Consider the following 279265-nt stretch of genomic DNA (forward strand, 5'->3'; position numbering starts at 1 on the left):
GGAAGAAGACATACCCAAGGATTGAGACTCTGTCTGCTTTGTCCATTGCATAATCAGAATCACAGTATCCAATAAGGTGTCCTTTTCCAGACTTTGAGAACTGAAGTCCTAGATCAGGGTATGATCTTAGGTACCTAGTGATCTTCTTCAAAGCCTTCATGTGGTAGGTGGATGGGTCACTCACAAATGAGCTCATCCTTCCTAGGGCAAAAGCAATGTCTGGCCTTGTGATTGTTGCTGGCCACATCCAAGTACCATTAATACTCTGGTACTCTGCCTTGTCACACCTCTCATCCATGTGGCTTGAAGGTTTGAGGGCCTCATAGCTGTCCATGGGTGAGTGTGTAGGTGCTGCCTTCTTATGGTTCATTCCCATCTTGGCTAGGCTGTCCCTAACAAAGTGTCCTTGGTCAAGTTTCAGGATTCCTCTCTTCCTGTCCCTTGTGACTCTCATGCCAAGGATCTTCTCAGGTTCACCTAGATCTTTGATCTTGAAGATCTTGCCAAGTTCTCTTTTGAACCAGAGAACATCTGTCAACTTTGGTGCAGCAATTGGAATGTCATCCACATGTATAAGGATTATGATCTCCCTCTTCTTATGGATAAGTAGGCATGGATCCACTTCTGACTGTGTGAATCCAATCTCTCTGAGCTTTGACACACAGAGTTGATTCCAATCTCTAGCTGCTTGCTTAAGTCCATACAAGCTTTTGAGGATTTTGAACACCATGTTTGGTGGAAGCTCAACTCCTGGTGGTGGTAACATGAAGATGTCTTCATGGAGGGTGCTTTCTGTGAATGCATTGTTCACATCCACTTGGTGAAGATGAAGATCCTTCTTACACACAATAGCCATAAACACCCTAAGGGTGTCCTGTCTTACTGTAGGTGCAAATGTCTCCATAAAGTCAACACCAAACTTCTGTGAGAAGCCCCTTGCAACTAGTCTAGCCTTGAACTTTTCAATAGCTCCACTAATGCTTCTCTTAATATCAAAGACCCATCTTGATGTAACCAGATTTGCTCCTTTTGGTGGAACAGAATTTTCCCAGGTGTTGTTACTCTGTAGAGCATCTAGTTCCTTTTGGATTGCTTCCTTCCAAAGATGTCCCCATTTCTTGTCATTCACAGCATCCTTGTAGGATTTTGGAATTGGGACCTCTTGCTTGTATGCAATGGCTTCTACAGTTGCTGCAAAGGCCATTTCCTCAACTTCTTCCAGGAATTCGCTATCCCATGGTATTGAACTGTCCACTGATTGCATGGCTGCAAAGAAAGCTTGGTGAAAAGCAGCAAGGTTCTCTGAGAGGTCCATTGCTTCTCCCACTTCAGTGGTTAGTTCGGGCTTAGGGACCATGGATCTTGGGGCTTTCTGTTTCATGTCATAGCCCTCAACATCATAGTCAGCCTTTCTCTTTCCAAGGGATGATTTAGGGACCGTCACTTGTGACCTAGTAACGTCTATTTCCTGGGGATCTAGGGAGCTTCTCTCAATTGGCTGATCGATTTTCTGAAATTCCCCTACGTTCTCCGGAGGCTGGGGAAGTTGCACAAACAGCTTTCTCGGCTGAGCGACTTTAGGGCTCTCAATTGGCTGATCTATTTCGGGGGGGCTCTGATGGACGCCTGAATGGTAGGTAGATTGTCCTAAGGATACGTTCTTCCTCGGCCTTCCTAAGGGCTTCCTAGCTGGTGCACTGCTTGGTAGATTCAATGTTGGAACATTGAGACCCATATCACCTCCAGGCTGGTCCTCAAAGAAGTCTGCATGTGTGTGTTGTTTAACAGCTCTCATGTCTGGTTCCCAAAAGAGCCAGGCTTTAGCTGTGTTTTCAACATACCCAATAAACACTGCTTCTTTACCCCTATTCATTAGCTTGTCACTTCTTGCCCATTGAGGTTGGGATCTTGTGTCCATATAGACAACAGCTTTGCATCCCCAAACTTTCAAATGGTTGATGGTCGGTTTGATACCATCAAAAGCCTCATCTGGTGAAACCTTGAACCCATCGTAATCTGGGCCATTTGGCAGTTTGTTCCTCATATAAGTTTGGGCCTCTAGTGCTTCAGGCCAAAATTCAACCGGCATTTTAGCCTCTTCAAGCATTGCCCTTATAGAGTCCTCTGAGGTTTGTATTGACCTCTCAACTGGTCCATTCTGTAGAGAGTTGTATGCCTCAGTCGGCTCGAGCCCAATCCCCAAATCCTTCTCCCACTGCTTCACTAATGCAATAAGTTCTTTTGCATTGTCAAGTCTTACTGCTTTCAGCTGCGCTGATGATTTCCTCTCTGCTTTGATCTTCCAGTTCTGGAGAGCAACTGGAGCATCTTCTCTTTTCCTAAGAGGAAAGGTCCACTTCTTCCTAGAGAAGTTGTCAACAATCTCAAGCCAGTATTTGAATCCTAGTCTTGAGATTGGTAGTGGGCCACATATGTCAATAGATACAAGGGCAAGTCTTTCAGGTCTTCTCTCTGTAACTTTGCCTTTGTACTTCTTCATCTTTGCTATTGAGCATACTCTGCACTGGTGAAAGCCATCCTTAGGGATAGGAATGGGTTCTTTCAAGTCTGTTACCTTGTGAAGATTCTGGAGCAAATTCTTCCCAAAGTGTGCAAATCTTCTATGCCAAAGCTCCCACTGCTTCAGGTCGGTCTCTGATTGAGCAGTCACAAAGGCATTCTCCATTGGTGGTGCACATGATGAGTAATGTGCCCGTTCTTGTAGGAGAGGAGAAATCTCATCAATGAATGGAACCCCCCCAAGGAGCTTTGTCTGGACAACAGTCTCACCAGAGGGGGAAACAAGAGAAAATGATGGAGGTTGCACACCAAACTGCTTGCTAAACTGGTTCCATGAAACCAGGTTCACTCCTAGCTTGGGTACAAGCAGGACATCTTCCAAAACAACTTTTCTGCCAGCTCTCCCACTCATCTCTGCATTCCCAATATGAGTGGCCAATAAAAACCCACCTCCCACTTTGATCCATTTCTTCCTTGTCAAGGGAGTCATAGATCTAAAGAGGCAGCTTTGGTCAGTCATATGGGATGAAGCACAGGAGTCAAGTAACCACTCTGACGAGGGGAACTTGCCTTGGACTTCTGCAGTTGAGTGAGCCACTTCATCATACTCATCATCATCAGACATTGTCTCTGGGGATGAGCTGCATGGTGACTCTTGGGCGGAGAAACCTTTTCCAGTCTTCTTTGCTTTAGAGGTATAAGACTGGGCCTGGTTCTTCTGGAGTGACAGCATGTCAGAGCTGAGTTTCTTCACCATTTTCTTAAGTTCTTCCATAGAGGACTTCTCTCTTGGTGTCCTCCTTGAAGTGGGTGGTGGAGTTCTCTTCTTCTTGACATGTGTTGTATTCTGGGAAGATGGTGGTTGGGAATGAGATCTAAGGACCTTTCTTGCCTCAGGCAAACTAGGGCAGTCCTTGATCAGATGATCCTTCTCACAGAGAAGGCAGGAGAGTGGTCTTGCTAGACCTGAGGGCTTGACCCAGGTGGCTGCCATGCCATACTCAGCCTTAGAGGGATCCAACCTGGCTTCTTGAGCTTCAAGGATCTTTAAGGTCCTTTCATGATCCATCTTTGGCTGAGCCATGATAGTATCCCTGGCTACATGGTAGTCAGGTGGCAGTGAGCTTAAGAGCTGGGTCATCCTCACATCAGCTTTCCTGTAATGCTGACCCTCTGGGTCAACATCAGCAATCCTTTTTCCAAGAGAAACCAGGTGTGTCTATGCAGATCTGATGGTGAACTCTTCACTCATCTCAAAGGTCACAAATTGCTTTGTGAGCTCATGTGCATGGGTTGGTAGCACCTGGCTATACTTGTTCCAGGAATACACCCACTTCTCAGCAGCTCTTCCAGATTCACATGAGCCCTCAAGCTCAAATTCATCTTCTTCTGTGATCCTACTAAGGATACTGAAGTTGCATACTGCATTGTGTCTTGTCCATGTTGGCGTATTGAGGATCTCTTTGGTTGTAGCCTCTTCTTGGAGTTTCAGAGTCTTGCCCTTGATGTTGTCAAAAGACACTTCCATTAGGTCATCAATTGCAAAGAATGCTGATTGGCTCTCCATCTTGTATCTCTGAAGATTGAACCATCTCTTCCAATTGTCCCTCCCAAGAATTGGGATTTTGCCTCCCTTCTCCTCTGTCTTCTCTTGGTATGAATCCATAATAAATTGGATGTAATGAAACAAGGTGTGTATGTTCCAAGGTGGTGGCTCAGATCCTGCTGAGGCTTCTGGTGTAGAATGGGAAAGTTCGTAGGTGTGGATACCAAGGCCTGCTTGGTAAAGTAAAGAAGGAGCGGTGTGAGGTCTCGGGGCTAGGACACAGGTCTGTCTCTCCTAGCAGAGCTTCAAATGACTTACTTGAAGTCCTTCTTGATAGTATCTCGATGCAGTTCTGCCTACAGAGTATCTTCAAGGTATTGGCTTTGAGTAAGCCGCACAGAGTCCTTGTCTGGGTTACCTATCACTTAGTATCGAACTAAGCTCCTTGATAGGATAGACGGGGTAGACTTCTGATTCCCAGATGTTTTCTGCTACGATAGCAAGGGATACAAGTAACCTGTACTGATATAGGTTGCTCTTATTCCTGCACAAACCCGGGCTCATAACCTGTTGAACAGGTACGGGTGGATGGCAGCGGAGTGGAGTAAGAGATCAATCTTCAACTGACTAATAGCACGAGCATGCAGCAATATATCAGGAACCAATATGTTGATTGTGTTGGATGTCTATCTAAGCTAAAGGGGAGAGAAGGTATCTCCCTACAAGCTGAGTCATCGTGGATGCCTCAGGCTGCCAGATCACTTCCTGATTGTTGACTCCCTTTGAGATGCTACATCTTAACAAATCTGAAAATTTTAGATTCCCGTATCTTCGCCTTATAGAGAGATTCCTTATAAATCCTTAGCTTCTTACTAAGGTCGCCTCCTAACTATATATATCTTAGTAGTACCCCTATACACCCCTACTACGTAATTAACCGTTAAAGGTTAACGAGATTCGACGCGCAAATTTCAGGGTCTAAAGGGGCCCTTAGCTTGTTAATATATCCTCCCCTATTACGAAACTGTCCCTAGTTTCACCTCCGCTACGCCAATATAAACTAAGAAACTATACCTATAAGTTATACGTAAAGAAGGCGGATCCGGCGTCTAGTTAAGTAGTCAGTCTAGAGATATTAAGGAAATCGTAAGTTTATTCTATAAGGGGCTAAGGAGGCTAAGTTAAAGTCTAGTCTTCGTAGTAAGCCTACTCTTAAATCAAGGATATAGCCTAGAAATTAGTCAAGTACGCTAGAAACTAGGTACTAGAACTAGAAGCTAGTTAAACTAAGGTCAGAAACTAAAACTACTAAGTGAACTCCTTACACCTAAGAAAAAAGAAATAATAGAGTCCTATCCCTTCTTTAACCTAAATCCCAGTAAATTTGGCCATCTCCTCCGTAGTAAGGTTATAAGGCCGTACCTATAGTCTCGTCGGCTTAGATTCTAGTTCCGGAAGTGTAGTAGCTCTATTAATGCCTATTAGAAGTATATCGTCATCCTCTTCGTTATTAGATTCGGACGTAGTAGGTCTATTCTTATTCGGAAGATCGCCTTTTTCGATATTCGCGATATTAACCCTATTCTCTAGCGCTATAATATCTTTAGCTTTAGGAAGATTAAGCTCCGGGTCCGGTCTTAACTATAGGATTAGCTTTAGGTTCTCTCGAGCTTATATACCCTTTAACCTCGTACAATTAAGCTCCTCGAGGACGTATATACTAAACCCCGAGTATACCTTAGCTATACGATACGGCCTAAGCTAGCGGTAACTAATCTTTCTAGATAGGTCATTCTTATACGGCTTGTCGAACTTAACTATAAGATCTCCAATCTAGAACCCTTAGAAGTTAATACTACGTTTAGTATCGAAGTATTCCTTACTTAGGGTATAAAGCCTTACTCTTCGTAGCTATAACTCCTAAAGACTTATATCCCGTAATATTACGAGAACATAGTACGAGAGTATAAGGGTATAGTATTAACAAAGTCGATAGCTAAAGAGAGAAGAGAGTCTAAGAATAAGGCCTATACTTAAAGGCCGAGGTGTCGGGCGTCGGTATCGGGCCGAGCTTCGTTATCTTGGTCACGTGACTAGAGGTCACGTGACTAGAGGTCACGTGATCAGATTCGAATCCTTTACTTACGGAGCGACCGTGATACTACCCCCCTCTAAAACACCTTCGTCTATTATAGTCTCCCTATATATATACAGAAGGTAGGGATAGAAGAGCCTTAGAGTACTTAGAAGTTATTAAGAAGTAAAAGTCTAGCTTAGTACGTAAGCGCTAAGAATTATATACCCCGTAATATTTACTACGGGACCTAGCCCTCTAAATTTACTACTCTACTAAACCTTAATAGATTCACTTCGGCTCGTGACTATATAACTTACGGTACTCCCGCGAGTACCCGCGACTACGCTAGACCCTAGAAGAAGCTCGTAGAAGACTCGGAACGTAGGGCAGGTTAGAATAAGGTTTTGAGCAAAGCTACTAAGCGCGGCTTCGTACGGGTTAGCCCTATTTATACGGGGACACGTACTCGCGAGGGTCGCGTATAAATATCTAGCCTTCCCTAGGCCTCTCTTACTTTCTTCGTCTTTCGTTTTATATAGCAATTATACTATACCCTTTATATCTATACTTCGTACCTATATTCTCGCTTTTATTCTTATATCTTATAGGCTAGGCTCTCGCCCTAACATCACGAAAGACTAACAAACTGTTAACTACTCGAGTCATCCTTATAGGTGACTACGCTACCGATAGAGGTGTTAACCTCGATAACTAAGACACTCTATTCTACTTTAGTAAGTGGGCTAACATCCCCTTCTCGAACGCCGCTACCTTCGGTACCTAGGTAAACGCTAACCCGGACACCGCCTACGCTCTTATTAACCGTACCGTCTCCTCTTTCCGCGAGACCGCCTAGTAGGTCGAGGAAGCAAATAACTAAGTAATATACCTTTAAGGTATTATAAACACCTTCTAGAACCTCGTCCCGTACGCCGACGATAACCGCCGCTAGTACTTCTCTAAGAAGGTTAACGACCTAGACGAGTTCGACGGTAATAAGAGTAAGTTTAAGGCATTTAAGACACAGCTCACTATTAAGCTATTAGCTAATGCCGACCACTTTCCGTAAGAGAAGGATAAGGTTACGTACGTCTTCTCTCTCCTTTAGGGAGACGCCGCGGCTTAGGTATAACACTATATCGACAACGCTACGTAGACTATCGGCTGCCCGGACGTCCTCACCTTAATATAGGACCTCCGTGCTACCTTTAGTGATCTAGACCGTAGAGCTACCGCCTAGAACGCTATCTATAACCTCCTCTAGAAGAACAAGAGCTTCGTAGAGTACCTCGCGGCCTTTAACCGCGATATCGGGTTTACCGGCTATAACGAAGAGACTAAGAAGAGCACTCTCCGCCGTGGCTTATTAGTAGAGCTTCTTCGAGCCCTCGAGGACAAGGACGTCGGTACTATAAGCTTCCGTAAGCTCGTCGAGACCTACTAGCGCCTCGACTCTAATATAAAACACACCGCCTCTCTCCTCGCTTCCCGTTCTTAAGGTCGTTAGCCTCGTAGTCCCGGAAGCTACTTCGCTACTCTACTAGGCGCCGCCGCTCCTACGGCTCTCCCTCCCGTCTCTATAGGTAACGCTATAGATCTTAGCGCTAGTACCGCCGTCCCTCGAGTCTAGGGCCTCGTTAACGGTAAGCTTACTCCCGAAGAGAAGCTTCGCCGTCGCTAGGCCGGACTCTATACCTACTACGGCGGTCTAGGCTATATCGTAGTTAACTATCCGTAGCTCGCTACCCGTAACGCCCGTAACCCGGTTCGCGGCGCTGTCGGCGCTATCGAGCCTACTCCTACTACTCCCGCTAAGTAGGAAAAAGCCTAGGTCTTCCTTATCGACGCGATAAAGACTAAGAATAACGTTTACCGAAAGTAAAGAGAGGAAAGAAGTTGAGGATCAATATAGTATAGCTAGACCTATACGACGAGACGGGTAAGGACTACGCTTATAAACCGTTCGTTACGAATGTAAATATCGGCTTAAAGAAACTCTCTTCTTCTAATCTCACTCTTATAGACACTAGCGTACTAGGCGAGTCTTTTATAGACTATAAACTCGCGACCTCTCTTAACCTCGAACCCTAGGAACTAAAGTACCCTCGTACCCTTAAACTCTTTAACGGTACGGAGACTACTACTAGTAAGATTACTTATATAATATATACGTTAATCACCCTCGGAGGCAAGCGTATGTCGATCACTAGCTTCCTTACGTCCCTACCGCATTAGAAGTTTATCCTCGGCCTCCCCTAGTTTAGACGACACTAACCTATTATCGACTAGACTTCCCTTACTATTAGCTTCCCTCTAGAAGCTCCTCCGGTACCTCCGCCTTCTCCGCCGCCTTAGCGCGGTCCTAAGTATACTAAGATCTTCTAGGTAAACGCCGCTACCTTTACTACTACTACTAAGTAGCCTAAAGCTTAAGTCTTCGCCGCCTCCCTCCGCGATATCGACATTACCCTCGAGAAGCTCGATAAGAGGCGTACACCTACTAACCCTACTACGAAGGTCCCTCCTTAGGCACACCACATCCTCTACGTATTCGATACTAAGGCCGTAGACGAGCTGCCTCCTTATCGCCCTTACGACCACAAGATTAAGCTAGAAGAAGGTGTAGAGACACCGTTCGGACCGCTATATTCTATATCCCGGGAAGAGCTTATCGTCCTTAAGAGATACCTTAAAGAGAACCTAAAGAAGGGGTTTATTCGAGCGAGCCGTTCTAGCGCTAGTAGTCCCGTTATGTTCGTTAAGAAGCCCGGCGGTAGTCTACGCTTCTACGTAGACTACCGAGGCTTAAACGCTATTATAAAGAAGAACCGCTACCTAATACCGTTAATTTAGGAGACGCTCGAGCGCCTCTCTAAGGCCAAGTACTTCACTAAGCTCGATGTTATTACTACGTTCAACAAGTTACGAATAGTAGAAGGACACGAGTATCTTATAGCCTTCCGTACTCGCTACGGGCTATTCGAGTCGCTCGTTATGCCCTTCGGCGTTTATAACGGGCCTAGTACCTTCTAGAACTTTATTAACGACATCCTTTAGTAGTTCCTCGATCAGTTCTATACTACCTACATCGACGACATCCTAGTCTATAGCGAGACTAAGGAGGAGCACCGCGAGCACGTCTATAAGGTCCTTTAGAAGCTCGTAGACGCCGGCTTGTAGCTCGATATCGATAAGTACGAGTTTAAGAAGACCGAAGTCAAGTTCCTTAGTTTAATTATTACCGTAGACGGTATTAAGATAGACTAAGAGAAGATCGACGCTATCGTCGAATAGGATGATCCTACGAACGTTAAGGAGGTCTAGGGTTTCCTAGGCTTTACTAACTTCTACCGCCGCTTTATCTACGTATTCTCGGGCGTAGCACGCCCTTTAACGAAGCTTACGCGTAAGGGTAAGAAGTTTGCCTAGACCGACGAATACTAGGAGGCTTTTGACTTACTTAAAGCGAAGTTTATTAAGAACCCGCTTCTATAGCACTTCGATTTCGAACTAGAGACCCGTATAGAGACTGACGTATCCGACGGCGTAGTAGGCGGTGTCCTACTATAACGCCGCTCGCCTAAATCTCCCTAGTTACCTATCGCCTTCCTCTCTAAGAAGATGACCGCTACGGAGTATAACTACGAGATCTACGACAAGGAGCTTCTCGCTATCGTTAAAGCTTTTAAAGAGTAGCGCCCCGAGCTCGAAGGCTCTACTATACCCGTCTAAGTAAGCTCCGACTATAAGAACCTCGTCTACTTTATAAAGAGCAAGCTGCTTAATCGTCGCTAGGCCCGCTAGAGCGAGTTCTTCTCCCGGTTTAACTTTATGATCTCGTATACGCCCGGTAAGGCTAACTCGATAGCCGACGCCCTTACCCGCCGCCCTAGTAACTCTCTCGTTAATCGAAGACGGGGCTAGCAAATCGTAGAGCAATAAGTCATTAAAGAGTACAACCTCTCTTCCGAGCTTCGAGAGTACCTATCGAACGGCTAGCCTATACTCGCCGCTTCCTTTACTACTCTTATACTCGCTCCTACCTACCTTAACGAGAGTAATAATAAATCCGAGCCTAAAGAATACGCCTCGGACGCTAAGGACTTAAACGACGATAAAGAGGGCTTAGTAACGACCGACGGCTCACCCGAATTAGACTTTAAGGGGTTTGATAATAAGGAGCAACCTAAAGGCATTATAGTACGAGTACGAATAGCGTACGATACCGACCTAGGCGCCTAAGAGTTAGTTTAGGCCCTTAAATCTAGCGCGAGGACATTCCCGGGCTTCTCGCTATCCGAGTACGAGCTCTAGGAAGGTGTCGTCTACTTCCGTAAGAAGCTTTACGTACCGTAGCCCGAAGGCTCTAATATCCGAGCTGAGATTCTTTAAATCGTCCACGACTCCGCCTCTAGGGGTCACCTAGGCGTAGCTAAGACCTATAAGCTCCTCGCTAGGTATTACTAGTAGCCGTATTCCTAGAAGGACGTCCGCCGCTACGTACTAAATAACGCTACTTACCGAAGAGCTAAAGCTAACCGCTACCGCCCCTACGGTCTCTTATACCCTCTCCCGGCTCCTAATCGTCCGTAGAAGTATATCACTATAGACTTTATTACCGATCTTCCTTACGGTAAGACCTTTAGCGGCGTAAAGGCAAAGGCCCTTCTAGTGATCGTAGACCGTTACTCTAAGGACCGGTATATAATCCCGTACTAGAGTATAACCGTAAAGGAGACTACTCGCTTGTTCTACGAATTCGTCTAGCGCTTTTAAGGCCTCCCGGATAGTATTACCTCTAATAGAGGCTCCTAGTTTATCTCGTACTTCTAGAAGCGTCTATATACTATCCTAGGCATTAAGTATAACCTCTCGACTAGTTTTTAGCTACAGACCGACGGCTAGACCGAGATTACGAACGCTATCCTCGAGTAGGTCCTTCGTTACTTCGTCGACTACTACTAAAAGGATTGGCCTTAGTATATCCCTACGGTAGAGTTCGCTACTCGTAACTAGGACTCGGAGACTACTAGCTACTCTCCCTTCTTTACTACGAGAGGTTACTACCCTCGTATAGGTATAGAACTAGAAGAGCCTCTCCCGCCTACCGAAGACGTAAACGAGTAAGTAGTAGACGAGTTCGCTACTATACTCTTATAGATCTATAAAGAAGTCTACGACGAGATAGTATACGTATAAGCAATCTACGAGGATCAAGCTAATCGTCGTCGCTAGCTAGCTCCGGACTACTAAGTAGGCGATATAGTCTACCTTAACTCTAAGAACATCAAGACGGACCGCCCCTCTAAGAAGCTAAGCTAGAAGAACCTAGGTCCTTTTGAGATTACCGAGCGTATTAGTTTATACGCCTACCGTCTAGCTCTTCCTACGAACATAAAGATCTACGACGTCTTCTATCCCGTACGCCTTCGGCCGTCGGCTAAGGACCTATTCCTAAACTAAAACTAAGACATACTAGGTCCTCCCGATAAAGTAGAAGTCGACGAGCCTATTAACCTACATTCTAACGACTATACCGTCCGTAAGATCCGGGGAATCCGCGTAGAGCCTAACGACGTTAAAGGACTACCGCCGATTAAGTATAAAGTCGAATAGCAAGGTTACCCTAAGTAGGATACCTTATAGGAACCTATCTAACATATCATCTTTAATCGTTAAGCAATCGAAGAATACTACGCCCGCGTAGACGGCCTAGAAGTCAATATCGGTAGGCTCTTCGAATCTAAGCTCTTCGACGGGGCTTACTAATAGTATATCGACTATGACATTAGGCCTAGGCCTAGTACTAAAGCTGAACATCCTCGATATATAGAACTACTACGGCTTCGTAGGAACTTAGCTTTGTTCGGGGGGGTTACTGTTATAGTCTCCCTATAGAGTGTATAGAAGGTGGGGACAGAAGAGCCTTAGAGTGCTTAGAAGTCGTTAAGAAGTAACAGTCTAGCTTAGTATATAAGCGCTAAGAATTATATACCCCGTAACATTCACTACGGGACCTAGCCCTCCAAATTCACCCCTCTACCAAACCTTGACAGATTCACTTCGGCTTATAACTATATGACTTACGGCACTCCCGCGAGTACCCGCGACTACGCTGGACCCTAGAAGAAGCACGTAGAAGACTCGGAACGTAGGGTAGGTTAGAATAAGGTTTTGAGCAAAGCTACTAAGCGCGGCTTCGCACGGGTTAGCCCTGTTAATGCGGGGACACGTACTCGCGAGGGTCGCGTATAAATATCTGGCCTTCCCTAGGCCTCTCTTGCTTTCTTCGTCTTTCGTTTTGTGTAGCAATCATACTATACCCTTTTGTATCTACACTTCGCACCTACATTCTTACTTTCACCCTTACATCTTATAGGCCAGGCTCTCGCCCTGACAATAGGCATCTTTAATAAGTGTTAAAGCGGCTTAGTTATTACCTATAAGCTTGACTAGCCTTAGCTCGTTAATAGTGCCCTTGCTTACCCTTATACTCGGCTAGAAAGAGCTCTTTCCCACTAGTTCTAGGCACCCTATTTCCCTAAGGATAGTAGCAAGAAATTGTGACTACTTTACGGCTTGTTTATAGCTATAAACTTAGCTTCTATTATTAATGTTATAATAGACTTCTACTTCCTACTTATCTAGGATATAGGTGATCTATAAAGGAACCATACGTATCCTAGAATTAAGACTCTATCTACTTTGTCTATAGCGTAGTTAGAGTCCGAGTATCCCTAGAGATTGCCCCCTCCCTTTCTATATATAAGACCTAGGTCTAGGTACGACTGTAGGTATCGAAGAGCTTCTTTAAAGCCTTTATATACTACTACGAGGGATTAGTAATATATAAGCTAATTCTTCTAAGGGGAAAAACCAAGTCTGGCCTTGTCATTGTCATTAGCTATATCTAGGTACTATTATAGCTCTAGTAATCCTATTTGTTACACCTCTTATCTATAGGTGCCGTAGGCACTAAATGCTCGTAGCTCTCTATAGGTAAGTAGGTTAGCGTAGCCTTCTCTCTAGCTATGTTCATCTTGGCTAAGTTTGCGTAGATATAGTGTCCTTAATCAAGCTTTAAAGTGCCTTAGAACCTGTCTCTTATAATCCTTATTCTAAGGATCTTTATAGGTTCACTAAGATCTTTAATCTTAAACACTTTTCTAAGCTTAGCCTTAAACTACTAAACATCTAATAGCTTCGGAGCTATAATAGGTATGTTATCTATATAGGTAAGGACTATAAGGTCTCTATCCGTATAGATAAGTAGGTATAGATCTACCTAGGACTAGGTAAATCTAATCTTCTCTAGCTTCGTAATATAGAGCTTGTTCTAGTCTCTAGCTACTTGCTTAAGCCTATAAAGGCTTCGTAGGACCTTGAACACTATGTTTAGAGGTGCTTTAACTCCTAGGGGTAGGATTATATAGATGTCTTTAAGGAGGCTACTTTAGGTAAAAGCATTATTTATATCTACTAGGTGTATCTCGAGATCTCTCTTATACACTACTACCATAAATACTCGGAGAGTATTATGTCTAATAGTAGGTGTAAAGGTCTCTTCGAAGTCAACCCTATATTTCTATAAAAACCTTCTTATAACTAGTCTTACCTTGAACTTCTTAATAGCTCTACTAATTATTCTTTTCATATCAAAGACCCACCTAGAAGTAATTAGATTCGCACCCTTTAGCGGTATAACTACTTCCTAGGTGTTGTTACTTACTAAGGTAATAAGTTCGTTCTCGATTGCCTCTCTCTATATATGTCCCTATTCGGGGTCTCCTACGGCTACCTTATAGGACTTTGGGATTGGCACTTCCTACTAATAGGCTATGGCCTACCTAATAGTAGCAAATGCATATTCTTCTACGTCGTTCAGAATCTCCTCTACCTAGCTTATTATAGGGTCTAGATAGAACATCTAGGCGATAAGAGCCTTATAGTGTTTAGCCTTATACTCTTTAGAGTTATTATCTCCGTCCCCCCTTGACCTCTTATTGCCTACAACCTGAGGTGGCGCTAGGTGTTCGGATAGGTCGAACTGAACGACATCTTCTTTTTCTTTTATTAGAGTACCCTAATCTCCAAACTTCTAGTATTCCCTAATGTCCTTTAGGGGAGGGGGAAGTTATATAGATAGCGGTTACTATAGTATTAATGACTCGGGTAGGTTCTGTATAGATCCACCGTTATCGGCCTTCGATAGTGTTAAAACCGCCTTAATATTTTCTCCTAGCCTTCGTAACGGTGTTTCTAATAATCCCCTATCGGAAAATTTCGCCCTAAAGGGCTTCCTCCTAATAGGATTACGCTATAGCGCTCGACTCGGCTAGTTAGTAAAGGTGATACTAAGATCTATATCTCCCCCCTTCTTATTCTCAAACTAGTCGACGTGACTATACGCTTTTATAGCTTTTATATCGGGATCCTAGAACAGCTATTGTTTTGTAGTGTTTTCTAAGTAGCCTATAAACACGGCTTCTTTTCCTCGGTTTATTAACTTGTCTCTCCTCAAGCCTTAAGGTTGGGCTCTTAGGTCTATATAGACTATAGCTTTATATCCCTAGACGCGGAAATGGTCGACTAACGGTACTTAGCTAGTAAAGGCTTCTTCTAGTGAAAGAGCAATACTATCAATAATCGGACTATTAGGTAGTCTGTTTCTAATTATAGTCTGTACTTATAAAGCTTCTAGCCAGAACTTAACTAGTATACTAGAGTCTTTAAGTATAGCCCGGACTATGTTCTTAGAGGCTTGAATTGACCTTTCTATAGGTCTATTCTGAAGAGAGTTATAGGAATCAGTTGTGTCTATCTAAGTACTAAACTCCTTCTCCTACTCTTTTAGCAAGGCGAGAATTTCCTTTGTACTATTACTACGGATCGTAGATAGAAAGCACCTTGACTACCGTTCTGCCTAGACCTTCTAATCCCGTAGGGCTATAGGAGCGTCGCTCCTGGCCTTCAAAGGGATTACCTACTTCTTCCTAGAGAAGTTGTCTATAATCTCAAGCTAATATTTATATCCTAGCCTAGAGACTGCGCCCTAAAAAGGCCTATAGATGTCAATAGAGATGAGGGCCAGCCTCTCCCCTTTCCTCTCTATAGTAGGTCCTTTGAACTTCCTTATATTTATAAGGGAGCAGACCTTATAATTCTGGTGTTTAGAAGGAATAGGAATAGGATCTTTCTTATTAGTGACTCTATATAGGTTTCTTAGTAGTCCCTTGCTAAGGTGTATACATCTTCTATACTATAGCTACTACTGATCTTCGGACTTAGTATTAGCTATAGCAGTACCGTCACATTCTTAAGAGAGTATACTAGTATACTATAGCTTAAGAATTTCCGAGATCGAGTCGATAAACGGTACTCCTCCTCGAAGTTTAGTCTAGACAACGGGTTTACTAGACAAGGATTTTAGGGTGAAACTAGGTGGTTAGATAGCAAACTATTAGCTAAACTAATTCCACAAAACAAGACTAACTCTAAGGCTAGGAACAAATAGGACATTTTCTAACACAATTTGCTTTCTAGAAGGACTACCTATTACTACACTTCCTATATATGTAGCTTGTAGATAGCCACCCCTAACCTTGATCTACTTCCTCTTTTGAAGAGGCTTTAGTGTCCTAATTAGTAAATCTTAGTCAGTTATATATAATGATGTATAAGAGTTAAGTAACTACTCGGACGAGGGGTACTTGCCTTTAGCTTCTATAGTAGAATAGGCAACCTTATTAACATCATTATCTTCTAATAGTATCTTAGAGTCTAATACGTCTTCCTAGGTCGTATAGGCCCTTATAGGCTTACTAGAGGAGGCCTTTAGCTTACGGCTCTCCTTTATCTACTTTGTAAGGTCCGTTATTACCTTAAGGACATTACGAAGGTTTAGTAATAATGACATCCTACGAGGTAGTGACGGTTGTCTCTTAGTAGGGTAGGTAACCCTAGCTAGTTTGTCCTTATTCCTAATAGCCTACTAAGCTGTAGAAAGGTATAGGCACTTGCTTATAAAATGGTTACTACCGTAGAGATAGTACGTAAGCTTGCCCTAGAAACCCTTCTTAGCGAATATAGCTGTCCCTTAATAAATCATTGATTCTTGCTTCTCCCTAAGAATTGTAAGAATGTCTTATAGTAAGAGATTTACCTAGGCATCAATTGCATCGCGAATTGAGCCAAATGAGTCTAGTAGAGCTACTAAGAGTTGCTAGATCTTTCTGTCCTTAGTCTTAATATCTTAAAACTAAGGCGAGATTAAAACAGCCCTCCTTATAATTGAGCTGAGCTCCTACTAGGCGTCATCTATTGACTAGTCCTCTGTCATTACGAAATTAGTGTATTGCTAAAGCAAACTTCTTCTAGTAGCGAGAAGTCTTCTCTTGTATTTAGCTTCAGCCCATTCCTACAACTCCTTCGTATACTAGATCTCGTATATTATCTCTTAGTCATCTATCGACAGACAGATATACATCTTATATAGGGCCGTTATATTGTGCCGTCTATACGATGCCTTCCTTATCGCTTAATCTAAAGGAAGGGATGACTCCGATAATGTAGAGGGTGTCGCTATAGATAGGGTTGTAGCGGGAATGTCCGTAATAATGTCTTCGAGGACCTAGTTAACCTACTTTAATACTAGGTGTATTCTTATTAGCTTGAACTATATTTCGTGGTTCTCTCTTATTAGAAGAGGTGCTGCTCTCTTTCTTATAAACCTAGTCTCGTTCTCCATTTTTATAAGTTAAGGGACAGGTTAGCTACCCTTAGGTAAAAGGATATATTCGGTCGTACGCGATTAGATCGATAGGAGGTGAACCGAACGCGAGATTAATAGTAGAGAGAATAGCTGTCTACTAGAAAGCGAGGAAAGTCGGTCGTAAGGATAGTGTTTTTAAGACACTATCTCGTATTAGTACTAAGATACTATAGCGTAACTCTCTTAGTAGAGGGGGTTTCTAAGACACTACGGCTCTCTTAGAATAAACAGTTAGTCGATGCGAACGCGATGTCCGGAGAGCGACTCTTCTTAGTAAGCTCGCCTACTTGTCTAAGGTATTAGTATAGGCTCCCTAACTCGGAGTCTAATAGTGCCTTACTAGGCTCTTTTACGTCTTATATACACCTATAGCACGGCTATAGCTTCCTATATAAGGCGGGTACGGCCTCTAGTCTGCCTTCCTTTTGTTCTAAAGAGGAATAACTCTAATACGACTTTGTCGAGGGTAAAACACCGAGTTGCTAACCCGGGCTTATAACCTATTAAATAGGTACGAGTTACGTAGTAGTAGAAGACGGCGGATCACACTAAAGACGAAGAAGGACCTAATAGGATAGCGTATATCTATATATAGTATCGCTAGTATTAGTGTAGGTAGATACTAGGTGTCCGGATGTTTGCTAGCCTATAGGCTAGTAAACCCTAGTTACGTAATCTAGTCACATAATATACCTACACCTACATACTTGTCCTACGGCCTATATGTTCTCAATATAGACTATAACAAGAGATAGCCGCGAGGACTAATACCGGTAGGAGGTAAGTAGCTATATTAGGAATACTTAGTAAAATATATTAGATATAATAAGCTATCCTATAAAGCTACGGACTAGGTTATCGAGACTACCGCCGCCTCCGTAGCCGACTTTTACTATAACTACCCGAGAGCGACTAAGCCACCTAGTTTTTAACTACCTATAGACTAGATACTAAATAAGAATACTATAGGCATACGTATAGCGCGCTAACTAGTATAAGTAGCGATAGCTCTAATACCGATAGAACGAGGCCTCCGGGCTTATAAGAAAGAGAGCGATATATATAGTCTAATAGATAATAAGGTATTTACGAAGGTAATAAGAGATATAATAGATACGACAGATATAAGAGGAGGGGAGAGTGCTCTAGAGCGCACTCTAAGAGGGGGGGTAGTATTACCGTACCGGCGTATATTTACTTAAACCCGCGGGCACGTACCTAGACCTCGCGCCCGCTAACTAATCCGACTAGCGGCTTAGCGCCCGTATATAACTCTCGCGCCCTCCGCGCCTCCCTTAGATAGAACATCTATTCTTAGATAGAACATCTATTCGACTTGTACCTTACCCGACTACGTACTTATACCTACTTATAACACTACTAAAATCTTTCTATAGCCTTCTATCTAGAAACGGATAGGCAATTAGAACGTATAAACTAAGTAATCGAATAGTATATCCGCGTCTATACTAACTATTAATAAGATAACTAGGTCGAGTTACTACCCGACGCCGAGTTCGCCCTTAATAATTACGAGTCTATAAGTACTAGAATAACTCTATTCTTTACCGACTCTAGCCGCTACCCGCGGATAGAGTTTAGTAGCCTAGCTAAACTATAAGTTATAGCTCGGGAAGTACCTAACGTCGAGGCCGCTAACGCGTTAGTCAATAATATATAAGATACTTATATAAGATACTTAAGTATAAATACGGCGGGTACTCGAGTCTATACGCTACGACCGTCTAGACGAGCTACGCGATTTATATACTTTTACGTAAGTATAAACGGCCGACGCCGTAAATACTCGGCGAGTGCTAGCGCCTACCTACTAGCCTAATAATATAGTTCTACTAGATACCCGTGATATTAAGACTACGCGCCTAAGTAAGAAACTCGATTATAAGTTCCTTAGACCGTTTCGAGTCGTTAGGGCCGTAGGTAGACGCTCGTATAAACTCGAACTTAGCGATAGGATATAAATCTATAACGTGTTCTATACGAGTAAGTTACGCCGCGTAGTAACCGAAGGGATATCTAGATAACGTAGACTACTACTAGCGCCCGTGATTATCGAACGCGAAGGCTAGGTATCGGAGGAATACGAAGTAGAGAATCTAGTAGATTCTAAGATTAGGTATAACGATATATAGTATATAGTTATTTAGAAGGATCGTACGCGGAGCTAGGCTAAGTAGTTAGCCGTACTCTCTAGATATAAAGAACTCGTAATCGCGTTCTACTAGCGATACCTAGATAAACCTAAGCCTACCTTCGACGGACTCAATTAGCCGGTAACTTAATACGGGCTAGCGCTAATCCTCGGACCGTATATATAAATACGGCATAACTATAGCTTCCTCGATAAAGCTCTCGAAACTAGTACCGGTATTAGTACTAGCGATAGCCCTCTATACGCTCCGAGTATTAAACGTAGAAATGTTATAGGAGCTCCTTATTCGAGGAGGGGGGTTACTATTACGAGATAGCCCTTTTTACGAACTACCTCGTAATATAGTATCGTCGGCTATACGTCCGCGCGCTAGCGGCCGCTAGTACCCGCTAGCTCGATTCGCGCGACTTTATCTTCTCGCGCTTCTCGCGCTCTATTAGATAGCTCGCGTAACTATATATATCTTTACCCGACCCTATTATAGTACTCTCGCCCGTAGTACTCTTAGCGTTTAGGCGACTACGAAGTAACTATACTTGCGCTAATATTATAGACGCGCTTTAGGAGGTATTCGCTAAGTACTCGATCTTATACTAAATCGGGTATTTCGTAACCGACAATACTAGTAATAACGACATCGCGGTTAATACGCTAATAAGGAGGATATACCCGTAGATAAAGGTCTATTACCGTAAGGGCCGCCGCCTACGATATTTCGGCTATATTAATAGATAGATAGATAGATAGATTATTTATTCGCCTATTTTAGTGCCCTATAGCCTATGTAGGTCTCTCGCTATTTAGGTCTATTTGTGTAGGTAGGAAACCCGATTAACGGATAAAAACCTCCTCGTCTTTGCCCTCCTCGTTCTTTCCTATCTTGTCCTTTCGTTCTCCTTCCTTTAGGGTACGCTAGTGTTATAGTTATTACCCTATAACTACCTTGCCCGTAACCCTAGTAATGTCCTCCTCTCGATTCCCTTTCTCCCTTCTGTTTCCCCGGCTCTTCTCTCTCTCTCCCTCCTCTCTATCCACCTTTCCGTTTCTACTACTAGGGAGAATTGCTCTAGGTAGTCCTCGTTAAGGATCTATCTTATCACTCTCCTTATATCTTGTCTGTTCTAGATAATAGCCTAGTATTGCCTATCTCTTGCCTTCGCCCTCTACTAGCTTCTCCCTTTTACCCACTTAGTACAGTTTAGTACTATGTGCTCCGGGTTTTAGGATAGGTAGCTATAGGGGCAACGTTTAGAATCGTATCCTAGGACTCTTCTTTAGTACAAGTATACTCTTAGCCTAATGTACTTAGAGCGAATCTAGATAGCTATACTTGCTTCCGCCCTCTTTAGGTCTTTATAGATAAGGTAGTTATACCTCCCGAAGGTCCTAGCCGCTAGTAGGGCTCCTAGCCTTACCGGTTTTTAGTTCTAACACGTTTCCTATAGGTGACCTACGATCCTTTCTACTTAGCTTTGCTTCTTTTTCCCTTTGTCCCCTATATTAGCTTGCTCCCTTAGAGCTTCTCTCTGTTTAAGGGCTGCTAGGATTTCCTATAATGTTTTTAGGTCTGCTTCCTTCTATAGGATTATATATAGCCGGTTAGGTCTTCTCCTCCTCTCCTACTAGGTTCTTATCCTTTAAGTAGCTACTTAGATAGTTCCCTAGGCTAGGTATACTAATGTCTTCTCTACGTATTAACACCTTATGCCCTAGAGGTACTCCCTAATAGGGGCTATACCTAATTCCATTTCTATTGTCCTATAAGGGGTTGACTTATATACCCCTAGTACTCTCTTTAGGTAGGCTGCCTACGCTCTATTAAGGGGGTCCTCAATTCTCTTCGGGATGTGTTTTTCCGCTGCCCAAATTGCTGCTCTATATAGCATTACGGGCTTGACAATAGCCTTATATATAGTCTAGGCCTTTGTGAAGGTCGCCCCCTAGGTTGACGTAGTGAGTCTCTCGATTAATTGTCTATTAGTATCCGCTCTCGCTTGCGCCTTCTTCACTTGTGGTCCCTAGCTGAGTTTCGGGTCTAGCTATATCCCAAGGACTCTGAGTTCCCTTATAGGATAGGTCTCGAACCGCCGGACTTTTACTAGTGCTACCAAGTTGTGTTTTGTCTTTGCCTTACTAAAATGGATAAGTTAGTACTTGTCCGGTACGAATTTTGCCCTATGCTCTCTTACCCACTTTTCGCATTGTCTATGTCTCTCCTCTAGGAGTACGTAGTTTTCCTCTATAGACCCCGACCACGCTAGGATATTTGTGTCATCTACGAACCCCGATACTAAGGTGTTTACTGTTTCTAGGAGTGGGGTCAGGTCGGCTATAAAGAGGAGGAACAGAATTAGGGAGAGTGTAGAGCCCTATAGGATGCCCTTGTTCGTAATTAGGGTCTACGGGGCTTTAAAGGACCCTAGGAGGATCTAGGTTGTTCTGTCCTTAAGGAATGACTATATAAAGTGTACTATCTAGGCTAGGATACTTTTTATTCTAAGGATATATAGGAGCCTTACGTAGGACACGTTGTCGAAAGCCCCTAATATGTCTAGTGAAAGTAGTAAGGCTACCTTATTGTTGCTATAGTGCTAGATGTGTCTGATTTGCTCTATAATCAGTTCGACTACTATAAGGGTAGATCTCTTTTATCTCCCCCCTATTTACGTTACCGGGGAGAGGTTATGTTCTTCTACTATTCCGGTAAGCCTTATAGCTACGACCTTCTCTAGGAGCTTCCCTAGTATATTTAGCAATGCAATTAGTCTATATAACTTCAACTTGGTATAGTCTTCCCTTTAGGGTTTCCTTAGGACGTAAGTTAGTGATTGCCTAAAGACCTTTAGGCAATACCCCTACTTTATGTACTAGGTGAAGATTAGCGTAAGCACTAGAGTAATAAGGCTACTATTAGCTTTTAGGTAGCAGTTAGGGATCTTATCTAGGCCTAGGGCTTTGTTGCCCTTTAGTTTCTTAATAATGTTTCCGATCTCTATAGTAGATACTTACTAGTTAGCCTCCCTTAGCGGAGGAATGTGTGTTCCTAGGATGTTGCTTAGGTCTGCCTCTACCTAAGTCCCGAAGAAGTAGTCTACGAATACTTTCGCTTTCCCTATCGGAGTGGTTTGCGTTTCCCCGTCTTAGTCCTATATTAAGGGAAACTAGGGCGGGGAGTTTCGTTCCTCGTCTAGTTTCCTAGCCTATTCTACTAGTCTCTAGATTTGTTCCGGGTGTTCTGTGATTATCCCTATAGTTAACCTCTACTCCTACGTCTTGTCTCTTCTGATCTACGCCTTCTTTACTTTATACGCGTTGTTATAGGCTTCCTAGTTTACTTAGGTACGTCGTTACTCCTATCTCCTTCTTACTCTCCTTGCCTCCTTGACTTTAGCTATGTACTCTAGTGTCTAGTATAGCTTCTAGTATAGCGACTATCTCTTCTTAGGTATATAGGCCTAGGCTGCCCTTTGTATAGCTTCTATTAGCTACTCTACTGCTTAGTCGATCCCCTCCGTTATATATATATCGTTAATGTTCACCTATTCTAGTTCGCCTTCTAGCCGCTACTATACTAGTATCTACTCGGCCTACTTCTAGTAGAGCCTCCTCTTAGGTTCCCTCTCCTCCTTAACTATAAGTTAGATGTCGGTTTGGATTAGATAGTGGTCTAATAAGGACTCTAGTTAGTCATTGACTATATAGCTTTCTACCCGTCGTATTAAGGCGTAGGACATAAAGTATAGGTCTAGCGTACTAGAACTGTTGTTTCTAGCCTAAGTTTCTGTTCCCTTTAGCGTAATCAAGTCCATTTAGGCTGTTTCTATCTAACTAATGAGCCTCCCTACTAAGAAGTAGTATACTAGGGTAAAGTCCGATCCCTACTTTAGGTAGTAGAGGTTGAAATCTCCTATTACGATGTTGTAGTTTTGTTAGTCTATTACTTCCGGGAGCCTTCCTAGCGTGTATAGTTATGTGCTACTTCTGGACTCTAGAGGTAGGTTGTATACGCTATAGATTAGGACCTAGCCTTAAGTTGTTTTGAGCTACACTATAGTAATATCCCTATTAGTTCTCGGCTAGGCCTACTAGTCCTCTACTAGTACCTTCTTACTGACATAGATATATGTTCGTAGGACTCCCTCGGTTCTGTTTATTACTACGTAGTATCTCGGGTCTCGTATAGTTTGTTGAGAATATGCAGGTCATAGGGTCAACATTAGGTGCTTAGGGGGATTAGTAATCAGGGCTTGCTAGTCAAGTCCTGAGTATAGCTGTCCCTCCTGAAACACCTACACCAACACCGGCGATACTGTATGTAGATACACGCTATCCCATTAGGTCCTTCTTCGTCTTTCGTGTGATCCGCCGTCTTCCACTGCTGCGCAACTCGTACCTGTTTAACAGGTTATGAGCCCGGGTTAGCAACTCGGTGTTTCACCCTCGACAAAGTCGTATTGGAGTTATTCCTCTTCAGAACAAAAGGAAGGCAGACTGGAGGCCGCACCCGCCTTGCATAGGAAGCTACAGCCGTGCTGTAGGTGCATATAAGACGTGAAAGAGCCTAGTGAGGCACTGTCAGACTCCGAGTCAGGGAGCCTGTGCCAATACCTCAGACAAGTAGGCGAGCTTACTAAGAAGAGTCGCTCTCCGGACATCGCGTTCGCATCGACTAACTGTTCATTCTGAGAGAGCCGCAGTGTCTCAGAAACCCCCTCTGCTGAGAGAGTTACGCTACAGTGTCTCAGTACCAACACGATCCTTCGACTTTCCTCCCCTTCCCGGCGGATAGCCATCCTTTCCGCCATCAACCTCGCGTTCGTTTTATCCCATTTCGATCCGATCGCGTACGACCGAATACATCCTTTTACCTAAGGGCAGCCAACCTGTCCCTCAACTTACAAAAAATGGAGAACGAGACTGGGTTTACAAGAAAGAGAGCAGCACCTGTTCTGACAAGAGAGAACCACGAAACATGGTTCAAGCTGATGAGAATACACCTGGTATCAAAGCAGGTTGACTGGGTCCTCGAAGACATCATTACGGACATTCCCGCTGCAACCCCATCTATAGCGACACCCTCTACATCATCGGAGTCATCCCTTCCTTTAGATCAAGCGATAAGGAAGGCATCGTACAGACGGCACAATGCAACGGCCCTGTATAAGATGTATATCTGTCTGTCGACAGATGACTAAGAGATGACATACGAGATCCGGCATGCGAAGGAGTTGTGGGAATGGGCTGAAGCCAAATACAAGAGAAGACTTCTCGCTACTGGAAGAAGTTTGCTTCAGCAATACACCAATTTCGTGATGACAGAGGACCAGTCAATAGATGACGCCTGGCAGGAGCTTAGCTCAATTGCAAGGAGGGCTGTTTTAATCTCGCCTCAGTTCCAAGACATCAAGACTGAGCACAGAAAGATCCAGCAACTCTTAGCAGCTCTGCCAGACTCATTTGGCTCAATTCGCGATGCAATTGATGCCCAGGTGAATCTCTCACCACAAGACATTCTTGCAATCCTTAGGGAGAAGCAAGAATCAATGATTCATCAAGGGACAGCCATGTTCGCTAAGAAGGGTTTCCAGGGCAAGCTCACGTGCCATCTCTGCAATGGTGACCATTTTATGAGCAAGTGCCCACACCTTTCTGCAGCTCAGCAGGCTGTTAGGAACAAGGACAAACTAGCTAGGGTTACCTACCCTGCTAAGAGACAACCGTCACCACCTCGTAGGAGGTCATCATCACCAAACCTTCGTGATGTCCTCAAGGTGATGACGGACCTTGCAAAGCAGATGAAGGAGAGCCGCAAGCCAAAGGCCTCCTCTAGTAAGAAGCCTGCAAGGGCCCGTGCGACCCAGGAAGACGCATCAGACCCTGAGATACCATCAGAAGATGATGATGTTGATGAGGTTGCCCATTCCACTGTGGAAGCCAAGGGCAAGTACCCCTCGTCCGAGTGGTTGCTTGACTCTTGTGCTTCATCACATATGACTGACCAAGATTCACTATTCAGGACACTGAAGCCTCTTCAAAAGAGGAAGTGGATCAAGGTTGGGGGTGGCTATCTACAAGCTACACATATGGGAAGTGCAGTAATGGGTGGTCCTTCTGGAAAGCAAATTGTCTTAGAAAATGTCTTGTTTGTTCCTGGCCTTGGAGTTAGTCTTGTTTCTTGGAATCAGTTCAGCCAACAATTTGCTGTCCAACCACCCAGTTTCACCCTTAAATCCCTTTCTGGAAAACCTGTTGTCCAGACAAAACTGAGAGGGGGTGTTCCATTCATTCAAAGTGTTTCAGAGCAGCTTGAAGCTATGCCTCAAGCATATGCCTCTCTACAGGAGCATGACTTGGATCTGTCCAAGTTAGGTACACATTTTGAGTGTGAATTGGAACAGGCTATGACTGCCACTGAGTCCCAGGACCAGTGGGAGCTATAGCATAGAAGATGTGCACACCTTAGCAAGGGACTGCTAAGAAACCTGCATAGAGTCACTGACAAGAAAGATCCCATTCCTGTTCCTTCTGAACACCAGAACTGCAAGATCTGCTCCCTTGCAAACATGAGGAAGTTCAAAGGACCTGCCACAGAGAGGAAAGGAGAGAGGCTGGCCCTCATCTCTATTGACATCTGTGGGCCTTTTCAAGAGGCAGTCTCAAGACTTGGCTTCAAGTACTGGCTTGAGATTGTAGACAACTTCTTGAGGAAGAAGTAGGTAATCCCTTTGAAGGCTAGGAGTGATGCTCCTACAGCTCTAAAGGAATGGAAGGTTCAGGTAGAGAACAGCTCAAGGTGTTTTCTATCTGCAATCCGTAGTGATGGTGCAAGGGAAATTCTTTCCTTGCTAAAACAGTGGGAGAAGGAGTTTGGCATTCAGATGGACACAACTGATGCCTACAACTCACTTCAGAATGGACCTGTGGAAAGGTCAATCCAAGCCTCTGAGAATACAGTGAGAGCTATGCTTAAGGACTCGAGTATGCCAGTTGAATTCTGGCTAGAGGCCCTTATTGCTCAAACTGTGGTCAGAAACAGACTTCCAAATGGACCAATAATAGATGGTACTACTCTTTTACTAGAAGAAGCCTTCACTGGCCAGGTACCATCAGTTGACCATTTGAGAGTCTAGGGATGTAAAGCAGTGGTCTGTGTAGACCCGAGATCCCAACCTCAAGGCTTGAGAAGTGACGAGCTCATGAATAGGGGTAAAGAAGTTGTCTTTGTTGGCTATGTGGAGGACACCACAAAGCAATGGCTCTTCTGGGAGCCTGACATGAAAGCCATCAAAACACACGGGCAAGTTGACTGGTTTGAGAATGAGAAGGGGGGGGGGGGGTGATATGGATCTTGGCATCACCTTCACAAACCAGTCAAGCAGAGCCCTGAAGAGAAACCCCGTTGGAAGACCTCCTGCTCAGGTCTCCAGTTCATCAATGCAGCCACAGCAGCTCCAGGCAAAGCCTCTGTTTGTGCAACTTCCCCAACCTCCAAAAGACATTAGAGTGTACCAGAAGAGTGGAGTAGAGGGGACTCCAAGAAAAGAAAAGGAAGAGGAACTTGTTCAGGAGGATCAACCTCAACAGCCACCTCAGCTTGCAGGCAACAAGAGGTCAAGGGGGGATGAAGATGATGGCTTTGCTGAGCATGAAGCCAAGCATTATAGGGCATTGATTGCTCAGATGTTTCATCTTGATCCAACTATGAGCTGGGTTGAGGAAATCCTGAATGATGTGGAGGGATATGCATTTGCTGCTGTTAGGCAGGCCATAGCCTACCAGCAGGAAGTGCCAATCCTAAAGTCCTATAAGGAGGCAGTGGGAGACCCCAATTGGGGACATATGTGGAAAGAGGCAATCCAGAAAGAACTTATTGCCTTAGGAAGCAACAACACCTTGGATTCAGTTGTACCACCAAGGGGTGCAAGCCTGGTTACATCTAAGTGGGTTTTTGATGTGAAAAGAATGATCAGTGGAGCCATTGAAGAGTTCAAGGCAAGACTGGTTGCAAGAGGGTTTTCACAGAAATATGGTGTTGACTTTGAAGAGACCTTTGCACCTACTGTTAGGCATGATACCCTTAGGGTCTTCATGGCTGTAGTATGTGAGAGAGATCTTGAGATACACCAGGTGGATGTGAACAATGCTTTCACCGAAAGCAGCCTTCTTGAAGACATCTACATGATCCCACCCCTAGGTGTTGAAATTCCACCAAATATGGTCTTCAAGGTCCTTAGAAGCCTGTATGGACTGAAGCAAGTAGCTAGAGATTGGAACAAGCTCTGTGTTGCCAAGCTAGAACAGATTGGATCCACCTAGTCCCAGGTGGATCCATGCCTACTCATCCACAGAGGAAGAGACCTCATGGTCCTCACCTATGTGGATGACATCCCCATTGCAGCTCCAAAGCTGTCAGATGTTCAGTGGTTTAAGGCTGAGCTTGGAAAAGTGTTTAAGATTAAAGATCTTGGTGAACCTACGAAGATCCTTGGAATGAGGATTATAAGAGACAGGTCCCAAGGCACTGTAAAGCTTGATCAAGGACACTACATCCAAACTAATCTTGCCAAGATGGGCATCTCTCCAGAGAAGGCCACACCCACACTCTCACCTATAGACAGCTATAAGGATCTGAGACCTTCAGCTACTATGGATGAGAGGTGTAACAAACAGGAGTACCAGGGTTGCAATGGTACCTGGATGTGGCCAATGACAATGACAAGGCCAGACCTTGCTTTCCCCCTTGGAAGAATCAGCTCATATGTTGCTGACCCTCCAAAGCAACATCTTAGAGCTTTGAAGAAACTCTCCAGGTATCTGAGATCATACCCGGACCTGGGCTTGATGTACAGAAGAGGAGGAGGTATTCTCCAGGGATACTCAGATTCTGGTTATGCTATGGACAAGGCAGACAGAGTCTTAATCCTTGGACATATATGGTTCCTTTGTGGATCACCTATGTCCTGGATGAGTAGGAAGCAGAAGTCTGTTGCCACATCAACAATGGAGGCTGAGTTCATGGCCATGAATGCAGCAGCCAAGCAGTCACAGTTTCTTGCTGCAGTCCTTAGGGAGATGAGGTGTCCTGACCTGGTTGGAGAGTGTTCATTCCAACCTAGGATCAAGGCAAGCAGTACTGTTGATGAGCTGAGACCCGTGGAGCTTATGGGTGACAACCAAGCAGCTTTGACCTTTGTCAAAGATGCCCATGTCCATGACAGGTCAAAGCATATTGATGTTGCATACCACTATGTCAGGAATCTCTCGTGGCAAAGGAAGATTGCAGTGGATTACTGCCATATAAAGGACATAGTTGCTGATAGGCTGGCTAAGCCCCTCAATGGCCAGCAGTTTCAAAACTTTGTAAGGCAGCTCCAGCTTGTATAAGGGATTGTTTGAGACCTTCTGACCTGAGTGGGAGTGTTGAGAATATGCAGGTCATAGGGTCAACATTAGGTGCTTAGGGGGATTAGTAATCAGGGCTTGCTAGTCAAGTCCTGAGTACAGCTGTCCCTCCTGAAACACCTACACTAACACCGGCGATACTGTATGTAGATACACGCTATCCCATTAGGTCCTTCTTCGTCTTTCGTGTGATCCGCCGTCTTCCACTGCTGCGCAACTCGTACCTGTTTAACATAGTTAATAGAATCCTAGAGTATAGGTTAATCTATAGTTCCTATATTGCTATAATGTAGTGTTCCTCCGGGTCTAAGGCTTATAGAAAGCTCCTTTAGACCTTGTCTTTGCTTCTATTCACATTATACTAAATGATTAATAGTCTGTTAGTATAAGGCATTAGGACATGTTTGTGTCTAGGTCCGTTTAGTCTTACTATTAGTCTTGCTATTAGTTTTCCCGTCCCTCCTCCTATTCTTCCCTTTAGGGTTAGCTCCCTATCATTTAGTTAATTCTTATTTGTCTATTGCTCTACGCTACCTTGTATAAGAACGTTAGTCTCCCTATTACTAGCACTATTTATAGCTCCTCTTATAGCCGGGGTCTCTTATTCGGGTAGGTAGTTCTTTCTAGTTGTTTCTATTTACCTACTAGGAACCTAGTTAGTATTATTACCCTTGCTTCCCGCGCTCTCTACTAGGCTAATAGTCTAACTAGGTATTAGTTTGACTATGCCGGGTGTTTTCTCCTAGATACTACGCATCTTATGTCCTCCTTCCGTTTTTGGCACTCTTAGGTCGCGTGATCACTAGTATAGTAGGAGTAGACTAGTATAGCTTTACTATACTTTAGGGCAATATGTCCGTACTATTAATAGTTAAAACATTAAAGGATTCTGTAGTTGCTCTAATAGATTTCTATATCTAGCCTCTTAAAGTCCTAGTACAACCCTTAGTCTAAGACCTTGTTCGCTTACTCTAGTATTACACCCTATAAGATTAGCGAGGAGGCCCTCTTACCCTCCTCTATCTTCTTCTTAACCTACGCTATCTTTATGATCTATAGTCCTAGTACTATTACCTAGCTTTACCTCTAGAGGTTTAGTATATCCCTTTATATATTAAAGGTTCGTAGGACCCTATACGTAATTACTATATACTGTTAATAGGTGTCACGGTATAGCCCTACGGCCTACGGCCTACGGGTCACGTGACTTCGTGAACATGACGTAACGCCTCGGCTCGGCGAACGTCGCGCTTATCTTCGATACGCGCCTTAGCTAGAACTTCTCTTCTCCGTAGAACTTATTCGATTACTTAGCTACGACACCCTTTCACCTACCGAGAGTAGCCTAGACCCGTAACATTAAGTTCTACTACTCTAAATCCCTCTATAGTAAGTACGCGTATTATCGGCGATATTACCGACCGGTTTACGACACTTTAGTAGGAGTTAGCAAATAAGACCCCGAGTTCGAGGCGGATTATAGTAGTATAATCGGGTGTCCTATATACGTAGGAAGTGTATAGAAGAGGAGGATACGACATAGTCAGTCGTAGACACTTTCGTAGGAGTTCGTCGAGATACGTAGGATTAATATTAATATCCGCCGAACCGTCGAGGATTCGAGACAGCCGCGACTATAGCTGCCGATAATCACGAACCGTAACCGTAGTAGACCTAATAGAATAATAGAAGTCATACTATAGTCGATAGCTAAGATCAGACCTACTAGATACGATAAGCGACGGCGGGTTAATAGTAGAAGACGGAAATCACGTATACGACTCTTAAGACTAAGTACGACCGGCGTGAGCGTATTTACTAATAAGATAGAGGATAGGGTATATCGTCGAGAGTAGATAGGTAGGGAGGCTAGTACGCGCCGCTCGACCTATCGTATACTATACCCCTAGATCCTATAGAAGATAGCAAAGGCGCTTAGTTCCGATACGATCTATAAGCATTCAAGCTATATACCTATAAAGAGTTAGCGGCGTCAGTTAAAAAGAGACCTAAAGCTTGGCTTAATATCCTCGACTTTAGGATATAGATATATACTTATAGTAAGGCCTTACTTAAGAACTCTCGCGACCGAGTTATTAACCTAACGGGTAAGAAAGTCAACCTCGAGGCAGCCCTTTAGCAAGAAAAGGAGGACTCGGAAGAAGCGGCGGGCATTATTAAAGGTCTGACCGTTTAGAACGAGGAAAAGGATAGGCAAATTTAAGAACTAGAAGCTAAGGTATAGACTAAGGACGGCGATACGGAAGATGCTATAGTAGAAATCGAGAGCCTATAAGAGGATAACAACACTTAGCGTAGGTTGGTCGAGAGTCTAAAGTAGCGCATTAAGGAGCTCGAAGCACTTTAGAAGTAATAGTAATAGCCGGAGAGACTAACGACACTAGCTCGCTAGCCCTCTAAGCTACGCGCCCTCCTAGATTCACGAAAGAAGGACGTAGGAAACACTCTAGGTGTTCGCGTCAATACGTATATAGAGAAATTCCTACTACGAGAGCTCGGAACTACGCTACTATAACGTACGGCTAGCGCGCTAGGCGGGCGTAGGCAAGAAGTCGAATTTATAGGTAATAATAACTTCGAGACCGCTTACGACGATAGTATCCGCAATATACGTATATCGACTCTATACTAGTTTATGTCAGGGGGTCTCGGTAGGTTCGGCGACGCTAATAATACGCCTAATCTATACGCGCGTCCTTTTACCCCTACCCTAACTCTAGGTACGTAGTCTATAAAGTCTATTAATATATCTTAGAAGAACCCTATTAAGGTCCTACCTGTCTTCTACGCCGACCTAAAGGAAGACAAGGTCAGCTATATTAAGTAGCGTAAGAAGGTTAGCGAGTACCTACTTATAGAACCTAATCGATCGGATACCGAATTGTATATTATATTCTACGGCCTAGTAGGCACGAACGCTCTCGGCCGTATTCGACCTTATAAGCCTACTATTAAGCATTGGAATGAGGCTCTCGAGATCCTCGACTTATCGTATAGCGACTACTTCGAGAAGCGTCGTTACCGTAAGGCCTTTTACGAACTCGAACAGAAGTAGGGTAAGAAGTTTGACCTCTTCTATACGAAGTTTTCCGAGTATATACACTACCTTAGGAAGTATACTACTAAGGACGGGCGCGAAGAACTAATAGAGAACCTTAAGGAGAAGATTCTTCTACGTCTACGCGCGAAGATCGCGGGTATACGGTTTAGGAGCCTAACCGAGATAGAGGATACTCTCCGTAATATCGAGATCGACCTCGACGACATACCGCGCTAGTAGTAGTAACCACCCGGTAAGAAGCTAAGTAGAGGAGGCTAGACCGGTGTTCAAGGCAACGCGCGACTAGGTTCCTCCGGTAGTACTAGAGGCGGCGGCGGCGGCGGTCGAGGACCTATAGGCAAGCCGCGTAGCGAGCGTATAGACGAGAAGGTGTACTAATAGTACGACATAGTAGCCGCTAAGCGTACTAGCTTGATATATCGTAAGCTTACGAAGGATAAAGCGGCGTACTAGAAGGATAAGACGTTCTACTACGTATATAAGAGCCCGGACTATAACTAGTAGTACCGATCTTACGAATAGTTCTAGTTCCGTAAGGGTAATACTAGAGGTAACGTAGCTACTACGGTCGACTAGAACCTTATCGACTTCGAACCCTAATAATAGGGAAACGGGGCAACTCTAGACTAAGGCGTATAGTTTAGAGTATAGCTGTTGTTACTATAGCTAACATTACGCCTAGTAAAGATCCTCCTAAGAACATCTACGAGCACCTTACGCTAGAAGAACCGAGCACATATCCGTTAGGCAAAGGCCCGCTAAGGATATCAGAACCTACGCCGATGCCCTAGTAACGAAACAAAAAGGTTAACCTACTATAGCGGTAGACTTCGGAGGTAGACATACCTAAGGTTATAGATATCGAGACTATAAAGGTCGGAGTAATCAAAGTCGACATCCTACTACGTAGTGATCGTCTTATTATATACGGCACCGTTAAAGGCAAGCCTACTAGATGCCTAGTAGATCTAGGCGTATAGTCGATCTTTTGTAGTACGAAGTTTATAAAGGATTATGATCGGACAAAGCTGCCTACTCTATTTAGAATCGGTATAGTAGACCCGTCTAAGAAGAACGAAGCTACGGAGTACGTAAAAGCGACTCTAGACCTAAACGGTCACGTCGAAGAATTGAACTGCTTTGTTACCGGCATTAAGTATAACTTTATTCTTAGTATACCGTAGGTATAGAAACACCTACTAGACTTCGGGAACTAGACGAATACCGTCACGTTCACGTCTTACTACGGAGACTATTACGAAAGAATACTAACGACGGTACGCTATTAACTAGAAAAACAAGTATAAGCTCGGTAGTAATAGCGTGCCGATCGGATAGACGTAGCGGCAATCATAGGCATTAACATCTCGTCTATAAGTACTACGGAGGCCGTAGAATGTCTAGAAGATTAGCTTAAAGAGGGCTAATAACTATAAGAAGGCTACCTAATTTAGGAGCAGAATGACGACGCGCTACCTATAACTAAGGAGGAGGCTATAGAAGAAGTTAGTATATAGCTTAGCGCTAGAGTAGCGTCCGACTTCTAACAATATATAAAAGGCAAAGACGAAGTGGACCTAGATATATTGCTTCCGCGTGAATTTAAGTCGCGACGTAAGGCCTTCGTTCTACGTATAGGAGACGATGCCTTACCTCCTTACCGTAAAGGAGACGACCTCGCTATCGACTTTAACCTAGGTGCTAAGCTGCCTTTCGCTCGACTATATCTAATGAGCCTATAGGAGCTCGAAGTCGTGAAGAAGTATATCGACGACTTGAAGACAAAAGGCAAAATTAGAGAAAGCACCTTACGTATTATATCGCTAGTCATCATTATTAGAAAGCTAGGTAGTAGACTACGCGTCTACGTAGACTATAGAGTAGTTAACGCTATTACGATCAAGAACCGATACCCTATCCCGTAGGTTCGAGAGACACTATAGCGAATAAGCGGGTACTAATACTTTACCGTACTCGATGTCGTTACTGCCTTTAATAAACTACGTATCCGAGTAGGCGACGAATAGAAGACTGTATTTACCTTACGGTATAGGACCTTTAAGTACCTAGTAGTGCCCTTCGGATCGTATAACGCTCCTAGCGTCTTCTAGGCCTACATTAACAAAGCCCTAAGGCTTTACCTTAACGACTTCGTTACCGTATACCTTAATAATACGATCGTCTTTAGTAGTATAAGAGAGGAGTATATAGAACATGTGCTTAAGGTACTAGACTGCTTTATCGATACTAAACTACTATTAGACATCGCGAAGAGCAAGTTTTTCTAGAAGGAAGTCAAGTACCTTAGTCTAACTATTACTACCGAAGGTATTAAGATAGACCTAAAGAAGATCAAGACGATCCTCGAGTAGGAGATACCTAGAAGCGTAAAGGACGTCCTTTCCTTCCTCGGCCTCGCGAACTTCTATCGAAGGTTCGTAGAAGGCTTCTCGAACATCGTACTACCTATAACTACTCTTACGAAGGGGGTCGGTAGTAAGGACAAGTCAAAGCGACCTACGAAATATACTTAGAACTGGACACTAGAGTGCTAGTAAGCTTTTAATAGGCTTAAGGCGGAGTTCACGAAGTAACTAGTGCTATAGTACTTTGACCTAAGTAAGCCTTACGTTATCGAATACGACGCCTCTAATAGATATACCGGTAGCGTTCTTTTATAGATCGGAGAAGACGGACAGCTTCACCTAGTTATATACTATTCGTAGAAGATAGATCTAGCCGAGTGTAACTATAAGATCTACGATAAGGAGCTTATAGCTATCGTTCGAGCTTTTAAGGAATAGCGGCTAGAGCTAATAGGTAGTAAGACTAGGGTATTGTCTAATCACCGCGGTCTATAATACTTTATAACTACTAAGTAGCTAAATCGCCGACAAGCACGATAGAGTAAATTCTTGTCCGGGTTCGATTTCTAGATCGAATACCGACTAGGTAAGCTAGGCGGTAAGCCTAATGCCCTAACACGCCGTACTTAGGATATAGACGTAACAGACGATATTAAGAACAGATAATAAACGGTCTTAAAGAAACGTAACCTCGCCCCTAAAGTATAGGAGTCTCTTAGAGTATTAGTAATAACAACGTATACAAACGCTCACGACTAATATCAGCTCGCGCTTGCCGTACTTAACGCGAACGAGGCGTCTGTTAAGGAAGAGATCCAGAACGCCTACGATTAGGACGAGCTCGTAGTAGTAATCAAGAAAGGCCTATAAGCTAGCGATAGTCGGCTACCGTAGAAATTGAATATATATATCAATCTTAGCGAGTACGAACTAGAGTACGACCTGATTTATATTCAAGGCCGCCTCTACGTACCTAATAGTAGTAATATCCGCGAAGAACTTATAGCCGCTTGTTATAATACCCCTATAGCCGGCTACCCGGGGCGCGAGAAGACATACGAGCTAATAACTCGTACGTACTATTGGCCTGGCATATAGGCTAACATCGCACGATATGTAAAGAACTGTTATATATATACTAGAACTAAGGCTTTCTATAATACGTACTAGGGCAACCTTAAGTAAATCCTAATACCTAACGGTATATTCGAGGAAGTGGCCCTAGACTATATTATAGTACTTCTAGACAGCTATAGCCCGGAGGGCGTCAAGTATAACAACATCCTTACCTTGACATATCGTCTTATAAAGCGTAAGTACCTTATACTAGTCGTCGACATAGAGCCCGAGACAGCTATAGATATAATCATCCGCTACGTTATTAAGGATCAAGGCCTGTTCCGCTCTATCTACTCAGACCGCGGCTCGTAGTAGGTAAGTCGCTTCTAGAAGACGCTTTGCGAACGCCTAGGCATTAAGTATAAGATGTCGACGGTATAGTACCCTTAGACCGATAGTCAGTCCGAACGTACGAACTAAGTTATAGAGCAGTACCTACGTATATACATTAATTACGCCTAAGACAACTAGTACGACTAGCTACTAATAGCGGAGTTTGCTTTGAATAACATAAAAAGCACTGCCGGCGTGTTACCGTTCTTCGTAACCTTAGGAAGAAACCTAAGAATAGAAGTTCTTAGTAGACCTACCCGTACGGACGTACTACTAGCTACGTAGAAAATTAGCTAATAAGATATAGACGCTTTCGCAACTTATATAAGCCGTGTATACACACATTGTATTAACTAGCTTAAGTATATATAAGTATAGCTTAAAGCCGACTATTAGAAATATAGCCGGAGACCTACGCGGTCTTATAAGGTAGGAGACAAGGTTTAGCTCAATTTACGCAATATTCGTACTAAACGACTAGCGAAGAAGCTTGATTATAAGAACGTAGGCCCCTTCACAATCATAAAGAAAGTAGTAACCGATGTCTACGAACTCGACCTACCTACGAGCATAAGAATATACTACGTATTCTATACCGACCTACTACGACTATCCGCCGAAGACCCGTTCCCTTTATAGACGTACGAACCTACGCTTACCGAAGTCGATAGCGAAGTTGAGGAATAGCACGATGCCGTAGTAGTAGTAGACAGTCGCTAGACTAGAAAAGCAAAGAAGAGTATTAGCTATACTATTAAATAGGTAGATAGGTTATCTACTAAAGAACCTTATATCAACTTGAAAGGCACTATAGACGAACTTGTAGTAGACTACTATTACAAGAACCCTCGCGCTCTAGGACCTCTACGCGGATAGTAAGCACTAGAGCCTAATATAACTAAGCTAATAGACTCGGCGGACAGTACTAGCGATACTAATAACGACGCGACCGTTACCGCCGACGCTAAGCACTAGTCACGATATAACCTAAGGCGTGCTAAGGCATAATAAACAGTCACTTCGTTTCTACGATCTGCGCCTAGGACTCGCTACCGCTAGTAACGTCGCTTTGCTCGTAGCTTAGGCTTGTCTATAGTCGTATCTTTATATATACCGGAGTTTTAGATTATAGAGTTAGATAGATATACCCTATAGAGCGTTACTTATTTTGAATTGATAGATACCGCCTCGTAGGCGCTTAAGGCGATTTAAGAAGGGGAGTAGTATTACGGTATAGCCCTACGGCCTACGGCCTACGGGTCACGTGACTTCGTGAATATAACGTAACGCCTCGGCTCGGCGAACGTCGCGCTTATCTTCGATACGCGCCTTAGCTAGAACTTCTCTTCTCCGTAGAACTTATTCGATTACTTAGCTACGATACCCTTTTACCTACCGAGAGTAGCCTAGACCCGTAATAATAGGAGACTTTCGCTATACTCCCGATCTTTAGTATCTACTCCTTATTTATTTCGAGGGCCTTCTTATCCTATACGTATACTATAAACAGCTTGACCCCTTTATTATCTACCCTTACTCCTACTATTCCCTTTACTCCGATCTTCTCGACTATCTCCCTCCCGGTCATCTTTCCTATCTCTTCCTTCTCTTTCTAGTCCGTAATATAGACTCGTAGTACTATGCTCTAAGGGGGTGTAGGTTGGCTCGCGATTGTTGCCTAGGTCGTTAGGCCCTAGGTCTATCTCGGGTCTCTTTAAGGGTTGTTTCTTACGTTTCGTATTACTACCTCGATTGCTATATTTATCGTAGTGCTTGTTTGTCGTTTGAGCGCCTTTAGTCCCCCGAGCAGTTCGCTTATTACTCCTTTTAGTACTCTCTCCGGAAACCTCCCTTCTTCTACCGCTACTATCTCTTCCGCCTTCTTATAGAGCGTCCTCTACTCGTCTCCCCCTTACTCTCGGTCGTCTACTGCCGTCGTCGTCGCCGTTTTTATCCCCTTTTAGGCCCTCTTTTATAGGCTATTAGTAAATGATAGGTGACTTAGGTAGTATGACTCGATATTTCGGCTATATTACTAACCTCTACGCGAAGTCGCTACTACTAGGAGAGTTATCTAATCGGGACCTAAAGGAGCTAGAACTAAAGACGGAGGAGGGCGTATTCGCGGTAGTAGAGGCGTTCTAGTATACTCGTAGTGCTATTAGTAAGCTATATAATGTAATAAAGTAGATAAGGGCTTTAATATAGAGGTTAGACGAGTTTAGAGAGGTAGTAGGAGGTAAAGGGTTAGAGGAATTTAATAACCTTAAGGCGAGTAAGGAATGCCTAGGATAGCGTACGTAACGGCGCTAGTACTTATCTAAGCCTATCTATTAGCTCGGGAGCTTCCCGTTAATATACCGAACAAAAGCCGTTATCGTTATTCTCCTACCTATTCACCTCTTTTACTAACTTATTATCCTATAGCTTATTTAAGACAACTCTACGCGCTAGAACAGCTTCTATTATATAATCGGACGTGCTATCACTATTAAGGAACGTATTAACACCTTCTACTTCTAAAACAGGGACGATCCTACTATTAAAAACAATACGCCCTCGACTACTAACTAGTATCAACTCGATAGGCTATATAACACGCTATAGGTCTTCGAGATTACGACTATAGACACCTAGGGCGAGCAGAAACACCTCTTCGACTAGTATCCGACTCTCTACTTTATACTTAATACCCTTAACGCCTATAATACCGAGTATAAGTAGGAAACCGAGAAAGACGATTCCTTCGATTATCTCTCGAAATGCTACGAAGCCTCGTAGTAGAAGGTCGAGAAGTACTTCTAAGCCGTAGACGATATACCTATCTACTACGCCGTAGTAATACTAAACCCTATATTGAAACACGCGTAGTTTAAAGACCTCTAGAGCGCCGGTACAAAAGATTAGTAGTCTTAGATTAAGAGTACGAAAGTATAGGCGATAGATATCTAGGAGACGTTCTATAAACCCGCTAGCTAGATTAATACCTCTACGGATACCGTAATACCTCTAAAGAAGCGGAAGGGGAAGAAGAAGTAGTTATAATCGCAATCGTAAGCTATAGAGACTTAAACATAGCCTATTATTAAGGCCGATAGCGAGGACGATCTTTAAGCTAATCTGTCGAAGTTTAAGCGCCGTAAGATTGCGGACTTTATTAAATAGGTACGAGTTACGTAGTAGTAGAAGACGGCGGATTATACGAAAGACGAAGAAGGACCTAATAGGATAGCGTGTATCTATATATAGTATCGCTAGTATTAGTATAGGTGTTTTAGGAGGGACAGCTATACTTAGGACTTGACTAGTAAGCCCTGATTACTAATCCCCCTAAGTACCTAATGTTAACCCTATGACCTATATATTCTTAACAGACTTATTTATACTAATACTAAGGGTTAACTTATTCGAGCGCTACCTATTACAAGCTTATAAGCCTGATCTACACGCCGGCAAGTCACTAAATAAGATTAAGGACTAGAAGATAGCCCTATACGACGTGCTTAGATACTAGTACGTACGCCGAGATATAGAGCCTAAGCTAGTACGATTTGCCTTCGATACACTAGTACTACCGCTTATAAGCGATACTCTAGAGCGTAGCTTTAGTACTAGCCGTAATATGATATACTATCGAAGATCATAGCTCGAAGACCTCGTTATAGAGGCCTATAGTTACCTCCGTAACTAGTACGGACCTCTAGGTAAAGGCGAAGATGTGGACAGTAAGGAGACGATAGTTACGGACTACAACACTAACTTTAACAAGCGGACGATTCAGCAATAGTAGGAGGTATTAGAGAATGAGGTGAATGAAGAGGTATAGGCAGGACCGAGTAATAGTAACAACACCTTGTAAACTATATCCACCTTTCTATTTAGGAAGGAGGTAACCACTGGTATGCTAATGGTGAGCCTAATATTCAGTTGGTTATTGGTTAGTAAGGCTCAAAATTTACCGGTAACTATACTAGTACGCTCACTGGGCCTTTCTATGTCAGAGTCGTCTCTAGTCGGATCGGTAATTCTATCTCTTTTGTTTCTTTTCTTTGATCTTTTAGTTACCCCTGCTAGTGGGTCTTCTGCTAACATTATTTCGAACAAAGATTCTTTGCCTTTCCTACGCCTTACCGTCACGCCTTGTCGTTCTAGAGCTTCGATGCCGAACGGATCTGAGTCGTCCCTTAGTTCATCTAGCGTATCTGCGGGTGTGCCGCGGCTTAGATATCCGGGATCTGCAATTTCCTGAACTTCTCGCCCTGAGGGCGTGTCTGGTTCATCTATTCCTTCAATTCTTTCGCCTTTTGTTACTAGTGGGGACTCAACATATTCTCCGAATTCTTCGTCCTCGCCTTTTTCTCCTTTCCTTAGTGGTAAGTCAACGAATTCTCCGAATTCTTCCTCTTCTTGGTTGTGTTTTTCATCTATAAATTCTTCATCAGTGTCACAGTTTTCTTCTTGATCATTTTGGTTCGAGTCTAAGTCATGGCTTTTTTTACTTACTCCCCCTGAGTCGGACTCGTCATAGTCCTGCTAATTACTGTCTTCATTAATTGCGTTGTTGTTAAGTAGTAGATCGTCGATGTCGCTGTCTAGACCGGAGTCGGAGTCGAGGTGTTCATCGTTATCAACGTTGATGCGAGCCTGCATTTTCTTACGGATCTCCTGCTGCTGGGTTTCCCCTTTACGCCTTTCCTGTCCTTGGACTTTATGGACTTTCATGTGACCGTTTTGTCCATAGTAGGAGCAGCGTGCTGCTCTACGTCTCTTCGAGCAGTTGTTACATAGGAATTCGCCGTTGCAGGGCTGACCTTTGAAGTTTGCTTTTGTCTTTATGCACTGGTAGCACTATGGCGTCTCGTCTGTGTTGTCGTATTAGCTAGTTTCGTCCTGCCACTTGCTCGAGTCTGGTTAGTGCCAGTGGCTTTCCACTTCGCTGACCTCGTAGATGCACATGCCCCCACGTTTGATGCACCGTTGACATGGTCTTCCGCCGTTATAGGAGCGTTTCTTGTTCGTCTTCAGGTTCGAACAGTGGAGATTCTGCACGGTCTTGTTCGTGAACTGGTCTATTCAGTCCTCCGCTCATTTCATGTCGTGGGTTGTGTTGTGGCGAGTTACCGGGAGATCCGTCTTTAATCAGATCTTCCATTCTTCCGTCCTCGTCCCTATTATCGCGTATGGCGCTATTGTCGTTGTTATCTTTATGGTCGTCGTCTGCGTCTAGGTTATCATCTTCTGTATCCGAGTCCGATGATTCGCTAGAAGAGTCTTCTTCTAATTCAGGCCTTTCCGCTTCTTCCTCTTCGTTAGGAAGTCGGACTTCTCGTGATAGATCATTATGTGGATCATCCAACCCTTCGCCGTCGTCTATGCGAGCGACTGAAATTCTTTTAACTTCGTCCTTATCTGGGTTGTAGATGCGGTATATAGATTCGCTCTCACATCTGACAAAATAGCCTAGCTATCCTCGTGGAGTTACGAGTTTGCTTTTCCCCTTTCGCTCAGGGTCTTCGTGTTGTATAGTGACATAAGTTCTGCTACCCTAGATCCGCTCTCGTGAGAGATTAGGTCGTTGTCCCGTAAGTGTCTCGAAGGGGGTCTTCTTATTTTTGAGCGCGCGGGTTGGTGCCCGGTTTTTGAGCCATACAGAATGTATCCACGCTTCTAGCCACAGCTTTTCAGGTGCAGTACTGTTCCTTAGCATTTCTTCTATCCTACCTTCGATAATTCGTTCTATTCTTTTAGGTAGAATATGCTCGTATATTATAGCAGCTGTTCGTTCTCTTTCCGTCCGGAACTGTCTTTCGGATACTCCGTTCTAGTACTATAAGTATGCTGCGGTGTATTCGATGCTGATTCCTTATAGAGCGCACCAAGCTTGGATTTCGTTATGGATGAATTCATTGTCAGTTCGAACTCTTCGGACCTTAATATCGTGTGTTCGTTCGATTTGTCGTATAAGGTCGATAACTAGCGTTTTGACTTCGCCCCGTCGTGAGTATGGTTTTGCCTAGGTGTATCGTGTAGCATTATTAGTAGCAGCAATAGAGTTCCTAATATCTCGCTTCTTCCTATAGAGCCCCTTTACTGAATATGGGCCCCAGGAGTCTAGGTGAATTAGATCTCCTGGTTTCTTGTACCTGCGTGTAGCTGGGTCTCGAGGAATTTTAACGATTGCTCTCGTTGTTGCACAGACTGGACATATAGTTCCTAGTTTCTCGCGTACTTGTTGGTTAGTGAGGTTTATGCCTTCGCTTACCTTCAGAAGTCGTCGCATGTTCTCTACGCCTAGGTGTCCTAGCCGTCTGTGCCACATCTAAACTGGATCACGGAAATCTATCGTGCTGATTACCATTAGTGGTCTTACTCCCCCTAGTACTGTAATCTCGATGGCTCTCGAGCAATTGTGGCGATTCTGCGTTTTGCGTGGGGTTTCTTTTACTCCCCCTGGACGCGCAACTTCTGGGAGTTGCGTGGTCATCTGTATCTCTGGTCTGTCGTTGAGTGGATTGCACTCTACGACGTACAGTCCGTCTCGTTCGATGGCCTGGCCAACGACTGTTCCATTGGAGTCTGCGATATTGACTCGCCCGTCTGTCCATGTGCCCCGTAAGTTCCCGACTTTTCCCAGTTGGGACATGGATATAATGTTGCATCTCAACTTAGGTGAGTATGCTACTCTAGTCAGTAATATTTCGATTGGTTCTCTACTTGGAGTCCATGTCGTGAATGCGATTGTTCCTCCTCCTTTGATATGGAGTGCTTTGTTTTCGCCGGCATTGGCGATGTCTACTTCAAATTCGTGATAGTCAACGAACCACTTCAAGTCTTTAACACCGTGAGTGTTTGCGCTAGAGTCAAGAATCCATTTGTCGCGATTAGCAGTACGAGAGTTAGATATAAGCATGGTACACCGAGATGGAGGGCGATTTTCTTTATCGCTCTCGCCGCCATCTGGTTGTTCAAAATCAACGCGCCCCTTGTCCTCAACGCTCCCCCTTAAGCATTTGTTTTTCTTATTCTGGTTGCTGTTAGCTTGAGGTTGATTGGGGAGCGCGGGGGACTTACTTCGAGTCTGTGAAATTTTAGCGTTGAGCTTTCGGTCGAACTCATCGGCGTTGGCTGTAGTCATGGATATGATGCGTCTCGTGGTACCAGTGCTGGTCTTGGATACTTCGGCTCTTTTCGATGGGGTGAACCGTTGATATATTCGGGCAGCGTATTCCTCTGCAGACAACTTCAATTCTGGGTGGGCTTGCCAGCATCTCTCCGTCGTATGTCCCTTTTTTCCGCAGGTGTCGCAGCTTCGTTGAGGAGCCGAGAAGGCGTTGATGCTCTTTTTGGCCCTTTTGCGAGACTGTAGGTCGGATTCGAAGGTAAGGAGGCGGTGCGTGACCGTTTGTAGGTCAAGGTTTTGTCCCAGTTAGTGTGTTGTGTCCTTGAAGAAATGGTATTGGTCCACGAAGGCTTCGTATTCCCCGGATAATCCTCGGATTAGTTTGTCGATCACCATATCGTCGTCGCAGGTGCCCCTAGCTTCTTGGATATCAAGGCGTGCGTTTTCTACATCGTTAATGTAGGTTTGCATTGTGCGGGAGTTTGAGATGCTCAGTCGTTCGAAGGTAGCTCGTACGAGTTCTCTCGCGCGTACTGGCGTGAGCGAGTATTGTATTCTAATCCATTGGAAGGCAACATAGGGGTCTGTGAAGCCGAGGAGTCTTCCTCGAATAGACGAGTCAACCTAGTATACGAGAAGTGCTATTGCTAGTTCTATCCGTTTGGTGAACTTTTCATAGAGTTCTAGATCGAACTTCTACATAGCGAGACGGAAGCTGGCGTTGTCTGGTTTGGCGGCGTCCCTGCTGCCTTCGGCCTGGGTGCTTCCGTTGAGTATATTATCGGGAAGTACTGAGGAACGAGTCTTAGAGGTTCTTTCCTTTTTGATCTTCTTGACGACTTCGGATTCTTCTGCGGCTTTGGAGCCTCCGACATTGTTAGGTGCAGCTGTAGATGTCGGTGTTCCGAAGCCGTAGTTAATAGGGTCTAGCTTTTCTGCGATTTCGGCCCCTCCTGAGAAGTAGCTCCAGAGTCCTTTGGCTTGGGCTACGACTTGGAAATTGCGAAGCCACCGAAGCATGTTCGACGGTCCTCGCAGTACCTAGAGGTTGACTCCAGTACTGTTAGTGAGGGCGCTCGGGTTAGTGTTATCGGTGGTAGTCATAGTAAAGAGTGGTGAAGGTTCAACGAGGGTCGAAGGTTGTCTAAGCGCTTGCGGTTAGAGCTCCCGGGCTCATAACCTGTTGAATCTTGGAAGGGTGATTCTATTAAGTCCTGTAAGAGGACACTACTTATATAATCGTTGATTACAAATTGATTGAAAATAGTTAGGACCTCAAGCAAAGGCCCAACTAATTGAGCCCCTATCTGGGTCTGCCTCCGGCAGCCCCGAGCGCCACCTAATCTCGGTGCCTGAGGCTCCTCAAAGGATCCTTTCAACACCGTTCGAGGAGAGATAAGGATGGGTGATGCATCGAGACACAACAAAGCATACTGCCTTTTGGGGATGTTCAATACTTAGATGCCGCTTGTGCACGGTGAAGAACGGGATTCGTTTAAGCGCTTCTTGAGGGCAGGAGAGGGGAAGGAGGGGGATACAGAAGCGGGTGTACGACATATACCATCTCCAGTACGACCGTCGACTAAGCGAATTTCACGTGCTGCATTAGTCGGCGCTTCGACCACTTTTGGCCACTCGCCCGTCCCAAGAGTGCATGATCGACGACATCGCGTATTGTCGTCCTTGTCGTGTGGGTGAAACTGTAGAGCAATATAGCCGGGACATGTTCATGAAAGACACTGTCACATGTACAGTGTTGCTACAAATCTTCCGGATGTGTATAAGAGGTGGTAGGTACCTATATGCGATGGGAATGTACCTGACTTCCCTCAACGCTGCCTCTATCATAGTCCATTCTGAAAATTTGCAATTATGGTTTCCTTCACTACTGTCCTCCTAGCCGCCGCCACTGCCATGAGCGCAGCAGCGCACTCAGTTGAAGAGTCTGAGACCATCAAGAAGATCCCCACCATCCTCTCCAAACGTCAAGGCCTGGCGACGGGTCAAGGCACATCAAATGGCTGGTTCTACTCCTGGTGGGCCGACACCACTGGCTCGCACGTTTACAACAACGGTGCAGGTGGCTCTTACGATATTACCTGGTCTGGCTCTGGTAATCTTGTAGGCGGGAAGGGATATCGGACTGGTGCTGCTCGGTTTGTCCACGTCCTTCATCTTGAGAAATTCCAGGCCAAAACTGACTTCATACTAGCACCATAACCTACTCCGCCTCCTTCAACCCCACAAACAACGGCAACGCCTACCTGACCGTCTACGGCTGGACACGCTCTCCCCTCATCGAGTACTACATTCTCGAAAACATCGGCGAATACAACCCCTGCAGTGGCAAGACCATCCTTGGCACAGTGTCGAGTGATGGGGGTGTATATGATGTTTGCAAGAATACCCGCAGGAACGCGCCGAGTATCGACGGGACTGCGACGTTTGAGCAGTTCATTAGTGTGAGGAGGAGTAAGAGGTCGAGCGGAAGTGTGACGACGGGGAACCATTTTGAGAAGTGGGAGCAGCTTGGGTTGACGTTGGGGACGAGTTTTAATTATCAGATTATGGCGGTTGAGGGGTATCATAGTGCGGGTTCTGCGAGTGTGACTGTGTCTTGATGGGGGTGTTGGTGTGTTTAGTGTCGATGTAGTCTGAGTATGATGGAGTATATGTAGTACTATCGTCTTTGGTGCAATGGGGAGAGGGCTGTGGTGTTCAGGGCAGCCAGTCACCTCGTAGCATGCTCTGAGCGTTCGCTGGTAAGAGTGCAGGTGGCCAAATCTTCCAGTATCCCAGCTCGATGAAGGGATCGTGTAGGAAGGTTAGAGCCAGACACATGAATAGCACAACCCAGCAGAGCCGCATTACCCTCACAGCCAAGTACCGGAATAAATTCGCTGCAGACCCAGACAATCTCCGCAGCATAGGCTCAACCAGCGTAGCCTCAGCCAGAATCCCAACAGGTTGAATCCAAAAGAACGCCGCAAATCTCAGCCTCAATTCCCAAGGCTGATACAACTCTGCCCACCGCAGCTCAGCAGGGACTAGCCCAGCATGCGTGAGCCCACTGAGTAAGAATGCACTGCAGCAAATCATGGCATATCTCGGCAGTCCATTCTTGCACAGGTGAAGCTTGGCTGAAAGCCATCGCCCCGGTTCAGACACAGCATGTCGCATTTGCTGATGCCACCACTTGCCCCAAAGGCCACGAAGACCATGGTCCAGAACGGCAGAGAAGGGCCCCAAGTGGGGTTGAGGCCAGTTGTGAGGGGACCAGTGTGCTGTTGAACCGGAAGGGGCCAGGAAAGTGAGAATCACTGGAAGGAGGAAGGGCGGGAGAAACAGGAGGATCATGAGGGAGTAGAGGTAGAGGCCGAGGGTCAGTGGGCGCAGGAGTTGCCTTGGAAGAGAGTGTTGTAGGATTGCCACGATCGTTGGTGTGTTGTTGTCTGCGGCCACGAGTGGCATGTCTAGGAATTGTCCGGCGGCTGAGAAGAACAGATCGTTGGCTTTTAGCTGCAGTGCTAGAGGCATTGTGATCGCCAAAGCTGGAAGTAGAACGACCAGGATCGATCGGATGAAAGTCCAACGTGACTGCGTGATGTAGGGAGACAGGACCTTGGCATCGTGTGAGGCTTCGCCCGTCTTCCAACTCGTTAATGGTCGTTCTTGAGTTAGGGGTAGCACCCACTGAAGCCTGCTCAAGAAGTCCTTTGGATATCCTTGCTCCTTGATTTCCGGGAATCGATTCTTCGGCTTAGCGATTCTTCCGTCCTTGTGATCAACTTCACCGCCGCCAGCTTCAACGATTCTTCTGAAGTCTTTCCGTGGGTCTCGGAATACCAAGAAGAATAGTGTCCACCACAACGTATCCACGCTCACAACGTCCAGAGACCCCATCATCAGCCAGGCATGTATTGTGCTCGCAATGCTGACAGGCACAATGAGTGCTGCCAGGAGATTATGGGAGAGCACCTCTTGAGGTACTGACAGACCTGTGATCAATAATATCAGTGGCAAGAAGTACGTGATGCTCTGTGGGCCAGGCACGATGGTCGTGACCAGCTCAAGGTAGGCATATTGGAGGTGAGCGAGTGCCATTGATGTTATGGCTGTGGTCAAAGAGGTGTTTGACAGGCATACCACCAGCTGGTAGTCGTTCAATGATCGTCATAGATGCAGTAGGTCTCTTTAGACTTTGCCTCCATGACCAGGAAGCCTGACTGCCCACGTGTGACATGCGCTAGCCATCACGGGCGACATCTGAGTGAATGGTAGCACTTTGGTGCTGGCAACAAGCTCGACATGTGATATGTTCAGAGTTATTGTGGAAGAAGGGACATTCTTCCACGTGTAAATTGAGTTGAAAGACGCGCCAGGGGATCGCGTGCCGAGGCTCCGCTGCCGAGATCCTAGCGCGACCTACCTCCTACTGTACGAGTCCACGTAAGACGGGGTGCAGTTGTGTCGATGAACATTGGCAGGAGACATCACGGAGCGCAGTCATCCGACCATAGTGGGAGCACGACCACTTGGACACGACACACGACACACGACACAACGAGATGCATACATAGCACATACCAATCAAACGACACACCACAGCCATCGGGCCACGAGCCCTAGTCCGCCACGATGGAGGAGGACGACAAGTACAAACAATACGCCCACATAGCCATCCCCACATACGATGAGGCCACGTCTTCGAGACCGTCATCGTTACAGAATTTCCGCGGACCAGGAGAAGTAAGCGACGATGCCGAAAGGCAAGGGTTACTGCCTCAGGAGAGCACATATCGCCCGCCGACAGTAGAATCACCCCGGTCCAGTGACGATAGCGACCTTCGACTGCCGGAAGTCACAGGCGATGGCGACGGTGACAGGCGGAGAGTGGAAGAGCTGGACTACCTCGACCCATCAGCACCCGATCCGTCGCAACGGCAGTCCTTATATCATCGAGCGCGATTACGCTCCAAGTGGACACAGCACATCACGAACATTGGCGCGACACTATCCGCGATACGACTACCTTCGTTCCGATCATTATATACACCTGTCTCAGGTGGCGAGACAACCTCGACCGAACCACCCCCGTCACTTCCTTCTCGATTCTCCCAACTCCCCTCGATACCCGATCGATATCGAATGTCCGCTGGGACGATAGCGCGTTTATGCGGTCTACTTTTCATTGCGATGGTCATATATGGCCTTTTCATTCTTGACGTGTTCCCGGGTAATGGCCGTGGCTTCATGGGGACCCGATTCGATCCGGAGTCAGTGCGCAAGTATGTGCAAGAGCATGTGGATGCTGCGCGGATAGAGGAGTACTTGACACATATCAGTGGTTACGACCACGTTGCAGGAACAGCCGGCGATTTGTACATGGCAGAGTGGATGCGGGAACGCTGGATCAACGAAGGTAACCTGGATGACGTGGCTTTGGCCAGCTACTATGCGTATCTCAATTACCCGACTCAAGATGGACGTGAAGTCAGTATTGTCGCCCCGGAAGAGCAAAAGTGGACAGCGCGGTTGGAAGAGGATATCTTGGACATGAACAAGGTCCAGACACTAGCTTGGCACGGACTGAGCAAGTCTGGTGAGGTCGAAGGACATTTAATATATGCCAATGGGGGCAGTAAAGAGGACTTTGCCTGGCTGGTGGAGAATGGCGTAAACTTGAATGGCAGCATTGCGCTCATGCGGTATTACAGTACGCAGAACGATCTGTCGCAGAAGGTGCAGGCCGCGCAGCATGTAGGATGTGTTGGAGCGCTTGTGTACTCGGATCCGAAGCTTGACGGCGCCGTGTTGGGTGCAGTGTGGCCAGATGGACCGTGGAGACCGGAAAGTTCTCTGCAGAGGGGAAGTGTTGCTATGTCGGACCGGATACTCGGGGACCCCTTGACGCCGGGCTTTGCTAGCACACAGGATGCAAAACGTGAGAAAATCGACGGCAATCCTGCTTTGAGTCAAATACCATCACTACCACTTGCATGGCGAGACGCAAAGGTTCTCCTGGAGCACTTGGAAGGCAAAGGAAAGCAGGTTCCCAAAGATTGGGTAGGTGGCGACCAAGGGTTCGTCAAGAATTGGTCCGCTGGAGACTCGGAAGGACTGCGTGTGCACCTGAAGAATTTGAACGATGAGAGCGAGAAACAACAGATTTGGAACGTCCACGGCTTGATTGAAGGGCTGGAACAGGCAGAGAAGAAGATCCTGGTCGGCAGCCATCGCGATGCCTGGTGCTTTGGTGCAGTGGATCCAGGCAGTGGATCTGCTGTGCTCATGGAAGTGGTCCAGATCTTCGGACAACTGCGAAAGCTCGGATGGCGGCCTCTACGTACGATCGAGTTCGTCTCCTGGGACGCCAAGGAGTACAATATGGTCGGCAGCACCGAGTACGTGGAAGATAGTCTCGACTCACTACGCGACAACGGCATAGCATACCTGAATGTAGACGCCGGCCTTTACGGCCCAGATCCTGTCTTCAGAGCCGCCGGCAGCCCAGTCTGGAAACGAGCGGTCCTCCACGTCCTAGACCGCGTTTCAACACCGGGCGACAACGCCGCAACACTCAAGCAAATCTGGGACGAACGGAAAACAAAATTCGGCGGGCTCGGCACAGACGGCGACTATGCCCCCTTCCAGATGATAGCGGGAATCAGCTCCGTTGACTTCGGTTTCGAAGGCGCGCGCCTCAAGCATGGATATCCAGCCCATTCGTGCTATGAGACCCTGGACTGGGTGAAGCAATTCAGCGATCCGGACTTTAGCTGGCATAGAACGCTGGCACAAGTCTGGGCACTCTTGATCCTCGAGATGGCGGATCGTCCAATACTACCGTTCGATCTGAAGACGTACGCGGATGCTATCAAGGGCTCTTATATCAGTACCCTCATGACCTATGCGTCTGTCCAAGCGGAGAAAGTCCCCGGCCACTCATCCCTCGAATCCAACAGCTTCTCCCTCCAGCCCCTCCGCGACGCAGCGGACGAGTTGACTCGCGTCGCGGAAGAATTCCACCGCTTCGAAGACATCTGGACGGCCAACGTCCTCGGTGCCGGCGGCCTCGAATCTGCGAGCTTCGCGAAGAGACGTATGGCTTTCAACCAGAAATTGTCCAACTTTGATAGGAATTTGCTTGACCTGCCCGAAAGTCCTATTGATCCGTACGTTCATGGACTACCTGGGCGGGAGCAGTTTAAGCATGTTATCTTTGGACCGCACGATTTTGAGAGTGGGAGGATGTCATATTTTCCGACTGTCATGGATGCGTTGCAGCGTGGGAATTTTAGTCTGGCGCAGGAGAGGGTGGAGAGGGTTGCGGGGGTTATTAGGAGGGCGACGGATGAGTTGAAGAGTTGATGGGCTTCTTTAGTGAGGGTATCGATTTTGTTTGTCCTGTGTTTGATTCCGTAGCGTGGCATTGCGATGGCGTTTAGGGACTTATCCCAGAGTAATTAAGCCTGGGTGTGGAATGTGGATAGTGAATCATACTTTTCTGCTACTCTGTATTCTGACCATGTATGCGTCGCTATGCTCTAGGCTGCGCCGTGCTTAAAAATGATGGCGCCTTGGCCTCATGATCGCTTCCTCTAACGCAGCATGTCTGAAGTGACTGCTCGATTAGAAGCAACTCTGTCCGCATCTTCGGATGTCTGTTCCTGCATCGCCATCGCAGGGCAGGCAATTCTCTCTCTCCGCCATTCGTGCCGAAGAAGAGCTTCTCCTGAATTTTGCTGGACGTGGTGACGGTATTCTGGAATTGGTGGCAGAGCCGCTGGCTCGTAAAGATGGTTGAGGCTATGAGAAAAAGATAGTGTCAGCGATACTTGAGGTGGCATGATCGTTTTCTCGGCACCTAGCGCTGAGGCTGAGAAGTATCACACGTTTGTGTTCGCACTTACCTGGCGACTCAAGCACGATCTGCTCGAGACGTTCCGCGGTGTCTGCGAGTTGTGTCGCATGTGTAGCTCGTCGTGATTTCCTCTCGTTGTGCCAGGCGACTGCCACGACGACACTTTCGAAAAGTACCGCGCCCCAGATGATGTTCCAGGGAGGGGCGCATAACTGTGGGAATGTATGCCATGTTGATGTCGGCGCAGCGCTGTGGGTGATATCGAGTATGAGCTCCTCTCTATGCAATGATCTCGATGTCTCGAATGCGTCCTCTGCGCTTTCAAATTTCTCTCGAGGAGTCGACGGGATCCCTCTCTCGACCTGAGTCCCTGCTCAAAGTGACTGACGATTTTCAGACCAGGCTGGGCCGTAGCGCTCGTTGTGTTCGTCTATGATCTCATGGGTGGTGAGTAGCACACGTTGTAGCTTCAATTGAGTGAAAGTCAGAGTGGCCTCGCCTTGATACTTCTGCTCCATGTCCCTGACGATAGGCATGATCCGTGCTCCATATAGTGTCCGGTGGTTCGCGTAGCCCACGTCAGAAGGGTCGACTCTCTCGAGTATAACGAGTGCACCTGGCGTTCTCATCGCTTCTACCACGTCCCCCACTGTAATTCCTGTTGCGGATGTTGTCTGCGTTGCACCAACACCTCGCACCAAGTCTCCGACAGACCATTCGCACTGTAGCCTGGCGGAGAGTATAGGAATGTCTGCGAGATGCATGGAGCTACATGATAGCTTCTGTGTTTCATCGCGTAGTAGCCTGACCATTGCAGCGTGGAGTTTATCAGAGAATTTGACCGTATCGCCGATCAGCCACCTGAGAGACCAAGATTCACCGAGTGAACGAGACATATTGTTGACTCGAGCTGGCACTGTTGAGAAGTCCGTTCGCTCTCTATCCTCTTCCAGGCGTAGAATTGGAGTTGCAATGTTCCGTGGTTCGGCTAGGATGAAACGGTCAGGAGTGCTGTTGACGCGGAGGAAGAGTTTCTCCTGGATCTTGCTTGAAGTTCTGACGATGTCCTGGAACTGGTGGCAGACTCGCTGGCTTGTAAAGATGGAGAAGGCTGTGTGAACAGAAGATTGTCAGCTATACTCGAGTCCAGAAGGACTGACTATGCGCATTCGGCGATGGAGCTAGGAGGTATCGCATATATGTTCCTCACTTACCTGGCAGCTCAAGCATGATCTGCTCGAGGAGCTCTGCAGTCTCAAAGACTGCACGGCGCGCTGCATCGGTAGTCATACGCCGCGTGACTCGAAGAATGCCCGTAGCTGCCTGCGGTGCGGCGCGCTTCTTGTATATGGTGTCAGCTTTAGGGTCATCATTGTAGGTTTCATTGCAGGCCCACCTTGTTTGCTGTGATTGTGGTCTGTGCGACCACCTTTCGCTTTGGGATGTTGTCAGAGGATAGATGGTACGTGTCGTGGTGTTGTCTGTGGCGTGTTTGTTTGAGCTTCTGTCAGCAGAAAGATGGGTTGGAAAGAAGAGGGAGAAGACTCGGTGGATAGGAAGTTTGTTCGCGGAAAGTACGTCACGTGCGTTGTTCGCATCCATTCACTTTCAGTGTACTTCCCAATCCGCTTGCCGTCACATGTCTCCGCCAAAACCTGTGTTTCTGGACAGTAAAAGCAGCGCTGACCCTATACAGCGCTTTCGTCTCCATCCCTCTGCAGGCGCTGCTCCCTCTCCTCTTGTGTTGGCAGCACTACATCGCGCAAGCGTACGAGATTGAACTGAAGCTTTGCACTTTGGCCGTGCTTCAGCTCCATGTGCTCAATAGCTTGCATGAGACTATCGCATGGAAGCTTCACTCGTTCCCATCGACCGTCACGACCGCTCTCATAGACGTGTTGAGCACCTTCACCGGATCGGTGCTCTCTTATCGCCTCGATCACATCTCGCACTGTGATGCCAGTCGGAATGCTGATGTCTGTCATGACCGTACCAGCTGCGGCAACACCGACGGACCAATCAAAGCACACGGTAGCAGAGAAGGAAGGAGTGTCGGTGAAGCTCATCTTTGCGCAAGACAGGACCTTGGTGCTGTCTCGCAAGGACTGTATGACTGCATCGTGCATTTTCTCGAGGGGCTTGAACAGAGTACCGTTCCGCATTCTGTGGTCCAAAGGCCGTTGGAAAAGGCGAAAGAAGTCGTTGCAGCGTGCTGATACTGTCACAAAGTCGGCACGGTCGCTTCCGTCTTCGAGGAGGTAGGCTGCACCGCTGGGGCGGACCACCGGCCAGCGCTCGTAATCGCTAGAAGTGCGGAAGAATAGTACCTTCTGGATGCTGCTCGAAGTCGTCACAATATCTTGGAATTGGTGACAGACTCGCTGGCTCGTCAGGATAGTGGCAGGCGGCAACTGTAACATGATCTGCTCGAGCAGTTCGGCAGTATCGAAGACGGCACGAATAGCAGCATCAGTGGCCATGCGGCGAGTGACGCGATGGGTACTCGACGTTGCTGGAGCGTGCTTTTCCTGTCGCATGTTAGTCACAAGGTCCTCGGACTGTCAAAGCTCTCCGTGCACTCCCCTTGCTGACCGTGCCTGCATCTTGAGTCGCCTTCCGCTTCGGCATGTTGGTTGTGGTAGGCTGTGTGGCGGGGAAAGAGCGCGACAGATTCTTGAAGCTAGTCTACAAGCCAGCAATTGAGACATTCGCTTGTTACATTCTCATTCACTGCGCGTAGTACATCGCTGCATTTGAGTGAATGCTTGACACGGAAATGGTGTGACCCATTTCTCGCTTCGAGTAGACTCCTGCGGTCGAGAGTGCCTGCGGCGACTTGTGAAGATCGACATAGCTGTTCCTATGGCGGTGTTGCGGTCACGTCTTCCCCCGGCCCTCACGAGACCGGACTTCGCAGCAGAAGTCGTTCTCTTCCATGTCAGACATTCGCGCTCCTGGCCTTCCTGCCGGTATTCGTCAAGAAGCGCCATGGCAACGGATCTCCCATAGAGTGATCCCCGAGTTGCATATACAAGACTTCATGGCTCTGTATATCTGGCACAAGTGTCGGTCTGTTCCGAGTATGTTCACCTGAGATGGCAGTCAACGATGATGTTAAGTGATGTTGGTGAGAACAACGATTATAGTCCGAGGCCTCCTGAAAAAAGACGTGGCCGCCGTGCTCGAAAAGCAACAGCGGTTGTGGCCTGCAAAGAGTATTTCAAGCACCTTTTGCAGAGCGAATGTTGTCGGAGCGATGCACCTATCGACCACATCTGCGTCGCAAGCAGTCGTTGCGCTCGGGTATTGCTATTGTAACGATTCAGAAGTACTCGGATTCCCGTTCAGGCAACCAGCTCTTTGGTCAAGAGCCCTTGATCCTGTTTGACACAGTAGTACAGCTCGAGACCAACTATCTGTTTACCTGAACTTGGTCTGCGGCCAGCGCGTCTCATTGGCTCAACACTCCTTGGCTGTGAAGCCGTTGTCCGCCAAAGTTGGACATCCCGTGGCTTGCTTGTGCATGGCTTGTGTGCATGATGTGTCTCGTTCAACATGAGCCATGGTTTTGTGTTCGCTGTTATGCAACGAGAGGTCGGCCACGAGATGATGCTCGAGAGGCTATGAGCTGAGGCCGGATCCTCGTGGAACAGGAGTACCCGGACTGTTCCTGAAGCCGGTCCGTTAAGCTCAGAGGCTGCAGCAGCAGCTTGGCACCGAGTACGTCCGTATTATCTTGGACTGTGACGCAGCTGCGAAACGCATGCCAAGAATGTCGTTGATGATATGGTACATAGGAAGTTTGGCTGCTCCCAAAGTGAAAGCTGGAGTGAAGTGACAACGCAGATTCCTGCCACGCTAGACGTCATAAGGTTCCTGACGGCGCCGATCTGTCGCGAGCTCCTTCCTTGGCTTGTGACCGTTTCAAGGATGGTGAGCTCTGTCTGCTTTTTATACTTTATCATGATCTTATCTTCTTCACTCACTGACATCGGACATTTGAAGGTGACTGGCTTCAAGGGAGCTTCCTAATCTAGTATCTCATTGAAAGCATCGACAGCGACATCACCACGACGAGTTGCTTTTCCGAAGAAGAACCGTACTATCGATACCTTAGGGCCGAATGAAAGTGAAGTCACACGGTGGGGCAGCTACGAAACGCGTTCAAGAAAAGTTGCCAACGGATTTCACCTTACCACAGAATCCACAACAAACTTCGAGAGTCACTCTATCCCCTTGACTCACCTAATCACCTACGCCGACCTTGATCAATTCCCTCGCCGGCACCGACCCCATCCTCGCCGCGAACCACGAGCACAATCACCACAACACCGCCAACATGCCACCGAACACGCTCGCGGCTGGCGGGAAGCGCATTGCGGTCATGACCTCTGGAGGTGACTCCCCAGGCATGAGTGGAGCTGTGCGCGCTGTAGTGCGCCAGACTCTCATCGAAGGCTGCACCAGCTATGCTGTCTACCAAGGTTACGAAGGTCTCGTACGCGGAGGAGATCTGATACGCGAGATGAATTGGGAGGATGTAAGAGGCTGGCTCTCTGAGGGTGGCACACTCATCGGATCTGCCCGATGCAAATCGTTCATGGAGAGACCCGGACGACTCACAGCGGCCAACAACATGATCGAGAAGAGCATCGATGCCCTTATTGTCTGCGGCGGCGACGGCTCACTTACAGGAGCAGACAAGTTCAGAGGAGAGTGGCCAAGCCTCATGGACGAGCTTGTCTCGACCGGCAAACGTACGGAAGAAGAGGTCAAGCCTTTCAGACATCTCAACATTGTTGGTCTGGTTGGCTCTATCGACAACGACCTGAGTGGTACCGATGCCACCATTGGCTGCTACACGGCTCTGGGTAACATCTGCGATGTCATCAGTAAGGTGGACACGACAGCGTTCTCGCACCAGCGTGCCTTCGTCGTGGAGGTCATGGGCAGACATTGCGGCTGGCTGGCACTCATGTCTGGTCTCGCGACTGGCGCTGACTACGTCTTCTGCCCAGAGACTCCTCCATCTCAGGACTGGAAGGCGGAATTATGCGACGTTGTCAAGCAACACAGAGCGATGGGGAAACAACATACTATCGTCATTGTGGCCGAAGGTGCCCATGACCGCGACCTGAACCCCATCAAGCCAGACATGGTTAAGGATGTCCTGTCCGATGATGTCGGCCTCGACACAAGAGTCTCCACCCTTGGCCACCTGCAGCGTGGAGGAGCACCTTGCGCCTTCGATCGCGTGTTAGCAACGCTTCAAGGCGTTGAGGCCGTCAAGGCTGTACTCGATGCTACTCCAGACACGCCATCGCCAGTAATTTGCATGGTCAACAACAAGATTGTTCGAAAGAACCTCATGGACGCGATCGCACAAACGAACGACGTGACAGCCAAAATCGGCAGAAAGGAGTTTACTGCCGCAATGAAAGGCAGAGACACTGACTTCGTCGAAAGCTTCGAGGCATTCAAGATCATCAATTCCACCGACAACACGAAGATTTTGCTGCCGCAAGGAAAGCGCATGCGTGTCGGCATCATCCATGTCGGCGCGCCCGCCGGTGGCATGAACGCGGCCACTCGTGCGGCTGTAGCGTACCTCACAGCGCGCGGACATACGCCTGTCGCCTTCCACAATGGATTCTCCGGGCTGTGCCGCCACCACGATGACAAACCAATTGGCTCAGTTCGCGAGTTGACCTGGCTCCAAGCCGAAAGCTGGGGATCTAAGGGAAGTTCAGAGATTGGAACAAACCGCTCCCTGCCATCCGAGGACTTCAAGACAACCGCATACTGCCTGGAGAAGTACAAGATCGATGCACTCTTCGTTGTCGGAGGGTTCGAGGCCTTCACTGCAGTTTCCGAGCTGGAATCGGCCCGTGCCAAGTACGATGCATTTAAGATCCCGATGGTCATTTTGCCGGCGACCGTGTCGAACAATGTTCCAGGTACGTACTGAAGTTGAAGGGTAGGGGGGGTTAGCGCAATCGATTGTGGAGTGCTCGATATGTGCACTGAACGATGCGCTCCCGTCCTCGTTCCATAACATATCCCAAGCTAATAATCTTCTTCGCTAGGTACCGAATACTCCCTCGGCTCGGATACTTGCTTGAACCAGTTGACGAGCTTTTGCGACGCCATTAAACTATCTGCCGGCGGAACTCGTCGCCGTGTTTTTGTTGTAGAGACTCAAGGCGGCGCGTCGGGGTACATCCCTACGCTGGCTGGACTCGCGGTCGGCGCCGTGGTTGTCTACACGCCAGAGGAGGGCATCACCCATGAGATGCTGGCCAAAGACATCGAGTATCTGAAGGATCAGTTCGCCGACGACACTGGCACCGCGCGGAATGGTAAGATCATTCTTCGCAGCGAAAAAGCCTGCGACGTCTACACCACAAAGTTCCTCGCCGACGCCATTAAGAAGGCGGCGGGCGGAAAGTTCGATGCCAAAACCTCGGTCCCGGGTCACTACCAGCAAGGTATGTACCGAGTCCTACATCAGTATCAGTTGCTGAGGCACTGTCACGTCTCCCTCGAGCATAACTAACACTCTGTTTGATAGGCAACATCCCCAGTCCTATGGATCGTGTGCGGGCTATCCAACTTGCCATCAAGTCCCTCCAGCTTATCGAGACCTACACCGGCAAGAGCAAAGACCAGATTGCAGCAGATCCAATGTCCGCTGCACTCATTGGTATTCGTGGTGCGAACGTCACTTTCGATGGTGTGGAGCATATCGGGCGTGAAGAGACAGACTGGAAGCATCGCCGTCCGAAGGACGAGTTCTGGATGGAGATGGCCGATGTGGTCAATGCTCTGAGTGGTCGTCGCAAGGCCAAAGGAGCTGCTCTCTAGGGCAGACCGGCTCTGATGAATGCGAGATCCCGAGAGTACCGTCCGGGTGCTTCTAACCTTTATAGACTTTCTGAGCGAGCGAGTCCGGCGTTTGGGGAACAGCAGAAAGGCTTGATGACGGGGGCACATGTGCATAGATAGATCTACTTGCTCTTGTATAGAGACCACGGCTTGATGAATGCAATAATTATGATGCAGAATCGTTCCATAGCTCTTTATGCAGCTCTAAGTTGCAATCGCTTTCTGGCGTGCTGTGGCCATCGTCTCTTCTTCGAGCCTTCACTCCATAATCCATGCTGGACGCCTGACGCCTTCGCTAACTTCATCACATTCCCAGTCGGATCCCATCATAATAGCAGTTCCTTAAAGCACACCATCGTGCTCTCCGGGAAGCCTTTTAACGCGCTTCTGCTCCCAATTATCCAAATCCTTTGCTGCCAATTTCTACGCTTCACGTCAGCACTCCCGACTCCCATACGCCATTGTCGCCTCCCCAACTTACATAATACTCCTCCTTCAAGTCAATCCTCCGCTTCTCCTTCCCGATGCCCAACTCTTCGCCTTTCGTCATCTGCCGCACTTTTCGGTCGTGGCGCTCGTAGCGTAGGGCTGTGGCGGGCGTGAGGAAGAAGGAGCCGGCGAGCATTACGGCGATGAAGGGAAAGCCAAAGAGCGCGAAGGGGTGTCGGGCGAGGAGAGCGCGGTATTTGGAGGCGATGGTGTTGGATTGGCTGGAGGAGACGAACTTGCGGGAGGGGAAGATGGCCATCTTGGTGGGTTGGCTGTGGTAGAGGCGGAAGACGATGATGGAGTGGGCGGTGGAGGTGAATGTAGCTTCGAAGGCTTCATCAATATTTAGTTGAGCGGTCATGAACCATCGATGACCACACGCGTGGATTAGAGTTCACAAAGTGGGCATTTCACGCGGCTGCCTTTCACGCGTCTCCCTCAATCTCGACTTCATCTCCCGACCTGTGCTTGACATGGTACGCGTCCGCCGTGGTCAAGATGGCTCGCCGTACCGTCACGGTCAATGGCACTCACACCAACGGCGATGCGCCGCCACCATCCACGCTGGCAGCACAAATAGTGCAAAACCATGGCGAAACAGCCACCTTCGGGGACATGCTCCAGGAAATGCTGAGCGATCAGGCTGCCGCTCAAGAAAGTGATCCTCATGTGAATGCTCAGCTTGTCAGCGTACTACTCCAGGCTGGGCTTTTGCCACTTACTACCGATAATCCGTTCGCGAACACGGAGGATCTACTGCAGCAAGCCAAGGACAGCATTACAGTCATCGAGAGGACACTGAAGCGACAGCCAGAGGTTGCGATAACGCAGTTGTCGTCAGATGGGCCACAGCTATTTCTCAGTCTACTGGCCACACTTGCTTCGTTATGCGGCCGGCCAAAGTGTCAAGATCTCCGCGTGCATCCATTGCTGAGCTCAATATGTACAGGACTCGACAAATCCCTTCATACTTGGAAGCAAGCTCACGTGTTGCGCGAGATCGTCCAGGAGAGCGTTGATGGTACGTTGGACGACACACGGTAAGTGATCTCTGCTTATCTCTCCTTACAGATGCTCTCTTTGCTCTCGAAGCATTGACAGCCACAAACATCCAGGTCACCTTGACATTGCCTCCCGCCAGAAGTGTCGGTAAGCTCTGGTCACACGGCGAGAACAGCATTACTGCGCCTCCCGGCACTACTGCTACGATCCACGATGCTCATAGAGCCCTGATGGTAGCAATAGAGCTATCACTGGTCGATGGTCTTGTCAGGCCTTGGTACCAAGAGACAAATCTGAGGCTCCAACAAGTAGCATTCAAGCTCAGGTCACACCTGGAAAAGGTCGAGCTCTGGCAGCACGTCCTGCAGCATCTCCAACGCCTGGGTGACAGCGACAACAACGAGATCATAGCACCTCTGCTTCGGGAAACCACGAAGACACAAGATGTCGTCATGGGCGATGATGATAATCTTTCGACAGCTTTCCAGCAGCAGTGCATGCTGCACCCTGGAACCATTCGACGTAGGAAGCCTCCCAAGCGCCGGAAGATATCAATCGAAGGCCTGATTGTGCACGCCACAAATGCTGCACAACGTACAGCTTGGCTTGCTGGAGGCCCCGAAACAGCACAGGCACTGTACGTAACGATGTCAGACCAAGACAAATGCACCGCCTGGCAGTCTCTAGCAGACCACGCACAGCATGACTTGGCCGTGGCAGTCGCAACAGTCTCGAAACTTATCACTTTGCCTGAGCTTCACGACACAAAGCGACCGAGAGTGCTATCAATGTCCGCCGTGGCGGCTTGTGCGCAGCATCTTAACAACAAGCAAGGGATCACGCTTGGATCCTCCGAGCTTGGGAAGTATTGCCTTCAGAATCTGCACAGCTCAAGCCGTGAATTACGAATTGCGGCCAGTCGCGCACTACCTGCTTTCCTCCGACATGACCTGGACGCAGAAGTACGCGATACCAATCGACATTTCGCACTCGAATGCCTACGAACCTTATCCGATCGTGATGTAGCCAGCGAGCAAGAAACCCTTATAGTTGCTTGGGGTCAAGTGGCGATTGCCTGTGGTGATCGAGAGCTCAACCTTGTTTTACTGCGCTTGGTGGACTACCTGGGTCACTCGAACAACCTAATCTGTGGACTGGCGGCGGCAGAAATTGAAAACATTGCAGCAGCTAAATGTACTACTGTAATGGAGATGTTTCAGCCATTTTGGCGTTCCATTGCCGTGTCTGCAGTGCAGGACCTGCCGACCAGGCCGAACAAGACGCAGCAGTTGTGCGACCTGCTCAACACAGACGTGGATTCCTTCTTGAGCATGACGCAACGCGACACCTTGCCGGCTTTGGTCCTTGCGAAGAAGCAGGATATCGTCCAGAGAATCGCACATGCAGCTGGGAGGGACTCTATCCGTAATGTCTGCCTGCAGCCAATCACAAATCTGGCTTCGATCTTAGCGGTGCTGCTTATGCAGTCATCTGGCGACGTTGAGGACTCTGTCTTTGGATGTCTCACAGCTGTCGATTCTGCCTTCAAGGATGTGGATCTGGCCAGTTTGATCAGACTCGAGCCTGTCCAAATTGCTTGCGAGCTGCTGAAGCTTTGTGCAGATGAGACCGACACCAGGAAGTCCAGAGCATACCAGGCTTTCCAAAATTTTGCAAACATAGAGCAAGCAGCCCAAGGGCAGCGCAGGGCTCACGCAAAAGCCAGCCGAGCTGTTATAGCACTTTTTGACAAACATATCCTCGGCATACTGACGAACTTCTCGACCATACTGGAGACTGGTCCAGATTTTGTCGCGGACAAGATACGTTGTCTCAAAGGCATCGAAGAGATCTTTACTCTCACCAAAGGCAATATCTCGGTTGCTCTGCCACAGATTCGTGCCTGCTTGCATGTCGGATTGGACCAGCCAGCACTACATGAAGTGGCATTTGGCGTCTGGCTGTCACTTGTTGACTGTCTGTTACAAAGCGAAGACGTGGCGGAGATCGTTGACGAGACCTTTGTGCTCATAGTACGATACTGGCCAACAATATCCGATGACATGCGGCAGAAGGTCCACGACTCGGTCAGCTCGTTGGTCAAGGCCCACAACATCACGCTGACCGAAAACATCATGACGCTTCCGTCATTGCACAGTTGTACACCACTGCTGAACAAGTTCGCTGCCGAGTTCCAGCGCCTCAAAGATCAGGAGAGTGTCGAGAGCCATTGCAAAGCATTCACCCGGCGCCTGCGTGCGGAAAGCGACAAAGTCGTCCAGCAGGCTTTGGTCGAGCTCGTGCCTTACCTCGACATCAATCAGGCTTTTGTGCACGAGCAGGCTGCCAGCGAACATCCATCCGTGGTACTGCCGGAATTGCTGCGTGCGCTGCTTGATGTGACGGTCAAGTACTCCACTGTCAATGAGCAGGCAGCTGAGCTCTGTGGCAAAGCACTTGGCATCATAGGATGTGTTGATCCCAACCGCGTTGAGGCAACGCGCAAGAAGAGACAGGTTCTGGTATTGTCCAACTTCGACACTGCCAGCGAGGTCATCGACTGGATCCTGGCGCTTTTCGAAGACGTGCTGGTCAAGGCGTTCAAATCGGTAACGAATGCCAAAGCTCAAGGGATTCTGGCATACACCATGCAAGAGCTGCTATCGTTCTGTAACTTCGGCGAACTCTCTCAGTTACGACCGCGTGCCTCTCAAGCACCAGAAGCCTATCAGAGATGGTACAACTTGCCAGAGCACGTTCGCACGACACTGACACCATTCCTCAGCTCGCGATACTTTGTCGTGCCCAATAAAGATCTCGGACCACCTAACAGAGCTTACCCAGGCTTCTCGCTCGATAATAGTCACGACAAGTGGCTGCGGTCGCTCGTGTTCGATCTGATGCACAAGGCGAAAGGAGACAACGCGAAAGCTGCCTTTCCATACGTCGCACGTCTCATTCGATACCATGATCTAGCAATAGCGAGATTCGTGCTGCCATACGCAATACTCAACGTTGTAATCGGCGGCACCGTACCGGAGGTCCAAGGCCTCACCAACGAGTTCTTGGCAGTCCTGAGTTGCCGTTCAACTTTGCCGCAACATCAAGAATGCATTCGACTGTGCAGTGAAAGTGTCTTTGGCGCACTGGACTATCTCGCGGTATGGTTACGGGGCAAGAAACAGCAGCTCGCTGCTACACGCACTGAAGCTTACAAAACTGGCCTATCACCCACGGAATTCGATGAAGCACGAGACATGGGACAGATCGAGACCGTTGAATCCTTCCTGGCCTCGATTCCAGCCGATGTCATCGCAGAGCAGGCTGTGGACTGTCGCTCCTATTCCCGTGCACTCTTTCACTGGGAGCAGCACATCCGCAAGAAGAGATCGCTAATCCCATCGCCTCGCATGACGGAGCAGCACGAGATGCTGTACGACAAACTACAGGATATCTACTCGCAGATTGACGAGCCTGATGGTCTAGAGGGTCTCGCTGTCAGACTTCCGATCATCAGTGACGAGCAGCAGGCTTTCAACCACGCCAAGTCTGGGCGATGGACGGCAGCGCAAGCCTGGTACGAATTGCAGCTGGCCGAACAGCCCACGAGCACAGCCCTGCAGCAAAGTGTCCTACACTGCCTTCAAGAGACTGGCCAATACGCTTCATTGCTCAGTTATGCTAAAAGCTTCCCGAAGGAAGGCGACAGTGCTCAGGCACATCTAGCTTCGGTGGCGCAAGCAAGCTGGATGGTTGAAGACATCGAGAGTCTCAGCACGAGCGTTAAGCTCCAGAACGAGAACAACCATCATGACTTCAACATAGGCATCGCAGACATCTTGTTGCGTGTCGGAGGCCGCTCCCCGGAGCTGTTCGAGGCCAGAGTCAGCCAGCTTCGCAAGTCCGTCACAGAGAGCCTATCGATGGCAAGCACAGATTCGCTACAGTTGTGCCATTCTGAGCTGTTAAAGCTGCATGTACTGCACGAAGTCGAAGTCATGGCGGATTGCGATCCAAGCAAGGGCCTAGATCTGCTGAAGTGTCTGGATAAGCGTCTCACCGAGGTAGGCTCCTACGTCCAGGACAAACAATATATTCTTGGTGTTAGGCGAGCCATCATGCGACTGCGGCCTTCGCAATTTCCATTGCCTCACGTGGGAACTCTTTGGCTTACTACCGCACGTCTGGCTCGTCAAGCTAAGAATACCAGCAACTCTTACAAAGCTACATTGAAAGCTTTCGATTGTGGTCTGCGTGAAGCGAGGCTGGAAGAAGCGAGACTGCTTTGGCACGAGGGCCACCAGAGACAGGCTGTTCAGCTGCTGGAGAATGCAATCGAGTCGGGCATGGTCACGGATGACAATGTCGAGGCGGACATAATGATGACGGATGTTAGCAACAGCACGAAGGGATCCGCAAGCGAGATTAATGGTTACAAGCAGGATCGTCTGAACGCAAGAGCTGTCTTGCTTCTAGCAAAATGGCTGGACGCTTCTGGACAAAGCCAAACACAGGATATGTCTGATCGTTATCAACTCGCTGCAAGACGCTGCCAGCGCTGGGAGAAGGGCCACTATTATCTCGGCAAACACTACGGCAAGTTGCTCAATGCTCAAAAGGCACTGCCAAAAGACAAGCAGAGCCAAAGTTTCGCCACAGGTGAGCTTGTGAAGCTGGTCATCGACAACACACTACGATCGATACCTTTTGGCAACAAGTACTGGCACGAGACGATACCTCGAGTACTCACCTTGTGGATGGAGCTTGGATCTCACTGCATCAAGAAGGAGCCTAGGGAAAGCGCCGAGATGTTCGACAAGCGAATCAAGACTCTTCAAGTCACCAACAAGCAGCTTCAGAAGTACTTTGAGAGGGTTCCGCCATACGTGTTCTACCACGCTCTGCCGCAGCTCATATCTCGCATCACGCATCCGCATCCGGAAGTGTGGAAACAGCTGTGTAACATCTTGACGAGGATCGCTTCATCTCATCCAAGCCAAGCTCTCTGGAGTATACTTGGTGTTGTGAGGTCGGCTGACCGCACCAGGATTGAACGTGGCACGGAAGTGCTTAACAAACTCAGAGACCCCAAGACGAAGCCCAAGAACTTGGACGTCCATGGCGATCTAAAAACGCTCATCCACCAAGGACAGCGTTTGTGCGATGGCTTACTGCAAGCGAGTGAAGCACCTGTCGAGCCTCGGGCGGTGAAGGTCAAGTTGGGTAAGGACTTGGGCTTCAATCATAAGCTCGCTCCAAGTCAACTAGTGGTGCCCGTTGAAGCCACATTGACTGCATCGTCGCCAGCTACAGCGAACAGCGAGACGATTCGGCGCCACAGATCTTTCGCTCAAGACAAGGTGACCATACAGGCCTTCACCGATGACGTGCTGGTGCTGAACTCACTGCAGCGGCCACGAAAGATAACTGCACGTGGCTCTGATGGCAAGCTATATGGTCTACTGTGCAAGCCGAAGGATGATCTTCGAAAGGACCAAAGGCTGATGGAGTTCAACGGCATCATCAATCGTGCTCTCAAGCGAAATACTGAAAGCAGCAAGCGGCGACTTTACATCAAGACGTACGCAGTGACGCCACTCAGCGAAGAGTCCGGTACCATTGAATGGGTCGAAGGCATCAAGCCGATCAGAGACATCTTGCTCAGCCTTTATGGATCGAAAGGCATCCGACCGAACTACAATGAGATCAAGAAAGATCTTGACATGGCATCTTCTGCTCCTGAACATGCCCACATCTTCGGTGAGAAGGTGCTCAACCAGTTCCCGCCTTCACTACATGAGTGGTTCACGGAGACGTATCCTGAACCTGACGCATGGATGGCAGCTCGTTTGCGGTACGCGCGTTCGGCGGCAGTCATGTCTATGGCAGGGCACATCCTCGGACTCGGGGACCGTCACGGCGAGAACATTCTGCTGGAAGAAGGGACCGGTGGAGTCTTCCACGTCGACTTCAATTGCTTGTTCGACAAAGGCCTTACGTTCGAGAAGCCGGAGCTTGTGCCGTTCAGGTTGACGCCGAACATGGTCGACGCAATGGGTCCATATGGCTACGAAGGCCCCTTCAGGAAGTCATGCGAGTTGACGCTAAGTTTGCTGCGACAAGAACGCGACACATTGATGACTGTGCTGGAGACATTCCTGTACGATCCCACTACCGACTTCGTGGGCAAGAAGAAGCGATCGACTGCAGGGGTTCCAGAGACGCCGGCAGAAATCCTGGAAAGCGTCTCGACCAAGCTGAAGGGTCTGCTACGTGGAGAATCGATCGTACTGAGTACCGAAGGTTATGTCGATGCTCTGATCCAGGAAGCTGTGAGCCACTTCAATCTGGCGAGCATGTACATCGGTAAGTGCTGTCAATCGTTGACTGCTATTCTTGATGATTCGCTAACACTTTGGTACGCAGGCTGGTGCTCGTTTTTGTGATGGCAGTTGACGTTGAGTTCTATATCGAGAGGCACGAGTGCTTGTTGGGAAAAGCGCAGCTCAAAATACGAAGCAGGGACGCAGACGTCGTCATTGGTTCTCGGGTCCTCTTGCCGACAGCAAAGCCTCGTGGATCTGATTGCCTATTCGAGACACGGCCGTCCCTAGCGTGCTCTTTTCGCGATGCTCGAGCATTCCTGATTGACCTCTTTTGTCACGAAGAAGGACACTATGAGAGATGATTGTACGATATGAACTAGCTGTACGTCCAGGAGATCATGTTGTACCAGTAAGTAGATAGCTCAGCGCAATAGCGAAGCACTGTAAAGTGTGAACATGTGCTTGGCCAACGTTTAAGCTTCCAAAACCCTTGCGAAACGGCGATTGACGCCACTTAGGTATGCAGGTCCTAACGTCAACTGCTTGTACGCGATCCGTCCCCGCTGGAAGATCTCTGATCTAAAGCTGTAACATTCTTCACCAGCTCTCCTGCTGTTCTGTTGCTACATTTCTCCTTGGCGTGTACGATCAATTGCAATCATTTCGATCGCGAGAACATCTTCCTCGAGTCTTTTGCTGCATTGCGTGCGAACGGCGTAGTCCATTCTTCCAGTGAATCCACTTCCTCCAAGTTTCACCATCTCCCGATCGACCCAGCGATTGCATCACCCGAAGAATTGCCTGCGCGCCTCCAGGCGTCTGGAACGCTTGCCATTGACGACAGACGAAAGAGGCGTTCACCTTGAAACCGTTTGGTTTCATTCGCTCGTTCACTCGTTTTTCCTCACTTCGCAACAAGCATGAGCTCACAACTTCACGCGAGCCCATCGCAGCGAAATCGCATCTCCCGCGAGGGCTACAACCACATCCCGCACGAGCACCAAGACACCTCGTATTACGGCGGCAACATGGGCCATTCTCAGAACAACGACGCGACCATCGACATACCGCTCGAGCCCGTGCCGACTAGCACCAGCAGCGGTGGAGGGCTGCGGAATCCTCATACTGGGGCTCTTGATGCCAGCATGACCAACGAGGAACAACCACCACTTGTTAACGAGAAGAAGGGCTTCTTTCGTGGTCGCAGAGCGAAGCCTGTTGATGGCCAGCTGAACGGAACCGGCAATAAGGGCTACGATGGGGAGGAAGATGTGTTGACGACGATGGGCAAGATTTACAACAAGATTTACAGCTTCTCGATCATTACGAGGTATATGCTGTATGTGGTGCCGGTGGGGTTGTTGATTGCAATTCCAATCATCGTGGGGGCGATCATTGGAGGTGGAAACAATCCGCCGGCGATTGGAGGTGTGCCCATTGTGTGGTTCTTCTCGTGGATCGAGATCATCTGGTGCAGTCTTTGGGCGAGCAAGATTGTGGCGCATTTCTTGCCGTACGTCTTTCAGCTCTTTGTGGGAGTGGTGAGCTCGGGTGTGAGGAAGTATGCCACCGTCATTCGAGCACTTGAGATTCAGCTCTCGCTGGTTGGATGGGCGGTCACTTCTCTGGCGACGTTCAAGCCGGTTATGGAGAGAAACCCATACAACAGAACACATGCTGGGAAGATCAGTGGGAATGGCAAGTGGGTGGATATCGTGCAGAAGATTCTGGCTGCAGCGCTCGTCTCGACACTGGTGTTCCTGGCAGAGCGGTTTTTCATCCAGCTCATCTCGATCAACTACCATCGAAAGCAGTTCAACTCCAGGATTAAGGATTCTAAGCGACAAATCTACATTCTCGGTCTGCTGTACGATGCGTCTCGAATGATGTTCCCAGCTTTCGGCAACGAGTTCTACGAGGAGGACATCATCATATCCGATCAGCTGCAGCTATCGAAGCTGGGCGGTAAGAAGAAGGGCCATAAGCGGAATGGTAGTGCCACACCAATGAGGCTATTTCACAACATCGGACGATTTGGTGACCAGGTCACTTCAGCCTTTGGCAACGTGGCATCGGAGATTACGGGCAAAGAAATGTTCAACGCCAACAGTGCCCACTCGATCGTTATCACAGCTCTGGAGAGGAAGCGGACATCCGAGGCGCTGGCTCGCCGTATCTGGATGTCTTTCGTGGTCGAAGGCCGCGAAGCTCTCTTGGAGGAGGATATCGTGGACGTGCTGGGTTCTGAACGCAAGGCTGAGGCAGAGGAGGCATACGAGAACTTGGACCGCGACGCTAACGGCGACATCTCGCTCGATGAGATGATCATCACAGTCGTCGAGTGGGGACGTGAGCGCAAGGCCATCGCCAACAGCATGGTGGATGTGGCGCAGGCTATCAACGTGCTTGATCGCATGCTCTGCACTGTCGTCATGGTGGCCGTCATCTTCATCTTCATTGCCTTCCTGAACACAAACTTCGTCACTACCTTGGCCACCACCGGAACAGCACTTCTCTCGCTGTCTTTCGTCTTCTCGGTCACTGCGCAGGAGATCCTGGGTTCTTGCATCTTCCTCTTCGTCAAGCATCCCTTCGACATTGGTGACAGAGTCGACATTGCAGCCGATCGTTTTACCGTTGAGCATATCAGCTTGCTGTTCACTGTCTTCCGCAGAGCTACCGGACCAAAGACTGGTCAGCTCTGCCAGTATCCGAACATTGTCCTCAACTCGCTGTCGCTTGACAATGTCAGCCGCAGCAAAGCCCAGACCGAACAGGTCATCCTTGATGTCTCCTTCGACACTTCTTTCGATGATATTCAGATTCTGAAGAATGAGCTCAACAAGTTTGTCGCGGCACCTGAGAACAACCGCGACTTCCAGGCGGAGTTTGAGGTCGAGATCTTGGGAACCACAGATATGTCGAAGCTCCAGCTTCAGGTCGACATCATGCATAAGAGTAACTGGGGCAACGAGACTCTTCGCGCATCCAGACGCAGCAAATTCATGTGTGCTCTGGTCGCTGCTCTGCGTGCTGTGCCAATCTATCCTCCTGGTGGTGGCATCGATGCGCAGGGAAGCGCAGCAGCGCCGAACTACTCTGTGACTATTTCCGACTCGGAAGCGAAGGAGAATGCACAGCATACTGCCCAAGAGCGTGAAGAGGCTCGTTTGATCCCAATCAAGAAGATCCAGGAGGCAAAGGATGCAGATCCTCTCAGTCCCGGCGCCTCCTCCGGTCGGCCAGGCATGGCTGGCATGACCACCCACGACCGGAAGATCATCACCGACCTGACCTCTCGTGACCCAGCCTCGGACCCAGCTAGGGACCAGGCATGGACCTCGACCCGCAACGACGACGACAGCAGTACTTTAGGAGGGCGACCCAGCGTCGACCAACAAGATCTCAACGAAGTCCGCGGCCTTCTCCATCGTCAGAGCACACGTGGGAAGAGGAAGCCAAGCACCGAGCAGTCACGCACAGCATTCTTACAACCTGGCGTGCCCACTATTCACGAGCCCTCAGCGTCAGGCGCACACCCTTCAGTAATACAGCAACAACCCAGCTTTGGCAGCTACGCACCAGCACAAAGCTACCACCAGCAAACAGCGTACCGACCCACGCTGAGCACCCAGCCGACTCAGTATCAGTCTGCTCAAACCCAGCTCCCAACAGTTGCACCGACCTCTCCCATCGAAATGAGCCAGGTCAACCGCAGCGCCAGCAACCCATACAGAAACCGTTCCAACCTTGGCCCAACAACTGGCGGTAGGAACAATAATGATGACGATGATGAATTTGGTGATATGCGACCATACTCCGGCGTTTGAGATGGCTCGACAGTATTCTATAGATCGAGATGCGATGCGATGCATAGCGGGATCCATGCATGATGGGAGGATGTGTGGTAAAAGCACTATATTTTATCCTCACCTGCGAGGTCTGCCGCCTTGAGGCGGGCTTCAGATGCGGTGATGGGATGGCGTTCATTGAGTGTATGATAGATTGATCACGTACATATGTGGCTCCAGGCCGACGATCTTTGAAGGTACTTCCAGAGCTGCTTCACTTTGTGTTACCCTCGTGTGATGATTCTCGTCTCGATCTACACATGCTGGAGACATGGAGTTGTCCCCAAGCTGTCAGAATTGAAGCTTTGATGTTGCGTCATTGCTCTGGGTTATCCACGCCAACCTCAATGCCGCCGCAGGCATATAGCCTACACTGCTATTAATGGACGACATCGCTCCGTGACTTCATCTCGTACTTCCCAAATCCCAACGCCGTCACGTCAACCAGAACATCAAAGAAACGACATCACCACGAAACCCCCACTACCACCACCACCACCACAACCCCAACAATGCCCCCACCAAAATCAATCTGCTTCGACGTCCTAGGAACATGCTTCAGCTTCGAAAACGCCATCAAGTGCATCGAAACCCGCCTAGGCGCCAACCTCCGCCGCGTCAACGCCGACTCCAAATCCGTCTTCTTCCTCTGGTTCTTCGCCGCCCAACGCGATTTCACCTACACTTCCCTCGCCGGAACATACACCCCCATCGCGAAAATATTGTCAGCAACCTTCCAGCGGAGCTGCGCTGTTGTTGATCTGCCGTTGAGTGAGGTGAGTGATGAGGATGTGGAGGCTGTGATGGCGGAGGTGAAGAGGTTGGAGGCACGGCCGGGGTTGAAGGGGTGTTATGATGGCTTGAGGGAGGGGGGCTGGGATGTGTATGGTGTTACGAATGGGGGAAAGGAGACGAGTTTGGGGTACTATGAGTTGGCGGGGATTGAACTGGATGGGGAGCATTTGTTATCGTGCGATGAGATTCAGGTGGCGAAGCCGGATGGGAGAGTTTATGAGACTGCGCATCAGCATTTGACGAAGCGGGGACTGGGGGATGGGGAGGGGGAGAGGTGGTTTGTGGCTGCGCATGCGTGGGATCTGATTGCGGCGAGGAAGGCCGGGTTTCGGACGGCGTATTTGACGTTTGAGGAGCATGATGCGTGCACGAGTGTGTTTGGGGAGTTTGATTTGTATGCGGATAGTATGGAGGAGTTGTTGGAGAAGTTGAAGAGGGTTTAGGTGAGATGAGGGTGTGGTTGTGGTGTGATGTGCTTTTTGGCCATTTTTGGTGGCTACTGAGATTAAGTGTATATACTTTGCTGTCGACTTGTCCAATAGTATGGTCCGGTAGTGGTACAGATCTATGAGGTGTCTAAACGCCATAACGCCTGGGACGCTCGTCTCCGCTCCCATGGTACGTGTACGTGAAGCGTTCGTCTTGCGACAGCAGATTCTGGCCGCGCAGCTGTGGTTTCATCAAATTGCTGCGAGTGCCACACTCTAGCTGGATGGAGCCTTTGAGCCATAGTCCAAGTTCATGGAGCTTGATGGCCACAAGAAGTAAAGAGCGCCCATGACAACGAGGAGCACAGCTCCGAAGATCATGGCCTTGGCACGTGCAGGGTGGCTTTGCTGCACATTGCCGAGCATGAGTTGAGCATCGCGGCCCAGGTTCTTGACTCCATCGGCACCAAGCTTGTAATAGACCAGGCCAGCAAGAGCAATGGAGTATCCGAAAAATTGGAGAGGAGCCACTGGGTCGCCGAAAATGACCATTGATGCTACGACAAGCATAATATCCTTGAGTACACCAGAGAGTGTAAGAACGACGGCGGATGTTTTGCCGATCTGTGGTTGTTAGCAAGTCTTCGCGGATGCTAGTATCTCAAACTTACCAAGAAGACGACAGAGACGTTGAGAGCGAAAGCGACTGCTGCGTTGGCGATCAAGGTGATGATACCAACGCTGTAGATGTCGCTCATGCCCATCTTCGGGAGCTCAACGAAGAGAGTGAATGCGCCGTTGATGGCAGCGCAAGCTGGTGCGTAGAAATAGAGAGACACAAGTGGGCCCATCTTGAACTCTGGCGCGCTCAGGATGCGCTGCACCATAACCAGGCGAACTGCCTCGAAAACGATTCCAGCCAGCTGGATCAGGAACCCGATCATGACGAACTGGATCTCGCCATAGGAAGCAATGACCACACCGACGACGATTGCCGACACATTGGCGAGCTTCTTTGAGTCGAATGGAGCGATGGCGAATGCGAAGGTGGCCAGAAGTGTTACCACAGCGTTGAGCGCCTTGAGCATCTGGATGAAGGACACACTGAGGTACAGGTAGGCAACGTTTCCGCAGATCAGACTGAAGCTGAAGAAGAGACCGATTGGCAGGATGGCGCGGATGTATGTTTGTGTGTCCATTGGCACCTTATGCCGGGAGTCGAGTACTGTGGTGAATTTGGCCAGACCTTGGGTCACGGCCGTGGCGAAGACCATGTGCCATGTTGTGAGGAACAAAGCTGCGGCCTGTCAGTAGTGATATGCATTACCAGATACGGCTGTACCCACGAAAGTCTAGTTTATGGTTAGCAGGCTGTTCTTGATGAACCGGTGTTGTATGTTACTGTACATACCAAACTTTGCTGTGTGCAGGACCCATTTGTTGAACAGGATGACGCTGGCACTGAGCGAGATCCATAGCCTGTCACATGGTCATAAGCTTCGTGATGATGGCCGCGGAGCAGGATTCATGCCTTACGCAATGTAGAATGCCGGGTGGATATCGTTCTTGGGCTCAGGCTTTGGTTGCGGGAGGGCTGCTGCCTCTGCGGCGCCGCTCTCGAGCTCGCGCTCCTTGTCGCCGGATATGCGCTTGTCGTCTGTCGAAGCCATGGTTGATGGATGTGATGTCGGAGACGAAGTCGCTTGGACGCTTTTTCTTGCGTGTTCGGCAACAGAAAGGAGAGTTCGGGGGATCGTGGCGTGTCTGGGAGGACCCTGGCTACGATCGACGGTTGGTTGAGCGAGAGAGATGAGGTGACGAATCAGGACAGCACGGCCACCTCTCCGGCCAGCCCTTGTTCACTGTGAAACATGAACGCGTGGTCGTGCTTTCCGCATTGATCCATGACACGTTCTATTTTACACACATCCATGTCACGCTTTAACCATGCGCGTGCTCATAAGACAGGAACGACCCATACCATACCATCAACGCCGACACCAGACCGCCCCGCGTCTGCAGCCATTGGAAGGGAGACCAGCTCGCGACTTGGTCAAGACCATGCTGAGCGCTGCCCACAAGACGACAGTGTCCAAGGGCGTGCGAGCGCATGGTCTATTCTCATGCAGAAGAGACACATGCTCGCCTTCCACCTCATCCATTCCCAGTCCTCCTGGTCTCTCGCCTCCGCATAACCATACCCTTCAATGACCTCCGATGTGAGCGTCCTTGCTTCCTGTTGCGAGTCACCTTGCCCTTGAGCATAGTCGCGTACCCAACAATCTCATCCTCCCGCGCCTTGATCTCCATGCGCCTGCTCAACACCTTCTCCTTTGCCAGTAGTTCAATCTGCGGACCCAAGGACTTCCTGGGCTTGACGATGCGCCCATCCTTGATCCTGTCAGCTCGCCGGTGCGTTTCGATGCCTCTTCGAGCTTGTGCCACACGACCGGCTTCGAGGACGCCGTTGAGGTGTGCGGCTTTTTCGAGGTCCATCAGCGCTTTCCATCGCTCCATTTCCATGCCTTCTAGCCATTCTGCAAAGGCCGTCTCTTCTTGCTTGCCAGTGCCTTGCACTGCTGGCGCTGGTGCGGGAGTGCCTGCTCGGGAGGGACCAAGTACATCACAGCTTGCTCGCTTGTTGCGCGTCTTCGTCTGCTGCTTGCCCTCCACTAATGCGACGGCGCTATCCTCATGTTGATGACTGGTATGCTTTCGCTCGACTTGCATCTCCGCTAGCTGTTGGTCGATATGCTTGGCCAGCGACCATCGCTCAAAGTGTTCCGTGTCATCCGCCTCGTCGACAGGCTCTTCACGTTCGATGGGTCGATCTGTGAAGGCGTCGAACGCGTCTTTGGGTATCGCGCTGATCCATCTTGAGATTCTGTATCGCTTGGTGGAGGGAACGTGGATGGCAGCTTCATCGTATGCTGTCGATTGCATCCTCATCCAATGCCATTTCGTACAGTCACTGATGGGATCTCCTGGCCGCGCATTGCTTGGGAGGAGAGCTCCTCGTATTCTCAGGATTGAACTTCTTCGGAAATTGAAGGTGATTACAAGGATTGCGGCAGACAAGGAGGGAATCTTTGCAAGGATACGATCGAAGCTTGAAATTGCTATCACGATGGCCACACGGACGATCTGACGACCACAGTCTCCTTTCGCTACAAGTGTGTGGGAGCACTTCATCTGCCTTTGCGTTCGTTCCCACGGTGGCATTGCAAACTCAGCGGACCTGCTGCTCCGACCGACATTCAGTCCTCGAAGATGGACTTCCCGCCGTACTTATTCCCATACAGTGCTCGAGCGGTGCCCGAAGTATACATACCATCATAAGTATGCTCGCCACCATTCAATGGACCGACAAACCCACTAGCAATCTCGTCTCCAGCTTGAATTCTGGCATTGCCTCCTGTGAAGAAATTCCGATACTGAGGACTTGCCGCCGGGTTCTGCGCAGCTTGAACGATGGCAGCACCGAGCGCTGGGTCTACAGATTCTGTTGCTTCCTGCAACACTGCTGCAGCTTCTTCTGGTTCCTCCACCTCCGCAGGTTGAACGAGCTCGGCAGCATCCTGGACCACAAGTTGAGCTTGCATTGGCTTCGCGGCGGGAAAAAGCTTCTCTAGGCTGTCGACGAAACCTGAGATATCGTCCACCAAAATCTTGAACTTCCGCTCATCGTGCAAGGCCCAAACGGCCTTTTGGCTGGTGGAGGTCCCTCTCTGTCTCGCGATGGCCAGCCTTGATACTTTCCTGGCAAGTGCTTCGATCGACCGGTCTCCGATTTCTGGTGTGGTTGTCGCTGGAGCGCCGCGAAGTTTGTGACGTTGAGCCGCCTTCTCAGCCGTCTCAAGCCCTTCCTTGATCTCTCCAAGCAGATACTGGACGGTGTCGGCTTCTTGTGGTGTAGCGAGGTGGACCTTATCTTGAAGTTTCGACGCATCGTCGACCAGATCGACGCTGTGCCTCCAACGTGTCAAGCGCAGGTCGAGTAGGTTGAGTTTGAGGGCAGTCTTCTGATACGATTTTCCATACTTCAGGCCAGAATCGATGTAGTGAAGAGTGTTGACAGTCGAATCGAACAGGGCAGCAAGGCCAACTCCGCCAATGGCAACGCCGACGACCTCCATGATTAGTGTTTAAGAGGCAGATCTCGCGGCCTTAGTTTTGGCACAAGGATTGAGCAGGATTCAGGATTGCAGCGTCCCTTTGTGTCTGACAGCGTGGGAGTTTGTGACACCCCCTTTGAGGCGACACAAGCGCCCTCTGGACAAACTTGAGGTGTGGCCTCTTCAGCTGCTGCAGGGCGCCGACTGTGGCTTTGTCGCTTCACGATGGAACCCCACCATGCACCTGCGCTGTCGATGTATGAGCAGACATGGGGTTCCGAACCTGGGATGCCGTAGATCTGTGTAGATCTGTATGCGAGAGGACCTCCCGTTGCCGGGCAGTGAAAGCGAGACTGTTGAACATCGCCGGGCATTCAAGAGTCCCCCACCATACCTCTCGCACCTCCATACCTGACACAAAGCCAGCGCCCATCGATCAGCTGAAACTTGGAAACACCGACGCTTTGTCTGATCACGCCAGGTGGGATGCCAGTGGCTTCCACCGTCATGAACACGCTTGCCGAGCCAGCTCGTTCATCCACTTCCGTGTGGAGGTCGAGAAGGCGAAGGCGGTACTGCGGGTGCTCTTGTGCGATTTGTCGTTGCATTTCCAGGTGTTCTTCAAGTCCCTGCTCGGCGATGCCGCCCTGTGGGTGTTCCGAATCTGCTCTGAAGATGGCCGCCATCTGATTCCAGCCACTCGCACTGGGGGAGAAGTTCCGGCCGTTTAGGGACTTGACGCAGTTGTGTGCGATGCCTTCTACATGAGTTGCAATCATTTGTATAGGGGTTTGATCCATTGCGAGATATCAATGGTAGTGTCAAGGGTGATTGGGAACCCGGTTAGTGCGAACGGATAGTACAACGCTCGGCGAAGGATCAGCTAGGCAGTGGTCAACCGCGAACAGCTGCAGTAACACAGGTAAGACCTCTCTACGTGGACCACCTAACTAACAAACATTATTAAGTAACATCATGGTTGCATACAGCATGCAGTATGCCATCCCAATCATCTCCACCCGTTTCCTCGATCAAGCCTCAGGGCTTCTCACACATATTCCGCACATATCACTCCTCCACGCGGATCCAAGACGTCCCTGATCGTCACATTTGGCAAAATCCCTACCATCCACAGAACATGATCCAAAGTCGTTACACCGGACGGATCGCCATCATGCTCTGTAATCTCTGGCCCAGGCATAGGCCAGTTGTTCATGCCATTGAACTCTGGGCTCAAGTTGGGACCTCCTATTTCCGTATACCGGCCGGGGTCCGCTCTTTGCCATAGCGAGTACAGACGGTCGAGGTTCGTATGATGCAGGAAAAAGATGGGGTCGCCTGGGGCGAGCATTGCATCTGCCATGACACCGCCAGTCCCAGCATGGCCAGACCAGTGCGGACTCAGCCCATAGCAACTCATGGCAGGCCAGTAGTCTGGGATTGCGAAGCAGTCATCAATGTAGCTCTGACCGGCATTCTGGAAGTCGTTTACGCTGATAGCACGCCGTAGGCAGTACGGTTCTCCAGCTGCCGAGTCAGCGTTCACGACGAGTGTGACGTTCGCGAATGGACCAGTTGAGATGCAGCCATCCGCGCCAGTGCCATCGCCGCCAAAGCCAAGCTCGGCGTCCCATATAGGAGATTGTCTGATGTTGCTTGCGTGCTCCGCCTCCGCCCAGTAAGGCACGCCACCTTGATAGCCGCAATGTTTTTGCAGCAAAGTTTCATGAGCTTTCATGTAGTAGCGATGCCATGGCAGAAATTGCCCCACACCATGGATGTGGTTCGACTGTCGCACGTGGGAGTACTGCAGTTCGTCCCAAACGGTCCTCGCACCTGGTACTCCGTATTGTGCAGGAGTGTCTATGAGACACCTCTCCGCATCCAGATACGCACGTTTGCTCGCAGGAGTCAAGCTCGTCCTTCACCTTGTTAGCACCTTTGTAATGATTGGCGCGTGGCTGAGACATACCATGATCTCCTTTGCAGCGGCGCCGTACAGCCAAATTGACGCTCTTCAAGCTGTGATGCATCTGACTGACATGAAAGGATAGCGAGACTCGAGATCAGCTGTAGAAAGTGTTTCATCGTAGGCGAATTTGCGTTTGCGGATGCAGAGGAAGGAAGCGGTGTTCAGCAAACAAAACCAAGAAGAGATGCTGTGCCCTTCTGCTGCGACAACGCCGCCGATTAGGCACACGCTGTCCCACCTTGGCGGATGATAACAAAAATTTGCGTGCAGAATCATCGCGAAGCACGAGATTGGTGACATGGTTGTGGTGCCGAACAAGTGGTCAATGAGCAGTGCTGCCGTGCTCGCCCTACCACGATCGTGGTATCGGGATGACCATAAGCGGAGACGAAGCTGCAAGTACTGGACTGTTTCACATGATATCAGCGTGCGAAAGTTTCGACACAGACGAGGACATACCTCAATGTGGCGATCTAGGCCGACAAGTTGTACGCAAAGTAGTGTCCGCTTCTCCCGGTCGACTTCTGCCATATGCAATTTTGATGACTAGCTATGTAAGCTTTCACCGTACCAAGGAGTTACATTAGTTCGGTATATGAGCCATCGGTAAGCACAGCTGAGCTGCGAATGTTCGAACTCATGTCCCCAGCCAGAAACAAAGTGACGTTCCCAACATCATACATCATTGGCGCCGCTCTCGTGGAGCCAGGCGCATCTTTCACTTTTTCAGTGTTCATCAACGTCTTCATGTGCGTCTTTGCTTCTTCGTACGCCTTGGCAGATTGATGCTGTCCGGCGTTCGTGGGAGCTACATGCCACCCATTACCAGCTTTCACGTCACGACATAGACGCACGTCGGCTTACCTTGTAGAACAACTGCGTTGCATCGGATGTCTCCGCTACCCAGCTCGCGTGCAACATCTTGCGTCAAGTCAAGCTGTGTGGCGTCAGCTCCAGCGGTCGATTGCCATCAGAAGATCACTTACAACACGCCTGTGCTGTTCCTCGTCTTTGCCTTCAACATCACCTGGCACATTGACGATTGTTCCCTTTCTTTGTTCCGCCATAACTTGCCCAATAGCTCTACTCAGCTCACCTAGGCCTATAACTTCAGACTGCTTCCCTACAGTGTTGACTAAGGCATCGATGTTCTCCAACCCAAACTTCTCTTTCACAGCCTCAATCAACTGCTTTGGTGTTTGGACATCTTGCACGTCACGCTGCTCGAATTGGAAGTGGGTCCCCAGACCTGCATTCAGCGAGGGATCGATCGGCTGTGTATCGACGCCCAGCACGAAGGCATTCGCTTTCAACAGTGTCTTGCTTATCACAACTCCTAGCGGGCTCGAGGCCGAAGTAACAACACAGATGCGGTACTGGAGGTTGATCGGGGCGGAGCGTTCGATGATGGACATGATTGTTGCCGAGACTGCTTATATTGCTAATTAGGGGGCACTTGTTTGTATGGGTTGCTTGTGTGTGCTGTATTGCAGACTGCCATGCTAGAAATGAAGCATCGTGACCTCTGACGGACGTACGGGCGGACGATCATGGCATCGCGGGGTATTGTTCGATCCTCTTGATGCTCTGCGCTGGACCGGACTTCACCGTCAATGGTCGCATCAGTGTCGCTGCGACGTACTCCAAGGATGCATAGGTGCTTGAGTCAGGAACACGTCAGGTGGTCGTTGGTTGTTGATGTTGCTGTCAAGCCGATTTGAACAACACGATCGTAACCATACGAGCGGCTGCAGAATGGGACAGATGTCCCGAAGTGATGGTACTGCAAGAGCCATGTAGCAATCACATCAAATGAAATGCAGTTGTCGAGACGATAGAGAAGGAAGTCGCACAAAGCACGCGTCATGAACGCGCTGATTGAGCTCTGACCAGGTCGCCAAGGAAATGTGGGTGAATTCATGTTCATCGCGACTCGGTTTCTTCCGTTCTCACATGATGGACTCGTGCAACAACAGGTTCAACGTGTGCTATCACCTAGCCACAGCACATACATGGGCTCTGTATGATGAATGACCCACGAGGCCGTCTCCAGACACTGGAGCCACGGCCTCCTTCCACTTCCGACCATTCATCGATGGCGGGTTCCTCCGCACGCCTGCGTACAAAACGGCAAGAAAGGCGGACCGTCAGGCTCGGAACAATGCTCTGCAGTCATACCCACTCCGTCGACCTCACACGAGATCCGGACTATTCCGAAGCCTCCTCAACCACCCACAGCGAACTAGTGAACATTTGAGAGAGCTGTGCGGCAGGATAAAATGATAGAAGACTCGGAGAAAGCCGCTACCTGAGTTATGCGAGCACATGGTTTCTCCAACATACCCCAGATGTTCATGCATCACTGCAGGTGAAGATCTGCACGGCCGGGCGCTGTTCGCATGTCTCCAACGTGGAGCCCATTTCGCATTGCATAGCGAAGCAGAACATATGCGCTGACTTATTACGCACGCTTGCACCATCGAGAATCAAACACAAGGTTCTCTAGGTAGCGAAACCGATGCTACTTCGGATTACCTTCTCTGGGACTCAACAAGTACCTCTCCCAGCAAATCCAGCCATTCTAACCGCTGCAGTAGCCAATCCTTCGAAGCGTTCCTCAAGACATCAGTGGCGCTCTTCCAGGAGGAGCTTGATGGATAGACAGGGTCCGGAGCCATCTGCGAGCCTACAAGAAGAAGGACATTTCTCCTTCAAGAACAACCAAGACATCCAAGGAAATACCTCCGCACTTCAAGCCACGTGCCATGTCGTGCCCAGCACGCGACGCCGGAAATGTATTGCCACACCATGGAACGTACCGTAGGGCTACCTTGAACCTGCTGAGAGGCCACTCTGACAGGACGACACATCGTCAGCCAATGCGGCTTCCACGCTTGGTTGTTCCTTCAGTATCATCCAGGCATTAGGGCGTGTGGGAAAATGCCATGAGGTCTTCTGGCATCGACATTACCCGGTGCATCGTATCTGATAGATCCCGTGCTGCAAAATCTCACGGTGCATCGGTAATGCGTTCGAGCTATGAGGAGTGCTCGTGCTGCTCGTGGCGGAGAATGGACCTATGGAATATGCAGTAGGTCATTGGCGGTTCACATATCTTTCCCTCATCCTCCGTATCTAATCAACTCTTTTATATCCCTTCCCACCTGAACTCTAACACTCCTTCATCATGGCCCACAGCCCGGGACGCAGCGATGCAGACAGCCTCGATACCAAAGAAAAAGCCATCGAAGCCTTCACCCACATCGAAAACATCGACAGCAAGAATGACCAAGCCAAAACCAAGGGCCTCAGTGCCGACGATCGAGTCTGGCTTGCCAACATGGAACCCAAAGAACAAAGCCGCATCTACCACAAAGTCGACAAACGGGTCGTACCCATGTTAGCTCTCCTATACCTAATCGCGCATCTCGACCGCGCCAACATCGGGAACGCCAAGATCGAAGGCCTCGAAACAAGTCTTGGGATGACTGGGAATGATTACAACATTGCTCTGGTGGTGTTCTCCATACCTTACGTTTTGTGCGAGGTGCCTAGCAATATTCTGCTGAGCAAGTTTACGAAGCCGAGCTTTTATATTGGGATTCTGGTTACTTGTTGGGGGATCATCATGACGATGAGTGGAGTTACGGAGTCTTTTGCTGGATTGCTCGTGACGAGGTTCTTGATTGGGGTCTTTGAGGTGCGCTTTCACTCAGACGTTTACATCAGACAGTACTGACAGTTGCCAAGTCCGGCTTCTTCCCAGGTGCGATCTGGCTCGTATCGGAATGGTGCCCACCCCAAAAGACCCAAACCCGCATGGCCTGCTTCTATCTCGCATCCGCCGCCTCTGGTGCCTTCTCCGGCCTGCTTGCAGCTGGTCTAGCCCAAATGGACGGTCTCGGCGGGTACGAAGGCTGGCGATGGATCTTCATCATGGAGGGCATCGTCTCCGTCCTCATGGGCGCACTCTGCTTCTTCGCCCTCCCAGACTCTCCCACCACTGCCAAATGGCTTACGCCCGACGAGACCAAGTTCCTCGAACTGTCACACATTGCCTACCGCGGCGTGAGAACGAAGGATAAGAAGAATGCTGATGGCGAGAGGAAGAGGAGAGTCAATTGGCAGGTCATCAAAGCTGTCGTGACAGATTGGCAACTCTACCTACAAAGCATCGTCTTCTGGTCCAACACTGTGCCCAACTACGGCTTGAAATTCACCATGCCGTCGATCATTCGCAACATGGGCTTCGCGTCGACGCAAGCACAGCTCTTGACGGCACCTCCATACGTCTGCGGTGCAATCGCGGCTGTGGTGAGTGCGTTGGTGGCGGACAAGTTGGCCTGGCGGATGCCGTTCATTGTGGGACACCAACTTCTCCTGGTCATCTCGTTCTCGGTCTTGTTCTGCTTCGCAGCGGACATTGCGGATAATGTCCCGCTGTGCTACGCTATGGTCTGTCTGGTTTGTGTCGGACTGTACCCAATCATTCCAGGCAACAACTCCTGGACGATCAACAATCTCGCAGGGGCGGGGAAGAGAGCTGCTGGGATTGCGTTTATGGTAAAAGCTCCATCATTCTTCCCTACAGCTTCAAGCCTACTAATTCTTTCGCAGATCATGATCGGCAACAGCGGCGGATTCGCAGGCTCGTTCATCTTCCTGGAGCGCGAGGCACCTCGCTATGCCACTGGCTTTGGCAGCTCTTTGGGTTTCGCGACAGCTGGGATCATTGCCGCTTTGACGCTCGAGTTCTTGTACTGGAGCCATAACAAGAGGCATGAGCATTTGACGGAGCAGGAGGCGATTGCGAGGTATGGCGAGGAGGAATTGGAAAGGATGGGAGATAAGAGTCCGTTGTTCAAGTATGCGCTGTGAAGGAGCAACCAGTGCATTCACCAAGGCCTGGCGACACAGTATGCTGCTGGCGTCTATCTGTGGCTAACCGTACGGCAAAGAACAACAACCGTCCTGGATCGGATAGCCTCTCAACCACAACTGCCCACAATAGCATCGCTTATCCTGCCTTGCTATGAGTGCGTGGTGCGGAATCGAGTCAGCGACTATGAATCTAGCCACTTCGCCATTCGACCCAGGATAGTTGTCGACAATACTTGAGATTCCAGGCAATATCAAGGCGAAGTATCCCGTGCCTGAGCCTGGGTTTGGCACGTGTCAATCAGGACTACTAGTCAAGATTGACGGCACAAAAGTCTACGAGTAGTGGTGAATCTTCCTAGTCCCGGCAAGCGAGCATGCAATTACAGGCGAACCAAGATGATGTGTGCCCAGAAGCGTCCACCGTAAGCGCGCCCAACATGTGGCCACGATAGACGATGAAGTTGGGTATGTAGTCGTCAAAGTACATGCATTCACAAGCTGTTCGCAGCATCTCGGCCGCTCTCATGGTTCCCAGAGCGTTTCCCGCTCAATGCGGCAGCCCCTCTCCAGGCTCTCATGTAACGTGTCATCATCTATGCTACCGTGTCATTGCGCCGTGTCTCCCAAACGCCATCCCCACTGGTGTTCATTCAAGTTCATAAAGTCGTTACATGTCCTTCTTAGGCTCCACCACGCTATCCTTCTCCCCATAATTTCCCCAAATCCAATTACTCCATCCCGGCTTCTGCTCTCCAGGAGTCCTACCGGGCGGCGTCCTATCACGATCCTGGCGTGGACGGAACTGGTCAGGGTCCGGCATGGTCTCGTAGCCCAAATCTTCAAACTCGGACTCTGAGCGCGAGGCGTGCATGTATGGTGCGTCTGGTGAGAGGTACGACTTGCGACTTGAGGGTGCTTGTGGCGCGCCTGACCGGGACTGTGATCCGCTTGTTGCTGCGTCGTCGGCGTCGTAGGCTTCGGCATCGAAGGCTTGGAGGAGGGTCCGGAGGCGTTCGCGTTGAGTATTGACGAAGTCGTTGCGGTCTTCGCCACGGAGGTCTGAGGGGATCAAGGTTCCAGAACTGGCGAGATCGCGAGCTGCGGCGTCATGGGATGTGGCGTCGGGGTATGTGCTTTGCTGGAGGACTTTGCCGAGCATGTTGAAGATATGGCTGGTACCGGCTGTCGCGAGACTTTCGCGAGCCGTGGGCATGGCAAAGCGGTTGAAGAGGTGTGTTGTGTAGCTGACATTGCGGCTTGGTGGTGGTGTTGGTCTGCGCGGCTCTTGACCCAAGACGTTCACTCGCACATACTCAATCGCTCTCTTGACAGCATCCAAGCCTGCAGCCTTGCCCTTGGCATGCGCATCACTGATCATGCGATCGATCTGTCGTTCGTGGTCTTCGAGGAATGGGTGGATGTGCTGTTTGTAGATGAAGACGCTGCCTTGCTGGCCGGGCAGGACGAGGTAGAGGTGGACGCCGAAGCGGATCCAGCTGTAGAAGGGAACCCAGGAGAGGATGAAGTAGAGCTGCGACTCAACGGCTAGGAAGAGCGAGAGTGTGGTCCAGTACATCAGCCATGGTGTCAGGACTGCTGGGTCGGAGGTTCGGAGCGCTTTGTAGGAGAAGAAGACGGGGAGGAGGATGGATGTGACCGAGCTAGAGAGTGCAAGTCAGTACTCTGTAGGCTGCGATCGTACCCTACGCTACTCACGTCAAGATATCTGCGATGAAGCCAAACATGTTGTCGGTGCTCGCGTGACCTCACCGCGGTCGTGCGAGTCTAGAGCTGTATGAAAGCGGTTGCCGTATCACAACCACTGCAGCTTCGTCGCACTTATAACAGCGCGATGTGTGATGACAGGTGTACTGTAACGTGATGCTAAGGCAGCATCTTAGGAAAGGCTGTTGTGACTTGTAGAGACCTGAAAGAGACCTTGTGCTGGAGCTCGTTTGGACAGCCCCACCACCTGACGCTTATCATGGTTATCTAACACGCTAGCGCGATCACGTGCATGTCCGTGCACAGGTCGTCACTGACCGCGTTTCTGTCTTTGCACCTCAACTCTCGATACTAAAGTCGCACTGCATGAGACGCATCTTCACCATGCTCGAGAGAGGGCCCATGGGATAGATCACGAACCAGAAGAGTCCAAGCATAGCGACAACGCGTCCGCCATGGCGGAACTCCGCGGCAGTGTCCCGAAGACAAAAGGACAGTGCAACAGCACGAACTACCGAGGGCTCCTGACAAAAGAGGTGGCCGCTTGCACAACTACAGAGCCACTTCTTTAGGTACCCACGACAGTGCTCTCGCAGCGTAGCAATCGCTGCAGACGTGGAAGCGGAAGCGTTGTACGACGCGTCTCTCTACAAGACTGCTTAGGCCTACGGTACCCGGAGCGTTTCGCATAGGTCATGATCATTCTCTACATTTAAAGCACAGCGGCCACCTTTTTTGTCCTGAGCCCTCGTACGACGATCTGCCCATCGCTATGGACGAACCATGAAGAACCAGCAGCAATGATACCGTCGAATTCAATGCTGAATCTGGATATACCTAGCTAGGACTGTCCACTACAAGCGACCGCCAGGACCACAAACCTACGCCATGCTAGCACAGTCCAAACCTCATCAATTCATACAACCAACACGTGTAACCAACTCGACGTAAGGATATCAGCCAACCCTTCGACATCCTCTCCTCCCACCTAGTGCGGTGGGCTGGCGGCCGTGGTCTTCCTGCTGCGGGACTCACTCGGCGACACAGGCTCTACCGCATCCGAGCTCTGGTCAGCGTTGTAGGCACTGTCTGGAGACGCGAATTGCCTATCAACGGGGGAGTCCTCCTCTGGTATGGTTGGCGTATCCGAATACCGTATGTCCGGGTTGCTGGTGAAGCTGCGGTATAATTTCAAGCCTTCGTCTAAAGATTGCTCAGAGTCGGATCGAGGCATCTCCTCTCCTACCCCAGCCGGTGAGGAAGGCTGCTCAGAATCGGATGGCGACATGTTCAGTACCCATGCCCGCAAGGAGACGTCATCCGAGGCATCACCGGGCACCCTATCGACTGCTCTATCGTCGTGTGTCCATCCGTCGACACCAGCATCCGGCGTTGCGCTGAGGATTGAGGCAGACTGCCGCTTGTGCAAAGACTGGGTGGGAGACTCGTCACCTATGGGCTGCGGTGTGCCGAACGGACAGGACTGCACATCACGCCAGAACTTTGTCTCGCCCGGAGAAAGAGCTGGGGTATCCTCCGAAGGCGAGCTTGCTTGATAGCCACTGGCATTACGTGGCTCGCCGTCATTGCCATATCCATCCTTGCCGGCTTGCAGCAGAGGTTGAGCTGATGAAAGCACCGGCGTCGCTGGGTTCGAGGTTTCCACTACGACCGGGTTCGGGTCAAAGGTTGTACCTGACATGGCGTTTTGGAACTCGTAGATTTCAGCAAGGTCGGCTTGGAGATCTGGATCGATGCTGTAAGCAGAGCCTTGTCTTGACCGCCCTTTGACTGGCGGTTGATTGGTGGCCGTGGGTGTGACTTGTGCCTCATTCCTGGACACTGGTTGAAGTGCAAAATCCAAGTCATCAAAGACAACGGCATTTGTCTCGTCACCAGCAGTCGCGTTGTCTGCTAGCATAGCGTATCTCTTTGCGCGGTCGGCACGTTCAAAGTCGAAGTGGACCCGATCGCCCATGCTAGGTGATCCGCTAACATCCATAGCGAACACCGTCGAGGCTGCGTCTGGGCTCCGGCCTGAGTCCGAGGGTTCGACATCAAGACTAGATCTGCGTCGTAGCCGTGGCGGGGTCTCTTTGATAGCACCATCCGAGTCGTTCGCGGCTTCGTTGTGTGTCTGCTTCGCACGAGGCGGGGTAGCATTCCAAGGCTTGAATTTCCAGAAGATCGCGGTACTGTTCGAGCCTCCGAGACCAGTAGTCACCTTCTTTGGGCTGGGTGTCTGCGTCTTGGTCAGGAGGTCGTATATCTGCATCACAGACGACTTTTGATGCAATGGACCTACAAACAGAAGGGTGTTAGCTATGGTCGAGAACCACGTGGCAGTGTCTTAGACTATGGTGGAACGCGTGAGACATGCTCTGCACGACGCGCCATGTTCGCCACAGTCTCAGACTCTGCTTGATGCCTGGTACCCTTCAAAAACGTACCATGCATGCTGTCCTGGTCTGACCCGTCGATCGATGGATTGTAGAGAATGTGCTCCTCGTCGTCGTCGAAGTTGCGCAATGTATCGCTGGTCAGAGGCACACCAGTGTCTCCCGCAGTGGTATGTGGTGCGCCACGCTCTGTGGCTTCACCAAGGGCTGGTTTCTGTGGCCGGATCGCGAAAACCTCCACAAGGTCACTTGGTTCATCGATCGGTCCGTCTGGTTCGACATCGTCTTTCTGCTCATGGACAGCCTCTGGTACGAAAAATGGGTTACTGTGAGATGGCATCTCAATGTCAGACCACTCACACACTTGTACCTTATCGGTAGCCGTGGCAGACTGATCCATGAGGATCTTCGAACCGTCCATTCTCTCTGTCAAAGTTGGCATATCATTCTCGTTGAGAGTCCGAGGTTGATCGCTGTCAGCTGACTGCAACGTGATCTTGGGTCGCAACGGCAGTATGACTTGTGCTCCGCACGAAGGTGGTCCTTGCCCTGCGAGGTCACCAACAGCGTTGCCCGGTGCGAAAGGGTCTTCGCTCTTCCAGTCGCCAGTCTGTGGATCTCGATGACCGGCAGATGGAGTCTGGAGATGAGCCAACTCTCGAGTGAGCTTAGGCATGTCATCAGGGCAGTCCTTGATGGTGACATCCGACACGGTTCTGTGCACTGGGTTCAATCGATCGCTGGGTGACAGCGCTGCACATTCCTCAGCCATGGCGTCCAATGAGACCATCTTCTTCAACGTTCGGTTTTCCTTCTTCTTGATCTCATCTTTGTACTCGACGTTCCTTTCGAAGAGTTCGGTCTCATCGTTAGCCCCGTCGAGCTCAAGGGTGCAGTTTGTTCCTGGCATTGGTGTTGGTGGTCCTTGTTTGGGTACGGAGCCCAGGTCCTCTGGCTGTAATCCCAGATAATCACGAGGTGAGCAAGCTACAAACAGAAAGGTGTCAGCCATACTCGAGAACCACGTGCCAGTGTCTTAGACTGTAATGTAAGCGGTAGAGAGGGCGCGTCGTGCAGCGCATGTCTCGCACGCTCCGCTATGGTCTCAGCCACTGCCCGATGCCTGGTACCCTTCAGAAACGTACCTCTGTCACTCAACCCAAACGCAAGATTCAGCTGCGAAGGTGGCAAGCTCAACGACAACGTTGGCAGCGGAGTGATGTTGATGGGCGATGAAGGTAAAGGCACAAAAGCAGCGTCTTCTTCCGAGGACGAAGAAGATTCTCTCTGTTCGACAACCTTGTCCGGCGAGATGTTGGCGTTGCGACCGACAGTGGCCCTCTTGCCCAGACCACGGATGCTTCCTACCAGACTTCTGGCAACGCTGGACTTCCTGGCGTGGCCTTTGTGCGCATCATTGGTTGGTGTCGGTGTGTGATTCGCCGGTGCAGGCTGATCCTCTTCAGGTCTATGGATATCATCCAAAGTGCCCCGCTTATGCCTGCCTCTTGTGCTCTGCGTATGCTGACGTAGCGATGCCATTGCAGTCTTTGGCGTAAAGGTGCGATGGCGAACAGGCGTTGGCTGGAAGGGTGTGGCGGACTCGTCATCTGAGCACTCACAGTCGGATGATGAAAGCTCATCGCTGCGTGTGTCGCTGTCTTGGAGCTGTCTGACACGACCACTGCACGGCTCAGGTCAGCAAACTTCTCATTGCGAGGTGAATGTTCATTGCGAGGTGAATGTTCCTTGCGAGGTGAATGTGAACGTACCTCTCTGCTCTCATGGCATGACGCTTTTCGAGATAGCCCTTTGCATGATGAGCACCTATGGATGCCCACTCACGAGCGCTGCCGAACCACGACTTCTTCCTAGTCAGAGTGAGGCCGCTTTCGAGGTTGCTCTGCAAGGCGTTTCGCGCTGGTGAGGGGGATATCGTTTCCCTATCCGGCTGTGGTGCAATGCTCTCTGTGTGAGGAGACATCGTTGTATGTTGTGCCTTCAGGATAGCTGCGTGCCTTGTGTGATGCGTCTTGTTGGCTTGGGAAGAAGAGATGAGGCAGCATCGTGTGGAGACCACGGCAACACAAGCTTGCCAGATAGTAGTTGCTGATCTTCAGCGGTGGTTGCCTTGAAGATGCCATATGTGCTCTCGGATACTGCCACCTGGAACGTATGTCCCGATTGCGCCTGTCCAAGCAGCTCAACCGGAGCCATCACCTACCTTAACGATGAGAAGCTCTGAGAGCAGTGGCAAGCACAGTCAACTCGATCCGCTGATGGCGGTATCGAGCTGCGATGACATGCATCTGAGTCAGTGATACGATTGCTTGCGATGTTTGAACGAGCATTGTAGACTGGACCGAGGTCGAAGTGTACTTCTATGTTTATGCGTGAATTTTATGCGTGAATCTGCTGCTGGTTCATGTGATCGAGCTCGGCAGGCGTTGCCGAAGCGGGCCGAAGAACCCCTGCCCGTGTGGAACTCGCCAGTCGCGAACTTGCTTCCATTCGGCGGCCGCTTCAACTTGCTGCACCACATCACCGTCTCAACACCGCGCAGCAGCTCGCCTGTCTCGAAGATCCGCCTGCAGTATCGCTACGCTCCTGATCACCCAACATAATCCCAACAAGCAGAACCGCGGATCATGGCGAACGACAAGCAGGCCGCTGATCTCAATGCGATGATCAAGCAGCGTAAGTACTCGTTGCGCTCCTGTCAGAGCCCGACTGACATTGCTAGACCGCGAGAAGAACCGTCCACAGATCCTGGCAGACAAGATCTTCTCCAAAGAGAGGCGCTCCAAGACTCCCGTCAACGCGTCCCAAGGCAAAGGCAAACCTGCAGCTGCACCTGGCGGCAGTCTTGCTAGTCGCATCGGCGCCGCGGGCGTGACCAAGGTATGTGCATTTCGCGACGTCGAAGCAGCATCTGTACGTGAGTGCTGACATCCTGCACAGCGCACGTCGTCCACCTCGTCCGTCACTCGCTCAAACACGGCCCCACCGCGCAACGGACGTCCTCCACCACAAGCTCGACCACTACCACCGACTCGACCATCAGCACCTCAAGCTCCACGCGCACGAGATCTTACCGCTCGGCAGCCTGCTTCTGATCCACCCTCCGATGTTAGGAGCAATGGATATAACGGATACGACGCACCTGTTGCGAATGGCAACGGCGCGAGCATGAGCATCAGAGGCGCGGCTGGTCCCTTTGTGGTTCTGGCTGCAAACTTCGCGCCAGGCACCACGGCGGCCGACATAGAAAGCGTCATGCAAGAGATTGGCGGAGAGTGCTCCTGCAAAATTCTGGAGCTTCGGCCAGACGTGCTCGCACAGATGACCTTCACCGACAGAATTGGCGCTGAGAAGGTGATCAGCACATTCAACGGAAAGAAGGTATGCATGACTGGAGACTATAGCATCTGCACCTACTGACCCGACTACTAGGCTGATGGCCGCACGTTGCACGTCTACTGGAGCGGATCTGCAGTAACACAACCCGAAGCAGATGTCGAAGTTCCCGTCGATGCGGTCATGGACGATAGCATGGAGGTCGATGAGAATGCACAATCACGAGAGGCCCAGGACCGCCTGCGCGAAGAGCGTCGCGGAGGTCCAGACCGTCGGCCACGAGATGACTACCCCGCTGGACCTCGAGACAATCGTGGCTATATGGACCACTACTATCGTGGACCAAGGCGACAAGATGGTCTGTTCCAGGACGGACGCCAAGACGGGCGATACGGCTACCAAGGCGACCGCTTCGGTGGTGGTGGGCCGAGGGGCAGATACCGTGATGAAGGCCGGATGTACTCTGATGGCATGAGGCGCGGGGGCGGCGGTGGTCAGAGCTACAGGCCATAGGATGGTAATGGTGATGATGACGACCGGCACGAGCCTGCTGACTGCTATGAGCATATGAATCCTGACCGGCTGAACCGCATCACTGCTTTGAAGTGCGATAGTTATTAGAGCCTCTACAAAACGCTCCGAGCACCGTCTACCTACGTAATGTTGTAGAGAGATACGAGTTGTGCGACACTTCCGCTTCGACATTCATAGCAGCCGCTACGCCGCGGTAGATTCGTCGTCGTTAATAAAAGATACATTTACAGTCATGCAAGCGGCCACTGCTTGTGTCAGGAGCCCTTGGGGCTTATGAACAAGAGAAGATTTTCCAACGACGATCTCGATGCCACGCGGACCGCATGCACCTTATACTTCCAGCAACGTGGCAAAGCTCCTCGAAGTCTGCGTCGGCGCTGCATCCGCCGTTATACCTCGCACGCACACGACAGGAGTGCGTTGTGGCTGCGTCCAGAAGTCTATACCTCTATGCCCTCAGTCGAGAGGTCATGGCCTGTGCGCTGCCGCGACACGTGGAGCAAGATGCAGCATCCTTCCCGCATCTTTACCAAGCTTGCCTACTTTCATCGACAACATCCGCTGCTCCTCACTTGACCACAAGCCAAATCTCGATTTTACCGATGCTACGGAGCTGTAATGAACATGCATAGGGCTGCATGCACCGCCCAGAGCTTAGGTCGAGACGAATCACGACGCAAGCCACTGGACGCCCACGGACGAGGGAAGTCAGCCACAGAATACCTAATATTTGCACACGATCCCTCTTGGCTCTACGATCTCTCAATGTGCCAGCGATGTTATGTATGGCTTTCATACACGTGGATGTGTCCCAAGCCTTGGTCCACGGCTCCCTCAGGCAGCCACATCTACCCTAAGCGGACTCGAGACCTTGGAGATCGCTGACTGTGGTGTAGCGCACGCGGCAGATGCAGAGCAAGGACACTCGACCGCCTTTCAGCACGGGTCGTGATGTTTGGGTTGGGTGTTGCTATATCGCGGACCATCGCGTTCTTGCTTTGAGCTACGGCGAGTCCGTGAATGGGACCTGTGCTGGAGGTGCTTGGAGCTTGGTGTTGTGGGGACTATCCTCATGTCTTATGCTCGCCTTCATACTTCATGTCCGTAGGCCAGCGGGTGTTACTGTTAGAAGATATCTCTTTGGTCGGTTGTTTGTGCGTACGGGACTTTGACGGGGTGCGTCCTCAAAGAGCCTGAGGACTTGCTTACGAAGTTCTACCTGGACAACAGCCATATATACCCCGACTGGGACTCTTGCACATTCACATATCTCTCAACACCAAGGACGAAATAACACAAGTACGAAAATCTTCGACCGCACAGCATCGATCGATATTGAATCAACATCTTCACAACTTACAGTCAACACCTCAACCAACATGGAAAGAGCCCTAGCAGCATACAAGGCCTTCCGGTCATCGAAAGCCCTAATCACCTTCACCGTAGCCTACGCCGTCTTCACCGACCAGTTCCTCTTCGCAGCCATAATCCCCGTGGCACCATTCTCCCTCCACACACAAATCGGCATACCCGAGGATAAAGTACAATTCTGGACAGCGATCCTTCTCGCAGTCTTCGGCATCGCAGCATTCGTCACATCAGTACCATGGGGATGGTACACAGACCGGAGCACATCTCGACGGATGCCTTTCACCATCGGCTTGTTGATCTTGCTTGGAGCGACTTTCATGCTGTGGTTCGGGAATCACATCGTGGCACAGGTTATTGGAAGACTTCTGCAGGGCTTCTCGAGCACTGTCGTGTGGACTACTGGACTTGCTGTGCTGGTTGATACTGTTGGACATGGGCAGATTGGGGAGTATATGGGGTATGTCGGCATCGCTCTCAATGTGGGAAGCCTCATCGCACCGCTTCTTGGTGGTGTTATGTACCAGAGTGCTGGCTTCAATGCTGTGTTCGGGATGATTGTTGGTGTGGTTGTCCTGGACATCCTGCTTCGATTTGTCATGAAGGAGAAGAGCCTCGTTGCTGAGGAGGATCTGGTCACTGAGTCAAGCGATGAAGTCGACCTCGAAGCTGGTAAAGCTGAGAGAAAGACTTCAGTCATCACCGTCCGTCCAGTCAGAACAGACACAATGGAGTCGATAGTCGATCCCGGCACAGCCTCACCCCGACGATTGAGCGGACGAACTATGTCCTTCCCGAGCAGACGACCCAGCGACGCTCCAGCCTCTCCACTTGCAGCCGTCATCCAAAGCTGGAGAGCTACCGGCATCACAACATCAGACTGTCCTCTTCAGGCCGTTGAAGAGAAGTCGAGCGGAGACAGCACCTCTCGTGGAGACAGTCTCTTCAGCGGAGACATCATCCCCAGTCCCGAAGGCTCCAACGGTGACCTCAGAGCCAGCCTTCACCGCTACAGCCTTCAACCCCGTCCGCAGCACCCGCCCTCGAAAGTGCCCCGCATCCTCCGCCTCCTCTGCTCAACTCGCATGACAGTCACGCTCTGGTCAGTCCTCGTCTTAGCGGGTACATTCTCCGGCTTCCAAGCGACATTGCCCCTCTTCGTGAGCAGTACTTTCCACTGGAATGCAACGGGTGGTGGTCTGGTCTTCTTGCCGTTGAGCGCTCCAGCCCTGGTCGGTCCTGCCGTCGGCAAACTTCAAGATCGATTCGCGGGTTCTGGGAGATGGTTTGCGTTCGCAGGCTTTGCAGTTTTGTCCGTTGCACTGATATTGCTGCGACTCGTAGAGCACAATAACACTGGCCAGAAAGCGTTGCTGATTGTTCTGCTGACTCTCATCGGAAGCTGTATGCCTCTGGCGCTGGAGCCACTTTTTGGGGAGACCATCTATGGAGCTGATCAGATTGACCTTGCAGACCGCGAGGCTGGGATCGTGAGAGAAGGTGGTGCGGGGAGTTATGGGCAAGCGAATGCTTTGTTCAATATGGCGTGGGCTGGGGGATGTGCTCTGGGGCCGGTGCTGGCTGGGACTATGATTGATCATGTTGGTTAGAAGGTCATGACGATGACTTTAGGGATTGTTAGTGGTGTTACTGCTATTCCTGTGTTGCTGTGTTATGGGGGATGATTGTTTGGAAAGAGGAAGTGATGGGCACTGACACCCGGGTGATGGTTTTTGGATTGGTAGCGTTCGAGCGAGTTGCAAAAGCGTGCCGAAGAAAGCTTATGAGTTCAAAGGTGGCATCCAAATGTCAGTGACAACATCACACCGCTCGGCCCAATCGTGTTTGTCTCGAGATAGTGGCATATTCTGAGCTGTCATCTCTTTGGGTATCTGCTGTTGTCTATACCCAGCAAGAACTACAGCAAAGAGCACTTCAGTAGATTGTAAGGACGCATTGTTAATCTCGTGACCTCGCTTGTGACGGACCCCGATGAGTGAATGACGCATGTGCTCGTGCGATCAACAAGAAGATCCTGTGAAGTGCCGGTCTGTGAGACCCCCCCCCCACCACAAGAGACTTTAGCCCCGCAGATCCCTGTCAAGTGCGTGCCTGACAGCAGTTCAACCAGAGAATAACAAGCACTGCTTAGCTTTCTCGACACAATCATCCACCAAAACACTCCTGCCTCTCACAGACACCACCCACCTTACCACTACCTGACCGCGCACCCTCCTCTCCTCACCACCACACCACACATCACAGCAGCCATGTCTTGGCAAGGTATGTCGTCCACCCAGTCGCAACAACCTCAAAACACCACCCACTAACAGCCCCTTCACAGCATACGTCGACCAAAGGTATCCTCCCTCGAGCCCTCATCTCCATCCTCGCATACTAACCTCCCAAGCCTCGTCGGCACCGGCAACGTCGACAAAGCCGCCATCTTCAGCGCCGCCGGCGACAGCGTCTGGGCCACATCCCCCTCCTTCCAAATCTCCCCCGCCGAAATGACCTCCATCACCACCGCCTACAAAGACACCGCCGACGTAAAACAAGTCCAGTCCACAGGCCTCCACATCGCCGGCGAGAAATACGTCGTGCTAAAAGCCGACGACCGCTCGATCTACGGAAAGAAGGTGAGTGAGCACTTACAAGATGATAACGTGACGGAAGTCAGGAAGAAGAGTGGGATTCTGTGGGGAAAGGATGAGGAACTCGGGTGGAGGGGATGTGCTCTTGATCAGTCGCTGACTTGGGAAACACAGGGACGGGAGGGAGTTGTGATTGTCAAGACGCAGCAGGCTATCCTTGTGGCGCACTATCCGGAGAGTGTGCAGCCTGGTAGTGCCGCGAACACGGTTGAGCAGTTGGGGGATTATTTGATCAAGGTTGGATACTAGACGAGTTGCGTACAGAACCCCTTGATCGACCGCCCTCATATGATACGATGACGGCAAGAGCATGAGACACGGCCGTAGAGGATAGAAGAAGGAGGGAGCATGTGCATATGTGAACCACGACAACAACAGACAAGATTCAATGGCTGGCGTTTCTATTAGCAAGAGTAGAACTTCCATACCAATTTTCGGGTGAAGGGATGAAACTTGTTTTGCTTGCTTCCTTCACTAGGACGGCGAGCGTCTGCATCTGTGGCGTGGGACGTAGCATACATGCAGCGGCGAAGAAATGAAAACTGTCGCTCATGATACAAACAGCTTTTCACGCTACACTGTGCTGCTCTATACGTACAGGGTATCATCTAACCTGACCAATGCGGGAGCGATTGTGACTTTTCCCCGCATCGCGGTGACTCGTGCGTCGATCGTGCTCTTACTGGTCTATGACTGCTGTGACTACGACCTCTGCATTGGCTATTGTAAACATCGCAGCGACTTCGAGATCGATGGCCGCATTGAGAGTCACGTTGCCGAGGTGACTTTGGAGTTGACCTTCCACCACGATAATCTGCACTAAAGCTGCGGCTCCTGCTCCGACTATCGCTCGAGTGTTTTATGCTTGGCTGTCCAGATGGACTCCCCTATCGCCTTCCACCACGACGATCTCTGCTCGGGCTACGACTCCGGCTTCGACTGTCGCTTGAGTAACTCGGGCTGCGTCGTCTCCTGCCACCATGTTCCCGTCGTGGAGGTGGACTGCGACTGTAGCTTGGACTTCTCGATCTCCTTGGTGGGCTCCCTCCTCTTCTTGGCGGACTCCTGCTCCTTGACTCTCCCCGCGGTCTGTAGCTGTCCCGGTCGTCATATCGATCTCTGTAACCTCCACCACCACCTCGTCCGCCATATCTTGGTCCAGGACTCATTCTCCTCCCACCCCGTCCTCCACCACCATAGCTTGGAGAGCCTCTCCCTGGTGGAGGTGGTCGTCCGTATCCTCCTCCTCCTGGCGGTGGTCTCTGAGGAGGTCCACCCTCGCGATGTCGATGTGGCTCTCCGAATCTGTTTGGTGGAGGCCGCATTGGTGGTGGACTCCGGCTGAATCTCCGACGTGGCAGGACTATGCTGACAGAGATCAACGCGCCATCCAGCTGTGCCTCGTGCATGTTGGCAATGGCACTTTCCGCATAGGACGGCTGTGAGAACAGGACGTATGCGATTCCTCGATTCGTCATAAAGTGCTTATTCATAGGCATCTCCAGGTCTTGAATTTCTCCATATGTGCTGAAGATCTCGCGCAGATGGGAGACGTTGACATTCTTGGTGAGCTTTTCGATGACGATTTTGGCGGAGCGAGGACGATTTGGGCTGCCTGAACGACTCCTGCTGCGGGACTTCGACCGACTGGCACTGCGCGAGCGACCTCGTGGTGATCTACTGCGGGAGTAGCTGGCGCTTCGGCGAGATGGTGTTCGTGAGGGTGTGCGAGACTTGATGCCGCTGCCATTGAGGACGGGAGCGTTGTTGTCGCGTGATTGTCGCGCATCGTCGTCGGCGGCGGTTGCGGGTGGTGTGGGTGTACGCGAGCGGCCACGAGACTCGCTGCGTCGGTCGGACATGTTGAAAGGATCTCGGTGGTATTATGCGGGTGCTATGCTCATGGTGTGGTGTAGAGCAGTAGAAGAAGTTGCTCCAGCCTTGAAGCTTGAGAGCTCGGGCTTGTCTTTCGTGCTGCACCTGCACGTCAAATTTTAGCGCCATTTATTAGGCACGCCGCACGCGTCAATGATGCATCGTTCCGTCCATTGTATTACACCGTTCTACGATGAGAAGCAGCTTGTCGCGTACAGCCCGGCAGCTGTCTCGTAATGCGAATCGATCGATAGTACCATCGTGCCGAGTCTCAGGCGTGAGATGGAGCTCGACCGACGATGGCCACAAATGGTCGACGCCATTGGCGAAACAGCTGGCTGAGGCGATTACAGTACGAAGACAACCACGAACGATCCGTCGATACAGCCGTTGACGACATGTTAGACCACTGGGCCACTGCCTGTAGCCTCATACATGCGACAAGTTCTCACTTCTGATCTTGGAGGGTACTACACTGGAGCACTTGGCTCGGACCGTGATCCATTTGGAGCAAAAGGAGACTTTGTAACATCGCCAGAGATCAGTCAGATCTTTGGTGAGCTTGTTGGGCTGTGGGTGGTCGCAGAATGGATCGCTCAAGGCAGGAAGAGCGAGGGCGTATACTTGATGGAGGTAGGGCCCGGGAGAGGCACACTCATGGATGATATGCTTCGCGTAAGGGTGCTGCATCATGTTGACGGGATCATCGTATTCTGACTTGTACAGACGATCCGGAACTTTCCACCATTAGCAAAGGCGATCGAAGCAGTGTACTTGGTGGAAGCAAGCGAGCCACTGCGACAAGCACAGCACAAGCTGCTGTGTGGAGACAATCCCTTCGAAAAGAGCGAGCTAGGATGGCAGAGCATAAGTCGACACTCGCCAGATCTGAAGATTATATGGACCGAAGATGTTCGCTTTGTGCCACGCGAGGCCAACAAAACACCCTTCATCATCGCCCATGAGTTCTTCGACGCTCTGCCAATCCACATCTTTCAGGTTACCAAGACGACGTCAGCAGATCAAGACAGGCCTATACAAACACCGACAGGCCCCATCAAAGCACAGCGGAATCAAGCACCAGGCAGTCAGTGGCGAGAACTGCTCGTATCTCCAAGACCACCGCATCGGCTGAAGGAAGGAGAACCTGAGTTCGAGCTCTCTCTGTCACGTACACAGACACCACATTCGATGTACTTACCAGAGACGTCTCCCCGATACACAGCACTCAAAGAGACAGATGGCGCCACGATAGAGATCAGTCCAGAGAGTCAAGCATATGTTCGCGACTTTGCCATCAGGTTAGGTGGATCCAACCCGGAAGATCTTGCTGCAGCATCGAAGCCTACAGCGGTTATCCCAGGGAGGGAGGTGCCTGCGGGTCCGCAAGAAGTGCCTTTACAAAAATCCGACCCTTCCGGCGCCGCGATAATCATCGACTACGGCCCTCCCGCAACCATTCCAGTCAACTCATTGCGAGGCATCCGTGCGCACAAACGCGTCTCGCCCTTCGGAGCAGCTGGTGCGACGGATGTGAGCGCCGATGTCGACTTCATGGCGTTGGCAGAGACTGCTATCAACTCATCGCCGGGTGTGGAAGTTCACGGACCCGTCGATCAAGCTCGCTTCTTAACTGCGATGGGAATTGAAGAACGAGCAGCACAGCTCGTTAAGAAGGCTGTCGATAAGGAGCGCTCCGGATCCACGGGCAAAGACAAAGGTGAACTTACAGACCTGGTCAAACGCATAGAAAGTGGCTGGAAACGCCTCGTGCATATCAGTCCGCAAGGCATGGGTCGTCTATACCAAGTGCTGGCTATCGTCCCACACAAGCCTCCAGTTGAAGGTCAGCCTCGAAGGAGACCGGTCGGGTTCGGTGGTGATGTCACGCTATGAGCAGGGAGTGTCGCATCAATTTTGACGTTGAACTGGCCGCAGCATTGCAATGATGTTGTAGTCGCCACCCATCATCTTTGCGACACCTCGGTCCTCGAAGCCGTATCGCCTGTACAGACTTGCACCAGCCGGTGATGCTTCGAGGTAGCATCCTCCGCCCTCCCGATCCACGACTTGAGATAGTCCGTGTTTGAGCAATTGGCTTCCGACTCCGCGCCCTTGATATGTAGGTATCACGCTCATGGTTGCGAGATCTTACGGGCCGAGTCAGTTCACATGCTCACGGGGGTTGTCAATGAAGGAAGTCATCCGCAGCAACAGACAAGACTACTCACACCAAAAATCTTTCCTCGCCTCTAACCCCAGCTCCTCCTTCATGACCTTCATCATCTCATCATACTCCCCAAACACCTCCTTCTTCACAAACCTTGGCAGCTCACCCTCGCTTTCGTCCGCCAGTTGCTCCAAGTCCCCAGCCTTCGCTGCATCCTGCTGCTCGCCTTTCGGCGCTCTCCAACTACAAACCCCCACCACCTCCCCTATCCCTTCATCGACAGCTTTGAACCAGTGCATTTTCGGATTCTTGGCTGCTTTCGTCAAGCGTCGCAGACGGTATTGGTAGTGTTCTTCTCTCTGCGAGGATGTCATAGGGTTTGGGAATGCTGAGGCGAAGAGGGCGTCTTCTGAGAAGGCGGAGATCATGGCGTGGGTTAGGGAGGGGAAGTCGGAGAGGTGGCAGGGGAGGATTGTGATCGGGGAGGGCATGGTGTTTGATTGAAAATCGGGCTTGGACTTGATCTTGAACCTGTGGTGGTGAGGGCGTCTTATAGACCATTGTGTGGATGTGGCTAGGCATCACTATTTGTTGGGCGTGTTTTGGGTCGGTGTTCGGATTCTTTCGTGACGAGCTATCAGTTCGAGACGGAGTTGGGTGCCTAAACGAGAAGCTGGGGCTGCTGTAAAGTGGAGCTTTGCACGAACGAGGCGCGACGTCACTACAGTATGCTGTGGTTGAATGTGCCTCATTTAGCTACCAGTACTGATTCCATGATGAGCCTATGAGAGTATGACTGAGACAACGTGCTCTTGAGACATTACGAGCACGGCACTGAAGCTTCCGGAGCGATACGGTCTCCATTTTCAGTGTGGTCGATGCTGATGAACCCATGCTGTAAAGACTCAAGGCACCTCTTTCCACCTGTTTGCGAGCCTCCTACATATGGTGTCCGGGCGTCTCCAGCCTCATCTGGGCCGCACATGCTGGGAATACCAGCGCCTCGACCCATTTCTTCGCGAAGCCGATCTTCAGGACACACCACACCACGAGCCAACACGCTTGGCCATGAACCAACTGTAGCCGCCCCATGTTTTGCAGATAGCTCCTGCAGCACTTCTCGCAGGGACTTGTCCTCCAAACTCAGATCCTGGCGTTTCGGCCAGATGTTCGAGCGGTGGAAGACAGAGTAAGTGCACTTTGTACCTGGCCTCTTGGCGTCAAATACTTCTCGCAAGAGAGTGCGGAATGTTACACCGGCAGTGTCCTGGGTGGAGATAATGCTGTTAGCTATGTTCACCACGCGCAGTCCAATGTCTCGACCGCCAGTAGGCATGCTGAAGTGCAGCCCGCAGGTCCCTTGAACTTACCTCTACTGTGATGGACACGTCTACGTCCGCTCGCTGTTTGCAGCGGAAGTCTATTCTGATTGTGGCCTTTTTACACGGTGGATTCTTGAGGAACATCGACTGCCATGAGCCGTACCGCCCGTTCATGTATCGAGTTAGACGCTCCTCCATTGCACGTTTGAACAAGAGCGCGGTAGCTTGGAAAGTGCCTTCGTCCCAAAATCCGGACCTTTCGAAAACAAATTCTTTCTCCTTCGCCACCACCAAACGTTGTCCGGTGTCGTCCTCTGCCGGCACTTTGAACACAAGACGGTCTCCTTGAGTGAGACTCGAGTCGATCACCCAGGTCTCTCTTGGTACTATCCGCCAACGGAACAGCTTCTGTTGTATTTTTGCAGATGCCATGATGACCACGTAGAATTGCTTGCACGCAGTGCGAACCCTTCGAATCACTCTGATGGGGAGCTGCTCCAGTATGTGCTCAAGCAGTTCGGTGATCGCGAAGACTGCGCTGCGTGCCGCCTCGGTGGCTATGATCTTAGCGATTCATTGTGCCTCCTCGGTTTCCATGCGCGCAATAACCGTGCTAGCGCCGAGAGGCAGCCTCTTGTTGGTGATGGCGAGGTCTCCCTCTTGCTTGATGGCCCGCTGCCGCTTGCGTTTGGGCATTTTGTTGTAGCGGGTGTGGTGATGGAATGGTTGCGAAGCTGACCTGGAAATTTGTTGTCAATGTGAAGAGAGGCGCTGTTGACAGAAGTTGCCGCTCATGACGCCGAATCTCAACGCGCAGCGAACCGTCGAGCAAGTGATGCTCGGCGACGCGCTACACACTTGTGCGGAATATCAGGCTCTACGCAACGTAGCTGAGCACGCTCACCTTTGTGTTGAAGCAATCGCGGTGATACTGTCGAAGCGCTCGGAGGCAACGAGCCCTGTCGCCATCCCTTGAGGCAAAGTAGGTGTGCGGCGTAGTTCACAGGTCAAGTGATGGACGTTGCGAGTGCATACAGGTCGACAACTGCATGCAAAGGCTGCTGATCGAAGTTGACTGCGACTCAAGCCATGTCAACATCCACCTCTTGCGATCCAGGATCGACGACGATCTGGCAAAGCGTGCGCGCCACGCGTTGACCGCTATGGTCTGCGCATCGCTGTAGTGCGACAGCAAGTTCGGCGCGCGATGTCTGGATCGAAGACAAGGCGCCCTGTTCACAGCCCTCCAGGCTTGATGTGAAGATGCTCCTTCCCGCCCTGTTCCTGCTGCCTTCTTTCGGGCAGTGCTCAATACCATGAGGATGAACCCGTCTCTTCACCCGCCCGCCACTCGCGCACTGCCAAACTTCTGCCCCATACGATGGAACGCACCTAACAGGCTCAATTCACCATGACAATCAACCCAAGCTGAGCGAGCCACATCCCCGCGCTATTTTATTCACAGAAAGAAGAGACGCCTCACCTCGGTCGCTAGCACATGTCAACACATGTAGTCTTTCCTCCTCCTGGCCTCGACAATACGGCCTCTTGCCTGGAAGGCAGGGTAGCAGCTACGGCTCCAGTTCACTTGAGAGCCCGGCCAACAGGCTTTGAGTCGGGCGGCAGCGGCGAGCTGATTCGTGTGGCCTAGATGATCATGCTCAAGGCATGCATCGGCGGTCTTCCACTTCTTTGCGTAGTCCACGCATCTGAGGGCCGTCTCCGTGCCCGCGAGGGCTCGGCAATCACCATGAAGCTATCACGCGACCTCGGCGAGCAGTCAACACGGCCCATACACATCCAGACCTACGATCCAGCGCGAGCCACAGCCCACGCGATCCACAGCCCACGCGATCCACAGCCCACGCGATGTCGTTGGTAGACGGCCTGCGATGTTTCTGACAGCGTATCAAAAGCGCCACAAGGTTCACTGCACCACGACGTTGCCACGCAGCGATATGCAAACGATCTGCATAAAGTTCTTGTCCTACGCGGAGCACGCGAGGTCGAGGAGCCATCGACATACCAAGAGATCGTAGTGGGGTATTCAGCAGTACAGGCTGCTTGGCAGTAATACACTTACATTCACTGATTGACCGTGAAGAAGAGCCTCGTCAGGCGTATGATTAACAACTTCTGCCATTGGGACGGTGACGTTGAAGCGATCACGTCAATATCCATATTGTGCGGTGATGCTCCTTCTTTGTAGGAGTTCTTTCAGTGCATCTTTATCTACAGCTGACCACGGTCTTCCTGTGCCGAGCTTCCAGAGCCCCGTCGACGGCGCCCACGCCCAGAAATGAAGAACGGAAGATGCACGCCACAGTTGAAGTCTTGGACCTTGCAAGCTCGTTTGCCCAAGCTCTTGGAGTGTTGGCCGCACACGGCTTACCCTCTTATCAATGACGAACCAGGTCGAGGCATAGTTAAGTACAGTACTCACACCATCTCCTCGCTGCAGACCCCCTGCTTTCAGCTTCACTCGGATGAGCTGAACTCATCGCACTTCTGTACATTTTGTCGACCGTAACGAATACTTCCTGGAGCTGGAGGACGACACAGCGATCATGGAGGCCTTCAAGAATCGAAACCCTTTCAAGCGGTCGAACACTGGTGACGTCGCTCAGGTCAAAGACTACGGCGTTAGTGGGAATGTCAGTGAGAAAGAATTACCTGCCTACGATCAGGGTGAGATTGAGCGACGAGGATCTACAGCCTCATACAACATCTCTGGTGTACACGATGACACGCATCGAAAACTCAAGCCACGACACATTCAGCTCATTGGTATCGGTGGCACTATCGGCACAGCGCTTTATGTGCAGATCGGGCGAGGCCTTATGAATGGAGGACCTGGCAGCTTGTTCATTGCCTTTACTTTTTGGTGAGCCACGTTCGTTCAGAACAGTCAGCGGCATCGTGCTAACAGTCCCCAAGGTGCTCCGTCGTTCTAGCGGTAACTATGTGCATGGCCGAAATGGTCACATACTTACCGATCTCTTCGCCATTCATCCGTTTCGCCGGACGCTACGTTGACGAGGCCTTCGGATTCGCTGCTGGCTGGAACTTCTTCGTCTTCGAGGCCATCCTGGTACCTTTCGAGATCACAGCTTGCAACGTCATCATACACTACTGGTCAAACGCCTTGCCTACTGGAGCTGTTGTAGCCATTGTCATCGTTCTTTACGGTGCCATCAACCTGGTCAACGTCAAGTGGTATGGTGAAGTCGAATTCTGGGCAGCGCTCGGCAAAGTGCTTCTCATCATTGGCCTTATCTTCTTCACATTCGTGGTCATGCTTGGCGGTAATCCACTTGGCGATCGATTTGGCTTCCGATACTGGAACAACCCTGGCTCGTTTAAGCCTCTTTACTACGATGGCAACCTGGGCTACTTCCTTGGCTTTCTTCAATGCTTGATCCAGGCATCCTTCGCTATCGCTGGTCCAGACTATGTCAGCATGTCTGCAGGAGAAGCAGAGAACCCACGTGTGGTCATGCCAAAGGCTTTCAACGCTGTGTTCTATCGCCTTACTGCCTTTTTCGTCCTCGGCGCCCTCTGTGTTGGTATCCTGGTTCCATACAACGATCCAGAGATGATGGCTGCATTCACCAATGACGAGCCAGGTGCAGCGGCGTCTCCTTACGTCGTAGCCATGAACCGGTTGAGGATCGGCGTTCTGCCACACATCGTCAACGCGCTGGTCTTGGCATCTGCTTTCTCTGCAGGCAACTCGTACATGTACTGTGCGTCGCGTTCGCTGTTCGGTATGGCACTGGAGGGGAAAGCACCAAAGCTCTTCACCAAGACGAACAAGATTGGCGTACCATACAACTGTGTCATCGCTGTATTGGCGATCTGCCTGCTCGCTTTCCTGCAGGTCAGCGCTGGATCGGCCAAGGTACTGGGCTGGTTCGTGAACTTGATCACAGCGTCGCAGCTGATCAACTTCGCGATCATGTGCTTCACGTTCCTGATGTGGTACAAGGCACTGAAGGCGCAAGGCATCTCTCGGGACTCCTTGCCGTACAAATCTATCGGACAGCCATACATTGCATACTACGGTCTTGGTAAGTGGTATCACTTATTTGTTCGAGCATTTTGCTAACCTTGCATAGCATGGACTGCCGTTATGTCTATCGTCGGTGGCTACACCGTCTTCCTGCCTGGTTTCTGGGAGCCATCGACGTTTGTATTCAGCTACTTCATGGTCGGACTAACGCCTGTGCTCTTCGTTGCGTGGAAGCTAATTCACAAGACCAAGTGGAAGCCTTTCGCTCCTGAGACGATTGACCTCAAGGGCGAGGTCAACGAAATTGAAGAGTACACCCGCAACTTTGTGCAGCAACCATACAAGAATGTTGGCGACAAAGTTTTCAACAAGATGTTCGGTGGCTAGAACGCCACTGTTCACTACTGCGCAGCACGGCGGAGCTCAGTATTCACTTATACATAAGAAAGAGTTATGACAGAAATGATTCAAATGAAACGCCGAGAATACATTGCAAGGCAGCGACGTCCTCGATCGATCCTATGTTGCTCGTCTATCACATCGACTTCTGTTGTGGGAGCTGACTGTGCAACAGGAGACATGCTTGCGATATGGTACGCTACCTGGATCCAAAACCATGAATGCTAAAAGATGCAAAGTTCACATTGAATAGCTGTATTCTTCATCATTCCCTTTGTTCACCTATAAGGTAATCGGCTTCATTCTTTGTAGTGACATGCCTCCAACACTGGACACAATGCGCTTTCACGTCCTCGATCATGCAAGAAGTTCTAGTCAAATATGGCATCCTCGAATGCCCATCGGTACGTTCTCTTCCCAAGACACTTTCATCGCTACTACGCAGTATCGACAGGAAGCTATCACAACTCCACCATACCATACTACAAGTCTACCCAAACATGGCCAACACCCACTCCGAGCTCGCTGATGCGCAGGATCGCTTCAGCAGAGTTCAGGAGAGTCTACTCAGATGCATCGACGACCGCCGCGATCTCCGAGCTGAGCTCGAGGCGGTTAGGGATGAGCTGGTTACTCTTGACGAGTTCTGTCGCGGACCGGGATACGATGACTTCATCGATCGATATCGATATACCCAGCGTCGCTTTGAAGATCTGAAGGAAGACTACGCCGAGAACACGGAAAGAATTCGCAGACTTGAGGCGGCGGCCGAGCGCGCTGAAGATGAGGTTGATGACATCGAGAACAGACTCAGGCGCGAGCGCGAGCAAGGAGGCAGCCGATCGTCCAGAACTCACCGTCACAACTACTCATCCGCATCTCCCGATGGAGGTCACCACAGGTCCTCACACTCTCGTCGTCATGAGGGGCACGAAGACAGCCGCCGCCGGCATCGTTCTCGTGAGACGAGACCCGATTTCGACAGTTCGCGCGAAAGCAGGCAAGGTCCGTCGACTTATCGTTATCACTATGGATACTCCTCTCCTTTCTCGCACAGAGAGCGGGAGGAAGAGTCGTCGCAGCACAGCCGATCTGAAAGGTATGAGGACAGCTCTCGCGGCTACTACACTCGCGAGACGAGACCCGACTTTGCTAGCTCTTCACGATCAGCAAGGCCGGATATGCCGCGGGACTCGCACTCTCGTCACGAGAGCCGTCGACACGGAAGCCATCGACACGGAAGCCATCGACACGAAAGCCATCGACACGAGAGCCATCGACACGAAAGCCACCGCCACGACGAACGCACCCACCACTCCTCCCACCGTCCTCAAGACTCCTCCCGGGCCAGACAACCACCCCCAAACCCAACACCCGAACCCACTCAAGGCCCATCCATACCATTCCCACCCTCCATGCAGACCATCGCAGGCTGGCGCAAGAACGTCGACCAATGCTTCGCCGACTACTCCAAGATTGAGAAGTTTCCACGTCCGCCAGTCTCGCAGGGTCCCGACTGGGCGAAGAATCTGAAGACTCTACTTCTTTGTTTGGAGGATTTCGATCTCAAGAAGGAACGGCTTCGATGGCACCCGGACAAGTTTAGTAATTGCAGGGAGGAGAAGCGGGAGGAGTGGAAGGGGTTGGCGAATGATGTTTTCTGTGTTGTGAGTGAAGCGAAGAAGGAGAGGGAGGGATAGGGGGGTAGATGGAGCTTTAGGAAGAGGTTAGATGGGCTGTATGCTGTATGCTGATGTATGATTCTTGATCCGTGCTGATTCTTCCTTTTTGTGATCTTTGTACGTTGCTGACGGGAAGAGGAAGGTCGTGTGGTCGTGATGTGCAGGGATACATAGCCGGAGGTCTGTGATTGGAGCTTGGCGTGCATACGCTAGCCTATGGCTCTGGTGGCCGATTGCGCCTCGCTGGCGGCCTTCACTTCCTTCCTTTCTCGTTCCTTCCAACCCATCTCCAATGGAGCACAGTCCGCGATGGTGCTTCATTGGAACCACGCTTCGAGTCCGAGACTGGAAGATGACAAGACGCCCCTGATACAGCGTGACAGTACCTCTGCGATGGCCGCACCGAACATGATTACCATCGAGACTCGACGCATGATACTTCGTGCCGCTGAGCAGGAGGATGCCATTGCGCTCCATCAGATCATGAGCGATGCAGAGACTATGAGATTCTGGTACACATTCGATATGCTGTTTTGGCACTCACATTGACGGTAGCCTATAGGAGCGAGCTGCCTCATGCTGATCTTGCACGCACAAAAGCCTGGGTATCGTCAATGTTACGATCAACTCAGAACGGCGTAACAGACTTCATGATCTGCTTGAAGAGTGATATTGGTGGTGTCCTTACTATTCCGGAACGTGCAAGACCACGCATCATTGGCAAGGTCGGCATCTTTCGAGCTCGTCCTTCACACGAGATCGGCTTCGTGTTGGATCGCAGCTATTGGGGCAAAGATCTGGCGACAGAGGCATTGACGACACTTTTGGCTTACCTATTCAGCTTGAAAAAGGGCTACGTGGTCGACACCGCGCTGAATACGACCGGCTTAGATCCACACGTGAACCTGTCTGATGAGGAGCTGCGAAGTCCCTGGATGTACCCAGCGATCACGGCGGATACTGAGCCACGAAACGCAGCAAGCATCGGTCTCCTAAAGAAGCTCGGCTTTGTGGAGACCGGGCGTGTTGAGAGGAGCTTCAGGCTGGGCGATGAGTGGCAAGACACGCTGTACTTGCGCCTCACACGCGAGAAATGGCTCGATGAAGACAAGTAGAACCGAGCAGATCAAGCTCTGCAGCAAAGTGACGGATCGACGCTGTGTCTGATCCCGACATTGCACTGAAAGACTTCATTGGTAGCCGTTCAAGGTGGAGACTACATTGCATGCGTCAGGTCGGATCGTGAAGCCCCCAGGGCTGGAGTCGAGTGAATGCAGACGATACAGATAATTGTGGGGACACCAAGCTGCTGTCTGCATTGTGCAGACTTTTCATGACTACTTCAAGAGGCCGCCGCTCTTCTTCTTGTGCGAACATCCAACGACAAATTGGCTAGCGATACGAGCACCACAACCAACACTACCGCCACCACCATGGCTGAGACAGCACACCCCAACCACAGCTCCGAAGAATGGCTCAACGAGAAGCTTCCGGTGGAAGTCCAAAAGCGGATCTCCGACTACCTCGAACTGCGTGACAAGCTCGCTCTTCGTACAGTGTTTCCGAAAACGCAGCACGAGTTCGTCGACAACGCACTGATGGTACTTTCCCCGACCCCTTGCTGTGGGATGAGCTGACATCGCCTTAGGACACCGTCAACACACTCTATGTCTCTCCAAGCAAGAATTCTCTCGACAACTTCAAACTCGTCTGCAGCACCAAGTACTACCAACAGCGTGTCACTCACGTGGTCTTCGTACCAAAAGCCATTGGAGACGAGGACTTCCGCGAAATCAAGTCCTTCAAGAAGTACCGCGAGCAGGTGCCAGCACTGAGTATTGAAGATGCGCGACACAGCTTTTGCATCTACCGAGATCTTGTCACGAGCGGCAAGAGGTCAGTCTCTCTCGCCATGTACGATCAGGGTCCGACGAAGTCTGTGGTTGAGCTCCTCCGCGATGGCATGAAGAAGCTTCCAAAGCTTGCAGCTGCCTCTGTCGCTACCGCCATCACTCATGATGGTATCAACGCCAACCCTCTCTGGTACAGCGAGGAGTTTGGTCGGAGTAAGGAAGCACTGGGTCATTATGTCGTCGAACAGGACACAGCAAGTCGAGCTGCAGTCAGCGCACTTGGCTCGTCTTCAGATGATGGTATCGACTCCTTCTTCGAGGCGCTCGGCTCTGCCAAGCTCAAGCTTGAGAGCTTGACGCTTGGTGAGGGCATGGCCAGACAACTGTACTCCGAGATCCAAATCTGCACTGGCTTCGACGACGACTGTCTGAAGTCGATCTTCTCCAAAGTCAAGAAGCTATCCGTCGCCTACAAAGACCTAAATGAGCATGATTTCAGCTACATGTGGCAGCATATCGCTGAGATCGCCGTCAACCTCAGAGAGCTTACGCTCTACAACGGCGCCGCCATCTACGACTCTTTCTGGCGTACCCCTGGCGATGGTGTTCCAGTTCTTGATCACTTTCTCCATTTCGGTCAGTTCCCGAAGCTCGAGAAGTTGCACGTCCAGGGCGACCACATCAAGCCGGGCATACTCAATTCGGAGCATTTCAAGCACTTCCTGAACAAGCACCGAGACATTCGATCCATCGTCGTTCAAGATATGCTGTTTTCTGGATACGCTGGAGACATCTGCGCGGACATGAAATCAGTGTTCGAGCACGCTCGAAGCAAGATGAGCAAGGACGCCACCTTCAGCATGAAGGTTCATCGACGAGACGAGCATGCCGATGGAGGGCTCTGCACCTTTGACGGCCGAAGCGACTGTGACGGAACCTGTGAGATGTATCTTGTCCATGGTCGCACTTGGATGGAGCGATCAGAGCTCGAAGGTCTAGCACATGAGCTGAAGGTGGAGCTGGTCGACGGCAGTTGGGACTTTGGCGCCTATGTTATGCGTGCATAAGCATATTTTGGCATGCGTGACGAGTAGAGAAGGCAAGGGCTGCTGAAAAGGTTCGCTACCGCTACCGTCGCGAGTGCTTGTGGGTCTCAGCTACTGCCGCAACCAATGGGTCCGTCCTCTGCCTCCCTATCACCGAGAAAAAGCACTTGTCATACGACCGGGAAGGCCTCCATGACTTGTTACCGCGATAGAACTCCTTGAGATAGGCTGATACACTGACTGACTTGATTTCATACACATCGCCCCCACTCACTTCGGGCCAGCAGAATCCACCCTCTCAATCGGTGGATAGTCCGCCCTCGCAATCGGCTCACCAATGCCACTGATCCCCAAGTCCTTCGCAATAATATCAGCAGCCTTCTCACCGACCAGCAACGCAGTGTTGTTAGTATTGGCCCCAACATTTCCAGGACAGATCGAAAGATCTGCGAGTTTCAATCCCTGTGTGCCATACACGTTCAGGTCGGCATCTACGACTCCGCCCTTTTCCTTGGGCGCCATGCGACATGTTCCGATTGAGTGCCACGTCGTGTTCACATGATCCCGCACGAACTTCTCGATGATCTTGTCATCCTCCGCCGAGTATTTGATCTCAGGCAAGTTATTCCGGTCTTCCTGAGATTTGAACGTCGCAACAGCGCCATCCTGGATCGCAGCCGCGGAGCTGGCGGGGAAGGGTGGGTGGCCCATTGCCAACTCTCCTCTGTAGGCGTCAGTGCGTCGGTACACCTCACGCTGCTTCTTGTAGGCCCAGATCTGCTTCTGAACATCGGCCTCGGCCTTGAAGAAGCCTGTGTTGAAGGATGCGGGATCCGCAACGGATTTGGACTTGATGTGGATGTCACCTCTTGAGTAAGGGTATGCGGTGTAGGCGCCCATGGTGCAGTACTGGGTTGTTGAGCCGTCCTCGTTTGCTGGAAGAAGCTTGTGGTCACCAAGGAAAGCAGAGACGACGCCGACAAGCATGACTGGACGAGTTGGGCGGTTCTTAAAGTCGGCGTCCCAATGCTCTTTGAATTGGGGACCCATGGCCTCGATCTCCTCGTCGGTGGGGCGGATCTTGGAGGAAATGTCGATGGCGTTCCAGCCCATGATTGGGTCTTTGTTTGCAACAGCTTCGCCGAAGTCTTTGCGGCCGCTGAGGAAGGAGTCCAGAGTATCCTCAGGCTTGAGTGAGGTCTTGTAAGGGTAGAGAATGAGGTGGTGGTCTTGGTAATTCTCGCCGACGTCTGGGATGTCCGAGACTACGGGAATGTCGAGCTTGGAGAGGATGTCCTTGTTACCGACGCCAGATCGCTCAAGAACAGACGGGGTACCCAAGGCTCCCGACGAGACGACTACAAGTCTCTTCGCCTTTACTGAGAGAGGCGCGCCGCTACCATCGATATACTCAACTCCAGTGGCCTTGTTGCCCTCAAAGAGTACACGCTGGACTTTGCTGTTAACCAGGAGGTGCAAGTTCGGGTACTGTCCAGATTGCATCAAGGGGTGGACGTATGTGTGTGCCGCGTCCTGGCGCTTTCCGTCGGGAGAAATGTACTTGGACCATTTCTGCAAGTACGTTAGCTGTCTGGCCTGAATATGACGAGATGCAACCTACGGAGAAAACGCCAACACCTCTCATGCCACGGAGGTCTTTGTTGAGGTCGTTAGCATCAGCAACGACCTCATGCCCAGTAGCTTCAGATGCCCTCAAAACATCCTCGGCCGCTTCGTGTCGGAAGTAAGAACCATTTGACACGTTGACGGGGCCTTCGTGTCCGTGCAGAGACTGATCGATCGACTCGTCTGTAAGGTGGTAGGTTTCGAGCTACATGGATGGATCAACATGGTCTCTCCAAGGTGCAGCGTGTGATCATACTCTCTTCAGTAAAGGTAGGAGATCCTTTGAGCTCCATCCCTTGGTCGCCCAGTCGTCAAAGTCCTCGCCCTGAGCACGAGTGTACATCCTGGACATATTAGCGGACGGTCTATGGGTACGACAACATGTCTCAAACATCGATTGTGCCATGAGCTACTCACATGAAGTTGATCGAGCTTCCTCCTCCAAGGATTCCACCACATGGAACAATAGCCTTGCGGCCATTCAATGCCTTCTCTTCATTCGCCTCGTAGAACAGCGCTGTCTTGGAGCCTGGAGCCAGGTGGACCAGGTACATCCCCGGGTTGACAACAGTCGGATCATTGTAGTTGTTCTTGCCTTGCTCTACAAGAAGGATCGAGAGGTTCGGGTCTGCTCTTGCGAGACGACCAGCTGCGACGCAAGCTGCTGTGCCACCGCTGCGAGATCGTTAGCCTGCGTAGTCAAGGACATGCTTGGTACCATGAAGCTTGCCCTGCGAAGATAACATCATATTCGCGACCTTCAACGTGAGTAGTCATCTTGATTTGCTGCTTGTAGCCTGATTACTGATTCTCGAGCAGGAGAGGAAAGACCCGAGAACCAGGATGTAGGTGTAGACGAACAGCCTTTATGTGTTGTAGATCGAGGGACTGCATAAAGACTGGATTGCAGGCATGCCATCTCTCGTTCCGGCAGGCCGTTCGGCAATAGCACAGCCTCTTGACCAGTCGGATCGTCTTCTGCATCAGAGGCCAGGCATATCACATGCCGGACCCTGATGGCCACTTATCGAAACAAGATATACTTTGTACGACCCCGCCTTTTGGCATATCAGAACGCGGGGTGCCACGGGACTGGCGCTCTAGGACTTCATTCGGCGAGGGCCTCGTGGCCTGGTCGGTCATGTTTCGGAGAACGGCATATTCTAGTCTGCTGTCTCTCTGCCTATCTGCCTGCCTGTTCGTTTGCATAGCTCTTGACACTCTCAACCGGACACGGACTTTTCGACCGCGATATATTCATCGTTCATGGGAAGCTTGGGAAGCCGGCTGGAGCGCCTGGTCCCTTGAAGCTATTGCCGCTCCCAATGTTGTTCTTATTTCCATTGTCATTGCCGTTGCCGTCGAAGTTCCCTAGCTGTAGTATCAGAACTGGAGGCCATGTCCGAGAATTTTTGAGATTTCTCCGTACTCACCATTGCCCTGTGCCTCACGTGGAGTGAACGTGTTACCGCTGCCGACGTTGTTGTTGCGGCCGTCGTTGAGGTCGTTGCCGTCTAGGTTGCCTGCCTCCTGTCAGTACGAGAGACCGTGGTCGGGAAGGACTCTACATACCGTTCAGCTGGGCATCACGAGGAGCATTGCCCTTGTTTCCTGAGCCGATGTTGTTACCTCCAAGGTTCCCTATAAGGTTGCCGTCGAGGTTCCCTGCGAATGTCAGCTGCTGTATGTGGTATACTTCTGGTCAAATCGAAAATTCTGGGACCGGGGGGGGGGGGGGTTCTCCTCTCCTCTCCCCATTCTAGGACACGTACCGTTGCCTTGGCGCTTGCCAAAGCTGTTTCCCGAGCCTACATTGTTGCCCACGAGGTTGTTCAGAAGGTTTCCATCGAGGTTTCCTAGGGGAGTCAGCGAAAGGCGAGGGACTGAGTGAACGGAAATCTTTACATACCATTGCCCTGAGCATCACGCAGAGAGAAAGTATTTCCGCTGCCGATATTGTTTCCATTGAGGTTGTTCAAAAGGTTCCCATTGCCTGCATGCGTCAGCTTCGAGGCCAGAATGAAAATTTGTATCAGCACACACCATTGCCGTTCAACTGGCGCTTTCCAAAATTGTTACCCGAGCCAATGTTGTTCATGCCGCCGTTGTTGAGGAGGTTGCCATCTCCTTGGAACTGTTAGCCACTGCTATATTGGAGCAGATTTGGGCGCTCGCGATCGCCGATGTTGAGGATTAGGGACGCATAACAGGATGACTGACCGTTGCCATTGAGCTGACGCCTTCCGAAGCTATTTCCCGGGCCAATATTGTTGTTATTCAAATTGTCGTTCAGGTTTCCATCCCCTGTGAATAGTCAGTGCTGCGTAAGCAAAACAGATCCCGTCTGGCCACGCAGTCCTAAGGTTCCAGCCGGGCGACCGCTTTCGATATCATGATGTGAAGCGATCACTATAGGCTGAGCCACGTCGTAGACCTCCGGCGATGACTCGCTGACGGACGATGAGGATAGCAGAGGATGGATCGAAGCGATACTCACCATTTCCATCTCCGAAGGCTGGTGCTCCTGGGAACTGGCGCTTTCCAAAGTTATTGTTCGAGCCGCCGTTGTTTCCATTGAGATTTCCAATGAGGTTCCCCTGCAACGACGTCAGCACGGTCTAAGCAAACAAACGGTCGCCATGTGTACGTCAAGGTTGCCATTCCCCTGAGCAGTTGGGAGGGCGACAACGGAGCCAATGATGGCAGCGGTGATGAGAGCGAAACGCATATTGATTCGAAGTAGACTGATGAAAGAGGCGATGGACTGTGTAAGTGAGTTTTGTGTTGAAGAGGCTGCTGGTCGATGTTGATGAAGGTCGTAAACAAGTACGAGGATGTAGGCTGAACTTATAGCTAGAGACCGACCTCAGCGCTGCCTTGGTGCCCATTGAAGTGGATGGCAGTATTTGCTGGGGTGATCTTGGTGTATGGAGAGCGTTAGGCTGTATAGCTCCAACGCAGTTAGCTCAATGGCGATCATTGTGTAGAATTGGCACGATTCTATGAGCTCACTGTTGGCGGCGGCATATCCCAGAGCGCTAGGTGTTGAGCCTAGGTTGGTCTGCACATACGGTGCTGCGTGTAGCCGCTACGTCGACGAGTGCAGTCGGTTACAGTTGAGGTCGCCGACCTCCATGCTCCTCAATCGCCTATAGCCTGCTTGAGAACACCAATACTGCGCTGGTCCTTCTGTACCACGACTTGCCGACAAGACCTTTCACGGAAAGTGCTGAGCCGTGCCGTCGATCAACAGCTTGCAGCCTTTCTGTCAACGGCCTCGATGTGAACAGACACATCGGACCACGCCGTAGGCTTCAATGGCGCGCAAACCCGCGTGGGGTACCCCTGGAGATGGTTCGATCTTGCGCTTGAAGGAGTTGAGCTCAGCGCCTTGCACACGTGTGACGAGCTCATGCCGCGGTCTGGAGCTGACTTTTCAACAGGTTCGTTGTACACCTGGTCTGGATGGACCTTCGAAAGTCAACTTAGCTCGTTTGGACTAAATGGCTGTCCGCCTATTGACCTTGGCAACGGCATCGTCATACCGTCAAGCCGTGTCGTCTGTCTATAGCGGCAAGGCCCGTCATGACAGCTACAAGCCAGGGCAAGCGTCATGGCAAGGCGTCCAAGCCTGCAGTCAAAGACGCATGGAGATCTTATCTAAGCCGCGATCCGAACTGTAGGTCATCCATGGGCGTGCAGACTTGATGCTCTACCCGAACTTGAGGCCTGATGGAGCACCGCATGGCATTGCTGCGGCCAAAAAGTGATGGACGAGACCTCGGTGATCAAGATAATGCATCGTAGTGCTGATCAGTGTGGTCGGTTCGGTGAGATCTTCCCGTCAGTGCTTGAAGGTTGCTGTTGTCTGGTGTGAAGCTTGATCCTCGGAACCTGCCGATCACGCGCTTCTGCAGTGTGCAAGAACACATTATTAGGAATCTCTCGAGCTTCACGTAATTCATACCTTCACTTGAGTTTGTGAAAGTAGCTCATTAGAGAATTGGGTTTATTCTTAATAGAGCTGCCAGAGGTCTGGACGAGTTATATCCAGCTCCTTGCAACAAGCGCGTGGGTTGCGGTCCAGCACAGAACCATAGCGGTAGTACGAGCTTGTTGCTGTCTTGCTTTCCTAGTGCCAACAGCTTTGGCCGGGCCTGCAAATCCCTCAAAGTTGTGCCAAGATTGCAACAGTTGGCGGTCGAACGGCTACCGTAGTGATGTTCGCACAGTCAATTGACTTTGAGCGCATAGGAAAAGTTGGGTTGCGTCGAAAGCTGAAGACGACTTTCCCTGGTGTGCATGAGGCCCAGTCTGTATCGTGCCTCGTGCCTGGGAAGCTCCTTCGGCGCCACCTGTCTGTTTTCCAGATGATGTCGATGTTGGCAGTTTGCCAGCAGTTGAGCTCTCGATAAGTTGTTCTCCATGGGTCGCTGTGCGTATCTTCTTGGACGTCTACTTGGCATCACCGCACGCGGATCGTGTGAAGACAGACATCTGCTTTCACGCCAGATTATCGCGTGGATAACAGGATTGGACGAGTCCAGTATTCGATGCCGACAATACATCGTAGGCATATGCATAAACAGGCGTGCTCCAACATGCCGAATCCTCGGAAGAAAGCCGGGTCAAAGCCTTTGCTTTGACAAAGAACACATCAGCTTGTGTTTCAGAACTAAACAGCCCCGAAGCACAATCACCGCAAACGTGCGACTCAGACCAGGTCCTCATGTGCTCGATATCGGCAGAAGGAGAAGCTTGCACGACGTCTGAAAGTCCCAAGGAGACGGACGACCTCATAAAGGTCCGCACGAAAGCCCTCACCATCAACTATGCCCTCAACACAAGAGACTTTGGCTTGCTATCGGATTGTCTCAGCGAGAATTTCGTCGGGCATTGGGCCTTCTTTCCCGATACAGCGTTGGACAAAGACAGCTTCATCGACTCAATTCGTCACAATGCTGAGCAATATCCCAATTGGCAGTGCAAGGCCATCGACATATACCTGCATGGTAAAGGGAAATCTCGCCAAGGTCTGCCAGAATGGATCAGCATGATGGTGGACTGCCAGCAGACTGGGGTGCCTGATGGAATCGTCAGGAAGACCTTCATGTTGCTGGAGTTTCGGCGACCAGAGACGGAAGGTGCTGTTGCAGGGAGCGGAGCTGAGTGGCTGTGCACGAGCTTGAAAGCCACGCAAGGGTTGGTTGCAGGAGATGTGTGGTTCATCTAAGCGGTTGGCGGTGGTCAAGATGATGGATGACAGAAGCTCGGACGGAGTCGACCGAAACAGGGTTGCTTCAATGATTCCCGTAGAACACTGTCTGCTCGTAGCAAGGTCCATCGTGACTCGGTGGCAGAGTGCCTTGTAGGTTGGCGTAATATATCAACGGACAGCCTTATACGTGTCCCCAAACGCTGGCTCTCAGATCTTTGTCCAGTGCAGTCTCGATGTGCTTGCCGGCAGCCTTCTGCTTTGCTTTGAGCCTCTTCTCCGTCTTCATGAACTCTCTGATACCGACAGGAATGCCAGCCAGAGGATCAGCGACATCTTCCGGGGCCTTGCTCGTTTCCGGCTGGGGAGGAGCCGCCCAATTGGTTTCGCTCCCTCCTCCATCATCGTCCATACTGATAGCCACATGACTGGGCGTCCCAGCTTCTTGCGCCATCATGCCTGTAGCCTGACCTGTCGTGCGTTGGTCCATCATCTTCTGGTTCGCCTCGTTCCTCTTAGCCAAATACTCCTCCATCTCCTCTCTATAGAGCTCCCACACACAGTTTACACATCCTGACATGCAGCAGTTGTCCGGCTCCTCAGGCTTGGGTGGTACGAGTACGCCCGCAATCATCTGGCTTTTACTCTCAAGCTCCTTCTGCCTTTCCTCTGGTCCTGCCAGTCGTGATCCGAAGACAAGTCTTGCTTTGGCCAGAGTCTCCTCTCTGGTCGTCATAGGGAGGTTCTCAGGTGGCGAAGGTTCTGGCTGTGTCCTAGTAGCAGGCTGGACCTTATGTAAGGGTGCATCGAGCATATCGGCGACATAGCCGGTGAAGCCTTCAGATTGCTCATCTGGACCTTGCTCCTCCCTACGCCTTGAAGTGCCGCTGAGATGCCGTGATTGCTGCCATCGTGCCCATTGGTGACCAGCAGGAAGTGTCCATCGTCGGGAGGGTTTTCCAAGAGCGCGAAGCACAGGTCGCATCGTTGTACAGTGTCGAAGAGGCGAATGCCTATCTTTGATGTTTCATAACGCCCGGAATCTGCGATGACGTAGGACCCGAGCCTCGGGCCGATGCGTGGCGTGACAGGGATCTGCTGTCACCTGTACGGCATCCATCGCTACTTCTCCTTTCACACACACCACGCTGCCCATCATCCTACAAAAACGCGTATACCATACGTGGGATACTCATCGATAATCGACATTCCACCATCTGAGATGATGGCAAGGCTATCGGCTGAGACTATGGACTCAATGGCAGCGAACACGGACTACTGCTCGTACGGTTGGACACGGTATTGCAACACCTTGTGATGCGTACTCGGGGATGGCATAACAGACAATGGATTGAATCAATTCTGTGAATCAATCCGCGCGATCCGACCAATAGGTGGTCTCCTGGGTGGTCGATTCGAGCAGGATATCGGCCCAGCATGTGATTGGAGATGGAACGTTTGCTCCTGCCTCACTTCCACAAAACACATCCGCGCTCACGGCATCTCCAACAAGTCCAGCAACCATTCTACTACTCAACGCATATACATCACCACGATGGCAAACGGCAAGTCCAATATGCTACGCATGCTCTTTTGCTTCGTGCACCTGCTACTTTTCGCCAGAGTTCAGGCTGTCACCAACACCACACTCTCATGCTGTGCACAGCTCCACCGTCAACTCCCTCAAAAGCTCTTCGCGTACAATGATCACATGATCCCGCGGTGGTCAAAGACCGCCGACCTCACTCCAAGGTGCTCCTTCTTTCCGACAGATGCAGAAGAAGTGTCAGTGGCGCTTCGCATCTTGGCCAACTCAGCATGTCCATTTTCGATCAAGTCGGGTGGTCACTCGCCATGGCCCGGCATGAACAGTATCGACGATGGAGTTGCTCTCGATCTGGGCTGGATCAACCAGACGACGCTGGCGAACGACCGCTCGCATGTTGTGCTGGGTGCAGGAGGAACGTGGGGAAATGCGTACGCAAAGCTGGAGCCATATGGAGGTAGGTGTTCCGTGTCATGCGAAGCATGCATTCTCATTCAGCCTCGTAAACTTTGCTAACTCGAAGCAGTGCTGTTCCCAGGGGGCCGCGCCAGTGAAGTTGGGATTGGAGGGCTCACACTCGGTGGAGGCTACTCCTGGACTACACCGCGCACTGGCTTCGTTGCGGACAACGTGATCAGCTATGAGGTGCGTATGTCATGCGGCTTCGAGGTGCGCATCACAGATAGCGATCCTACTGACACATAGCTGTTCAGATTGTCTTAGCCACTGGCAGCATTGTCATTGCCAACGCGACTTCCAACGACGATCTGTTCATGGCACTAAAGGGCGGTGGCAACAACTTCGGCGTTCTGACGCGCATTTGGCTCCAATGCTTCGAAAATCACGCTCTCTGGGGTGGCGTTGCTGCTGTGGATGTCACGTAGGGTGCTGAAGGCGCATACACAAACACCGAAAGAGCACTTGATGCAATCAATCAATTCACGACACACAATCACGGAGATTGTAATGCTGCTGTTGCCGTACAGTTCAATTTTAATGGCTCAGACCACAGGCGAACCATCGGCAGCTTCCTTGTCAATACCGCGAGCGATCACGAGTCTACTCTACATCGGCCATTCATGGACATGAGTCCACGGCTACGGAACACGCTCAAGAAGAAGACTATGGCTGAGCTCAGCGAGGAGCTGTCGGCGGCATGGCCAGTAGGGCAGAGGTATGCATGATGACTGGTACACATGTAACGAGCCTACGTAGTGCTAACATGACTAGGTATCTCACCACCTCAGTGGGCATCATCAACGACCGTGAAATGCTTCAAAACGTCCAACTGTCGATGGAATCCTTCTACCGCTCGACCTCGAACGCAATCTACCCGTCGACATTCCAGTGCACTTTCGTCTACGAACCGCTTCCTCACTTCTACACCGCGCAAGGCGAGCTGCAGAGTGGCAACATGCTCGGTCTGAACAACACCAGCGACGACTACGTCATCGTCCTACTCCAACCCCGCTGGGAAGATGCGAACGTCGACCTGACTATGTATCATGAGGCGGAGCAGTGGGTGAAGAACCTCCGCAACACTTATCCGGACAAGGTCATGCCGTTGGAGTACTTGCCTTATGCTGCGCCGTGGCAGGACCCGCTGGGAAGTTATGGTGAGCAGAGTTTGGAGTTCATGCGGAAGGTCGGTGAGAAGTATGATCCGGATCGTGTCTTTCAGAAGCTCGTACCTGGGGGCTTCAAGCTCGATAAGACAGGAGGCGGTGCTGCTTGAACGCAGACACGCCTTTGAACGACGAACAGTCCTCGCATTGCAAAAGGTATTGCGGCTCACACAATTTCATAAAGATTCTTTCATTTCATTTTCATTGAGGGTGCGCACCACTAATTGCAGTAGGTAGGCTGGCTACTATACATGAAATCACAAGATACCCAACCAAATCATCGAGGCTTTTGGGGCCCTGCCACACTACCACCGACTCCCTACCTGCCCGCCCGCCCGCCCGCCCTTACCATGTTCCACTCCCATATGCGCCCTTGTTGTCGTGTTCGTATTCCGAATGAGTCTGGCAGTTTGCGCTGAACGCACTCATCGCTGTTGTTGCCCTGCCTAATGTTGGAAGTGCAGCGATTCCGCGCATCTAGGACTTGTTGCGGCCCGATCGGCGTGGCTCACCACTTTCAGTCGCAGCCTTTTTGGGCTCCTTCTTTTTCTTCGGTGCGGCGTTTCCATTGGCGTCCTTCTTCGCTGGTCGTCCCTTCTTCTTTGGTGCGTCTCCGTTCTCCTTTGGCTCGGCGTCTTTCTTCTCTGCGTCTTTCTTCTCTGCGTCTTTCTTCTCTCCGCCTTTCTTCTGCTTCTTTGCAGCAGTGTCTTCATCCTTCTTCTCCTCGGCCGTCTCCTCGGCTTTGCGCTTGTCGCCTGTCTCGGCGGAGCCGTTCTCTTTCTTCTCGTCATCTTTGGAGACTTCCTTTTCCTCGCCCTCGTCTTCCTTGTGCTTGTCGCCTGGCTTGTCGACGTTCAGCTCGGAGGCCTTCTTGACGACATCGTGGCCGGAGCGCTCGATGTAGACAGCGGGGTTTCCTTCCTCGCCGTGCTTGGTTACGGTGTTGCCGGATTTGGTCTCCATGTTTACGTCGCCTTCTTTGACTTCGACGGCTTTACCACCGGGGTTGCTGCCGGACCATTGCCAGGAGACTGCGCGTTACGACATCGTCAGTGCCATGATCTGCTGCGCTGGTGGTGGCATTGCGGCTGAGTAATCAGGTCGAAGGTTGGTCGACGCGACAAGGTCATCGTCGGCAGCGCCGGAAGTGAATGGGCGTCGCCAATGCATCACATAGCTGCAGGAGGTGTACGCGACTGCGATGAGACAGGGGACGTACCTTGGTCACCTTCCTTGATCTCCTTGTCTGCCATTGTGGTGGGCGGGTTGCTGTACAGCTGCTAGGCTTGGCGCAACGAGTCTGGAGTGCGGTCTGGTGGTTGCGCGAGGCACTGAGAGTCGTCAATGGCGTCGCGTGGTGATTCTGAAGAGGTTGAGATGGATGACCAATGGGTTGTGAGTGGTGGTGAGAGGAGGTAGAGTAAGGTGCGCAAAGTGTGAAGTAGTCGAGGGCGGCATATAATTGGCTCTAGCTCTCTCACGCGAGGACTGAGCAGGAGGCTGGGTACCGGCGTCATGTTTAACGGTTTTCTGGGGAACGAGATCCACCTTACCCGTCGTCCGCAGCCAGGTTCTGTGCTCAAGGCAATAAGGCAAGCTTTTGCTCTGCATTTGCGCCTTTGTCTTCGACACAACGGTTCATCATCTGCATCATCACAAGGCGAACTCACGCCATATGGTATGCCAACATGGACAGGCAGGACGGTCTTTGACGATCTAGTGGCATCGTCGCATACATCATACGACATGCCCAAACCCTGGCTTTCGCCCTTCACAAAATCCCGAATCCGCTCGGCAGTCGTAACCATGACAACAAATACAAAGGACTGCAAAATGCCTCCACATCAGGTGAGGTCGCAGGGATCAGGCGCAATGTCGACTGCTGAGTTGCTGTGCTGAACTGCTCTGGCCGTCGCTCTTCACCCTGGCTGTGGAAGCGGCTAACACTTGGCATGAAGTGCGCAACACGAGATCACAGCGCGGCACATCTCTTTGAGGCCTGCCGTCATGACCGCACACCATATGGTCAGTAGACATTCATCATCGTCGGCGTGGTATAAGACCGGCATCAACGATACGCGAGACACAGTGCCGCTGCGCCACGGGATGCGTCGGCCAAGCTACTTCTAATCTGCAGTGCGACCGGAAGGAGCAGCAGGATCAACGACGCGCAGGATGCACCAGCATGGCATATCATTCAGCTCATCTCCATTCATGCTTCCATCCCCCTGCCTCACAACTATTTGTGATGATGCAGACCTTCACCAGCTGTGCACTTCTGGCGGCACTGACATTAGCTACTGATGTCCTAGCGATTCAGACCCCACACTAACCGCAGCAATCGCAAATGGAACATACCAAGGATTGTACTTACCATCATTTGATCAAGATGCATTCTTGGGCATACCATTCGCACAATCCACTGCTGACCAGAATCGCTTCCGGATCCCGCAGTCACTCAACGCAACCTGGACCGGCCTTCGAAGTGCGCACAGCTACAGCGAAGCATGTCCGGACTACTCGCCAGGAGATTGGACTTATGGCGTTGGCGAGAACTGTTTGAGTATCAACATTGTCAAGCCAGCTGGATGCGAGGACAAAAGTCTGCCAGTGGTCATGTGGATTCATGGCGGCTCGTAAGCATACTCTTGCCACGTGCAATGAGTGTCTGAACTGACCAATCTCAGCTATCAAAGCGGCACAAGCGGTTTACAGAACTACAACTTGTCGTACATCGTAGAGAAGTCGGTGCAGATGGGCCAGCCAATCGTGGCGACAAGCATCAACTATCGCAAAGGTGGATGGGGCATGCTCTACAGCAGAGAAGTGCAGGCAATGGATTATGGAGACATCGCTAGCATGATCCACTAATGAATACACGCAGGGCGCTGGTCAGACAAATCTGGCACTTCGTGACATGCGTAAGGCCCTTGAATGGGTGCAAGAGAATATCGAATCCTTCTCGGGCAACAAATCTCAGGTCACAATCTGGGGCGAATCGGCTGGCTCTTTCGCAGTCGGGCAATTGCTCATGATGTATGGCGGCCGCTCCGATGATCTGTTTCATGGTTCGATTCAAGAATCAGGAAGTGCTGCGACGGCATGGTACAACGGAAGCGATTGGTATCAGCCAATTTACGACAAGATCGTATCGCAGGTCAACTGCACCGAAGCTATCGATACGCTGGCTTGCCTTCGAACAGTATCGTATGAAGAGCTGTATCCTTACCTCAATACTTCGATCATTGACGGTCCTGGATGGTACCCTACTGTCGATGGTCACACGATCCCCAACTATCCTACGATCTTGCTCGAAGAAGGCGACTTTGCTCACGTCCCACACTTGTATGGAACGAATTCGGATGAGGGCACCGATAATGCGCCTGCTGATGGTGTAATCAACACCGATGACGACCTTCGATGGTACCTTCGTACCCAGACTGGCTTCGGCTTTCCGAACAGCACAATAGAGGAGATTCTTCGCCTGTACCCCGACGACCCTACGCAAGGCATTCCACTAGATACAGGCACCGAACGATTCGAGGAACATGGTTACCAGTACAAGCGTGTCGCAGCTATTGTGGGAGACGTCTTCTATCATGCTCCCCGTCTCAACGACGCCAGACACTAATCCCAGCACCGCGACACATACATGGATCGCTTCAACACTCGGCCCACTGCGAACTATGTCGACGCCTTGCAGGCAAATACTACGCTGAATCCAGACTACAAGGGCGTAGCTCATGCCTCAGAGCTTGGCTATGTCTTCAACAACCCTGCTTTCCTGGGAAACGAAGCTTTGAGTGAGCAGATGGCCGCTCAGTGGATCAACTTTATCTACTATGGCAATCCAAATGGAGCTGACTTACCACACTGGCCAACATACGACGAGGGAGAACAAGGTCTCAACCTGGTGCTGCAGCCTAATAGCAGCTATGTCGAGGAGGATACATATCACTTGGCTGGAAGGGAGTATCTGACCAAATGGGCGAGAAGAAGACATGTATGAAGTAGTATCCTACTTTCCGTGGCTTGGCTTGCAAAGCTGTCCTACATTCCACGACCCATACATTTGATAACCATGTCGGTTGAATCACGGCATGACATAATGTTACTTCGCAGCTCAAAACCTGACGCATGAAGCACAACCACCTGCTGACAACACAACCATACTGCTATCCGTCGACCTACCCCTGTCTATCAAGATGGCTGCTCAATCGGTCATGGCAGCTCACACACCAATCGCAGACCCAACACCATGGACTGCTATCGTGACTGGTGGAGCAAGCGGCATTGGAGCCGCAACAGCCAGGAAGTTGGCAAGTCGAGGCATCAACATCCTGATCGCTGATGTCGCAGACGAGACAGGTCAGCAGCTCGCCGGTGAGATCCAAGCCGAATTCAACGTCGACGCATTCAATCGACATGTCGACGTCAGCAAGGAGACAGATATCGAGGAGATGATTAAGGCGATCGTACAGAAGTGGGGCCGACTTGATTATGCTGCGAATGTTGCGGGAATCTGTAAGGATGGGGGTGATATGAAGGATGATGAGAGTAAGGTGCCAACGGAGTTGATTGATAGGTGTGTTTGTCCTCGAACGAAGCTTCCACATTCCTGCTGACCAGAACCCAGGACCTACGAAGTCAACCAACGCGGCATCCAACTCTGCCAAAAACACGAAGCCCAACAAATGCTCAAGCAAGAGCCCCGAGGCGTCACCATTTCCCCATCTCCACCCAAACCCGTCCGACCCCAACGAGGCAGCATCGTCAATGTCGGCTCCACCGCATCTCTAACAGGCTTGGGACATGCTGCCTACACTCCCACCAAACACGCCATTCTCGGCATCACCAAGAATGGAGCTTACTACTACGGTCCTCATGGTGTGAGGTGCAATTCTGTGGCGCCTGGTGGGACCGTCACGCCCTTGGGCATCGATGCGATGCCGGAGGGGATTAAGGAGTTGGTTAGGGAGAATGATCCTGCTGTTGGGAAGGGGACGCCGATGGGGAAATTGGCTTGGCCCGAGGTAAGTTCGCGAACTTCTAAGTGTGTTGATGCAATGGCTGACACGAGATTCTCCCTTAGGAAGTGGCGAATGTTATCAGCTTCTTGTTGAGCGATGAGGCTAGTCATGTCTGTGCAGTGAACATCGAGGTCGATGGAGGCTTTGCGAATACGAGGATATAGTGATGGGAAGCTCAAGCCAACGGGAAGGTTGATGTTGGCTGATACTTCATCTCCGTAGTGATTGCGAAGAATTGCCGATACTAAATACTGACTGTACAAGGTTCGGCCGATACTTTACATCTTCAATGCAATCGGAAGTGGTGCTTTCCAATCCTTTCAGTGCAATGCCCCCTACAGGAGACGCTTACGAAATCGACTGGGTCCTCTCCAACACTTCGAACATCCACATCGCAAATCATCGGGACTGGTTCACCAACTACGCCCCTATCGAGACGTTCTTCGAACACGCATATGCTTCCTCAAGTAACATCAAAGCCCTTGGGATAGGGACCGTTCAATTAGAAGTCCGAACACACAGATCCAAGGACGAATACAGGACCCTAACCCTACAAAACGTCCTCTACTGCCCGACAGCGAACTGTAACGTAATTGGCGAACCCATTTTCGACACCTTCCCGCAATGGAGCATGCACGATCTTCGCACCGATGATGGCGAAATTGGCATGATCTTCGATATCATCAGGGGTCTCTCTGGCGAAGCAGTGCGCCAGAAAGTCTGGCTAAAAGGTCACAGACAGGGCATCTCAAACCATGATCCCAACACTGTAGACGCTATCAGTGCAATCTGGTCTGATGAAGAGATATCCCGATGTCAGAAAGAGTTGGAGGTAAGGTCACAGGCACAGAAAGCTGCAAGGCAATCGAGGGCAGCAGCGGAGCAGGAAGAAGAGCAGAGGTATACGGAAGTGGAGAGGCAGTGGCTGAAGGAGCATTATCGGAGTGAGTTCTTCTTTTTGAGGGATCATGGGTTGAGTGTTTATGAAGAGGGCGAGAGGGATGAAGGGAGAGATATACTGAGGGCGTTGATGGAAAGGGATCCTGCTGGGCATGTTTGTAAGAGGAGGCGGGTTGGTGGGTAGGGGTTTGGTTGGTGCAGGTAATGAGCGCATCGGACAGCATGACCTATCAGCTGTACGTTTCTAGCATCAGGGCTCGTTGCTATAACTGATGCCGACGGCACCAGAGTGACCGGCCGGGACATATGGTGCTCTACATCGTACAGCTCTGGAGATAAAAAATATCAAGCCGCGTTAAGAGTGGTCAAGACCTGAGCAGGACTAGCGTCTTGCTAGCTGGGTCGGTGGCATGCAGGTCGATAGCCTCTCCTGATCATTTGGGCTGCAGGCAAGGTCGCAGATGGTGTTTGTCACGGCAGTGACTGGAGAGTGATCTGCGTCATAGTCACATTGAAGGAAGGCATGCTTCGGTGTGTAGTGTGATTGACTGAACAGGGTGCGTCAGTTTGCTTGTAAGGAGAGAAAATCTTGACCGAGGGCTGGTGACAAAGCTGATTGCCGCCTCGCGCTTCGATCCCATATGAAACCGCGGACGGTTGCTTCAACCCGCTGGCATGTAGTTGAGTAGCGAGGTCCGAATAATGTAGTCGAGGGCACAGCGCGTCGACCTATATTGAAATCCATGGATCTGCATCCGTTCAGCAGCTGTCCAGAATCGGACTCGAAAGATACGGCGGCGGCAACACGCTTTGTTACCAGGCCTTGGAAGATCTCGACACTGACATGCATGTTCGGCCCGAGCATGTGAAGGCTTTGAGCATCCGTGCACTATCTCACTCCGTTTTCACTCTTCGATTGGTCAGATCCGGGTGCGAAGGACGAGGAGACTCGGCTTGATCTTCGTGAAACATTCGTTCTTCTCCTTTTGCAGTGAGGTCAGCGCATACTGCGTTGTCGAGATCCTCGCTGCAATTTGCTAGCGTACCATGTGACAGCCTCCAGACAATTTCATCCCGAGAACGTCTACATAACTCCCGACTACCTCGAGCCGCACCGTTGTGCTACATCTTGTAGCATGATGTTGAACGTCTCACTCCCACAGTACCAATGATCACAGTCCGTCATGTACTCGATCTGCTCCTTGAGACTTGATGGCCACCTATAGGGACTTGACGACCGCACACCATAAAAACTGGCGATTGAAGTGCAGATGAGAGCGGCCCCAATGCTCGACACTCATCACAGGATCCTAACCGCGGGTACGTGTTTTCACCACCACGTAAAGTTCATGGTTGTCTTCGTCGAAGCGAGGAGTCATGACTTCCGTCCGGCCATTATTTTCCAATCTCCATGCGGCAGTGTGGTTCGTCAGGATCAGACTCGGGATGCGCTCCACATCTTGCGGGTGGATTCTTCGTATGGCGGCCTATGTACTCTATCAGCATAGTTTCCCATCTCGTTGATGCACCCCATACCTTTTCATCATCCGTCAAGTCCGACTCGAGAATGTCGATCACGAATTCGCTTGTGCTCCAATACCGATGGTATGCCGCCCGATAGATCTGAACGGCTTCGTTATGAATCTGTTTGCACGCAAGGAGCAGCGCATTACTCGGCGGAGCTGCCTTGCAGAATTCGATCGGTCCCTCTTGGTCGGAAGTGAAGGCCAACTCGTAGATGTTGTTCCTCAGCTCGGCGGGAATGGTCTGGAGCGTGTGCTGTGCCATGCTGACGGTGGTACGTGTGCGCAAGGCTATCAAGCAGGATATAGTGCCACTGTGGCGACAGGAGCGACAGAGGTGTCCGGTGTGTTGCTGTTGATGTTAGTGGGGAAGCAAAATTTTGAAGTTGGCTGAGGCAGAACCTGGAAGCATGTGAAGTCGAGGAAAGCAGCGAGGCCGTGCAGAATTGACTTCGCAATCCCTGTCATTCTGTTCACGCTTCAACGTCCGCACGTGTCAGACTCGCTCCTCCACGCACTGTCTGACGCACTGGAAGCATTTTGAGAAGTTTGAAAACACGAGGAAGTTTGGAGTGATGGTTTTCGAGTTACGTTTTCGAGAAGGCGTGTCGATAGGAGGGAAGATGCCACCGAATGGCCGGCTCGGTTGGCTACTTGTTGCGTTTTGGCTGGTTACATAGCAGAAGTACCAGATGTGTAGGGTGCTTTGAGCCCAAATGGTGAGTATAAACCAAAGTGGCGAGCATTCTGTTGTTAGGCTGAAAGGCAGCGCAAGCATTGAGCGAGTTTGATCGGAATCCGTGCCTACTATCCGTCGAATGCGCTTACCACCTCTATTGCCGCAAGTCCCTGCACCCTACCTAGCATGATACCCTCCCCCACCCGCACCCGGTGTCAACGGACTGACCAAACTAGGTGTCTCAATCTTCACATCGTAAAGCTCTCTTCCGTCAATCTCAACCCTTTCCGCACCGCTACTCGTCCCATGCAACTCCACCGGCGGCGTCACAATCTGTCTGTGTCGTCCTACACCTCTCCAGCTCCATCTCGACTGTGGCTTACCCTCCTTACTCGCGAACATAGCTGGCTTGCCCGAGCTCCTTCGTCTTCGTTGGAGAATGAAGAAGGCTATGACGACGAGAAGAGCTACGCCAGCTATGGTGCCAGTCGCTATACCCGCTTTTGCTCCTGAGCTGAGGCCTGAGGACGCGGAAGGGGATGACGTGGAGGGCAGGGGTGTCCAGATTCCAGCCCAGGAGGAGGTGAAGATGGATGGATCTGAGGGAATGTCGAGACTGGAGGAGGGGTCGTAGTCTCGGATGTCGGACCCGTTTATGTTGGGGCCAGGTGCTTGTGCTAGGATTGTTGTGTTGTCTGAGGAATCCTCGAAGAGGAAAGCTGCTTGCAAGAAAGCTCGACCGAAGTTGTAGAACTCGTATGACGTCCTCTCGCGGACGACGATGGGGAGATAGGGGACGGAGCTCTCGAGGCCGGAAGCGCGGGGTTCGAGGGTGAGGTTCAATAGGGGGAAGGGAACTTTTATGTTTACGTTAGTGTTCTGGCCTGAGGTTGTCGTTGTACGGAAGACGAAGCCGAGATAGGAGGTGCTCATGACAATATCCGAATATGATGGATCGGCTGTGTTCCAGAGGTAGTAGCCTGTTGTCTCGTCGTGGGTGACTGGCAGTTCGGCTGCGATGTTGGTGACGGCGTCCTGAGGCAGGCCAATGTAGGCTGAGGAGGGTTCGAGAATCACGGGTAGTGGTTGCGCTGTGGAAGAGTCGGAACCGTGGAGAAGGCCAGTCTTGTTGGTGAAAGCGAAGGGAGAGGCGCCCGACTCTACGCCGATGATGATGTCCTGGAGGCGGAAGCTATTTGGGTCTAATGCCCCATACGAGTTGACGGATCCCGCGATGGCAGCAATTGACGGCCCAGCTATCCGACTTCTGTCGTATCCTCCAAGTATCAGTGATCCTGCGTATTCTAGGCTTGCAGATCCGACGTGCAGACCATATGATGTCGAGGAGATCTGATTGGAATCTTCAAGCCCTTGGGCGAAGCTGCATCCATCGATCGAACAGTCTGCGCTCGAAGGCGATGCTCCAGCATAAAAGAAGCCTATCTCAAGACCTGGCACGTCGCCAGTCGGGTATCTTGTATGTGAATTGGTCCTATTCGTGACCGGCGCCACAGCGACATCGTTCGCTCGCATCGTCCCACTATTGAGCATGACATTTGCGACCACGCCTGATGTAAAATACTCGTCGTTACTAGTCCAGAGCGAAGTGTTCGTGAAGACGTTCGGGAAGTCCATCGTGCCGCCGATGCCACAGTATTCGGTAGCGTTTGGCAAAGCGCAAACATCGGGCGTCGGTATCTGAGTGTATCTGAGACTGTTCTCGGCGGGTAGCAGATTGACGGTATGGAGTTGTGAAGTGCGGTTGTTCTGTACACCCAGCGTCACTGCTTGCCAGGGTCCATCGGGCCCAAAGTAGTAGGACGTGTTCCAGGACATCTCCACATACGCTCGAGCATTTCGAGCATGAATGACAAGGATTGCCGAAAGCGAAGAAATCCAGAAGCCCGCCATAGTAGATCCGCCTCGTGTACCGTGCCTCTCGTTGCCAATGCCAAAGGAAAGAAGAAAGGGGCAGGCACCTTGGAGAATAGTCTGCGGAGCTTACATGGGTCGGTCAGCTGTTTCGTGGCATGCATAGCCAAGTCGCGCAGTCCGTGATGTGGTTAGCTGAGGGCGAGTTCGTGCCATAGACGGCCCTGATGGCAGCTGATAGGAACAATGTGGGAAGGCCAGCATCGACGGACTCTCCATATGCCGAACATCCTTGGTAGAGTAAGCTTGTTTCGAGAGCGCCTCAAAAGATCGTTGGGCGAGGCACCTTCCGCATGCGTGTTCGTGATTCGGCGTCGAGCTGGAAAGGTCGGCAAAGTCAGCTCGAGTGGCCGAGATCCTTGCTCTTGTCGGGTAACACAGCATATGCGTATAAGATCGCTAACGCTCACAGCACGCAGCCGAGGATGGGATTGTAGCGACGGGAGATCTTGCAAGTTGGCTGTCGCCGTCATGGCCCGAATGTGAATGTATTCATAGGGCGATAGACCCTGCTCGGATCGTGGAATATCAAACGACGAGATGCGTGTTCGCCATCAAGCTCGTCTGACTCGAAGGCACCATATCGTACTCGAACCTCGCCCGCCACTTGCGCCAACTGCTTCCCATTCATGTTCGATGGTAAATATCGCAAGAGCGGGACATCGAATGCTTTGGCGGTTTCGAGGGGACTTATGCTCATCGATCGGCCGAGCTTCCAGTAGTCTCTGTAGAGTAATGCTACCAGGACAACGCATATCAAGTCAAGCGTTGCGGCGAAGACAAAGTATTTCCACCGAGTTTGGTAGGTCGGCATTTGGTCAATTCGAGTGCCCTCGGCATCATACTCAACGCGTAAGTCCTCGTCAATGTTTTCTAGCAGCGTTTCCTGATCCATAAGACTCGCAGCCTGGACAGAAGTACGAAATGCAATCTCATTAAGAAGGGCCTTGATCTTGTCGACAGGATCGATCCAACGCGGAAATTCGGACCCGTTGAAATATCCTGCTAAATTACCGATCAGTGTAGCTGTGAAAGGATTCACATCATCGTAAGTCCTATCAGAACCAACGTTTAGCGATGTCCGCATGCTTATCCAAGCCAGACTCCCGATGCCACCGAGGGTCGAGTTGGAATAACCAGGAGCTGGTAGCCATCTCGTATTGTTGGCTATCGTCTGTACAACTGGCTCTCCAAAGTCGAATACTGTCACCGTCGAATTGTTGTGTACCTCAACGGCATATTCCGCCGTAGCAGACGCAAATATGCATCTTTTCAGCACAAATTGGCCAGTGTTGGTGGTGTCGTTGAAGTGAGTCAGCCCAATGACGACTCTGATCAGCTCCTGGCTCATGAAGTATGGCCGAGGCTCTATGGATAAAAGTGGACACGACTTTGAATCCTCGTCGCACATGTAAGGGACGGCTACTTCACTGCTGTTTAGTCTAGGCAAGTTGATCTCGACCGGTGGTTCCGAAACGCACGTGACAAGCGACATTGCGGCAGCGGTGACTGTAGCTCGACATGTCCCTGTACAGCCTGTGATGGGTGCTGGTATGGCCGCCTGCACAACGAAATCTCGGAGGACAGACTGAAATCCTGGGTTGAAGGCGACGTAATCGAACACAGCGGAGTCGTTGATGATCGACCCTGTGAAGTCTGTGGGTATCTGGGGCGCCAGTGTTACATGGAGTACCACCTGCTCGTTGACTGACGCTTGTATGACCGTTGATGCGCTTTGGAGCAGAACGCCATCAGCAAAGACGATCGCAGCGCACAAGGTGCTCACTGCCAGCAGTCCAGAGTGTCTGTAGCCGGACAATGCGTACCAAAGATTGTTACCGGGACCTGCGGCCCAGTCCAGATGTAGCTGGCGCAAGGTACTCCCATCCATTGCTCGCAGCCACCAAGTGACGACTGCGCCTTGAAACGCCGCAAATGCGAGCAATTTGTTGCCAATGCCACTGATAACAGCCAAGTAAACGTTAGGCTTTATGTTCCAGCGCATCACAAGCTGGCCATCGGAAACAGACAGGACCACGGCGGCCGCAGGAATGCTGAGAAAAACGAACAGCAAACAAGCTAGGCCAAGTACTGGACCCCATCGAAAGGCCGAAGATGTCCCCGTCGTGTCCAGGTTGTATGGAGGCCTGGAACGTTCAACTTCCTGAGGAATCGGTATCCAGTGGGATCTCTTGTCGTCGAAGTCTCGCAGCTCGAGTTGTGGCTCGATTAGGTCAAGGTCAACGAAGTCGTCGGTATAAGGTGCATGCTTCCTGCGATCCTCCACGGGCGATATTGATATTGGGGAGACGGCTTCGTTTGCAACCATTGCGGTCGTGAGCTGGAGGGATTTTAGTGAATAATGTGGTTCGTGAGGCAGACGGTCGATGTGAAGGCCAAGAGCATTTGATAAGTGTGAAAGCTGTGGTCTGCACTCACGCCAGCATTCTATTCTTGTCTCAATGCGGTCCAAGTACAAATGCCCTGTCGTGATCAGTAGCGTACAACTTGAGCATTACGAATCTGCGACTGAGCCAACCACACATCATGCCTGCAGGACTTTGAGGTTACCGTCTGATACAGTACCTTCGACTGCTGCGTTGCGGCTGCTCAACACAAAGAGAGCACAACTAGCTCGAAGCTTGGAAACGGTCGTACGCTGTGGTACTGGCGTGTCCCAACAGTAGCATTGTTCGCCTGCGAACAAAAGTGCCTGATGCTAATGCCGGCAGCTCATGTCTTGCGACTTTGCGATCTCGAGCGTCCGTGAAGCATGGAAGTAAGCCAGCGGGCCTCATAGGTCCTCGTGAGTCCGGTGGATGGCCGCATAAGCACGCTTTGATAGCATAGCAAGCGAGAGAAAACGAGCCACCTGTCCTACAGCCACCGCAGCCAGCTCGTATTCCTGCTTTCATAAATGCTTCGAACTCTCATGCTTGCTGTCCAAGAGATCTGTGGGCCAGGACACGGAGGTCGCTCCAGCACACGTGCAGGGAAGATGGACGATGCTTGGCAAACTGCGCGTCATCGCGAGGGGCAACATCCAGGTTTACATGTACATGTAATGCTGCCCATGGGGTGCTTAGGCGTGCGGTGAACATCATTACGTGCTCGCTATCTCCTTCTGATCCCTCCCGATAGAGCACCCAACTGCAATCAATACCTGTCACCACACCCCCATCCAACCGCCACCACGCCTCTGCGACACGCCAACAACCACCTAGGATACTACCTCGCGACCACCGCACAGAAACAAGCACGAGCCCGCGAACGGCGACACAGAGCAAGAGCCGTTAGACGAGAGCAGAGATGTCTGAGGAGGGCGCAGCGGTCCCAGCGGGGCAGAAGTCATCATGGGGAAGCTTCATCAAGGTATGCAATGCCGCAAGACGAGCACAAGAGGAGTCGATTGACCATGTGTTTAGCAACTGGCCTCGTTCAACGGCGACCTCTCGACCATGACCGCACCAGCCTGGATCGTGTCCGACAAGTCACTCACCGAGTTCTCCGCGTATTGGGCTGAAATGCCCAGTCTCCTCGTTGCCCCAGCAAAAGAGCAGGACCCAGAGAAGCGTATGGCTTTGGTGCTCAAGTGGTTCTTGTCAACTCTCAAGCAGCAATACGCCAGCAGAAACGAGAAGCTCGGCAGTGAGAAGAAACCACTCAACCCTTTCCTCGGCGAGCTCTTCCTAGGCAAGTGGGAAGACCAGGCTGGCGAGACCCGGCTCGTCAGTGAGCAGGTTTCCCACCATCCACCCACCACTGCGTACAGCATCTGGAACAACCAGCACGGTGTCAGGCTACAAGGCTATAACGCACAGAAGGCCAGCTTCGGAACTACCATCAATGTTCGCCAGGTCGGCCACGCCATCTACCACATCGACCAGTTCAATGAAGACTACATCATCACACTTCCCGCTCTACACATCGAGGGTCTCATCAAAGGCGCGCCCTTTGTCGAGCTGAATAAGAGCAGTTACATCGTTTCATCATCTGGCCTCGCAGCACGAATCGACTACTCTGGTGCCGGCTGGGTATCCGGCAAGAAGAATTCGCTCAGTGCGATCATCTACCCACACGGCAAGGAGAAGAGCAAGAGCAGCGTTCTGTACAAGGCGAAGGGCAGCTGGACCGATTCATTCACCATCGAGGACTCCCACGGTAAGGTGGTGGAGACCTACGACGCAAAGAGGGAGCCCAAGACAGAACTGCAAGTAGCGGACATCAAGGACCAAGACCCCCTCGAGACACGACGAGCATGGAAGAAGGTGGCAGACTCGATCGCTAAGGGTGACATGAACTTGGTGTCGGTCGAGAAGAGCAAGATTGAGGAACACCAGCGTGCCCTGAGGAAGAAGGAGAAGGAGGCTGGCAAGGACTGGGAGCGGACGTTCTTCAGTCAGGCCAAGAGCCTGCCGATCTTCGAGAAGCTCATCAAAGAAGTGCCATCAGGGAGCTTGGAGCAGGATCAGACTGGTGGTATCTGGGTGTTTGATCAGGAGAAGGCCAAGAATGCCAAGCCACCGTTCAGCCAGCTGAGCACCGAGTGGAAGGATGGTCTATGAGCGAGGAAACATGACGCATGACACGGCCGAGCGAGATTGAAAGACCTGATGCCCTGGGGAAGACCTTTGCATTGTATCATAGCTGGAGAGAGCGGTTGGTGGGGAGAGTACAGTACGTAGCATACCTACGAGTGATCGCTCGAGAAGAATGAACCTGTCTGACGCACTGGAAGCATTCTCAGCAGTTTGAAATCGATGATTCGTATGGAGTGGTGGAGTGGTCGCTCGACGATGTCGAGTTCGTCTGACGCGCTGGAAGCATTCTGAGCACTGTGAAATCTATGATACGTATGGAGTGGGGAGTGATCGCTCGACGAGACCGAGCCCGAGCCCGTCTGACGCGCTGGAAGCATTCTGAGCACTGTGAAATGACAAATACGTTTGGAGTGCTCGCTCGACGACATTGGCATTGTCTGACGCGCTGGGAGCATTCTGGGCAGTTTGAGATCAGTGATACGGTTTGGAGTAGTCGCTCGACAAAATCGACATTGTCTGACGCGCTGGAAGCATTTTGAGAAGAAGGAAGACTGTGAGACGTTTGGAGTGATCGCTCGACGAGATTGACCCTGGCTGACGCGCTGGAGGCATTTTGAGACGAAAGAAAACAGTGAGAAGTGCGGAGTGAAGAATTATTAGGTGTCGTAGGTGGTCGGTTCTCAGGTCATGTGCCCCCCCCCCCCCCTTCACTCTCTCCTCACTCCTCCTCACACCTTCCCCCTCACATGCGCTGGCGGGGGGCGCGCGATCAACTCGCGCCCCCAACCAGTCGCCAACAGTCCACCCCACGCTGGCACCTCCTCCCTGTTCATGGTGATATCTCCTTCTTCGGTCTGTGCGAGTTGTGCCGCGCGTGTAGCTCGTCGTGATTTTCTCTCGTTGTGCCAGGCGACGGCCACGAAGACGACGACAACTCCGGAACACGCCGCGCCCCAGATGATATTGAAGGGTGGTGCCATTTTGATGTCGGCGTAGCGCTGTGGGTTGCGTGGTCAGTGATGTTGTGCGGTATGAAGGCAGTACATGAGGCGCACTTACGACTTGATGATGTTTAAATGAAAAAAAAAGAATGATTGAGTTGGTGTGGTGGTTGGTGGTGATGTGGTGGTGGTGGATGTTGGGGAAAGGAGGAGGAAGATGGAAGCGCTCTCTCGAGAATTCAAAGGCTGGCAGAGGGGGCGGAGCGGACTATTGCTGCGCTGCGCAGGTAACAACAGTCAGTACTTGAGGAGCGGCGTTGACTGTTTGGTCAGGAGCCGTGGCCCAATATAGGAATCTATTCCCCCCATCCATCAGCGAAATCATATCCGCAGCGACTGCTGGAAACGTGGAAGCATAGGCAGTGCACGACGCGCCCCTCGACACTGGAAGCGGCCCTTCATCTATGGAGTCACATCTTGCCAGCCACGACACTGCTGCCGCGGCGTAGCGACTGCTGGAAACGTAGAAGCGGAAGTAGTGCACGACGCGCCTCCTCTACAGCATTGCCTGGGGCGATAGTGCTCGGAGCGCACAGTCCCTTCTTGTCAGCTACGACAGTACTCCCGCAGCGTAGCAACTGCTGGAGATCTGGAAGCGAAAGCAGTGCACGACGCGCCCTGAGGTTTCTGGTCCTGGTCCTTCCTCTCGGCCAGCTCTGGCCACGTCACTTAGCAGACCGACGGGCAGGTTCGCTCATGAGGATGGTCCCTTCGTGACTTCGTGCCCCTTTTGTGACGGCATGCCGAGAGTCAAACAGCAAGCACAACCTCCACTACAAGTGCTGCGTGTACAGCTTGGATCACGGCACGTCAACAAGTCCTGAGGTTGTTCTTGGCGCGGCTCGTCCCGTTTCCAAGTCCATTCGGGATCCGAAGGAATATACCCACCAACAGCACGACCTTCCAGGCGAACTACCAAACGCATCATACCTGAACTCGACATCGACATGAATGAGATCGAGGCGGAGGAAGAAGGAAGTGCTTCTCGAGGAAAGGACCACCGTGTTCGCTCATCATGTCTGTGTGCATCAAATCAGTCATCCAATCATTCTGATCCAGAAGTTCATCCCATCCTCATCCCGTCTTCTCGTCCTTGGTCTCAGTCGGTAGAGGAACATCCTTCGGCGCCGGCTGATTGAGTCGTGCTTCGATGTCTTGTGCGATCTTCTGATCAACCTCGTCCTCATCCGTGTCGTCCTCCTCAATATCCTCGCCATCGTCGTCTACCTCCTCCACCTCGCCTTTTTTGGTCTCCCTCTGCTCGTTCTCAGCCGCTTTGGCAAGGCGGACTTCTTTGCCACGTTTGTGGCAGTACCAGAAGACGAACATCAGGACTACAGTCATGTCAGCTGAGGTTCATGTATGTGAAAGATGGGAGGAAAGGACTTACTGAAGACTGCAAGCGACATCACAACATTCGTGGTACTGGCCAAGAACGGGAACCGGACTCGTAAGAAGTTGACTGTATTCCGAAGCATGCCAGCAGCTGCACCCTCCTTGCTCAACAAACTCTTCATGCCTGGGATCGTCCGCTTCTTCTTCTTCTTCTCAGCCGCCTTCTCGCCGCTCTTGCTACTCCCAGGCTCAGTGTCAGTCTCTCCGGCGCTTGCAGTCTCCATCCTCGCCTTCAGATCACTTCCCGGCTTCTCACTCGCCGCAGCCAGTATCTCCGGCGCTAGCGTCCCACCCAGCTTCGCCGGCAAGCTCTTAACAAGCGTCTGCACGAACGGCGGCATGCTCGCAAACTGCTTCTCCAGCGTAGGTCCCGCCTCCTTCATAAGCTTTTCCATATCGTCATATGCAGTGGGCGCGCCGTTGATGGTATCCTTCAGGACTTGTTGAAAGCGCTCGTAGATTTTGGCAGTCTCGTCGGAAAGGGCGAAGACGCGGTTGTTGATCGCGCTCATGTTCAGGTTATCCAGCAGGACGGAAACCTCCTTCTCCTGTTTCTCCTTGGTCTTCTCCCCATCGATGGTGCCATCCTCTTTGTAGACAGGCTCGGGCTGACTGTCTTTATCCTTGCGTGTCCAGGATGCAGGGAGCGAGGGGAGGGTCGGGTAGGTGGTCGGGACGTAGGAGGCGGCGTAGTCTTTCCAGGTGCGGGAGGCACTGAGGTCCTCTGTCGAGCCCTCGAGGGAGTCGTCCTTCTGCTTCTCTTCGGGAGCTGGCTCATTTGCACCATCCTTTTTGGCTGCCGGCTTCAGAGATTGCGGAATATACGATGCCCAAATCTTCTTGTCGCCAGATGACGCTGGTCTTGTGTCGTCCAGCTTGACCTGATCGTTCCAGCCCCGTGTTGCTGCTTCCGCTTCTTCCTGACTAGGCAGCTCGAAATCCTTGTTCTTCTTGGCCTTCTTTTCGCTGCTGGTTGGGCTCTCGGGTTGTGCCGCTGGTACCACATGATCGCCTTCTGTCGCAACTTTCTGTTCGCTCGATGAAGCCGGTCGCTCCTCGCCTTGGTCGGTGATCGTCGTTGCGGGTAGATCTTTCGCGACCTCGGTGGCTTGATCCTGGGACATGTGTCGCTCGAGGAACTTTTCGTCTTCGTCCTTGAGCACTGGCTCTTTCGGGTTCGTTTTCTGCAGCTGGTCTTGGTTCTTCTTTGCTCGCGCGAACGAGGACAGGTTGAAATAGGACGACATGGTGATGGCAATTTTGCGTGAGTGGCAAGACGTAGGGAAGAATAGTGTACTCACCAGCGATCCATGTCTTGAACCGCCACTTATCTGTCTGACATGTGCTACCAAAGAGCTCGCAGCAGTTACGACTGCATCGCTACGTCAGTGGCCAAAGAAGAAGGTGGGAACAAACAGGTTGACGATAATACGGGGATGAGCGCTTCACGTGATCCGAAACACGTGGCTTCGACTTCACATCGGCCTTCGCTGTCCAGAGAACAGCCTCCATTGAGATACTCTTGTCCTTTTCAACGACTACTTGCGAAGAAGGATCAGCGCGTGAGGCGATACAGAACTAACGACAGCAGTGGTCATGGTGGGAAGGCCTGTCAAGAGCATGGAAAGCAGCACATCAGCGAAGCTGGTTCGCGGACATCGGTCTGTGCAGCTGCTAGAATAGATGAGCAGCTCAATAGACAGCATGAACTCTGATCCAGTCACCGTTGCGGAGGCCTATCACATCCCGCTTTGTCACAGGAGAATGTACAATGGGCACATGCCAGAAATTGGGCATGCGCTTGGGACAGTACTCATCGGACGAAAGCATGTGGGACGGCGGGGAGCCTGTTGGGTGGCATGGAAGGCATCTCATCCGCGACGGTACTCAACTCCGAGGCACGCCATGATCTAGAAAGCTCTTCGACGGACGGCCAGCCCTTGCCATCGAATCTGGACACAGCAGCCCCACGCCGGAGGCCTCATCGTTGAAAGCATATCGCTCCATTTCACACTTTGGAGCACTTTGCTGCTCCCACAATGCTATTGTACACCTACATCAAGTCTTTGAACCCCCGGTCACGGCGTAGTTCATTGCGTGGCTTACCCTCTTCCTCTCTTTGTGGGTGCTCACTTCCAAGCCATCGGCATTGTGCCTCGAAGTCCTCGGTGGCTGGGCAAACTCTCGAAGCACAGTCCCGTGAAAGGACATGATTGCGCTTCCGAAAGGGGTGCTTCTTCCATGAGAGGCCTGCCCCGCAGCTCACACGGGCTGCAGCCTTGCACGGCTTCACTTGTGGTAAGGTAACACGTCGTCACTTTAGCCTCACTCTTTCCAGAAACGGCTATCAGCGGCAGGGGAAGTCGCGACGCGCCCTCTCCACGCACAAGCCGCACTATTTGAGGCCCCATTTTGGTCTCACTCGCATGGTAGCAACTACACCACTTGAGTCACTGCACGCGACCACATCACAACACCACATACCACCAACAACCACCACTGACAACAGCCAGACACCGTCACACCATGGACGGCATCCAATTGGCGCCCGCCTGGTTTGGCGCGCCGATACCAGACGTCACAGGTAGGCTTCCACACCATGTTAGGCTTCAGTGCGACGGCGACAGCGTCGTGGGGTCACAAAGTGGCATACGCCATGGCATCATGACCGGCTGACGCGCTGCAGGACGTGATGAGGCTATTGCCGCCGGCGCTGAGCTGGAGGAACTTGGCATCAAGAGCGATCCAGACTCAGACGCCGACGACAGCGACGCAGATCGCGATCCTGATGTGAGTCACTTCACGAATATCATACCTACCATGGTACTGATCGACACTCCCGGCCTGCTGACATCCAATGATAGCCGTATAACCCACTTTCCAGCGAGGCGCGCAAAGCAGCACGTGCTGCCACCAAGACCCCGAGAGTCACTGGCGGTATCGCAGCCATCGCGAAGCCAATTCGAGCGGAGTACGACTCCGATGATGGCCGCATCATCGAACTCAAGCAGCAAGGCTACGCGGACGTCTATGTGGCAAACAAGCTGAAAGAAGAAGGCCGTATGCGATATGAGCCCAAGACAGTGGGCAGCAGATGGCTGCGTCTGCGCAAGCTCCTGGAGCGCATCGAGAACGAGAGACTGGACGATGAGTTGAGTGATTGGCACGAAGGAGAGGTAAGGACGCGTGTCATGCTCCTGCGAGATTGAGAGATACTGACCTGCTGCAGGACGACAAGCTACACGAAGTTTGCGAGGCGGTCGAGAAGCGATATGTCACGCTCCGCGAGAATCTCGAGAAGAAGAAGTGGGAGGACATCCAGTCACACATGGCAGACAAGCTCGGTCGCAAGAAGTACACCGCCAATGCCTGCAAGGAGAGATACGATGATCTTCGTGCGGGCACAGCTCTGCTACCCATCGAGCTCGACCGTGACCAAGCTGGACGTCGCAAGCTGCGGGAGGATCGCATTGCAGCTGCTAAGCAAGCACGTGCCGATGCCGAAGCTGAGGTCCGTCGCGTGGATGAGGAGAAGAAAGAGCGTGCAAATCAGAAGAAGCGTGAGCAGGCAGAGTCCAACCAGAGACGTGTCGCAGAGGCACTTCGCAAGGCCTCCGAGCGCAAGGAGCGTGCCCGCATCAAGCAAGAGCGGGAGATCAATCGCGCTCGTTTGCGTGATCGTCGCAAGGCAGTTCTTGCCATGATGCGCGCTGAGCGTGAGTGGGAGACTGCTCGCAACCGTGCTGAGAAGAAGCTTTACCAAAAGCTTACTGGCGTCGATATTGATGGCATGCCAATCCGCACCCGTCGCCAGAGCAAGTACGAGCCCGAGGAGGACGAAGCCATCGACGAGTTCGAGAGCGACGACGAGGACGAAGAAGAGCCAGAGCTCACCGACGCCGAGAGTGACGAGGACGAAGACCAGATCCACCTCAACGACAGCGGCAGCGAAGCAGACGACGAGCAACTCGTCCAAGTCTCCTCTCGCAAAACCAACAAGCGCACCCCACGCCGCTCAACCAGAAAGAGCGCATCCAAAGCCCCCATCATCGACTCCCCCAACACCTCCCCAATCACCCCACAACAAGAAACCGCCACAGTGCGCATCGAAGTCACCGAAGACACCCTCATCAACCCGCGCTCCATCATGTCCGACAACGAACTCGACCTCCTCCTCCACAAGCGCTCCCTCCCCAAGCGCGACTACGCCGCCGGCGAAAGCCACGCAGAAGTCGTCGCCTACCTGGCGTACTGCGACTCACAGCTCACCACCACGGAACTCGACAACCTCCTATCCCGCTTCTACCTTAAGAAGAAGGGAAAGAAGAGTGAGAAGATTTTGCTGCTGCAGGAGGCTGATGCTAAGGCTTCGCATAAGGGGAGCATGGGGTTGAGTAGTGTTGATCAGGAGTTTATTGAGGGGTATGGTGGGTATGCGGAGCATGGGTTTGAGCATTTGGTGCAGATGGCGGAGGAGGATGAGAATGAGGAGATGCAGGGGGTTGAGGAGGAGTATGGGGAGGAGGTTGGAGGGGGTAGGAATGATTCGATTATGGAGTGAGGTGAGCTTCGAGGTTGGGCAAGTGGGCTATGGTACTGGGGTGGCGGTGCGGCGGCAGAGAGAGCGAGCAGGAGTGGAGTGGGTTTGTTTCTTTTGTCTGTTTCTTTTGTGCGTTCTTTCTTGCTGCTTTCCAGGATACCCGGTCGGAGTCGGACCTCTGAGAGGTCGGAGTCAAAAGTGCGTTGCTGCGTTCAGTACTACTCTTACCATACTCTCAGACCGGTACATCACTCCTCTCGACTGTTTTCGTCAAGTCGATGCAAACGAACGTGTGTTGTCATGACCTAAACCACGGCAAGAGAGGTAGCGAGCTGTCATAGCACGCGACTTTAGCCGCCATACTCTGGTGTCTCAATCCAAAACGCTAGAGTCTCTGCCATCTTGGCTACGAGAAAGCAGTACCTGATAACCAGCAGAAACGGCACACATGATGTCGGCTGTCAACAGGCGCCTAGGTAACCGGTGAAGTAATCACGAAATGGTGACACAAGCGAGGCGCCTGCAATATTTACTGGGAGAGGTGGATCTCATGCAAGGACGGGATGTCACCCGATACAACACAAGGGTCTTTCGCTTGTTCATCTGGTACGGATTCCATGAGGTTGTGAGTCGCGGTGGTCAAACGTGGCAGCCATGTCCCCAACGTCGACCAGCAGAGACACGCGAAGGCCACAATGGCGGCTTACGGCTTAGGAATATCCCGACCAGGTCCTCCAGTACGGCTGGTGTCTTCGGCCAGACAATATAGCACATGGTAGTCTTGTCCCTCATCAGGGAGAAACCCATCGTACATGATCCAACCATGTCGCGAGCCCACTGTTACCGAGAAATCGCTCAAGGTTCCAGCGGGAATCTTGGCCGTGTGTGTCGATGGCGAGAGCTATGCAGCATGTCGACATGGTTGTTGGAGCTCGATTGGCATAGACGGCACGGCCAGGAACGCAGCCGCTTGCGCCACACATGCCCGCTTGGGCTCCGACCAATCAACAGCGCGTTTGTCTTGGCCAAGATTCGCATCTTGGATTTGGTCCCAAGCGCTTCGACTGCAGGAACACAAGTTACACAACATGTTGCTGACTCGAATGGTCTATTCCTGTCGGCCACCTCACGGACAGCTCGCATCGCATGCCCAGACACTCCCCGAACCCGTCTCACCACGGCTTCACGGCAACAAACAATGGCGCCCTCCTACTTCACGCACTTCCTCACAAACATCGCATCAGAACGCCATCGGGAAGACAACCCGTTCGCACGAGCACGTTGAAGCGTTGTTGCCGCCCGAAACGGTGGTCCTCCCGAAAAGAAAAGGCTTATACTGCTGAAACAGGAGACGCTGACTGCAGGCGAGGCGTACCTGCATTAGTGCTGCCAAACGAGTTACTGGAAAAGGCCATACTCGACGCCACACCAGCACTCCCAAACATCGGCTGGCCACAATGCAGGCTATGCATAATGCAGCCGCTGACACGTGCACGGTGACCACTGCAGCGTCAAACACACATGGGCCTTTGGTGCCCTTTGGTGCGCCTGCCCGATGTTCAAGACATCCGACTCTGTTGAGTGGTGGAGAACTGTCTTCCATGTCTCCTGTTTGGGCTCTGTTGCCGTACCATTCTTTGATGGGGTGAGGATATAGAGCTGGGTGTCTCTTTCATGTTTGGTCTTGTTCTCTTTCTCCTTCGTCATTACTCACATTTCCACATTGTGTCTGTCTTTGTGCTAAAACAATCTTCGAAGCAGGTCGCTCGTTTTGCCTGGCTTCAATTACCTGCCACTAATAACCTTGCAACTCCCTGTAACTTCCCGTTGGCATAGACCATATACTTTCGTTTGGGAGCAAGCTTCAAACCAACATGCATTTCACAACAACAGCTATTGCTGCGGCTGGCCTCGCAGCCCACCAGGTCATCGCTACAGGCGGGTATGGCGGCGGATGGGGTGGCTCTGGCCACTATTCGACTCCAGACAACACCAACAACGAGTGTACATCGGAGCAGTCAACTGGATACAACTGGTCTGGCCTCAAGGATGGCTCTTTCGACAGCTACGGCAGCAACAAGTTCTCGGGCTGGTCCTGCACAAACTCTTTCGGCAAGCGTGATCTCTTGACCAAGCGTTCCTTCCAATCCAAGTGTATTTCAGCGGACCTCGACAAGGAGCCAGTGATCTCCTGTGACGATGACAAGACCATGTCTCTTGACAAATTCGAGGTCTCCTCCGACCAGGATGCCGACATTGAATGCCACTACACCATGCCTGACGAGTCGATCTGTAAGGAAGTCCACTCTTGCAGCGCCCGCGGTACTGTCATCCAGAATAGCCAGTGTGGTGGTGCCAAGAGTGTTACTTTCAAGCCTGCTGGTGACTCCAAGGGGAAGGGTTGCAACATTGGTGTTCACAGCGTTGGCTTCAACTGCGGTTCGGCATCAAGCACTCCACCTTCATACTCTTCGACTGCGCCTCCATCATACTCTACTTCCAGCTCTGTCGAGTCAGTAGACACCACATCAGTGCCCACCGCACCAGCATATGAGTCGTCCAGCGTGGAGACTTCTTCAGCTACAACATCATCAGCAATTGAATGCGGCTATGGATCGACTCAATCAGTCCCTGCCTACGGGTCCAGCACAGTCTGCGTCGCGATCACGTCCAGCTCTAGCACTGAGGAGGCGCCGGTAACGACATCCAGCACGGACTCGGCTCCCGCCTACACTGCACCAGCTTATGGCTCTTCTTCCTCTTCCACGGAAGGATCGCCAGTCACTACCACTTCGGTCCCAACCTACAGCACAGGCACTGTCCCCAGCAACAATGGTACATACAGCGCACCAAGCGCACCCGGCTATGGCTCCAGCTCCGAGGTCTCCACAGTAACCACAGCTCCATCATACTCTGCGCCAGCCAGTGTGACGAGCGCTGTGCCTACGTATGAAGGTCCAAAGCCCGAATCGCCAAACCTTCTGCCAAAGTGCTTGAACACTTGGATGTACCTCACTACTTGCAAGGACAACTCTGATTACAGCTGCTTCTGCAAGAACGCAGAGTTTGTCAAGCAGGTATATCAGTGTGTCAGCTCCTGGTCCACCACGGATGATGATACAACGTCTGGCGCATCCTATTTCATGGGAATCTGTGCTCCCTACATCCCCGAGAACCCGGCAGTCATAACCGCGTGCCCATCCACCGTCACTCCAGCTGCCACCTTCTCCTACGCTCCCATCAGCTCCATCGAAGGCTCTCCCGTCGAGTCATCAGCTCCAGCATCCTCACCCAAGACCGTCACGCTCTACAGCACCCAAATCAACACTGTCACCTCTTGCGGCCCTGAAGTAACAAACTGCCCAGCAGCCACCCAAACATCCTCCTACGCCATCGCCACAACCATCTCCACACCCGAAGCACCCCTCACCACAGCACCCGCCTCCAGCAGCACGGAAGGCTCCCCTGTCAACTCCTCACCAGCCGTCACCCCAGCAGCCAGCATCCCGTGCACCACCATTACATACTCCACCGAGTACCCAGTCCCCGTCACCTACACCACAGGCGAAAACCAAGGCAACACCATCCCCTCTTCATCCACGACCTCCACCATCATCACGACCGTTACTGTCCCCCAGGTCCAGATGACGACGTACACAGTCACCCAAGGCAGCTCGACCCAAGAGCAGCCGGGTCTCGGCTACGGCACGCCTGTCGCACCCGTCACCTCCGCACCGGGCTACACGTCTGCTCCTACTGCGCCTGCCGCAGCGCCGTACCCGACTACTTCGGCGCCGGGACCGGTGGGGCCTGTTGGTGGTGGTGGTGCTTCGTCGGGGTTTGGGACGACGTATGTCCCTGCTCCTTCGAACAGTATTACTCCGTATGAGGGCGCTGGGGGAAAGGTTTCCATCAGTGGTGTGGCCTTTATGGTTGTTGTTTGTGCGCTTTTCTTTTGATTTGTTTGTTCGTTGGTATCTGAGCAATTTGAGCATGGCGATGCGGGGGGGGGGGGGTAATGATGAACATGGAGAGTGTGTATAGAGATACCAGACTCAGGGCTTAAACAGGGTTCGACGAGTGGGGATCGGCGGCGTTGTGGCATCTGATTGTATTGTCTTTGAGGTTGGGTAATGATACCGAAGGTTGTTCATAGCGAAAAAGACATCGTTTTTTCATCATATCTTGATCCTCCATATCGCTCCACTGCCATGTGCCTATCTGTCTCATAATCTCATCACACTGTCGATGTCGATCTCTAAGGAATCTCCTTAATCGTCCCCCTCCCCTTCACAAGATCCGCCGCCCTTTCCGCCACCATAACAACCGGCGCACACGGATGACACGCCACCGGCATCGGGAACACACTCGCATCCACCACTCTCAATCCCTCCACCCCATGAACCTTCAACTCCGCATCCACCACGGCCGTCTCATCCTCTACATTTCCCATCTTGTTCGTACACATGGGATGATAAATCGTCTCGCCATGATCCCTCACAGTCTCTAGTAACTCGTTATCACTCATTTTCTCGACATTCTTAGGACAGTACCATGATCCGAACGCTTGCTTAAACGGTGCCGAAGCCGCGACGTCGCGGGCGAGTTTCATGCCGTACGTCATCATGTCGCGGTCGTGTTGGGTAGCGAGGTAGTTTGCGTCGATGATGGGCGCGTCGAAGGGGGAAGAGGACGCGAGAGTGATGCTCCCGCGCGATTCGGGGCGGAGCATGATAGGGCCGATGGAGAAGTAGTCCTTGGTAGCCGGGGCGAGAGTCTTGCCGTGGTTGATGTAGGCGAGTGCGCCGACGAGGAGCTCGAGATCGGGGGCGTTGGGGTGGGAGGAGAGGTCGTTGTGTTGCAGGGAGGGGGGGCAGTCGGGTCGTTGGGCGACGTTGAGGAAGCAGCCTGCTTCGCCTACGTTGGTTGTCATGGGGCCTGTGCCGTGGCGGAGCCATTCGATCAGGGGTGGGATGCCTTTGACCGTGTCGACGAGGTATTGGAGGGATTTTTCGCGGGATTCGAAGACCATGATGCCGCAGAGGTGGTCGGCGAGGTTGGTGCCGACGCCGAGGAGGTCTTTGATGAGGGGGATGTTGTGTTGTTTGAGTTCTGCTGCTGGGCCGATTCCAGAGAGCTTGAGAATCTGGGGAGACTGGACTGCTCCGGCGGACAAGATGACCTCTTTCCTAGCCTTGACAACGTATCGAATTGGGCTGGCCTTGGAAGATCCCATTTCGATTCCAACAGCGCGAGGCTTCGCACCGGACTTGTCAAAGACGATCTTCGTCACGATCTGTCCAGTAGCAATGCTCAAGTTCGATCGGCTGGCAACGTCCTTCGTCAGATAGGCCACCGCCGTGCTCGACCGCTGACCCTTCGAATCAATGAACGTCTGGAACTGCGAAGCTCCCAACATCCCCTTCCTCGAGTTGAAGTCGGCAATCTTAGGAATCCCCACCGCCTCACACGCATCCAGAAAGACACCGCAAAGCGGCGCCATAATACAATACCCAGTCTGCCAAGGTCCACTGCGACCATGATCGACCAAATCCTCAGCACTCAGCTTCGACCTCGGACTTTGCTGGAAACCCTCCGCCTTCCTCGAATACTCCTCAACATTATACCATCCCCAGCCCTTGTTCCCAAGCCTCTCCCACTCATCATAGTCTTCAGCAGCTCCCTTGTTATAGATCATAGCATTGATAGCGCTACACCCACCAAGCATCTTGCCTCTCGGCCAGAACAGTTGACGATCATTGCAGCCCGTGTCTTTTTTGGTGTAGAAAGCCCAGTCGGCTGCTGTACTGAACAGACGCCCGAAACCTGCTGGGATGCGGGAGAAGATCTGCTTCAAGTCGGAGTGGCCTGCTTCGATGACGAGGACGGTGGTGTTGGGGTCTTCTGTCAGGCGGTTGGCGAGTACGCATCCAGCGGTTCCGCCACCAATGATGATGTAGTCGTATCGTCGAGTGGTTTTGAGGTCTTCGGCGGTGGCTGAGTCTTTGTTTGGGCGAGGCGTGGCGAGGAGGGGCGTGTTGGGTTCGCCGGGGATGACACTGGACACCCATCAGCTTGTGTTCGTGTGCAGTATTGAAGTAGTGCAGGACTCACTTTGGAAACAACAAATGCGACACCTCCCTCAGCACCTTCCCCAAAACCCAAAGCACAAAAGCACCACCCGCAACGCCAATTGCAAGCTGTCGGTACGTAGCATGCTCAAGGCCATGCCTCATGCTGCCATAGAGCGACATGTTCGACATCTTTTGCCAGTCTTTCCTCAGTCCTGAGTCCAGAAGGAAGAAAAGTTGCAAGGGTTTTGATCAATACAACAATATTGCAGCTGCACAACCTTGCCGGAGCTGGCCCACCCCCGTCCCACTATTCTAACGCGCATGTGCTTCACCTCTCCCCCTCTCCACGCCGAGGCCCACTTGTGGAGGCGCCAACACCCCTCTTCAGCTGCACAGTGCACTATGGCAGAACGCCAAAATGAGGGCTGACGAGACATTGTTTGGGCCAGAACACGACTTCACGCCGCCTTCGTCTTATTACACGTTACTCGTCGCTGACAGTAAAAGGTATTAGCTGATGTTGTGATCTTTTGTTACGCGTTCCAGGCCCGTGTAAGCTGCGTAATCCGATGCAGACCAGTCTGTATCATGCGGCGGCAGGATCGAATCGGGCATCGAGCGACCAGTGGGTTGTCACACTTCATTCATGCATGAGAGCATTGCAGCGCTGTGGTACTGTCGGGAGACTGCTTGGAGTCGCAGTGCTGGGTTTCTACGAGAGTCGTCAGCTGAGCACATGCACCTCAAGGAAGTGACGGCCGGGTGCAAGAATATTTCATCCATCTACATACAGATGTATCGTAGGGCTACTGCGGCCACAGCGTCCTTGTTGTAAAGGCTAGTTACATCGTCATCTCATCCACCAGATTCGTCGAGTGATCAGGCCGATCAACTCACGTACCAAACTGATCGTTGCAAGCATCCACGTCACATCTCCATTGCCACGAACGCACCGTGTAATCTTCCCCATGGACGACTCTACATCCGAGTGGTTCGGTGAAAAGGTCTTGTGGTTTCCCTGTGCAATTGTCCCCATCCCACAGGACCACGTCGCAAGTGCTTCGTTTCGTAACATACCTCCCGTACAGGCCATCATTGTGGCAGGGAGACATGTAATTAGAATCCTTAGGTCCGAGGACTGGCACCTGTTCATCAAACACAGCCGCAGGTCCTTTACACTCGTTACCGTAGTAGAACTCAATCCTAGCTTCGCAGGTGTCGGCACGCTTCTCTAGAGCGGCTTTATCCTTTGCAGTCAAACCTTCAACATAGTTCAACGAAGACTGGGCTTGTGGCTCCGGTGGCTCGTCGACTGGAAACGGCAAGGTCCCCTCAGTCTTGTTGACACCGCCAGAAGTAGCCCTCGTCGTAATGCCGCTGATATAGAGCTTGTATTGATATTCCCGGCTGGCAATTGCTGCAATGTCTGTGCAGGTTCCGTCGAAGCCAAAATAGCCTTTAGGGTTGCCGCCGCATTGGTGTCGCGGATATTGCTCGATCCCGTAGTTTATGCCCTTGATGTCGCAGTCGATGAAATGACCAGAATTGAATAGGCAGTTTTCGTTGCCTGCCTCATAATTGACGCTTCCAACCTGACTTGTGCATTTGTCGTCCGAATAGAAGGTACAGTAGTTGCCGTGGACAGTCGCCAAATTTGCAGCGAGGAGCAAAGCTGTTGCTAGGAAGCCGGCCATGTCGAAGTAATCGTTGGGGTGAGCGGAACAGTATAGGAAAGTGTTGAAAGTCATATAAGCCGCTCTGAACTCAGCTCAGGGCGGCGTCGCATTTTACAACGATTACGAGCCCGAATTTCGCGCTTTGTTGGCTGCGGGGGAATTAGCAGCAGGGAGTGCCCTGGCCGAGTGCCCTGTCAGGCTGACAGGATGATCCGAGAACTCCGAGTTCGACCTACTAGCGAGAGAACAATCCTTCTATATCGAAGCATTTGCATACGTTGCAATCGTTAGGACTTCTTCGCTTCTCCGAACTAAAGAAGTAGGGGGAGTGTTGGAAGTCATATAAACCACTCTGAACTCAGCTCAGGGCTGCGTCGCCTTTTGCAACAGAAAGTATGCGATGTTCGTCGGGTAATAGCAAAGAGTCTGTGGAAGAGTCTGTTGTGAAGGAGACAGTGTCTGATCGAGCACTTGACCTGGGAAGCAATAAGGCGATTATATAGCTTTTCAACCCTTACCTCTCTGCAGCCATCAGCGTGCCTCTGCGTCACCTTGAAGGGTCATAAGCCATAGCATCGGCGCTAGTCCAGCTCAACACATCTTCGACCGGCGGTAACAACGAGGAGTAACAATAGACGGCGTTAGTGTCTGCTTGCTCCTTCAAGGTCAGATCCTAGACACGTTGATTGAGGATTCGCGGTGGTCAGGCCAATCGCTCCACGACCTGATCGTTTGATGCATGCCTTGACGCATCCCAAGTGCAAAATGACGCTCACGAAGCGGCTCTAGGACACCAGCGGCTTGCTTGTCATCGGGTCTCAGGCGCTTCTGGACAGTAGTGTCCAACGAAAACTGCCTCAAGTTCCACATTGGACGTCTCGTTCTTCATGATGTGACAAACTGCCAAGGGACGTAGTTCGTTGAGAGCCACATGTATATGTCCCTGGTGTAACGTCGTTTCGAGATTCATTAGAAGTCGATGTAGGTTGTTCGTGACCGAGCCGAGCGAAGGGAAGAGGCATGCTGTTGTTGGGTCTGGAGGAAGGAGCAAGGATCATCCCGTACCGGGCCTTCGCCGTTGGTCGGCGCCCCGCGATCACTCGGATGCAATCCATTAGGGTCACCACTTTGAGTACACGCAGAACGAACGAACCACAGTGAAGTCCATGAATCCAAGTGATGGAAAGGGTAAATCATCTCATGGCTTTCGATTCTGTCGCTTTCCCGGTCAACATCGTTCGGGTACTGACTACCCCTCGCCAGTTTCGCCGCCTATGCAAAGTCTCTAACTATCTATTACATCCATCATTCGTAGCATTTCACTGTACTGTCAACCGTGACTGGCTAAAAGTAGAAGCGCCGTTCCGTCTATCGTCCTTGTGTCCGCCCACGTCTGAAATAATCGTAACTCGTGTCTTCTTCACCAGGGGTGTAATCTGGTGTTTGGCCAGGCACGTTTCCGTACCTGACAGGTCCATAGCCTCCAAAGTCCCCACTAGGAGTGCTCTGACCGACTGGTGCCGCGAAAGCTGTTAGGCCTTCTCTGCTCTCTTGACCACGAAGATGTTGCGGCCGCGCGAAGCCAGCAGGAGATTCGCCTCTGAGGTTGGAAGGTGTCTGGTGGTATCCGCGAGGGTACTCAACACCACCCTCGCCAGTCTTAGTACGCTCAGAGTCCGCAGACTGGCTCCTGTCACGAGAGAATGGTGGCTCTTGAGAGCCACTCGCACTCCGGTCGTGACCAAAACTCATATCTGATTCGAATGTGCCAGCACGTCTTGTCAAACCGGTCATGACACTCGAGGGTGTACCAGGCCTGACCATATCTGCGGCATGTCCATACAACTCGCCGTCACCACCAGCTTCATCGCGGAATTCTGGTCTGTTCTTGTAGTGTTCGAAGTCCATGTTGTTCTCGTCAACAATCTCCCATCCTTGCGGTCCGCCAGGTAGTGTGGCTGCTGACTTGCCTGGCTTTTGGGCATTCATATCGTCCATGTACACATCACTGTAGCCGGCCAGCGTCGTCTGATCTGCATCCGCGGATGTTCGGCCTGTGTAGATGTTCTTGAGTAGATGTTGGCTCCTTGAGTGGACCATCGGTGTGATCAGTGGCTTGTACAGCACGGGATGTCCGAATCGGACAGCCATTCTATCACCCTTTCGCTTCTTCTTGCCCTCCTCGCTCACTCCAGCGCTGAACTCTGCATCGTCCATGACCTGCCCTTTCTGATAGTAGTGAATCTCATCGTCAAAGGTACGTCTGCAGTAGATTTTGAATCCGATGATGATCAAGGGCAGTGGCACCATTGCTGCAAGCAAAGGCCAGGTTATATCAACATCGCCCCCCGCGCCGTAGATCACGAGAGCCATGACGCAATTGCCGAAGAATGACAGAAACAGCATTCTGTTGAAGAACGAACGCCAGAACATGCCACCTGACTCGTACTTGGTGATGAAAACGTAAAGAAGAAGGTACTTCTTCATGAACGAGTCCATGCAGAAGTATAATGCAGTGACGACCAAGATCAGCGGCTGAATGGTGGCGAACGAAATGGCGACTGTCGAGTAGAACAGAAAGTAGTTGTAGTAGCTGGCGTAGTCGAACGGCTGAGGTGCGGACAGCTCGATCAGTCGTCGAGGTGTCGGCGAGAGGAATCGTCTTGAAAATGAGCCCCAGATCAAGGTCCATAGTTGACTGAGATCAACAGCAGCACCTAAATTGCGCTGCAACATCCACGATATCCAGTACGGGGAAACCGTACAAAGACCAATCATGATCGAATTGATCGGTTGGGTCTCGTCATAGCTCTTGCCGCCGATAAGAAGTGCAACCCAGGAGAATATAGAAGAGAACACCGAGAAGACAATCAGGTTGTTGAAGCAAAAGAAGTTGTAAAGGCTTCTCGCAACATGTCGTTCTCTGCTGGTCTTGCTTACGTCTCCTGCATTCATGCACAACTTGCGGAAGATTGATGGCAGGTAGAAGTAGAACAGCGTTGTGATAGCAGGTGCTGCGATACCTTGCACTAATGCCCACCAGCCGCGGTTTTGCTCCAGGTTCGTTTGAAAGGCCGGCCAAACTTTGCCCAGATTTGCCAAATTCGACAGGAAGACTGCAATCAAAATGTTCGGCACCACCCAGAAGATAGTCAAGAGTGTGATCCAGAAGCTGTTGAGGAAGTTTTGCCTCGATCGTTGCTTCTTAGACATCTTCAGGTTCTTCCAGATCAGATCGTTTGGCTTAGGCGCAAGTCGGATGATTGAACCTTGGGGTGCCTTGTTGCGTGCTGCATACGCCACGCTGTGCGCGGAAGGAATGTTTTCGTAGCTTGCGAAACCGTACGAAAGTGCATTGCGCTTGTCCACGGATCCTCGCACTTCTCGAATCTCGATCTCAAGCTCCTTGATGCGTCCAGTCAGATACTCGATAGCATCTACTCGTGATCCTTTCGGATAGGTTTTGTCTGCCTTGTGTGGTTTGCATTGTGGTCGCTTCGCGGGGAGTCGATCAGGATTCTTCAAATATTTTGCCAAATGCTCTTCCAACTCTTTCACTGTTTCCGTGTGCTCTTCCACCAGATCTGGTAGATCCTTGACATTGCGCGCGACGGCGGTACGTGGCATGTCGTGGGTCGCCTTGACCTCATCAGTCAATCTCGCAATGCCTTCGTCCGATCGGAACTGCTGTGGGATATCCGTAACCATGAGGGTCCTCGCGTGTAGACTACGCTGGTAATCTTGGCTGTTGAAGTATTCCCTGCGCATCTTTGCCACGTGCCTGTAGTTGAACCACAGGAAGTAGATGATAACTCCGTCAAAGAAGTACGCAGTCACAACATGCGCCCAGAATGTCTTCGTCTGTCCCCAGGAGTATTGCGGCGTCATTCTCAGGAAGAAGTTGACACCAGGCGGTGTCTTAGCCTTGCTTGCTCCCACCAGATTGGCCGGTATTATGATCGCACAGCCCAGCACCGCGATGATGGCGAATACGTTTCTCAACATGCGATTTACCCGCATGAACACGGCCGCATCTAATCCCACTCTTTCAACGATGTCTTGCTCTTTCGTTTTGATAAGCGGCGGAATCCAGGCAAAGAGGCCCTTTGGCACTGGCGGTGGAGCATGTTTGGCATCTGCGTATTTCGCTCGCGGGGCGTAGACAACACTGTTGTAAGGTCGAAGGAAACAGAAGAGTAGTGCGATGACCGCCGCGGTGACGAGCGAAAAGATCAAGGATGCTAATGTCGAGTCTGCTGAGAACTGCGAGTTTTCGATGGTCGTCAGAAACGAGTTTCCTTGTGCCATTGAGTGTGATGGAGAAATGACTTACAGAGGCTATGAACGGGTTTGAGATCAAACCCTCGAGCGTCTTTCCAACGTCGGCCTGCCGTGGTATGAGAGGGTCCCCCAGTCCCGATGTCATGATGAAAGTTCGAGTGTCGAACCCTGCTCCGGTACGTATTCCTTGCTATTGATCGTCCAGAGTAATCGCCTCAAAACAGCAAAGAAAGATGGCCCAAGTGTCGATCGGTGGTGGCCAACAAAGAAACCACACCACTCTCCGCCGAATGCCCTCGGCAAAGAAATAAGAACAGCAGTATCCACCAGTTCTCCCGCCGCTTGTGTAACGACTGTGTTGAAGAAAGGTGCTAAGAAGTAAGAAGCAGAAGAAGAAGTCGAGGATGCCAGGAAAATGCCTGCACGAGACAAGACTGCAGAGTCTCGAATACGAACCTGGACCCTGAGAGAGCCGTTTGTGTTTGAGGTATGCGCTCACAGGCAACAAAAGCGAACGAACGTGCTTGATGAAAGAACGTCGCCGTCTCTCTCCCGCATGAACCTCAAAGATACGTCCCTCTTCCGTTGGGACAAGATCTTGCAGCTTCCCCACGATGGTACCTCTCCCACACGCGAGCAGCTTCTTCGTCTCACCAGGTACCGGAGGACCGATGAGAATTCACATGCGCGATGATGCTGTTAGCCGCCGCGCGTCGTGTTGAGAAGCTGCTAGGTTCTATTTTGCCGAATTTCCCTGCGGCTTCACTTCCGCGGGGCAATCGATCGCTGTGAACAGTCCACTTGCCGCTCGTGGACGCTTCCATTCGATGCTTCGATGCTTCGATGCCAACGGTTGCTTCTGGCGTGGTTTGAGAGTGCCGTAGGCGTGTTCTGGAAGCGGTTATGGGATCCTGAGAGTTGTGTCTATGTCACTTGGGGACTTGGCATCGCAGTCGGAAAAGAAACAACCTCACCACGGGAGGGAAGGAGCGGATTGGGCAAAGGATTATGGCAGGAACGAGGCATGCGGTGTTTCAATTGGCTCGGTATCGTGTTGTTCAGGACAACATGCTGAACGTCGAGGTACAGGCATGGTATGGGAGTCTCGCGTGGCACTGGTCATACTGCTACTGTCCCGAGCATCTTCAGGTTGACAGAAACGACATCGCCATGTGAAGGAAGGAGCAGACTGAGCAGAGAGTACATGGCAAGAACGATGGTGTGTGATTCTTCAATTGGCCCGGTGTCATGTTGTCCCCGTGGCGATACGCTCAAAACGTCGACGTACCGCGTGCCGGCGTGGTATGGGAGTCTCGCGTGACACTGAAAATAGTACAGCTGTCCCGAGCCGTGTACACGATGGGCATTATCTCATGGGCTGCCGGACCTTCATCTCATCGAACAGACAGCGGAAAAGCAATACCGGTTGTCCTATATGAACAACGATCTGTAGTGGGATGGCTCACATGTTTCCATCCAAGCATGATGGCCGTCATCATGAAGCTCATTGGTCAGCAACGACAGGAACAGGAAATGGAAAGTGTCAAGCAAAGCATACTGCTTGTACTATAGTACACACACTACTCGCCGCTGCTGGCATTGCTGCAGAGAAAGTTCCGTTTGTTAGTTCCCCTTTGGTATCATACGCCCATCCTTGAGCAAGGGCGCAGCTGTCGTTACTGCAACGCTGCCGCATCCATCAAATCCGCATAACATGTTCGGGCCAGGTGTAGAGGACGACCGTGCCGATTCGGGGCAGGTCAGTCCATGAGAGTCGTTTCTTGTGTTTCGGTGCAAGTCGGAAAGAGTCTTCTACTCCTCGTCTTCCTCCTCGTCACCGCCCTGTGATCATGTTAGCGAGGTTGACAGTGCCTGTCATTGCGGTACTTACGGCAGTGTAGGCAGCCTTCTCCTCTTCGTAGCGCTTCTTGTCGGCGGCAGCCTTGGCCTCATATGGAGCCTTCTGCTTCTCGGAAAGGGCCTTCCATCTCTCGCCAAGTTGCTTACCAACCTCGCCTGAGAGACGTCAGTGTTGATCACGCTGCGCGATCATGCAACGACACATACCGAACTTGATGCCTGGGTTGTCGTCGCGAACCTTGTCACGTTGCTCGTTGGCGAAGAACATGTATGCTGAAAGACCACGCTTTGGCATGTTTGGGTCTGAGTGGAGCGTCAGCATCGATCGTGATCACATTGGAGTGAAATGATGACGAACCCTTCTTCTTCTTGCCGCCAGCCGACTTGTCAACGGCCTTCTTGGAGCCACGGGTGGTTGCCTTCTCCTTTGGCATGTTTGCGATTGGTGTCTGGATGGGTTACTGTGAGTCGCGTGTCAGCGGCGATGACAGAAATGGCAATGCGATGGAAAGATTTGCAGTGGTGTGTATGCGCCACGTTGATACATCAAGTGGAGCTCAATCAACGCGTTTGGCGCGTCGTGTTGGTGCATACACCTTCACCAGCTGAGCGCCGGGCGCAATAAACACAGCTTCGCGTCGTGAAGCTCTCGAAAGACATGCCAGAACGCGTCGACGTTGACTTACCAGGTGGTGGTGTGTTTTGGTGGTTGAGGTTTAGTGACTGTAGACGCGCGCTGTTAGCTGGTGATGCCCGTCGATTAAACATCGTTGAGATGAAATGTCGCTCGCGCATTGTTGTTGTGAAGGCGAAACGCGCTTTGGAACGAGCATAACAAAGGCGGCAGAATCAACAACGATGAGCGAAGTTGATTGCAAGGCATGTTGGGTTGCGGCGATGTGGTTGGTAGGATGTTTCACCAAGCTGGGAGGGACAACATACCGTGGTGATGATAGAGTGCTGCTCTGCGGATGGTGAAGCAGAGTGAAGAAAGCCGCTGTGCAGCGCAGTAGGGGCGAGGGCAAGGACTCTGCCACCTCAGACGCGCAGTTTTGAGCACGCGGGGCACATTTAGCGTGACAGCAAATGCGGAAGGCACGCACGGCTCGCGCCCAATGTGCCTTCCCTCCTCGAGTCCCTCCCTCACTTTGCATGCGCGTAGACATGGCAACAGCGTGTAATGCAGATACACATGCGCGTCCTGATCCGCGGGCATTCTGATAGAAATGCATACATCTTTGTAGGAGAGGACGGCATCAGAATGCCACCGTGCACCTCGTCCGGGCAATGGTCCGGATCACTCTTCACCGCTGCCGAATGCGGTGCAAGCAAGCAGACGCCACCTGCGCTCGACAGCTACAGCTACCGGAAGCGATCTGGACCCTCTGCTCTATACACGACAACCACGCCATCGATGGCTGTCACTTGGTGAGATACGTTGGCAAAGGAGCATCTGTGTCCGACGACATTGTGCATGCCTTCAGGTCGTTGACGTTAGGTGAGGAAGTGCAGCTGAGGCAGTCGGCTTACTTGTCGTCGCAACAGCGCTATTCGCATCATTGCACCGGCGAAGAGAATACCAGGAACTAATGAAGCAGATATCAGGTGGCTGCTGCTTGTCATCGACGCGCTCTCTTGCATGGCCATGACGTTGCGCAGCATTGGAGACTACTATCAGAATATCGAGACAAGATCCGAAAGGCTCCAAACCAGGTTCACTTTGACTACCGGATATCGGTTCGCGTGTGCCATTGCCCACGTCGCTGGTCTCAGAACGAACGAGCGAGCGATCCGGAGCAAGCGGCCCAGCATGAGGATAGTGAGGAAGGCCGTCAAAGTAGAGAAGGTGTTCTGGATGGAATGGACTGTCGATCCCATCTTGTTGTAACAGGGTCACTGAATTGGGAGGCTGCCCAAGAACAAGGTCACGAACGCCTGCGCCTACATATATTCGCGCCCACGCTTCTCGCCTCCACTCCAACGCCTCGACCACGCGAATAAATCCACTACTTCCAGTATACCGCTCCCAGCTTTTCCGACACCTGGGCAGAATGAAATGGACGGAGCCTGCATATTCGCACATACTAGCTTCCTCCATTGTCCTCCTCGTCGCCCGTCAGCCCTTTGAGAATGCCCGCCAAACCATCTTTGGCTCGAATCGAGAGTGACTTGGCCTTGCTGTGGCCACTGTCGGTGCTGCTACCCTGCGATGGTCGCTTCACATAATCCATACTCCCATCATAGCCTCCATATCCGCCGTGCTCGTTCCGCATCATCGAGCCTACATCAGGCATCAGATGTGCTGCCGCAGGCTTCGTAAAGAAAGAGACGTCAGTATTTGCGTGAGCATATAGACAGAGTATCCTTACCTTGCGAATTGAAGCTGGTTGAGCTTCGCCATGCAGGTTCTCCGCACCAGCGGTCTTGCTGGCTTGGACCTAGATTGCCAGTCAGTATAAGCAGCGAAATGCAGAGAGACTGACATCTTGTAGGAACCTACCTTCTCCACTGCCTCGCGCACAGCTTACGGCACATTCACGTCCGGTCCAAGAGCATCGACCTCGGCAGCCTCGACCTCTTGAGCATCATCGAGCTCTTCGTCCCACTCTTCGAACTCATCGTCCCCGCCGTCGACCTCTCCTTCCCGCTCGTTGACTTCGACTTCGACTTGATCGTCCCAGCCGTTATCTGCAGCTTGTTCCGCTTGAGCCTCCTGCAGTTCGTCGAGGTCCTTCCTCAGCTTCCCAAGATACTCGAGAGATAGCTTGTCGCCTGGGTTTGTGCCTTTCTTGGCCTCGTGGTACACCATTTCGCCTTGCAGACGATAATTCTGGGGTATGAGTTAGTGCACAGCAATTCAGCACAAGGTTGCGCCACAAGTGGACTATAGTATTTGCAGAAAGGTACTCACCTCTGCCTCATCCCAATCTGTGGAGGCGCATACAATCAAGATGCAGTTCTTGACCAGCCAGTATCGTGGAAGCGTCGGATCCGTCAAGTTACACTTGGCTATTTCTACTGCTTTGTCCAAGTCATCTGCTTCATAGGGTATGAGTGCTTCGGCGTACCTCTTCGAGTATCTGTCTGTCGGTGGCAGATTTGGTGGCGGATCCATGACTGGTCGAGATTGTGGTGTGTGAGAGTTGATGTTTTGGGTGGGAGTGGGATAGGATCCGAGACGTCGACTTCACATGTTGCGCTAAGGGAATTTGTGAAACCTTCCGCAACCACGGTCGCTTAGCTAAGACGACGACAAACTCCCACAACAAATGAGCCATTTGCAGGCCGACCTGTCTATCCAGTAACACGACCACCTTCCATCCACTCGGGACTCACAGGCCACCTACGCCGTATCATGCGATCGTGGCCACACCTGCCGCGGCTGGCGACTGCGACGGCGATTCAATGGCTCAGCCTGCTGTGAAAAAGAAAGAGAGCTGCCACTCACAATAGCGCACAGAAGACCAAGAAGACCCAGACGAAAGTAGCGACTACTGGCGTCGTTGACGCAGGCGCATTGCCGATCTCCGCAGGATCATCACCAACCGACGCGCCCATCACAGCATCTGCACCGCAAAAAGCACATCGGTAGGTGAAGCTCGCTGTGATTCCGGAGATTTTGCGGTCACACCCTCAAGTGAAGCTCTGGCAACAGTTTACTGCGAACGACAAGATCAAGATCAAAGGCGAGTTTCCATATACCACCACTACCGTACTTAGGACACACCGTCAGCTCGTTGTACGGACGCGCGGCAGATCGTTCTTGCCATGTTTGTTGCTTTGATCGACTTTGACGTGCGCTAACACACCTTCACTCTCAAGGACGTGCCGCAGGGGCTCTCATTGTGTCATTGTTGATACTGTAGCGCCTCTCGATCAGCTTCGTCCTCATGACAAGCCTCAAGGGTCTCCATTGTCAACGATGCCATTGTTATCGATCGTTCTCACGCACTACTTGTACTCTCGATACTCCGGCCATCTTGTCACAATCCAAACACAAGCTCACAAACCCAACACATTCCAAACACGACACACAACAATGCAACTCCTCGCAGCAACTCTCCTCCTCGCCACCGCTCTGGCAGCACCGGCACCAGCTCCAGTCAACAAGGCCTACCTCCCCGCCGAGCCGCTCCCACGCGTCGCGCCAAATACCTCTACGTGCGCTCTTAGGTATCTTACCATGGCAGGCCTCTACACCGTCAACATCGGTAGGCCTTACGCCAACGGTGATGGCTGCAAATTTGTTAGAAAGAGCATCCGCAAGAAGACCCAGATCTTGAGCAGCAACCCAGGCTTTGTGTGCGAAGACAATGGACATGGCCAGACTATGCTCATCTGGAACACGAACCTCAAGTCGACGAAGGTCAACGATGGCCTGAAGTTGGCCTATGCGATGGTTGATTTCACTTGCGATCCATACAATCCTTAGAGGTAAGTCGAACCTGGATAGGTAAGACAATTTCGTTTCCAGATTCTCCTTGTGCCCCTCTATAGACTCCCGTACTTTCAGACGCTTCATGTCGTGTTCATGATCCTCCACACTTTCCCTCTCTTCCGTCTCAGTCCCTAAACACCCAGCATCGGCCTCTCAGCCGACTGAACCTGCTCCAGCTCCGACCCTCGACACCGATCCTGCGCCTTCTCAACCTCGCGACACTTTCCCGGCAGGTAAAACACAGCCCACACTCCCATGACAACCACAATCTGATACCCATCAAAAGCATAACTCGTCCACTCATTCTCCTGCAGAAATTTCATCCCCAACTCCGTCAACCGCATCATGTTCCTCCCAAACAAAATCGAAATCGCCAGTCCAAAAAGTTGTCTCCACCGCTTGTAATGCACAAACCTCTCCTTCGCCGGCACAGCAGCATCCAGCCCCTCGGGATTCAGCCTCGCCCTCTTCGCCTCCTTGCCCACTTTGGTTGTCACCCACGTATTTTCAGCCAGAATGTACAGCCAAAACACCATCTGCATCACATACGCTGCGATGATCAGCCGGTCGCCAATCTCCGCCATGTGTTTCCCGCTCGCAGCTGCAAAAGTTATTCCGCCGACTGCTTGAATTATAATGCAGATGGTGTTTATCGCCAAATACAGTGGACGCTGTAATCGCAGTGGAACCCAGCAGAAGCGTGTAGCGTTCAGAGCACGGATGAAGGCCGTGTGCGTTAGTGTTATCGTGCACATGAGCATGGAGGGCCCGAGGAGGAGGAGAACGGATTGACCGCCCCAGGCGGCTTTGGAGCAGGGGTTGCGGGTGGAGAAGAGGCGGGCTATGTAGCCTAGGAGTTAGACTGGAGAGGCGTCAGTGTTGGGTAGGGTGTTGACTAGACGTGAAGAACGTACATGTGCCTCCGAGGATCATGAAACTGTTATCCAGCGTGCGGGTCGTGACCATTCGAATGGAGTGGGCGAGGACTGTTACTGCGAAGAGACCGATGCCTATGGCGGCGAGGATCTCGCTGGGTTCGTAGTAGCGGTAGAAGGATTGGCATTCTGGTTCTGATGAGGAGGAGGACATGTCTGATTTTGCTGCTGTTGTGCTCTAGCCTGGCAGTCGCTGGTATCGGCAATGTCTAGCTGTGCTCGTCTACGGTCGATGTCGCTGATGTGATGCCAGGCTGGAAGGGCTGTTGAGAAATACTGATCGCCAAGGTAGAAGTGCCCGAAAATGTCGAGTGATTGATGACACCAACCACCCAGCGGCGTCCATACCTTATCAACCACCTGACATCCTTCAGCTCCAAGCATACAAAGCTACACATGAGAAAACTTCGGCATCGGACTCTGCGGTGCGAAGCAGCACAGCCAGCAACAAAAGCCAAGAATAAAAGAACGTATCTAAAACCTGCACGCACGCAGCAGCCTTCAATAGTGCCAAAGTGCGTGCGTTCCCCGATATCCCTGAAAACTCAAGGCTACCGCATTAGATCTGTGGTAGATTGACGACGACGATGCAGGATAATTGATAGGAAGTATACACCATCCTAGTCAAAACATCCCAGCCAATGCATTGATCTGCCTGTGCTGCACGGAAGATCTACGGTGTTAGCGTGAAACTCAGCCACAACTCTGATTCGTCGACAACCTCGCTCTTCAATGCGAGGTGAATGAAGCACCCGACCGAGTGTACATTTTGCGGGGAAGTGCTGTGAGCCTTCGGGACAGTGCTGAGAGCGAGCCAGGCTGTGTAAACATAAAATATGGTGCGCTACAGAATTGCGGAGGGTAGTGCCCGTAGTGCCGTGCAAGCAATCTTTGTGCATATCCTAGATGTGCACAAGCACGACAGGTTTCGCTGTGGTCCCGGTCGTTTGGCGTGGTGGTTCGCCAGCGCATTGGTGGTGTGCAAGTGGATCGTGGTACGGTGCGTAAGTGCCGTGTCCAATGCCCGCGTGAGGCTAGAGGGTGGTGAGATGGTGTGCGTGCTGACTGTCTCTCCTTACACAACCACTGTTGTACAAGAGCCACAGAGTCTTGCCGTGTTTTCGGTAGAGGAGTACGGGCTTTGGGCTCATCATCCTGGCAGATTATGCTGTGCCGTCTTCCAGCTCGACCAGAACTTGGCCGTTACAGCTTCTTCACTCCATCCTTTCCGCACAACAAACACAACCCACCTCGGATGTTTAACGAACTCCCACGGAACTCCTGGTTTCTCCTGAACGAGTCCATCGCTTCCAATCTCAAGTTCCAAGTCGCTCGCATCCCATGCTTCTCCGGTATGACGGTCTTCCCTTATACAACACCACATACTCGCCTACCGAAATCTACCATAATGCCGTACCTCACCTCATCCTCTATCCTGGGAGGGAGTGTAATGGGGATCTCGTGTAGTCGTACGAGCTGCTGTGTTGAGTGAGCTCTTGCAAGCTTCGAGTTGGGATGCCTGTAAGACTCGCTGTTCGCGGAAAGCGTTCGTGAGGGTATCCAGGTCCGCCTTTCCAGTAAAGATCAGCTCCATACATCATCAAGACTGACTCTACCAGCCCACGGTACCAGCCAGAAAGCTGAAAGCATGCCGCCAGGCTTCTTCTAAAACATCTTGATTACTCGCATCTACCAAGATCGTACACTACCTGTCATCCTCTTAAACGAAAAGCTGGCACCACAGAAACTCTAGGCTCGCTGATATATATGCTCGCCCTTCCAACGCAATTCCTCGGGTATCACCGCGCGCAGCAAACAAGATTGATGACGTCCAGCCGCCCCTCCTCGACACCAGTTCGAAGAAGGGTTCTCAGCCAAATCAGATAAAGGGACGAACGCCACCGACGCCACGCTGATACCAAACAGCCCAGAAAAATCCGGTAAGAACATCAAATCAAAAAAAAATCAGAACAGTTTCTTCGCTGCCAAGTATCCCGTCTCTTTGTGCTGCAGTTTTGTCTAGCCCGTCGAATTGTGATGCGGTGGTGTTGCGATAAGGAAGTAGTAGTAGTAGTACAGTATGAACGATCCGAACGCCGTGTGGGGTCGTAAAGTCGTGGGTCTATGTGGTGTCAAAGTTGTTGGTAGATCCAGTTCTATTGGCGGTTACCAGCGAAGCGATCACGGGTGAGAGTCTGATCCATGCCAGTGATGGAGATGCCGCGACTGCGACGACGCTTGGAGAAGACTGGAGAGGCAGTTTTGCTGATGCCTGCATTGGTCATGTCCAGATTTTGACTCTGACGTTGCTTACGCGCAGGAGTCATTGGTGTATTGGCCGCCGCACGGCGACCTTTTTGAAGCGCGTTGGCTTCATGGCGTTGCGCACGTTGCGATGGGTTCACCGGCAGCGATGTCACTTGTCGGACGTGATGCTGATTGTTGCGGAAGGACGAGACGAGACCACGCTGTTGCTCGAGATGACCCAGGAGGCCATTGCTTGTGCCTGGGCGAGAGTAGACTGGCGAGTCGAAGACGGCATCGCTGAATGTTGACTGAGTAGGCGAGAAGACATCCGATGCAGATTGTGGCTCCTCCTCGTCATCGGAGTCATCGTCCCTGATCTGGAGGAAATCCTCCATCTGGACGTCGCTCTCATATTCGCTCTCCTCGTCATTAGTCATGGCTGCTGAGACCATTGATGATTGCATGCTGTCGCTCCTACTGGGAACCAGCAATTCATCGGCGATACCGTTCTCGTCATTGTTGCGGAGGAAGTCGAGGTTGCCGTCAAACATAGTTCCAAGAGTCGAGCGAGCAGTCAGTGGTCGGAACGGAGCTTTCGCGGGGCGAGGGGTGGCGCATGTCCAGGAGACAGAACCTCCAGGACTGCCATCACGACTGCCCACGGCTTGACGTGCGCGCTCCCAGTAAGCACGCTCTTCAGCAGGAGGCTTAGTTGGACAGACAAGTTTGACACCACTACCTTTGATGTCGGCAGTCACGGTGGCACGTGTTGGGTCGCGTGCGAATGTGCCCATCTTGGGTCGGCCATTGCTCTTTGGCGTAGTCGCCGAAGCTTTGCCAGAGTTGCCACGTGCCATCACAGGCGGTGAACGCTTGCTGGGTACCGGCGTGCTCGGTTCGCTGGCGGGTGTGTTGGCAGGTGCGACCTTGCCGTTTCGTGCCTCGCATGCAGCTTTGATTGCAAGAACGCGTGCTAGCTGTTCTTCAGGGTCTTCTTCGTCTGTAGTGTCACCACCGTCGGCTTTGCTGCGTGTCAGAAACAAGTTAAACGAGGGGAATCACGGCACGCTTACAATCACTGTCGCTCGACTCTTCATCGGAGTCGCTTTGGCCATCAATCTCGAAGGCTTGCTTCTCGTACTCGTCTTCAAAGTCAAAGTCGTAGACTGATTCGCCGTCTTGAATGGCATCAATGTCAACTCCGGCGAGCATAGCACGTTGTCTTGCGGCGAGATCGTCTTGTGAATCGAACAGGTCTGGATACGCATCTCTTGGATCATCTTCGCTACTCATGCTGGAAGAGCGAGACGATGCAGTCTCCTCAAAACGGACCTTCTTCTGGTTGGTGTTTGATGGTGTACTTTCTTCGCGGCTTAGAATATCCATCAAGCCAAGCGTGTTTGTTGCAGAGTCGGGGTTGCGCCATTGGGCAAGGTCGCCATCGAAAAGGCCCTCAGCCTCATCCCACATCTCGAGCTGGGACTCGGCCATGAAAGATGCTCCATTGAACGGATCCTGATTCATGTCCAGGTCCAGATCAAGGTCGTCGGCCGGCTGACTCGTCTGACTTTGTTGGGACAATCGGCGTGCCAGAGCTGCGTCCTCCTTCAATGACATTTCGTTCATCACAGTCGTGAAAGCATTGTCTGTTCGAGGCTTCTCCGTCCGCTCGAACTCTGCGATCAGATCCTGCTCAGCTGAACGCAAGACCTTTTTCTCGTCCTCCACTTCATCATCTTCGCTTTCGCTGAGCTCGCCTACAGCATCGTAGTCTTCATCGTCACTTTCGCGCTCAGCCCCTGCTGAAGCCTGCTGTCCGTCCATGTCAAAGTCTGCTGGTGGTGTGAGCCCTGCCAGACGCGAGACGCCATGTTTCCCGGGACGTCTCACACCTGACAGGGCAAAAGCATCCGCCTCATCCGAGTCACTATCATCTTCAATAGCGGTACAGTCTGCCTCGGCTTCACCATTGTCGCTTTCGTCTGATATCGCGTCTCCTGTGCGAGCTACACTCGCAACTTTTGCAACGTTACTTTTCATCGTCTTCATTTGGCCCATCTTGGGTGGGCCATTGTGCATCTTCTTCTGTTGCTGCAGGATGTGCATGTTTCCATGCGGCATTGCTTGAGAGATTGGGTGCGCCATTGGATCGTGGTATGTATTGTATGTTCGGGTAGTGTGTAGTAAGTGGTAGGTGAGTCTAGGAATCGGCGGGGTCAGAAATGGGTGCAGTGAATGGCACTGTCGGTCCTGGATGTATCGCGTATGTCGCCTTCGGGCAACGAATGGGCTACTGTGAACTGCTGTGGACTCGACCTTTACTATGTGAGGTCAAGCCTGTGGATCACTTCGTCGTGTAGCTTGCAAGGGATGCAAACGTTTCGTAGATATATCGATGCCAGCGAATCGTAGTGTCTGGTGCACCTCGAATCCTATACAAGGCTGGGTTGACTACTGTCGGCAATGCCTCAGGAATCGATATGAGTTCGTCGTGTGTCAGATGAAGATCTCGATGAGCAGTGACCAAACTGGAGAAACAGCACGTGGCCGCGTCTCCAGTGGTGATTTAGTGCTCAAAGACAGCCTGCGGCATCTTGACGACGAAGTGATTGAGTAGTACGCTGATATTGTCCGTGTCGGATGGATAGTGTGCGTCTTCGCTGTGGTGATGTGGTGTTTGGATACGGAGGCGAGAGGATCGAGGAGAGCATCTGCCCAAGGAAAAGATGAAAAGGCATTATGCTTCCGCGCTAGAGCTTCTAGCGTTCCGGCAGCGATCCCTAGCAGAACTTCACCGCCGGTCCGCCGCCGTCTTTTTCTGCATCTGGGATCTTCCCATCTTCCCATCTTCCCCTGTCAACACAACGGAACATTCTCTTCCACGTCACGCTATTGGGCGAGTCTTCAGCGGAACATTGTCTTCTTCACCCCTGAGTTCTGCCTCCCAGCAGTGCAGAAAAAGAGTGCTTCGTGGTTGCTGCTGTCACACTTGGGTCCAAAACTTCCATCTGGTCCGCAATGGCAACCAATCACGCGTGCCGTCATGCTGCAGTAGCCTTCAACAGCCGGGAGACCGCGGACCAAGCGCCATGCAGGACTGCCGCCACAATCGACATGCTCCGACAACCACGATCACGAACAAGTCCACTGTGACAGATATGACTCTTGTCCATACCCGACGACATGACATGCATTTCTATGCTGAAGAAGCTACAACACGCATCGTGATGCCGGCCAACAAGGAGTCCGATCATCAGAGGTGACCTTCCAGAGGTGGAGCCTCTCTCCGCGACATGAAACCGGCCAGATCCGCCGCCGCGAGACCTCAGGGGCGATGACCGAACAGCGAGAGCCTCGCATATCACATGCCAGTACACACGCGAGCAAACAGCACCTTTCATTCCCATGACCACAACATTCATAACCTACCGATCCTCCAGCAGTACTTCGAGCTGACATCTGAGCTGCATCGTTCAGAGTGCTACTTTCTCATTGGCGCACCAGATGAAGCCATGTGAAGAGTCACACAAATCGCTCGGCATGACTGCATCTTCGTGCAGCTGCGTTTGTCGTTGCGCTGGCACGACAGACGAGCGAGGAGTGTACATGTACCATCCGGGGGCTGACGATGCGGGAGAGCCGTTCTGAAGTCTTCTGTGAGGCTTGAACAAGACATCATGCTCTACCCACCCACGCACCACTTCGTGGGATGTGCGCACTGTTCAGCTCCGATGTGCAACTTCCAACTACAGTATCAACACAAAAGGGTCTCATGCTTTTGATTGGAGACCTGCTGCAGGGACACGAATGCATAGCCGCATTGCTCTTGCCATATTCAGATGTCCATCACGTGGGCACATTGCTTGTGGATGCATCAGGTAAACCTCTCACTTCAAATCGACTCCACGTCCTGGAAGCCCGGGAAGCCCGCTTTACTCATGAAGACATAACGCTCATTACAAAGAACAAGGTACCTGACGCACAAGATCTTCGCTCTCTCGAGACACATGTGCATGTTCGTAATCTGTCGTCCTCCATCAACCCATTCCATTCCTCTACATTGCACGCTCACAACCAGACTTTTCGCTTCGCTGACGAAAGAGGCAAAAACACAACGCCGCCGCTTCTGCCTTATGTGTCTCGGCGCATTACGACTCCTGCCTGCTCTATGTGCATGTCTGTGCTCATGTTCCATCATACGGAACAGTCTCCTCCTGTGTGGTCTCTCGGCAGACCTTATAGTATAACACAGCACCCGCCTTGTTCTTTGTGATCCCCGCTGAGCAGCGATTGGCGCGTGGCCGCCTCGAAGACATCGTCGACTCCCTCGCCTGACAGACTGGAGCACTCGAGGTACTTCTTCGCGGATATTCGTTTCCGCACTTCTTCGCCTTCATCCGGGGTCAGGAACTTCTCGGATCGTTTCCGCATTTCTTCCTGGGCTATGGGGTCGTCGCGGAGATCTTTCTTGAGGCCGACGAGGATTATGGGGACGTTGGGGCAGCGTTCTAGCACCTCTGGATGCCTGGTTGACGGGGGTGTTAGTAAGTGGACATTGTCGGGGGGAAGTTGGAAGAGGTTGGCTTACCATTTTGTTGTGATGTTGTGTAGCGAGTCTGGCGATGAGACGGAGAATGCGATCAATATCACATGCGCTTGTGAGTAGGCGAGTGGTCGTAGTCGTTCGTAGTCTTCCTGGCCTGCTGTGTCCCAGAGTGCTAGTTGCACCGACTTGCCATCGACTCTACAGTCGGTGACATAATTCTCGAATACTGTCGGTACATATCTCTGCAGGCATCATATCAGTGGGCTGTCCGGCGGCAGACTTGTCGTGATATCGGGATGCGCTTACAGTTGGAAAGTAGCCGAGGGTGAAGACGCTGAGCAGCGATGTCTTTCCACAAGCACCATCGCCTATTATGACGAGCTTCCTGCGAGGAACATCAATCAATGCCTGCCTGCCTGACTGGTGTGTGGTATGATCACCTACCTCCGCATAACCTGGTCCTGCTGTGCCGCCATCTTTACTGGTCTCAGCCGGTCCGGCTCTCTGCGGATCAGGACCACTCCAGTACAGGACGAGACGGTCGCAACGAGTGCTGACGACTGTCTCTGCTGGCTCTTGCCCTCTCTTACCCAGCTACACCAGCGCGGTGGATAGTCTGGCGTGTTCGTCCGCGTTCGGGTGCCGATTATGCAGGGTCCAGCGTGTGTTGGGAGAGTTGTCGCAAGTGCGTGGGAATGACAGTGCAGGCTGTCGTTGGGAGCTGGAGCGCAGGATCGGGTGGAGAGAGGTGGTATGAACCGTATGGTGGTGTCTGAGTAAGGCGGAGTGGCAGCGTGATACGAGCTTCTCAATGCTGCAGCAGTGTTTCAAGTTGGTGGTCTTGCCAAACTTGGTCAAGCTTTGGGGAGCTTGCGCAATGTTCAGAGCCGTGAGAGATGTAATCGGCGACCGGCAATGGTGGTAACGTATGTTTGTGTGATGAGTTGGTGTTATTGCGCAGGTCGTCGGTCTCGCGGGTGGTGGTGATGTCTATGTAGTGTCAGAAAGTCGTGGTTACAATGTTACCGTCGGCCTGAGGCTGAGTTTCACGTCCGTGCCTCAGTCTGAGTGATGCAGGTCTGTGGTGCATGGAACTCGCCCATAAACCCCCCATGTCGACCACTATTCCCTCCACTCCACGATTGATCGCAGCGCATGACATAGACACGGACACACGTACCGCATCCTCACGCCGCCATATCGCTATTGTCGTGGGAGCAGGAAACGGGTTGGTACGAATCTCCACTCCACCTTGCGGGACGACACATGCCGAACAGCGCAGCACACACACTCCGCCATACCCTCCTTCCCACCACCGCACTCAGGACACACCGTCAGCTCGTGACTGACACGTGATAGCAGCAGGACTCCGCCTAGCACGATATTCCGCCTGCGAGGACCACGAACATGTCGACCACGAAGGCCCCGGCGCCGCCAGCAAACGGCGTCATAACAGCTCCGCCGCCAGGAAATCGGAAGAAGCAGAAGAGGCGTGCAAAGCAAGCGGCCAAGAGCGCATCGCAGGTACCCTCCGTGCCTCCTCCCCCGGCCGGCTATGAAGAGGACGCATTGCGGTATGACGACGAGGAAGATGACTTCGAGGAGGACGAGCCGGAATACTACGAGGACGAGCAACACGACGCACCGCCGCCTATGCCTCCGACGAATGGTCTGCACCCGCCTCCGCCACCTGTGGGCATGAAGAAGACCAAGAAGAAACATGCCCCGGCGCTGAGTCCGCATCACCACCACCATCACCACCACCACCATGCATACGATCCACGCATGTCCCCACCCCCTCTGCCCCAACATGCACCTCCTCCGCCCGGCATGATGAGACCTTCCATGCGGCATGGACACAGCCACGATAACATCTGGAATACCACCTCAGCTCAGGAGCGGCAAAACATCAAAGAGTTCTGGCTGGAGCTTAGCGAGGAGCAGCGCAAGGGACTGTTGAAGATCGAGAAGGAGGCGGTTCTTAAGAAGATGAAGGCTCAGCAGAAGCACTCGTGCTCCTGTACAGTCTGCGGGCGTAAGCGGACTGCAATCGAGGAGGAACTCGAAGTCCTTTACGAAGGCTACTACGAGGAGCTGGAGCAGTACGCACATCACGATATTCCGCCTCTACCTTCCACGGACGGCATGATTCCTCCGCCGCTGCAGCAGCGACAGCATCCATTCGCGCACCCTCCACCGCCCATGCCACCGCAACACAGGACCAGCCACTTGCACGAACACCTGGACGAGGACGAATTTAGTGACGAGGAGGAAGAAGAGGAGTACAGTGGTGACGAGGAAGACGACGAGCCGTACTCGGATGAAGAATTGGACCAGGGGCCTGAGCCTGAGCCGCCGCGAGGGCACCCAGGCGTGCCGGACTTTTTCAATTTCGGCTCACATCTGACTGTCAAAGGTATCCTAACACCCTGGGTTGACAAGCTGAAAGCCGGGCTAAAGGGTAATGCAGACAACCTCCTCACGGTAGCCGACGACCTGCTCAAAAACGACGGCCGAAAGTTCATCGAAATGATGGAACAGCTCGCCGAGCGTCGCATGCAACGTGAGAGTCGGTCACAGTACGAGGCAGAACATCATGCAGGCTACCCGCCCGATGAGAACTCCTACAGTCACGAAGATCCCCTGGCAACAGAGGAATACGACGATGACGATGCCTCGTACGACAGCCAAGACGATTTCGACGACGAAATGGAAGAAGAGGACGAGATGGTGAGCCATCGCGAGCTTGAAATGGCAAGTCATCACCAATTCAGAACTGATCATCTACAGGGTGGGCTGACCGAGGAACAACGTATGCAGGAAGGTCGACGAATGTTTCAAATATTTGCTGCTCGCATGTTCGAGCAGCGTGTTTTGACAGCATATCGAGAAAAGGTCGCCACCGAAAGACAAATGAAGCTTCTCGAGGAAATTGACAACGAAGACAAGCTCCAAGCCCAGCGCGAGGCGAAGAAGCAGCGGGATGCGCAAAAGAAAAAGGACAAGAAGAAACAGCAAGCGCAAGCCAAAGCCGAGGAGAAAGCCAAGCGAGATGCCGAGAAAGCTGAGGAGGAGCGTCAACTGCGAGAGGCCGAGGAGAAGAAGCAGGAGGATCAGCGGAGGAGGAGAGAGGAGCAGCGGAAGAAGAGAGAAGAGGAAAAGAAGAAGCAAGAAGAGGAGAAGGCGCGCAAGGAGGCTGAGAGGTTACGGCGGCAGCAAGAAGAACAGCAACGCCGAGAGGAAGCCGAACGTAAAGCGAGGGAGCAGAAGGCTGCCGAGAAGGCCAAGAAGGACGAAGCACGAAAGAAAGAGCGCGAGGAGCGAGAGGCACGAGAAAAGGAGGCTCGTGAGCGCAAAGCCCAAGAAGAAAAAGACAAGCGGGAACGTGAAGCAAAGGCGAAAGCTGAGAAGGAGGCAAAAGAGCGCGAGAAGTCTGCGCAACAGGCTGCTTCGGCGCCGCATCCTCCTCAGATCACGAAGCGTCCCTCGCAAGCTGGCATGGTGGCCATACCTGGAGTCTTTCCCAAGCAGACACAGTCTGGCATCTCTTCGCCCCATCCGCAAGTCGCAACACCTGCGATACCCAAGGCGCCCACTCCAGCGAAGCACCGACAAGCATCGCAGCAACGAGGCAGCTCGCATGCGTCTTCTCCGAGACAATCGAATTCTCTGCCTTCTGGCGCACCTAGCAAGAGCTCATCCCCCGGAAGTGTCGGACAGCAACAAAATCAGGTTCAGCCAAAGACTATAATGCAAAAGCCCAGTAACCACCAAGCTGGTCAGCAACAACCTCCGCATATACCCGCTTCGTATCCACTACCGCAACAACACATTCAACCTCCGCCTGGTATGGCTCATCCACAGCAACACCATGGCGGCTTTGGACATATGTCACCCATGGCCTTCCCGGCCTTTCCAGGACCCCAAGGACCATTCGCTCCAAGCATGGGACAGAGAGGACCAATGCCAATGTTCCCACCCCACCAAGGACCGCCACCAATGGGTCTGCCTAATCGCATGCCTTTTGGCGCGCCCGGTATGAATGGAATGGCACCTCCACCAGGCATGATACCGCCTCCGATGAGAGGCTTCCCGTATGATGCGCCTGGGCAAGCGCCACCTGGCTTTGGTCAAGCATTGCATCACAACCAAACATCTCCGTTAGGCCCTTCACCAGGAGCATCGGGCGGCGATGCACCCAGGACGAGCATAAGTGGACACTCGCGGCAACAATCATCCGAGAAGGAGAGATTCGAGTCTGCTGCCAACCAACCAATTGCTCGACCAGCGCCGATCCAGCGTCCAAGCAGTGTGAGACCTCCCGGTGCAGAGCGAACGACTTTGAACGCCGAAGTAGATGCCATGAGTCAGCACTTAGGTAGTTCCGCGCTGCTTGACGACACAGAGGAGCAGATGCTGCCCGGCATGCAAGACAGCAGGCGACACTCGCAGATCCCAGCCGGCAGTCGAGGCATACCCATTCCTAACGCTGGCATGCACCCCACCGGTGGGTTTGGTGGACCCAATGGCGGGTTTGGCACGCCAGGCAGCACATGGAACACTCCCGCAATGCCATTCGGCTCCAGTCCAGGTCTTCAGAGCAACTGGGGCAGTCTGCCCAACCCTGGAATGGGCGGCTGGATGAACAATAACTTTGCACCGAACGGCTTTGGCTCGATGGCACCTGGTGTGATGAACGGTCGCGCCCCTGGGCTCTCGCAACCCCGACCATTGGTCATTCGGCAAGAGATCTGCAAAGCGTGCCAACAACTATCCAATGCAAGCCGTGGCGAAGGCGATGGTTACAACAAGGTTGACGTTCTCCTCCAGCAAGTCGAAAACAATCACCCACCACTTGACGCACCCATCACTCTACAGGAAGTCGAAGACATCTGCGAGACAGAAGGCGATAGCCATAACGGGGGCGGCGAACTGTCTCTGCGGAGAGACGACGACGGCAATGTCGAGGTGAAGTGGGAAGACCACGCCAGTACGCCGGACCAAGGACGAGGATCTATGGGTCTTGGTGAAATAGGATCTCCCATGCCGAGCAAGACCTCTCCTGCCGTTGGCTTTGGCGCACCTGGCATGCCTCGTGCTTTTGGCAGTCTTGGAGCAGTTGGAAATCCGAATGTGTAGGGCGCTTCTCGAGGTCCTCCGCTGCTCCAGACTGAGGCTAGACTCATGGGATCGTTGAGGCATTCCCTTACTGCCCCGCCTGCTACTGGGGGTGCGTTGGATGCCATGGTGGATGAGGTTATGGACCAGTAGACGATGAGTGAGAATTGATGCGTGTTGCATCGGTGTGGGTGGCGGGCTGCGGATCTTCGCGCCCTTTCGGATTGTGCTGCCTACATATCCTCTGCTTCCCTTTGGCTGCTGACTACTACGAGAGCATTTTATGTAGCAGTCGCTCTTCTTGGCGTGGTGTGCCATGCGGGTATTAAGGATGAGCTTGACGGTTGTTGAGCTTGTCGATTGCAGACCAGCCCCTCTTCCTCTTTTCTTTGTTATCATGCTATTCTGTAGGTGTTGTGGTCGAACGTGCGTAAGAGACGGCATTGCACCGCACAGCAAACATTGAGGAGGTATGTATCGATCAGGGCGGATCTGCAGGACGTACCAAAATCTGCTGACATCTATCTGCTCCGTGTTCAGGATGGTTGGCATTTTCACGCCTTGAGCTGTCGCGTCTCTCGCTGGTAACGGTAAACCCGATTCGGCAAGAGGTCGATTCCATCTTGCTCACCGATGCGCTGCGATTCGCCTGCAGGCAGCCTGACTAGGAGCGTCACCATATACTGACTTGCAGCGATTCTATACATGTCTAACAAAACGCTATCAAGACCCAGCGTGGTGCAGAATATGACAGTCGAATATCTGCACCGTCTCGATGCGAGTCGTATTGCTTGGTACTGGAGCTTGACTGAACTAGAGTATCAGAGTCGTCTCGACATGACCAAGGGCTGCACGCTCCCTAGGATATGGCAAAATGGTTGCAAACGCCATGGTATACTGCATACGACAACCAGATAGCTCTCCACTGGCTCTCGCTTCACCCGCTGAAATTGGACCTGATCTATTAGTGAACCCCCCCTGCCAGTGCATCATTGCGCAAGCGGCCGGATGCTGGATCGGTGGGGCGAATCACCAGCAGAACATCTCATTAGGCGGTATGGCCGATCCAAGGCAGTGCTGTGGTGGATCTGAAAAGCCACATCGACGTCGAGAATCACCAACCTCGCAGCTTAGTCGATGAGATTGAGATTGACGAAGAAAGCTGGAAATACAACACTATTCTTAGCCACCTATGAAGATGATGATACAGCACATGCAGGATGGTACCACTTCAAAATCATGGTGCCCACGGTCTATGCAGACGGATCGAAGCGCCGGGCCACTTGCTACTTGGACCAAAGTGGTTGGAATGAGCTTGATCAGCTTGTGAGCCCTTACAGTGTTAGCCGGAGGACAGTACAGATTCTGCAGAGCTTTGCATCTTCGCACCAACGACTTTGCGTGTTTCGAAGTGCAGCGAAAGTTGGTCCGGGAAGGCCGCAATGACATGGCAAATCAGTCCATCTCGTGGTTGAGCCACGTCAAAAGAAAGCCTTCTGGATGCTAAGGAGATGTATCTCAACGCGGTCACCATCCTTGAGGACCATCCAGACGGAACCGCCGACATAGGACACTTCACGAAGCTGGTTCCAACTGCTTTCCCGGTTGAAATCCTCAACACCTGTGGTTGGACGGCAGCGCGCCGCCTACGAAGAACAACACTATACTGATCGCCCATAATATTATATACGACGACCAGCACTCCAACATGACCTCGAACAGCAGATCTGTTGCAGCGCTGGCCACGGGAGCGAATATCATGCCGTGATTTGGCTTGCCCTGCGGTCGAAGACCCATCGACTGTGCGGGACGCACCACTCACTTTGTCCCGACAAAAAAGACCTTGGGCTGGAACGATTCACTAATCTGTAGCACCACTCACTAGGCCGTCAGTGAAATTGTGTTTGTTTGCTGCGGCCGCGGCCGGAGTGCTAGCGCCTAGATCCACACTCTGTGAGCTCAATCCAGCTTCGCGATGACAATGAGGCGAAGTCTTTCCTCGAAGCCGAAGCACTCTCAACTTATCACAAAGACTCCATCGCAAAGGCTCTGTCACAAAGACTCCATCACAAAGACCCCAGCAAAAGAAGCAGGATGGGGTACGATCTTGCTCGGGCTTTGCGCCGTCGAAGCTCGAGCCGTGGTTCGAGAAGCAGCCCCTTCAGCACCGATGAGGGCCGTAATGGCGGCAACTATTATCGTGGTGCGATGCGACGCCCGCACCACTTTGTTGATTACACCTACCCCGATGACTCTCTGATCCCCTACAATGCGAAACTGAAACTCGAGCCGCCAGCAAAGGCCGCGATGCGGAAGAGGCCAGAGGAAAGACCATTAAGGCAAACCATGGCAGACACGACATTCTCTTCCAGCTCAAGTCTATCGCCTGATGGTTCTCGAAATGCAGTCTGGCACGTCTGCCGCACGACGACAGACCCCAAAGAATTCGTCGACATTGTGGAAAGCTTGACGCCCAAGCAAGGTGGCACACAACTGTCCTTCGTCTCATATTGCTACGAGGACGAGGAAGTGCGATTCAAGATCCAAGTATATTCTACCTTCGCGAACGGTGCGAGTATCGACTTCGCCTGCTCTTTAGACGAGCAAGCATTCGGCGCACTTGGGGAGCTAACCACACCGTCGACACTAAGCTACGACGCTGTCGGAATCATAGACAGTCTGTACTTTCGCGCAAATGACATGGCGTTCTTCGAAGTGCAGCGACAATTACTGGCCCAAGGGCTTCGAGATGTAGCTTACAGGCCGATCAAATGGCTGTCGTGGATAGAAGAGAAGATGATGGATGCAAAAAAGTTGTACCTTCGACGACTGAGCTTCCCAGAGTGGCGCACCGACGAATCTTCGGAAAATTGTTGTCTCACAAAGGCATCTCCCCTTGAACTACCTGTCCAGATCATTTACCCCTGCGGCTATCCAGATGAGATGGGACCAGAGCAATTCAAAGCACTAACATCGGAGGAATGTCTGCTTGCGCATTGCGACAATTGTGGGGCGAGAATACTGCCAAGCGAGGACTTCTTCGACCTAGCAGTTCTTGAGAGTAACGAGAGTGTGATTGATCATGCTGACGAGCAGGAATCCAATCGTAATCTTGATGATCACATCACAAGCCACGAGGTGTCGACTGTCTCAGCAGAAGCCGTGATGAATTGTTTGGAGCTGGCACTAATGACGATGCAAGCAGACGCCACCATCATGCCAGAGTCACAAGCATTTTGCATGCGTGAGGAGACGCAATTTGCGCTATACGCTGTCCAGCTTGAACTTGAACAACGTCACCATCTTCGCGTTACACCAGTGCATCTCGGTGCGAAGCTGCTCCACTGCATCGACACGAAGCTCGAGGACGACGCGAGGCAGCACGGCTGGACTGAAGCCAGCGGCGTAGTCCCGACTGCACCAGGATGGAGGGGCGATGTTAGGATCTGGATCAAGCGAACGGTGAACATGCTTTACCTCCGCCGGTGTGACAAGACTGGCTATAAGCATCTCGGAGTGCACAAGCAGGATGATGAAGTGACGTACATCAATCACACCTTCGAAACCCCGGATGATAAAGACGAAGAACTTGACTCTGCCCAAGAAGAAGATGACGATGAAGAAGATGAGCAGGATTTGAACATGAATGGCGAGCTTACCATGGAAGACGAAATGGAACATGAGGTGGATGAGTGGTCTGTTTAGGAAACACACCCTCAGTTCGCAACGGATCTGAGTTGAATGGCTGTCACCGAATGATTAATGGCTGACCGAATGCTTCCGAACGTCCAAGCTGATTTACTGATATAAAGCAACCCGTACTTTGGGCCAAGGCTATTGTACCCATAAGGTCTAGCCGAATGCCGACCTTTGCAATAGTATAGTCGGGCGCACTCTGTACGAAAGGTGAAAGCGTGAGTACTCGAGTGATGACTGGTAAATAGTTCCGGCGCTGACTGAAGGTACGCAGATAAGTGGATCTTGTTTAAAGTCCTCTGTCTATTCACTTGTGCACGTGCTAGCGCGAAGCTTTTTCTGTAGCGTCTTGTGAGTTCCCTAGTTTTAGACTTTGGCCTCAAGCTCTTGGTCAGCGCCCTCGAGCTTACTGCAACAACAACAAAAACATCGCAACACACCACCCTTACATCGCGCATCGACACCTCTATCTTCTGCGCCCCCTGCCACCTGTCGACACAGACACATTGGATACGCGACCACCTGCGCGATTCTGTACACAAGAATTCGGCGCCATGTCTTTCGACCTTGCTGAAAGCTTGTACCGCTTGGAAATCACCTCCTCAGGCCAGGAACGCTCCGAGGACAATGAGTATTCAAGCGAGGCCTGGCCGACTGGAGCTGCGAGGAGAAAACCCAACCACACTGTCGAGTATCGGTACCCAGAACTCTCACTCATACCACATATGCATGAGTTGTACCTTTCACCACCACCAGCCGCGGAATTCCGCCAACATCCTGGACACAATGCAAGTGGTGTCGGCCCATTGAACGCGACCCTCATGACTGTCAGTTCTGCGGCCAACAAGCCATCTGATTTGCTTGTTCCCGCAGACGACGACTTCGTGATGAAGAGTTCCTCAGTGCAGAGGCTCGCCGAAGCCATGCAAGATCTCCTTAGCGCACCTGGCAGAACACAGCTGTCCTTCGTCACATCTCGACTCAATTATGGGCCGGTACAAGTGCGTATCAAGCTGGCGACGATGTTCAATGATGGCCGGAAGCGGAATTTGTTCTTCTGCATATATCAAGAAGACTGGAACACACTGGGCATCGGATATGCGTGGGTCAAGATTATGCTTGATCTGCGGCTGCGTCCAAGCGACATTGCCTGTCACCACGTCCGCAGCCAGCTGCTTCGCCAAGGTCAGCAGCATCTAGCCGACCAAGACGCGAGTGATGCTGGTTGGGGGAACAAGATCGACTACACTGCCATTGACTTTTTCTTCGAGAAAGTCAGAATCATTGCCGCGAATGTTGTCAAGGGCAAGGAGGTCAACAAGAAGATGGTCAAAGCTCGCAAAGGCAGGGCTCAAGTGATGTTGCCATGTGGCCACACGGTCATACTCGAAGACGGTGTCAGCAAGATCGACCATTCATTCTGTCTCAGATACAAATGCTCAATATGCCGCATGCCTGTGATCAACGAGGAAGACAACACACAACTCGAGGTGCTGAAGGATACGGCTCGACACATGGCAGACAATGAAAATTAGAAGAGTTGGAAAGAGCTCGACCATGAGCCGGATGCGCTGCTCTATCGTACTATCACTGCCAGTGCCATCTCCAAGTTATTCGACACCGTCGTGAGCTTCGTGCCAACGTCTAGCCTTCGTAGACCTGCACTGCCCCATGAGGTGACTTACGAGGAGACCGATTCCATCAAGGAAGCGCTCGAGATTGATCTGAGCCAACACAATCACATGGGAGCGACGCCAAAGACTCTCGAACTCAAACTTCGCGAGTTCGTGCAGTGTGAGCTGATGAGAGATACCCCAGCCGACGGCAACATAGATCATAACGGCAATCCACTACTTCCGCCAGGGTGGCTCAACTTCATGGAGAAGGTGCTAAGACAAACCGCGAACTTCGTGTTCGAGCGCGAGTGTGACGAAACCGACGAGGAGCACATGGGTACGCACGAGCACGGCCCGGACATGTTCGTGAACCAAACATTCGAGGTTGGGTGTCCAGATTTCGACAACGAGCCCGAGGAGGTAATGTCTGACGGCGACAACGATGACGAGGGCAGAGAGCTTAAGGAGCAGAGCGACGACGATGGACCGGATAACTGGACTGGAAATACATATCCGCGCGGTGCAGGCTTCAGACGAGCAACGGCATAGCTTGCGGGGTTGTGATGGACTGTCGAAGAGATAAAGCTAATGGAATGAACTGCATGATTTACTGCACAGTGTCTGGCAGATTGGCAAGAGCGAAGGCCACATGCGGCGAGGAGATGAGCGTTGATGAGTTGGGTTTCATAGCAATCTTATAACGGTGAAATACTCCTATGTCCCTTATTGTGTCGTAAAATACCGCCGTGTCGCTTTATAGTAAAAACATACCGCTATGTCCTTATATTGTATTAAGAAAGTACTCCTATAACCCTTATTATATTTAAAAGTACTAACGTACTTCACTACCGAGCGGGCCACACTACCGAGCGGGCCACACTACCGAGCGGGCCACTTTTGCTAAGAACTGTACCACTTCCACTTTAATTACGACGGTATCTTAACACGACGACATCGTACAGAATTGTTACTAGGAGGACAATTCCTCTTTAGAGTCTTCGCTATCTAGCGAGTCTACTTAATAGGTACGTACGTTATACCCCGACTCGCTATATCGTTTATAGCGTTGTAGCCTTAGTACTAGCCAAACACTATCTAGCGACTCTCTACTCACTTCCTGCATCCTAGTATCCTCTAGAGGTATTAATTGCGACGCCTTATCGAAGGTTAGAGACCCTCTAGACTGAATGTACTTACGATTTCGTGCTTTCCGCTATATAAGGGCCTCGTTAGACTTACGTAGCTTGCTAATCTCGCTTCGTATAAGAGCTATCTAATACGCTATCTCTCTACTCCCTCTCTATTGCCCTATTAAACGACCTTTCTCTTTCTACTACGCCTTTCTAAACCCGTAACGACGCTCTAAGACGTAATGACACCTATTATAAACCCTGTCTCGTCGAAGTTATAGGTGTCCTAGTTAAGGATACTATACTTCTCCTTTATATTACGTATAAGTAAGAACTACTTCTCGATAACGTCTAGATCTTCTATTAGGGCTCGCTAACGATCGTATCTACGTATTATACGAACCTTTAGCTCACGATGCCGCCTAATAAACCTGTCTATCTAATTAAGACTAGCGGGCTTAAGACCCTTCTCTTATAGCAATAAATCGGCTATTGCTCGTATACTAGCCTTTAATAGCGGAAAACCTCTAAGATCTAGCTCGAGTATATACTTAAGTATTACCCTCTCTTCTAGCTCTATAAGCTTCTTCGAATTAGGCTCGTAGTTACCCTAAGGAGGTCGTCTATTCAATCGATACCCTAGTATAGTTCGAGACGCGTCGTATACCTTTATAGCAAGTCGATTCGTAACTATCGCGTCGCGTTTCGTGGCCTAGACAGCTAAGGTCAGTTTAGCCTCGTTTAAAGACAATATACGCTATAATAGTAGTTATATAGCTATATCTATAGAAGTGGTACAGTTCTTAGTAAAAGTAGCCCGCTCGGTAGTATAGCCCGCTCGGTAGTAAAGTACGTTACTATAATATACCGGTCGCCGATCACCTCTATTAATTACGGTACTAGTATTTAACCTACCTATCCGTTATTATAGAGCAGGTTAAATAATAGTACCGTGCCTAAGGTCTATAGCTCTACGATATCCGGTATATAGTAGGCCTATATATACGCCTAAGAGCGACCGATCGGATTCCTAATTTATCGATAAGGACTATCTATTCGATAGCCCTTATTAAGACGAGTAATCTACTTAAGTAGTAGCGACCCGCCTACGCTAGCGGCGGCGTAATCGTAGTATAAAGAACCCTTAAACTAAGGTTCCGTTCCCCTAACGGTAGACCCTAGAGTTATAGAGCTACGGAGGACAACTACCTAATTAGGAAGCGCGACCTCACCCCGAATAGTAGCGGAGGATAGTAACTAACGAGAGCTATAGCCTTACGAACATTTAGTACTAAGAGCTAAGCCGAGGAACAAACTAAGGAAAAACCTAGGACATAAGCTAAGGCCTACTATATAGAAAGTAGAGGCTAACGACAAATAATATAGCGTAGACGACCCTATATACGGAGGCGGAAAACTTACTAGGGGATAACGAATACCTAGCCCGGGTATATAAGAACACTATAGTATAGCTACTAGAAGCGCTAAAAGCGCTATTATACTAAATCCTAAAGACAATCTAATAAGTAATATAGAAGGTAGCCTAGAGACTAACTATATAGGTAATAGTAGTAGTAGGTAAGAATTAACCCCCTACAAAGGTGAGTAATACGGTACGCCTATATATTACTAATCCGGTCAAGAAACAAGAAATCGTAGCTCTAATAAGCAAGGAGATTGTCGACAGAATCGGCCAAAAGGAGGTAGTTAGATAAAGGTAGAGGCAATAGGCGTAGTAAGACTCTTTACCGTATAAGAGTCTAATAGACGAAAGCTAGAGACCTATAAGGAGTAGACTACTAAAGTCGCGAAGTCGGTACGAGTCTCCTACTAATAGTATACCGTCATCGCCTACGGGGTCCCTAGGATATTTAAGGTCGTAGACCTTCCCTAACTCTAAGTATAGAACTAGAATATATCCCTAGGAGTACAACTAACGAAGGCGGTATAGTTATACAAGATAGTAGACCGAGAGAAGACGTATTTATCGCTTATTATCTAGGTAGAAACAGCGGAATAAGCTAACTAGATACTAGACAATAGGCTATTCTAGAACTACGAGAGAATAGATATAGAGATCTATTAGAGTAGCTATAGGGTACTATAGTGCTTCTAATACTAATAGTACGGTTATATAGCCCTAAAGTACGGGGAGAAGACCCTAAGGTGTCCTTACTACGTAGGCCTATACTAGGGAAGGGAATGCCTAAAAAAGAGAGTAGGTATATATACTACGGTAGAAGGTACCTAGCGTATTCAAACTAATACCTAGCTAGAATAGTAGTATAAGAACGGGCGAGACAAGCAAGGATCTCTATACTAGCTAGATACCCCTAACGATAGTAGGAGGGACCTACCGTATATAAGGGCTTCGAGCTAGGTAAGAGGAAGAGGGTAGAAGAGACGAATAAGGGAACCTAACCCTAAACGTATCTACCTCCCGGTAGGCCTCGACACCTTAACCGGGCTACTAACAAACTAGGCTAAATACGAATCTTTAGGGCGCCCTAGCGGCCCTAGGGCTAGCCGAATAGCGGGATATAGGCTTAGAAGACATAGTAGGTTAGTACGGAAATAGACCTTACGGATAACAAATAATACTATACGACGACATTACTATTATATAGTATAACGTAAACAAAAGTAGGGACAAGGTCTAGCGCCACTTTCTATAAGAGCTAGACCCGCTACGGTACTACGTTATTACGGTATAGGAAATATAGATCAACTACTACGTAGGACTCCTAGCTACTTATAATGACCGGAGATACTATATCGTAATCGCGGGCTAACGAGGCGTTATCCCGAGGATATATATATACGTAAGTAAGACTATAGACCTTAAGTCGTAGAAGGTTATACTACCGTAATAGAGTAACCTAGGAGACATAACATTAATCTAGATCGACACGACATAAGGCTCTATATAGATCTATAACGTTTATAACCCGCTACCGCGGGGTCGGACGAGTAGGGAACTAGGAACCCTTACCTACCTAGAGCGGACCCTAAGCTAAGATATAAAGTAAGTACTCCTCGGCGACTTTAACCTCTATTACCTATAGTAGGGACTCGACTTTACTCCCCCGTACGCGTTTCTAGGGGGGAAGCTACTAGATATAACCGTACGCTACGGAATGGCCTTAGTAACACTAAAGGGAATAGAGACGTAGAAGGCCCGTATAAGTATAAGTATAATCGACCTATACTTTCTATTACGAGAACTTAAAGAGAGACTAGTCTAATACCGACCGAACTACGCGCTAGAGGCCTCCTTAGACTATATCCCTATTTAAACTACGCTAGGGGTAAAGGCGATAGAGGAGCTAGTAAGCGAACTACGCCGTAACTAGAAGAAGGTACGCTAGGACGATATAAGAGACTTCCTAATAGCGAACCTACCGTAGTATAGAGAACTTAAGACAATAGCTTAGCTAGATCAAGTAGCGGAACAGATTACCTCGGTTGAATAGTAAGTAGCGGAGCAATATACGCCTTTACTCTAGCCCTTAACGTAGTAGAAGGCCTTCTAGACCCCTAAATACTCTACGAAGGTAAAGGAGGCTAGAAGGGCAAGGCGATAGTAGACGAAGGAACATACCTAAGAGATATAGGAGCAATACTATTGCGTAATATAAGAGAAGAAGGCATAGATAAGACGCGATAAGCTATAGGACTAGAGAGCGACGATCGGGCTCGTTATAGAAAACCCGGAATAGATATAGAGACTAGCTAAATAGGTACGACTACCTAAAGAGCAACGTACCCCTTACTTCCCTCTAATCGTAGACTACGAAGGGATTACCTAGACTACGCTCCGGGGCAAAGTAAAAGTATTAGCCGACTATAAAGTATTCGTAACTAATATACGGGGAATTTTCGCCTTATATTACTAAATACGATATATTCGAAAGCTCTTATTAAGGCTATTCTAACGATCTATAAAGCAGGCCACTACCCCTATTATTAAAGGAGCTCTACCTTATTTAATTTAGATAGCTTAAAGTTCTCTTCACCCTATTTCTTTAGCTCTAAACGCCGCGGAGGTACCTAGCTATATTAGGCAACTCCTAGGTAATAGTAGCCTAGGCTACGGTACTACCGGCGCCTACGGCTCTATAGGCAAAGCTCCCCTAAGACAACTAGTAGCAACTTATAGAGGACGTAAAAAGTATAGAAACTAACGATTAGCTTCTATACCGGTCTCTATAGGTAATAATTACTTAGCTACGTACGGCGCTTATACTATCGTATTACCGAGGGTAATAAGAAATAAGGACGATGTCTTAGGCGATTAATAAGGCTACCCGAAATCAACACCCCTATAGCTAGGTATCGGTCGCGGTATCGATACTAGGCCCCCGCCTAACGTACGATATAGTTACGATCCGTATTGTAGTAAAGGAAGACTAGGCCGAAGTTACGAAGCTATTAAATAAGGAGCTCGCCTAACGAATCAATTAACTAGGGGTAGTCGTAGTGAACTAATAGTCTAACGGTACTCTATAGATCTATACTAGCTCTACTACTACTAGGAGGTACCTAGAGGTATAGCTATAGTAGGTATCTAAGGTTACGGTATTAGCGAAGGTCTTAACGAAGTAATTTACGATCCTAGTCTACGATATACCTAAGGAGTTCGACCTAACTAACTAAGATTACCTACGTACTCTCTAAGAGGATAACCCGGTCACTCTTAACTCTCTAATCTAGAAGGCGACTTGGCTCTATAGGAAATATCTAGAAGGTAAGAAGGCCTCGGCGCTAATAGTATAGCTATAAGACGCGAAAGCGGCCGATCTAGTAATAGAATAAGGCCTAATCTAGTAATATAGCCTTAAGATAGTAGAAAAGTACTCCTTATCCTTTCGTATCCTCTAATGCTTCAAATACTAATAGTATAGACACTAAACCTATACGTATATAGACAAGTAGGCCTACTTGAACTATATAGGAGACTATATATCTAGAGACTATATATCGGCTACGAGACGGTACGCGAACTGTCCGGGGTATCACCTATCGTATAGCGCGGAATGCCTATAGCGGAAACTAGCAAAAAACAAGGCAATTATAAATAGAACCGTCGCCCTAAGATTCTACGGCGACCGTAAGGCTAGCCTATACCGGAACTAGCTAGCGGCGGTCGGGTATAAGCGCCCTAGGGCCGAGAATAATATAAAGAATATATAACCTAGGGCGTACGGGAGGCTACGTACTCTACTAGCTACGGCGAGGGAATCTAACTAGGCCCGGCTCCCCTTTAGTATATAACCGATACGCGTAGACTAGGACGCGCTAGGTAATAGGATATAGGACATTATAGAGGAAATGATTGTCGATAACGATAACTAGCCTCGACACGCTTAGTATTATCTAGTATAACGTCAACTATAGTAAGGATATAGTCTAGAACCATTTCCTATACGAGGCGGACCCGTACGTCTACTACGTCCTAGTAATCTAGGAGCTATAGATTAATCCGTACTATAAGAGACTAACGACCTATAAGTTACTAGGCTATACAATATACCTACGAGGCGACGGTAGACCCCGTACGTGCTTCTATATTAGTAAGGATATACTAGAATCCGACTAGGAGGTAGTATACTACGTAGACGAAGAAGGCGGGGGCGATATTACCTCTCTCTACGTAGGTAGTACCTAGATATATAACCTATATATACAACCGCTAGCCTCGAGGTCTAGCCGCGACCTTAGGGTCTATAGATACCTAGATAGTACGCTTAAGAGACAAGGGTACTACATCGTAGTAGGAGACTTTAATATATAGATAGATATTTCATTAAGCTGTTGTAGTGCCCTTTGGCCTATGTAGCTATACTATCTTGTTTTTTGTATATATAGAGGGGAAACCGTGTTGGTGAAAACCCCTCCTCCTTCCCGCCTGTCTTTTCCTCCTCGTTGTCGTCTTAAATTTCCCTTGTTAGGGGTACGCTAGTGTTATAGGCCTGCCCTGATGACTACCCTATCTGCAACCCCCCTCGCTTCCGCCTCTTGTCTATCCACTCCTCCGTCTCGCTCGCGAGGCTAAACTGCTAGAGGTATCCCTGCTGTAGTATCCACCGAGAGATTCGGCGAATGTTGCCTTTGTCCCTAATAATTGACTTGTAGTCTCTCCTTCCCGCTTGGTGCCTCCAATTTCCCCTGCCTCTCGCCCACTACGGGCATCGTAGTAGTATATGTTCTGGGTTTTGCGATAGGTAGCCACACTGGCAGGCTGGGCTATAGATGTCTAGTGCGCGTCTCCTGAACAGGTAGGCCCTTAATCCAATGTGTTCGGACCTGATTTGGATCGCTATGCTTGCTTCGGCCCTTGTCAGGTCCCTATATAGCTAGTAATTGTGTCTCTAGAAGGCTCGGAGCGCTATCGGGCCTGTTGTCTTAGGGGGCTTCCTTTTCCAGTCCTGCTCCTATAGGCAGCTCGCTATCTGTTCCGCTAGGTTTTGGGTCTTAGCCTTGCTCCCGCCGGCCTAGCGAGTCCTACGCTCCTCCTCCTTTCGTGCTAGCCATTCGGTGCTTGTCTGTACGGCCGTAAAGGTAGTAAGGTCATCCTCTTTTTGGCTTGTCCTATATCCTGCCCCTCTCCGGTAGCGGCTTTCTATCTTATTCTTTGCCTCCTAGATCGTGGTTTGTGCTAGGTAACCTGTCGTCTTTGCCGCGTATTGAATTCTCATTCCCCGGATATACTGGCCGATTGGTGGTATTCCTGTCTCCATTTCTACCGTGCTTGTTGACGTTGTCTTGTATGCGCCTAGTACCCTACGTAGGTTCCCTGCCTGTGTCCTGTTTAGGGGTTGCTCTATCCGTTTCGGGATCGGCTTGCCTACGCCTCCTGTTCCCCAAATCTGTGCCCCGTACAACATAGCTAGTCTGACGATCGCCTTATACATTACTCTTGCCTTGTCGAATGTTGCTCCCTATATAGATACCGTAAGCCTCTTTATCGAGGCTTTATTGACTTGCGCTCGACTCTGGGCTTTCTTAATCTGTACATTCCAGCTTAGCTTCGGGTCGAGCTAGATCCCTAGTACTCGTAGCTCCGCTAATGGCTTGGTCTCGTAGCCTTGGATTCTTACCGCCGCCTTTATATTATAGTGTGTTCTCGCTTTACTAAAGTGTATAAGTTGGTACTTTTCAGGGGCGAACCGGGCACTATGCTTCTTTGCCCACTCCTCGCATTTCTTGTGCCTATCTTTAAGGAGGCGACAGTTCTCTTCTGTCGAGTCTGACCAGGCTAGGATGTTTATATCGTCTACGAACCCCGATGCTAAGGTTTGCGGAGAGGTGAGTAGGGGGATTAGATCCGACATAAATATCAGAAACAGGATAGGGGAGAGAGTAGATCCCTAAGGTATTCTAGTCTCTGCCTTCACCGGGTCGGACGTGTACCTTCCTAGGACTAGGTATGTCGTCCGTTCCTAGAGAAAGGAGAAGACGAACGACGTTGCCTACTAGGGGATGCCTTTCTACTGTAGGATATGTATTAGCCTTTGGTGTGAGACGTTGTCGAAGGCCCCTACGATGTCGAGGGATAGTAAGGACGCCGCTCGGTTCCTGCCGTAGTGCCAGAGGGTCTGAATTTGCTCCGTAATTAGCTCCATTGCTGTTAGTGTCGATCGCTGGCTTCTTCCCCCCATCTGTGTTGCTAGGAGTACGTGGTTGTCCTCGGCAAGCTACGTAAGTCTCTGGGCTACTATCTTTTCTAGGACCTTCCCTATCGTACTTAGAAGTGCTATTGGTCTGTACGACTTGGGCTGAGTATAGTCTTCCTTCTGTGGCTTGCGTAGCACTACTGTCATAGACTCTCTGTACGGCTTCGGGTGATACCCTAGCCGTAGGTACGCGGTAAATAGGTTTGCAAGGCTCGGCGCGATCTCTTCTCTACACTCTTTTAGTAGTACGTTTGGTATCCTGTCTAGGCCTAGGGCTTTTCGTCCCTTTAGCTTACTTATGACTCCTGTTACTGTGTTAGAGCTAACCGCCCAATCCATGTCTAGGGGTTCCGGGTATGTGCTCGGGTCGATGTCCGTAAGGTCTACCTCTACTTACGTCGAAAAGAAATGGTCGGCTAACGCTTTTGCCTTGCCCCGGGGCGTAGCCTAGGCAATCCCTTCGCGGTCTACGATTGGGGGGAAGTGAGGGGCTTGTTGCTCTTCAGGTAGTCGTGCCTATTTAGCAAGTCTCCACATCTATTCCGGGTTTTCTATAACGAGCCCGATCGTCGCTCTCTAGTCCTGCAGCTTATCGCGTCTTATCTGGGCCTTCTTCTCTTGTGTCGCGTGGCAGTATTGCTCCTACGTCTCTTAGGTGTGCTCCTTCGTCCACTGTCGCCTTGCCCTTCTAGCCTCCCTTACCTTCGTAGAGCATTTAGGGGTCTAGAAGGCCTTCTGCTACGTTAAGGGCCGGAGTAACGGCGTGTATTGTTCCGCTGCTTGCCATATGACCGAGGTAATCTGTTCCGCTGCTTGATCTAGCTGAGCTGTCGTCTCGAGTTCTCTATGCTGTGGTAGGTTCGCTATTAGGAAGCCTCTTATGTCGTCCTAGCGTGCCTTCTTCCAGTTACGGCGTGGTTCGTTTGCTAGCTCCTCTATCGCCTTCACCCCTAGCGTCGTTTGGATAGGGATATGGTCTAAGGAGGCTTCTAGCGCGTAGTTCGGTCGGCATTAGACTAGTCTCTCTTCAAGTTCTCGTGATAGAAAGCATAGGTCGATCGTGCTTACACTAGTACGGGCCTTCTACGTCTCTGTTCCCTTTAGTGTTACTAAGGCCATTCCGTAGCGTGCGGTTATGTCTAGTAGCTTCCCCCCTAGAAATGCGTGCGGGGGAGTGAATTCGAGTCCCTACTATAGGTGGTGGAGGTTGAAGTCGCCGAGGAGTACTTGCTTCGTGTCTTGGCTTAGGGTCCGCTCTAGGTAGGCGAGGGTTCCTAGTTCCCTACTCGTCCGACCCCGCGGTAGCGGGTTGTAAACGTTATAGATCTAGATAGGGCCTTGTGTCGTGTCGATCTGGATTGATGTTATGTCTCCTAGGTTGCCCTGCTGCGGTAGTATAACCTTCTACGACTCAAGGTCTATAGTCTTGCTTACGTATATACATGTCCTCGGGATGACGCCTCGTTAGCCCGCGATTACGGTATAGTATCTCCGGTCATTACAAGTGGCTAGGAGTCCTACGTAGGGGTTGATCTATAGTTCCTGTACCGCAATAACGTGGTGCCGTAGCGGGTCTAGCTCTTGTAGAAAGTGGCGCTAGACCTTGTCCCTACTTTTGTTTACGTTGTACTGTACGATAGTGATGTCGTCGTATAGTATCATTCGTTATCCGTAAGGTCCATTTCCGTGCTGACCTGCTGTGTCTCCTAAGCCTGTATCTCGCTGTCCGGCTGGCCCTAGGGCCGCTAGGGCGCCCCAAAGATTCGCATTTGGCCTAGTTCGTTGGCAGCCCGGTTAAGGTGTCGAGGCCTACCGGGAGGTAGATGCGTTTGCGGTTAGGTTCCCTTGTTCGTCTCTTCTGCCCTCTTCCTTTTACTCGGCTCGAAGCCCTTGTACACGGTAGGTCCCTCCTGCTGTCGTTAGGGGTACCTAGCTAGTGTAGAGATCCTTGCTTGTCTCGCTCGTTCTTGTGCTGCTATTCTAGCCGGGCATTGGCTTGAATACGCTAGGTGCCTTCTGCCGTAGCATGCGCACCTGCTCTCCTTTTTTGGGCATTCCCTTCCCTAGTGTGGGCCTGCGTAGTGAGGACACCTTAGGGTCTTCTCCCCGCATTTTGAGGCTATGTGACCGTACTGTTGGCATTAGAAGCATTGTAGTACCCTGTGGCTACTCTAATGGATCTCCGTGTCCATTCTCTCGTAGTTCTAGAATAGCCCATTGTCTAATATCTAGTTAGCTTGTTCCGCTGTCTCTACCCAAATAATAAGCGATGAATGCGTCTTTTCTCGGTCTACTGTCTTGTGCAGCCATGCCGCCTTCGTTAGTCGTACTCCTAGGGAGGTGTTCTGGTTCTGTACTTGGAGGTGGGGAAGGTCTTCGACCTTGAATGTCCTAGGGACCCCGTAGGCGATGACGGTATACTGTTGGTGGGAGACTCGTGCCGACTTCGCGACTTTAGTAGTCCACTCCTTATAGGTCTCTAGCTTTCGTCTATCAGACTCTTGTACGGTAAAGAGTCTTACTACGCCTGTTACCTCTACCCTCGCCCTAACTACCTCCTTTTGGCCGATTCTGTCGACAATCTCCTTGCTTGTTAGGGCTGCGATTTCTTGTTTCTCCGCCGGATCAGTAATGTATAGGCGTACCGCCTTACTTGCCTTCGGAGGGGGTTGATTCTTGCCTACTACTACTGTTGCCTATATAGTTAGTTTCTGGGCTGCCTTCTGTGTTACTTGTTGGATTGTCTTCGGGATTTGGTATGATAGCGCTTTTAGCGCTCCTAGTAGCTGTGCTATAGTGTTCTTATATGCCCGGGCTAGGTGTTCGTCATCCCCTAGTAAGTTCTCCGCCTCCGTATATAGGGTCGTCCACGCTATGTTGTTTGTCGTTGGCCTCTGCTTTCTGTATAGTAGGCCTTGGCTTGTGTCCTGGGTTTTTTCTTAGTTTGTTCCCCGGTTTGACTCTTGGTGTAGAATGTTCGCAAGGCTGTGGCTCTCGTTAGTTGCCATCCTTCGCTGTTGCTCGGGGTCGCGCTTCCTAATTGGGCAGTTGTCCTCCGCAACTCCGCAATTCTAGGGTCTGCCTTTAGGGGAAGGGGACCTCGGTTTTGGGGTTTTTTTTGTATCACAATTGCGCCGCCGCCAGCGTAGGCGGGTCGCTACTGCTTGAGTAGATTGCTCGTCTTGATAAGGGCTATCGATTGAATGGTCCTCGTCCTAGTACCCGAGATAGGTCGTTTTTCTATCCCCCGGAGTATATAATGACTTTAATATATACTACCCTTCCTAGGAAAGCCTTATATAGCCGTACCCTATAGCCGACGAAGTACTTGACTTGATAGCGAGTAATATAATTACCCTTAATACCCCGAAGGACCTAGGCACCTAGAAGAGAGGGGGACTCTAAGGTACGATCGACCTCTCCTAGATCTTAGATAGCTACTACTATATAGTAATCTACTATAGGATCGAATATGAACTCGAGGCGTCGTTAGACTATATACTAGTTAGGACCTCTATTACGATATAGATATAACGTATACTAGCGAGAACCCCTAAGCTAAACTAGGGAAATGCCTACTAGGCTAATATTATTACGGGTAGCCCGCGACCCCTTACTATAGCTACGTCGGCCCGGCTAAACCGCGGACCTTCTATATCGGGTTAGCGCGGCTTAGCTTTGCTTTATAACTTCGCCGCGCCTCGCGCTCCTCTTCCGTAGCTATATAGAATAATAACTATCTCATTCGGACCCTATAGTACGCGCGCCCTTATAGTTTCTTCTACCTTACTACCTAGATCGCGGATCTAGGTAAGGGACGCGTAATAATAGGAATAGACAGAACCGTAGAACTCGAGAACGCGTAGAGTCGTATTAGAATATAGAACACGGTAAGGCGTATAGCGCGTAGATACCTAGAGAACGTAACGCGGCGATATTATTAGTAGGTAGTCGCGTGCTCGTAGACAGTTAGGATATAGGCACCGTTACGCCTCCCCCGAACCTAGACAATATAACTTTATAAATAGCGAACGGCGGTATACTACCGCTACCTAAGCCTAAGGGCAAAAGTAAGTAGCGTATATCTCTTTTCCCCGACCTCTCCTCTTTTCCTTAGAGTTAGACATAGGACGACAACCGGCGGGTTATAGTAGATACTAGTGTCGCGCTATAACAAGAGATTAATAAAGCTTACTAGAAGGCCTTCGAGCGAGAAGAAGGTAGTAAGATTGACTTTATAGAACTATTCGAGTTTAAGCTCGAAGAGAACCTAGGCGGCGACCTAGACGAGGTATATCTATTACTCGACGAGGTAGAACACATTCTCGTATCCGAATACTAGAATGTTACCCTAGACAACCTTACGACCCTTATATCCTAATACCCGAAGACTACCTACGACTTCGTACTATAAGTAGTTAATACGGCGATTACTAAGGGTAGACAACTCGATATAATAGAGCGAGCTAACGACCTCTAGAACACCTAGTACACTACGCTATATACCGAATACGACCGTATCTATAAGATACTACGAAGTAAAGAGCTTATTATATAGAAAATAGTAGTAGATCTTAAGAGTAAGAAGGATTACGACCTAGCTAAGTTATAAGAGCTAGAGAAGAAATATAAGGAAGCTAATATCCTATATAAGTAGTTTAGCGAGATCTACGAGAAGGAGAAGAGGAAGGTATAAGATACTAAGGCGAAGAACTAGGCCCTATAACAAGAAGTTAATAACCTAAAGGCTCGGCTTAAGGTAGGAGACACTATATAGAACGGAGGTAGGGGCCGCTTAGGCCGCCGACCCTCTCGTTCCTACCTACGCGAGACCTTACTCGAGTAGCTATTACGTAGGTATCGCGAAGCTACTAGTAGAGGGGGCGGTAGCGGTAGTAGTAATAACGATAGAGACGACGATGACCGTAGTAATAATAGCTAAGGACGTAATAACGACCGTCCGTAACTAGGACCTAATAATAGTCGTAACTTAAGAATACGTAATACCCGTACCTAGACACTACTAGTTGACCTTCTAGAACGTCTCTTTACTATTAACCGTACCCTTACTCGCGGCATAGAGATTAGTAAGGGTGTGCCTAACCCTAAGTACTTTAAGAACAATAACGACCCTAATTTCGATAGCTAGTATAGTAGTGTTCTCCTAAAGCTAACTATAGTAACCTTCCGTACTAAGGTAGATAGTCTACGCTTCGTATATAGGTAGATATAAGGTGATCCTTAGCGAAGCATTAAGCCGAGGATCCCTATGCCTAGATAGTAGTCCTTTAACGAGTTTAAGACTAGAGTAGAGTTGTTAGATTAGATAACACGCTAATACAGTATACGTAATAAGGGAACTAAGGCTATAGTTAATATTACTACCTATAAGTAAGAATAAGGCGAAACCTTTATAGCCTTCTATACCCGCTACTCGAAGTTACGCGCCTAGATATTATAGACCGATAAGACCGAGCTTATACTATTCCGTAACCGACTAAACCGTAAGTACTTTATTAAGACCTTCGGCGACCGCGAAGTCGACCGCCGCCTAGATAGTATATAAGACGTTTTTAAGGAGTATACCGTACTAGACGAGAGCTTCTACGAGACAGATCGACTATACCCGTAGAAGGAGCGCCCCCGGGGTAATAGTAACTCGAATAGTAATAGCGGCTAGAATAACTAGAATAACGGTAACGTAGTTACTAGTACCGCTACCGGTATAGTAGGTGCCTTAGTATAGCGCCTACTATAGTACGCTAGTACTAAGAAGAAGGAGGATCTGCCGACATATCTATAGAACCTACCTACGCTTAACCGTAAGTAGCGCGAAGACCTTAAGAAGTAGGGTAAGTACTACCGCTACCGTATAGGTTCTTACGTATCGACTAACCCTAAATACCTAATATATAGGTACGATAGCGACTATCGCCTACCGCGTCTACGTAATAATACGCCGAATCCGAACGCGAACCTTAGTTCCCTAGCCGCTGATCCGTAGTAGGGAAATAGTATGACCGCTACCTAAGCGTAGTAGATAGCGGTTACCTAAACTTCCTAGGACAGAAAGAGTATTAGATTAAGAGACACGGAATATAAGAGACGGTAATAGACTATAGTAAGGAGCTTAGGATATCGGTATACGTACTAGATAAGCAATAGCTAGCTATATACCCTTATATAGTATTACCCGTAATAATATAATATAGAAAGGCTCGAGGCCTTATAGATTCTACTTCTACCTCTCTCTTTCTTAACTAGAAATTTATACGCAAATATATAATACCCCTAATGCCTTTAACGTAAAGCCGACGACTAACACTAGGAGATAGAACGGCTACTACGCGGCAGATTATATACGCGGCCCTTATAGACGTAGTTATCGGCGATTATTACGAGCAAATGTTATACTACGTCACCGACCTCGAATACGACATCGTCTTTAGCTTACCGTAGCTTATAGCGTATAACCTAAACATCTTCTAGGAGATAGGCGAGGTGGTATTTAGGTCGGATTACTACTTTAGTCACTATCTATAGAATAAGATATCAATAATAGTATAATCCCTAAACTACCGCGAGAAGAAGAAGTAGGTACTAGTACGGTATAGACTAGAGCCCTTTACGAGAGAAGTAGCGAGCTTTATAGTAGGAGGGGCAGAGCTAAACGTCTTATTATATGACCTAGAAGATATAGACGATAAAGAAGTGGACTACTAGGGCGTTTCTTAACGCGCGTAGGGGATGTACGCGTACCGGCCTAGGGCTAAGTACTTCTACATTATGCCTACTAGGCGTAAGAGCGACGGCGGAGAGCTTAAGCTAAGTGTATTAGCTACTAATAATCTAGACTAATTCTTGAACAAGCAGTTTAATTACAACCCGAAGGAGAAGTTACCGCCGATATACTACGATATTACGGACGCTTTCTTAGCTAAGGATTATAAAGGACTCCTACCTTACTAACTAGGCGTAGATCATAAGATTTATATTAAGCCTAATAGTCTATAAGAGCTACTATACCGTAAGCCCTACGGCCTAGCTAAGAAGGAGAACGAGGTAGTTAAGAAATAGCTAGACGAGTAAATATCTAAAGGGAAGGTACGGAAAGTAGGGTAAAAGACGAGCTAGTCTCCTACACTAGTACTAGTAGTACGTAAGCCTAGAGGTAGGCTACGTGTTTGTATCGACTATAGAAGATTAAATGCGATTACTATTAAGAACCGGTATCCGATTCCCTTGATATAAGAGACGCTTAACCGTATATACGGTAAGAAGTACTTTATAAAGCTAGATATTATAGTAGCCTTTAATAAGTTACGGATAGCTAAAGGGTACGAGTAGTTGACGGCGTTTACGATACGATACGGTATCTACGAGTGTCTAGTATTACTATTCGGCTTATATAACGGACTAGTATTGTTCTAATTATATATTAATAAGGTCTTATAAGAACACCTAGACGACTTTATATTAGCCTACCTAGATGATGTACTTATCTTTAGTAATACCTTAGAGGAGTACATTAAACACTTACGGAAGGTTCTTACTAAGCTACGCGATATAGGACTTATAGTAGATATCGACAAAAGCGAATTCTACTAATAGAAGGTGAAGTATCTTAGGCTAATTATAACCCCTAACGGCATCGAGATAGACCCCGAGAAACTCGAATGTATTTAGACATAGGAAGCTCCTAAGAACCTAAAGGATGTCTAGGCCTTCCTTAGATTTACTAACTTCTATAGGCGGTTTATCGAAGCATTTTCGCGTATAGCTACTCCTCTTATAAACCTAACTAAGTTGGACGGACTAAGCAATTATAAGAACAGAAGGATTTAATAGTTACTAGATTACTAACGAGCCTTTAACAATTTGAAAGCTACGTTTAGCAAAGCCGGCATGCTCGTACATTACGTACTAGGTAGGGAAATAGTAGTAGAGATAGATTCTTTAGATTTTATAAACGCCGGCGTACTTTCGTAGTATAACGAGAATGGTATACTACATCCTATAGCCTTCTACTCGAAGAAGTTAAGTCTATAGGAGTGCAATTATGAAATCTATAACAAGGAACTATTAGCTATTATCAAGGCTTTTAAGGAATAGAGACCCGAGCTCGCCTACGAGGTAGATAATAAGGACTTATAGCTAGTTAAGATTTATACCGACTATAAGAACCTAGAATACTTTATAAAGACAAAGTAGCTAAATCGGCGACAAGCGCGTTAGGCTAAGTTCTTATTACAGTTTAACTTTAAGATAATATACCGTCTAGGACTTTAAGGTACAAAGCTAGATAGCCTAACGAGACGTAGCTAGGACCTTCCGTAGGGGGTAGACGACCCTCGGAACTAGCATTAGTATTAGATATTGCTACCTCCTAAGCGATTCCTTAAGATTGCCTCATTATAGATAATAGTAGAAGATACGCCGGAAGAAGAGGAACTAGTATAGCTGAACCCTAAAGCTAAAGAGTTTATACCTATAGAACGAGATATGCCTACTAAATAACCGGCGACGCGTAAAAGTTAGCGGGAAGCCGAACTCGAGTATCGAATGTCGACGGCGTACGTAACCGATAACGAGCTTAAGACCGCAATCAAGGACCTATAGAAAGACCGTACTCCTATACTACTATAGAGAGCAAAGATTTACCTAGTATACTATAAAGTAGATAGCGACCTACTATATATTCGAAATTAATACGACGGCTAGAGCTTATAGGTACTAAATGACTAAGCTTTATAGACTAGGATAATTAAGATAAACTATAACGCTCTAGTAGTAGGCTATCTAGGACGAGCTCGTACTTATAAACTCGTAGCACGTAAATTTTACTAGCCTAGATTAGCGAGATCCGTACGTAGATATACCGCGAATTACCGTACCTACCGTATAACAAAATCTCTACACTCCTAGCCACTAGGATTACTATAGCCACTTCCTGTTCTAGATCGGCCTTAGAAACACATTATAGTCGACTTTATTATCGGACTCCTAGATAGTACTCTTAACGGTATAGTCTATAATAACATTATAACCGTTACTAATAGGCTTACTAAGGAAGTCGAGCTGATCCCTATTAGCGTAATAATAGCACAGAATGCGGCAAGGCTTTTCCTTAAATATATGTTCTGTCGGCGCGGGTTTCCTAATACTATTACATTAGACCGTAGTAAGTAGTAGGTTACTACCTTCTAGAAGAAACTCTATAAGATGCTCCGTATAAATCGTAAGCTAAGTTCTTCGTATTACCTAGAAACTAATAGATAGTCAGAACGTACTAACTAGACAATAGAACAGTATCTTCGTATATTTACTAATAAGGCATAGGATAACTAGGTAGAATAGCTATACCTTACTTAGTTCGCGATCAATAATTACCTATCTAAGACTACTAGTATATCGCCGTTCTACGCTACCTTAGGCTACAACCCTAAGTTTATAGAGCGAGTTGACCTAAACGCTAGAAAGGAGGGAGGACTGACTACTCTCTAGCGACTAGATGCGCGATTAGTAGAAACCTTTGTGCGTCGAATTTGCGAGCTTTATAAGCACCTTTAAGAGAATATACGAATGTTATAAGCTCTCTAAGTAGAGGTAGCAAACCGCTACCGAAGCATTCCTCTAGACTATAAGGTAGGTAATTAGGTATATCTTAGTACTAAGAACATCCGTACGACTCGACTGGCTAAGAAGCTAGATAGGAGATATACCGGCCCTTACTAGATTACGGAAGTCATGCCGGCTAGACTCTCTTATCGACTGAAACTATTAGACGCTCTAGTAGGACTTAATAACTGCTTCTAAACCTTACTACTATAACGAGCCGACCACCCCGATTTCCTACTACTTAAAGGGTAGTATCTAGCGCCGCTACTACCGATAACTATCGAACCTAATACTACCGAGGCTAATATAGTAGCCGATATAGTAGTAGCACCTACGTATATATACGAGGTGGAAAAGATCCTTAATATATACACCCGTAAGCGGGTAGGCAAGGTAAAGAAGGGGTATAAGCGTAAGGTAGATATATAGTATAAGGTGAAATAGGCTAGATATTAGAACGAGGAGGATAGTAAGACCTAGTAACCTATAGAGGATATACTTAAACACGTAGCCGCCGCTATTATAGACTTTTACTATAACCGGCCGGAGTTATCTACGCCTATAGGCTTCGTAGCTCTATCTGACTAGTCCCTACTAGCTACTAAGATGCTCGGGCTTAATACGATTAGGGTTATTCCGAAAGACACCGCTACGAATAAGTCGCCTCGAGCCTTACCTCTAATAGAATCTACTCTGTTAAGATGTAGCATCTCAAAGGGAGTCAATAATTAGGAAGTGATCTAGCAGCCTAAGGTATCTACGATAACTTAGCTTGTAGGGAGATACCTTCTCTCCCCTTTAGCTTAGATAGACATCCAACATAATCAACATATTGGTTCCTAATATATTGCTACATGCTCGTGCTATTAGTCAGTTGAAGATTGATCTCTTACTCCACCCCGCTACCATCTACCCGTACCTGTTTAATAGGTTATGAGCCCAAGTTTATACAGGAATAAGAGCAACCTATATCAGTACAGGTTATTTGTATCCCTTGCTATCGTAGCAGAAAACATCTGGGAATCAGAAGTCTACCCCGTCTACCCTGTCAAGGAGCTTAGTTCGATACTAAGTGATAGGTAACCTAGACAAGGACTCTGTGCGGCTTACTTAAAGCCAATACCTTGAAGATACTCTGTAGGCAGAACTGCATCGAGATACTATTAAGAAGGACTTCAAGTAAGTCATTTGAAGCTCTACTAGGAGAGACAGACCTGTGTCCTAGCCCCGAGACCTCATACCGCTCCTTCTTTACTTTACTAAGCAGGCCTTAGTATCTATACCTACGAACTTTCCCATTCTACACCAGAAGCCTCAGTAGGATCTGAGCCACCACCTTAGAACATACACACCTTGTTTCATTACATCCAATTTATTATGGATTTATACCAAGAGAAGACAGAGGAGAAGGGAGGCAAAATCCTAATTCTTGGGAGGGACAATTAGAAGAGATGGTTCAACCTTCAGAGATACAAGATGGAGAGCCAATTAGCATTCTTTGTAATTGATGACCTAATGGAAGTGTCTTTTGACAACATCAAGGGCAAGACTCTAAAACTCCAAGAAGAGGCTACAACCAAAGAGATCCTCAATACGCCAATATAGACAAGACACAATGCAGTGTGCAACTTCAGTATCCTTAGTAGGATCATAGAAGAAGATGAATTTGAGCTTGAGGGCTCATGTGAATCTGGAAGAGCTGCTGAGAAGTGGGTGTATCTCTGGAACAAGTATAGCCAGGTGCTACCAACCTATGCACATGAGCTCACAAAGCAATTTGTGACCTTTGAGATGAGTGAAGAGTTCACTATCAGATCTGCATAGACACACCTGGTTTCTCTTGGAAAAAGGATTGCTGATGTTGACCCAGAGGGTCAGCATTACAGGAAAGCTGATGTGAGGATGACCCAGCTCTTAAGCTCACTGCCACCTGACTACCATGTAGCCAGGGATACTATCATAGCTCAGCCAAAGATGGATCATGAAAGGACCTTAAAGATCCTTGAAGCTCAAGAAGCCAGGTTAGATCCCTCTAAGGCTGAGTATGGCATAGCAGCCACCTGGGTCAAGCCCTCAGGTCTAGCAAGACCACTCTCCTGCCTTCTCTGTGAGAAGGATCATCTGATCAAGGACTGCCCTAGTTTGCCTAAGGCAAGAAAGGTCCTTAGATCTCATTCCTAACTACCATCTTCCCAGAATACAACACATGTCAAGAAGAAGAGAACTCCACCACCCACTTCAAGGAGGACACTAAGAGAGAAGTCCTCTATAGAAGAACTTAAGAAAATGGTGAAGAAACTCAGCTCTGACATGCTGTCACTCCAGAAGAACCAGGCCCAGTCTTATACCTCTAAAGCAAAGAAGACTGGAAAAGGTTTCTCCGGTAAAGAGTCACCATGCAGCTCATCCCTAGAGACAATGTCTGATGATGATGAGTATGATGAAGTGGCTCACTCAACTGCAGAAGTCCAAGGCAAGTTCCCCTCGTCAGAGTGGTTACTTGACTCCTGTGCTTCATCCCATATGACTGACCAAAGCTGCCTCTTTAGATCTATGACTCCCTTGACAAGGAAGAAATGGATCAAAGTGGGAGGTGGGTTTTTATTGGCCACTCATATTGGGAATGCAGAGATGAGTGGGAGAGCTGGCAGAAAAGTTGTTTTGGAAGATGTCCTGCTTGTACCCAAGCTAGGAGTAAACCTGGTTTCATGGAACCAGTTTAGCAAGCAGTTTGGTGTGCAACCTCCATCATTTTCTCTTGTTTCCCCCTCTGGTGAGACTGTTGTCCAGACAAAGCTCCTTGGGGGGGTTCCATTCATTGATGAGATTTCTCCTCTCCTACAAGAACGGGCACATTACTCATCATGTGCACCACCAATGGAGAATGCCTTTGTGACTGCTCAATCAGAGACCGACCTGAAGCAGTGGGAGCTTTGGCATAGAAGATTTGCACACCTTGGGAAGAATTTGCTCCAGAATCTTCACAAGGTAACAGACTTAAAAGAACCCATTCCTATCCCTAAGGATGGCTTTCACCAGTGCAGAGTATGTTCAATAGCAAAGATGAAGAAGTACAAAGGCAAAGTTACAGAGAGAAGACCTGAAAGACTTGCCCTTGTATCTATTGACATATGTGGCCCACTACCAATCTTAAGACTAGGATTCAAATACTGGCTTGAGATTGTTGACAACTTCTCTAGGAAGAAGTGGACCTTTCCTCTTAGGAAAAGAGAAGATGCTCCAGTTGCTCTCTAGAACTGGAAGATCAAAGCAGAGAGGAAATCATTAGCGCAGCTGAAAGCAGTAAGACTTGATAATGCAAAAGAACTTATTGCATTAGTGAAGCAGTGGGAGAAGGATTTGGGGATTGGGCTCGAGCCGACTGAGGCATACAACTCTCTACAGAATGGACTAGTTGAGAGGTCAATACAAACCTTAGAGGACTCTATAAGGGCAATGCTTGAAGAGGCTAAAATGCCGGTTGAATTTTGGCCTAAAGCACTAGAGGCCCAAACTTATATAAGGAACAAACTACCAAATGGCCCAGATTACGATAGGTTTAAGGTTTCACTAGATGAGGCTTTTGATGGTATCAAACCGACCATCAGCCATTTGAAAGTTTGGGGATGTAAAGCTGTTGTCTATATAGACACAAGATCCTAACCTTAATGGGCAAAAAGTGACAAGCTAATGAATAGGGGTAAAGAAGCAGTGTTTATTAGGTATGTTGAAAACACAGCTAAAGCCTAGCTCTTTTGGGAACTAGACATGAGAGCTGTTAAACAATACACACATGCAGACTTCTTTAAGGACCAGCCTAGAGGTGATATAGGTCTCAATGTTCTAACATTGAATCTACTAAGCAGTGCACTAGCTAGGAAGCCCTTAGGAAGGCCGAGGAAGAACGTATCCTTAGGACAATCTACCTACCATTTAGGCGTCCGTCAGAGCACCCCCGAAATAGATCAGCTAATTGAGAGCCCTAAAGTGGCTCAGCCGAGAAAGCTGTTTGTGCAACTTCCCTAACCTCCGGAGAACGTAGGGGAATTTCAGAAAATCGATCAGCCAATTAAGAGAAGCTCCCTAGATCCCTAGGAAATAGACGTTACTAGGTCATAAGTGACGGTCCCTAAATCATCCCTTGGAAAGAGAAAGGCTGACTATGATGTTGAGGGCTATGACATGAAACAGAAAGCCCCAAAATCTATAGTCCCTAAGCCCGAACTAACCACTGAAGTGGGAGAAGCAATAGACCTCTTAGAGAACCTTGCTGCTTTTCACTAAGCTTTCTTTATAGCTATACAACCAGTAGACAGTTCAATACCATGGGATAGCGAATTCCTAGAAGAAGTTAAGGAAATGGCCTTTGTAGCAACTGTAGAAGCTATTGTATATAAGCAAGAGGTCCCAATTCCAAAATCCTATAAGGATGCTGTGAATGACAAGAAATGGGGACATCTTTGGAAGGAAGCAATCCAAAAGGAACTAGATGCTTTACAGAGTAACAACACCTAGGAAAATTCTGTTCCACCAAAATGAGCAAATCTGGTTACATCAAGATAGGTCTTTGATATTAAGAGAAGCATTAGTGGAGCTATTGAAAAGTTCAAGGCTAGACTAGTTGCAAGGGGCTTCTTACAGAAGTTTGGTGTTGACTTTATAGAGACGTTTGCACCTACAGTAAGACAGGACACCCTTAGGGTGTTTATAGCTATTGTGTATAAGAAGGATCTTTATCTTCACCAAGTGGATGTGAACAATGTATTCACAGAAAGCACCCTCTATGAAGACATCTTCATGTTACCACCACTAGGAGTTGAGCTTCTACTAAACATAGTGTTCAAAATCCTCAAAAGCTTGTATAGACTTAAGCAAGTAGCTAGAGATTGGAATCAACTCTGTGTGTCAAAGCTCAGAGAGATTGGATTCACACAGTCAGAAGTGGATCCATGCCTACTTATCTATAAGAAGAGGGAGATCATAATCCTTATACATGTGGATGACATTCCAATTGCTACACCAAAGTTAACAGATGTTCTCTAGTTCAAAAGAGAACTTGGCAAGATCTTCAAGATTAAAGATCTAGATGAACCTGAAAAGATCCTTAGCATGAGAGTCACAAGGGACAGGAAGAGAGGAATCCTGAAACTTGACTAAGGACACTTTGTTAGGGACAGCCTAGCCAAGATAGAAATGAACTATAAGAAGGCAGCACCTACATACTCACCTATAGACAGCTATGAGGCCCTCAAACCTTCAAGCCACATAGATGAGAGGTGTAACAAGGCAGAGTACTAGAGTATCAATGGTACTTAGATGTGGCTAGTAACAATCACAAGGCTAGACATTGCTTTTGCCCTAGGAAGGATGAGCTCATTTGTGAGTGACCTATCCACCTACTACATAAAGGCTTTAAAGAAGATCACTAGGTACCTAAGATTATACCCTAATCTAGGACTTCAGTTCTTAAAGTCTAGAAAAGGACACCTTATTAGATACTATAATTCTGATTATACAATAGACAAAGCAGACAGAGTCTCAATCCTTAGGTATGTCTTCTTCCTCTGTAGGGCACCAGTTTCTTGGATGAGCAAGAAGCAAAAGTCTGTAGCAACATCCACAATAGAGGCTAAATATATAGCTATGAATGCATGTGCGAAGCAGTCCCAATTCCTAGCTTCACTGCTAAGAGAAATGGATTGTCTAGAGTTAGTAGGAGACTGTTCCTATTAACTAAGAATCACTAGAAACTAGGAGACTGTATCAAATTTGAGACCAGTCCAATTAAGAGGTGACAATCAAGCTGCCCTCACCCTGGTAAAAGATGCACATGTTCATAACAAGTCGAAGCACATTAACATTGCCTATAACGCTATTAGGAAACTTTGGTGGAGGAGGCTTATTGCTATTAAGTACACCCTAACCTCTGAGATAGTTGTAGACGGGTTTACAAAACCAAAGACTGGTCCACACTTCTAGAGGTTTGTAAGCCAGCTGAACCTGTTATAAAAAAGGTCCAAGTACTATTGACAGGAAGTGAGCAGACTGTAACCTCCTATACGAGATAAGTAGGAGTGTTAAGATGTATCATCTCAAAGGGAGTCAACAATTAGGAAGTGATCTGGCAGCCTAAGGCATCCACGATAACTTAGCTTGTAGGGAGATACCTTCTCTCCCCTTTAGCTTAGATAGACATCTAACACAATCAACATATTGGTTCCTAATATATTGCTACATACTCGTGCTATTAGTTAGTTAAAGATTGATCTCTTACTCTACTCCGCTACTATCTACCCGTACCTATTCAATATACTCCGTATATATTCGATACTCGAGTAGAGCCTATAGAGCCTACAATAATACCTAACTTTAGTTATAAGGATTATACGCGAGTACTAGCCGAAGACAGACTTAGGTCTAGGGCAAGCTAGCTAACTAGGCAATATGTTTCTCGAAGGAAGCCGGTCGAGGATATTAAGAATATATAGGCCGTAGGACAAGTATGTAGGTGTAGGTGTGTTATGTGACTAGATCACGTGACTAGGGTTTGCTAGCCTATAGGCTAGTAAATATCCGGACACCTAGTATCTACCTATACTAATACCGGCGATACTATATATAGATATATACTATCCTATTAGGTCCTTCTTCGTCTTTCGTATAATCCGCCGTCTTCTACTACTACGTAACTCGTACCTATTTAATAGGTTATAAGCCCGGGTTAGTAACTCGGTATTTCACCCTCGATAAAGTCGTATTAGAGTTATTCCTCTTTAGAACAAAAGGAAGGCAGACTAGAGGCCGTACCCGTATTATATAGGAAGCTATAGCCGTACTATAGGTGTATATAAGACGTAAAAGAGCCTAGTAAGGCACTATTAGACTCCGGGTTAGGGAGCCTATACTAATACCTTAGACAAGTAGGCGAGCTTACTAAGAAGAGTCGCTCTCCGGACATCGCGTTCGTATCGACTAACTGTTTATTCTAAGAGAGCCGTAGTGTCTTAGAAACTCCCTCTACTAAGAGAGTTACGCTATAGTGTCTTAGTACTAATACGATCCTTACCGACCGACTTTCCTCCTCTTCCCGGCGGATAGCTATCCTCTCCGCTATTAACCTCGCGTTCGGTTTATCCTACTTCGATCCGATCGCGTACGACCGAATACATCCTTTTACCTAAGGGTAGCCAACCTGTCCCTTAACTTATAAAAATAGAGAACGAGACTAGGTTTATAAGAAAGAGAGTAGCACCTCTTCTAATAAGAGAGAACTACGAAATATAGTTCAAGCTAATAAGAATATACCTAGTATTAAAGCAGGTTGACTAGGTCCTCGAAGACATTATTACGGACATTCCCGCTATAACCCTATCTATAGCGACACCCTCTACATCATCGGAGTCATCCCTTCCTTTAGATTAAGCGATAAGGAAGGCATCGTATAGACGGCACAATGTAACGGCCCTGTATAAGATGTATATCTGTCTGTCGATAGATAACTAAGAGATGATATACGAGATCCGGTATACGAAGGAGTTGTAGGAATGGGCTAAAGCTAAATATAAGAGAAGACTTCTCGCTACTAGAAGAAGTTTGCTTTAGCAATACACTAATTTCGTGATAATAGAGGACTAGTCTATAGATGACGCCTAGTAGGAGCTTAGCTCAATTATAAGGAGGGCTGTTTTAATCTCGCCTTAGTTCTAAGACATTAAGACTAAGGACAGAAAGATCTAGCAACTCTTAGCAGCTCTACTAGACTCATTTGGCTCAATTCGCGATGCAATTAATGCCTAGGTAAATCTCTTACTACAAGACATTCTTACAACCCTTAGGGAGAAGTAAGAATCAATGATTTATTAAGGGATAGCTATGTTCGCTAAGAAGGGTTTCTAGGGCAAGCTCACGTACTATCTCTACGGTAGTGACCATTTTATAAGCAAGTGCCTATACCTTTCTATAGCTTAGTAGGCTATTAGGAATAAGGACAAACTAGCTAGGGTTACCTACCCTACTAAGAGACAACCGTCACTACCTCGTAGGAGGTTATTATTACTAAACCTTCGTGATGTCCTTAAGGTAATAACGGACCTTATAAAGTAGATAAAGGAGAGCCGCAAGCCAAAGGCCTCCTCTAGTAAGCCTATAAGGGCCTATACGACCTAGGAAGACGTATTAGACCCTAAGATACTATTAGAAGATGATGATGTTAATAAGGTTGCCTATTCTACTATAGAAGCCAAAGGCAAGTACCCCTCGTCCGAGTAGTTACTTAACTCTTATGCATCATTATATATAACTGACTAAGATTCACTATTTAGGACACTGAAGCCTCTTCAAAAGATAAAGTGGATTAAGGTTAGGGGTGGCTATCTATAAGCTATATCTATAGGAAGTGTAGTAATAGGTGGTCCTTCTAGAAAGCAAATTGTCTTAGAAAATGTCCTGTTTGTTCCTAGCCTTAGAGTTAGTCTTGTTTCGTGGAATTAGTTTAGCTAACAGTTTGCTATCTAACTACCTAGTTTCACCCTAAAATCCTTGTCTAGTAAACCCGTTATCTAGACCAAACTTCGAGAAGGAGTACAGTTTATCTACTCGATCTCGGAAATTCTTGAGCTATAGTATACTAGTATACTCTCTTAAGAACGTGACGGTACCGCTATAGCTAACACTAAGTCTAAAGATCAGTAGGAGCTATAGTATAGAAGATATACACACCTTAGTAAGGGACTGCTAAGAAACCTATATAGAGTCACTAATAAGAAAGATCCTATTCCTATTCCTTCTGAACACCAGAATTATAAGGTCTGCTCCCTTGTAAACATAAGGAAGTTCAAAGGACCTACTATAGAGAGGAAAGGGGAGAGGCTGGCCCTCATCTCTATTGACATCTATAGGCCTTTTCAGGGCGCAGTCTCTAGGCTAAGATACAAATATTGGCTTGAGATTGTAGACAACTTCTCTAGGAAGAAGTGGGTAATCCCTTTGAAGGCTAGGAGCGACGCTCCTATAGCCCTACGGGATTAGAAGGTCTAGGCAGAACGGTAGTCAAGGTATTTTCTGTCTACGATCCGTAGTAATAGTACAAAGGAAATTCTCGCCTTACTAAAAGAGTAGGAGAAGGAGTTTGGCACTCAGATAGACACAACTGATGCCTATAACTCTCTTTAAAATAGACCTATAGAAAGGTCAATTCAAGCCTCTAAGAACATAGTCCGGGCTATGCTTAAAGACTCTAGTATACTAGTTGAGTTCTGGCCAGAAGCTTTATAAGTACAGACTATGATCAGAAACAGACTGCCTAATAGTCCGATCATTAATAGTATTGCTCTTTTACTAGAAGAAGCCTTTACTAGCTAAGTACCGTTAGTCGATCATTTCCGCGTCTAGGGATATAAAGCTGTGGTCTATATAGACCTAAGAGCCTAACCTTAAGGCTTGAGGAGAGACAAGTTAATAAACCGAGGAAAAGAAGCCGTGTTTATAGGCTACTTAGAAAACACTACAAAACAATAGCTGTTCTAGGATCCCGACATAAAAGTAACAAAAGCGTATAGTCACGTCGACTAGTTTGAGAATAAGAAGGGGGGAGATATAGATCTTAGTATCACCTTTACTAACTAGCCGAGTCGAGCGCTATAGCGCAATCCTATTAGGAGGAAGCCCTTTAGGGCGAAATTTTCCGATAGGGGATTATTAGAGACACCGTTACGAAGGCTAGGAGAAAATATTAAGGCGGTTTTAACACTATCGAAGGCCGATAACGGTGGATCTATACAGAACCTACCTAAGTTATTAACACTATAGCAACCGCTATTTATGTAACTTCCCCCTCCCCTAAAGGACATTAGGGAATACTAGAAGTTTAGAGATTAGGGTACTCTAATAAAAGAAAAAGAAGATGTCGTTCAGTTCGACCTATCCGAACACCTAGCGCCACCTTAGGTTATAGGCAACAAGAGGTTAAGGGGGGACGGAGATAATAACTCTAAAGAGTATAAGGCTAAACACTATAAGGCTCTTATCGCCTAGATGTTCTATCTAGACCCTATAATAAGCTAGGTAGAGGAGATTCTGAACGACGTAGAAGAACATATATTTACTACTATTAGGTAGGCCATAGCCTATTAGTAGGAAGTACTAATCTCAAAGTCCTATAAGGTAGCCGTAGGAGACCCCGAATAGGGACATATATAGAGAGAGGTAATCGAGAACGAACTTATTGCCTTAGTAAGTAACAACACCTAGGAAGTAGTTGTACCGCTAAAGGGTGCGAATCTAATTACTTCTAGGTAGGTCTTTAATATAAAAAGAATGATTAGTGGAGCTATTAAGAAGTTCAAGGTAAGACTAGTTATAAGAGGGTTTTTATAGAAATATAGGGTTGACTTCGAAGAGACCTTTATACCTACTATTAGACATAATACTCTCCGAGTATTTATAGTAGTAGTGTATAAGAGAGATCTCGAGATGCACCTAGTAGATATGAATAATACTTTTACCTAAAGCAGCCTTCTTAAAGACATCTATATAATCCTACCCCTAGGAGTTGAAGCACCTCTAAACATAGTGTTTAAGGTCCTACAAAGCCTTTATAGGCTTAAGCAAGTAGCTAGAGACTAGAACAAGCTCTGTGTTACGAAGCTAGAGAAGATGAGATTTACCTAGTCCTAGGTAGATCTATACCTACTTATCTATACGGATAGAGACCCTATAGTCCTTACCTATATAGATGACATACCTATTATAGCTCCGAAGCTATTAGATATTTAGTGGTTTAAGGCTAAGCTTAGAAAAGTGTTTAAGATTAAAGATCTTAGTGAACCTACGAAGATCCTTAGAATAAGGATTATAAGAGACAGGTCCTAAGGTACTTTGAAGCTTAATTAAGGACACTATGTCTACGCTAACTTAGCTAAGATAAATATAGCTAGAGAGAAGGCTACGCTAACCTACTCACCTATAGAGAGCTACGAGCATTTAGTGCCTACGGTACCTATAGACAAGAGGTGCAACAAACAGGATTACTAGAGCTATAATAGTACCTAGATATAGCCAATAATAATGACAAGGCTAGACTTAGCATTCCCCCTTAGAAAAATTAGCTCATGTGTTGCTAATCCCTCGTAGTAGTATATAAAGGCCTTAAAGAAGCTCTCCTAATACCTACGGTCGTACCTAGACCTAGGTCTTATATATAGAAAGGGAGGGGGCAATCTCTAGGGATACTCGGACTCTAACTACGCTATAGACAAAGTGGATAGAGTCTTAATTCTAGGATACGTATAGTTCCTTTATAGATTACCTATATCCTAGATAAGTAGGAAGCAGAAGTCTATTATAACATTAATAATAGAAGCTGAGTTTATAGCTATAAACGTAGCCGTAAAGCAGTCACAATTTCTTGCTACTGTCCTTAGGGAAATGAGGTGCCTAGAACTAGTAGGAAAGAGCTCTTTCTAGCCGAGTATAAGGGCAAGCAAGGGTACTATTAACGAGCTAAGGCTAGTCAAGCTTATAGGTAATAACTAAGCCGCTTTAACACTTGTTAAAGATGCCTATATACATAAAAGGTCAAAGTATATTGATGTTATATATAACTATATTAGACATCTCTAGTAGTAGAAGAAGATTATAGTGGACTACTACTATATAAAGGATATAGCTACTAATAGGTTAACAAAGCCCCTTAATAGCTAGTAGTTCTAAAACTTTATAAGGTAGCTCTAGCTTACGTAAAGGGATTGTAGGAGACTATATAGCCTAAGTAGGAGTATTGAGAACATATAGGCCGTAGGACAAGTATATAGGTGTGGGTATGTTATATAACTAGATCACGTGACTAGGGTTTACTAGCCTATAGGCTAGTAAACATCCGGACACCTAGTATCTACCTATACTAATACCGGCGATACTATATATAGATATATACTATCCTATTAGATCCTTCTTCGTCTTTTGTATAATCCGCCGTCTTCTACTACTACGTAACTCGTACCTATTTAATAGAGGATAGTCTTAATAGAGCGGATACGATATTATCGGATAACGATAGGGTACTAGAGGATAATTAGGCGTCTGCGTAATTATAGAGCTCGATAGGCAAGTAGCCTTATAAGGTAAATAACGCTTAGAGGACTAAGGCGTGTTTTAGGAGGGGGGGTACTATTACGGGTAGCCCGCGACCCCTTACTATAGCTACGTCGGCCCGGCTAAACCGCGGACCTTCTATATCGGGTTAGCGCGGCTTAGCTTTACTTTATAACTTCGCCGCGCCTCGCGCTCCTCTTTCGTAGCTTCGTAGAACAATAACTATCTTATTCGGACCCTATAGTACGCGCGCCCTTATAAATATCTAGGCGTACCTCGATAACTCTAAGAGGCTAGTCTAGATCGCGTAGTAGTAATATAATAGTAAAGACGAGATAGACGAGGTAGTCTAAGGGTTAATAGACGAAATAAGAAAAGCGACCTTACTTTACGTTCCGCTTACCTAACTAATAATATAGTCTAAACTATACTAGACGCTAAAGTATACTACGGTAGTAAGAGAAGTAAGGAGAGCCCGCCGGGTATAGACGAGTAGCTATAGCGAGGAGGCCTAGAACGTATATAGGGAGGCATACTTATAGAAGAAAGCTATAATACGGAGGGAGAAAGCAGTCGGCTAGAGAGCTATAGTAGAAGAAATCGCCGGTAAGCTAGCGAGGATATAGAAGCTAGCGAAATAGGCCCGATAGGACCCTATATAGGGCCCCTGGACCGACTCGATCGATCTCTACGCCAAAACACGACACATTCGAAAGCTCTTATCAAGGCCATTCTAACGATATAAAAAGTAGGCTACTGCCCCTAGGACTAAGGGAGTTCTACCTCATTCAATCTGGACAGCTTAAAGCTCTCTTCACCCTGTTTCTTCAGCTCCAAACGCCGCGGAGGTGCCTAGCTACATTAGGCAACTCCTAGGCAATAGTAGCCTAGGCTACGGCACTAACGGCGCCTACGGCCCTACAGGCGAAGCCCCCCTAAGACAACTAGTAGCAACTTATAGAGGACGCAAAAAGTATAGAAACTAACGATCAACTCCCTTACCGGTCTCTATAGGTAATGATTACTCAGCTACGTACGGCGCTTATACTGTCGTATCACCGAGGGCAACAAGAAATGAGGACGACGTCCTAGGCGATTAGCAAGGCCACCCGGAATCAACACCCCTATAGCTAGGCATCGGTCGCGGCATCGATACTAGGCCCCCGCCTAACGCACGATGTAGTTACGATCCGCATTACAGCAAAGGAAGACTAGGCCGAAGTTGCGAAGCTATCGAACAAGGAGCTCGCCTAACGTATCAACCAACTAGGGGTGGTCGTAGTGAACTAACAGTCCAACGGCACTCTACAGATCTATACTAGCTCTGCTACTACTAGGAGGCACCTAGAGGCACAGCCACAGTGGGCATCTAAGGTTGCGGCATCAGCGAAGGTCTTAACGAAACAATTTACGATCCTAGTCCACGACATGCCTAAGGAGTTTGACCTAACCAACTAGGGTCACCTACGCGCTCTCTAAGAGGACAACCCGGTCACTCTTAACTCTCTAATCCAGAAGGCGACTTAGCTCTATAGGAAATGGCTAGAAGGCAAGAAGGCCTCGGCGCTAATAGTATAGCTACAAGACGCGAAAGCGGCGGATCTAGCGATAGAACAAGGCCTGGTCTAGTAATATAGCCTTAAGATAGTTAAAAAGCACTCCTTATCCTTTCGTGTCCTCTAATGCTTCAAATGCTAATAGTATAGACACCAAACCTACACGTGTATAAACAAGTAGGCCTACTCGAACTGTATAGGAGACTATATATCTAGGGACTATATATCGACTACGAGACGGTACGCGAACTATCCGGGGTACTACCTATCGTATAGTACGGAATGCCTATAGCGGAAACTAGCGAAAAACAAGGCAATCACAAACAGAACCGTCGCCCTAAGATTCTACGGCGACCGTAAGGCTAGCCTATACCGGAACTAACTAGCGGCGGTCGGGTATAAGCGCCCTAGGACCGAGAATGATATAAAGGATACGTAACCTAGGGCGTACGGGAGGCTACGTACTCTACTAGCTACGGCGAGGGAATCTAACTAGGCCCGGCTCCCCTTTAGTATATAGCCGATAGGCGTAGACTAGGACGTATAGGGTAGTAGGACATAGGACGATATAGAGGAAATGATTATCGATACCGATAACTAGCCTCGACACGCTTAGTATTATCTAGTATAACGTTAACTATAGTAAGGATATAGTCTAGAACCATTTCCTACACGAGGCGGACCCGCGCGTCTACTACGTCCTTATAATCTAGGAGCTATAGATTAACCCGTACTATAAGAGACTAACGACCTACAAGTTACTAGGCTATACGACATACCTACGAGGCGACGGCAGACCCCGTACGTGCTTCTATATTGGTAAGGACATACTAGAATCCGACTAGGAGGTAGTATACTACGTAGACGAAGAAGGCGGGGGCGATATTACCTCTCTTTACGTAGGTAGTACCTAGATACACAACCTATATATACAACCGCTAGCCTCGAGGTCTAGCCGCGACCTAGGGGTCTATAGACACCTAGACAGTGCGCTTAAGAGACAAGGGTACCACATCGTAGTAGGAGACTTCAATATACACTACCCTTCCTAGGAAAGCCTTATATAGCCGTACCCTATAGCCGACGAAGTACTCGACTTAATAGCGAGCAACGTAATTGCCCTTAATACCCTAAAGGACCTAGGTACCTAGAAGAGAGGGGGACTCTAAGGCACGATCGACCTCTCTTGAATCTTAGATAGCTACTACTATACGGTAACCTACTATAGGACCGAACATAAACTCGAGGCGTCGTTAGACTATATACTAGTCAGGACCTCTATTACGATATAGATATAACGTACACTAGCGAGAACCCCTAAGCTAAACTAGGGAAAGGCCTACTAGGCTAACATCTAGGCGTACCTCGATGACTCTAAGAGGCTAGTCTAGATCGCGTAGTAGCAATACAATAGTAAAGACGAGATAGACGAAGCAGTCTAGGGGTTGATAGACGAAATCAGAAAAGCGACCTTACTTCACGTTCCGCTTACCTAACTAACGACATAGTCTAAACTATACTAGACGCCGGAGTATACTACGGTAGTAAGAGAAGTAAGGAGAGCCCGCCGGGTATAGACGAGCAGCTATAGCGAGGAGGCCTAGAACGTATATAGGGAGGTATACTAATAGAAGAAAGCTATAATACGGAGGGAGAAAGCAGTCGGCTAGAGGGCTATAGTAGAAGAAATCGCCGGCAAGCTAGAGAGGATATAGAAGCTAGCGAAATAGGCCCGACAGGACCCTATATAGGGCCCCTCCTTCTCTATCCTAGCGCTATAAGCGCCTAGTAGCCCGGTTAGCGACCCCGAGGCTAAGGCGCGTCTACTAGCTAGTAAGTTCTTCCCGCCCCTAGTCGAGGCTAATCTAAGTAATATAAACAGCTCTACTCCCCTAGCCCCTAGCATCGCGGTCTAATAGGAGGTGTCTAAGGGAGAAGTTGCCGCTATACTAAGGAAGTTGCCGGCGAAGAAAGCCCCGGGGCCGGATAGGATCCTAAACAAGCTACTAAAGAAGTGTAGAGATTAACTAGCCCTAGTAGTTATAGCGATCTTTAATACCTGCCTATAGACCGGATACTACCCGATAGCTTTTAAACAATCAACGATAGTAGTCCTACGTAAGCCGTAGAAGGAAGACTATACGTAGGTGAAGTCGTACCGCCTAATTACGCTCCTTAATACTCTTAGGAAGGCGCTTAAGAAGCTAGTTATAACGAGACTCTCCGAGGCGGTAGAGGAACACTCCCTACTCCCGGACACCTAGATAGGTACGCGCCTATAGCGATCGACGCTATCCGCGATAGAACTTATCACCTCTTAGGTAAAGGCTATCTAGTATAAGAATAGGGACAAGGTAGTATCCTTACTTAGTCTAGACATATCGGGAGCCTTCGACTACGTATTATACCCGCGGCTACTCTATATCCTAAGGTCGAAAGGACTCCCTAAGTAGCTTATTAACTTCGTACGGTCCTACCTCTAAAACCGTAGTACGTCGATCCTAGTCGGTTAGTATAAAAGCCTATTTTAAGTAGTCTATACTAGAATCCCGTAAGGCTTAACGCTAGTACCTATCCTATTTCTATTCTTTATAGCGACGCTACTCCTAGCCCTAGAATCCTAGAATACCGCTACGAGCGGCTTCGTAGACGACATAAACATCCTAGCGTAGTCTTCCTCGACTAAGGAGAACTATAGGCTACTAGAAGAGAAGCATAAGATCTACGAGGACTAGGCTAGGAGGTACGGGGCTCGGTTTGCCCTAGAAAAGTACAATCTAATACACTTTACGCGCCGGCTACGGTTCTATAATATATAAGCTTCTATCTAGATATAGGGGTATACGACTAACCCGGCAAATTAGCTTAGGATCCCCGGACTATAGGTAGACCCGGCGCTACGGTAGAGGAAGTACGTATAGGTAATATTACGGAAAGCTAAACAGAATATAGTATTATACTAGAGGCTTACTACGTCTATATAGGGGGCGGACTTTCGGTAGTTACGACTTCTATATACGGCTATTATACGGCTAGTCCTTACCTATAGTAGCTAAGTATAGTCCTTAGGCGAGAGGGCCTACCTATTAAAGGGACTCGTCGCGCCGTTAGCGAAGATCTAAAACTAATGCCTAAGGAAGGTTACCGGGGTATATAAGTCGATACTAATAAGGATACTTAAGTACGAGACCGCTATACCGCCGATCGACCTATATATCTAGGGACTATAGACCTCCTACTTAGGCAAGTTGGCACAGTACCTAGTATAGAAGGTCATCGCTAGTGTAGTCGTAAGGGCCCGCGAATCAGTACTAGCGTATAAGGGCATTCGACCCGGAAACGAGCCGAACTACCGGGCAAGGGACGAACAGCTAGTAACATAATAGGAAGGTGAGAAATCGTTTGTAGAGCAACTATAGAAAGAGAGGTGGAACAACTAGGTTGTAGGGCATAGTGGACGCCCTTAGCTAGCGGGACAACCTAAGGAATAGTTAGCTACAAAATCCGCGGTTAAGTACCCCCCGAAGCTTATCTACTACCGCCTTACGAGGGTATAGAGTAGTATAGTAACCTAACTACGAAGCGAACACATCGGCCTCTAGGGGTACCTATTATAGAGGAAGGTTCTAGAATATACGTATACTAGCTATCCCTACGGCTATTACTCCTAGAACGTACGGTACGTACTCCTCGTCTATCCGAGGTAGTTACTAGAAAGGGGGGAGTAGATAGTAAAGGCGAGGAACCGGACGATTAGGGCACTTCTTAACAACGCTGAAGACCTACGGCGCATTACGAACTAGATACTAGAGAAGGGCTAGCTAGAACAGTACCGCCTAGTAGGAGTAGTATAGGAAGAGAGAATACGGCGTAGCGCGACGAGACCGGCTAGGAGCGGGGGCTAACGGGGTAGTAATATAGACTACGTACGTTTAGAGGGAAAGCTAATCTAGATAAGGAGAAGTCGGGGGCGGGAAGGGGTTTTACCTATTCGGGGTTCCCTTCGGATATTATAATAGATATATACTATTAAACAGGTACGGGTAGATAGTAGCGAAGTAGAGTAAGAGATTAATCTTCAACTGACTAATAGCACGAGTATATAGCAATATATTAGGAACTAATATATTGATTATGTTAGATGTCTATCTAAGCTAAAGGTGAGAGAAGGTAGCTCCCTATAAGCTAAGTTATCGTAGATACCTTAGGCTACTAGATCACTTCCTAATTGTTGACTCCCTTTGAGATGCTATATCTTAACACTCCTACTCATCTCGTATAGGAGGTTATAGTCTGCTCACTTCCTATTAATAGTACTTAGACCTTTTTATGATAGGTTTAGCTAGCTTATAAACCTCTAGAAGTATAGACTAGTCTTTGGTTTTGTAAATCCGTCTGTAACTATCTTAGAGATTGGGGTGTACTTAATAGCAATAAGCCTCCTCCACCAAAGTTTCCTAATAGCGTTATAGGCAATATCAATGTGCTTCGACTTGTTATAAATATATACATCTTTTACTAGAGTGAGGGCAGCTTGATTATCACCTCTTAATTGGACTGGTCTTAAATTTGATACAGTCTCCTGGTTTCTAGTGATTCTTAGTTAATAGGAACAGTCTCCTACTAACTCTAGACAATCGATTTCTCTTAGTAGTGAAGCTAGAAATTAGGACTGCTTCGTATATTCATTTATAGCTATATATTTAGCCTCTATTATAGATGTTACTACAGACTTTTGCTTCTTACTCATCTAAGAAACTAGTGCCCTATAGAGGAAGAAGACATACCTAAGGATTAAGACTCTGTCTGCTTTGTCTATTGTATAATCAGAATTATAGTATCTAATAAGGTGTCCTTTTCTAGACTTTAAGAACTGAAGTCCTAGATTAGGGTATAATCTTAGGTACCTAGTGATCTTCTTTAAAGCCTTTATGTAGTAGGTAGATAGGTCACTCACAAATGAGCTCATCCTTCTTTTTAGTCAAGTTTTAGGATTCCTCTCTTCCTGTCCCTTGTGACTCTTATGCTAAGGATCTTTTTAGGTTCACCTAGATCTTTAATCTTGAAGATCTTGCCAAGTTCTCTTTTGAACTAGAGAACATCTGTCAACTTTAGTATAGCAATTAGAATGTCATCTATATATATAAGGATTATGATCTCCCTCTTCTTATAGATAAGTAGGCATAGATCCACTTCTAACTATATGAATCTAATCTCTCTGAGCTTTGACATATAGAGTTGATTCTAATCTCTAGCTACTTGCTTAAGTCTATACAAGCTTTTAAGGATTTTGAACACTATGTTTAGTAGAAGCTCAACTCCTAGTAGTAGTAACATGAAGATGTCTTCATAGAGGGTGCTTTCTGTGAATACATTGTTCACATCCACTTGGTGAAGATAAAGATCCTTCTTATACACAATAGCTATAAACACCCTAAGGGTGTCCTATCTTACTATAGGTGCAAATGTCTCTATAAAGTCAACACTAAACTTCTATAAGAAGCCCCTTACAACTAGTCTAGCCTTGAACTTTTCAATAGCTCTACTAATGCTTCTCTTAATATCAAAGACCTATCTTAATATAACCAGATTTACTCCTTTTAGTAGAACAGAATTTTCCTAGGTGTTATTACTCTATAGAGCATCTAGTTCCTTTTGGATTGCTTCCTTCTAAAGATGTCCCTATTTCTTGTCATTTATAGCATCCTTATAGGATTTTGGAATTAGGACCTCTTGCTTATATATAATAGCTTCTATAGTTACTACAAAGGCCATTTCCTTAACTTGTTCTAGGAATTCGCTATCCTATAGTATTGAACTGTCTACTAATTGTATAGCTATAAAGAAAGCTTAGTGAAAAGCAGCAAGGTTCTCTAAGAGGTCTATTACTTCTCCTACTTTAGTAGTTAGTTCGGGCTTAGGGACTATAGATTTTAGGGCTTTCTATTTCATGTTACAGCCCTCAACATTATAGTCAGCCTTTCTCTTTCTAAGGGATGATTTAGGGACCGTCACTTATAACCTAGTAACGTCTATTTCCTAGGGATCTAGGGAGCTTCTCTTAATTGGCTAATCGATTTTCTGAAATTCCCCTACGTTCTCCGGAGGTTAGGGAAGTTGTATAAATAGCTTTCTCGGCTAACCGACTTTAGGGCTCTTAATTAGCTGATCTATTTCGGGGGTGCTCTAATAGACGCCTAAATAGTAGGTAGATTGTCCTAAGGATACGTTCTTCCTCGGCCTTCCTAAGGGCTTCCTAGCTAGTACACTACTTAGTAGATTTAATGTTGGAACATTAAGACTTATATCACCTCTAGGCTAGTCCTTAAAGAAGTCTGCATATAGGTGTTGTTTAACAGCTCTTATGTCTGGTTCCTAAAAGAGCTAGGCTTTAGCTATGTTTTCAATATACCTAATAAACACTACTTCTTTACCCCTATTCATTAGCTTGTCACTTCTTGCCTATTAAGGTTAGGATCTTATGTCTATATAGACAATAGCTTTGTATCCCCAAACTTTTAAATAGTTGATGGTCGGTTTGATACTATCAAAAGCCTCATCTAGTAAAACCTTGAACCTATTGTAATCTAGGCCATTTAGTAGTTTGTTCCTTATATAAGTTTGGGCCTCTAGTGCTTTAGGCCAAAATTTAACCGGCATTTTAGCCTCTTTAAGCATTGCCCTTATAGAGTCCTCTAAGGTTTGTATTGACCTCTTAACTAGTCTATTCTATAGAGAGTTGTATACCTTAGTCGGCTCGAGCCTAATCCCTAAATCCTTCTCCCACTACTTCACTAATATAATAAGTTCTTTTGTATTATTAAGTCTTACTGCTTTTAGCTACGCTAATGATTTCCTCTCTACTTTAATCTTCTAGTTCTAGAGAGCAACTGGAGCATCTTCTCTTTTCCTAAGAGGAAAGGTCCACTTCTTCCTAGAGAAGTGGTTAATAATCTCAAGCTAGTATTTGAATCCTAGTCTTAAGATTAGTAGTGGGCTATATATGTTAATAGATACAAGGGCAAGTCTTTTAGGTCTTCTCTCTATAACTTTGCCTTTATACTTCTTTATCTTTGCTATTGAACATACTCTATACTAGTAAAAGCTATCCTTAGGGATAGGAATAGGTTCTTTTAAGTCTGTTACCTTATGAAGATTCTAGAGCAAATTCTTCCTAAAGTGTATAAATCTTCTATACTAAAGCTCCTACTACTTTAGGTCGGTCTCTAATTGAGTAGTCACAAAGGCATTCTCTATTAGTAGTGTATATAATAAGTAATGTGCCCGTTCTTATAGGAGAGGAGAAATCTCATTAATGAATAGAACTCCCCTAAGGAGATTTGTCTAGACAACAGTCTTACTAGAGGGGGAAATAAGAGAAAATGATAGAGGTTATACACTAAACTGCTTGCTAAACTAGTTCTATAAAACCAGGTTTACTCCTAGCTTAGGTATAAGTAGGACATCTTCTACAACAACTTTTCTACTAGCTCTCCTACTCATCTCTACATTCCTAATATAAGTGGCTAATAAAAACCCACCTCCTACTTTGATCTATTTCTTCCTTGTTAAGGGAGTTATAGATCTAAAGAGGCAGCTTTAGTCAGTTATATAGGATGAAGTATAGGAGTTAAGTAACTACTCTAACGAGGGGAACTTGCCTTAGACTTCTATAGTTGAGCAAGCTACTTCATTATACTCATTATCATTAGACATTGTCTCTAGGGATGAGCTGCATAAGTCACGTGACTCTTAGGCGGAAAACCATTCTCTAGTCTTCTTTGCTTTAGAGGTATAAGACTAGGCCTAGTTCTTCTAGAGTAACAGAATGTTAGAGCTAAGTTTCTTTACTATTTCCTTAAGTTCTTCTATAGAGGACTTCTCTCTTAGTGTCCTCCTTGAAGTAGGTAGTAGAGTCCTCTTCTTCTTAACATATGTTATATTCTAGGAAGATAGTAGTTAGGAATAAGATCTAAGGACCTTTCTTGCCTTAGGCAGACTAGGGCAGTCCTTGATCAGATAATCCTTCTTATAGAGAAGGTAGGAGAGTGGTCTTGCTAGACCTAAGGGCTTGACCTAGGTGGCTGCTATACTATACTCAGCCTTAGAGGGATCTAACCTGGCTTCTTAAGCTTCAAGGATCTTTAAGGTCCTTTTATGATCTATCTTTAGCTGAGCTATAATAGTATCCCTAGCTATATAGTAGTCAGGTAGTAGTAAGCTTAAGAGCTAGGTTATCCTTACATTAGCTTTCCTATAATACTAACCCTCTAGGTCAACATTAGCAATCCTTTTTCTAAGAGAAACTAGGTGTATCTATACAGATCTAATAGTGAACTCTTTACTTATCTTAAAGGTCATAAATTGCTTTATAAGCTTATATATATAGGTTAGTAGTACCTAGATATACTTGTTCCAGAGATACACCTACTTCTTAGTAGCTCTTCTAGATTTATATAAGCCCTTAAGCTCAAATTCATCTTCTTCTATAATCCTACTAAGGATACTGAAGTTATATACTATATTGTGTCTTGTCTATATTAGCGTATTAAGGATCTCTTTAGTTATAGCCTCTTCTTAGAGTTTTAGAGTCTTGCCCTTGATGTTGTCAAAAGACACTTCTATTAGGTCATTAATTACAAAGAATGCTAATTAGCTCTCTATCTTATATCTCTAAAGGTTGAACTATCTCTTCTAATTGTCCCTCCTAAGAATTAGGATTTTGCCTCCCTTCTCCTCTATCTTCTCTTAGTATAAATCTATAATAAATTGGATGTAATGAAACAAGGTGTGTATATTCTAAGGTAGTAGCTCAGATCCTGCTAAGGCTTCTAGTATAGAATAGGAAAGTTCGTAGGTGTGGATACTAAGGCCTACTTAGTAAAGTAAAGAAGGAGCGGTGTAAGGTCTCGGGGCTAGGACACAGGTCTATCTCTCCTAGTAGAGCTTCAAATGACTTACTTAAAGTCCTTCTTTATAGTATCTCGATACAGTTCTACCTATAGAGTATCTTCAAGGTATTGGCTTTAAGTAAGCCGTATAGAGTCCTTGTCTAGGTTACCTATTACTTAGTATCGAACTAAGCTCCTTAATAGGATAGACGGGGTAGACTTCTGATTCCTAGATGTTTTCTACTACGATAGCAAGGGATATAAGTAACCTATACTAATATAGGTTGCTCTTATTCCTACACAAACCCGGGCTTATAACCTATTAAAGAGGTACGGGTAGATAGTAGCGGATTAGAGTAAGAGATTAATCTTTAACTAACTAATAGCACGAGTATATAGCAATATATTAGGAACCAATGTGTTAATTATATTAGATGTCTATCTAAGCTAAAGGGGAGAGAAGGTATCTCCCTATAAGCTGAGTTATCGTAGATACCTTAGGCTACCAGATCACTTCCTAATTGTTGACTCCCTTTAAGATGCTATATCTTAAGATATACCTATATAGGCCGAGTAGGGTCCTAGAATAGGGGAATAACAAATCTATCTATCTATTTCTTTTCGATATAAGTAGAGGTAGACCTTACGGATATTATCCCGAGTATATACCTAGAGCCCCTAGATATAGATTAGGCGGTTAGCTCTCATATAGTAAAAGGAGTTATAAGAAAGCTAAAAGGACAAAAAGCCCTAGGCCTAGATAGGATACTAAACCTACTATTAAAAGAGTATAGAGAAGAGATCGCGCCGAGCCTTATAAATATATTCACCGCGTACCTACGGCTAGGGTGTTACCCGAAGCCGTATAGAGAGTCTATAATAGTAGTACTACGTAAGCTATAGAAGGAGGACTATACTTAGCTTAAATCGTATAGGCTAATCGTACTTCTAAATACGATAGGGAAGGTCCTAGAGAAGATAGTAGCCTATAGACTTACGTAGCTAGCCGAGGACAACTACGTACTCCCGGTAATATAGATAGGGGGAAGAAGCTAGCGATCGATACTAATAGTAATAGAGCTAATTACGGAGCAAATTCAGACCCTCTAGTACTACGGTAGGAATCGAGCGGCGTCCTTACTATCCCTCGACATCGTAGGAGCCTTTGATAACGTCTTATACTAAAGGCTAATATATATCCTATAGTAGAAAGGCATCCCCTAGTAGTATTAACGAGCTAAGGGCCCCTTTAGACCCTGAAATTTGCGCGTCGAATCTCATTAACCTTTGACGGTTAATTACGTAGTAGGGGTATATAGGGGTACTACTGAGATATATATAGTTAGGAGGCGACCTTAGTAGGAAGGTAGGATTTGTGAACAAATATCTCTATAAGGTAAAAATACGGAAATCTAAGAATTTCAGATTTATTATCTTTTAGGATCTTAGTATATATTTCACGGCCCGCGGACCGGCAAATATATACACCTACGCGTAAGCTATCCTAAGGTCACTAGGCGCGCCCTTGCTTACTAGGGTGGTTAGTCGTCTATATTTTAGTAGTTAATAAGGGGGGGTTCAAGTATATACCCGGTAGCATTATTAGTATATCTTAGTAAAATCAAGGTCAAGGTCGACTAGAAGTCGAAATCTTAAGGTATTAAGGCACCTTAGGTCAAGGCTCTTAGTAATAAGTAAAGTAAGTATAACGTTACGAGCAAGGTTACGGTTACGAACAAGGTTATAAGTTTTAGTTATATCTTTATTAAGGTTCGAGTCGTTGACTAGTATTAGAGCTAGCTAAGAGTTACTAGAAAGTCTAACGAAGGCCTATAGGCCTTATAGGGAGGCCATAATCCTAGAAGGGATAGAAGACTCGGATAGCGACGAAGATAATACCCCGGAGGCTTTAGGCTCTAATAAGGGTAAGGAAAGAGTACGACGAAATGACTAAGAAGAGGATGACTTAAATAAGGGTACTATAACGTTAGGAATGCCCTATAGTCCGGATGCGATAGCAGCCTTATTTAGCCGTCTTACTATTACTATAGAAAATGTAGGACCTCGCTTCCCTACTCTAGGGAGTCCGGAAAACCCCCTCTTTAATAGTAGGAACGCTACTGAATTCTAGGAGAGGTTTAATGACCTTATAGACTAGTATCTACTAAGGCTATTAATTAAGAAAGACAACTTCTAGGGTCGTTTCGAGCGTAACTACGAGACTACTATCCGACGTTTAGTAATAAGGTTAGAGGGATAGTAAGTGAGGCGGAGCACCTTTAGGAGGTCCTTCTTAGCTAAATTTTCGAGATTCGATACCTATTCGATGTTAGGAAGTCGAGAATATCTAGAAGAGATAGTCCGGGACGAGTAAGGGAAAAGCCCTAAGGAACAGGATATAAAGGAGTTTATCCGTCTCTTCGTGGCCTCTAGTGACCTAATTGATCCCGAAGACCTCGATAATAGCTCCCGTAGCCGTCTTCTACTTTAGGGGCTCCTAGAGTTAGTTACTAAGGCAGTTTATAAGAAATATAGGCTCTATAAAAAGTAGCCTAAGAAGTTTCGGCGCTTTTAAAAGATACTAGACGAGGCGACAAGTATCGCTAATAGTAAAGAAGGATAGAAGGCCGTATATACGGACTTTCTACTTACTTTACCGTAGCTTTATCGGTCAGTTATAAAGTAGATACCGCGCTTAATCCCTAAGATTAATATACTTAATAAACTAGCTATTTCCGCTACTATCGACGATGACCTTATTTAGAAAATAGTAGAAATAAGTATTCGGGCTTACTAACGAGGTCGCGCGGCGGAGGTTAGATCCTTTAACCCTAGTGAAAATCAAAGGTCTATATAACTAGAAAACCCTAATCGCGTGCCTAAACTATAGGTTTACTTAGTATAGCGCCCGTAGTTATAGAACCGCGAGTAGTCTAAAGCGCTTAATAGGTACTATTATAACTATAGTAGTACGGAACATTAGGCTAATAGGTACCCCGCGATACTATTCCTTATCTTATAAGGGTATGTCCTTTTAGCGACGAATAACTAGTAGTACCTAGGAAAGAAGACCGATCTAAATCCCCTTAAGTTCAACTTCCGACGGGACTATAGTAAACCTAAGCTCCTTTATATACTTCCGTAGCTTAAGGAACACTATGGCCCGATTCTATTTAATAAGGACATGAAAATCCCTACGCTTCGGAAACAATAGATAGGTCGAGATTATATAGGTGTCTTAAGCGTAAAGCTTCCTAACTACTCTAAACCTCTACCTAACAACCGACACCTTATAGAATACGGCCCTTAAGATATTAAATCTAGGTAGTAACTAACGGCCGCTAGTAGTTACTAGATCTAGTTTAAGGAAGAAGAAGAACCGGCTCTATAAGGGTATAGGATTATAAACTACGACGAGTTTAAGGTTAAGGCCTACCTAATCTAGAGTAACAAATCTCGAGGCAAAGCTCTAGTAGGCATTATAAAAACCCCGAATCCTCGAACTAGGTCTAGTATATAGGCATTAAGGGTACGAGCCGAGGCCGCTAAAGCTATATAATAAGAACTTAAAGAGGAGATCCGGTAGGAAGAACTCGGTTAGTAGGAGGTAGAGATAATTAGAGACGCCGGTTCTAGGGCTAGTAGAAGCTAGTTAACGGTAGCGTTAGGGGAGACTCTTAGAAGGACACCTAACTCTCGAGCAGAGTTAAGGCCTACGCCCTCGGAACAGCCGGTAGGGCCTACTAACGCCCTATTCGTATAGCGTAAACGGTTATAGAATATAAAGACGATAAGGATTAATAACTACGTCCGATAGTACGGTATAGGAGATAGGCCCGTTACTAAGGAGGAGGGAGTGACCTATTAGATTAATCAAATCCTTTAGACTACGTTTCTAAACGTTAATACCCGGGACTAGTTTCGGTATAGTCGCTAGTTTAAAACTGCCTTGTTTAGGAGAGTAGTAAATACCCCTAATCTATAGTCTAAGCTTACTACCGTCCGTAAGTTAGCTAGCTAAGAAGGGACTGAAGTCCGTACGAGTTATGTCGCTACCTATAAAGACGAGGAAGAAGCCGCTAATAAAGAAGTCTTTCGGGATAATTATTAAGCTCGCTTTATAGGTATGTTCTTAACGATATTATATAGTAAGGATGCTATCCCTACCGCCGAGTTATACGAAAACATTAAAAAGATCGGTCTCTCTAGTATACTAGACGATTTTGTAATAGTACCTAGCCCTTAGGTAGTTACCGAGCTTAGGACTAGTAAAGGTCAGACTCGAGCCCTACTTAACGGGGGATCTAAAGTCAATATTATAAGTCCGAGGATAGTATATAAGTTTGGCTTACCTATCGTACCTAGCGCCTACTTGTCCTTTCGAGGAGCGGGTAGAAGAGCGAAGTTTAAGGGGGTAATTTCAAAGCTTAACACTTAGGTGTTTAGTATATACTACTAGAGGTCGACGACGAGAATCACCTATACGTAGTGTCGGCTACGAACCTCTCGTCTAGCTACGAGAGAGCCAAGTATTCTCACGCTAGAGCGTCGTGGGCGCGGCGGGCGCGTAACGTAGGCGAAGCCGCGGCGAACAGAGGACTACTAGTAAAACGGGTATGAAAACCATCCGACGAGCGTGTACTCGTGTCGGGAGCGAGTCCCTCTTCTTTCTACGTGTAAGAAGGGCGCGGAACCGTGGCCTATACGCTCGATAGGACACCTCTAGTATAAGTGTAGAATTTTCACCTCCGGAGACCGTAAACCGAGCGGGCTAAGCGACGAACATTAGACGAGCGGACTATAGAACAACAACTGAGCGGACTATGTAACGGCGTCGAGCGGACTACGAAACAATCTGGTGTTTACTAGCGGGCAATGCGGTAGGTAGGTGGACACGCGACGAAGCCTATAAGGGCCTATTAAACACCCGGTATAGGAACGAGGGTTTTGCCTAAGGTACTACCTGTCCCGCTACACAACGCACCTAGTCTGACATAGTAGATTACGACGAGGAAAAGACGATAGCCTAAGCAAGGAAAAGACGGCTATTAGGACGGGGAAAAGACGTATAATGCAAGTAGATTAGTTCTGTAATCGGGGAGGATCGAGGGCAGGGTAATAAGGAACTTCATATTGGTTAGTAGGTAGAAACGTAAGGAGTACGCTGCCCGGCGTAGTGTGTGCCCCGAGCAAACCTACGAGGCATAGACGGCCGCTTTCTAGAGATAGGCTACGGTAACGCGAAGGGCGTCAAAACCTAGGGCGTGGTATACACTAGTAGCGTCGGCTGACACTGTCTATATAGCCCGAGAGGACGGATACGCATGTCGGTCAATAGAGAGCACTAAAGGGCTTAGGCCTATAGAGGTAGATATTGGCTTAAGGAGCAAACAGGGAGGGAGGGCGTAGAGGGAAGCTTTTGCTCCGGGCTAACCTCTCGAAACGAGGCTATACGGTGGTACTAGATGAGTAGGAAAGCGCGGTTAAGACTTGTCACCTTATCTCGTAGCTAGCTTACTAAATACGATTCCTTCCTTGCCCAAGATTCTACGGCGACCGTAAGGCTAGCCTATACCGGAACTAACTAGCGGCGGTCGGGCACAAGCGCCCTAGGGCCGAGAACGATGTAAAGGATGCGCAACCTAGGGCGTACGGGAGGCCACGTGCTCTACTAGCTACGGCGAGGGAATCTAACTAGGCCCGGCTCCCCTTTAGTATATAGCCGATAGGCGTAGACTAGGACGTATAGGGCAGTAGGACATAGGACGATATAGAGGAAATGATTGTCGATGCCGATGACTAGCCTCGACACGCTTAGTATCATCTAGTATAACGTCAACTATAGCAAGGATATAGTCTAGAACCATTTCCTACACGAGGCGGACCCGCGCGTCTACTACGTCCTTATAATCTAGGAGCTATAGATTAACCCGTACTATAAGAGACTAACGACCTACAAGTCACTAGGCTACACGACATGCCTACGAGGCGACGGCAGACCCCGTACGTGCTTCTATATCAGTAAGGACATACTAGAATCCGACTAGGAGGTAGTGTACTACGTAGACGAAGAAGGCGGGGGCGATATTACCTCCCTCTACGTAGGTAGCACCTAGATACACAACCTATATATACAACCGCTAGCCTCGAGGTCTAGCCGCGACCTAGGGGTCTGTAGACACCTAGACAGTGCGCTCAAGAGACAAGGGTGCCACATCGTAGTAGGAGACTTTAACATACACTACCCTTCCTAGGAAAGCCTTATATAGCCGCACCCTATAGCCGACGAAGTACTCGACTTGATGGCGAGCAACGCAATTGCCCTTAATACCCCGAAGGACCTAGGCACCTAGAAGAGAGGGGGACTCTAAGGCACGATCGACCTCTCCTAGATCTTAGATAGCCACTACTATACGGTAACCTACTATAGGATCGAACATAAACTCGAGGCGTCGTTAGACCACATGCTAGTCAGGACCTCTATTGCGACACAGATACAACGTACACTAACGGGAACCCCTAAGCCAAACTAGGGAAAGGCCCACTAGGCCAACATCTAGGCGTACCTCGATGACTCTAAGAGGCTAGTCCAGATCGCGTAGTAGCAATACAACAGTAAAGACGAGATAGACGAAGTAGTCTAGGGGTTGATAGACGAAATAAGAAAAGCGACCTTACTTTACGTTCCGCTTACCTAACTAACGACATAGTCTAAACTATACTAGACGCCGGAGTACACTACGGTAGTAAGAGAAGCAAGGAGAGCCCGCCGGGTATAGACGAGCAGCTATAGCGAGGAGGCCTAGAACGTATATAGGGAGGCATACTAACAGAAGAAAGCTATAATACGAAGGGAGAAAGCAGTCGGCTAGAGGGCCACAGTAGAAGAAATCGCCGGTAAGCTAGAGAGGATATAGAAGCTAGCGAAATGGGCCCGACAGGACCCTACACAGGGCCCCTCCTTCTCTATCCTAGCGCTACAATCGCCTAGTGGCCCGGTTAGCGACCCCGAGGCTAAGGCGCGTCTACTAGCTAGCAAGTTCTTCCCGCCCCTAGTCGAGGCTAATCTAAGCGACATAAATAGCTCTACTCCCCTAGCCCCTAGCATCGCGGTCTAATAGGAGGTGTCCGAGGGAGAAGTTGCCGCTATGCTAAGGAAGTTGCCGGCGAAGAAAGCCCCGGGGCCGGATAGGATCCTAAACGAGCTACTAAAGAAGTGTAGAGATCAACTAGCCCTAGCAGTTGTAGCGATCTTTAACGCCTACCTATAGACCGGGTACCACCCGATAGCTTTTAAACAATCGACGACAGTGGTCCTACGCAAGCCGTAGAAGGAAGACTATACGTAGGTAAAGTCGTACCGCCTAATTACGCTCCTTAACACTCTTAGGAAGGCGCTTAAGAAGCTGGTTATAACGAGACTCTCCGAGGCGGTAGAGGAACACTCCCTACTCCCGGACACCTAGATAGGTGCGCGCCTATAGCGATCGACGCTATCCGCGATAGAACTTATTACCTCTTAGGTAAAGGCTATCTAGTATAAGAATAGGGACAAGGTGGCTTCCTTACCTAGCCTAGACATATCGGGAGCCTTCGACTACGTGTTATACCCGCGGCTACTCTATATCCTAAGGTCGAAAGGACTCCCTAAGTGGCTTATCAACTTCGTACGGTCCTACCTCCAAACCCGTAGTACGTCGATCCTGGTCGGCTAGTATAGAAGCCTATTTTAAGCAGTCTACACTAGAATCCCGTAAGGCTTAACGCTAGTACCTATTCTGTTCCTCTTCTTTATAGCGACGCTGCTCCTAGCCCTAGAATCCCAGAACACCGCTACGAGCGGCTTCGTAGACGACACAAACATCCTAGCGTAGTCTTCCTCGACTAAGGAGAACTATAGGCTACTAGAAGAGAAGTACAAGATCTACGAGGACTAGGCTAGGAGGCACGGGGCTCGGTTTGCCCTAGAAAAGTACAATCTGATACACTTTACGCGCCGGCCACGGTTCCACAATATATAAGCTTCTATCTAGATATAGGGGCATACGACTAACCCGGCAAATCAGCTTAGGATCCTCGGACTATAGGTGGACCCGGCGCTACGGTAGAGGAAGTACGTATAGGCAATATTACGGAAAGCTAAACAGAATATAGCATCATGCCAGAGGCTCACTACGTCTATATAGGGGGCGGACTTCCGGCAGTTACGACTTCTATATACGGCTATTATACGGCCAGTCCTTACCTATAGTAGCCAAGTGTAGTCCTTAGGCGAGAGGGCCTACCTATCGAAGGGACTCGTCGCGCCGCTAGCGAAGATCTAAAACCAATGCCTAAGGAAGGTCACCGGGGTATATAAGTCGACACTAACGAGGATACTTAAGCACGAGACCGCTATACCGCCGATCGACCTATATATCTAGGGACTACGGACCTCCTACTTAGGCAAGTCGGCACAGTACCTAGTATAGAAGGTCATCGCTAGTACAGTCGTAAGGGCCCGCGAATTAGTACTAGCGTATAGGGGCATTCGACCCGGAAACGAGCCGAACTACCGGGTAAGGGACGAACAGCTAGCAATATAATAGGAAGGTAAGAAATCGTTTATAGAGCAACTATAGAAAGAGAGGTGGAACAACCAGGTTATAGGGCATAGTAGACGCCCTTAGCTAGCGGGACAACCTAAGGAATAGTTAGCTACAAAATCCGCGGTTAAGCACCCCCCGAAGCTTATCTACTACCGCCTTACGAGGGCATAGAGTAGTATAGCAACCTAACTACGAAGCGAACACATCGGCCTCTAGGGGTACCTATTATAGAGGAAGGTTCTAGGATACACGAATACTAGCTACCCCTACGGCTATCGCTCCTAGAACGTACGGCACGCACTCCTCGTCTATCCGAGGTAGTCGCTAGGAAGGGGGGAGTAGATAGTAAAGGCGAGGAACCGGACGATTAGGGCACTTCTTAACAACGCTAAGGACCTACGGCGTATTACGAACTAGATACTAGAGAAGGGCTAGCTAGAACAGTACCGCCTAGTAGGAACAGTATAGGAAGAGAGGACACGACGTAGCGCGACGAGACCGGCTAGGAGCGGGGGCTAACGGGGTAGTAATATAGACTACGTACGTTTAGAGGGAAAGCTAAACTAGATAAGGAGTAGTCGGGGGCGGGAAGGGGTTTCACCTATTCGGGTTTCCCTTTGTATATAACAATAGATATATACCTATATAGGCCGGATAGGGTCCTAGAACAGGGGAATGACAAATCTATCTATCTATATACTACTAGATCGACATGTTTGTCTCCGCTAATCTAGATTCGCCTACGATCCTTAGCCGCCCTTAGTATAGGAAGGTACGACTAATAGGCCGTAACTATAACGATAGATTATAGGAGGGAATAATCGCTAGTAGGAAAGGTAAAAGTGTGATGTTCACGGCTATTCTAGGTACTAATAAGTACAAAACTCTTTGAGAACTTCTATAGTCCTCGAAAAATACGAACGCGGGTTGATTTACGGTAGTCGACCCGCTATAAGCATTAGAAGTCCGGTTTTAAAACAAGTCCGCTTTTCGAGTCTAGTCGGGGAGACCTTAGCAAATATATTAGGGGCGGAGTGTTCTAATAATACGGCGCGTCGACATCGATAAGAAGGTATAACAAAGCTAAAACCCAAGCCTATAGACACGACTATCTTCGACTACTTTAAGAACTACCGCGGCCCCGTATTATAACAAAGAGAAAATGTCCTCGACCTTAGCCCGTATTCGAAGAAATTACTAGGACTACTCGGGGACCGCTAATACTTAAGCGCTAAGGTAACTACTAACGCTCTAGGAGAGTAGGTCATTATAAATATATACTCCGTATAGGGCGACTAGTGTACGGAGATCCTGAAATAGGGCTAGATTAATAGGTAGGCTTAGAAACGAGACGTAGGGTTATATAGACCCGGTATTAGGATGCCGTATATATTTACTATATATAAGCGTAAAGCTAATAAGAAAAGACCTATTAACGCGAGCGTTTACTAGAGGCCTTAGTCGAAAGTAGATAGTAATATAGATTAGAAGCGGAAGGCCCTTTACTAGGAATCTCTAATACTAGTAGGGTAAGGCCCGTTCGATAGGAGGTATCTTATTAAAAGTTCTCTAGTATCGAGCGCGGCTCGAGGATTATACCTAAAAGGCTCGCTAGTATTAAGGTTAGTATCGCTCTCTCGGCTAAGGAAAGACAAATGTTTAAAGAAATGCTCTTTAACCGAGAAGGTGTCCTAGCGTAGGATTTTAGCTATATACGGCAGATTAGACATAATATTATACCTCCTTAGAAGATTATAACGATTACGTATAAACCGTAGTAGGCGCGGAACATTTAGTTATACCTAAGCTTACGAGCGATTATAGAACAGATAATCCGCGCTCGAATTAAGAATAGAATTCTTAAGTATAGTCAAGGTACTTATACGAATACTTAGTTCTTAGTAGTAAAGAAGGTCGAGCTAAACAGTATAGCTATACTATATAGGTTGATTAACTCCGCTATACTCTTAAACGAGGTAACGATAAGGGATACGAATATTCCCCTAGATACGGACGGGTTCTCGGAAGACTTTACTAGGTATAGAGTAGCCTCTTTAGTAGACTTGTTTTCGGGGTACGACTAGATTACGCTTAACGAAAGTAGCCGAGACTTAACGGCCTTTATAACGCCTCTTAGGCTTATACGGTATATAACGTTACTATAGGGTACGACGAACTTAGTTACTTAGTTCGTACGGGTAGTAACTAAGGTGTTAATAGACTATATTTCTTACCGAGCAAAACTATTTCTTAACGATATCGGCGTAAAAGGTCCTACTAAGGACTATAGTAACGCTAAGGTAGAGCCTAGCCTTCGACGATAGGTCGTAGAACACATTATATCCCTTAATCTTATTCTTACGGACCTAGAGAGGGCCGGAGCGGTAGTCGTAGGGGAGAAGTCGTAGTGGCTTTATAAGACCCTAAGGATCGTAGGCTATATTACTAGCCCGAGCGGCCGCTATCTAGATCCTAAGGTAGTAGCTAAGATCTTAAACTAGCTAACCCTAAAGTACGTAAAGGACGTTCGAGTTTATATTAGGATCTATATTTACTTCCGGATTTAGGTCCCCTAGTTCGTAATCGTCGCTCGGCTAATATATTAGCTTTTAAGGAAGGACGTCGAGTTTGTCTAGACTAAGAATAAGTAGTTCTCGAAAGAGAACCTAGTAAGATTCTTAGTAATAGTACTAGCGTTAGTAACTATCTCCTACGCCCTAGGAGCTAGTAGGATCTTCGTTTCTATTAATACGAGTAGCATTAAGTAGGGTTATATAATATCGTAGGAGTTACTAGATAATACTCGACAAAGATACCCGGTAAGGTATAAGAGCGGTACCTAGAACGTAAACGAGGCTAAGTACGATATAGGAAAGCGGGAGTGCCTCGAAGTGCTAAAGGGCCTTAAGAAGGTATAGCGCTACCTCGTAGGAGTAGACTTTATCCTCGAAGTTGATACTAAAACGCTAGTATAGTAGTTAAATCGGCTAGTATCCGACATTCCAAACTCTATAATAGTAAGGTAGGTTACTTAGATCCGGCTATTCACCTTTAAAGTAAGGCATATCGATAGGAAGAAGCACTCCGGACCGGATGTACTATCTTTTAAACTACCTATAGCTAAGGAGCTTACGGAACCTAACGATAATATTAATAAGATAATTGACGACAAATTCTTCCGTTACGCCGAGCTAGTTAATACTTTCCCCGTTATTCTAGAGCGTGAACGACTCCTCGAACCCTAGTATAGTAATAATTCCGAGCTTATAGCTTCTATTCTAGTATATCGAACACGACCGGAAGGGGTTACCCGGGCTAAGTATCGAAACCTCGTTAAGAAGAGTCCTCGGTACTACTTAAGAGACAAGCTCTTATTTTATTAGCGGCGAAGGGGTGCACCGATATAGCTAGTAGTAGACGATAATAATACTTAGAAAGAGATCGTGATATACTGTTACGAAAAGTATAGTTACCGGAGTATAGAGCTAGTATATAATCTTATTACTAGCCGGTATTACTAGGAGGGCTACTTCTCCGACGTGTCGAATTAGGTAAGGACTTATACTCCTTATAACTTTCGCGAAGGTAACTAGAGAGTAGAAGAAATATACTTATCGACTTAGTAGGTTATAGGAGAGAGGTAGTACTACGATCCCGTCTACGTATATAGAAACGGGTACTTACTTATCGCCCGAGAAGCTCTAAGTAGGTAGATTAAGGCGAAGGTCGGACGGAAGCCTCTAAATTCGCGGGCGACTACTAAGTTTCTATACGAGATAGTGTTTAGCCGGTATAGATACTACTATAAGATTGTACTTAATAATGCTAGTATTAACGAAGGGGAGGTAGAGAGGATACTTATTAGTATAGGTATTAAGTATATCCGGATCTTACCCTACTATCCGTAGTTAAATATAACTATAGAAGTAGGACATCGACCTATTCTAGCTATATTAGCTAAGCTTACTAAGAACACCTATAAGTCCTAGGAACGATAGATTACTACGGTACTTTAGGCTAATAGAACTACGGTATCTAGAATTACGGGTATAACGCCGGCGGAGGTTCTATATAGCTATCGTACTATTCTCCCGATTAAGGTAGAATACCCGATATAGGCGAACTATAAATAGGAATCTATTAGATTAACGGAGGAGCTATTAGCTATTCGGGCGCGTTAGTTATAGGTACGGGACATAAGTCTTTAGGAGTTATAGTTACGAAGAGTAAGGCTTCGTGCCCTAAGTAAGGAATACTTTAATACTAAACGTAGTATTAACTTCTAGGGGTTCTAGGTCGGAGATCTTATAGTCAAGTTTGACAAGCCGTATAAGGATGACCTATCTAGAAAGATTAGGTACCGCTAGCTTAGGCCGTATCGTATAGCTAAGGTATACTCGGGGTTTAGTATATACGTCCTCGAAGAGCTTAATAGTACGAGGTTAAAGGGTATATAAGCCCGAGAGAACCTAAAGCTAATCCTATAGTTAAGACCGGACCCGGAGCTTAATCTTCCTAACGCTAAAGACATTATAGCGCTAGAGGATAGGGTTGATATCGAGAATGTCGAAAAAGGCGATCTTCGGAATAAGAACAGACCTACTACGTCCGAATCTAACGACGAAGAGGATGACGATATACTTCTAATAGGTATTAATAGGGCTACTATACTTCCGGAACTAGAATCTAAGCCGACGAGACTATAGGTACGGCCTTATAACCTTACTACGGAGGAGATAGCTAAATTTACTAGGATTTAGGTCAAAGGAGGGATAGGACTCTATTATTTCTTTTTTCTTAGGCGTAAGGAGTTTACTTAGTAGTTTTAGTTTCTAACCTTAGTTTGACTAGCTTCTAGTTCTAGTACCTAGTTTCTAGCGTACTTGACCGATCTCTAGGCTATATCCTTGATTTAAGAGTAGGCTTACTACGAAGACTAGACTTTGACTTAGCCTCCTTAGCCCCTTATAGAATGAACTTACGATCTCCTTAATATCTCTAGACTAACTACTTAACTAGACGCCGGATCCGCCTTCTTTACGTATAACTTGTAGGTATAGTTTCTTAGTCTATATTAGCGTAGCGGAGGTGAAACTAGGGACAGTTTCGTAATAAGAAAGGATATATTAACGAGCTAAGGGCCCCTTTAGACCCTAAAATTTGCGCGTCGAATCTCGTTAACCTTTAACGGTTAATTACGTAGTAGGGGTGTATAGGGGTACTACTAAGATATATATAGTTAGGAGGCGACCTTAGTAGGAAGGTAGGATTTACGAATAAATATCTCTATAAGGTAAAAACACGGGAATCTAAGAATTTCAGATTTATTATCTTTTAGGATCTTAGTATATATTTCACGGCCCGCGGACCGGCAGATATATATACCTACGCGTAAGCTATCCTAAGGTCACTAGGCGCGCCCTTGCTTACTAGGGTAGTTAGTCGTCTATAGTAGGTAACGAAGTTCGTCTACTCCTTTCTCTAGGAACGGACGACATACCTAGTCCTAGGGAGGTATACGTCCGACCCGGTAAAGGTAGAGGCTAGAATAGCTTAGGGATCTACTTTCTCCCCTATTCTATTTCTAATATTTATGTCTAATCTAATTCCCCTACTTACCTCTCTATAAACCTTAGTATTGGGATTTATAGACAATATGAACATTTCAGCCTAGTTAGACTCGACGGAGGAGAACTGTCGCCTCCTTAAAGATAGGTATAAGAAATATAAGGAGTAGGTAAAGAAGTATAGTGCCCGGTTCGCCTATTAGGGCGAGAGCCTAGCCTATAAGATATAAGAGTAAAAGCGAGAATATAGGTACGAAGTATAGATACAAAGGGTATAGTATAATTGCTATATAAAACGAAAGACGAAGAAAGTAAGAGAGGCCTAGGGAAGGCTAGATACTTATACGCGACCCTCGCGAGTACGTGTCCCCGTATTAATAGGGCTAACCCGTACGAAGCCGCGCTTAGTAGCTTTGCTCAAAACCTTATTCTAACCTGCCCTACGTTCCGAGTCTTCTACGTACTTCTTCTAGGGTCTAGCGTAGTCGGAGGTGCTCGCGGGAGTGCCGTAAGTTATATAGTTACGTATAAGGGCGCGCGTACTATAGGGTCCGAATGAGATAGTTATTATTCTACGAAGCTACGAAAGAGGAGCGCGAGGCGTAGCGAAGTTAGAAAGCAAAGCCAAGCCGTACTAACCCGATACAGAAGGTCCGTGGTTTAGCCGGGCCGACGTAGCTATAGTAAGGGGTCGCGGGCTACCCGTAATAGTACCCCCCCTCCTAAAACACGCCTTAGTCCTCTAAGCGTTATCTACCTTATAAGGCCACTTGCCTATCGAGCTCTATAATCGCGCGAACGCCTAATCATCCTCTAGTACCCTATCGTTATCCGATAACATCGCATTCGCTCTATTAAGACTATCCTCGACCGGCTTCCTTCGAGAAACATATTGCCTAGTTAGCTAGCTTACCCTAGACCTAAGTCTGTCTTCGGCTAGCACTCGCGTATAATCCTTATAACCAAAGTTAGGTATTATTATAGGCTCTATAGGCTCTACTCGAGTATCGAATATATACGGAGTAGATTCTATTAGAGGTAAGGCTCGAGGCGACTTATTCCTAGCGGTGTCTTTCGGAATGACCCTAATCGTATTAAGCCCGAGCATCTTAGTAGCTAGTAGGGACTAGTCAGATAGAGCTACGAAGCCTATAGGCGTAGATAACTCCGGCCGGTTATAGTAAAAGTCTATAATAGCGGCGGCTACGTGTTTAAGTATATCCTCTATAGGTTACTAGGTCTTACTATCCTCCTCGTTCTAATATCTAGCCTATTTCACCTTATACTATATATCTACTTTACGCTTATGCCCCTTCTTTACCTTGCCTACCCGCTTACGGGTATATATATTAAGGATCTTTTCCACCTCGTATATATACGTAGGTGCTACTACTATATCGGCTACTATATTAGCCTCGGTAGTATTAGGTTCGATAGTTATCGGTAGTAGCGGCGCTAGATACTACCCTTTAAGTAGTAGGAAATCGGGGTGGTCGGCTCGTTATAGTAGTAAGGTTTAGAAGCAGTTATTAAGTCCTACTAGAGCGTCTAATAGTTTTAGTCGATAAGAGAGTCTAGCCGGCATGACTTCCGTAATCTAGTAAGGGCCGGTATATCTCCTATCTAGCTTCTTAGCCAGTCGAGTCGTACGGATGTTCTTAGTACTAAGATATACCTAATTACCTACCTTATAGTCTAGAGGAATGCTTCGGTAGCGGTTTGCTACCTCTACTTAGAGAGCTTATAACATTCGTATATTCTCTTAAAGGTGCTTATAAAGCTCGCAAATTCGACGCACAAAGGTTTCTACTAATCGCGCATCTAGTCGCTAGAGAGTAGTCAGTCCTCCCTCCTTTCTAGCGTTTAGGTCAACTCGCTCTATAAACTTAGGGTTGTAGCCTAAGGTAGCGTAGAACGGCGACATACTAGTAGTCTTAGACAGGTGATTATTGATCGCGAACTACGTAAGGCATAGCTATTCTGCCTAGTCATCCTATGCCTTATTAGTAAATATACGGAGATACTGTTCTATCGCCTAGTTAGTACGTTCTGACTGTCTATCAGTTTCTAGGTAATACGAAGAACTTAGCTTACGATTTATACGGAGCATCTTATAGAGTTTCTTCTAGAAGGTAGTAACCTACTACTTACTACGGTCTAATGTAATAGTGTTAGGAAACCCGCGCCGACAGAACATATATTTAAGGAAAAGCCTTGCCGTATTCTATACTATTATTACGCTAATAGGGATCAGCTCGACTTCCTTAGTAAGCCTATTAGTAACGGTCATAATGTTGTTATAGACTATACCGTTAAGAGTACTATCTAGGAGTCCGATAACGAAGTCGACTATAATGTGTTTCTAAGGCCGATCTAGAACAGGAAGTAGCTATAGTAATCCTAGTGGCTAGGAGTGTAGAGATTTTGTTATATAGTAGGTACGGCAAATTGCGGTATATCTACGTACGGATCTCGCTAATCTAGGCTAGTAGAATTTACGTGCTACGAGTTTATAAGTACGAGCTCGTCCTAGATAGCCTACTACTAGAGCGTTATAGTTTATCTTAATTATCCTAGTCTATAAAGCTTAGTCATTTAGTATCTATAAGCTCTAGCCGTCGTATTAATTTCGAATATATAGTAGGTCGCTATCTACTTTATAGTGTACTAGGTGAATCTTCGCTCTCTATAGTAGTATAGGAGGACGGTCTTTCTATAGGTCCTTAATCGCGGTCTTAAGCTCGTTATCGGTTACGTACGCCGTCGACATTCGATACTCGAGTTCGGCTTCCCGCTAACTTTTACGCGTCGCCGGTTATTTAGTAGGTATATCTCGTTCTATAGGTATAAACTCTTTAGCTTTAGGGTTCAGCTATACTAGTTCCTCTTCTTCCGGCGTATCTTCTACTATTATCTATAATGAGGCGATCTTAAGGAATCGCTTAGGAGGTAGCAATATCTAATACTAATGCTAGTTCCGAGGGTCGTCTACCCCCTACGGAAGGTCCTAGCTACGTCTCGTTAGGCTATCTAGCTTTGTATCTTAAAGTCCTAGACGGTATATTATCTTAAAGTTAAACTATAATAAGAACTTAGCCTAACGCGCTTGTCGCCGATTTAGCTACTTTGTCTTTATAAAGTATTCTAGGTTCTTATAGTCGGTATAAATCTTGACTAGCTATAAGTCCTTATTATCTACCTCGTAGGCGAGCTCGGGTCTCTATTCCTTAAAAGCCTTGATAATAGCTAATAGTTCCTTGTTATAGATTTCATAATTGCACTCCTATAGACTCAACTTCTTCGAGTAGAAGGCTATAGGATGTAGTATACCATTCTCGTTATACTACGAAAGTACGCCGGCGTTTATAGAATCTAAAGAATCTGTCTCTACTACTATTTCCCTACCTAGTACGTAATGTACGAGCATGCCGGCTTTTCTAAACGTAGCTTGCAAATTGTTAAAGGCTCGTTAGCAATCTAGTGACTATTAAATCCTTCTGTTCTTATGATTGCTTAGTCCGTCCGACTTGGTCAGGTTTATAAGAGGAGTAGCTATACGCGAAAATGCTTCGATGAACCGCCTATAGAAGTTAGTAAATCTAAGGAAGGCCTAGACATCCTTCAGGTTCTTAGGAGCTTCCTATGTCTAAATACATTCGAGTTTCTCGGGGTCTATCTCGATGCCATTAGGGGTTATAATTAGCCTAAGATACTTCACCTTCTATTAGTAGAATTCGCTTTTGTCGATGTCTACTATAAGTCCTATATCGCGTAGCTTAGTAAGAACCTTCCGTACGTGTTTAATATGCTCCTCTAAGGTGTCACTAAAGATAAGTACGTTATCTAGGTAGGCCGATACAAAGTCGTCTAGGTGTTCTTATAAGACCTTGTTAATATATAATTAGAACGATACTAGTCCGTTATACAAGCCGAATAGCAACACTAGATACTCGTAGATGCCGTATCGTGTCGTAAACGCTATTAACTACTCGTGCCCTTTAGCTATCCGTAACTTGTTAAAGGCTACTATAATGTCTAGCTTTATAAAGTACTTCTTACCGTATATACGGTTAAGCGTCTCTTATATCAAGGGAATCGGATACCGGTTCTTGATAGTAATCGTATTCAATCCTCTATAGTCGATATAAACACGTAGCTTACCTCTAGGCTTACGTACTACTAGTACTAGTGTAGGAGACTAGTTCGTCTTTTACCCTACTTTCCGTACCTTCCCTTTAGATATTTACTCGTCTAGCTATTTCTTAACTACCTCGTTCTCCTTCTTAGCTAGGCCGTAGGGCTTACGGTATAGTAGCTCTTATAGACTATTAGGCTTAATATAAATCTTATGATCTACGCCTAGTTAGTAAGGTAGGAGTCCTTTATAATCCTTAGCTAAGAAAGCGTCCGTAATATCGTAGTATATCGGCGGTAACTTCTCCTTCGGGTTATAATTGAACTACTTGTTTAAGAATTGGTCTAGATCATTAGTAGCTATTACACTTAGCTTAAGCTCTCCGCCGTCGCTCTCACGCCTAGTAGGCATAATGTAGAAGCACTTAGCCCTAGGCCGGTACGCGTACATCCCCTACGCGCGTTAAGAAACGCCCTAGTAGTCCACTTCTTTATCGTCTATGTCTTCTAGGTCATATAATAAGACGTTCAGCTCTGCCCCTCCTACTATAAAGCTCGCTACTTCTCTAGTAAAGGGCTCTAGTCCGTACCGTACTAGTGCCTACTTCTTCTTCTCGCGGTAGTTTAGGGATTATACTATTATCGGTGTCTTATTTCATAGATAGTGACTAAAGCAGTAATCCGACCTAAATGCCACCTCGCCTATCTCCTAGAAGATGTTTAGGTTGTGCGCTATAAGCTACGGTAGGCTAAAGACGATGTCGTATTCGAGGTCGGTGACGTAGTATAACATTTGCTCGTAATAATCGCCTATAACTACGTCTATAGGGGCCGCGTATATAATCTGCCGCGTATATAATCTACCGCGTAGTAGCCGTTCTATCTCCTAGTATTAGTCGTCGGCTTTACGTTAAAGGGATTAGGGGGATTGTGTATTTACGTATGAATTTCTAGTCAAGAAAGAGAGAGGTAGAAGTAGAATCTATAAGGCCTCGAGCCTTTCTATATTATATTATTACGGGTAATACTATATAAGGGTATATAGCTAGCTATTACTTATCTAGAACGTATACCGATATCTTAAGCTCCTTACTATAGTCTATTACCGTCTCTTATATTCCGTGTCTCTTAATCTTATACTCTTTCTGTCCTAGGAAGTTTAGGTAACCGCTATCTACTACGCTTAGGTAGCGGTCGTACTATTTCCCTACTACGGATCGGCGGCTAGGGAACTAAGTTCGCGTTCGGATTCGGCGTAGTATTACGTAGACGCGGTAGGCGATAGTCGCTATCGTACCTATATATTAGGTATTTAGGGTTAGTCGATACGTAAGAACCTATACGGTAGCGGTAGTACTTACCCTACTTCTTAAGGTCTTCGCGCTACTTACGATTAAGCGTAGGTAGGTTCTATAGATATGTCGGTATATCCTCCTTCTTCTTAGTACTAGCGTACTATAGTAGGCGCTATACTAAGGCACCTACTATACCGGTAGCGGTACTAGTAACTACGTTACCGTTATTCTAGTTATTCTAGCCGCTATTGCTATTCGAGTTGCTATTGCCCCGGGGGCGCTCCTTCTACGGGTATAGTCGATCTGTCTCGTAGAAACTCTCGTCTAGTACGGTACACTCCTCGATAACGTCTTATATACTATCTAGGCGGCGGTCGACTTCGCGGTCGCCGAAGGTCTTAATAAAGTACTTACGGTTTAGTCGGTTACGGAATAGTATAAGCTCGGTCTTATCGGTCTATAATATCTAGGCGCGTAACTTCGAGTAGCGGGTATAGAAGGCTATAAAGGTTTCGCCTTATTCTTACTTATAGGTAGTAATATTAACTATAGCCTTAGTTCCCTTATTACGTATACTATATTAGCGTGTTATCTAATCTAACAACTCTACTCTAGTCTTAAACTCGTTAAAGGACTACTATCTAGGCATAGGGATCCTCGGCTTAATACTTTGCTAAGGATCACCTTATATCTACCTATATACGAAGCGTAGACTATCTACCTTAGTACGGAAGGTTACTATAGTTAGCTTTAGGAGAACACTACTATACTAGCTATCGAAATTAGGGTCGTTATTATTCTTTGATAAATAGGTACGAGTTGCGTAGTAGTAGAAGACGGCGGATCACATAAAAGACGAAGAAGGACCTAATAGGATAGCGTATATCTATATATAGTATCGCCGGTGTTAGTGTAGGTAGATACTAGGTGTCGGGATGTTTGCTAGCCTATAGGCTAGTAAACCCTAGTCACGTGATCTAATTACATAACACACCTATACCTATATGCTTATCCTACGGCCTATATATTCTTAACATTCTTAAAGTACTTAGGGTTAGGCACACTCTTACCAATCTCTATACCGCGAGTAAGGGTACGGTTAATAGTAAAGAGACGTTCTAGAAGGTCAACTAGTAGTGTCTAGGTACGGGTATTACGTATTCTTAAGTCACGACTATTATTAGGTCCTAGTCGCGGATGGTCGTTATTACGTCCTTAGCTATTATTACTACGGTCATCGTCGTCTCTATCGTTATTACTACTACCGCTACCGCCCCCTCTACTAGTAGCTTCGCGATACCTACGTAATAGCTACTCGAGTAAGGTCTCGCGTAGGTAGGAACGAGAGGGTCGGCGGCCTAAGCGGCCCCTACCTCCGTTCTATATAGTGTCTCCTGCCTTAAGCCGAGCCTTTAGGTCATCGACTTCTTGTTATAGGGCCTAGTTCTTCGCCTTAGCATCTTGTGCCTTCTTCTTCTCCTTCTTATAGATCTCGCTAAACTACTTATATAGGTTATTAGCTTCCTTATATTTCTTCCCTAGCTCTTATAACTTAGCTAGGTCGTAATCCTTCTTACTCTTAAGATCTGCTACTATTTTCTGTATAACAAGCTCTTTACTTCGTAGCATCTTATAGATACGGTCGTATTCGGTATATAGCGTAGTGTACTAGGTGTTCTAGAGGTCGTTAGCTCGCTCTATTATATCGAGTTGTCTACCCTTAGTAATCGCCGTGTTAACTACTTATAGCACGAAGTCGTAGGTAGTCTTCGGGTGTTAGGATATAAGGGTCGTAAGGTTATCTAGGGTGACATTCTGGTATTCGGATACGAGAATGTGTTCTACCTCGTCGAGTAATAGATATACCTTGTCTAGGTCGCCGCCTAGGTTCTCTTCGAGCTTAAACTCGAACAGTTCTATAAAGTCAATCTTACTACCTTCTTCTCGCTCGAAGGCCTTCTAGTAAGCTTTATTAATCTCTTATTATAGCGCGACACCGGTGTCTACTATAACCCGCCGGTTGTCGTCCTATGTCTAACTCTAAGGAAAAGAGGAGAGGTCGGGGAAAAGAGATATACGCTACTTGCTTTTGCCCTTAGGCTTAGGAAGCGGTAGCATGCCGCCGTTCGCTATTTATAAAGTCATATTGTCTAGGTTTAGAGGAGGCGTAACGGTACCTATATCCTGACTATCTACGAGCGCGCGACTACCTACTAATAGTGTCGCCGCGTTACGTTCTCTAGGTATCTACGCGCTATACGCCTTACCGTGTTCTATATTCTAATACGGCTCTACGCGTTCTCGAGTTCTACGGTTCTATCTATTCCTATTATTACGCGTCCCTTACCTAGATCCGCGATCTAGGTAGTAAGGTAGAACAAACTATAAGGGCGCGCGTACTATAGGGTCCGAATGAGATAGTTATTGTTCTACGAAGCTACGAAAGAGGAGCGCGAGGCGCGGCGAAGTTATAAAGTAAAGCTAAGCCGCGCTAACCCGATACAGAAGGTCCGCGGTTTAGCCGGGCCGACGTAGCTATAGTAAGGGGTCGCGGGCTGCCCGTGACATTACGAGCCGAAGTAAATCTTTTAAGGTTTAGTAGAGTAGTAAATTTAGAGGGCTAGGTCCCGTAGTAAATATTACGGGGTATATAAATCTTAGCGCTTATATACTAAGCTAGACTTTTACTTCTTAACGACTTCTAAGTACTCTAAGGCTCTTCTATCCCTACCCTCTATATACTCTATAGGGAGACTATAATAGTAGCCCCCCCGAACAAAGCTAAGTTCCTACGAAGCCGTAGTAGTTCTATATATCGAGGATGTTTAGCTTTAGTACTAGGCCTAGGCCTAATGTTATAGTCGATATACTATTAGTAAGCCCCGTCGAAGAGCTTAGATTCAAAAAGCCTACTAATATTAACTTCTAGGCCGTCTACGCGGGCGTAGTATTCTTCGATTACTTAACGATTAAAGATGATATATTAGATAGGTTCCTATAAGGTATCCTACTTAGGGCAACCTTACTATTCGACTTTATACTTAATCGGCGGTAGCCCTTTAACGTCGTTAGGCTCTACGCGGATTCCCCGGATCTTACGGACGGTATAGTCGTTAGAAGGTAGGTTAATAGGCTCGTCGACTTCTACTTTATCGGGAGGACCTAGTATATCTTAGTTTTGGTTCGGGAATAGGTCCTTAGCCGACGGCCGAAGGCGTACGGGATAGAAGACGTCGTAGATCTTTATATTCGTAGGAAGAGCTAGTCGGTAGGCGTGTGAACTAATACGCTCGGTGATCTTAAAAGGACCTAGGTTCTTCTAGTTTAGCTTCTTAGAGGGGCGGTCCGTCGTAATGTTCTTAGAGTTAAGGTAGACTATATCGCCTACTTAGTAGTCGGGAGCTAGCTAGCGACGACGATTAGATTAATCCTCGTAGATTGCTTATACGTATACTATCTCGTCGTAGACTTCTTTATAGATCTTTAAGAGTATAGTAGCGAACTCGTCTACTACTTACTCGTTTACATCTTTAGTAGGCGGGAGAGGCTCTTCTAGTTCTATACCTATACGAGGGTAGTAACCTCTCGTAGTATAGAAGGGAGAGTAGCTAGTAGTCTCCGAGTCCTAGTTACGAGTATCGAACTCTACCGTAGGGATATACTAAGGCCAATCCTTCTAGTAGTAGTCGACGAAGTGACAAAGGACCTACTCGAGGATAGCGTTCGTAATTTCGGTTTAGCCGTCGGTCTATAGCTAAAAACTAGTCGAGAGGTTATACTTAATACCTAGGATAGTATATAGACGCTTCTAGAAGTATAAGATAAACTAGGAGCCTCTATTAGAGGTAATACTATCCGGGAGGCCTTAAAGGCGCTAGACGAATTCGTAGAATAAGCGAGTAGTCTCCTTTACGGTTATACTCTAGTACGGGATTATATACCGGTCCTTAGAGTAACGGTCCACGATTACTAGAAGGGCCTTTACCTTTACGCCGCTAAAGGTCTTACCGTAAGGAAGATCGGTAATAAAGTCTATAGTAATATACTTCTACGGACGATTAGGAGCCGGGAGAGGGTATAAGAGACCGTAGAGGCGGTAGCGGTTAGCTTTAGCTCTTCGGTAAGTAGCGTAGTTTAGTACGTAGCGGCGGACGTCCTTCTAGGAATACGGCTACTAGTAATACCTAGCGAGGAGCTTATAGGTCTTAGCTACGCCTAGGTGACCCCTAGAGGCGGAGTCGTAGATGATTTGAAGAATCTTAGCTCGGATATTAGAGCCTTCGGGCTACGGTACGTAAAGCTTCTTACGGAAGTAGACGACACCTTCCTAGAGCTCGTACTCGGATAGCGAGAAGCCCGGGAATGTCCTCGCGCTAGATTCAAGGGCCTAAACTAACTCTTAGGCGTCTATATCGGTATCGTACGCTATTCGTACTTATACTATAATGCCTTCGGGCTGCTCCTTATTATTAAACCCCTTAAAGTCTTATTCGGATAAGCCGTCGGTCGTTACTAAGCCCTCTTTATCGTCGTTCAAGTCCTTAGCGTCCGAGGCGTATTCTTTAGGCTCGAATTTATTATCACTTTCGTTAAGGTAGGTAGGAGCGAGTACGAGAGTAGTAAAGGAAGCGGCGAGCGTAGGCTAGCCGTTCGATAGGTACTCTCGAAGCTCGGAAGAGAGGTTGTGCTCTTTAATAACTTATTGCTCTACGATTTGCCGGCCCCCTCTTCGATTAACTAGAGAGTTACTAGGGCGGCGGGTAAGGGCGTCGGCTATCGAGTTGGCCTTACCGGGCGTATACGAGATTATAAAGTTGAACTAGGAGAGGAACTCGCTCTAGCGGGCCTAGTAACGATTAAGTAGCTATTAGGGCGAGAGCCTAGCCTATAAGATATAAGGGTAAAAGCGAGAATGTAGGTGCGAAGTATAGATACAAAAGGGTATAGTATAATTACTATATAAAACGAAAGACGAGGAAAGTAAGAGAGGCCTAGGGAAGGCTAGATATTTATACGCGACCCTCGCGAGTACGTATACCCGCATTATAATAGGGCTAACCCGTACGAAGCCGCGCTTAGTAGCTTTGCTCAAAACCTTATTCTAACCTGCCCTACGTTCCGAGTCTTCTACGTGCTTCTTCTAGAGTCTAGCGTAGTCGCGGGTGCTCGTAGGAGCGCCGTGAGTCATATAGTTACGAGCCGAAGTGAATCTATTAAGGTTTAGTAGAGTAGTAAACTTAGAGGGCTAGGTCCCGTAGTAAATATTACGGGGTATATAATTCTTAGCGCTTATATACTAAGCTAGACTTTCACTTCTTAACGACTTCTAAGTACTCTAAGGCTCTTCTGTCCCTACCTTCTATATACTCTATAGAGAGACTATAATGTCGCCCCTAAAAAGTACTAGCTTATTATTACGGGTAGCCCACCTACGACTTCGTGCTATAGGTAGTAAATATAGCGATTACTAAAGGTAGACAACTCGATATAATAGAGCGAGCTAATAACCTCTAGAACACCTAGTATACTACGCTATATACCGAGTATAACCGTATCTATAAGATACTATAAAGCGAGGAGGCTATAATATAGAAGATAGCCGTAGACCTAAAGAGTAAGAAGGATTATAACCTAGCAAAGTTATAAGAGGAGAAGAAGAAGGTATAGGATGCCGAAGCTAAGAACTAGGCTCTATAGAAGGAGGTTAACGATCTAAAGACTCGACTCTAAGCTACTAAAGATACTATATAGAATAGAGGCCGCTCTAGTCGCCGACCCTCCTATTTACCTCCGCGCGAGACTTTACTCGAGTAGCTAATACGTAAGTATCGTAAAGCTACTAGTAGAGGGGACGGCGGCGGAGGCGGTAGTAACGATAATAACGGTAATAGTAATAACGACCGAGAACGTAATAGAAACCGTCTACGACCTAATACTACTAACGGTCGCGACTCTCGAGCGCGTAATACCCGTATATAGACTCCCCTAACCGAACTTTTAGAACGCCTATTTACTATTAACCGTACTCTAATACGCGGTATCGAGGTTAGTAAGGGCGTGCCTAACCCGAAGTACTTTAAGAACGATAACGACCCTAATTTCGACAGTTAGTATAGTAGCGTACTTCTTAAGCTACCTATAACTACTTTCCGCTCCGAGGTAGACGGCCTACGTTTTATATATAGATAGATATAGAGTGACCCTTAGAGAAGTATTAAGCCGAGGATCCCCGTGCCTAGATAATAATTATTTAACGAGTTTAAGACTAGTAAAGAACTACTAGATTAGATAACGCGCTAGTACGGTACCCGTAACGAAGGAACTAAGGCTATAGTTAATATCGCTACCTATAAGTAGGAGTAGGGCGAGACCTTTATTACTATCTACGCTCGCTACTCGAAGCTACGTACTTAGATAGAGTAGACCGACGAGACTAAGCTAATACTGTTTCGTAACCGCCTAAACCGTAAGTACTTTGTTAAGAGTTTTAGCGAAAGGGAAGTAGATAGACGCTTATACGATATATAGGATGTTATTAAGGAATATACGGTACTAGATAAGAGCTTCTACGAGACCGATCGACTATATCTATAGAAGGAGCGTCTACGTAGCAACCCTAATTCGAATAGTAACGGCGTATAGGGCGGTAGTAATGCCGTAGGCACCGTAGCTACTAGTACGACCGCTATAATCGTCTAGCGGCTACTATAATACGTAGGTACGAAGAAGAAGAAGGACCTACCGGCTCACTTATAGAACCTACCTTTATTAAACCGTAAGTAGCGGGAGGACCTTAAGAAGTAGGGTAAGTACTACCGCTACCGTATAGGCTCGTACGTATTAACGAACCCCGAATACCCGATATATAGTTACGACGGCGACTACCGCCCTCTACGCCTACGAAATAACCCGAACCTTAGCTCCCTTACTACCGACCTATAGTAATAGGGAAATAGTACGACCGCTACCTAAGCGTAGTAGATAGCGGTTAGTAACCGAACTTTCTAAGATAGAAAGAGTATAAGATTAAGAGATATAGAATGTAAGAGACGGACTATAGTAAGGAGCTTAAGATATCGGTATATATACTAGATAAATAATAACTAGCTATATACCCTTATATAGTATTACCCGTAATAATATAATATAAAAAGGCTTGCGGCCTTATAGATTCTGCCTCTACCTCTCTCTTTCTTAATTAGAAATTTATACGTAAATATATAACCCCCTTAATCCCTTTAACGAAGAATAGACGATTAATACTAGGAGATAGATCGGCTATAGCGCGTTAGATTATATATATAGCCCTTATAGACGTAGTTATCGGCGGTCACGACGAGTAAATACTATACTACGTTACCGACCTCGAATACGACATCGTCTTTAGACTACCGTAGCTCTCCGCGTACAACCCGAACATCTTCTAGGGAACTAGCGAGGTGGCGTTTAGATCTAACTACTACTTCGGTTACTATCTATATAATAAGACATTAATAACAGTATAATCTCTAAACTATATCGGTAGAACCTAGCAAACGAAATATAGACTAAAGCCCTTTACTAGCGAATTAGTAGGATTTATAGCCGGAGGGGCGGAGCTAAATATGTCCGCTCTAGAGGTAGATAAAGAGCTAGATTACTAGGAAGTCTCGTAGCGCGTATAGGAGATATACGCGTACCGGCCTAGGGCCGAGTACTTCTATATTTTACCTACGGGGCGCGAGGATAACAATAATAACGATAATAGCCTCAAACTAAGCGCGATAGTAGCTAATGACCTAGATCAGTTCTTAAACAAGCAGTTTAACTACAATCCTAAAGAGAAGCTCCCGCCTATATACTACGACATTATAGATACTTTCTTAGTAAAGGACTACGAGGGACTCCTACCTTACCGACTAGGTGTCGACTACGAGATTTATATTAAACCCGGTAGACCTTAAGAACCGCTATGTCGAAAGCTATACGGACTAGCCGAGAAGGAGAATAAAGCCGTTAAGAAATAGTTACTCGAATAGACTTTAGAAGGTAAGGTACGTAAGGCCGGTTAGAAAATAAGCTAGTTACCGGCACCGGTATTAGTAGTAAGAAAGCCTAGACGAGTATATATTAACTACCGGTACGGCCAGTCCTTACCTATAGTAGCTAAGTATAGTCCTTAGGCGAGAGGGCCTACCTATCGAAGGGACTCGTCGCGCCGCTAGCGAAGATCTAAAACTAATACCTAAGGAAGGTCACCGGGGCATATAAGTCGATACTAACGAGGATACTTAAGTACGAGACCGCTATACCGCCGATCGACCTATACATATAGGGACTACGGACCTCCTACTTAGGCAAGTCGGCACAGTACCTAGTATAGAAGGTCATCGCTAGTGCAGTTATAAGGGCCCGCGAATTAGTACTAGCGTATAGGGGCATTCGACCCGGAAACGAGCCGAACTACCGGGTAAGGGACGAATAGCTAGTAACATAATAGGAAGGTAAGAAATCGTTTATAGAGCAACTATAGAAAGAGAGGTGGAACAACTAGGTTGTAGGGTATAGTGGACGCCCTTAGCTAGCGGGATAACCTAAGGAATAGTTAGCTACAAAATCCGCGGTTAAGCACCCCCCGAAGCTTATCTACTACCGCCTTACGAGGGTATAGAGTAGTATAGTAACCTAACTACGAAGCGAATACATCGGCCTCTAGGGGTACCTATTATAGAGGAAGGTTCTAGGATACACGAATACTAGCTACCCCTACGGCTATCGCTCCTAGAACGTACGGTACGTACTCCTCGTCTGTCCGAGGTAGTCGCTAGGAAGGGGGGAGTAGATAGTAAAGGCGAGGAACCGGACGATTGGGGCACTTCTTAATAACGCTAAGGACCTACGGCGTATTACGAACTAGATACTAGAGAAGGGCTGGCTAGAACAGTACCGCCTAGTAGGAGTAGTATAGGAAGAGAGGACACGACGTAGCGCGACGAGACCGGCTAGGAGCGGGGGCTAACGGGGTAGTGACATGGACTACGTACGTTTAGAGGGAAAGCTAAAGTAGATAAGGAGTAGTCGGGAGCGGGAAGGGTTTTTACCTATTCGGGTTTCCCTTTATATATAACAATAGATATATACCTATATAGGCCGGATAGGGTCCTAGAATAGGGGAATGACAAATCTATCTATCTATATATTAACTACCGTAGGCTAAACGCTATTACTATTAAGAATCGCTATCCTATTCTATTAATATAGGAAACGCTTAACCGTATATACGGAAAGAAGTACTTTACGAAACTAGATATTATAGTAGCCTTTAATAAGTTACGTATCGCGGAAGGGCACGAGTGGCTAATAGCTTTCGTAATACGCTACGGTATATACAAATGCCCCGTATTACCGTTCGGCCTCTATAACGGACCCGTAACCTTTTAGTTATATATTAATAAGGTTCTATAGGAATATCTAGATAACTTTGTATTAGTATATCTAGATAACGTCCTTATCTTTAGCGATACTCTAGGGGAACACGTCGAACACGTACTAAAGGTATTGATTAAGCTACGAGATACCGGGCTTACTATTAATATTAATAAGTCCGAGTTCTACTAGGAACGTATAAAATATCTAGGCCTTATTATTATACCCTAGGGCATCGAGATAGACCCGGAGAAATTGGAATGTATATAGACCTAGGAAGCACTAACTAATCTTAAGGATATCTAAGCCTTCCTAGGATTCGCGAACTTCTACCGTAGGTTTTTTATCGAGGCCTTCTCTCGTATTACATCCCTATTAACCAACCTAACAAAGTTGGATAGGCCTAGCAATTATAAGCACCGTAGAATTAACTAGACTAATAATTGCTAGGGGGTATTCGAGGCGTTAAAAGTAGCGTTTAGTAAGGCGGGTATACTAGTATACTATATACCGGGTAGGTAGACCGTCGTCGAGACTAACTCCTTAGACTTTATTAATATAGGTGTACTCTTATAATACGACGAGTAGGGAGTGTTATATCCTATAGCTTGTTAAGATGTAGCATCTTAAAGGGAGTCAACAATTAGGAAGTGATCTAGTAGCCTAAGGTATCTACGATAACTTAGCTTATAGGGAGATACCTTCTCTCCCCTTTAGCTTAGATAGACATCTAACACAATCAACACATTAGTTCCTAATATATTGCTATATACTCGTGCTATTAGTTAGTTAAAGATTGATCTCTTACTCCACTCCGCTACTATCTACCCGTACCTGTTTAATAGGTTATAAGCCCGGGTTTATATAGGAATAAGAGCAACCTATATTAGTATAGGTTACTTATATCCCTTACTATCGTAGTAGAAAACATCTGGGAATCAGAAGTCTACCCCGTCTATCCTATTAAGGAGCTTAGTTCGATACTAAGTAATAGGTAACCTAGACAAGGACTCTATACGGCTTACTTGAAGCTAATACCTTAAAGATACTCTATAGGTAGAACTGCATCGAGATACTATTAAGAAGGACTTCAAGTAAGTCATTTGAAGCTCTACTAGGAGAGACAGACCTATGTCCTAGCCCCGAGACCTTATACTACTCCTTCTTTACTTTACTAAGCAGGCCTTAGTATCCATACCTACGACCTTTCCTATTCTATACTAGAAGCCTTAGTAGGATCTAAGCTACTATTTTGGAATATACGCACCTTGTTTCATTACATCCAATCTATTATAGACTTATACTAAGAGAAGATAGAGGAGAAGGGAGGCAAAATCCTAATTCTTAGGAGGGACAATTAGAAGAGATAGTTCAACCTTTAGAGATATAAGATAGAGAGCTAATTAGCATTCTCTGCAATTAATGACCTAATAGAAGTGTCTTTTAACAACATTAAGGGCAAGACTCTAAAACTCTAAGAAGAGGCTATAACTAAAGAGATCCTTAATACGCTAATATAGACAAGACATAATATAGTATACAACTTTAGTATCCTTAGTAGGATTATAGAAGAAGATGAATTTGAGCTTAAGGGCTTATATAAATCTAGAAGAGCTACTAAGAAGTAGGTATATCTCTAGAACAAGTATAGCTAGGTGCTACTAACCTATATATATAAGCTCACAAAGCAATTTGTGACCTTTGAGATAAGTGAAGAGTTCACTATCGGATCTGTATAGACACACCTAGTTTCTCTTAGAAAAAGTATTGCTAATGTTGACCTAGAGGGTCAGTATTATAGGAAAGCTAATGTAAGGATGACCTAGCTCTTAAGCTCACTACTACCTAACTACTATATAGCTAGAGATACTGTTATAGCTTAGCTAAAGATAGATTATAAACTAGAAAAGGTTTTTCCGCCTAAGAGTCACGTAACTTATATAGCTCATCCCTAGAGACAATTTCTAATAATAATGAGTATACTAAAGTGGCTTACTTAACTATAGAAGTCTAAGGTAAGTTTCCTCCGTTAGAGTAGTTACTTAACTCCTATACTTTATCCTATATAACTGACTAAAGCTGCCTCTTTAGATCTATAACTCCCTTAATAAGGAAGAAATAGATCAAAGTAGGAGGTGGGTTTTTATTAGCCACTTATATTAGGAATGTAGAGATGAGTAGGAGAGCTAGTAGAAAAGTTGTTTTAGAAGATGTCCTTTTTGTACCTAAGCTAGGAGTAAACCTAGTTTTATAGAACTAGTTTAGTAAGTAATTTGGTATATAACCTCTATCATTTTCTCTTGTTTCCCCCTCTAGTAAGACTGTTGTCTAGACAAAGCTCCTTAGGGGGGTTCTATTTATTAATAAGATTTCTCCTCTCCTATAAGAACGGGCATATTACTCATTATGTGCACTACTAATAGAGAATGCCTTTGTGACTGCTTAATTAGAGACCGACCTGAAGTAGTAGGAGCTTTAGTATAGAAGATTTATACACTTTAGGAAGAATTTGCTCTAGAATCTTCATATGGTAACAGACTTAAAAGAACCTATTCCTATCCCTAAGGATAGCTTTTACTAGTATAGAGTATGTTCAATAGCAAAGATAAAGAAGTATAAAGGCAAAGTTATAGAGAGAAGACCTAAAAGACTTGCCCTTGTATCTATTAACATATATAGCCCACTACTAATCTTAAGACTAGGATTCAAATACTAGCTTGAGATTATTAACCACTTCTCTAGGAAGAAGTGGACCTTTCCTCTTAGGAAAAGAGAAGATGCTCCAGTTGCTCTCTAGAACTAGAAGATTAAAGTAGAGAGGAAATTGTTAGCGTAGCTAAAAGCAGTAAGACTTAATAATACAAAAGAACTTATTATATTAGTGAAGTAGTAGGAGAAGGATTTAGGGATTAGGCTCGAGCCGACTAAGGTATACAACTCTCTATAGAATAGACTAGTTAAGAGGTCAATACAAACCTTAGAGGACTCTATAAGGGCAATACTTAAAGAGGCTAAAATGCCGGTTAAATTTTGGCCTAAAGCACTAGAGGCCTAAACTTATATAAGGAACAAACTACTAAATAACCTAGATTACGATAGGTTCAAGGTTTCACTAGATAAGGCTTTTGATAGTATCAAACCGACTATTAACTATTTGAAAGTTTAGGGTTGTAAAGCTGTTATCTATATAGATATAAGATCCTAACCTTAATAGGCAAGAAGTGACAAGCTAATTAATAGGGGTAAAGAAGTAGTGTTTATTAGGTATATAAAAAACATAGCTAAAGCCTAGCTCTTTTAGGAACTAGACATAAGAGCTATTAAACAATACATATATATAGACTTCTTTAAGGACCAGCCTAGAGGTAATATAGGTCTCAATGTTCTAACATTGAATCTACTAAGTAGTATACTAGCTAGGAAGCCCTTAGGAAGGCCGAGGAAGAACGTATCCTTAGGACAATCTATCTACTATTTAGGCGTCTATTAGAGCACCCCCGAACAAGATTAGCTAATTGAGAGCCCTAAAGTCGCTCAGCCGAGAAAGCTGTTTATACAACTTCCCTAACCTCCGGAGAACGTAGGGGAATTTCAGAAAATCGATTAGCTAATTAAGAGAAGCTCCCTAGATTCCTAGGAAATAGACGTTACTAGGTCGTAAGTGACGGTCCCTAAATCATCCCTTAGAAAGAGAAAGGCTGACTATAATGTTGAGGGCTATAACATAAAATAGAAAGCCCTAAAATCTATAGTTCCTAAGCCCGAACTAACTACTAAAGTAGGAGAAGTAATAGACCTCTTAGAGAACCTTGCTACTTTTTACTAAGCTTTCTTTATAGCTATATAATTAGTGCCTTGAAGATAGGCACAAGAAATGCGAGGAGTAGGCAAAGAAGCATAGTGCCCGGTTCGCCCCTAAAAAGTACCAACTTATACACTTCAGTAAAGCGAGAACACACTATAATATAAAGGCGGCGGTAAGAATCCAAGGCTACGAGACCAAGCCATTAGCGGAGCTACGAGTACTAGGGATCTGGCTCGACCCGAAGCTAAGCTGGAATATACAGATTAAGAAAGCCTAGAGTCGAGCGCAAGTCAATGAAGCCTCGATAAAGAGGCTTACGGTATCTATATAGGGAGCAACATTCGACAAGGTAAGAGTAATGTATAAGGCGATCGTCAGACTAGCTATGTTGTACGGGGCACAGATTTGGGGAACAGGAGGCGTAGGCAAGCCGATCCCGAAACGGATAGAGCAACCCCTAAACAGGACATAGGCAGGGAACCTACGTAGGGTACTAGGCGTATACAAGACAACGTTAACAAGTACGGTAGAAATAGAGACAGGAATACCACTAATCGGCCAGTACATCCGGGGAATGAGAATTTAATACGCGGCAAAGACGACAGGTTACCTAGCACAAACCACGATCTAGGAGGCAAAGAATAAGATAGAAAGCCGCTACCGGAGAGGGGCAGGATATAGGACAAGCCAAAAAGAGGATGACCTTACTACCTTTACGGCCGTACAGACAAGCACCGAATGGCTAGCACGAAAGGAGGAGGAGCGTAGGACTCGCCAGGCCGGCGGGAGCAAGGCTAAGACCCAAAACCTAGCGGAACAGATAGCGAGCTGCCTATGGGAGCAGGACTGGAAAAGGAAGCCCCCTAAGACAACAGGCCCGATAGCGCTCCGAGCCTTCTAGAGACACAATTACTAGCTATATAGGGACCTAACAAGGGCCGAAGCAAGCATAGCGATCCAAATCAGGTCCGAACACATTGGATTAAGGGCCTACCTGTTCAGGAGACGCGCACTAGACATCTATAGCCCAGCCTGCCAGTGTGGCTACCTATCGTAAAACCTAGAACATATACTACTACGATGCCCGTAGTGGGCGAGAGGTAGGGGAAATTGGAGGCACCAAGCGGGAAGGAGAGACTACAAGTCAATTATTAGGGACAAAGGCAACATTCGCCGAATCTCTCGGTGGATACTATAGTAGGGATACCTCTAGTAGTTTAGCCTCGCGAGCGAGACGGAGGAGTAGATAGACAAGAGGCGGAAGCGAGGGGGGTTGCAGATAGGGTAGTCATCAGGGCAGGCCCATAACACTAGCGTACCCCTAACAAGGGAAATTTAAGACGACAACGAGGAGGAAAAGACAGGCGGGAAGGAGGAGGGGTTTTCACTAACACGGTTTCCCCTCTATATATACAAAAAACAAGATAGCATAGCTATATAGGCCAAAGGGCACTACAACAGCTTAATGAAATATCTATCTATCTATCTATATAATTAGTGGACAGTTCAATACTATAGGATAGCGAATTCCTAGAAGAAGTTAAGGAAATGGCCTTTATAGTAACTGTAGAAGCTATTATATATAGGCAATAGGTCCTAATTCCAAAATCCTATAAGGATGCTATAAATGACAAGAAATAGGGACATCTTTAGAAGGAAGCAATCTAAAAGGAACTAGATGCTCTATAGAGTAACAACACCTAGGAAAATTCTATTCTACTAAAAGGAGCAAATCTAGTTACATCAAGATAGGTCTTTAATATTAAGAGAAGCATTAGTAGAGCTATTAAAAAGTTCAAGGCTAGACTAGTTATAAGGTGTTAGGGCGAGAGCCTGGCCTATAAGATGTAAGAGTGAAAGCGAGAATATAGGTACGAAGTATAGGTACAAAGGGTATAGTATAATTGCTACATAAAACGAAAGACAAAGAAAGTAAGAGAAGCCTAGGGAAGGCCGGATATTTATACGCGACCCTCGCGAGTACGTATCCCCGTATTAATAGGGCTAACCCGTACGAAGCCGCGCTTAGTAGCTTTGCTCAAAACCTTATTCCAACCTGCCCTACGTTCCGAGTCTTCTACGTACTTCTTCTAGGGTCTAGCGTAGTCGCGGGTGCTCGCGGGAGCGCCGTAAGTCATATAGTCACGAGCCGAAGTAAATCTGTTAAGGTTTAGTAGAGTAGTAAATTTAGAGGGCTAGGTCCCGTAGTGAATATTACGGGGTATATAATTCTTAGCGCTTATACACTAAGCTAGACTTTCACTTCTTAACGACTTCTAAGCACTCTAAGGCTCTTCTATCCCTACCTTCTATATACTCTATAGGGAGACTATAATAGTAGCCCCCCCGAACAAAGCTAAGTTCCTACGAAGCCGTAGTAGTTCTATATATTAGGGATATTCAGCTTTAGTACTAGGCCTAGGCCTAATGTTATAGTCGATATACTATTAGTAAGCCCCGTTAAAGAGCTTAGATTCGAAGAGCCTGCGGATGATGACTTCTAGGCCGTCTACGCGGGCGTAGTATTCTTCGATTACTTAACGATTGAAGATGATATGTTAGATAGGTTCCTATAAGGTATCCTACTTAGGGTAACCTTACTATTCGACTTTATACTTGATCGGCGGTAGTCCTTTAACGTCGTTAGGCTCTACGCGGATTCCCCGGATCTTACGGACGGTATAGTCGTTAGAAGGTAGGTTAATAGGCTCGTCGACTTCTACTTGATCGGGAGGACCTAGTATATCTTAGTTTTAGTTTAGGAATAGGTCCTTAGCCGACGGCCGAAGGCGTACGGGATAGAAGACGTCGTAGATCTTTATGTTCGTAGGAAGAGCTAGACGGTAGGCGTATAAACTAATACGCTCGGTAATCTTAAAAGGACCTAGGTTCTTCTAGTTTAGCTTCTTAGAGGGGCGGTCCGTCGTAATGTTCTTAGAGTTAAGGTAGACTATATCGCCTACTTAGTAGTCGGGAGCTAGCTAGCGACGACGATTAGCTTAATCCTCGTAGATTCCTTATACGTATACTATCTCGTCGTAAACTTCTTTATAGATCTATAAGAGTATAGTAGCAAACTCGTCTACTACTTACTCGTTTACGTCTTTAGTAGGCGGGAGAGGCTCTTCTAGTTCTATACCTATACGAGGGTAGTAACCTCTCGTAGTATAGAAGGGAGAGTAGCTAGTAGTCTCCGAGTCCTAGTTACGAGTAGCGAACTCTACCGTAGGGATATACTAAGGCCAATCCTTCTAGTAGTAGTCGACGAAGTAACGAAGGACCTACTCGAGGATAGCGTTCGTAATTTCGGTCTAGCCGTCGGTCTGTAGCTAAAAACTAGTCGAGAGGTTATGCTTAATACCTAGGATAGTATATAGACGCTTCTAGAAGTATAAGTGTCATGGTCTCTGTCATGGTCTCCCCACAGAGTGTACAGAAGGTGGGGACAGAAGAGCCTCAGAGTGCTCAGAAGTCGTCAAGAAGTGACAGTCCAGCTTGGTGTGTGAGCGCCAAGAATCACATGCCCCGCAACATTCGCTACGGGACCCAGCCCTCCAAATTCACCCCTCTACCAAACCTTGACAGATTCACTTCGGCTCGTGACTGTGTGACTCACGGCACTCCCGGGAGCACCCGCGACTGCGCTGGACCCTGGAAGAAGCACGTGGAAGACTCGGAACGTAGGGCAGGTTGGAATAAGGTTTTGAGCAAAGCTGCTGAGCGCGGCTTCGCACGGGTTAGCCCTGTTGATGCGGGGACACGCACTCGCGAGAGTCGCGTATAAATATCTGGCCTTCCCCAGGCCTCTCTTGCTTTCTTCGTCTTTTGTTTTGTGTAGCAATCATACCATACCCTTTTGCATCTGCACTTCGCACCTGCATTCTCGCTTTCACCCTTGCATCTCACAGGCCAGGCTCTCGCCCTGACATCACAAAAGACCAACAAACCGTCAACCACTCGAGTCATCCTCATGGGTGACCACGCCACCGATAGAGGTGTCAACCTCGACAACCAAGACACTCCATTCCACTTCAGTGAGTGGACTGACATCCCCTTCTCGAACGCCGCTGCATTCGGTGCCTGGGCAAACGCCAACCCCGACACCGCCTACGCTCTCATCAACCGCACCGTCTCCTCTTTCCGCGAGACCGCCCAGCAGGTCGAGCAAGCAAACAACCAAGCAACATACCTTCAAGGTATTGTGAACACCTTCCAGAACCTCGCCCCGCACGCCGACGACAACCGCCGCCAGCACTTCTCCAAGAAGGTCAACGACCCAGACGAGTTCGACGGCAACAAGAGCAAGTTTGAGGCATTTGAGACACAGCTCACCATCAAGCTGTTGGCTAATGCCGACCACTTTCCGCAAGAGAAGGACAAAGTCACGTACGTCTTCTCCCTCCTTCGGGGAGACGCCGCGGCTCAGGTACAACACTACATCGACAACGCCACGCAGACTATCGGCTGCCCGGACGTCCTCGCCTTGATGCAGGACCTCCGTGCTGCCTTTGGTGATCCAGACCGTAGAGCCACCGCCCAGAACGCCATCCACAACCTCCTCCAGAAGAACAAGAGCTTCGCCGAGTACCTCGCGGCCTTCAACCGCGACATCGGGTTCACCGGCTACAACGAAGAGACCAAGAAGAGCACTCTCCGCCGTGGTTTGTCAGCAGAGCTTCTTCGAGCCCTCGAGGACAAGGACGTCGGTGCTATGAGCTTCCGTGAGCTCGTCGAGACCTGCCAGCGCCTCGACTCCAACATGAAACACACCGCCTCTCTCCTCGCTTCCCGTTCTCAAGGTCGTCAGCCTCGTGGTCCCGGAAGCCACTTCGCTGCTCCACTAGGCGCCGCCGCTCCTACGGCTCTCCCTCCCGTCTCTGTAGGTGACGCTATGGATCTCAGCGCTGGTGCCGCCGTCCCTCGAGTCCAGGGCCTCGTCAACGGTAAGCTCACTCCCGAAGAGAAGCTTCGCCGTCGCCAGGCCGGACTCTGCACCTCCTGCGGCGGTCCAGGCCACATCGCAGCCAACTGTCCGCAGCTCGCTGCCCGTAACGCCCGCAACCCGGTTCGCGGCGCTGTCGGCGCTATCGAGCCTGCTCCTGCTGCTCCCGCTGAGCAGGGAAAAGCCTAGGTCTTCCTCATCGACGCGATGAAGACCAAGAACAACGTTTACCGAAAGTGAAGAGAGGAAAGAAGTTGAGGATCAATACAGCACAGCTAGACCTGTACGACGAGACGGGCAAGGACCACGCTTGCAAACCGTTCGTCACGAATGTAAATATCGGCTCAAAGAAACTCTCTTCTTCCAATCTCACTCTCATGGACACTGGCGCACTAGGCGAATCTTTTATGGACTATAAACTCGCGACCTCTCTCAACCTCGAACCCCAGGAACTGAAGTACCCTCGCACCCTTGAACTCTTTGACGGCACGGAGACTACCACTGGTAAGATTACTCATGTTGTACACACGTCAATCACCCTCGGAGGCAAGCGTATGTCGATCACCAGCTTCCTTACGTCCCTACCGCATCAGAAGTTTATCCTCGGCCTCCCCTGGTTCAGACGACACCGACCTATCATCGACTGGACTTCCCTTACTGTCAGCTTCCCTCCAGAAGTTCCTCCGGCACCTCCGCCTTCTCCGCCGCCTCAGCGCGGTCCTGAGTATACCAAGATCTTCCAGGTGAACGCCGCTGCCTTCACCACTGCTGCTAAGCAGCCCAAAGCTCAAGTCTTCGCCGCCTCTCTCCGCGATATCGACATCGCCCTCGAGAAGCTCGACAAGAAGCGTACACCTACCGACCCTGCTACGAAGGTCCCTCCTTGGGCACACCACATCCTCCACGTATTCGATGCTAAAGCCGCAGACGAGCTGCCTCCTCATCGCCCTCACGACCACAAGATTGAGCTAGAAGAAGGTGCAGAGACACCGTTCGGACCGTTATATTCCATGTCCCGAGAAGAGCTTATCGTCCTCAAGAGATACCTCGAAGAGAACCTAAAGAAGGGGTTCATTCGAGCGAGCCGTTCCAGCGCTGGCAGTCCCGTCATGTTCGTCAAGAAGCCCGGCGGTGGTCTACGCTTCTGCGTAGACTACCGAGGCTTGAACGCTGTTACAAAGAAGAACCGCTACCCAATACCGTTGATTCAGGAGACGCTCGAGCGCCTCTCTAAGGCCAAGTACTTCACCAAGCTCGATGTCATCGCTGCGTTCAACAAGTTACGAATGGCAGAAGGACACGAGTATCTCACAGCCTTCCGTACTCGCTACGGGCTGTTCGAGTCGCTCGTTATGCCCTTCGGCGTTTGTAACGGGCCTAGTACCTTCTAGAACTTTATTAACGACATCCTTTAGGAGTTCCTCGATCAGTTCTATACTACCTATATCGACGATATCCTAGTCTATAGCGAGACTAAGGAGGAGCACCGCGAGCACGTCTGTAAGGTCCTTCAGAAGCTCGCAGACGCCGGCTTGCAGCTCGACATCGACAAGTGCGAGTTTGAGAAGACCGAAGTCAAGTTCCTTGGTTTGATCATTACCGCAGACGGCATCAAGATGGACCAAGAGAAGATCGACGCTATCGTCGAATGGGATGCTCCTACGAACGTCAAAGAGGTCCAGGGTTTCCTAGGCTTTGCCAACTTCTACCGCCGCTTCATCCACGCATTTTCGGGCGTGGTACGCCCTTTGACGAAGCTCACGCGCAAGGGTGAGAAGTTCGCCTGGACCGACGAATGCCAGGAGGCTTTTGACTTGCTCAAAGCGAAGTTTGTTGAGAACCCGCTTCTACGGCACTTCGATTTCGAACTGGAGACCCGTGTAGAGACCGACGCATCCGACGGCGTGGTGGGCGGTGTCCTGCTACAACGCCGCTCGCCTGAATCCCCCTGGTTACCTGTCGCCTTCCTCTCCAAGAAGATGACCGCCACGGAGTGTAACTACGAGATCTACGACAAGGAGCTTCTCGCCATCGTCAAAGCTTTCGAAGAGTGGCGCCCCGAGCTCGAAGGCTCTGCTATGCCCGTCCAAGTAAGCTCCGACCATAAGAACCTCGTCTACTTTATGAAGAGCAAGCTGCTCAATCGTCGCCAGGCCCGCTGGAGCGAGTTCCTCTCCCGGTTCAACTTCGTGATCTCGTACACGCCCGGCAAGGCCAACTCGATGGCCGACGCCCTTACCCGCCGCCCTGGTGACTCTCCAGTTGATCGAAGAGGGGGCCGGCAAATCGCAGGGCAACAAGTCATCAAAGAGCACAACCTCTCTTCCGAGCTTCGAGAGTACCTATCGAATGGCCAGCCTACGCTCGCCGCTTCCTTTGCTACTCTCGTGCTCGCTCCTGCCTACCTTGACGAGAGTGACGATGAATCCGAGCCTGAAGAATACGCCTCGGACGCTGAGGACTTGAACGACGATGAAGAGGGCTCAGTAACGACCGACGGCTCATCCGAATCAGACTTTGAGGGGTTTGATAATGAGGAGCAGCCCGAAGGCATCATGGCACGAGTACGAACAGCGTACGATGCCGACATAGACGCCCAAGAGTTAGTTCAGGCCCTTGAATCTGGCGCGAGGACATTCCCGGGCTTCTCGCTGTCCGAGTGCGAGCTCCAGGAAGGTGTCGTCTACTTCCGTAAGAAGCTTTACGTACCGCAGCCCGAAGGCTCTAATATCCGAGCTGAGATTCTTCAAATCATCCACGACTCCGCCTCTGGGGGTCACCCAGGCGTAGCCAAGACCCACAAGCTCCTCGCTAGGTATTACTGGTGGCCGCATTCCTGGAAGGACGTCCGCCGCTACGTGCTGAACTGCGCTGCTTGCCGAAGAGCCAAAGCTAACCGCCACCGTCCCCACGGTCTCTTGCACCCTCTCCCGGCTCCTGATCGTCCGTGGAAGCACATCACTATGGACTTTATCACCGATCTTCCTCACGGCAAGACCTTCAGCGGCGTGAAAGCAAAGGCCCTTCTAGTGATCGTGGACCGTCACTCCAAGGACCGGTACATGATCCCGTGCTGGAGCATGACCGCAAAGGAGACTGCTCGCTTGTTCTACGAATTCGTCTGGCGCTTTCAAGGCCTCCCGGATAGCATCACCTCTGACAGAGGCACCCAGTTCATCTCGCACTTCTGGAAGCGTCTGTGTGCTATCCTGGGCATCAAGCATAACCTCTCGACCAGTTTTCAGCCACAGACCGACGGCCAGACCGAAATTACGAACGCTATCCTCGAGCAGGTCCTTCGTTGCTTCGTCGACTACCACCAGAAGGATTGGCCTCAGCATATCCCTGCGGTGGAGTTCGCTACTCGTAACTGGGACTCGGAGACTACTGGCTACTCTCCCTTCTATACTACGAGAGGTTACCACCCTCGTACAGGCATGGAACCAGAAGAACCTCTCCCGCCTACCGAAGACGCAAACGAGCAAGCAGCAGACGAGTTCGCTACTATGCTCTCACAGATCCATGAAGAAGTTCACGACGAGATGGTGTACGCACAAGCAATCTACGAGGATCAAGCCAATCGTCGTCGCCAGCCAGCTCCCGACTACCAAGTAGGCGATATGGTCTACCTCAACTCCAAGAACATCAAGACAGACCGCCCCTCCAAGAAGCTGAACTGGAAGAACCTAGGTCCTTTTGAGATCACCGAGCGTATCAGTTCACACGCCTACCGTCTAGCTCTTCCTGCGAACATAAAGATCCACGACGTCTTCCATCCCGTACGCCTTCGGCCGTCGGCTGAGGACCCATTCCCGAACCAAAACCAAGACATGCCAGGTCCTCCCGATGAAGTAGAAGTCGACGAGCCTGTTAACCTACCTTCTGACGACTATGCCGTCCGTAAGATCCGGGGAATCCGCGTAGAGCCCAACGACGTTGAAGGACTACCGCCGATCAAGTATGAAGTCGAATGGCAAGGTTGCCCTGAGTGGGATACCTCATGGGAACCTATCCAACATATCATCTTCAATCGTCAAGCAATCGAAGAATACCACGCCCGCGCAGACGGCCCAGAAGTCAACATCGGCAGGCTCTTCGAATCTGAGCTTTTCGACGGGGCTTACCAATGGTGTATCGACCATGACATCAGGCCTAGGCCTGGTACTGAAGCTGAACATCCTCGATATGTGGAACTACTACGGCTTCGTAGGAACTCAGCTTTGTTCGGGGGGGGCTACTGTCATGGTCTCCCCACAGAGTGTACAGAAGGTGGGGACAGAAGAGCCTCAGAGTGCTCAGAAGTCGTCAAGAAGTGACAGTCCAGCTTGGTGTGTGAGCGCCAAGAATCACATGCCCCGCAACATTCGCTACGGGACCCAGCCCTCCAAATTCACCCCTCTACCAAACCTTGACAGATTCACTTCGGCTCGTGACTGTGTGACTCACGGCACTCCCGGGAGCACCCGCGACTGCGCTGGACCCTGGAAGAAGCACGTGGAAGACTCGGAACGTAGGGCAGGTTGGAATAAGGTTTTGAGCAAAGCTGCTGAGCGCGGCTTCGCACGGGTTAGCCCTGTTGATGCGGGGACACGCACTCGCGAGGGTCGCGTATAAATATCTGGCCTTCCCCAGGCCTCTCTTGCTTTCTTCGTCTTTTGTTTTGTGTAGCAATCATACCATACCCTTTTGCATCTGCACTTCGCACCTGCATTCTCGCTTTCACCCTTGCATCTCACAGGCCAGGCTCTCGCCCTGACATCACAAAAGACCAACAAACCGTCAACCACTCGAGTCATCCTCATGGGTGACCACGCCACCGATAGAGGTGTCAACCTCGACAACCAAGACACTCCATTCCACTTCAGTGAGTGGACTGACATCCCCTTCTCGAACGCCGCTGCATTCGGTGCCTGGGCAAACGCCAACCCCGACACCGCCTACGCTCTCATCAACCGCACCGTCTCCTCTTTCCGCGAGACCGCCCAGCAGGTCGAGCAAGCAAACAACCAAGCAACATACCTTCAAGGTATTGTGAACACCTTCCAGAACCTCGCCCCGCACGCCGACGACAACCGCCGCCAGCACTTCTCCAAGAAGGTCAACGACCCAGACGAGTTCGACGGCAACAAGAGCAAGTTTGAGGCATTTGAGACACAGCTCACCATCAAGCTGTTGGCTAATGCCGACCACTTTCCGCAAGAGAAGGACAAAGTCACGTACGTCTTCTCCCTCCTTCGGGGAGACGCCGCGGCTCAGGTACAACACTACATCGACAACGCCACGCAGACTATCGGCTGCCCGGACGTCCTCGCCTTGATGCAGGACCTCCGTGCTGCCTTTGGTGATCCAGACCGTAGAGCCACCGCCCAGAACGCCATCCACAACCTCCTCCAGAAGAACAAGAGCTTCGCCGAGTACCTCGCGGCCTTCAACCGCGACATCGGGTTCACCGGCTACAACGAAGAGACCAAGAAGAGCACTCTCCGCCGTGGTTTGTCAGCAGAGCTTCTTCGAGCCCTCGAGGACAAGGACGTCGGTGCTATGAGCTTCCGTGAGCTCGTCGAGACCTGCCAGCGCCTCGACTCCAACATGAAACACACCGCCTCTCTCCTCGCTTCCCGTTCTCAAGGTCGTCAGCCTCGTGGTCCCGGAAGCCACTTCGCTGCTCCACTAGGCGCCGCCGCTCCTACGGCTCTCCCTCCCGTCTCTGTAGGTGACGCTATGGATCTCAGCGCTGGTGCCGCCGTCCCTCGAGTCCAGGGCCTCGTCAACGGTAAGCTCACTCCCGAAGAGAAGCTTCGCCGTCGCCAGGCCGGACTCTGCACCTCCTGCGGCGGTCCAGGCCACATCGCAGCCAACTGTCCGCAGCTCGCTGCCCGTAACGCCCGCAACCCGGTTCGCGGCGCTGTCGGCGCTATCGAGCCTGCTCCTGCTGCTCCCGCTGAGCAGGGAAAAGCCTAGGTCTTCCTCATCGACGCGATGAAGACCAAGAACAACGTTTACCGAAAGTGAAGAGAGGAAAGAAGTTGAGGATCAATACAGCACAGCTAGACCTGTACGACGAGACGGGCAAGGACCACGCTTGCAAACCGTTCGTCACGAATGTAAATATCGGCTCAAAGAAACTCTCTTCTTCCAATCTCACTCTCATGGACACTGGCGCACTAGGCGAATCTTTTATGGACTATAAACTCGCGACCTCTCTCAACCTCGAACCCCAGGAACTGAAGTACCCTCGCACCCTTGAACTCTTTGACGGCACGGAGACTACCACTGGTAAGATTACTCATGTTGTACACACGTCAATCACCCTCGGAGGCAAGCGTATGTCGATCACCAGCTTCCTTACGTCCCTACCGCATCAGAAGTTTATCCTCGGCCTCCCCTGGTTCAGACGACACCGACCTATCATCGACTGGACTTCCCTTACTGTCAGCTTCCCTCCAGAAGTTCCTCCGGCACCTCCGCCTTCTCCGCCGCCTCAGCGCGGTCCTGAGTATACCAAGATCTTCCAGGTGAACGCCGCTGCCTTCACCACTGCTGCTAAGCAGCCCAAAGCTCAAGTCTTCGCCGCCTCTCTCCGCGATATCGACATCGCCCTCGAGAAGCTCGACAAGAAGCGTACACCTACCGACCCTGCTACGAAGGTCCCTCCTTGGGCACACCACATCCTCCACGTATTCGATGCTAAAGCCGCAGACGAGCTGCCTCCTCATCGCCCTCACGACCACAAGATTGAGCTAGAAGAAGGTGCAGAGACACCGTTCGGACCGTTATATTCCATGTCCCGAGAAGAGCTTATCGTCCTCAAGAGATACCTCGAAGAGAACCTAAAGAAGGGGTTCATTCGAGCGAGCCGTTCCAGCGCTGGCAGTCCCGTCATGTTCGTCAAGAAGCCCGGCGGTGGTCTACGCTTCTGCGTAGACTACCGAGGCTTGAACGCTGTTACAAAGAAGAACCGCTACCCAATACCGTTGATTCAGGAGACGCTCGAGCGCCTCTCTAAGGCCAAGTACTTCACCAAGCTCGATGTCATCGCTGCGTTCAACAAGTTACGAATGGCAGAAGGACACGAGTATCTCACAGCCTTCCGTACTCGCTACGGGCTGTTCGAGTCGCTCGTTATGCCCTTCGGCGTTTGTAACGGGCCTAGTACCTTCTAGAACTTTATTAACGACATCCTTTAGGAGTTCCTCGATCAGTTCTATACTACCTATATCGACGATATCCTAGTCTATAGCGAGACTAAGGAGGAGCACCGCGAGCACGTCTGTAAGGTCCTTCAGAAGCTCGCAGACGCCGGCTTGCAGCTCGACATCGACAAGTGCGAGTTTGAGAAGACCGAAGTCAAGTTCCTTGGTTTGATCATTACCGCAGACGGCATCAAGATGGACCAAGAGAAGATCGACGCTATCGTCGAATGGGATGCTCCTACGAACGTCAAAGAGGTCCAGGGTTTCCTAGGCTTTGCCAACTTCTACCGCCGCTTCATCCACGCATTTTCGGGCGTGGTACGCCCTTTGACGAAGCTCACGCGCAAGGGTGAGAAGTTCGCCTGGACCGACGAATGCCAGGAGGCTTTTGACTTGCTCAAAGCGAAGTTTGTTGAGAACCCGCTTCTACGGCACTTCGATTTCGAACTGGAGACCCGTGTAGAGACCGACGCATCCGACGGCGTGGTGGGCGGTGTCCTGCTACAACGCCGCTCGCCTGAATCCCCCTGGTTACCTGTCGCCTTCCTCTCCAAGAAGATGACCGCCACGGAGTGTAACTACGAGATCTACGACAAGGAGCTTCTCGCCATCGTCAAAGCTTTCGAAGAGTGGCGCCCCGAGCTCGAAGGCTCTGCTATGCCCGTCCAAGTAAGCTCCGACCATAAGAACCTCGTCTACTTTATGAAGAGCAAGCTGCTCAATCGTCGCCAGGCCCGCTGGAGCGAGTTCCTCTCCCGGTTCAACTTCGTGATCTCGTACACGCCCGGCAAGGCCAACTCGATGGCCGACGCCCTTACCCGCCGCCCTGGTGACTCTCCAGTTGATCGAAGAGGGGGCCGGCAAATCGCAGGGCAACAAGTCATCAAAGAGCACAACCTCTCTTCCGAGCTTCGAGAGTACCTATCGAATGGCCAGCCTACGCTCGCCGCTTCCTTTGCTACTCTCGTGCTCGCTCCTGCCTACCTTGACGAGAGTGACGATGAATCCGAGCCTGAAGAATACGCCTCGGACGCTGAGGACTTGAACGACGATGAAGAGGGCTCAGTAACGACCGACGGCTCATCCGAATCAGACTTTGAGGGGTTTGATAATGAGGAGCAGCCCGAAGGCATCATGGCACGAGTACGAACAGCGTACGATGCCGACATAGACGCCCAAGAGTTAGTTCAGGCCCTTGAATCTGGCGCGAGGACATTCCCGGGCTTCTCGCTGTCCGAGTGCGAGCTCCAGGAAGGTGTCGTCTACTTCCGTAAGAAGCTTTACGTACCGCAGCCCGAAGGCTCTAATATCCGAGCTGAGATTCTTCAAATCATCCACGACTCCGCCTCTGGGGGTCACCCAGGCGTAGCCAAGACCCACAAGCTCCTCGCTAGGTATTACTGGTGGCCGCATTCCTGGAAGGACGTCCGCCGCTACGTGCTGAACTGCGCTGCTTGCCGAAGAGCCAAAGCTAACCGCCACCGTCCCCACGGTCTCTTGCACCCTCTCCCGGCTCCTGATCGTCCGTGGAAGCACATCACTATGGACTTTATCACCGATCTTCCTCACGGCAAGACCTTCAGCGGCGTGAAAGCAAAGGCCCTTCTAGTGATCGTGGACCGTCACTCCAAGGACCGGTACATGATCCCGTGCTGGAGCATGACCGCAAAGGAGACTGCTCGCTTGTTCTACGAATTCGTCTGGCGCTTTCAAGGCCTCCCGGATAGCATCACCTCTGACAGAGGCACCCAGTTCATCTCGCACTTCTGGAAGCGTCTGTGTGCTATCCTGGGCATCAAGCATAACCTCTCGACCAGTTTTCAGCCACAGACCGACGGCCAGACCGAAATTACGAACGCTATCCTCGAGCAGGTCCTTCGTTGCTTCGTCGACTACCACCAGAAGGATTGGCCTCAGCATATCCCTGCGGTGGAGTTCGCTACTCGTAACTGGGACTCGGAGACTACTGGCTACTCTCCCTTCTATACTACGAGAGGTTACCACCCTCGTACAGGCATGGAACCAGAAGAACCTCTCCCGCCTACCGAAGACGCAAACGAGCAAGCAGCAGACGAGTTCGCTACTATGCTCTCACAGATCCATGAAGAAGTTCACGACGAGATGGTGTACGCACAAGCAATCTACGAGGATCAAGCCAATCGTCGTCGCCAGCCAGCTCCCGACTACCAAGTAGGCGATATGGTCTACCTCAACTCCAAGAACATCAAGACAGACCGCCCCTCCAAGAAGCTGAACTGGAAGAACCTAGGTCCTTTTGAGATCACCGAGCGTATCAGTTCACACGCCTACCGTCTAGCTCTTCCTGCGAACATAAAGATCCACGACGTCTTCCATCCCGTACGCCTTCGGCCGTCGGCTGAGGACCCATTCCCGAACCAAAACCAAGACATGCCAGGTCCTCCCGATGAAGTAGAAGTCGACGAGCCTGTTAACCTACCTTCTGACCACTATGCCGTCCGCAAGATCCGGGGAATCCGCGTAGAGCCCAACGACGTTGAAGGACTACCGCCGATCAAGTATGAAGTCGGATGGCAAGGTTGCCCTGAGTGGGATACCTCATGGGAACCTATCCAACATATCATCTTCAATCGTCAAGCAATCGAAGAATACCACGCCCGCGCAGACGGCCCAGAAGTCAACATCGGCAGGCTCTTCGAATCTGAGCTTTTCGACGGGGCTTACCAATGGTGTATCGACCATGACATCAGGCCTAGGCCTGGTACTGAAGCTGAACATCCTCGATATGTGGAACTACTACGGCTTCGTAGGAACTCAGCTTTGTTCGGGGGGGCTACTGTCATGGTCTCCCCACAGAGTGTACAGAAGGTGGGGACAGAAGAGCCTCAGAGTGCTCAGAAGTCGTCAAGAAGTGACAGTCCAGCTTGGTGTGTGAGCGCCAAGAATCACATGCCCCGCAACATTCACTACGGGACCCAGCCCTCCAAATTCACCCCTCTACCAAACCTTGACAGATTCACTTCGGCTCGTGACTGTGTGACTCACGGCACTCCCGCGAGCACCCGCGACTGCGCTGGACCCTGGAAGAAGCACGTGGAAGACTCGGAACGTAGGGCAGGTTGGAATAAGGTTTTGAGCAAAGCTGCTGAGCGCGGCTTCGCACGGGTTAGCCCTGTTGATGCGGGGACACGCACTCGCGAGGGTGCGTATAAATATCTGGCCTTCCCTAGGCCTCTCTTGCTTTCTTCGTCTTTTGTTTTGTGTAGCAATCATACCATACCCTTTTGCATCTGCACTTCGTACCTGCATTCTCGCTTTCACCCTTGCATCTCACAGGCCAGGCTCTCGCCCTGACAATAAGATAAACTAGGAGCCTCTATTAGAGGTAATACTATCCGGGAGGCCTTAAAGGCGCTAGACGAATTCGTAGAATAAGCGAGTAGTCTCCTTTACGGTTATACTCTAGTACGGGATTATATACCGGTCCTTAGAGTAACGGTCCACGATTACTAGAAGGGCCTTTACCTTTACGCCGCTAAAGGTCTTACTATAAGGAAGATCGGTAATAAAGTCTATAGTAATATACTTCTACGGACGATCAGGAGCCGGGAGAGGGTATAAGAGACCGTAGGGACGGTAGTAGTTAGCTTTAGCTCTTCGGTAAGTAGCGTAGTTTAGTACGTAGCGGCGGACGTCCTTCTAGGAATACGGCCACTAGTAATACCTAGCGAGGAGCTTATAGGTCTTAGCTACGCCTAGGTGACCCCTAGAGGCGGAGTCGTAGATAATTTAAAGAATCTTAGCTCGGATATTAGAGCCTTCGGGCTACGGTACGTAAAGCTTCTTACGGAAGTAGACGACACCTTCCTAGAGCTCGTACTCGGATAGCGAGAAGCCCGGGAATGTCCTCGCGCTAGATTCAAGGGCCTAAACTAACTCTTAGGCGTCTATATCGGTATCGTACGCTGTTCGTACTTATACTATAATGCCTTCGGGCTACTCCTTATTATTAAACCCCTTAAAGTCTAATTCGGATAAGCCGTCGGTCGTTACTAAGCCCTCTTTATCGTCGTTCAAGTCCTTAGCGTCCGAGGCGTATTCTTTAGGCTCGGATTCATCGTCACTCTCGTTAAGGTAGGTAGGAGCGAGCACGAGAGTAGTAAAGGAAGCGGCGAGCGTAGGCTAGCCGTTCGATAGGTACTCTCGAAGCTCGGAAGAGAGGTTGTGCTCTTTAATAACTTATTGCTCTACGATTTGCCGGCCCCCTCTTCGATTAACTAGAGAGTTACTAGGGCGGCGGGTAAGGGCGTCGGCTATCGAGTTGGCCTTACCGGGCGTATACGAGATTATAAAGTTGAACTAGGAGAGGAACTCGCTCTAGCGGGCCTAGCGACGATTAAGTAGCTTGCTCTTTATAAAGTAGACGAGGTTCTTATAGTCGGAGCTTACTTAGACGGGTATAGTAGAGCCTTCGAGCTCGGGGCGCTACTCTTCGAAAGCTTTAACGATAGCGAGAAGCTCCTTGTCGTAGATCTCGAAGTTATACTCCGTAGCGGTCATCTTCTTAGAGAGGAAGGCGATAGGTAACTAGGGGGATTTAGGCGAGCGGCGTTATAGTAGGACACCGCCTACTACGCCGTCGGATACGTCGGTCTCTATACGGGTCTCTAGTTCGAAATCGAAGTGCTATAGAAGCGGGTTCTTAACAAACTTCGCTTTAAGTAAGTCAAAAGCCTCCTAGTATTCGTCGGTCTAGGCGAACTTCTTACCCTTACGCGTAAGCTTCGTTAAAGGGCGTACTACGCCCGAAAATACGTAGATAAAGCGGCGGTAGAAGTTAGTAAAGCCTAGGAAACCCTAGACCTCTTTAACGTTTATAGGAGTATCCTATTCGACGATAGCGTCGATCTTCTCTTAGTCTATCTAAATGCCGTCTACGGTAACGATCAAACTAAGGAACTTGACTTCGGTCTTCTTAAACTCGTACTTGTCGATATCGAGCTATAAGCCGGCGTCTACGAGCTTCTAAAGGACCTTATAGACGTACTCGCGGTGCTCCTCCTTAGTCTCGCTATAGACTAGGATGTCGTCGATATAGGTAGTATAGAACTGATCGAGGAACTCCTAAAGGATGTCGTTAATAAAGTTCTAGAAGGTACTAGGCCCGTTATAAACGCCGAAGGGCATAACGAGCGACTCGAATAGCTCGTAGCGAGTACGGAAGGCTATAAGATACTCGTGTCCTTCTACTATTCGTAACTTATTAAACGTAGCGATAACATCGAGCTTAGTAAAGTACTTAGCCTTAGAGAGGCGCTCGAGCGTCTCCTAAATTAACGGTATTAGGTAGCGGTTCTTCTTTATAATAGCGTTTAAGCCTCGGTAGTCTACGTAGAAGCGTAGACTACCGCCGGGCTTCTTAACGAACATAACGGGACTACTAGCGCTAGAACGGCTCGCTCGAATAAACCCCTTCTTTAGGTTCTCTTCGAGGTATCCCTTAAGGACGATAAGCTCTTCTCGGGACATAGAATATAGCGGTCCGAAGGGTATCTCTATACCTTCTTCTAGCTTAATCTTATAGTCGTAAGGGCGATAAGGAGGTAGCTCGTCTACGGCTTTAGTATCGAATACGTAGAGGATGTAGTGTGCCTAAGGAGGGACCTTCGTAGTAGGGTCGGTAGGTATACGCTTCTTATCGAGCTTCTCGAGGGCGATGTCGATATTACGGAGAGAGGCGGCGAAGACTTAAGCTTTAGGCTACTTAGTAGTAGTAGTAAAGGTAGCGGCGTTTACCTAGAAGATCTTAGTATACTTAGGACCGCGCTAAGGCGGCGGAGAAGGCGGAGGTACCGGAGGAGCTTCTAGAGGGAAGCTAATAGTAAGGGAAGTCTAGTCGATAATAGGATAGTATCGTCTAAACTAGGGGAGGCCGAGGATAAACTTCTAATACGGTAGGGACGTAAGGAAGCTAGTGATCGACATACGCTTACCTCCGAGGGTAATTAACGTATATATAATATAAGTAATCTTACTAGTAGTAGTCACCGTACCGTTAAAGAGTTTAAGGGTACGAGGGTACCTTAGTTCCTAGGGTTCGAGGTTAAGAGAGGTCGCGAGTTTATAGTCTATAAAAGACTCGCCTAGTACGCTAGTGTCTATAAGAGTGAGATTGGAAGAAGAGAGTTTCTTTAAGCCGATATTTATATTCGTAACGAACGGTTTATAAGCGTAGTCCTTACCCGTCTCGTCGTATAGGTCTAGCTATACTATATTAATCCTTAACTTCTTTCCTCTCTTTACTTTCGGTAAACATTATTCTTAGTCTTTATCGCGTCGATAAGGAAGACCTAGGTTTTTTCCTACTTAGCGGGAGTAGTAGAAGTAGGCTCGATAGCGCCGATAGCGCCGCGAACCGGGTTACGGGCGTTACGGGTAGCGAGCTACGGATAGTTAGCTACGATATAGCCTAGACCGCCGTAGTAGGTATAGAGTCCGGCCTAGCGACGGCGAAGCTTCTCTTCGGGAGTAAGATTACCGTTAACGAGGCCCTAGACTCGAGGGACGGCGGCACTAGCGCTAAGATCTATAGCGTTACCTATAGAGACGGGAGGGAGAGCCGTAGGAGCGGCGGCGCCTAGTAGAGTAGCGAAGTGGTTTCCGGGACTACGAGGCTAACGACCTTAAGAACGGGAAGCGAGGAGAGAGGCGGTATGTTTTATATTAGAGTCGAGGCGCTAGTAGGTCTCGACGAGCTTACGGAAGCTTATAGTACCGACGTCCTTGTCCTCGAGGGCTCGAAGAAGCTCTACTAATAAGCTACGGCGGAGAGTGCTCTTCTTAGTCTCTTCGTTATAGCCGGTAAACCCGATATCGCGGTTAAAGGCCGCGAGGTACTCGGCGAAGCTCTTATTCTTCTAGAGGAGGTTATAGATAGCGTTCTAGGCGGTAGCTCTACGGTCTAGATCACTAAAGGTAGTACGGAGGTCCTATATTAAGGTAAGGACGTCCGGGTAGCCAATAGTCTACGTAGCGTTGTCGATATAGTATTATACCTAAGCCGCGGCGTCTCCCCGAAGGAGGGAGAAGACGTATATAACCTTGTCCTTCTCTTACGGAAAGTAGTCGGTATTAGCTAATAGCTTAATAGTAAGCTATGTCTTAAATGCCTTAAACTTACTCTTATTACCGTCGAACTCGTCTAGGTCGTTAACCTTCTTAGAGAAGTACTAGCGGCGGTTATCGTCGGCGTACGGTACGAGGTTCTAGAAGGTATTTATAATACCTTAAAGGTATATTACTTAGTTATTTACTTGCTCGACCTACTAGGCGGTCTCGCGGAAAGAGGAGACGGTGCGGTTAATAAGAGCGTAGGCGGTGTCGGGGTTAGCGTTTACCTAGGTACCGAAGGTAGCGGCGTTCGAGAAGGGGATGTTAGCCTACTCGCTAAAGTGGAATAGAGTGTCTTAGTTATCGAGGTTAACACCTCTATCGGTAGCGTAGTCACCTATAAGGATAACTCGAGTAGTTAACGGTTTGTTAGTCTTTCGTGATATTAGGGCGAGAGCCTAGCCTATAAGATATAAGAGTAAAAGCGAGAATATAGGTACGAAGTATAGGTATAAAGGGTATAGTATGATTGCTATATAAAACGAAAGACGAAGAAAGTAAGAGAGGCCTAGGGAAGGCCGGATATTTATACGCGACCCTCGCGAGTACGTATCCCCGTATTAATAGGGCTAACCCGTACGAAGCCGCGCTTAGTAGCTTTGCTCAAAACCTTATTCTAACCTGCCCTACGTTCCGAGTCTTCTACGTGCTTCTTCTAGAGTCTAGCGTAGTCGCGGGTGCTCGTAGGAGCGCCGTGAGTCACATAGTTACGAGCCGAAGTGAATCTGTTAAGGTTTAGTAGAGTAGTAAGTTTGGAGGGCTAGGTCCCGTAGTGAATATTACGGGGTATATAATTCTTAGCGCTTATATACTAAGCTAGACTTTCACTTCTTAACGACTTCTAAGCACTCTAAGGCTCTTCTGTCCCTACCTTCTATATACTCTATAGGGAGACTATAATATAAGGGGCTTCTTATAGAAGTTTAGTGTTGACTTTATAGAGACATTTGTACCTATAGTAAGACAGGACACCCTTAGGGTGTTTATAGCTATTGTGTGTAAGAAGGATCTTCATCTTTACTAAGTGGATGTGAACAATGTATTTATAGAAAGCACCCTCTATAAAGACATCTTCATGTTACTACTACTAGGAGTTAAGCTTCTACTAAACATAGTGTTCAAAATCCTTAAAAGCTTATATAGACTTAAGCAAGCAGCTAGAGATTAGAATCAACTCTATATATTAAAGCTTAGAGAGATTAGATTTATATAGTCAAAAGTAGATCTATACCTACTTATCTATAAGAAGAGGGAGATCATAATCCTTATATATATAGATAACATTCCAATTACTACACTAAAGTTGACAGATGTACTCTAGTTCAAAAGAGAACTTAGCAAGATCTTTAAGATCAAAGATCTAGGTAAACCTAAAAAGATCCTTAGTATAAGAGTTATAAGGGACAGGAAGAGAGGAATCCTAAAACTTGACTAAGGACACTTTGTTAGGGACAGCCTAGCTAAGATAGGAATGAACTATAAGAAGGCAGCACCTACACACTTACCTATAGACAGCTATAAGGCCCTCAAACCTTCAAGCCATATAGATAAGAGGTGTAATAAGGTAGAGTACTAGAGTATTAATAGTACTTAGATGTAGCTAGTAACAATCACAAGGCTAGACATTGCTTTTGTCCTAGGAAGGATAAGCTCATTTGTAAGTGACCTATCCACCTACTACATAAAGGCTTTGAAGAAGATCACTAGGTACCTAAGATCATACCCTAATCTAGGACTTCAGTTCTTAAAGTCTAGAAAAGGACACCTTATTAGATACTATGATTCTGATTATATAATAGACAAAGCAGACAGAGTCTCAATCCTTAGGTATGTCTTCTTCCTCTGTAGGGCACCAGTTTCTTAGATGAGTAAGAAGCAAAAGTCTGTAGCAATATCTATAATAGAGGCTAAATATATAGCTATAAATGTATATACGAAGCAGTCCCAATTCCTAGCTTCACTACTAAGAGAAATAGATTGTCTAGAGTTAGTAGGAGACTGTTCCTATTAACTAAGAATCACTAGAAACTAGGAGACTGTATCAAATTTAAGACCAGTCCAATTAAGGGGTGACAATCAAGCTGCCCTCACCCTAGTAAAAGATATATATGTTTATAACAAGTCGAAGCACATTGACATTGCCTATAACGCTATTAGGAAACTTTAGTAGAGGAGGCTTATTGCTATTAAGTACACCCTAACCTCTAAGATGGTTATAGACGGGTTTATAAAACCAAAGACTAGTCTATACTTCTAGAGGTTTATAAGCTAGCTAAACCTATCATAAAAAGGTCTAAGTACTATTAATAGGAAGTGAGCAGACTATAACCTCCTATACGAGATAAGTAGGAGTGTTAAGATGTAGTATCTTAAAGGGAGTCAACAATTAGGAAGCGATCTAGTAGCCTAAGGCATCCACAAAAACTTAGCTTATAGGGAGATACCTTCTCTCCCCTTTAGCTTAGATAGACATCTAACACAATCAACACATTGGTTCCTAATATATTGCTACATACTCGTACTATTAGTTAGTTAAAGATTGATCTCTTACTCTACTCCGCTACTATCTACCCGTACCTATTTAACACTATATCTTAATAGTAGAGATAGATAGATAGATATACCCTAAAGCTAAATATAATCCTTACGCTTATAGCGGTACTAGGCGTACTAATTTAAGGCGTCGATACGTACGCTAGTAGTAGTAGAACTAGCTAATATATCTAACTAACTATATTACCTTAAAGGATATTATAGATAGGGTCTTCTAATTAGCTATAACGTACTTTACTACCGAGCGGGCTATACTACCGAGCGGGCTACTTTTACTAAGAACTATACTACTTCTACTTTAATTACGACGGTATCTTAATACGACGACATCCTATAGAATCGTTACTAGGAGGACAATTCCTCTTTAGATTCTTCGCTATCTAGCGAGTCTACTTAATAGGTACGTACGTTATACCCCGACTCGCTATATCGCTTATAGCGTCGTAGCCTTAGTACTAGCCGAATACTATCTAGCGACTCTCTACTTACTTCCTGCCTCCTAGTATCCTCTAGAGGTATCAATTACGACGCTTTATCGAAGGTTAGAGACCCTCTAGACTAAATATACTTACGCTTTCGTACTTTCTACTATATAAGGGCCTCGTTAGACTTACGTAGCTTACTAATCTTACTTCGTATAAGAGCTATCTAATACGCTATCTCTCTACTCCCTCTCTATTGCCCTATTAAACGACCTTCCTCTTTCTACTACACCTTTCTAAACCCGTAACGACGCTCTAAGACGTAATAATACCTATTATAAACCCTATCTCGTCGAAGTTATAGGTGTCCTAGTTAAGGATACTATACTTCTCCTTTATATTACGTATAAGTAAGAACTACTTCTCGATAACGTCTAGATCTTCTATTAGGGCTCGCTAACGATCGTATCTACGTATTATACGAACCTTTAGCTCACGATACCGCCTAATAAACCTATCTATTAAATTAAGACTAGCGGGCTTAAGACCCTTCTCTTATAGTAATAAATCGGCTATTACTCGTATACTAGCCTTTTATAGCGGAAAACCTCTAAGATCTAGCTCGAGTATATAGATAGATAGATTTATCATTCCCCTGTTCTAGGACCCTATCCGGCCTATATAGGTATATATCTATTGTTATGTACAAAGGGAAACCCGAATAGGTGAAAACCCTTCCCGCCCCCGACTACTCCTTGTCTAGATTAGCTTTCCCTCTAAACGTACGTAGTCCATGTCACTACCCCGTTAGCCCCCGCTCCTAGCCGGTCTCGTCGCGCTACGTCGTGTCCTCTCTTCCTATACTGCTCCTACTAGGCGGTACTGTTCTAGCCAGCCCTTCTCTAGTATCTAGTTCGTAATACGCCGTAGGTCTTTAGCGTTATTAAGAAGTGCCCTAATCGTCCGGTTCCTCGCCTTTGCCATCCACTCCCCCCTTCCTAGCGACCACCTCGGACAGACGAGGAGTGCGTGCCGTACGTTCTAGGAGCGATAGCCGTAGGGGTAGCTAGTATTCGTATATCCTAGAACCTTCCTCTATAATAGGTACCCCTAGAGGCCGATGTGTTCGCTTCGTAGTTAGGTTGCTATGCTACTCTATGCCCTCGTAAGGCGGTAGTAGATAAGCTTCGGGGGATGCTTAACCGCGGATTTTGTAGCTAACTATTCCTTAGGTTGTCCCGCTAGCTAAGGGCGTCCACTATGCCCTACAACCTAGTTGTTCCACCTCTCTTTCTATAGTTGCTCTACAAACGATTTCTCACCTTCCTATTATGTTACTAGCTGTTCGTCCCTTGCCCGGTAGTTCGGCTCGTTTCCGGGTCGAATGCCCTTATACGCTAGTACTGATTCGCGGGCCCTTACGACTACACTAGCGATGACCTTCTATACTAGGTACTGTGCCGACTTGCCTAAGTAGGAAGTCCGTAGTCCCTAGATGTATAGGTCGATCGGCGGTATAGCGGTCTCGTACTTAAGTATCCTCGTTAGTATCGACTTATATACCCCGGTGACCTTCCTTAGGCATTGGTTTTGGATCTTCGCTAGCGGCGCGACGAGTCCCTTCGATAGGTAGGCCCTCTCGCCTAAGGACTACACTTGGCTACTATAGGTAAGGACTGGCCGTACAATAGCCGTATATAGAAGTCGTGACTGCCGGAAGTCCGCCCCCTATATAGACGTAGTGAGCCTCTGGCATAATGCTATATTCTGTTCAGCTTTCCGTAATATTGCCTATACGTACTTCCTCTACCGTAGCGCCGGGTCCACCTATAGTCCGAGGATCCTGAGCTGATTTGCCGGGTTAGTCGTGTGCCCCTATATCTGGATAGAAGCTTGCATATTGTGGAACCGTGGCCGGCGCGTAAAGTGTATCAGATTGTACTTTTCTAGGGCAAACCGAGCCCCGTAGCTCGAGTATATACTTAAGTATCACCCTCTCTTCTAGCTCTAAAAGCTTCTTCGAATTAGGCTCGTAGTCACTCCGAGGAGGTCGTCTATTTAATTAATACCTATTACCGTACCGGCGTATATTTACTTAAACCCGCGGGTATGTACGTAGACCTCGCGCCCGCTAAATAATCCGACTAGCGGCTTGGCGCCCGTATATAACTCTCGCGCCCTCCGCGCCTCCCTTAGATAGAACATCTATTCGGCTTATACCTTACCCGACTACGTACTTATACCTACTTATAACACTTCGAATAGATTATTACTAACGTATAGAGAGACACGAGAAGCTATATTTAGGAGATTATAGAGAAACCGCAATAGTATAGAAGGAAGTACTAAGATTAGGTATCGTACTCGCTAAGTTATACCTTAAAGTAGATTATAGCTAATAACATTTTTCCTCTCCTATAAGAACGGGCACTTTACTTATTATATACACTACTAATAGAGAATGCCTTTGTGACTGCTTAATTAGAGACCGACCTAAAGTAGTGGGAGCTTTAGTATAGAAGATTTGCACACTTAGGAAGAATTTGCTCTAGAATCTTTATAAGGTAATAGACTTAAAAGAACCTATTCCTATCCCTAAGGATAGCTTTTACTAGTATAGAGTATGTTCAATAGTAAAGATAAAGAATTACAAAGGTAAAGCTATAGAGAGAAGACCTAAAAGACTTGCCCTTATATCTATTAATATATATAGCCTACTACTAATCTTAAGACTAGGATTCAAATACTAGCTTGAGATTATTTACAACTTCTCTAGGAAGAAGTAGACCTTTCCTCTTAGGAAAAGAGAAGATACTCTAGTTGCTCTCTAGAACTAGAAGATCAAAGTAGAGAGGAAATTGTTAGCGTAGCTAAAGGTAGTAAAGCTTAATAATATAAAAGAACTTATTCTATTAGTAAAGTAGTAGGAGAAGGATTTAGGGATTAGGCTCGAGCCGACTAAGGCATATAACTCTCTATAGAATAGACTAGTTAAGAGGTCGATATAAACCTTAGAGGACTCTATAAAGGCAATGCTTAAAGAGGCTAAAATGCCGGTTGAGTCTTGGCCTAAAGTACTAGAGGCCTAAACTTATATAAGGAACAAACTACTAAAAGGCCTAGATTACAATAGGTTCAAGGTTTTACTAGATAACGCTTTTAATAGTATCAAACCGACTATTAACTATCTGAAAGTTTAGGGATATAAAGCTATTGTTTATATAGACACAAGATCCTAACCTTAATGGGCAAGAAGTGACAAGCTAATAAATAGGGGTAAAGAAGCAGTGTTTATTAGGTATATCAAAAACATAGCTAAAGCCTAGCTCTTTTAGGAACTAGACATAGGAGCTGTTAAACAATACATATTTACAGACTTCTTTAAGGACTAGCCTAGAGGTAATATAGGTCTTAATGTTCTATCATTAAATCTACTAAGTAGTATACTAGCTAGGAAGCCCTTAGGAAGGCCGAGGAAGAACGTATCCTAAGGACAATCTACCTACTATTTAGGCGTCTATAAAAGCACCCCCGAAATAGATTAGCTAATTAGGACCCCTAAAGTCGCTTAGCCGAGAAAGCTGTTTATATAACTTTCCTAACCTCCGGAGAACGTAGGGGAATTTCAGAAAATCGATTAGCTAATTAAGACAAGCTCCCTAGATCCCTAGGAAATAGACGTTACTAGGTTATAAGTAACGGTCCCTAAATCATCCCTTAGAAAGAGAAAGGCTGACTATAATGTTGAGGGCTATAATATAAAACAGAAAGCCCTAAAATCTATAGTCCCTAAGCCCGAACTAACTACTAAAGTAGGAGAAGTAATAGACCTCTTAGAGAACCTTACTACTTTTCACTAAGCTTTCTTTATAGCTATATAATTAGTAGACAGCTCAATACTATAGGATAGCAAATTCCTAGAAGAAGTTAAGGAAATAGCCTTTATAGTAACTATAGAAGCTATTATGTATAAGTAAGAGATCCTAATGCTAAAATCCTATAAGGATACTATAAATAACAAGAAATAGGGACATCTTTAGAAGGAAGCAATCTAAAAGGAACTAGATGCTCTATAGAGTAACAATACCTAGGAAAATTCTGTTCTACTAAAAGGAGCAAATCTAGTTATATTAAGATAGGTCTTTAATATTAAGAGAAGCATTAGTAGAGCTATTAAAAAGTTCAAGGCTAGACTAGTTATACGGGGCTTCTTATAGAAGTTTAATATTAACTTTATAGAGACATTTATACCTATAGTAAGATAGGACACCCTTAGGGTGTTTATAGCTATTATGTATAAGAAGGATCTTCATCTTTACTAAGTAGATATAAACAATGCATTTATAGAAAGTACCCTCTATAAAGACATCTTTATGTTACTACTACTAGGAGTTGAGCTTCTACTAAACATAGTGTTCAAAATCCTTAAAAGCTTATATAGACTTAAGCAAGTAGCTAGAGATTAGAATTAACTCTATATATTGAAGCTTAGAGAGATTGGATTTATATAGTTAGAAGTAGATCTATACCTACTTATCTATAAGAAGAGGGAGATCATAATCCTTATATATATAGATGACATTCTAATTGCTATACTAAAGTTAATAGATGTTCTCTAGTTTAAAAGAGAACTTAGTAAGATCTTCAAGATCAAAGATCTAGGTAACCCTAAAAAGATCCTTAGTATAAGAGTTATAAGGGATAGGAAGAGAGGAATCCTAAAACTTGACTAAGGACACTTTATTAGGGATAGCCTAGCTAGGATAGGAATGAACTATAAGAAGGAAGTACCTATATACTCACCTATAGATAGCTATAAAGCGCTTAAACCTTTCAGCTATATAGATAGATATTTCATTAAGCTGTTATAGTGCCCTTTAGCCTATATAGCTATACTATTTTGTTTTTGTATATATAGAGGTGAAACCGTATTAGTAAAACCCCCTCCTCCTTCCCGCCTGTCTTTTCCTCCTAGTTGTCGTCTTAAATTTCCCGTATCAGGGGTACGCTAGTATTATAGGCCTACCCTAATGACTACCCTATCTACAACCCCCCTAGCTTCCGCCTCTTAGCTATCCACTCCTCCGTCTCGCTAGTAAGGCTAAACTACTAGAGGTATCCCTACTATAGTATCTACCGAGAGATTCGGCGAATGTTACCTTTGTCCCTAATAATTAACTTATAGTCTCTCCTTCCCGCTTAGTGCCTCTAATTTCCCCTACCTCTCGCCTACTACGGGCATCGTAGTAGTATATGTTCTAGGTTTTACGATAGGTAGCTACACTAGTAGGCTAGGCTATAGATGTCTAGTACGCGTCTCCTGAACAGGTAGGCCCTTAATCTAATATATTCGGACCTGATTTGGATCGCTATACTTACTTCGGCCCTGATTAGGTCCCTATATAGCTAGTAATTATGTCTCTAGAAGGCTCGGAGCGCTATCGGGCCTATTGTCTTAGGGGGCTTCCTTTTCTAGTCCTACTCCTATAGGTAGCTCGCTATCTATTCCGCTAGGCTTTAGGTCTTAGCCTTGCTCCCGCCGGCCTAGCGAGTCTTACGCTCCTCCTCTTTTCGTGCTAGCCATTCGGTACTTGTCTATACGGCCGTAAAGGTAGTAAGGTCATCCTCTTTTTAGCTTATCCTATGTCCGGCCCCTCTCCGGTAGCGGCTTTCTACCTTATTCTTTACCTCCTAGATCGTAGTTTATACTAGGTAATCTATCGTCTTTACCGCGTATTAAATTCTTATTCCCCGGATGTACTAGCCGATTAGTAGTGTTTCTATCTCTATTTCTACCGTGCTTATTAACGTTGTCTTATATACGCCTAGTACCCTACGTAGGTTACCTACCTATGTCCTGTTTAGGGGTTGCTCTATCCGTTTCGGGATCGGCTTGCCTACGCCTCCTGTTCCCTAAATCTATACCCCGTATAATATAGCTAGTCTAACGATCGCCTTATATATTACTCTTGCCTTATCGAATGTTACTCCCTATATAGATGCCGTAAGCCTCTTTATCGAGGCTTCGTTAACTTACGCTCGACTCTAGGCTTTCTTAATCTATACATTCTAGCTTAGCTTCGGGTCGAGCTAGATCCCTAGTACTCGTAGCTCCGCTAATAGCTTAGTCTCGTAGCCTTAGATTCTTACCGCCGCCTTTATATTATAGTATGTTCTCGCTTTACTAAAGTGTATAAGTTAGTACTTTTTAGGGGCGAACCGGGCACTATACTTCTTTGCCTACTCCTTATATTTCTTATACTTATCTTTAAGGAGGCGACAGTTCTCTTCTATCGAGTCTGACTAGGCTAGGATCTTTATGTCGTCTACGAGCCCCGGTACTAAGGTTTACGGAGAGGTAAGTAGGGGGATTAGATTAGCTATAAATATTAGAAACAGGATAGGGGAGAGAGTAGATCCCTAAGGTATTCTAGCCTCTACCTTTACCGGGTCGGACGTATACCTTCCTAGGACTAGATATATCGTCCGTTCCTAGAGAAAGGAGTAGACGAACGTCGTTACCTACTAGGGGATGCCTTTCTACTATAGAATATATATTAGCCTTTAGTATAAGACGTTATCGAAGGCTCCTACGATGTCGAGAGATAGTAAGCACGCCGCTCGGTTCCTACCGTAGTACTAGAGGGTCTGAATTTGCTCCGTAATTAGCTCTATTACTATTAGTGTCGATCGCTAGCTTCTTCCCCCTATCTGTGTTACTAGGAGTACGTGGTTGTCCTCGGCTAGCTACGTAAGTCTCTAGGCTACTATCTTTTCTAGGACCTTCCCTATCGTATTTAGAAGTGCGATTAGTCTATACGACTTGGGCTAAGTATAGTCCTCCTTCTATAGCTTACGTAGCACTACTGTTATAGACTCTCTATACGGCTTCGGGTAATACCCTAGCCGTAGGTACGCGGTAAATAGGTTTGTAAGGCTCGGCGCGATCTCTTCTCTATACTCTTTTAGTAGTATATTTAGTATCCTGTCTAGGCCTAGGGCTTTTCGTCCTTTTAGCTTACTTATAACTCCTATTACTATATTAGAGCTAACCGCCTAATCTATGTCTAGGGGTTCCGGGTATATACTCGGGTCGATGTCCGTAAGGTCTGCCTCTACTTACGTCGAAAAGAAATGGTCGGCTAATTTTAAGCTATATAGATAAGAGGTATAATAAAGTAGAGTACTAGAGTATTAATAGTACTTAGATATAGCTAGATAGATGATTCATTTACCCGTTGTGGTGCCCTCCGGCCCATGCGGGTTTATGTCTATATATGTTACTGCATAAGGTAGGAAACCTATTCCTAGGTAAAAACCTCCTCTCCTTCTCTAATAGCTTCCTTGCCATGAGTTCTCAGTTTTCCTTCCATTAGGGTGCACTAGTGTCATGGTGGTTAGCCTCTGACTACCTTGTCTGCAACCCTAGAGTTGTCCCCCTCTTCCTGCTCTCCTCCTCCTTCTTTCTCTCCTCAATCCATCTCTCTGTTTCCCTAGTAAGAGAGAACTGCTCCAAAAATCCTTGGTGGATGATCCACCTTGTAATGCTCTGGAGGTCTCCCTTATTGCTGATCATGGCTTGGAAGCTTCTGTTCCTTGCCCTTGCCCTCCATTCACCTCTCCCTGTACTCCATTCTTTGCAAACCAGAAGTCTATGTTCGACATTCGGGGACAGGTAGCCGCATAGGCAACTCTTGT

The 279265-nt window shown here is 48.7% G+C and overlaps 60 protein-coding genes across 60 annotated transcripts; 27 read left to right on the top strand and 33 right to left on the bottom strand.

Moving 5' to 3' along the window:
• Positions 1–39263: 39263 nt before the first annotated feature.
• Positions 39264–40039, bottom strand: CLAFUR5_10574 (uncharacterized protein; the record flags this gene model as incomplete). The annotated part of the gene is made up of 3 exons (XM_047909722.1): positions 39264–39293; positions 39521–39813; positions 39931–40039. 3 exons carry the CDS (start codon positions 40037–40039, stop codon positions 39264–39266), a joined length of 432 nt encoding a protein of 143 aa, XP_047764623.1.
• Positions 40040–43205: 3166 nt separating this feature from the next.
• Positions 43206–43529, bottom strand: CLAFUR5_10575 (uncharacterized protein; the record flags this gene model as incomplete). The annotated part of the gene is made up of 1 exon (XM_047909723.1): positions 43206–43529. One exon carries the CDS (start codon positions 43527–43529, stop codon positions 43206–43208), a length of 324 nt encoding a protein of 107 aa, XP_047764622.1.
• Positions 43530–44381: 852 nt separating this feature from the next.
• CLAFUR5_10576 (Endo-1,4-beta-xylanase B) lies at positions 44382–45130 on the top strand (the record flags this gene model as incomplete). Its single annotated transcript, XM_047909724.1, has 2 exons — positions 44382–44665; positions 44722–45130. 2 exons carry the CDS (start codon positions 44382–44384, stop codon positions 45128–45130), a joined length of 693 nt encoding a protein of 230 aa, XP_047764621.1.
• Positions 45131–45227: 97 nt separating this feature from the next.
• On the bottom strand, positions 45228–46613 carry CLAFUR5_10577 (uncharacterized protein; the record flags this gene model as incomplete). Its single annotated transcript, XM_047909725.1, has 1 exon — positions 45228–46613. The coding sequence occupies one exon, from the start codon at positions 46611–46613 to the stop codon at positions 45228–45230; it is 1386 nt and encodes a 461-aa protein (XP_047764620.1).
• Positions 46614–47147: 534 nt separating this feature from the next.
• Positions 47148–49880, top strand: CLAFUR5_10578 (putative glutamate carboxypeptidase; the record flags this gene model as incomplete). Its single annotated transcript, XM_047909726.1, has 1 exon — positions 47148–49880. The coding sequence occupies one exon, from the start codon at positions 47148–47150 to the stop codon at positions 49878–49880; it is 2733 nt and encodes a 910-aa protein (XP_047764629.1).
• Positions 49881–50747: 867 nt separating this feature from the next.
• CLAFUR5_10579 (uncharacterized protein) lies at positions 50748–51663 on the bottom strand (the record flags this gene model as incomplete). Its single annotated transcript, XM_047909727.1, has 2 exons — positions 50748–51484; positions 51588–51663. 2 exons carry the CDS (start codon positions 51661–51663, stop codon positions 50748–50750), a joined length of 813 nt encoding a protein of 270 aa, XP_047764628.1.
• Positions 51664–52061: 398 nt separating this feature from the next.
• On the bottom strand, positions 52062–53001 carry CLAFUR5_10580 (uncharacterized protein; the record flags this gene model as incomplete). Its single annotated transcript, XM_047909728.1, has 2 exons — positions 52062–52901; positions 52966–53001. The coding sequence occupies 2 exons, from the start codon at positions 52999–53001 to the stop codon at positions 52062–52064; spliced, it is 876 nt and encodes a 291-aa protein (XP_047763967.1).
• A 1711-nt stretch (positions 53002–54712) lies between these two features.
• On the top strand, positions 54713–57237 carry CLAFUR5_10581 (ATP-dependent 6-phosphofructokinase; the record flags this gene model as incomplete). Its single annotated transcript, XM_047909729.1, has 3 exons — positions 54713–56330; positions 56460–56861; positions 56945–57237. 3 exons carry the CDS (start codon positions 54713–54715, stop codon positions 57235–57237), a joined length of 2313 nt encoding a protein of 770 aa, XP_047763968.1.
• Positions 57238–57600: 363 nt separating this feature from the next.
• CLAFUR5_10582 (Cytochrome c oxidase assembly protein cox16, mitochondrial) lies at positions 57601–58108 on the bottom strand (the record flags this gene model as incomplete). The annotated part of the gene is made up of 2 exons (XM_047909730.1): positions 57601–57681; positions 57740–58108. 2 exons carry the CDS (start codon positions 58106–58108, stop codon positions 57601–57603), a joined length of 450 nt encoding a protein of 149 aa, XP_047763965.1.
• A 137-nt stretch (positions 58109–58245) lies between these two features.
• On the top strand, positions 58246–65195 carry CLAFUR5_10583 (uncharacterized protein; the record flags this gene model as incomplete). The annotated part of the gene is made up of 3 exons (XM_047909731.1): positions 58246–58768; positions 58819–65115; positions 65176–65195. The coding sequence occupies 3 exons, from the start codon at positions 58246–58248 to the stop codon at positions 65193–65195; spliced, it is 6840 nt and encodes a 2279-aa protein (XP_047763966.1).
• Positions 65196–65995: 800 nt separating this feature from the next.
• Positions 65996–68905, top strand: CLAFUR5_10584 (Mechanosensitive ion channel protein; the record flags this gene model as incomplete). The annotated part of the gene is made up of 1 exon (XM_047909732.1): positions 65996–68905. The coding sequence occupies one exon, from the start codon at positions 65996–65998 to the stop codon at positions 68903–68905; it is 2910 nt and encodes a 969-aa protein (XP_047763963.1).
• Positions 68906–69438: 533 nt separating this feature from the next.
• Positions 69439–70164, top strand: CLAFUR5_10585 ((S)-2-haloacid dehalogenase; the record flags this gene model as incomplete). Its single annotated transcript, XM_047909733.1, has 1 exon — positions 69439–70164. One exon carries the CDS (start codon positions 69439–69441, stop codon positions 70162–70164), a length of 726 nt encoding a protein of 241 aa, XP_047763964.1.
• A 261-nt stretch (positions 70165–70425) lies between these two features.
• CLAFUR5_10586 (putative sugar phosphate/phosphate translocator) lies at positions 70426–71819 on the bottom strand (the record flags this gene model as incomplete). The annotated part of the gene is made up of 5 exons (XM_047909734.1): positions 70426–70773; positions 70821–71446; positions 71496–71501; positions 71561–71628; positions 71686–71819. 5 exons carry the CDS (start codon positions 71817–71819, stop codon positions 70426–70428), a joined length of 1182 nt encoding a protein of 393 aa, XP_047763961.1.
• Positions 71820–72303: 484 nt separating this feature from the next.
• Positions 72304–74285, bottom strand: CLAFUR5_10587 (Heterokaryon incompatibility protein S; the record flags this gene model as incomplete). The annotated part of the gene is made up of 2 exons (XM_047909735.1): positions 72304–73316; positions 73481–74285. The coding sequence occupies 2 exons, from the start codon at positions 74283–74285 to the stop codon at positions 72304–72306; spliced, it is 1818 nt and encodes a 605-aa protein (XP_047763962.1).
• A 353-nt stretch (positions 74286–74638) lies between these two features.
• On the bottom strand, positions 74639–75064 carry CLAFUR5_10588 (uncharacterized protein; the record flags this gene model as incomplete). Its single annotated transcript, XM_047909736.1, has 1 exon — positions 74639–75064. The coding sequence occupies one exon, from the start codon at positions 75062–75064 to the stop codon at positions 74639–74641; it is 426 nt and encodes a 141-aa protein (XP_047763959.1).
• Positions 75065–75312: 248 nt separating this feature from the next.
• CLAFUR5_10589 (Tyrosinase ustQ) lies at positions 75313–76352 on the bottom strand (the record flags this gene model as incomplete). Its single annotated transcript, XM_047909737.1, has 2 exons — positions 75313–76186; positions 76237–76352. The coding sequence occupies 2 exons, from the start codon at positions 76350–76352 to the stop codon at positions 75313–75315; spliced, it is 990 nt and encodes a 329-aa protein (XP_047763960.1).
• Positions 76353–76814: 462 nt separating this feature from the next.
• Positions 76815–77651, bottom strand: CLAFUR5_10590 (Short-chain dehydrogenase/reductase; the record flags this gene model as incomplete). The annotated part of the gene is made up of 3 exons (XM_047909738.1): positions 76815–77044; positions 77101–77173; positions 77223–77651. 3 exons carry the CDS (start codon positions 77649–77651, stop codon positions 76815–76817), a joined length of 732 nt encoding a protein of 243 aa, XP_047764377.1.
• Positions 77652–79423: 1772 nt separating this feature from the next.
• CLAFUR5_10591 (MFS-type transporter cnsO) lies at positions 79424–81114 on the top strand (the record flags this gene model as incomplete). The annotated part of the gene is made up of 2 exons (XM_047909739.1): positions 79424–79936; positions 79987–81114. The coding sequence occupies 2 exons, from the start codon at positions 79424–79426 to the stop codon at positions 81112–81114; spliced, it is 1641 nt and encodes a 546-aa protein (XP_047764376.1).
• A 670-nt stretch (positions 81115–81784) lies between these two features.
• CLAFUR5_10592 (Receptor expression-enhancing protein 4) lies at positions 81785–82862 on the bottom strand (the record flags this gene model as incomplete). The annotated part of the gene is made up of 2 exons (XM_047909740.1): positions 81785–82778; positions 82834–82862. The coding sequence occupies 2 exons, from the start codon at positions 82860–82862 to the stop codon at positions 81785–81787; spliced, it is 1023 nt and encodes a 340-aa protein (XP_047764379.1).
• Positions 82863–83830: 968 nt separating this feature from the next.
• Positions 83831–86151, bottom strand: CLAFUR5_10593 (uncharacterized protein; the record flags this gene model as incomplete). Its single annotated transcript, XM_047909741.1, has 2 exons — positions 83831–85084; positions 85393–86151. The coding sequence occupies 2 exons, from the start codon at positions 86149–86151 to the stop codon at positions 83831–83833; spliced, it is 2013 nt and encodes a 670-aa protein (XP_047764378.1).
• A 1738-nt stretch (positions 86152–87889) lies between these two features.
• CLAFUR5_10594 (uncharacterized protein) lies at positions 87890–89111 on the top strand (the record flags this gene model as incomplete). The annotated part of the gene is made up of 4 exons (XM_047909742.1): positions 87890–87938; positions 87985–88142; positions 88203–88643; positions 88695–89111. The coding sequence occupies 4 exons, from the start codon at positions 87890–87892 to the stop codon at positions 89109–89111; spliced, it is 1065 nt and encodes a 354-aa protein (XP_047764373.1).
• Positions 89112–90511: 1400 nt separating this feature from the next.
• CLAFUR5_10595 (uncharacterized protein) lies at positions 90512–92110 on the top strand (the record flags this gene model as incomplete). The annotated part of the gene is made up of 1 exon (XM_047909743.1): positions 90512–92110. The coding sequence occupies one exon, from the start codon at positions 90512–90514 to the stop codon at positions 92108–92110; it is 1599 nt and encodes a 532-aa protein (XP_047764372.1).
• A 660-nt stretch (positions 92111–92770) lies between these two features.
• Positions 92771–93403, top strand: CLAFUR5_10596 (Profilin; the record flags this gene model as incomplete). The annotated part of the gene is made up of 4 exons (XM_047909744.1): positions 92771–92783; positions 92845–92860; positions 92911–93139; positions 93269–93403. The coding sequence occupies 4 exons, from the start codon at positions 92771–92773 to the stop codon at positions 93401–93403; spliced, it is 393 nt and encodes a 130-aa protein (XP_047764375.1).
• Positions 93404–94041: 638 nt separating this feature from the next.
• On the bottom strand, positions 94042–95016 carry CLAFUR5_10597 (RNA-binding protein with serine-rich domain 1-A; the record flags this gene model as incomplete). Its single annotated transcript, XM_047909745.1, has 2 exons — positions 94042–94765; positions 94799–95016. The coding sequence occupies 2 exons, from the start codon at positions 95014–95016 to the stop codon at positions 94042–94044; spliced, it is 942 nt and encodes a 313-aa protein (XP_047764374.1).
• A 206-nt stretch (positions 95017–95222) lies between these two features.
• On the top strand, positions 95223–96925 carry CLAFUR5_10598 (Arginine N-methyltransferase, mitochondrial; the record flags this gene model as incomplete). The annotated part of the gene is made up of 3 exons (XM_047909746.1): positions 95223–95381; positions 95435–95704; positions 95756–96925. 3 exons carry the CDS (start codon positions 95223–95225, stop codon positions 96923–96925), a joined length of 1599 nt encoding a protein of 532 aa, XP_047764371.1.
• Positions 96926–96940: 15 nt separating this feature from the next.
• Positions 96941–97690, bottom strand: CLAFUR5_10599 (uncharacterized protein; the record flags this gene model as incomplete). Its single annotated transcript, XM_047909747.1, has 2 exons — positions 96941–97143; positions 97261–97690. 2 exons carry the CDS (start codon positions 97688–97690, stop codon positions 96941–96943), a joined length of 633 nt encoding a protein of 210 aa, XP_047764370.1.
• A 329-nt stretch (positions 97691–98019) lies between these two features.
• CLAFUR5_10600 (uncharacterized protein) lies at positions 98020–98953 on the bottom strand (the record flags this gene model as incomplete). Its single annotated transcript, XM_047909748.1, has 2 exons — positions 98020–98466; positions 98570–98953. The coding sequence occupies 2 exons, from the start codon at positions 98951–98953 to the stop codon at positions 98020–98022; spliced, it is 831 nt and encodes a 276-aa protein (XP_047764338.1).
• Positions 98954–101088: 2135 nt separating this feature from the next.
• Positions 101089–102920, top strand: CLAFUR5_10601 (General amino acid permease; the record flags this gene model as incomplete). Its single annotated transcript, XM_047909749.1, has 3 exons — positions 101089–101405; positions 101459–102591; positions 102640–102920. The coding sequence occupies 3 exons, from the start codon at positions 101089–101091 to the stop codon at positions 102918–102920; spliced, it is 1731 nt and encodes a 576-aa protein (XP_047764337.1).
• A 512-nt stretch (positions 102921–103432) lies between these two features.
• CLAFUR5_10602 (uncharacterized protein) lies at positions 103433–104632 on the top strand (the record flags this gene model as incomplete). The annotated part of the gene is made up of 1 exon (XM_047909750.1): positions 103433–104632. The coding sequence occupies one exon, from the start codon at positions 103433–103435 to the stop codon at positions 104630–104632; it is 1200 nt and encodes a 399-aa protein (XP_047764340.1).
• Positions 104633–104923: 291 nt separating this feature from the next.
• Positions 104924–105729, top strand: CLAFUR5_10603 (uncharacterized protein; the record flags this gene model as incomplete). The annotated part of the gene is made up of 2 exons (XM_047909751.1): positions 104924–105126; positions 105177–105729. The coding sequence occupies 2 exons, from the start codon at positions 104924–104926 to the stop codon at positions 105727–105729; spliced, it is 756 nt and encodes a 251-aa protein (XP_047764339.1).
• Positions 105730–106047: 318 nt separating this feature from the next.
• On the top strand, positions 106048–107534 carry CLAFUR5_10604 (uncharacterized protein; the record flags this gene model as incomplete). Its single annotated transcript, XM_047909752.1, has 2 exons — positions 106048–106215; positions 106263–107534. The coding sequence occupies 2 exons, from the start codon at positions 106048–106050 to the stop codon at positions 107532–107534; spliced, it is 1440 nt and encodes a 479-aa protein (XP_047764334.1).
• Positions 107535–107783: 249 nt separating this feature from the next.
• Positions 107784–109916, bottom strand: CLAFUR5_10605 (Alcohol oxidase; the record flags this gene model as incomplete). Its single annotated transcript, XM_047909753.1, has 5 exons — positions 107784–109085; positions 109135–109344; positions 109396–109483; positions 109557–109814; positions 109870–109916. The coding sequence occupies 5 exons, from the start codon at positions 109914–109916 to the stop codon at positions 107784–107786; spliced, it is 1905 nt and encodes a 634-aa protein (XP_047764333.1).
• Positions 109917–110403: 487 nt separating this feature from the next.
• Positions 110404–111867, bottom strand: CLAFUR5_10606 (uncharacterized protein; the record flags this gene model as incomplete). The annotated part of the gene is made up of 9 exons (XM_047909754.1): positions 110404–110510; positions 110573–110662; positions 110712–110804; positions 110912–110995; positions 111049–111132; positions 111183–111266; positions 111360–111443; positions 111637–111736; positions 111787–111867. The coding sequence occupies 9 exons, from the start codon at positions 111865–111867 to the stop codon at positions 110404–110406; spliced, it is 807 nt and encodes a 268-aa protein (XP_047764336.1).
• Positions 111868–113868: 2001 nt separating this feature from the next.
• Positions 113869–114372, top strand: CLAFUR5_10607 (uncharacterized protein; the record flags this gene model as incomplete). Its single annotated transcript, XM_047909755.1, has 1 exon — positions 113869–114372. One exon carries the CDS (start codon positions 113869–113871, stop codon positions 114370–114372), a length of 504 nt encoding a protein of 167 aa, XP_047764335.1.
• Positions 114373–114538: 166 nt separating this feature from the next.
• On the bottom strand, positions 114539–115339 carry CLAFUR5_10608 (uncharacterized protein; the record flags this gene model as incomplete). Its single annotated transcript, XM_047909756.1, has 1 exon — positions 114539–115339. The coding sequence occupies one exon, from the start codon at positions 115337–115339 to the stop codon at positions 114539–114541; it is 801 nt and encodes a 266-aa protein (XP_047764332.1).
• A 570-nt stretch (positions 115340–115909) lies between these two features.
• CLAFUR5_10609 (FAD-dependent monooxygenase) lies at positions 115910–117635 on the top strand (the record flags this gene model as incomplete). Its single annotated transcript, XM_047909757.1, has 5 exons — positions 115910–116357; positions 116427–116545; positions 116614–116780; positions 116913–117074; positions 117131–117635. The coding sequence occupies 5 exons, from the start codon at positions 115910–115912 to the stop codon at positions 117633–117635; spliced, it is 1401 nt and encodes a 466-aa protein (XP_047764331.1).
• A 367-nt stretch (positions 117636–118002) lies between these two features.
• Positions 118003–118778, bottom strand: CLAFUR5_10610 (uncharacterized protein; the record flags this gene model as incomplete). Its single annotated transcript, XM_047909758.1, has 2 exons — positions 118003–118556; positions 118745–118778. The coding sequence occupies 2 exons, from the start codon at positions 118776–118778 to the stop codon at positions 118003–118005; spliced, it is 588 nt and encodes a 195-aa protein (XP_047763918.1).
• Positions 118779–119773: 995 nt separating this feature from the next.
• CLAFUR5_10611 (Lipase) lies at positions 119774–121534 on the top strand (the record flags this gene model as incomplete). Its single annotated transcript, XM_047909759.1, has 5 exons — positions 119774–119795; positions 119846–120161; positions 120213–120351; positions 120410–121105; positions 121163–121534. The coding sequence occupies 5 exons, from the start codon at positions 119774–119776 to the stop codon at positions 121532–121534; spliced, it is 1545 nt and encodes a 514-aa protein (XP_047763919.1).
• A 196-nt stretch (positions 121535–121730) lies between these two features.
• CLAFUR5_10612 (Short-chain dehydrogenase) lies at positions 121731–122719 on the top strand (the record flags this gene model as incomplete). The annotated part of the gene is made up of 3 exons (XM_047909760.1): positions 121731–122110; positions 122162–122558; positions 122618–122719. 3 exons carry the CDS (start codon positions 121731–121733, stop codon positions 122717–122719), a joined length of 879 nt encoding a protein of 292 aa, XP_047763916.1.
• A 164-nt stretch (positions 122720–122883) lies between these two features.
• Positions 122884–123639, top strand: CLAFUR5_10613 (uncharacterized protein; the record flags this gene model as incomplete). The annotated part of the gene is made up of 1 exon (XM_047909761.1): positions 122884–123639. The coding sequence occupies one exon, from the start codon at positions 122884–122886 to the stop codon at positions 123637–123639; it is 756 nt and encodes a 251-aa protein (XP_047763917.1).
• Positions 123640–124765: 1126 nt separating this feature from the next.
• CLAFUR5_10614 (uncharacterized protein) lies at positions 124766–125243 on the bottom strand (the record flags this gene model as incomplete). Its single annotated transcript, XM_047909762.1, has 2 exons — positions 124766–124942; positions 124992–125243. 2 exons carry the CDS (start codon positions 125241–125243, stop codon positions 124766–124768), a joined length of 429 nt encoding a protein of 142 aa, XP_047763914.1.
• A 591-nt stretch (positions 125244–125834) lies between these two features.
• Positions 125835–127568, bottom strand: CLAFUR5_10615 (uncharacterized protein; the record flags this gene model as incomplete). The annotated part of the gene is made up of 1 exon (XM_047909763.1): positions 125835–127568. The coding sequence occupies one exon, from the start codon at positions 127566–127568 to the stop codon at positions 125835–125837; it is 1734 nt and encodes a 577-aa protein (XP_047763915.1).
• Positions 127569–128058: 490 nt separating this feature from the next.
• On the bottom strand, positions 128059–129918 carry CLAFUR5_10616 (uncharacterized protein; the record flags this gene model as incomplete). The annotated part of the gene is made up of 1 exon (XM_047909764.1): positions 128059–129918. One exon carries the CDS (start codon positions 129916–129918, stop codon positions 128059–128061), a length of 1860 nt encoding a protein of 619 aa, XP_047763912.1.
• A 980-nt stretch (positions 129919–130898) lies between these two features.
• Positions 130899–132154, top strand: CLAFUR5_10617 (Oxysterol-binding 4; the record flags this gene model as incomplete). Its single annotated transcript, XM_047909765.1, has 2 exons — positions 130899–130961; positions 131015–132154. 2 exons carry the CDS (start codon positions 130899–130901, stop codon positions 132152–132154), a joined length of 1203 nt encoding a protein of 400 aa, XP_047763913.1.
• Positions 132155–132858: 704 nt separating this feature from the next.
• CLAFUR5_10618 (uncharacterized protein) lies at positions 132859–133110 on the bottom strand (the record flags this gene model as incomplete). The annotated part of the gene is made up of 1 exon (XM_047909766.1): positions 132859–133110. One exon carries the CDS (start codon positions 133108–133110, stop codon positions 132859–132861), a length of 252 nt encoding a protein of 83 aa, XP_047763910.1.
• A 1095-nt stretch (positions 133111–134205) lies between these two features.
• On the bottom strand, positions 134206–135773 carry CLAFUR5_10619 (uncharacterized protein; the record flags this gene model as incomplete). Its single annotated transcript, XM_047909767.1, has 2 exons — positions 134206–134465; positions 134522–135773. 2 exons carry the CDS (start codon positions 135771–135773, stop codon positions 134206–134208), a joined length of 1512 nt encoding a protein of 503 aa, XP_047763911.1.
• A 1279-nt stretch (positions 135774–137052) lies between these two features.
• Positions 137053–139087, top strand: CLAFUR5_10620 (uncharacterized protein; the record flags this gene model as incomplete). Its single annotated transcript, XM_047909768.1, has 4 exons — positions 137053–137110; positions 137213–137316; positions 137391–137702; positions 137756–139087. 4 exons carry the CDS (start codon positions 137053–137055, stop codon positions 139085–139087), a joined length of 1806 nt encoding a protein of 601 aa, XP_047764385.1.
• A 1853-nt stretch (positions 139088–140940) lies between these two features.
• Positions 140941–143025, top strand: CLAFUR5_10621 (uncharacterized protein; the record flags this gene model as incomplete). The annotated part of the gene is made up of 1 exon (XM_047909769.1): positions 140941–143025. The coding sequence occupies one exon, from the start codon at positions 140941–140943 to the stop codon at positions 143023–143025; it is 2085 nt and encodes a 694-aa protein (XP_047764384.1).
• Positions 143026–143324: 299 nt separating this feature from the next.
• CLAFUR5_10622 (Dehydrogenase) lies at positions 143325–145329 on the bottom strand (the record flags this gene model as incomplete). The annotated part of the gene is made up of 2 exons (XM_047909770.1): positions 143325–145125; positions 145181–145329. 2 exons carry the CDS (start codon positions 145327–145329, stop codon positions 143325–143327), a joined length of 1950 nt encoding a protein of 649 aa, XP_047764383.1.
• Positions 145330–146033: 704 nt separating this feature from the next.
• CLAFUR5_14671 (Ecp29) lies at positions 146034–146834 on the bottom strand (the record flags this gene model as incomplete). Its single annotated transcript, XM_047913819.1, has 1 exon — positions 146034–146834. The coding sequence occupies one exon, from the start codon at positions 146832–146834 to the stop codon at positions 146034–146036; it is 801 nt and encodes a 266-aa protein (XP_047764160.1).
• A 1350-nt stretch (positions 146835–148184) lies between these two features.
• CLAFUR5_10623 (uncharacterized protein) lies at positions 148185–151242 on the bottom strand (the record flags this gene model as incomplete). Its single annotated transcript, XM_047909771.1, has 2 exons — positions 148185–151079; positions 151150–151242. 2 exons carry the CDS (start codon positions 151240–151242, stop codon positions 148185–148187), a joined length of 2988 nt encoding a protein of 995 aa, XP_047764382.1.
• Positions 151243–152909: 1667 nt separating this feature from the next.
• On the bottom strand, positions 152910–153391 carry CLAFUR5_10624 (Non-histone chromosomal protein 6; the record flags this gene model as incomplete). The annotated part of the gene is made up of 4 exons (XM_047909772.1): positions 152910–152939; positions 152989–153113; positions 153165–153260; positions 153316–153391. The coding sequence occupies 4 exons, from the start codon at positions 153389–153391 to the stop codon at positions 152910–152912; spliced, it is 327 nt and encodes a 108-aa protein (XP_047764388.1).
• Positions 153392–155041: 1650 nt separating this feature from the next.
• CLAFUR5_10625 (uncharacterized protein) lies at positions 155042–156072 on the bottom strand (the record flags this gene model as incomplete). The annotated part of the gene is made up of 4 exons (XM_047909773.1): positions 155042–155269; positions 155327–155395; positions 155497–155787; positions 155869–156072. 4 exons carry the CDS (start codon positions 156070–156072, stop codon positions 155042–155044), a joined length of 792 nt encoding a protein of 263 aa, XP_047764387.1.
• Positions 156073–156996: 924 nt separating this feature from the next.
• CLAFUR5_10626 (uncharacterized protein) lies at positions 156997–157389 on the top strand (the record flags this gene model as incomplete). Its single annotated transcript, XM_047909774.1, has 1 exon — positions 156997–157389. The coding sequence occupies one exon, from the start codon at positions 156997–156999 to the stop codon at positions 157387–157389; it is 393 nt and encodes a 130-aa protein (XP_047764048.1).
• A 137-nt stretch (positions 157390–157526) lies between these two features.
• Positions 157527–158484, bottom strand: CLAFUR5_10627 (uncharacterized protein; the record flags this gene model as incomplete). The annotated part of the gene is made up of 2 exons (XM_047909775.1): positions 157527–158236; positions 158310–158484. The coding sequence occupies 2 exons, from the start codon at positions 158482–158484 to the stop codon at positions 157527–157529; spliced, it is 885 nt and encodes a 294-aa protein (XP_047764386.1).
• Positions 158485–160486: 2002 nt separating this feature from the next.
• Positions 160487–162722, bottom strand: CLAFUR5_10628 (uncharacterized protein; the record flags this gene model as incomplete). The annotated part of the gene is made up of 2 exons (XM_047909776.1): positions 160487–161598; positions 161651–162722. 2 exons carry the CDS (start codon positions 162720–162722, stop codon positions 160487–160489), a joined length of 2184 nt encoding a protein of 727 aa, XP_047764381.1.
• A 2091-nt stretch (positions 162723–164813) lies between these two features.
• On the bottom strand, positions 164814–165599 carry CLAFUR5_10629 (GTP-binding protein rho2; the record flags this gene model as incomplete). The annotated part of the gene is made up of 4 exons (XM_047909777.1): positions 164814–165102; positions 165166–165365; positions 165430–165535; positions 165568–165599. 4 exons carry the CDS (start codon positions 165597–165599, stop codon positions 164814–164816), a joined length of 627 nt encoding a protein of 208 aa, XP_047764380.1.
• Positions 165600–166530: 931 nt separating this feature from the next.
• On the top strand, positions 166531–170262 carry CLAFUR5_10630 (Stress response protein; the record flags this gene model as incomplete). Its single annotated transcript, XM_047909778.1, has 3 exons — positions 166531–167539; positions 167594–167881; positions 167948–170262. The coding sequence occupies 3 exons, from the start codon at positions 166531–166533 to the stop codon at positions 170260–170262; spliced, it is 3612 nt and encodes a 1203-aa protein (XP_047763972.1).
• A 2073-nt stretch (positions 170263–172335) lies between these two features.
• Positions 172336–173946, top strand: CLAFUR5_10631 (uncharacterized protein; the record flags this gene model as incomplete). Its single annotated transcript, XM_047909779.1, has 1 exon — positions 172336–173946. One exon carries the CDS (start codon positions 172336–172338, stop codon positions 173944–173946), a length of 1611 nt encoding a protein of 536 aa, XP_047763973.1.
• A 545-nt stretch (positions 173947–174491) lies between these two features.
• On the top strand, positions 174492–176102 carry CLAFUR5_10632 (uncharacterized protein; the record flags this gene model as incomplete). Its single annotated transcript, XM_047909780.1, has 2 exons — positions 174492–175427; positions 175473–176102. The coding sequence occupies 2 exons, from the start codon at positions 174492–174494 to the stop codon at positions 176100–176102; spliced, it is 1566 nt and encodes a 521-aa protein (XP_047763974.1).
• Positions 176103–279265: the final 103163 nt, after the last annotated feature.

This window comes from Fulvia fulva, chromosome 7, assembly GCF_020509005.1.
Source record: "Fulvia fulva chromosome 7, complete sequence".
In the NCBI taxonomy this organism is placed as follows: Eukaryota; Fungi; Ascomycota; class Dothideomycetes; order Mycosphaerellales; family Mycosphaerellaceae; genus Fulvia; species Fulvia fulva.